At 44.9% G+C, this 287,065-nt stretch overlaps 2 protein-coding genes across 2 annotated transcripts; one reads left to right on the forward strand and one right to left on the reverse strand.

Annotated features, from left to right (window-relative positions):
* Window positions 1-3,454: 3,454 nt before the first annotated feature.
* Window positions 3,455-20,337, reverse strand: LANCL1 (LanC like glutathione S-transferase 1). Its single transcript, XM_086615703.1, has 9 exons — window positions 20,251-20,337; window positions 19,848-19,965; window positions 14,428-14,635; window positions 10,295-10,430; window positions 9,806-9,952; window positions 7,592-7,774; window positions 7,006-7,182; window positions 6,658-6,730; window positions 3,455-5,814 (listed from the first exon to the last, which is right to left on the reverse strand). Exons 1-9 carry the CDS (start codon window positions 20,332-20,334, stop codon window positions 5,738-5,740), a joined length of 1,203 nt encoding a protein of 400 aa, XP_086471829.1. The 5' UTR covers window positions 20,335-20,337; the 3' UTR covers window positions 3,455-5,737.
* Window positions 20,338-39,295: 18,958 nt separating this feature from the next.
* On the forward strand, window positions 39,296-132,309 carry CPS1 (carbamoyl-phosphate synthase 1). Its single transcript, XM_086615536.1, has 39 exons — window positions 39,296-39,325; window positions 42,587-42,731; window positions 50,699-50,808; window positions 54,894-55,038; window positions 56,111-56,200; window positions 56,926-56,982; window positions 59,398-59,490; window positions 62,411-62,500; window positions 63,589-63,717; window positions 64,264-64,370; window positions 64,773-64,914; window positions 67,363-67,440; window positions 68,937-69,035; window positions 69,734-69,829; window positions 73,953-74,142; window positions 74,695-74,852; window positions 75,667-75,795; window positions 78,391-78,535; window positions 78,939-79,149; window positions 80,140-80,338; window positions 82,522-82,698; window positions 87,282-87,400; window positions 96,373-96,514; window positions 98,321-98,386; window positions 98,959-99,022; window positions 102,506-102,687; window positions 108,547-108,741; window positions 109,316-109,383; window positions 111,627-111,702; window positions 114,697-114,774; window positions 115,779-115,886; window positions 116,590-116,679; window positions 118,040-118,210; window positions 120,868-120,942; window positions 123,891-123,989; window positions 129,231-129,290; window positions 130,144-130,256; window positions 130,805-130,934; window positions 132,211-132,309. The coding sequence occupies exons 2-39, from the start codon at window positions 42,609-42,611 to the stop codon at window positions 132,307-132,309; spliced, it is 4,503 nt and encodes a 1,500-aa protein (XP_086471662.1). The 5' UTR covers window positions 39,296-39,325; window positions 42,587-42,608.
* The last annotated feature ends 154,756 nt before the right edge of the window (window positions 132,310-287,065 follow it).

Consider the following 287,065-nt stretch of genomic DNA (forward strand, 5'->3'; position numbering starts at 1 on the left):
TTCTCTTGTTACAGAGAATGTCTTTTTATTTCCCCCTCGCCCACATCGCCTGCCCAAGTCAGGGGTATGGCAAGTAAGTGCTAATATCCTCGCTCCTCGGCTTTACAAGGTGGTAATTCAACACTTGGATGCATAGACTGTGCAGTGGAAGGCTAAGTGGTTATTGGAGTGAATGAATGAGATTATTGCTGATGAAAACCAGGGAATTTGAACTATTGGTATTGTGAGGATAACAAAAGAGAGAGGGAAAGATAATGGCAGATGATTGTCCTGTTTTAAAAAGGATCTGTGTGCTCCCAAAACCTGGACGCGTTTGTACTCGTTTGGGATCCCTGCATCAGGCTGTCTTCTCTGTGTGTGCTTGTAAAGCACGGGGTCAGCCCTGCTGGAATGGGGCATTTCCCAGCTTTGGGTGGTGTAAACACCTTGGAGCTTATCCTCTGTGGTGAGGAATCACCAGGGGTTCCCAAACAGTTCCACTGGCAACTTCCCGCTTCTGGTCCAGAGCCCAGTTTCTTGCAGATGAATGTGTCAGGCTTGTAAACACTAAGCACTGCAGTCTGGTGGGGTGGCGAGCCGTATTCTGGGCACTGCTGTGCTGTGTCTTGGTGTGGCTTTCACCTAACAGCGTTTCACCGTAGCTGCCACCCAGGTGGGGTTTGTCCTGCTTCCCACGGCAATAAATGAGCTACAAATTCCGAACAAGGGTATCCCTGGATGTAGGATATGCTGCCATCCAAAGTTTGTGGCTTATGGTGGCTCTTCTGCAGTCTCTTAGACTTTGTCTTCTGAGGTGTCTCTCTCTCCTGTTTTTCCAGCCACTTGTGAAAATCTGATTGATTCCTTCCGATCTACTACTGAGAGCATCAGTATAGAGGAGGAACACCTCCGAGACCGAGCAAAGCGCCACAAAACAGCTCCAAAAAGCTGCTGGGAATAGGGGAAACCCCTGCAACTGAGGATCCCCCCTGCAAGGAAGCTGTTTGGTGCTACTGTGGTCCCCCCTTGAGCAGTGAGGGGTGCTTTAAGGAGGGGTGGCTGTAACAAAACTCAGCCAAACGGTGGAAACATGATCGACTCCTCGATTAATGTGATTAGAGCCAACAGCCGTTATGTGGAACACTTGCTCCTGCCCTGCATGCAGCTGCGTATTCCAGTGTGACTATTTATGGGCCCGGCTCCAGTGGGATTTATGGATGGTGAAGCACTACCAGTGGATTCTGTTACTGCCCGAGATCACTGCAAACACTGCCATGAACTGCGATGGCTGCAAAACGAGCCTTTTGCAAGGGCTGCCTGTTCAGACACGTGTTGTGCCAGGGAGAAATTCCCCAGCCCTGAGGAGATGGAGTTCAATGGCTCCCCGCAGCTGCGCTCCTTCTGCCCTTCTTGAGGCTTGCAGGTTGCTTTTAGTGCCGCCTCTGTATTTTCTCCATTGCTGGCTGCCTTCCTTGCTGCAGAGGAAGCAGAGCAGAGTGCTGTCATCCCCAGGCTTCAAGGGCAGCCATTAGTTGCAGGATCTATTGCACCTTTGGCCAAATTTGTCTTTTACTTGCGCGGGGACGTGGAGGGGGTGCATGGTGTCTGAAGGGGAAGAGCTGCAAGGTGTCCCATCTAGCACAAAGGGTCACAAAACCAAATGGCTCTTGTGCCTCTGGAGTTGAGGGCTACATTAAAAAGTGACTTTCCCTGGGCTACCCAAGAGCTGAATCCCAGCTCTCTGGAGGTGCCATTGAGCCATGAGGGTGTGGGCATGTGGTGGGCAGCTGCAGGGTGGCTGCTGCTGTCAGGCAGTGTTGCCACCTGCTGGGGGCACAGCCCCTTCTCGGGCACCTCCACCCACCCTTCAGCAAGGGCTGTCCCCAGGCCAGCTCCCCTGCCAGGGGCAAGCCTTAGCTGGCTGTCAGCATGTTTCCTTAGGGCTTTATTTTGGGCAGATCTGCTGCCTCCTGCTCTGCTTGATTTTTGTCTTCAGACGAAAAGAGTTGTAACTCCTGGGGTTCAGATTTCCTGGTTGGGGTACTGGCCTTCTGTTCAGGTTTCTGTCGCAGGTGCAGCTAAAGGGATGAAGGGGACACTTTAGCCAAAAGGCTCAGCTGTTCTGGGCAGGAAGATGTGAGGAACCTGTGTTATTCTTCCCAATGTAAAAAAAAAAATAATTGGAAAAAATAAAATCTCTTGCAACAAATCAACTGTATATGCTGGGACCTTGCTGGCCTGGAGCAGGGCTTGTGGTCTCACTGGGACCAGCCACGTTCCCTTGAGTGTTACCATCCAAAAAAACCCACTCAAATTTGGCCAAGGTATTGCACTGTAGTGGAAAAACCTGAACAAAATAAGAGGGGAACAGGGAAAGGTGAGAATACTGGTGCAGAGGGATGGAAGTCAGATGAGATGCTGGAGAGAAGTGAGGTCTGGATGGATAATTTGGGTAAATGAAGCCCTTCACCAGCAGCTTTGTGCCCCACATAGCTGCTTCTCCCACAGCTGCTTTTGTTGTATCACAAGTGGGACATGCAACCTGAATTCTCCACCTTGCCCAGCTCTGTGCCTGTCAGGAGCAACGTCCGCACTGGGGGCAGGAGGCCAGGGTGGGGTTTGTGGAGGCAGAGGTGCTTGTCTGCTGTGCTTTTTCCCTATCAACAGAGGGTGTCTGCCATGCTGCAGCCAGCATGCAGTGGTTGCAAAGTGAAACCAGCATGCATTAAATGGCTGCAGTGGTAGCTCAAACTGATTTCTCAGCTGGTGCTGTAGGTGCTGATAACCACTCATGGTGGGGCTTGTTTGGCAATACAGTGTTAGCCACAGATTTAGCGTCAGTGCTGATCGCAGTCTGTGGGCACCTGAACAGTTAACATGGAGGAATGGGGAATGAAGGAAGTTGGGTAGAGGCAGCAATAACACATCTGTCCCCTTGCACTGTCCCTGTCACCTCCTTCACAGTTTGGCTGCTGTCAGCTTGTGAGAGCTGAAGCCACAGCAGGCCCCTGGGGGAGACACACACCTGCAAATGATGCTGTAGGCTGGACAGTCACAGCCTCCCGGCACCCAGCTCCTCCGTCCACTAGGCAGGAGGGTGTTTTGGGAGGATCCACATCCTTTCTGGTGGCCAGTGCTGTGCACACGTGTATTTTGGTGCACTTAAGACCAACCTACAGGACTGTGGTCTCCAAGGGAAGCCACAGCAGGCAGGACATGGCCTTGGATGAAGCCAGTGCTGCAAACGGATGTCCTGGGAGAACAGCACAGCCTCTGAGGGAAAGCACAGGACTGGCCTTGATGGATTGGAGATAGGGGAAAATGTGAAATACTCTTAATGCTCGGGGTGGGTGGGAGGCCAGTGAGCCTCCAGGAGCCACCAGAGCAGCTGTTGTGGCATATCTTGATCTCTTCAGACATGAATCCTGGTCACATAGTGAGGGGTAAAAATAGCCCAAAGCTTGTTTGTTTCAGCGTTTTTATTAAACAGTGTTCCACTTGGCAGTTGTACACCAGGCCCCGACGATCCCCTGATCAGTGTATGAACCCTGGGACGTGGTGCTGCCACGACACTAGGCTGCATCAACCATCTCCTTTACAGAGGCAGTGCTCAGGAGAGACCCGGGCTCAGAGCAGTGTCCCTACACTGCCATCACACCAGCCGAGCTGGGAGGCAACTTACAGCAGGCCTCTTGTGCAGGATTTTCCCCAAGTCAAGTCTGTTTTGCCTGTGGTGGTAATTGTTGACTGATGTCTCCTGTCCTTATCTTAATGCATGAGCCTTCTATTTCCTCTCCCCTGTCTGTCTGAGAAGAGAAGTGATAGAATGGCTTTGGTGGGCACCTGGCATCCACCCCGGGTCAGCTCACCACAGGGTGTCCCTGCCCATGGAAGGGGGGTTAGAACTAGATGGTCTTTGAGGTCCCTTCCAACCCAAACCGTTCTATGATTTCACTCCTAAGCTGTTTATTAGCTGAATCCTGCTCTAAGGGCTGTGCCTCCTTCTCTCCAGTCACCTCCCTGTGTTGGTTAGGTGTCCTGAATGATAGGGATGACCACTGCCAAGTCTGCAGGAGCTTGAGGCTTCTGACAGCGATGCCCAGCCTAAAGCAGATGAGCTTCTCTGTGCTCCAGGCTGTCTTTTGATGAACTTCCAGAAACACGTGGTGGCAGCAGGAGGCCCAGCTTTGAGGAAACAAGCAGCCTTCCAGGAATGGTTTCCACTCCTTGCTGGAGCAGCCCATCTAGGAGGTTCTTGCGGGTCTGCCCGTGCCGCTGTGGCTAGGCTGCCCTGTGTTCAGACACGTGTGAGCCAGCTGTGTTAGTGTGCCTGCTTCGCTATTGCTGGTGCAGCAGCGTGCACTGGCGTGGAGGCTGCTGCGCTGCCCTGCAGCTGCTCACCTGCTCTTAGGCGGCCTGAGGCACTCACCAACTGGGCCCTTGAAAGATCAAAACCCACATCCACTCTGTGCAGGCTGAGAAGCTGCTCCCAAACAGCAGGAAAAGGTACTGTGTCAGTAACTTTCACTGCACTCGGCGTTTAGCTCGTGCTCAGTGCTAAGAAAGTGGTTTACAGGGTCAGGTCCCTGATTGCTGCAAATCAGCGGCGCATCAGCTACGGATGGAAAAGCAGATTTACCCCTGGCAAGTATCTGGTCTGCTCGACAGGCCAAAGCGATTTAACCTAGGGCAGGTTTTCCAGCTGGTACGTGTGTGGTTGCACATCCAACTACACCAAGCAGTAACAAGGTCAAGCAGTGACTCAAACTATCCAGGCTCAGGGAGGCTTATAAAACAGAGCATGTAAGCAACATCTACACAGGTAACGGGTTAAACACTGACAGAACTCAGTGGGATACAATTCTTTTCCCATACTGCTGCTGGTGGGCCTGGCACCACCTAACACCTATAATATTTATACACAGTTTTAAAGAAAGACTGCCAAATAAACTTTCAAAGCTGGACAGAAGAGACCACACCAGCAAGCGTGCTTTGCTCGCTTTGAGACTGGAGTTCTCTGTTAGATGATCAATGGAGTTTTGCGAGGTTTAGCATAAGATGGCAAATAAGCACAAAAGCTAGTGGGGTATTTGTCTGTCACTGGAAAAAAATGCACAAAAGAGCTGTATGTAGCCTTTGCTTTTAAAGCAGGCAGGTGGAAATTCAGGACAAGGCTTTGGCATGTCAGTTCCAGCTGTGCCACTTGCAATCTGACATTAAAAAAACATCTATAAAGACTCCACAGTCCATCACATTCACTTTGTGTGGAGCAGCCCAGCTACTGTCCTGCCTGCTCCTGGGTGCTCAGAAAGAAAACACTTAAAAGCAACTTGCAGGGCAACAGTCTTTCACTTTTTCATCTTTTGTTTTCCAAGGGCAACTAAATTCCTGCAACTACTTGTCAGCATGAAAAAAAAAAAAAAATTAAATGGCCAGTTACATTCAATAGAAAACTTTCTCTGAGGAAATAGGATACAGAAAATAGCAAAACTCTATAGCCAACAAAATACTGTACATTTTCTCCCTGCTCCCACCTGCAGCCCTGCATTTTTAAGAGACACCAGCAAAATCTGCGTTTTTTTAAATTGAAACAGTGCAATGAGATGGCTAGAAATATTAGAGAACTTGGCATGCCCTCAGGAGGATGGATTTACGTTCAGTTAGGTGAACAACAATGAGTTTGGGAGAAGGAGAAGGCAGCTTCAAACTGCTTTTCCAAGTGCGGACGGGTTCAGGCAGGAAAATGCCAAACTCGGATTTAGAGTTCAAACGCGGGGAACTTGGCCTTGGTTGGCACCAGCAGGTCAGCAAGAAAGTATATCGTCCCGGCCATTCCTGAGGGTAAGAAAACACAATGTGCTTCAGAGAGATTACCTTTGGGCCACACACTTTAATTTTCTATCAATTATCCGGGAGGTGAATGAGTCATGAAGAGAGAAGAAAGGAAAACGTTTTCAGAAGGACCTGAATCATTTCCACGGTCTGAACCCAGGTTTGCCAAGCAACTTAGGTGCTTCAGTGGGGAAAGTGTTTTGAAGTTAATCAGATGTTGAAAAGCACCTGGGAAAACAGGATGGGTCTTTCCCCCTCCAGCTCCCTCCCTCTGTTCTACCTGTGCACAGGTTTAACGATGGGAATACCTTTGCTGCTGCTGCAACTGCCCTTGTTCCCAGGCCTGCAGCAAAGCTAGCAAGGTTTATTGCAAAGCAGCAGTACCTGCTGATGGCAGATTTTGGGGGAATTGTTAGCAGGAGTCACAATGTGCCCCAGGAGGCCTACAAAACCAGCCCTGTTTGCTCCTCGCTCACCTTTGGAATGGAACTGGAAAGCCCATGAAGGAACTTAACCCTTAAAAATGCACAGAAGAGAGACTGTCTGAGGAGCCGGGCTACAAATTACTGTAAGGGAGCCTTTGGCCTGTGCCTATGAAAGAATTCCCCTTGAGACCTGTGTGCAGAATCCGTGTGGGAGGCCCAAGAGTATGAGATGCTCCAGCTAAGATAGCCTGTGCTACAAGACAACTGCTTCTGGGAAAGGGTAAAAACAGTGAATATAGTTTCCTTCCCACACTCTACACTGAGTTTTGCAATGACTTCAGCAGAGTGTGTATTTGGTTTCCCTTGGTGCTGGAGTAGCTGAGGTCTAAGAGCAAAACACAAGCATAGAGACAGAGGTTACCTTCAAAGAGAGAGAACGGTGTGTCTGGAGTCCGGCACCCATGTTGACCATAGCTTAAACACCACTCTGCAAACTGAGAAAAGAGGAACAAAAAGTGTTCAAATTTTGTTAAAAACAGCTCTTAAAAAAAAAAAAAAACAACCATCCTCATGTTATCCCTTGCAGAGCAAGGCTTCTGCAGGACATTCCTTCTGCACAGGCTGTCAGGCAGTGACTGCGCTGCTGAAGGACTATACTCGTGGGGCTGGTCAGATGCAGCTGCGTCTCTGCCACACTAGAAATTAGGTTCCAAAGGCAAAGGTGGCGATATGAAACGCAGAAATGAACAATCCTTAGGCAGGCTCTCACCTTGCAGGCCCTGTACAGGTATTTCATGTTCTGCGTGAGGTTGTACAGTGCTAGGAAGGCGTAAGCATTGCCGGCTGTCCCATGGCACAGCCCGTAGCCCTTCTTCAGTAGCCCATGCTGCCAGATCACTTCTGCACACTGCAGGGCATCGTTTAGGTACTGCTGTTCCCCAAAGACCTGCAGAGACAAAAAATATTCCCTCTTGCTGAGGCAATTTCCTCCACGCAGAGAGCATCCCTGCATGGGCGGGGAGGTTAATGAGTTTCCTACTGGAGTTTTAATGCTGTGACTTTGCTGCCTGCTTTAAAGGAGGATGTTTTTGATGTGATGAATGGGGCTGTATGACCATTACTTTGCACACAACTAGTTGTCACCATCAGCCACCTGCAGCAGGACACCCCACGCAGCTGATGGGTATTTTCAGAAATAGTTTTTTAAAAGAGTCATTTCTGTTTCTGTTTGCTGTCCCTGTCGGGTGATTTCATTGCAAAAAGCTACCCTACTCTCAGGCAGGGAGGGTCTCAACAGAGTCTTTTTCACGATGAAATTCCACATTTAGGGGTCCCCAAAGGGTCTTTGCAAGTACCTTGTAGGCCTGGACAAGCATGTAGATAACACCTGGTGCCCCATGGCACCAGTGGACAAGCAGGTCTCTGGTGTCATCGATGCATGGGGGGTAATTGCCGGATGGGAACTTGAGCTGGCATACGTAGTCCACGCTGGCTTTGACTGTGCTGTGCAGTTTTACTTGGCTCACTCCAAGACCAGGCTAAGAGAGAAAGAAAGTGTTAAATCAGGGAGAATTAACCACCCTCCTCTCCCAAAAAGGCCCAAGACCTGTCTGAAAGGCAGAAACAAATCCAGCTATGGTGTTCCCTCCTGCTCCCTGTAAATTAAGTGATTTCTTTAGCCCAGGCTTTCGCAAATCACAAATACCCACTCGGCCCCAGGCTGCAGGCTGCTCTGCCCTTTGGCAGCGACTTATTTCCAGTCATACCCTTACGTCCCCAGAAACAGAGGCTGCCCCTAGCATGTCACCTGGCCCTCTAAGCAAGAGGGCTTGCTGCTTCTTTTCCTGAAGATGAGTAGGAATAGTTTCAGGTACCCAGAGCTGGAGTAAAGAGAGAAACTGTATAAAAACAGTATTAAGGATGAATACCAGGAATGATTCCTAGTCATTCCATACTAGGAATGATGACCTGGAGCATCTCTGCTCTGAGCTGCTGGTCCGGCCCAGCTGGCGGGCAGTGACGCTGCGTTTTCATAGATGTTTCTGAGTAATTGCAAGAGGGTGACTTCACTGCTGACCTCAGACAGCAGCAAGGGAGTGGCTTCAGTGTCTTCTTCCCATGACGCTGCCCCACACGAAATCTGTGCAGTTCTAACTTCCCACAGCAGACTGCAATGAGCACTCTCATCTAAGGACCAGGCTGATCCCACGCTGATAACTTGAAAATTAAAAATCAATACTTGTACTATAAACCCATTAGAGATAAAAGGCCAATGTTCTCTCTGAATTTCCCTTGTTTGCTTCCCCCAAGGCTTTTTGTGCATCATGCTTGGCTGATCCAGCCTTCTCGTACTTCACACGGCAGAGCAGCATGAAGCCCATGCAGTATTTTATGGGAGACTTACACTTAAAATTCTTTAAAACATCAGGCTGGGAACAAGCTCAGGGACTCGGTACAAATTTGGGCTCACAGCATGCTGCTGTCTCCCCTGCTCCCAACTAGCTGTTCTGCACTCCTGGGCAACAATCATCACGCATCCTCCTCTTGCCAAATCTCCTTCTGCTTAAAAACTCCAACCCCCCCTTCCTCTCCGAGCCACATAAGAGGGTTATGTTCACAGGAGCTCTGCTTATCCTGTACATGGGCTTGAACTTTTGAAGGTCCCAAGGGAAAGCTCAAATACCCAAAACCTGGTGGCTTTTTTCCCACCTGCTGTGAGAGTTGGGTCTAATAAAAGATACCACCCATTTCTACAAGCATTACTATGTTAAACTAATATGTGTTGCTCAGTGGGTGCCCTTAATGCTTTGAAAATGCAATGTTATTTATTGCTGTTATTTTTCTAAGAGCTTAAGCACTGTAAATATATGCACAAAGCAACCCACATAGGGGAATTATCACCGTCATTTCAGAGCCGGAGAAGGGAATGTTTCCAGAGCCCCAGTGAGTTGTGCAAAATTGTGAGAAAGACCACATTAAAGCAAAGGGGCACTGCAGCTCCCAACCTCTTGTCTTGCCCTGCCCACTTCAGGCACTACGGAGCTCAGCGGCTTTATTAAAGTAAAAAGTCCCAGCCACCTCTTTCACATTTAGATGTAGGCCCTGATTTGGAAATGAAGGCATCTCCCACTTTCCTACTATGAACACAATCTCTTTCACCATGCTTTTCTTAGAGATTCTTACTCTGTAATGATCTGGGATTGCTCCAAGTAACAACCTCAAAAACTGCAGGAAACCTGCAGACACCAAGAAATGGGAATGCTTTATCAGCAATTAGCACAAGAGGGGGAAGCTCAGCCCCAGCTGACCTCCAGGCCTCCATTACATGAGACTGCTGGTATAATGCAAGTCACATTTATCTACAGACCTCCACGGAGGTGGGAAATTCAATCTCACAGACTCGGAGAAAACCTTTAGAAGTGGAGATGCATGATCGAACACAGGAGTAAGTCTATCAGACAAAGGATCTCGCCCAGCTTGACATCACCAAGAGCCAATTCAAATGCTTCTCCTTGTTAAAAGAAATGTGAAACAACCACTAAAGGGCCCTCCTCTCCAGTGCCTCTCACCTGCATGAGATAGTAGTAAATCCCAGCCAAGCCATGGGCTGCTCCAACGTAGTACTCCTGGTACCACTCATACATCAGTGGGCTCTTTGCTGTGAAGTTCCTCCTTTTGGCCAAGCTCTCTCCTGAGGCTACAACTGCTTCACAGACCTGTGGATGGCAACAGAGGCAGGTGAGGGAAATGCTGCTGTCTTGGACACAGCACAGTGAGTATCCTGGCACAGAACAAAAGAGTTGTTTTTCTGCCCAAGCAGGGGAAGAGCATGGGAGAGGGAGCGAAATGTATGCCAATTCGGTACTGCCGCTGAATTTAAATGGATGGCAGGGGGACATGTGGTGCTTTGTCCCTTTGGAAGAAGAGCAGCAGGGATACCATAATATGGGTTCTCCCTTGTTGCCAGTGTTTTCTCTACATCTAGCATTGGTTTTTACGTGCTCAAAGATGAGCTGCGCAGGAAGAGACAGTTAACGAATCAGCAGAAGCCACAGTACCTGCTGAATGTGGCTTTGAGGGATCTTTTCCTCTCCAAAGTGCTTGTTCACAAATATCAGTGCATAGAGATAGCCCATGCGCCCGTACAGCAGTTCATCTGGCACTCGTGGGTCAAGCTTGTGTAGATGGAGCAAGCTACAAAGAAAAAATCACATGGGGGAAATCAGAGGATACTCAAAGCTGTTTAACCGAGCAGTGGGACTGGAGCTCAAAACCGTGGTTTGTTCCTTCGTGCTGCCCACGCCCTGGGAGGTGTCAGGCCAGTCTCTGGGTCTCAGCCTTCCAGCCACGCAAGGTGTGGGAATCTCTCCTTCCCCTCTGCTTTTTGTTTGGCTTATTGCTGTAGTCTGCTCAGCTCTTTACAACACAGTCATTCTACGCGCTTGCTTTTTACTGGGAAAGCTACTTGTGGGGAAACCTGGGCTACAGGAAGCAGCATAAAGTTGCTGCCTGTTCAGGAAAGGCTACTCCAATTCAGCAAGGAAAGCCTGCCCACCATTACCTTCCTGGGATGCTGTTGGCAAGGCAGACCTTCTGCCAAAAAAAAAAAAGACCATTTTCAAACTGAACTGGTATCTGTTTAATTTGGCTGCTCAAGGAATGCTGGAAAGTCAAACTAGTGCTGATGGTATGTGGAAAAATCTTACCCCTTACACTCAGAAGTCCTGAAAGAAAAGCCCCTTTCTCTCCATGCCTGCAAGTGGCCAGGGCTACGCTGCCAGTGGAGAAGGAGGTGCCCCCATGAGCTAAAAATCTAGGTAAGAGGTGGGGAGGAGCAGCTGGAAATGTTAACATCAAGCCTCTGTGGCATATGTAAGAAATCTTCTCCAGGGAGAACTGAACAGTCCGTGAGGACAGCTCAGCACAGCGCGAGTGCTGTGGGCTGTCTGTGGAGCAGCTCCACGCTAAGCACAGCTTGGCTGGCACCACGCTGCAGCCGACAAGCGCGGAGTGAGAGGTCTGCAAGAGTGAGATATCTTCTTTGCCGTTTTTCTATCATCATGTTGCAAAGCTGGTGATATTCCTGTAGTGCTAACAGAGACTGACAGCTCTTCACACTGGTGCTTTGTAGCCAAATTCACTCTTGATGCAATTTTTCCTTTGTTTCGCCTCTCATCACAATTCCAGCAAGGCTGGATGTCCTTCCCTGTCAGAGCAGCAGGCAGGGATGTGACTGGTTTTGGCTTTTTCTGTTCGCCCCTGAGACAGCAACCTGAAAAACACCATCCCTTTTAAAACACCAGCATAAAATGGCTTCGAGGCTGTTCCTTCAGCTGCTTCCTCCTGTGGCTGCAACAGGGAGAAGACTAAGAAACCAGCCAGGAGAGCTGCTTGTGTGCAGGGCTTCTCTGTCACAGCAGTGTGACGAGCAGAAAAGGTTCCTTGGCAGCCTTTGCTCCTGGGCAGAACAATGTGTTGCAAAGGAAAGAAGCAACCGAATGTCCAGAGTATCCTGGGAGCAGAGAGAGGGTGCTGGGCTGTGACTCTTCAGGGCAGGAAACCTTCCCTCGGCACTGGATTCAAAGTGAGCAGGGATATTGAAGGAGAAAGCAGTGTCTCAGGGCAGACTGGCCCCATCTCCTCATTTACCCCTTGAGATGTGTATTGCTCCACGGCGGAGATTTCTCAAAGATCAAACCCAAGAGACAGACTTTACGTCCAGGACGAGGAGTAAGCAGGGGTCCCTCTCTCAGCTGCGTGGCTGAAAGGAAAGCCCTGCTGCCTCCTCATGTCTCCTGTCCCCGCGTCCAAGGCAGATGAAGAGAAGGGTTTCCAAGGGGGAAACCAGTGTTCCCACAGATGGACTCTGCCCAGCAGCAGGCTGGTCAGAAGAGATACTGCCTGGTGATCTGTTCAGCTCTGAAGTGTAAGGGAAATGTCAGGCGCAATAGAAGGAATGGATGGCTGGATAAACAGTAATAGCCACAGTAGGGATTTTGCAAGGTCTGGATGCGAAATCTTCTTTCCGTGGGGAAATCTGCAGCAGCTGGAGCTGCTATTCTTGCTCTTTATGCATTGCTGCTTCTATCCCTAGCTGCTTTCCCAGCCAGGATCATCGGGGGGGGGGAAGCCTGCCAGTGGTTTCTTGTTGTTTTTGAAACGTGGGGCGCGCTGCATGGCATGCCTGCAGCAAGAGACGCCCGGGATGCTGCTGAACTGACTGCATGCAGAATGCATCTCTCGGGTTCGAGGTGGGCACATCCAGGTGCCTGAAATGAAGAGCTGCTCCTGCTCACATAGCAGCTATTGCCTCAACTGTCAAAAACCAGTAGTTTCTGGACAGAGGGAAAGCGAGGCAGCTGTAGTGCAAGATGAGATTTTTGATGCCACTGGCTCTAAAAGCAAACCTTTGGCCTTCTGAACTGGTGGGAGATGGCAGGGAAAAGAGGACTTCTGGAAAATGGCTCAGATTTTCACAGGCTGTTGGAAAACAGGTTGCCCTGAAACGTTAGTCTCTCCAGAGCATAAAAGCACATTTGTTGGTCATGAACTCATTTAGGCAAGAGCAAGGAGCTAAGAAAAAGCAACCTCTTGTCTCTTCCACTGCAGGTAAAACCTGGCTGACGGATTCCCTCCTTGGGCTCTGTAAAGATAAGGTGCTTTAAAAGACAGAGAAAAAACGGAGAGAGGCTCTCCTTCTCCACAGCTGTAACAGGAGTGCACTTTCTATGACCTTGCACTGCATAATGGCAACTGTTCGTCCTGTAACTAAGCAGCATACTCAAAACCCACTTAAGAGATTCGATTAAGGGAGCTATTTCTCACAGAAATACCTCCTTTTTAAAGGCAGCACGGTCAGGCTAACTGCTCTGGGAATTAGTGACAGAATAAGGACAGTATAACTGTTCCTCTGAGAAAGCCACATTTTTCTTTTTTCCTCCTCTCAGACGTATGAAGGAACCAATTTCCAAGGCTCTGCCTTTATTATGCCATTAGATGGCAGTGCAGAATTAATCACGAGTTTCCATTCTGCCACAAAACTGTAGGCAGAACAGGAGGGATACGGGGAGGGGAGAGCTACAGCAAAGGAAACATGAATTAGGGATTTTTCACAACTTGGGGCTTATGAGTTAACCATAACTGGCCAGTACTGTTCGACAGATTAGTTCTCTTTTTGTTAGCAAATATAGTAATAATAGTGAGATTCAGGACTTTGACACAGTACTGAGCAAAACCTAAACCACAGATTATTTCAAGAGTGAAGAAGAGAGTTCTGTCCTCAGACTGGCCGTTCCCACATAAACCAGAAGCTATTCTTAGTTAAGGGAGTGGGAACTTGGTATGCAAACCATAGGGACACCTCTGATTCCCACCCATGGCTTTTTTAATTGGTATTATGCATCACTTGCTCGTGGCTGCTCAAGGGCACTCGGTGTTGTTCTGGAGTGGCAGGGGGTTTGCCTCGGTTTTGTGCTGACCACATGTAAATGGAAACTCTTTACAGGGCTGTTTCTCACCTTCTCAAAACTGACCTCCCTAAGCAAGAAAAGCTTGCAACTGCATCTCTTTAACTTTCTTCCTTCCTCTGCCACATGCTGATCTGACTGTAGGACTGCTTGTTTGTCCTTGTCTTGTCTTAAGTACCCCAAAAAAACCCATTTGAAAACAGTTGAGGAAAGGCAGGAAACAGAAAGAAATGAATCACAGCCAGCTGCATTCAGCAATTGAAAGGGATGCTGTCAATCTTGGGTTTAAGTCAAAGTCAACTAACAAACAGCAAGTGGAAGTGAGTGACAAAATTAATCTAATAATCCTGCCACATTTCTCCTTTTCATCAAAATGGCTGTAAAGCTACATTTAAGGGTTATGAGAAAGTACTAAACCTCACTTTCTGAGTTTTTTTAATTTTGGCATATTTTTTCTTCCTGTGTTTATCAGAATTATTTTTAAGATGGTAATACCAGCTGAACAACACCCTTGCTCCCCAGCCTGCAGGCTGCCAGGCACACATGTTTACCTTTAAGCTAGCTCTTTCCCCAGGGCAGAACAAGTTTGCTAAATTACTGCATCCTCTCTCACGTAAGACTGCAACACAACGTATTCGGGCTTGGCGGAGAGTGCCTGGTACAAGGCCAGACCAGCTCTACCAGCAAGAGGATTGTTAGGAAAGAGCTGTAACCAAGCGTGTTACCGAGTGATGCAGTCATCTGCCTGCTTGTGGTTCTGCAGTTTGTGGTAGATGACAGCAGCCACTGCCAGGGGCCCGGCGTCTCCACACAAGAAAGTGATGGATCGTCTCGTCAGGCAGCTCAGGCTCTTCTTCATGTACTCGTGGGCCACCTGAAGGTAGGCTGGGTCTCCATACACATCATACAGGTGCAAATACAGCAAAGCAATGCCTGCAAAAGGAACGTAAAGGTTGCACTCACCATAAAAGTTTACCCTTTCCACTATGTGCCTTGGCTGTTTTAACGAGCCTAAAAGCCTGGTGCTCAGCCTCATCTAGGGCATAAGCCTTCTAGCCAGGCTTCACAGGCACATCTGGGGGCACAACCCACAGCTGCAGCATCCACAGCTTCTCTTCCTGCTTTGTGACCTCCTTGTATCTGGTGCTGCTCACGAGTGGACTGCAGGTCAAGATAAATGGCAGTGTCTGACCCAGGAGGTCCTGGAGGACAGCAGAGCTCCTGACACACGAGTTAAATACAATTTTAGTAGTGAGGAGCAAAAGATGAGACCTAGACAAATCCACCTACATCTATCATCTGTACCTGGGACTGTTGCTAAACAGTGGAGGAAAAAAAAAAAAATCATCTTTGGGCAAGATGGTACTTGTGGCAGAGCAGTGCTGCGTTGTTGCCCTATCTCAATTATGTTTTTCCATGCCAGGAGGTAAAGGGCTGGGTCACTTAGCTTGGATTGGATTTTTAAAAAAAAGTGACACAGCATCAGCACTGAGAAGCAGCACCTTAAGACATCCTACTCGGCCATTTTGTGTGGTTTTTTTTTTTAAACTTCCCTCCCACTTGGAAGCACCACCAAGGTTGTTGATGTCCAGCTCCCTGGACATCATCTCCTGCTGCTAAACAGGTCCCAAGCCCTACACCAAGGACTGGTCTATCCTAGAAAAGAAAGGGGCTGCCCAACTCTTCTCTGCAGGACATCACTCATGAGATCAGCCCTTGTCTGAAACATTAACAGCTACCTGGAATGCTGGAAAAGGCTTCATGGTCCTCCTTGGAAGTTTTCAATGGGATGGCCAGCTACAGAAAGAACTCTGCTACTAAGAAGTCACATCAATTGCTGTCCTTTGCCTTCATCTGCCCTGTCTTCACCCAGCTCTTGAAGCTTTTAGTAGGTAACTGAGGAGTCCTCCAACTATTTCGGAGAGGTCTGCCACATTTGAACCATCCTCTGATCTGGAAGGCATCCTCAAACATGCACTGAAGAAAGCTACTGGCCTACATCACTTTGAGAAAAGCTTAGTTCTCCCCTGACCAGTAACCGCTTCAGGTCCTGCATTTAAGCCTAAATTAATAGAGCCAACCTCTGCAGATTTTGATGTGGTAAGGTAAGGGGGGGCAAGCATACTGCAAAATTACTTCCCATGGCACTGAGGACAATTTTAAATTTAGATCATTTCCTCATTTTGCATGGGTAATCTCCAAAGCTTTGTGCTACAGACAATTCAATTCCACATGTATATTAGGGGCAAATTTCCCTTTCCTGCTGAAGCTAATAACCTTGTCCTCTCACTGAGCAGTTCAGTGTCAGTATTCCCAGAGAGACCTCAGATGTACGGTGCCATCACTTAAATCCATAAAGATGTGGATAGGAAGCCCTTCTTTAAAAGGGAACCCTCCTCTTCCAGCTAGCAAATGTCAAGTGACTCTCCTTGATTTATTCAGCACCTAGCACAGCTTCTAGACTTTAACAGGCCTGATAGCTGTCTGAGCACAACCTGCACTCTTGACTTCGCTGCTTTAATGTGAAACTTTCTAAGTAGCTGCTATTCCCACTGCCATCATACTGCCCTAATTAGGTACATAACTACCACGCTAAGACCACTGCTAAGAAAAAAACCCCAAACAAAAAGCCAGCCCAGCCTAAACCAAAACTACCCATTACCTCATCTCTGAATCCTACAACAGGTTAGGCGAGAAGGGATCTGTGGAGGTGAGCTGATCCAATCCTCTGAACATAAGGCCAACTTCAAATTCACATCCCATTGCTGTGAGCCTTGTCTAGTCAAACACTGACTATCTCCAAGAACGGAGATTTCACAAAAACTACCCACCAAGCACTTGGCAGGAATGTGATTATGCGGGTGACACAAAGCACTCTGTTTTGTCATCAAATGCAGCCTCACTGTCTCTTATTAATCTCTTGGGATTATCTGAGGATTTCTGTTTTTCTGAACAGAACTCTCTCAAGGAGATGCAAGTTCTCTGGGTTCTGAGGTTAAAACTAGAGTGAATGGAAGGTGTTTTTCCAGCAGCTTTCCTGGACTGGTATGGTCAGAATTCCTATCCATTCTTAAATGGCTTTTCTTTCATCTGGAGTGTCTTTTGAAGAGTCCCTTCAAAAGGCAACTCAGCCCTGCTCCTCGTCTCCACTTGCCAACAGGCCAGCCAAAAGCTGCGGGTGGGGCAGGCCAGCCAGACTCATTGGTCTGCCTTGGGGGCCCTCGAGCTCTGAAAGCCACCACTATGACATTGCTGGAGAAGGGAACGCTCGCATGGGAAGCAAATTCCAAAGGCACTGCCATAGTGTGTAAGAAGGGGAATCTCCCCCTTATGTACCGTTTCAGGTGACAGATCACCTCATCATCTTGGAAGGACACAACAGTCCAGCAGGCACTGGACTCGGGAGCTTTGTCATCAGCTAAGAGGTGACGGGAGTGAAGTCGGTCTCCTTCCATTCCCTTTCCATTGTCCATGCTCCCAGTTGAGGCAGCCTTTGGAGCAAGGCTATGAGAAGTACCGACACACATGTATCTATTCTTCCGTGCCCTCACACTAATGTATCTGAAAACAGAGGAGACAGTTGCACTTCTGCCAGGATTTGAACTGGTTCCCATTCAGAATTCGCTTACAGTTCACCTTCCCTCGGTCAGCACTCTGGGACCAGTGACACAGATTAAGACCACAAAAGCTCTTACAGGGGTCTAGCTAAACTGATTCACAGCCGAACCAGAACTCTCCAGCCAAGCCTGATCTGTACCAGGCACGTACCAGGTGTTGCCTACGGGGCCCTGATCTCCATGGGGAACTGAATGAAACCATCACAAGCTGATTCAAATGCGCTTTGAGGGCATTCAGCCCCACGCTGGATAATCTTGATCCAAAGTGTGTTTTCACTCACTGCCTCCGAGCTGAAAACCTAAGTCCTTCCGTCCCTCTGCTCCAACTTCACGTGCCAAGAAGCCGTGGCTTCCCTGGCACAGATGCAGGCTGGGGGAACAAGTCTCTGTCAAGTGTGCTGGGAAAGAAACAGGCAGCAAAGTGAAATGCCAGCATATGCTGTGTATTACTGGGTGTAATGTGGTACACTCAAGCCTGTTACATTTCACGCAGTTTGCGCTGAGAGAGCCACATTTCAAATCTCTCTCGTTAGCAGCCACAAGAGTGCGGGTTGATTTCAGGCTGCTGGGCAATGATTTACATGAGAAGATACTCAACAAGCCTTTTCTACATAAGCAATTACAGGAAAAAGCTGCTGTCTTGGCCCAATTAATTTTGTCTCTGGAAACCAGCACTGAATAAATTAATATAGCCAGGATTAGAAAAGAGGGAGGGTGACAAAGACACAGTGTAGTATCTGCAAACTTCACTTCGCTGGCTGTGACCTGCCAGATTAGAAATCTGTCCATGGGTTTCTTCTAATCCTGTCAGCCAAGACGAGAAGGTTGTGTGCCCAGTGAGGAATGATCCCTGGGAGGAAAATAGAGAAGAATCTCTCTTGAAAAACTCCCTTCCAAATCAAAATGAGCTGAAATCCTACCAGAGGATTCAACCACTGTTGAATGTGGTTGACCAACTCAACTCAACCACTGTTTCACAACTGCAGTCACTTTCCAAAATGAAGCTCCTTAAGGCCACCCTAAGGAAAGGAACATGGTCTCTGGGGAAAAGTGTTTACCTTCTGCCCACTGACTTTCAGAGTATTCCTAACATCAGCTCATTGTCCTCCTGCTTTATCTCCCGAATTATTCTGGTCAGAGGCAGACTCTACCATCATGTCCAGTGGTACCCTCATGACTGAAGACCATCTTTATGTACGGAGTGCTTTTCATCTGAGGGGACCTCAGAGCAGAGTCACACAGACTGGAAGACTGAACCCGTCTCCCAGGGTGAAATCAGCCAGCACTGAACAAAAATGCATAAATTCACAGGCAGCAGCAGCAGAGTGCTGCCAGGCAGCAACTGATGAAATCAATGTTCTCCCACGCTGGAATTTAATATTGGCATCCTAGCATTTCTTATGAACTGCTCTAGAGTGTCTCAGTGCCTGTCTACCTTAACAAAACGCTTAAGCAGGCACTTCTGGCATTGCTGTCATCAAGTTGCAACATTAGTTTAGCACGATGAACACCACTCTCCCAAGCAAACTGTTGGCATCAAGTTCCACCGCATCCCAGCACAAGCCAGCCACACCCAGATTATAATGTAGAAAACTGCCATTTAGCATTGCAATGTATTGCCAAAAAGACAAAAAAGCAGCGGCGAAAAGTCTTGCAGCAAGAACTTGATTAATTGCAACTACCCCAGGGTCCCCCCCTAGGGCCTGGCACAGTGGGAAAGGCAGGAGAGCTGACAAAGCAGTAGGCAAGGATGAGATGGCAGAGAAAGGTGTGTCCTCTCTGGCTCCAGCGGGTAGGGATAGGGAGGGGAAGGCAGGGCATGCTCCCAAGGAAGGAAAGCCATGTTGAAAACGCAGAACAGGAGAAAGACAAGCTCCTGGAAGCTTTGCACGCAAGGATTAGTGTGAGGAAGGCTTCCATCCTTCGTTATACTCACATTTGCATTTCTGCTCCTTCCAGCAGGTACTGGAGCAGAACTAGCCCTGGCTAAGCGGAGGGGCACTACCTGGGGAACAGGATTGGAGCAACCTGCCAATCAGACAACGTTGTAAGATAAAATTCAGCCCAAACAGAAGAGACGGACGTTCTCTTGGGCCGTAAGCTAACCACTGCCATATGCAAGGGCTCCTTGCAGGTAAATGACCTACCACACGCACCTGCCTACTTCATGGAGCACTGGTCTACTTGTCACCATCCCCACCGTGGCCAGAGTTAGAGCCAGGCCCTTCCAAGTTTGCCCTCAAGCAGGTGCTGGCTTTCTCCGTTGCCTAAATTTGGCACAATTAACCAAGAGAAGACCCAATCCTGCCCTGCAACACCACAGTCTCCCTTCTGCAGCTGGAAACCTTCTCCCAGAACGGGGAATCCAAGAAAGACAGCCCTTGTTTGAACGGATTAAAACATGCAGAAGCAGCACCGTTCTTGACATGGATCTACTGCGACCATTCAAACAGTCGACAAACCCCACGGTCCATCTGAAGACCGCTCCGGAGACCTCCTGCTCCATCCGATCCCACTGTCCACCCTACCTGCCCAGCCCGTGTACGTGGTGCAGTCCTGCGGGTCGGCGGACTTGAGGCCCCTCTCCATCTGCTGGAGCAGCTCCCTGATTTTGTTATTCAGCCGCTGAGTGAATTCGGGGCTCAGCTGGGGAGAGAAGGGAAAAAAAAAAAACCAAAAACCCTAAACAACCTGAAACATGAGGGAAACACCAGGAAGGCAGAGGGGGTCTTGGTAAGCTGGAGATACCCGGTGGGAGCACAAGGGAACCGGGTGGTTTTTTTTAATTTTAACCTGACATGTCTCTGCTGGAGACCCTCGGTTACCTCAGGAGCGGGCCCTTCCCGGGGACGGTCGCCGCGCTGAAGCGCGGCGACCGTCCCCGCGAAGGACCCGCTCCCACCCCGGCCGCCTCACTCCGACCCCACTCACCCTCCCGGCGCCATCGAAGTAGCCGGTGGCCAAGGACTTGTCATAGTCCGCGTAAGGGTTAGGAAGCGCTCGCTGCGCCATCATGGTGCCGCCCGCCCCGCTTCGCTCCGCCGCGATCCGCCTCCGCTCCGCCCCGGAAGGCGGCAGCCGGGATCGAGTCACTCCGCTGCTCCGCTTTCCTTCGCCTCATCCCGCCTCGCTGAGGTGCCCGTGAGGCTTTTAGGCTCTCTGGGGTTTAGGCGCTGTTTTCGGCTGGGCCTGGAGGGTTTAGGGAGCCCTTTAAGGTTTAGGAACCCTTTGCAGCTGCTCCTGAGGGGTTTAGGGCCCTTTTTTTTTGATGATCCTGTGGGGTTTAGGGGTACTTTTTCGCCGATCTGAGGGGTTTAGGGGCCCCTTTTTTTTTGGGCCTGTGGGCTTTAGGGAGCCCTGTGGTGTTTAGGGGCCCCTTTTGGCTAGTCCTGTGGGATTTAGGGAGCTCTGTGGGGTTTAGGGCCCCCTTTTGGCTAGTCCTGTGGGGTTTAGGGCCTGTTGCTGCTGGCTCTGTGGGGTTTAGAGGCCCTTTTTTCACTGATCTGAGGCGTTTAGGGCCCTTTTTCACTGATCCTGTGGGATTTAGGGAACACTGTATGATTTGAGGTCCCCAGGTAGCAGACTGTGGGGGGCTTAGAGAGCCTTGTGGGGTTTAGGGGCCCCTTTTGGCTGGTCCTGTGGGGTTTAGGGGCCCCTTTTGGCTGGTCCTGTGGGGTTTAGGGGCCCCTTGCAGCTGGCCCTGTGGGATTTAGGGAGCTCTGTGGGGTTTAGGGGCCCCTTTTGGCTAGTCCTGTGGGGTTTAGGGCCTGTTGCTGCTGGCTCTGTGGGGTTTAGAGGCCCTTTTTCACTGATCTGAGGCGTTTAGGGCCCTTTTTCACTGATCCTGTGGGGTTTAGGGAACGCTGTATGATTTGAGGTCCCCAGGTAGCAGACTGTGGGGGGCTTAGAGAGCCTTGTGGGGTTTAGGGGTCCTTGCAGCTGGCTCTGTGGGGTTTAGGGGCCCCTTTTGGCTAGTCCTGTGGGGTTTAGGGAGCCCTGTGGGATTTAGGGCCTATTGCAGCTGGCTCTGTGTGCTTTAGGGAGCTCTGTGGGGTTTAGGGGCCCATTGCAGCTGGTTCTGTGTGCTTTAGGGAGCTCTGTGGGGTTTAGGGGCCCCTTGCAGCTGGCTCTGTAGGATTTAGGGAGCCCTGTGGGGTTTAGGGGCCCCTTTTGGCTAGTCCTGTGGGGTTTAGGGAGCCCTGTGGGGTTTAGGGCCTATCGCAGCTGGCTCTGTGTGCTTTAGGGAGCTCTGTGGGGTTTAGGGGCCCCTTGCAGCTGGCTCTGTGGGATTTAGGGAGCCTTGTGGGGTTTAGGGGCCCCTTTTGCCTAGTCCTGTGGGGTTTAGGGAGCCCTGTGGGGTTTAGGGCCTATTGCAGCTGGCTCTGTGGGGTTTAAGAGCCCTTTTTTTCTGATCCTGTGGGGTTTAAGGAACCCTATATGTTTTGAGGTCCCCTGGTAGCAGACTGTGGGGGGCTTAGAGAGCCTTGTGGGGTTTAGGGGTCCTTGCAGCTGGCTCTGTGGGGTTTAGGGGCCCCTTTTGGCTAGTCCTCTGGGGTTTAGGGAGCCCTGTGGGGTTTAGGGGCCCCTTTTGCCTAGTCCTGTGAGGTTTAGGGAGCCCTGTGGGATTTAGGGCCTATTGCAGCTGGCTCTGTGTGCTTTAGGGAGCTCTGTGGAGTTTAGGGGCCCCTTGCAGCTGGCTCTGTGTGCTTTAGGGAGCCCTGTGGCGTTTAGGGGCCCCTTTTGGCTAGTCCCGTGGCGTTTAGGGCCTATCGCAGCTGGCTCTGTGTGCTTTAGGGAGCTCTGTGGGGTTTAGGGGCCTTTTGTGGCTGTCTCTGTGGTGTTTAGAGCCTCTTACAGCTGACCTTGTGAGGTTTAGGCAGCCCTGTGGGGTTTAGGAGCCCTGTGCAGTTTGGTTCAGCTGGCCCTATGGGACTTGCAGGCCCTGTGGGGTTTGGGAGCCCTTGCAGCTGGCCCTGGGGTTTTTGAGGCCTTGTGGGGATGGGCACCAAGTAGTCAGCCCTCTGTGGCTGGTGGTGTGCAGGTGGTGGCAGAAGGTCATTCCAAGGAGCACATTATGGCATCCTATTATTATTACCCAGCTGGCTTGAATTGAATTGAATATGTAATTAACTAATTAACTAAGGTTGAGACCCTGCCTACAAAAGGCGGGCCATTTCCTCCTGGCTGTGGAAGATGCAATAGCATCCTTGGAGCTGCAGCCCAGGCTGGTGAGCAACAACTGGTGACCCTGATGTGATATGAACACGAGAGACCCTGAGGACCGTGACTCCCTTGCCGGAGCCAGAGTAGCCCGAGCCGAGAGCCAGAGGAGCCGGAGCGAGAGTCCTTCGGTAAAGAAGGTAAAGCCGCAAGCCCCAAAGCGGTATTTGCGGGAGGGAAGCGTGCTGGAGTCAGAACGAATGGACTAGGTCTCTGCTCACTGTAAAGCCTTTACTTTCCTCTAAAAACAAAAAACTGTAAAACAAAAAGGGGGAATTATGGCATCCTATTATTATTACCCAGCTGGCTTGAATTGAATATGTAATTAACTAATTAACTAAGGTTGAGACCCTGCCTACAAAAGGTGGGCCATTTCCTCCTGGCTGTGGAAGATGCAACAGCATCCTTGGAGCTGCAGCCCAGGCTGGTGAGCAACAGTACGTGTTGAGTCCTGCTCCCCTCCAGCAGCAGTGGTTCCTCAGTCTGGTTGGGGCCAGGCCTGGATGAGGGACTGGAGCTCTTCCTCAGTGTCCCCTTCCGAGCTGCTGCATCTCACCTATGCTGTCTGAGCCACGTCTTCCTCGTGGATATGGGGTAGGTCCCTACAACTCCTAGGCCTGAGTAGTGATAACATTGGTATTTCAGCCCTCCCTGAAGAAAACCTCAAGATGCCTACAGACTACTGGGCATCCTGCCTGAGGGCTTACTGAAACACCTCTTACCTGAGAGGAGATGCTTCCTCCTGGTGTCACCGTCCTTCTCTGGCTATAGGCACCTGTCAGTTTTGTGATCTCCCCTACTGCTAATCTGTAGTCAACAGGTGCCCAAGTTGGGCAGTGTAGATGTGGACTTGCAAGTGGCCTTTCCAAAATGGTGGTTTGGCACCCACCTCTCTCCATAGCCTCCTCTCAGAGTCAGATTGTCCTCAGACAGTGGCCTCCATGCTGTGGACCAGATGGGCTTGGCATGGTGATCCCGTACTAATAAATGGGAGAGTTGCTTGTTCTGCCTTTGCAACTGGGTGCTGTATGGGAGGGAGTGGAGAGAGCAAGGATAAGCTGTCCTTCATGGCCTCGTCACAGAGAGAAGGGGATTTGGGAGGCTCTGTGTGCCTCCAAAGTGCTCCACAGAGCATGGTCATCATCACTGTGTGGACGAATATCCTGGAAAACTGTACGGGCGAAGCACTTGGGCAGTGGGAGAGGTTTCACCAACTGAAAAATCTCCCTAGGGATGTCTCAGCGTGTTCACAGAACTACTGCAATACAAAATTTTGTGGATGGTTAAGAGATGGAAACCAAGTTGTGGCATTTATCTCCCCGCTCCCCATCTCTACTTTGTTTTGTTTCTTTTTTTATGTTAGCTTCTTTGTGTTCAAGCTTCAGACAATACAGACAGAATGTGAGAAGCTTCCCAGCTGTATTTTTTAGCCTCTCTTGCAGATTATTTATTCAGCAGCAGCATGGCTAAAGATAGTACATATTTAGGATTGATGTCCTAAGACACACAAAATATGAAAAGTCAAAGATGTCCTTTTCCTCTTTTAAACTACCAGTTTTGGATATCAGATGTTGTTTCAGCTGTAATGCTGTGTATAAACCAGTGATAATTCTAGAAACTTTGATATTCTTTAATATTAGAGCCATGGCTCACTGCGTTTGACCTCAGAAGAAGCGCAAACCTGTATTAGGAGACAGAAGACCTTAGAGACGTTCTGAAGCTAGGTAGACCTGGTTTTGGAAGGTGAAGCAAGTGTTATATCTCGGCATTATGACGGTAAAATTTTTCATTTTAGAAGGATATCCAGAAGAGGAGACAAGCATCTGATTTTATTGGATTCTTTTGTTTTTCCAATCCACAGTAGGCATGATTGCAGATGGCATTGATTGTTTCTCTTTTATCAGCTTCTGTGAAGAGATCAAAGCCCGAGTATTGGTCACAGCAGCTGAACTAAGCTGGTTGGTTGTATTGATAGCATAGCTGGGGTACAGCTCACCTGTATCCTGCCCGTGTTTGCTGTGGCTAGATGTGGAGCTTAGTATTCAGTAAAAACCAATCCTGACTCTGTGTACACACACAGAGGTGGGCTTTGAGCTGGAAATTCCCTTTCAGATCTCAGAGATGTAGTAGGTTCTGTGAAAACACCAGCTCACTAGCAGGCAAAAGAAAGTAAATTGTTAGTAGGAAGGGAAAAGAGCACAAAACTAATGCTGTTATGTATGTATCTGTCTCATCTGTGTCTCACATACCGTGGTTAGTTCTGGTCTCATCTCAAACAAGGTAGCAGAACTAGAAAGGGTTCAAGTTATCGAAGTAATCAGGCCAAAAAAAAGGCTCATCAACCCTGTGGAATGGTTTAAGTGCAAGGACTAAGTAGCTAGGCTAGGACTGTTCAGGCTGGAAAAGAGACGTCGAAAGAGGGCTGTCATGGATGTCCGTAGAGCCTTGCACGGTGTCACAGATGTGAACAGGGGAGGTGGCACGCTGGCTCTCAAAGCTGACAGGCAGCAACTGAAGTGACTGCAGCAGCATTCAAAGGTGAAGGAGATCATTCGTGTAGTTAAGCTGTGACAGGTTGACAAGTGAAGAGACACCACTGTGCTTGTGCACAGGAGCTGCCCGAGCCACCAGCTTCTGGGAGTCATGAGGATGTTGGGGGATGTTGCTGCATGTGGTTGCTGGGGTGCTGTTCCCCGAGCATCAGACATGGAAGGTGGTATGGGAAGGTTTTGTCTGAGCTGTTGTGCCCGATACTGTGTGTTTATATTTTACTTTATGACATGTTAGCCTGGGTAGAGCAGTTAATAGCCTGGCAGTTTTGTAACGATGTCTCCACGCCGGCGGCAGCTGCAGCCCACTTAACTACCAACGTGTCCCGAACTGCAGTGTAGCTGCAACTGGTGTCGCTGCGGCTTTACCCTGCTCTTTTGGGGCGCAGCCACTAGGTGCCCCTGTCCCACAAGCAAGAAGCTGGAGGAGACCTGCTCTGCCCGTCGCACAGGGACAGCAGCTGGGGGGTGCTCAGAGCAGGGTGTGCGACTCTTTGCTGTCGGAGGTCTCAGATACCGTGGTTAGTTCTGGTCTCATCTCAAACAAGGTAGCAGAACTAGAAGGGGTACAAGTTATAGAAGTAATCAGGCCAAAAAAAAGGTGATGAGCAGAGATCAGTGGTTCTGGGCATCAGGCCCGAATGCTTTGGAGAAACACAGTAGCAATCCTCTCTGACATTTTGACGTTTTCTTCTCTTCATGGACTGCAAGATGTCGACCGCCAGTGCAATGGGAATCCACCCTTTCTTAGCAAATGAAAGAGAGCAGACCTGATTGAGGAGAGATCAGTAAGGGCTACGTGTGGGCAGGAGGAAAGAAGAGCAGACAAGAAACTGCCGAGAACTGGATGAAGTGCTCTGTTTTGGTGATGAGGCCATCTGGAAGACAGTAGGATTGGCTGAGATGTTGATGTGCTTTGATCCCTGGACAGAATGGACATCAAGTCAGATTTCTTCTGCTTTCCTGTAATGACTAAAGCAGTTCTGCGTAGGGCACTTGCATCCTTCGTGCTGTCTTTAAAGCTCAGTGTGAGGGTTGGCCGTGATCACCGATGAAAACGTGATGTGGGTATGGCTGAGTCCTCCCCGAAAACGTGATGTGGATATGGCTGAGTCCTCCCCGAAAACGTGATGTGGGTATGGCTGAGTCCTCCCCGAAAACATGATGTGGGTATGGCTGAGTCCTCCCCGAAAACGTGATGTGGGTATGGCTGAGTGCTCCCCCGACCCTGGATTTGACATCTGTCTCCCCCTGCGTCCATCTTTGCACATCTGCATGATGACCAGTGCACAAGCATGACTGTCGACTTGTTTGCTTAGCTAAGGGAACAGTTTGGGGTGGCAATGGCCAGGGCCTTTGTGACACTGAGCAATAAAATCAGTCTTTACAGGTGATGTAAGGACTCTGAGGGGCACTGAAAGGCCCTTGTTTCATTTGATGCTCTATGCAGGTACTTCTTACCGCGTCCTTATGATGGAATCTGCTGTTGCTCAGAGTGCGCAAATGGTTTTTTGGGAAACTGTTGGCTGTTGTGTTTTTAAAGGACCTTCAGTCTTGAGTGTCTGTACCATCGGTGACTGGGACACCCAGGCAGCATTGCTAGGGCTGTTCTGATCCAGCAATGCTTTGGCACCTGTGCCAGTATCTTGATATTCTCCTCCACATCCGCCTTTGCGGTAATAGATTTGTTTAGGTTTGTCCTGGTCAGTAAATACGTGCCGTCAGGTCCCACGTCTGCCGTTCTGGTGGGTTTCAGGTATCTGCTGTTTCTCAGAGCACCTGTCACTCTGCAGCTCTCTGCAGATCAGTCCTCCTGGATTCCCCATCAGATCATTCACCTTGACTCCTGTCCCCTGCCCCTGCTAGGCTTGTAGCTGATTGTTGTGTTTCTGTGGCTCTTCCCATCGCTGGAGAAGGGAGGTAGTGGCTGGCTCTGAGGAGGGACTTCAGAGTATCTCATCTCCTTCCAGGAAACCAGGCAGAGATCAGTCCATTTCAGGAATGCCATGGCCAGCATTTCCAGATTTTTGATCCAAAAGAGAAGGCAGCTGGTGAGGAAGGAGGGATTCCCATTCTGATGCAAAGCAAGTCAGAGCGGGTAGTGCACAGTCAGTCTCCTACTGCTGGAAGATTGGCTGTGATAAAATCTGTGGCTCGATTTCAGCCCAAAATGTTTCCTCGCAGCTGGTATCCTAGAAGTCTTCCTGTAGCTCGTAGATCCTCTTACAGCCACTCTTCCCTGCTGCAGGTAGAGTCAGAGTCACACACCTACAAGAGGCAGGTATTCCTTGGCATCGCCAATCACCAGTACACAGAAGCCCTGAGACAGCTTCTAAATAAACTGCTTTAACTCCTGCCCCCGTAAGTGTGTAATGCCACCTAATCAACTTGATTTCCTGTAGATTTCTATCTCTTGTTGGCTACTCCAGAGGCTAATAAGCTGTGAACTTCTGTTGAACTCTTTTCCTCCTAGTTCAGATGCTCGAACCGCACTTTGCAAAGACTTCTGGTGTCTGCTATGCCCTGAATGCAGCTGGGTGCTTCCTGGAGTGGAGCTGGGCTTGGAGTTACCTTGAATGTGGAGGATGGAGGCGGTCTGATCGTCCTTTCTGACACGTGTTTGATTGTGTTGGCAGTTTTACGACTGAAGAGGGACTGGAGCATTAATCAGTCATTAACATAAGCATGCTAGAAATGGTGGTAAAGAATCTTTGTAGCTGGTGGGTATCTCAGCAGGCTCCTATTGGAGGTGAAGCTCCTGTTCCTCAGCTGTGGTGCAGGGTTTGGTGCCACTGTGTGAACCCCTGAGGTTTATGCACAGCAGAAAAAGAAAATAGATCATAGATCAGCAGGGCTTTTCCCAGGTGACCCTCATACAGCTCTGCTGAGGCTGGGCCTCACTGTCCCTAGGGAAGGAGCTGTGCCCTGCAGAAATGCAGGCTTGGACGTGCACCTGATCTTAGAGAACACTATTTCATACCTCGAATGTCTCCATAACTCTGTGTGATTTTTTTTTTTTTCTTTAAAAAAAAAAAAAAAAAAGAAACTGCTGTGCTGAAGCTTGCAGAGGGAGGACTCATCCCAGCTGGCACAGGACCAGCACAGCTGCCTGTCACTCAGCCACCAGCCGTACTAGCAGTGCCAGGAAACAGCACCACGCTTTCTTCTCCGGGGAGTGACATCTCTTGATGGGTCACTGCCTGGAACGCAGAAACAGAGCTTGCTGTGTGCCAGAGTGTTTCGTGCTCTCCTTGTCTTTTATGTATTTTGCCGTGTTTTTGTTTTCAGAAGGACTTTTTAAAGCTTAGCTGTTAAGGATTGGAAATATTTTGATATCTCATAGTGTTGCTCAAAGCAGAGGGGCAGTCTCCTTGCCAGACTCTCAACGTGACTTCTCCCCTTGCAAGAGTGTTTCATCTCAGTTTGCTTTCTTGTGACTTCTCTTATGGTGCAGACGAAAGAAGTGAATTGCTCAGAGTGGAGGTGTACACGATGTACTGAAGATATTCCTCCTCTAGAATTGTGTTCTGCAATTAACTAATTTCTAGTTTCTCATTGTCTAATTTTTCCTTTCAAGGAGTTTTCAAAACAGTGTACAATGTAAACAAGAAGAAACCCGGTCGCAAGGAGGGAGCCTTCCCAAAGAAGGCTCTTGGATTTAGAGGGGTGCAGGTGTTTGGCACTCGATAATCTGCAGAGTGGCAGAGAGTGGGAAAAGAGTGTGCAAAACACCACAGCATTTCCAGAGTGGTGAGTTTGAAAGCTGATGACTGTCAAAACAAAAAGAATTTGTCACTCCTTATTTTGCTTGGATGATTTTTGGTTATTGTTTATTTGCCCTTTGGAGAAGCCTGAAAAGGGTTACATCGTGACTTTTCCAGGGGGATGCAAGCAATGAAAGGATGAAATTCATCTCAGTTCCCCTCATGATTGCTTCCAAATTTGGGGAGAGTATATGTTAGCTGACTGGCAGGACGGATGGAAGTGTTGGTAAGGATGTTTACTAGAGAGTGCTGTGGCTGATGTTAGCAGAATGAGTGCTGTCCCAACAGAAGGAACATAGTCGCTTGAAACAGATATTTATCATGTCTTTAGCTGCATCTCATGGAACTTGTTTCCCTGGAAAAAAGGCAGATTTTGCAGCAGAAGGCAGTCTTAATTGCCCTAGCTGCACGTATATTCATAGCTGATACTGGTCTGGTGCTTAAACACAGGCCTCCATATTTCTTCCAAAATCTTCTTGATTATTGTTTTTTTCCTCCAGATTCCTGCAACTGAGACAGCAGCACTTTCTGCCTCTCCCACTCAGTTATTGAATCTTCTTGTGCCTATGAAATTACAGTCCATCTGTTGTAGGAAGGTGGTAATGCGAGGATGGTGGTAAACACCAAACTGGAAGCATTCATAGTGTACCAGCACTGCTGTTCTACCTGCTGGGTTGCAGAGGTAAATGGATTAGGGTCAGAGCTCTGATGAAAAGGGTGTGTTTTGCCAGGATGAGGTGTTGTGGTAAGGGGTCAGGAGAGCAGGAGGACAAGATCAAAGCCAGAAATTTAGTTAGGTGAAGATTTTAAGCTTCATGTGAATCAACAGAATAAAAAGATTGAGTCTTTTCCAAAGTTGTGGCTTGCAACCAGTTTATTCTGCTGTTCTTGCTGGAAATCAGACCCATGCTGCCCAAAATGAGCTTCCAAATTCTTCAAAGCACACTGAGTGTGCCACGGCTGCAGGGGGATTGCTAGGGGCAGAAGGGGAGACAGAATTAGGTGTCTGGGAAGATTAACTGTGGTTGTAAGAGTGCGTGTCTGGCTGGCTCCCTGACTGGAACAGGAAAGAGGTAACGCTTGTGCAAAGCTCTCTTTTGCAAATGATGTCCCCAACAACGTTTCCGTCTACCCTCCCTACTGGCTGATGTACTCTTTCTGTTGTATTCCTGCACATGAGTTGGAACAATCCCAAGCACAAATAGAGGCTGACTGGAGAATGGATGGAGAGCAGCCCTGAGGAGAAGGACTTGGGGGTGTTGGTTGATGAGGAGCTCAACAGGAGCCAGCAGTGTGCTCTGGCAGCCCAGAAAGCCAACCGTGTCCTGGGCTGTGTCCAAAGAAGTGTGGCCAGCATGTCGAGGGAGGGGATTCTGCCCCTCTGCTCTGCTCTGGTGAGACTCCACCTGCGTTCAGCTCTGAGGCCCCCAACATAAGAAGAACATGGAGCTGTTGGAGCGGGTCCAGAGGAGGCCACGAGGATGATCTGAGGGCTGGAGCACCTCTCCAGGCTAAACAACCCCAGGTCTCTCAGCCTGTCTTCATAGGAGAAGCGAAGGCTCTGGGAGACTTTCTAGCAGCCTTCCAGTACCTAAAGAGGCTACAGGAAAGCTGGAGAGGGGCTTTGGACAAGGGCGTGTAGTGAAAGGACAGGGGTGATGGATTTAAACTGAAAGAGGGGAGATTTAGATTAGATATAAGGAAGAAATTCTTCCCTCTGAGGGTGGTGAGGCACTGGCACAGGTTGCCCAGAAAAGTTGTGGCTGCCCCATCCCTGGAAGTGTTCAAGGCCAGGTTGGATGAGGCTTTGGGCAACCTGGTGTAGTGGAGGGTGTCCCTGCCCATGGCAGGGGAGTTGGAACTGGATGATCTTTGAGGTCCCTTCCAACCCAAACCGTTCTGTGATTCTGTGGTTTCTAAATGCCGTGCTTAGTTCAGTCGGGGCTTTCTGTTTCTGTGCCTTCTTGCCGACGCAGGGACAGCAGCAAGTCGTGTCCCAGTTACCCATGGCCCTCCTGCAGTGCTTTGTAGAATTCAACAGTGCTTTGTTACGAAGTTGTTGCTTGATAAACTTTCTTCCCCTGGGAGTCTAGTTAGAAGACTTTTTCTTTTCTGCACCAGACATCTGTGACACGTCAGAGGCTAACGTTTCAAATAGCCACCTCCTCCCTTGATTCAGCTTTCATGTGCCAGCTTTGGTGGGCCTGTTCTGTAGTCTGAGAGACACCTGGGCAATAAGGGGTGCATCTGGTTTCTGGACAGCCGAGATGGAGATTATGCTTTTAAGAAGCTTGAGTTACAGAGAGTGGATGCAGGAATATGCAATTATTCGGACAAAGCAGCACGTCGGTGTATTTTTGTTTCGTGTTTGAATGACCCTGGGCTAGGCTTGAGCCAGGCTTTCACAGACAACGTGTCAGCTTACCGTGGATGGTAACAGCCAGTGATCTGGGATGCCTCACTCTATGGATTCCTGCTGTTTAAGTGCTCCCGGTTCTGAGGGGTCAGTATTTTTCAAGCCTTATTTCCTCCCTCAAGTCAGAAGTGACAAACTGGAGCTCTTCTTGACCATGTGGTCTAGATAAGCCAACTCCTCATCTTTGCCGTGATCTCCAAAGCATGTGCTGTTGTTGAGACCTCTTTGACCAGAGTGGAAACTTTCCAGTTGTAAAATCCCCTTGGGGTTTTTTATCAGGTTAGCTCAGTGTCATTGCACTGGATCTGGTAGTTTATGATTCCTTTGGTTATAATAGATAGTAGCATGATGGAATCCATAGGAAGTGGAAGTAGATTAATAGAATTAATTTTGGTTTATTTATGGCAGTGGATAGAGATGGGAAACTGAGTATTTAAATTACTTTAATCAGTACAGAAAAGTGAATAAGCTACCTTTGTACTACTCTTCTTTACAACTTGATTGCTCATTTTTCTAAAATTGGATAATGTAACCACATCTGTTCATGAAGTTAACTGTCTGAGCACTAAAGTCTGTGTTTAGAGCACTTAGCTGAAATAGGCATAAAAAAACCCTCTATATATTTGATATGTTGAGGCTCCAGCTTTGTCTCTTGTGGGGCTAGGCCAAGCAAATCCACGGATGTGGGTGTTTTGTTTCTTTCTGATGATACTGTATGTGCCATGTTGACACTGTCCCGACTGGCTGTGCAAGCAACTCGACACCAGCCAGTTCCTGACAGGCCTTTTTGGTGTCTCCAGCTCCGTGCTCTCATGGGGGGAAGGTCTGTATGCTTAGAGGAAGAATGACAAGCATCTTGTGTTACCTTGGCCTTCTCGATGTGAACTGGGGCTCCCGAGTTTTCCTCAATGATCATCTGCGTTGTCTTTCCTGAAGCCGAATGAGACAAAATGGTTCAGTGTTTGAGATCCTGCTTTCTTCAGATGAACGAAGAATTAGGACCCTGCTGCCTTTGGATATATAGTGATTTCTTCCCATGATTTAATTGAAACCCTGCTGAACATCGGTAGGTGTCAGAGTGAAACAGGTGACAGGGACATTACAATACAGAATATCTTCAGGGAGAGGGCAGCCTAACTGCACCCCAAGCCTGCAGCACTGGTCCCACTCACGCGTCTGCCAGGGTCGTGTGCCCTGTTTTAAGGTGTGCAATAAAAGCCCTCTTGCAAAGGCATAGACTCTTTTCGAGCCAACTGCTCTTTGTGGGGTAGAGGCTTTCTGGGGGTTTTGCTAAGAATAATGCTTGTGTAAAGGGCTGTATTTGTTGAAATATGGCAGTGTCTCTATATATTGTATATATATTGCTGGATATAAAACTATGCCAAGTGTCTCTCATCCCCATGGAGCATGATATAGTTTTATAATTAACTCACTCAAAGTTTTTCTTGCTGTTATAAACATACTAGCTGAACAGCCAGTGTTTGAGTTCTGAGGTTAAAGCCCTGAACACTTACCTGGCAGCATCAATTACTTCTTCAAACCTCTTTGCTCTCCTGCCCTAAAAATGTTTTTCGGTCAGTCAAAATCATGTCCCTTCTCAGCTAAATGATGTTACTGATCCATATAGCAAGAATTTGTTGTGCTATTTAAAGAGAGGTCTCCATCCTCAGGCATGTATCTGCCTAACGCATATCTATCCGTAAGTTAAAGCAAGTGCTTCAGTGCATACCCAGTGTACAACAGCCAAAGCTTTTTATCTTTTTTTTCCCCCCAGGGTAACCACAGGAAGGAGAAAAAAAAAAAGTAGGAGTGAGGAGAAGAAAAAAGACAAACAAATTTTGCAAATCCTTCCAATCTGGAGCACCAGGCATGAAGCAACAAGGAAAACGCTGATTGATCAGGGATGCTGCACATATGGTGAGAGGCCAAGGCCGTGTTAAGTAATTCCTATGAAATGTTAACTCCTCCTCCCACCAAAACCAGGAATATCTAGCACTGCATAGACTGGTGCTAAAGGGTAAGAAACTAGGCTGGAGAGAAATGTTGTGTATTTCTTTTTCAAAGAGTCAGTATATTTGTACTGAAGGGAGGATTCATTCACTTTTATTCTCTTGAAGTTACCGAAGAAGCTGTCTGTAGAAAACTTTCTGTGTCTTCTCATACAGAATACTTCAGTTAGAAGGGACCTGCAACGATCATCTAGTCCAACTTCCTTACCACTTCGGGGCTGACCAAAAGTTAAAGCATGGTATTAAGGGCGTTGCCCAAACACCCTTTAAACACAGACAGGCTTGGGGCATTGGCCACCTCTCTAGGAAGCCTGTTGCAGTGTTTGACCACCCTTTCAGTAAAGAAATCCTTCCTAATATCGAATCTGAACCTCTCCTGATGCAGCGTTGAGCCATTCCTACATGTTCTGTCACTGGATATGACATCTGTTGTTGTAAAAGAAATCTTAGAGCTTATTGTAGAGTATTTCCTGCTCAGCACAAGCTTGGTTGAATAAGGCTGTGAGATGATACTTTACCTAAATACTCAAGGTACCCGTAAGCTAATCATCAGGATTATGTCATGTGTTCCACCGTTTCAGTGGTGCTGCTTTTCTCCTCAAAATGAGCCTAGCTTCAGGCCTGACCCACTAACGTGCTGGGAACAATGAGCCTGTTTTTTTATTTGGTAGTACAAGGAACAGGTAGCTGTCCTACCAGTCATAGTTACTGTCAATCATATTTCAGAGGGCCTAGCTGGGAGGACCTGTTCTAGAATATATATTTTCTATAACATGCTCTTCTGATCTGGTGCTTATCTCTTCTGATGGATGCTTTCTCTCTCTTCTCAATTCCTTACTTCCCTTCAGGGTCTCCCCTAGTCACAGAGACCACAGGGTGGTGTGTGATGGCCAGGATCCTCTGTAGATGTCCACCAAGAAGGCTGGACCAAATGGTCTGTCCCAGGTCAAAACATCCATGAAAGCAATTTGATCACAGAAGTTTTGATTTTAGTGGAGTTATATTTAACTGGGAAAAAGGACTACGCAGTCAAAGAAAAATGACAAAACTGTCCAGTGAACAAAGTATGTGCTGTGCCAATGCATATTCACAGGTTTATATGCTTAAATTAGCAGCTCAGGGACAGTTTCTACTGTAGCCTTTGTTGGAGATAAAAGCCTATTTATTTATAGTCTAATCAAGGACAAGTCAATTTTGTTTTCCTTTGCTATAACAAACACACTGGAGTGTGATAACCTATCAAATATTCATCCATGATAGGACAGCCACAGAAGGAAGCAAGCATAACATGAATCTTGAGCAAATGTAGCTAATCTTGCATTGTAAGGTCATGTTTTTTCTAAACTGTGTGAAGAATGTGTAGCACAGGAGAGATAGTGTTTGTGTAGCCTTTTTGATTTGTTTTAATTTCGTAAAGCCAGTTTGGCCTTTTTAATGATCCTTGGGAACAAGCCAGTGGAATGTATGATGCCTCTGGCATCACAAGGGAAAAGGGATGACTCCTAATCCTGGCCCCCATTTGTAAAAATGTCTGTTTAGAAAATGTCAGGGAATGAGAAACCTTGCTGCCTCCAAATGTCTTCCAGTAAATAGAGTTGAGCTCTGGGCTGAAGTCAGACACTGCAGAGTCCTGTCGGGTAGCTCCAAGACTCCTGGGGCCAATCTCCCTGGTTGCATCAACATGAAAGTAGGAGTTTGTGTCTGAGGTGAGGTGCTAGTGGTGGCACTGGGAGCAAACTACACTTTGTGTAGTGATTATTGCCCCTCAGGCAATGCTTTTCTGGCAGTACGCAGTTTGAGCTAACTCAGGGGTTTCTCAAATTGGCCTTTTGGAATAATGTCAGTTCCTTTCAGATACTGCAAGGGTTTTCTCTATTTCTTCCAAGTCAGCTGATCCAAGAGGAGCTGCTAATCCCAGTGGCAATGGAATTTGACCCGTTCTCAAGACATTGATTCTTTTTCTTTTGCTGAAGATAAGAGCCTTATCTTTGTCAAGTTTGGGTGAAGCATGGGCTCCATATCCCAGACAGCAGATGAGTGTACCCTGGGCTGCTCGAGCCTTAAAGGAAACTTTAACCTCCTTGAAAATGGATTTCCTCTAACCTGGGAATAGATATCTAACAGTCTTGTTGTCCAGCATTATGTCAACTTTACTGGTCGAAAGGCTGTCTTGCTTACTGCTTATACACAAAATTTGGAAGAGAAGGGAGGTGCCAAGGTAGGCAATTCAGAATTAACAAGAAATTTGGCTTTAAAAAAAAAAAAAAAACAACAAACAAAGCTGTCTTTCATATAGCCTTGGTTTGAGATTTGCAATGATTTTGTTACAGTATTTTTTCCTTTCACAATATGAAAAGTCTCTATTAGCCTTTAAGTCTCTCATATAAGATGTTAACTGAATCTGTCAGAGGGCCCGTTGATTAATTGTTAACACGTTTGTATCCTGAATACCTTTGGTGTTTGCTACAGCCCCTGGATACTTTGGTTGTTTTGAGGCATGTTTCTTTCATTTTATAAAACTGTGCCTTGGGCATGAGGGTCTGTTTCCACAGCTAAGTATTTGCCTTGCAGAACTAAATTAGTATTAGCTGTCAGCTAGACTGAACTAATATTTTTGAAGAAAAGTGGAACTGCATCTCAGTTTGATTCTGATGCTTTTTGACATTTCAATTAAAGTACCAAAATGAAAGGCTTCATTTATTTTTTTTACCTGAAATTTGCTTTTTGGTTGGTGTTTTGAAAACAAAAACGCAGAAGGAAAATTTTAATTTAAAAGAGGAAAAATAATGTTTCTCTGCAAAAAAAAAAGTTCTGCAGTAGTTCAAATAACTACTTACAGTATATAATAAAATTAGATTTTGAGCAACTCTGTTTAAAACATTTCTTTACACTTTTTTTTTGTTTGGACTCCCAAACAAAAAGTGACATCCATTCAGGATTAGGAAGATGTTTCAAGTTATAGTTACTGTGCTTTCCATCTGAAAGTGTGCACATCTCCATGTTTCCTTCAGACTGGGCTTCTGTCAGCTGAAGACCCACGAGGAGAACAGGCTGAATTTTGCACGGTATCTCAAGCCCTCACCAACCTGAGTTTTGCACATCTTTTTCAACACCACTAGCATGTGGTGTTTTCCATTAATTTGGCTTAGGGCTCAGATCTGCGAGTTCTTCTTCACCCAGACATACACGTTTGCTGTAAGCCAGGACCGCAGGGTTGGGATTTAGGACTAGGATTTCGTTGTGCTGTTAAAACCAGATTTTGTACTGGTTTTCATATTGATTATTCCCTTCTGCAGGAAATAGTTAGGGTTTGGCAGGATTCTTGCCATTTCTAGTGCAAGCTGCTAGTTAGCAGAGATGGCATCCAGAATGTGTCCTTGCAGGAAAAAAGAATTGGGTAGAAAAGTATATGAAAACAAAGGGAAAAGGTGTAAAGACAGAAATTAATTCTGCTTTTCAGGGTGACTTCTACTGTCCAATTACAGCTATCAATAAAATCTTTTCAGACGTTGCTTTGGAAGCAGATAAAACTGCCCTTGTGTTCTCTCCATACTTAGCTTGGTTTTTACTCAACCATGTTATTCAATAGCTACTTTTCTTCACCAGGAAGGCCTTTCTCAGCGACACTGGGAACTGAAAAGAGCAGGTTTTCTGAAATTCTCCGCAAAGTAAAATGGTCGGCACAAGGAAGTGATGGAGCGGAGTGGTGAATGCGTGCGGAGCATGCCGCCCCGATACGATTCAATCTGGTGGGTAAAACTCTGCTTTTAAAAATCTTACAGTTGAATGCTGCCATGCTTACAAAATCATACATGACTTCAGAGAATAGTTCCCGGGGGATGCAGTAGGCCTGTTTGTAAAGTAAAACATCAGCTGCCCTGTCAGGCTGATGTGTTGCTGGTTGGCAAATCAAGGGCATCATAGAGATTCTGAGGGAATTACAGGAGAAGTGCCTGCGACTACCACACAGGCAAATTAAAAAAATAAAAATAATGATGCAACAGTGGGTTTGTTCATTCCTACTTTTTGTGGTGTTCATGCTAGTGAGTAGTACTGGCAGAAACTGAACTTCTGTAGACTTCTTTCCTCTGAAGCACGCTTAAGGGAAAACTGCTTTCGGGACCCATGGAGTGTGGTGAGCACGAGAATCACCTCAAGGAGCTGGGAAAATGTTCCTCATGCAGGGAAACTGTGGAAGGAAGCAGAGAGCAAGAAGCCAGGTCTTGGGGGTAGAAGGGACTAGGGACCAGAGAGGATTGGGTATTTTGCATCTCAGGAAGACGCTGAGTTGTATGGAAAACAAGCTGCACCAGTAAGGACACAGTGGGCAGCTCAGAGCAGTTGGTTTGTAGTTACTGTTCTTCTTGCCTTGTCACTTGGAATTGTTTCCATCTAAAAAAATAAGTTGTCTGAGTTTATATTCAATCGCTCCTGTCTTTTATTAGTTCAAAAGCAACTGGTATTCAAAAGAATTGGTATTCTTTGGGAAGCTCAGGGTAGAAAAAAGTTTAGGGTGAAGTCTGGTTTACTTGGGCTGGTGTCACGTCTGTTCTGTACTTTACTAAAATTGGAATAGGAGGATGAAAGCTCTGAGTTTTACCCAAAGTCTGTGATAGAATGGTAAGTAGAAGGAAAGTCAACAATCAGCAATGCTTGGCTTTTTGGGTAACAACCGGTCTCTCCATCTCTGAGGACTAAAGCAGATGGATTGTTAATGAGGTTTATCTGCCTTGTTGGTAAGTTAGGCAAGCACAGAAAGTGGTTATTAATGTTTGTGCCACATGAAGGCATTCTGAAACGATAAGAGTGCGTACAGGCTTGAATGTCTGCCGTTTACTCAAAATTTGACTGAGACTGAGAAGGAAGAGGAATTGCTATGGCCAGACTTTGATCTTTTTTCCATCTGTGTATATGTATCTGTAGTATACTTCTGTCAGGGTACCAGTTTGCAGGAGCTGTCAGATCCCCGGTGTTGCAGAATGGATTAGCCATTCTTCAAAATCATGCTTCATACTAACCTGCACGTATTGTTCTGCCAGGTTTCAGGAACTTTCCCAGTCTTGTCTCTGTGGATATGGGGTATGGTTCATGTGATATGAATTCCCAGCTGCAGGACAGTGCCAGACTTGACTTCCAAGCAGGTGCGCTGTTGAGCTGCACACACTCAGGAGATCTGATGCTTCCATGAAACTTTGATCTCCATGTGTAAGTTGTAGAGAGTCAATCTGTGCAGGCAGGGTGGACACAGCCAGTATTTCTAGCTGTCCAGAAATCCTGAATGAGTATATGAAACCATCGGTTTCTGCTAATGCAGAATTTCTGACTGGAAAAAATAGGATCTGGCAAGGCTTGAATTTTCTATAATTTGAAATGTAACTTTTTAAAATTTATTTTCTGTGCTGAGGTCAGAACCATGTCTTAAAATTTTTTATCACCTCTACAAACCCTTTTTGTCTCATATTTGAAGGCTCAAGTTCTCCAGTAATGAACAACTACTGCTTGGCTGGACTTCAGAAAGAAGGAAACATGTCAGGATGTACCATCGTATGAGTTGGTGAGGATGAATCAAAATGCAGCACCCGAATCTGAAGATTGTATTTTGATCTGCTGTGAACCTCTTCCATTAAAATTTAAAATGCCTTTTTCCCCAGACCTCCTCTAAAATAGAACAAACTATGGGGTAAAAAACACATTCTGGCTGTGGCTTAAATAACAGAATTCAGGAGAGCTGAGGGGTAAGTTTGCACTTGATTCTTATTCCTTTCAGTTATACTCAAGTGAAGATCTGCCTTAGTTTTTAAATTCTTGGCTCGTCGCACTTTCCATCACAATTACCATGGTTTCTAAATGTTGTGAGTTTTGCTCTAAATGCTTCATTTGATCTGAGATTGGCTTAAGGCAGCAGATCTGCAAGTGTAAGCGAGCTTGCTTTCTCTCCTGCAGCAATCCGAAAGGATCAGGTGGCAGGGGATGCCTGGATGCTGTTAGTTCGTTTGCATGGGAACACGATAACTTCAGTTTATTCCCCCGCTACACGCTGCAAAGAAAGTAAGTAGTTAATGGGGTTTGATAGAGTTGTTAGCAGTATGCTGTGAACAAAAATTGTTATCATCTGGCTCAAACTTGCCATCGGATCCACTGCAGCGATCTTAGAATCACAGAATCATAGAACGGTTTGGGTTGGAAGGGACCTCAAAGATCATCTAGTTCCAACCCCCCTGCCGTGGGCAGGGACACCCTCCGCTACACCAGGTTGCCCAAAGCCTCATCCAACTTGGCCTTGAACACTGCCAGGGATGAGGCAGCCACAACTTCTCTGGGCAACCTGTTCCAGTGCCTCACCACCCTCTGAGTGAAAAATTTCTTCCTTATGTCTAATCTAAATCTCCCCTCTTTCAGTTTAAAGCCATTGCCCCCCCTTATCTTGCCTGATTAATGCCTGCTTAGAAAACCTATGGCAAATCTTAATGTTTTTCAGACACTTTCAAAACTTTTCCTATGAGTTCCTTGGGAAGCAAGTGGAGCTTGCCTTGAAATGGAAGGCAGGGTTTCCAAATCACTTCGAGGGCTTTTCTGCAAGCTGTAGGGATGGAGGAGAGTGTTTGTCTTGTTCCCTGTGGCAGCAGAAAATTTCAGTTTTGCTGGCACCTTCAACTGTTCTGCTTTTCCACTCAGTTTTTTTTGAAGTGTGTTTTAGTCAGGGCAAGATAGGGTGGTCAGAAATCAGACACAACCTGACAGATGGCGGGAGAGATTTCCAAAATCATCTGAAAGACACTTGGGGAATAAACTCCTCTCTGATCTCAGCTGCAAGGAGAGTCCAAGCAATTCGTATGGACTGCTTGTTATGCTGATCCCAATCCAGGGGAGGCTTATGCCACCGGAGCTCCACTGGGCTGGAGACAGTTACTTGGGACTTGCAGTGATGTGAATCTGAGCCAACGTGCCCACAAATGTGCCCTCGTCTCTTGTCTTTCAAGAAAGAACAGAACTATCTTGTGCTTTTTACAGAGAACTTGAAAACGAAAAATCCTGCGTAGCTTCGCTGCTTCTAGCGGAGCTTCCCAGCTGTGACGAGCAGCTTTGGGAGCTTCCATTTTGGGGTGCCCCTCCTAGGGCACCTAAGCAGGGCCTCAGGTGCTCTGAGCACTTCTCTTCTGAAAATCAAGCAGTTTGCTTTAAGTCTCTGAAAACGTAGGCACTTGGATTTCTTTGAATATTTGACCTCGGCGATTTACAAAGCCACAGACCACTGATTTTGTTTGATTTTTATGGTACAGTGGGACTGTGTGATGAATTTAATTTCTGGTGATTTTTCCTTTGTAAACAGGAAGAAAAAGCTTCTCGTTTTAACGAGCACTTTGCTCTCCTTGTCCTGCTCCCTGTCTGTGTAGGGTGCAGTGTAAATGAATATGAAACAAGAGGCAGTCTTCCTCTGTCTAAACAGCTACGCCAAGTCTACAACCACCTTACAGAAGCCCAACTTGTGAGTACGTCCCCACCTCGCACAGTGTTTGAACTGTTCCTGTCTGAGGGACTCTTCTGCCTTCATGGCTTCACATTGCTGATTTCTCCGATATTTATCCTTCCTCCAGAGACCTTGCCCAAACTTTTTTTACCGGAGGGATGATACGATTGCAAGTCATGTACTGGCAGGCAGTGTGGTTGCATCTCCATAAAACCATTGGTTTCTTTTTCCGTGTTGATTCTCTGTTTCTTAGTAATTCTGCTTCTTTTGGTCTTTATGTTAAGCAAAGCACATACTTAAGATCTGTCCATACCAAATCTGTTTGTATGTTGCCAGGTTTTTCCGAACTGAGGCTTCTCTCAGGAATCCCTGATATATTTTCTGGCCTTAAAGAGTCAACAGTTCATCACCTCTTTTTAGCACATTGGTAGAGAGACAAATAGCTTGGATGTTTTTGCCCATTTTTTGGCAGAGGGAAGTTCCTCCCCGCTCTGCACACTTGCAAAGCTCATGTTAAAGCAATGAGCTCCACTACACCCAGTCTGTCTTCCTCCCTAACTGTCTCTTTTCAGTCATCTGGATTCAGGCCTTTCCCATGTGCTTCTCATCCGAGTCTCCAATAAGCTCTCCACGTCACAGAGGATACCCAAACCCATTGCCCTCTCTTCTGTCTTTTATTTTGTGCATAACAGTTCAACCTGGTGCTATAATGAACTGTGCAGGAAATGTTTTTATGTTATACTGGCATCAATTTAGACTAGTCTCAAACCACTGTATACAAAGAAGTCCTGATTATTACTGTCAGTGGTTAAAAAGTCTGTATGTTTCATTTTTTTCTTGCTCTGAGCTAATTGAAGCTTTTATCACCTGGGTTTCAAAAGATGCCTCGCCATCTTAGTTCTTGAAGAATAGTAACGTGCATGCTTCTCCCACAGCTTTTGTCGTCTTTAGGCATTTTCATGTCTGCCTAATGAGGAACATGATTCTTTTGGAAGTCTGTAGTGTAGGATTATAGGAAATATGTGATAGTCACAGAGGTCTGTAGTCAGTTAGAAGATAGCATATGGAACATTTCACCTCATTTCAGCTGTTGTCCATTAAAATTTTACCAGATGATGTTTTTCTCTTGGAGCCATTTATTTTTCCTGGTGATGCCCTCCTCATTTACTTGGGGAGGGGCAGCACTTTGGGGCCTGTGCTAGGGCTTCTGGTGACTCTGTACTCTCCAAACATAGAATAAAAAGACTACGGCTTTCCACAGAATTTAGTCTTCCCACTTTACTTCTTTTAATACAAGCATGCTTGTAGCAGTCACAGGCTAATGTCCAGACCCCAGAGCACACCTTGGAGAGCACTCAAAGACACATTGTGAACAGACTTTCTTAATTCACCTTGACCACGTTTCGTGAGGAGAACAAGTGGTGCTGTTCCTTGTCTCTTACTGAAATGTAAAGTTTGTTTCAGAGCGTGAGGACTGTCTTCATTGCTGCGGGTGGGATTTCTCTAGCAGGTTTTGCTGTCCTACAGCAAGCAGAGCTCGTGCCTGGCCTGTGATGCAACCCCTACAACGGTGCTCAGACACCAGCCTGAAGAAGAGTGTTGCAAGGGTGTCTGAGCCAGCACCCTCTGAGGAGGGGCGGGAGGAGGTGGGGCTGCCCCAGAGACTTTTAATGGCAGAGTAAATGGGAAGGTGTGGGGCAGCGCTGTACAGTCAGTCCAGCACACCTGCTGTGCCTCTGTTCTCTTCCCCTGTGATCTTCAGGAGTACATTGTCCGCACTAGATCTTGAAGACACACATACAAGCAGATTTTTGCTTTGTCTTGTTTTCCTTGAACTTTAGTTACCCATTGGCAACTCTCAAGATGACAAGAATTTTGACAGCTTGCAAAGTGGTGAAGACTTTGAAAGGCAGATTGGAGTTTTGCAACGTGTCTGCTGATCACTGGAGTTTCTCAAGGACTGGTACCAGGCTGTTGAGCATCAAGGTAACAGTAACTGAGCTACCGTGGCTTGATAGATGTGTCTGGCGTGCTGAGAGATAACTTGCTGCAGATAACAGGGCTTACTTAGACACATAAAGTTGAACCAAAGGAGATTTGTCTGACCCCTAAGCAAGGGCGTTGCTTGGCTAAATGGTTTTATTAACTAAGCAAACACACTTTTTGTGTAGTATGGAATGAAAATTATAGGGTAAATTGCACCAAAAGGTAGAAGTTCAGGGTTTCAGTTAATTATTATATAGTATTTTCTTTAGAAACACCCCACCCTCCTATAGGACTGGTAGCTAACAGAGCAGATCTTTCAGTCTGTATGAGCACAAATCAGCTAGATAATTGAAAACATACATCATGAAGCATGTGATTAGTCCTACTGGGTCCACAAAGGATCCATTTCCAATGTATTGGAAACCATGATGGCTCTGAGATTAATCAGAGAGGTAGACAACTCTTTGTGAATGCCTCAGTGTATCAGCGCTTGATTTACTGGGGCTGGAACACCTTCATTTGCTTCCCCAGCTTTCTCCTGCTCTCTGTTACAAGAGCTGCACTTGACCAGCTTTGCCAGTGAAACTCAGGCAGGTGTGGCAGAGTCCAGTGGGAAAGTGGGACTTTCTGTGTGAATTCTGTAGCACTGGCAGTGTTTTGTCATCATGCCCTTTGCATTGGAAAGGCACTCTTGCCTGTGTGTCCTGTTGAATCAAAGTGTAACAGAATTAGCAACTGGAGGAGTGATGTTTCAGCAGGTGGTGGGGAAGAGCTCTTAGAGACTTGGGCTGTGGTACCCAGTGGATGCCGCCTTACCTGGCAGGGTGGTGTAGAGGGCTGACCAGTATCATTTCTGTCCACTGAGGACTAGGGTTTCTCTTACCTGTCCCACAGCCACTGATTTTTGAGGTGTTCTCTGAGCTCCTGGCAACAGATTCATTATTTTTAAAACAAAAATTGACTGCAGAGAAAAGCTGGATGAGGAAAGAGGCATCCCTATTTTCATCCCTTCCTTCAGCATGTGATTTCTCAGGTTAGCTTTATCTTACTTGCACTTAAAAACAGAGCCTGTGTTGTGACTAGGGGTCCTGCTAAGGGCCCTGTCTTCCCCTTCCCGAGAGTGCACAGCAGGCGTGAACTGTTACCTTGTTCACTGTCTTAGAACACAGCACAGTCGTCTTCCTCCCAGCAGACTCATCCTGACTCTGCAGTCAGATCTGGCTTAGGAAGAAGTTATTCCTCCTTGTGATGACAACAGGAGTCTTACATCAGTATTCTGATGCTATGTATTGTAGAACAGAAGTCTATGCAGGTACATGCAAGTTCACTATGGTTTTAGAAAATGTCAAGGCAACTAAGCATGACTGAGGAGTTCTGCTGGAACATCATCCTTGCTTGTCCCTATTGCCTCTGGTACCTCTCTTGCTTTTTGGAGCTGGTTCAGTTATTTCTGCCGTGCTCTGCAGAGTACAGCAGTTGAAGTGATGCACAGAGAAGTGAGTTCAAATACACTTTAGTCTGTGGTCGTAAGCCTGCGGCAGTAAAAGGCATCTTCCACTGGTAAAGCTTTGTAGCTCATGGTTAGGGTTGCTCATTCAGCTGTTGACAAGACACATCCCAGGATAATTCTGGTAGGCACCTGCAGTAGGCTGGATCTGGTGCATTCTAATACTGGGTGGATTAGCATCTGAAGTTTGGATTTGACATCTTAAATGACAGATTGATGATATTAGGTACGTGTTTTGTCACACATTCAAGGACTGCACAGTGACAGACCTACAAGGTCATATCTCATAATGCTGAGGCATCCGATTAAGAAGTTCATTCTCATGGAAAACTGCTGCCCTGGTCTAATGGAGTTACAGTACCAGCTGTTAGAGCACGGACCTTATTCTGTGGTTGTAAAGCTAAGGAGTGATTGCTTAAAGCCAACGACACCAGCGCTGAAGGCAAGGAGAATGAATACCTGTTAAGAAGGCAATGCCAAGTGAAACCCTTGAGAGCTGTTTTAACCTCAGTCCCAGGAAGTGCAAATACACCCGAGGTGGGTCAGAATGAACTGGGCCCTTTTTTCTGTTTCAAGGTCTGTGACATGTCCTGTTGCAGAGTGGCCAAGACCTACCGCGCATCTAAAGTGCTGAGCCCAGGGGAGCATTTACACCTGCACTGTCACTAACTGGCTCACCACAGGAGGTACTACTGGTAGCCAGCCAGCCCCAGGAGTCTCTTTCTGACATATATTGTGTGACATCTTCTGCCTTAGCATGGACACTGGGGAAAGTCGTTTCCTTTGAATCAAGTCAAATCCAAGACTTGATTCTTTGGGTTAAACCAAGCAGGAGTTTGTGCTGTCAGAGTGGATACTTAAACTCATGGAGAGTAAGAAGGCTAATACCTAGTGTAGTTTACGAGTGTGTAGCTCTTGAGATCTCTGCTCAGATTTTTAATGCCACCTTTGCCCGGGGCCATGTGGTTCTGCTTGAATTCAGAATCTGGAATACAAAAACTTGAACCTTTCCTGGTCTGGGGCTTTTGCTTTAAGACAGTGAGAGGCTTATACGCCTTTTTCCGTGGGGCATACAGAAGCAGAAGTGGAAGAGACTCTCTAATATACATATGCAAGCAGTAAAGCAGCAAGCCTGAGGGAAAATTGAAGGAGAAGTGGTCCTAAAAAGCCAACCTATTCTATAGCTTCCCATCAGAGTGTGGAAGTTAACTGTAGTTGTGAAACAAGTGGCCAAGTAGTGACTTATGGCTGGGTTTGGTGTTCCAGCCATCATTAGAGGTAATGGATATTTGTAGGAAGTTTGGAGAAAGAGTGAAATGCAAGGTAATTAAGGTGTGTGGGCTAATGGTGCTATAGGTAATGATCCCATTCTCCCATTACTGCAGGCTGAAATGAGCATTTAGTTGCCTTTTATTGCTTTTTCTCAGTGGGCTTTTTTAGGGAATACAACAAAACACAATGAAAACATGTTTCTAACCTATGTATAAGCTAAGTAAAGTGTTAGCATGAGGGAGAGGAGAGGTGGTAGTTTTGGTAGAGTGTCTAATAATTCTTCTCCCAGGTCTGTTTTCTGTCCAGTTAAACTCAGCCTGTATGAGGAAGCACCATTGTAGGTGAGCAGTCTGAAGTGTGGGGATTCACAGGTCTGTATTTCCCTATTGCATCCCATCCTTCAGTTCTAAAGGAGAGATGGAGCATCTCGGGGTGAAAAAGGGACACAGAGGGCAGATTGGAGACCTCTGTGAGCTCTCTGTGGGGGTGTTTAGCATCACTGGTTTCAGGGTAATCAAGCTTCTTTGTAATTCAGGAATAGGCAGAGAGACTGCAGCTCAAAGCTCATAGCATTTAATGCTCATCTGAGGCCAATGTAGTTAAATGGGGATGTAAAGAGTAGTACAAGCAATAAATAGGTGGCTTGTAACAGTATAGCTGGCTCAGTAAAGAGAGGATTGGGAGAGCTATAAAAACCATCAGGAGCAAGCTAAAAATATAGTTAGAAATGAGAGAGAGAGAGAGGAGGAAAATTTTTGAGCGCTGGCTTTAGAAACTATTTCAGATTACTGTAAAAGGGCTCCTCAAATATGTTTTGAGGCAGATGGGAAGTAACTGAGAAAGTGGCTGAATGGGAAGCAGAGGGATGGGTGAGGAGGTGAAAGATCAGTCACGAGCTGCTCCACTTCTCTCCCTCTGGGGGTGAAAGCGAAGGGGAGGTGGGTAAAACTGGGCTTGTTCCCTTAGAAATGGGGCGGGCTTAGCTGCTACTCTGGGGGAGAAGAGGGGTTCTTATTTCCTCAGGTGCTCACTGACTTCTGGCTGCCTCACCTGTCTTGGTTCCTCCTGCTCCTTTGAGTTTTGTCATGAGCAGACGTCGGTGGCATTGTGGTGAACAGCCTTAAGAAGAGTTCAAGTTGTAGGAGCTGTGACTTTTCCACCATGGGACCTGCGTTGTGTTTCTGGCTTTGCTTTCTCTTTGCTTTGGATGGTCAAGGAACTAATCCAAAGCTTCTCCCTAAAGTTAGTGTAAGTGTGAGTCTTCTTTGCTGTATCCCAAGACACTGACCTGGTTTTTGATGATTTTTTTTTTTTTTATTCCTGCCCTTTCTTCTTCTCTTAATTTTAGCCAGAAGCAAATGTACTAAGAAAAAATTTTATGTATATAAAAAGAGGATTGGCAATGGACTGTCTGACTGTTAGCAGCGTCCAGATAGATTTCCAGGCTGCGATGGTGTAGTACTCACAAGAAAGACATTTTTCTATCAAAGAGAAAACTCCTTTGTTGCTGGTAATTTGATCTTGAGAGAGGGGTGCAGCACTGTAGAAGAAATCTGGTGGCTTTTGGCTGCTTCTGCGCTTCTGAATGTTGGCTGTCACGTAGCCAGGTTTGCATGCCGAAAAACGCAGCAGAGGCTGCTGTGCTGCATGGAATTACGGCCTGACTTAGAAATGAGATGGTTTATCGTCATCCTGCTGGAGGAAAATAAACTGGTCCGTGCTGGAATGGAGTCCCAGCTGTGTCTCTGCCATCCACCAGCACCCATCCTGGCTTCAGTACTGTGCGTCCTCACAGTCCTTCCGCAGCCCGGCGTTCAGGGTTCGGCTTGGCCGTGCCGAGACAGACTGAGGGATTTCTTTGGAAGGGAAAAACTCTGCTTCCTTGACTGGTTACCCTGTGAGGCAAGTAGAAAGAGGAAAAAAGTACCTGTTCATTTTCCAGTACAGGGGTTCCTAGCAGACATGGTTTAAAAACAAATTGTGCTGCAGATCTTTTGAGACTTTGCAGATCTTTATCATCCATCCTGGAGATGGGAAGGGCTGCTAGAGCAGGGAAGTAACTGGAACTAAATTAATCTGGTTTTTTTACTTTCTTATTGTTTTGGGGGTTTTGTTGTTTTTGGTTTTTAATTGCTACAGTGCTTTGTTTACTTCATGCGTGAAGTGGTTAGTGAAGTGGGACCTCAACTAGTTAATTCTTCAAGATGCTTTGACAAAATGCAGCAATACCACAGCAACAGCATGACCCTTTCTGTTCGCCATCTCCATCCTCGGAGCTGTTCAAGAGGCCTGCAGCCTCTCAGGAGCACAGGGAGCTCTGCTAGAGGTAAAGCTACTGGTGTGTGGGAAGGAGAAATAAGATTGCAAACGGTGTGTCTCACACTGTGTGTGTCTAAGAAAGATTTTAGTTGAGACTACAACAGAGATTTATCCAAGACTGCATGGGGATGCTTTTGAGAAGGATGGAAACAAAAGGACCTCATGGAAGCTCTGCGTTTTTTCTTTATTTCTTGCTTGTTGTTTTTTTGAAAGTGAAAATCTGTACCAACTAATCCCTGATTGAGCCAACTTGGCCTTCTTTATAGCCTGTAAATCACTTTTCACATTAAAAACAAAACCGAAAAGACAAGGTAGGCTGCAGCTTAGGGATATGGTAACACCTCCGCTGGAAACGTAAGCAAGAATAATTGCTTCTGGAATGCTCAACAAACAAACCAACCACTTAATTAAGAATAATAAATCAAGTAAGGGAGGGAAACATTTGGACATCTATTCCTTGCTAGAGCTGAACTTGCAGGCAGGTTATGGTTGCTCAGGGACATTCTGCATTACTTGAGCACTGTGTATGGGCTCTAATAGTACAACAAGGGCTTCTGTCCAACAGAAGTGATTTCTGTGCTGGTCTCGTGTAGAAGGGCAGGTGGTCTGCGATGGGAGGAAGGACAGGCAGATTCCTGTCAAGTACCATAGTGAGAGTGAGGCTCTAGAGGTCACAGTGATTGCTCTGGATTTTGGCCCTCAGCAGTTAGATGGATCTTAACTTTTCTGGTCATTCCACCGTTGTAGACTTTGCTTCCTGAAGGATTCTCCCAGGCTGTGTTTGCAGTTGGGACTGCGATTCAGATGATTAGCCCAACTTGTTCCAACAAGAGGTAGGACTTGCTTGAACTGGAGCTGATATTTGAGTGGACTTACTAGGTGGCCTGCTGAGGGAAGAGATCCATCTCTTGAAACCAAGATGAGAGGACCGGTTCCTGCAGTCAGTCCCCCGTGTCGGCAGTGTGGGCTGGGTTCTCAGCAGCCTCCAGAAAAGGCAGAGGTCCTGTCCAAAGCTTGACCTGAGGCACCCAGGTGACCTTTGGGCTTCGTCATGCTTTGAACATGTGGCAGCTTTCTGTAGTAAGAAGCTTAGTGAGACTAGGGAGCTGACCAAACTGTGATTTTTATTTGGGCTAAATCTAGGGGGATTTAGTCACAAAAACTACATTTATAACTGAGGCAGGGGAGGTGGTTTCGGCGTTGCTGACTATCCCATTCAGTGGTTTGGGAAGGCTCGGAAAATGATGGCTAAACCTTTTGAGAATAACTGGATGTTTGACATTAATAAGGAAAAAATGTAAGGCTAAAAGCATCCCAGATGCACAGAATTCAATTACTTGGCAGTGCAGTTTGATTTTTAGTGTATTTTACAGTACATTAGTAATTGATCTGTGCAGTATTTATAACTGCAGAGGACCTCTAGATGAATGTTTGCCATGATTGTTACAAAACGTTCAATGCTGGGAATGAAATTTCTCCTTGCTGTGATTGTTCATCTGATTTACAGTTAATGGAAAGTAGCTCTCCTGCTCCTTTCTGCAGCAAATTGATCTTGATTCTTCTTTAAAAAAGTCCCAGTAAGAGGAATCATTCTGTAAAAAAAACCAAACAAACAAAACCAAAAAAAACCCCAAACCAACAATATGAAGTTCAATCACAGTGAGAGCTACTGCGTGGTAACTTGGCATATCTCCTGTGGCACAGACCATTGGGGTTTTTGCACTGGTGGTCACTCTGGGCCCAGGAGGCAGCTGAGATTGCATTCCAGAAGTAGAAGTTTATCAGGGCCTGAAAGGTTCATCATTCAAATTCTTTTAAGCCCAGAAATTCATTGGCAAATCTGTTTCCAGCTTTGCTTCCTCTCTGCCTTCCCCTGCATGTCATCAGTGATCCTACTGTCTGAAGGAATCTCCCAACTCATTGTCATTTCTGTTGTGCATATGCTCATTTTTGGGGTAGAAGCTGGAGTTCCCAGGTGGTTTCCCATCCAGGCTAAGAAAGCTTTAGTTTCCAAATGAAGCAAAAGAGGGTGTGTTTAGTCTGGTGTGTGCAAAGACCCAGCTGTGCCACTGAATCCCTTACTGGCTTGTGTAAAAGTCACTCTCTGTGTCCCCATTTCTTCAGCTGTATTAAGCCTGTGAGGGATCCCCCGGTCAGCGTGGGACTCAGTGCTGCTAAACACTCTCTGAAAGAGCTGCTGCTTTCTGGGAAGTTTTCCTCTAGGCTGCTTGTTCCCCGTCTGCCTCTTCTGGAACAATTTATGCCTATCCCTGAAGTAACTGAGACCATGAGTGTCTTTCCGATCCACGGGTTCCTCTCTTCTTGTGTCCTGCGGTGGAACGGACTGATATTTGGAATTTTGCTGGCTGACACCAGTCCAACAAGCATACGCTTATTTTTGGCAGATTAGCTGTGCAGTTGCAACAAAAGTTAAGCACCTATCAAAGGCCAAAGCTGGATGAGAGCCAGTGTACTCAGCAGCAAGCCTGGAGCAAACACAGAGGAGAGAGGCGATCCTTTCCCTGTGGTGTTATGATACCAGTTAATTGCAAGGTATAATGGGTGGAAGAAACGAACGAAGTGGTATGGAAAGAGCCAGGGTGATCCCACAGGAAGAGCAGCACATGCTCTGCTTGCAGTGAGGTTTGCTGGCCGCCTTGCCGTCGTTAGGAGCACAATGTTTCCCAAGTGTTAGAAAGAAAAAGAGCATCAGAGACTAGTAAAGGAGACTGTGTCTTGGTGGCTGGGGATAGGAGGGGCAGGCATCCTTCCAGCGTGAGGCGTGAAAGGCAGGCGTCCTAGGTGTTACCTGTGTAAACATCAAGGCTTTTCCTCCTGTGTTTGAGTCTCTTCATGTGCCTTTCTCTAGGCGCAGACAGCGAACTTGGTGCTGGAAGATGGGACGAAGATGAAGGGCTATTCTTTTGGCTATCCATCCTCCACAGCAGGGGAAGTCGTATTCAACACTGGTCTTTCTGGGTAAGGCAAAAGCAAATGAGATCTAAGCTCCAGAACTTCTTTGGGAGCTTGTTAAAGTGTGAAAGCTGCTTTTTCCAAGCTCATAAGGTCCTGATCCAAGCACGTAGTGTTCTGTATGATAAAACACTGTAGTCCAGGGATACAGAGAGAGAGAGAGAGAGAGTTACTGAAGAGACTTCAGGCAATCCTCTTGTGTCATAGCATCTGTGATGGTGAGCAACTTTAGAGAATGGTATAACTAACGATGGTAATGAGGTGTGCAGGGATCTGATCACTTCCCACTGAGATGCAGCCATTGCTGAGTCAGTGCAGAGGAGCTGTCTTTGTTCTCCCTCCAGTGCCCTGGTCAAATGTAGAGGTTTGAAGCATCTGCGGCCTTCTGGGTAATGGAACTTGGCTTCCAAGTGCAAAATTTTTAAATCTTGAGGTTCCCAAGTTCGTCAGCTATATGACCCATCCCTTAGGACGTTTGTTAGCTCATACCACAGTTAAGAATACGTTTAAATTCTGTGTCCTTTCCAGCGAAAGGGTAGGATCAGATTCATGCCCAACCTAGCATGACTTTCTGTCCCTTTGAGTGGTAGAAGCCAGTGGCTGGCTTAGAATGGCAGCCAAATGCTGCCGGTGCTTTTGTTGAACTGCTTGAGCAGAGCACATCTGCCCAGAGGAGCGAGGCTTTTGGCTAAAAGAGGGACATGTCCCTGAGGAGGTGAGGCAGCTCTGAGATGGTTGGTGCTAGAGCTTTTTCTGCAGTCATTCATAGCTGTCTTTGCCCAGCTGCCTTGCATTCCCCAAGTGCTGCTCTCCTTTGGAGAAACCGGTACTCACAGGATGAGTTTTTAAATTATCTCATTGGTGAGAATGTTAAATTGCTGCAGAGAGGAATCTGTTTGCAAAGTTTTGCATTAGGAGGCAATTATTTAAGTATTTTGACAGCACTAATTACCGGCTGTGTTAATATACCTGCCAACAAGCAACTGTTTAATATAGATCAGAATGATGGAGGGCACCAGAGTTCTCTTCTCGGTGATAGATTATGGGCAATAAATCTTGTCACATCACAAAAGTTAAGGAGGACCTGATGGATTAATTTCCTCTCCACATGTTACTGTGGCAGCAGAAACTGTGTTTGCTCATTTTCTAGTGATTTGGAAAGGATGCCTGTGAAAGAGAGATCTCTTCAGTGCTGGGGAGCATATGGGTGTGGAGGGAGCATTCCGAATGTAAGGCTGTATCTTTAGACACTCTCTGGGAACATGACCTTGATTGATTGATTCGGAGAAGAGCAAGATAAGAGTGCAGCATTGTTGCAGATCATAAAAGTGACAGATTTGCTGCCAGTCCAGGGATGGCTGTCCAGTGAGAGAAACCCTGTAGCTCTGCTGAGTGCTCCCGAGCACAGAGATCAAGACCTTATGTGTCCAGAGGAACCCAGCTCCCTCTTTTCATTGACACAGGAAGAGGCCAAGTGCCTGCGTGAAGGAGGTGCCCAGGGCTGGGGCCTTTTTCAGAGCGTCTGGGCACACAGCAATTGGTCAGTGCAGGGGGCAGGAGGGCAGTATGGGGGCCATTTTGCTGTGGCTGCTGTTGAGCCTCAGATTAGGGCTTTCTGTGAAGTGGGTGTTTCTCGGTGCTGAGTGGGGTCAGCACGGGCTCTGTACTGGTATGATTAATATGCTGCTCTGCACCTTGTCTCTTCATCTGGACTCCCACGTTCGGATTCATGTCATAGGACCGGGAGGCAAAGCACTTTGTGTGTGAACAGCTCTCAGCCAAAACTAAGCTAAAACTGGCCAAAATGTTGTCATATCACTCTAGAGTAGAGGGCAGAGAGCACTGTTTTGGGGGTGGAATGTTGAATTTTCCTTAGAAAAGCATGAGGGTGAACTTTTGAGAAACACTTGCTGAAAAAAAAAAAAAAATCCTAGTGCTGCAGCCATCTGTTTGCTATAGGAACAAAAAGGAAGAGAGGAGATTTCCAATTAAGAAAGAAGAAAAATTACAACCTATAAAATGTTCCCATGTTTGAAACAGCTCAGTAAAAGCATTTGCCTCCAGTGAATCTGCGTGCGCTTCCCATGGTGTTGTAGCAAGAGTCGACTGGCAGGAATTCACTGGAATCAGGCAGGCCTTTGGGCAGGCACGGCACGGATCTGACCTTGCAGCATCTTCGGAGCTCGTGTTCCCATCTGCCTCTCCGTGTTCCACGAGGCATTGTCCCTGCTCGAAGGGCCTTGCTGTGCCTTCATGACCCAGCGGCTCTCTGTCCTTGTTTGCTGATTACAAATAACGTGCAAAGGTTAATTACATTAGCTTTGTCATTAACAAAGGATCTTTTGGAAGCATAACCAATTGACTGGGAAAGAGAGCAACGCCAAATGTACCCATGCCATGCACTTACTGCAGTTTTGGCCTCGCTGCACTTTATGTGGTGGTTTGCCTGCAGCAGGAAGTATGGATTTGAACAGCAGGAAAGGCTCACCTGAAAATATTTCATGGCCATTGTTCATCCGACGTGTCATTTCTCAGAGCTGGCTGGTGTGCTGCATTGTCTCTATCTACCTGCAACCATTCCAGGTTTTGTGAAGAGTTTCCCAATGTTTGACAATAAATCTTCTGGCAGTAAGTCCGATGTTCCATAAAAACGTCTCTTGTGACTTGCTGATATCTGGTAGATGACTGGAGTTGCCAATTCTGTATTGTTTAAACAATAATGACAATAATAAATTTTATTTTGTATAGGGCAGATTCATCCTGAAGTATCTTTGTGCATTTGGCTAAATATTTGTGTGGATGATTTCATCTGTTGCTAAATTACAGCTGCTTTTGTGGTGAAAGACAGCGATTGTTTGATGGATTGCTGCAACAGTATGCTTCAGCACAAGGGAGAAGGTGAAGGACTGCATGTTCGTTTGAAGGTGAAGAATAGGAGCATGGGCATGTAGCCCATGTTTACCCTGTCCCCCTCTTCAGGGTTGAAAATGAGACTGGATCTACTGGATCCAGAGCTGATACTTGGCAAAATCCTGGGTTTGATTCTCCACTGCAGAAGAATGTTCTGCCACGCATTTAGATCTGTCTTTGCCGAGAAGGGTCTTCAGGCAGGTGCTTGAACAAAGTTGCTGTTCCTGGGGCTTCTGCCTGGGCTAAGGGTACAAGGACATGCTTTGGGGCCTTGTGACTGGGGTAGACTGCTGGAATCCCAAAGCATTGCCTTCCATTGCCTTCTTTGGAGATACACAAACCAACTTGCAAGCACTTAGGAGTCTGGTGAGGTGCAATGTATGATGTCCTGTGGGTGGGAGCCTGGAGATCACCTAGAAGAGAGGCCAGGCTTCTGCTGAGAGAAGCTGCAGAAGTGGAACCATGGCAGCGTCTGTTGACAGAGCAGGTAGGAGAGAAGAACCCAGAGCAGAAGTGAGGAATCACGGGAATGATTCACAGCTCCTTCCCTGATGCCCAGACAGAAAGATAGGTATAGATTTGTCTACCTGCTCCCTCACAGAATGGCAGTTACAGCCCTGAACATCTCAAGACCTGCAATCTCCAGACTGGGGAAGGACCAAATCTGGGCAGACAACTCTGTGGTGTGTCAGCTTTTCAGTTGGAGCTTTCTGTTGCCACTGGTAGAGAGAAGTTCTTACACCGCGTGGAGAGAAGGACACAGCAGTGGCGAAGCACTGCCCACATGGTGTGCCCAGGGAATAACCAAGCCCAAGCTGTCACCTGTGGGTCAAGCGGTATGCCAGGCACTTCTTGTGGTTCTGTGACCGCTCTGCACTTTGTGCAGTTGTTCACCTTGTGTTAAATCTGGAGGAGTCTGAGTTTGGTAATAGCTCCTGTGCTTTTCTTAAATGAAACATGAGAAGCCACAGCCTTTCCTTGTTCTCAGTGTCAAATGTTTAATCACAGATGGCAAAGTCAGGGCAGATTCAGATGTGTTTGCCTTTAGACTGAGAATGTTTTCACATGAATACCATTTCTGTCTTTTTGTCATGTGGGAATTCAGACCTGTCTTGTTTTCACTGGCTCTTATCCTTTCAACTCCAAACCAATGTACTTTTCTTCTGTGCTTCTCCATCTAGATATACAGAAGCCTTGACAGATCCAAGCTACAAAGGACAGATTCTTACACTGGCTAACCCCATAGTTGGGAACGGCGGAGTACCTGACACGGCTGCTTTGGACGAGGTGGGCCTCAGGAGGTTCCTGGAGTCTGATGGGATCAAGGTAATGGTGGGAGGAGACACAGAGCTGATCAAAGGGTGGTGCCAGCAGCCTGAGCACATGTGTGTATGTGCAAGAGTTTACTGGCACCCTCATAGAAGTTAGAAGGAATCAATGATACTCAGCCTTTCTTCTTCTTCTTCTGGATATTGTCCTTTAGAAGAATGATAGCAAAAGATAATCTATTTTGCTTTCTGTACCAGACCATGTGCTGTCTGACAGCGATGTATTTCCCATCAGTGATAGACATGCTACAGTTTTTGTGATCTGCTGTCCTGGATGGCTTTTTTCCCCACATTCCCTTCTGCCTCATAGGTATCTATGTTTGCCCAGGACTGGATGCCACAGAGAGACCAAATGCTAGTGAGAATAAGAAGTTTCTGTGTGCTGAGATTTTTTCTCTGTATGCCTGTACTACTACAAACAGGGAGGTGACAGTTGTGTGAAAGCCACACGTGCTAGTGCAGGAACCAGTATTTACACTGTGGTGACAGGGGATGTTGGCTATGAGCAGAGATGTATCGATGCAGTGGTGGCAGTACTGAAAAATGAAACAAAACCATGTAATTGCAGAACCAGTGAAATGCTTTATCTGTCCTGAGGTGAAATGACTCCTTTATAAGCTATCTAACTCCACTGGAAAATGGAGTTGACTTTCGAAATGAAATGTTACTTAAAAGCGAAAAGCTTTCTTAAACAAAAAATGAATGAAAGTAAAACATTTTGCCTTGTCTTCAATTTCCATTTGCTTTCTAACGAGAAGTGTTTTCTCGGTTAAATGCAATTTGCAGCTTTGGTTGCTGGAAGCCACGTTATCCTATGAATTTCCTGAGTAAAAGGGCCCAGGTACAATCGTGACAGAGCATGAAGTCTCTACCCCTTTCCAGGTACCTGTTCCCCCTGCGAAGACTCAGATTTGCTAGCTTTTTGTCCTAGGAACAGCCCTACCATGTCTGACTAGCCTCGTGTCTTGTCTGTGATATGGTTTGCAGCGGATGGATAGTGAAAACTTAGAAGGCACAGGGAAAGTACAGGGTGATCCTTCAGTGCAAAATGACGTTTCTTCTTTCTGCAGGTTTCGGGTTTGCTGGTGCTGGATTACAGCAATGAGTACAGCCACTGGCAGGCTGCGAGGAGCCTAGGAGAGTGGTTGCAGGAAGAACAGGTGAGCAATCTAGGGGTAACTACATTATGAGAACAGGCCTATGCATATGGAAACAGGGGAAAGAACTGCTGGCTTTGAGCTGGTAACCACTCTTCTCCTCAGATGTCTTCACAGTCTGTATTGGCTCATTCTGTGTTCCTGAGTTCGCTGATTCTTCATCTATTTCTCTTTATCGGGGCGCAATGGTAATTCCAAGATCAGTCCAGAAGGAACATTAGTTAAATGGGAATATTTGATTGTCCATAAAAACAATACACATTAGGTTATATTTCATTCTCTCATCAAATGTTTCTGTGGTGCTGCTCCTAGTGGTTGCCACGGTTGTAACCCCAAGAGATATTATCTGCCAGAACCCCACTGACTTGAAGCCGTGGGAGTCAAGGACATGTCAGAAGACTGCCACTGACTTGTGACAGTTGGGTGGATTAGGTGCTCATAAGTAAGGCAAAATGGGGCTCAGAAAGGAGACAGGTGTTTTGCCACATGAGCTTTTTATTTTGTGCTTCTTAGTGCAGAAACTAGGTTTGAAGAACTGAGCTATTTTTGAGTGGGAATACGGAGAAGAAGTGAGGAACTGGAAGTGAGGCAGCCTTGGTAATAGTGCTGCTAAGAGCCAGAGCTCCTTAAACAGGGACATGGTCTTCTCAGCAAAGTAATCTGGCTGCTGTCTCCCTCTGTCTTAGCTGCTTGTTCTCCAGCTTAGTCTTCTCTTGTGTTTTCTTCAGGTGCCTGCACTGTATGGGATTGATACAAGAATGCTGTCCAAATTAATTCGTGACAAGGTATGATCTGCTTCCTCTGATCCTGTTGCATTAACCTCGCTATTGCCAGGCTCTACCTGGGGTAGCAATGGTACTGCTGGGCTGCCTTGACCTCAGATGCTGCTCAGATCCCTGTGCTCTTCCAAAGGCTCTGTGTCTTCTGTACAGCCGTGGCAATGCCCTCATGCCAGGAAGCCCCCTCTCCTTGGCTCTGCTCTGGGGTTCCTGTTCTACATAAGTGAACCAGCACACGCTGATGTAGATGAAAGGCCTCGGGTAGCTGGGTCAGGCACAACAGGTAGTAGTGTCAACTACATGTCTCACATAGTAACAGTCAGAGAGAGCAACAGCTCTGTGAGATGTTGCAGATGTTATTTCACAGCCAGCACCACCTTTGGTCAGCAGAAATTCTCCTGTTCCTCAAAGACAAAGGAATGTCCACAATAACCTAAGCTGGATTCTTAACTCAGGCTGATTTTCTTTGGCTGAAGCCTGTTATTATTTTTAATAGTCATTACTTTTCTCTGGTTTCCAAGAGCTGACGATTGAAGGACACGAGCAGGATTATGTTACTAAATGGAGGTTAATGTTAAGGTACATTTAACACTGGCTACAACAGTGATCAAAGCCAGTCTGAATACAAATGTGCCTTGGAGGCTCTTCTGTAATGGCTTATTTGAAGCTGCTCTTTCCTTTAGGTGATCAATTTGCAGTCTGCAGTCCAAGCCCACACCCTCTTTCATTCCACAGAGCAAAATATGAACAACCCAGCTTGAATAAAAGAATATTTGTAGAAATTAATTCTTACAGGGAGATAGGGCATTGCCCGGCTCTTACAGACAGCAGACAAGTGCAGGTTAATACAATAGAAAATGCCAATGTTTTCTACTTTTGAGACGTGCTGTTTAATGGATCAGCATTCCTTCCATTCAAAGTAAATACACTTTCAATGTTTCTCCTGTAACTTAGCAGGATATGACAGTAATGCCCATTATACTGGGACTCTGAGTGGTATTGGTTTATGGCTTTTAAAATAATGCATAATGTAGCCTTTTCTTCCAGCCTTCTCAGGTTGAAAAAAACAGCTTAGTATTTCACTCCATGTCTGGTTAGAAATTGGGGGTGAGAACAGGGCTTCGTTACGATAAATGCAGAAATGAGTGACTTGTTAAATTGGACTCTAAAGGTAAGTGCAGGGCACTGTTTGGCTGAATGATCTGGGAGCAAGGTAAGGTTACTGTTTGAGAGCAAGGGCTTTAGGGCTTTATGGGACCATCTGCATGATGGCACTCAGCAGTCTCTGGTTCCCAAGAACCTGACTTGTTTAAGATGATGTTAAGATGTTTTTCAGCTCTGCTCCATGCACAGCAGCCTGGAGTAGCTTTTGGTATAAGGTGCTACTCGAGATAGGATGTCAGCTGCTGCTAAGAGCAAAACTCTGTCTTTAAAACTTACCCTTAGTAGTGTGCATGGCAATGCAAGATGCCCTCTCGTCCTTGCCCTAGGAAAATGGCAAGGATACTTCAGATGTGGCCAACCATGGAAGTATCTCATGGAAGTGTCGCTAAACCCAGTGACCAATCCCGGCGTGCATGCTAGTGTGATACCAGAGGGCAAGCTGAGTTTAACATGTTTTATCGTGAAAGTGTTATGTGTTAAAAGTTACAACAAAATATTGACTTCCCCTGTTTAGCCTTCTCCTTCTATCCTTGAAAAGTTCTGTGTTGTTGCACACCCTGTCCCCATGCTGAGAAGAGGTTAACACTAGGTTAATCCCACTTATTCCATGAGTAGGGCAAAGCCAAAACAGGGATTTTTCCACTGAGAACTTTAATGAGCAGAATATAGAAAATGATATGCTGCTGGCAGAGCAAGAGCATCCTGGCTTCTGTGAGGTGGTAACAGCAATGAAGAGTAGAGCTTGCTGGAGGTGATAAATATGTTTTTTTTAAAAAAACAGCTTATTCAGAAAACAGCTGTGTGGACCTGCCTCCTACATAGCGTTGCCTTACACCAGCCCTTCTGCCCTGCAGCTATCCACGGGAGGTGGCTGAAGACCTCGCAGTGGGTTTCCAAAACCAAAAAGCTTCAAACTGCTTTGTGTGTTACTCCCAGACCTACACAACAGTTATTTGGGGATCTGAATTCTGATCCTTTTGGAAGGCAACTCGTTTCACTGTCACTAGACAGCTTGCCAAACTGCCTATTAACACATTTTACTGCTGACAATGCCTGTCCCCTGAATGAAGGATTTTAAACAGCTTTTTGATACTGAGGAAGGCTCATAAACTTCTGAAGATGCTAGGAATGGTTATAAGCCGCCAAGAAACCATCTCTAAACAGCTGTTCCAGTTGCTGTGCCTGTCAGCACCTTGTCCCAGCGTTCACAGCTTCTTCTTTGCTCATGTTTTGTTGTTTACTGGTGTATTTCCACAGGGCACAGTACTTGGGAAGATTGAATTTGAAGGTCAAACTGTGGAGTTTGCAGACCCAAATAAGAAAAACTTAATTGCAGAAGTTTCAACGAAGGTGAGAAGTTCATCTGTAGTTCCAGGGCTGTACACTCCAGGTAGTAACTGCTCCCCATTTACTCTGAGGATTGTCCAGTCTTTCTAAACAATTTGGGGACCTTTTCAAAACCATGCACCTTTCCAGATCTTTGAAGGGCTTTCATCTCATCATCATCCTTGTAGAATTCCCTTGGCTCCTTAGGTGCAGTGTTGAAGATGTAAAGTGAGCTGTGTTGAGCTGGATGTAGTCGGAACAATACCCTGATCAGCAGATTGTGTGTTACAAAGACAGGGCTGGGAAGCATTGGGGATATGGTGAGACCTAGGATATGGTGGGCATTTTCAAACGTAGATGAATTAATAAAAAGAATGGTTGCTTTCCTTAAATTTCAGTAAAGCTCTCAATAACATTTGATAATCTGTCTTCAGGCATAATTTTGTTGAGGTGATTCCAGAAGATATTTCTAGATTTCAAAGAGACACCAAGATAGGAATCCCCTGGATCTGATGTTACTGGTGTTAGCTGCTTTGCCTGTAGATATATACAGAACAGCAGTTAAGTTTGTTCTCTGTTAGCTGGGCTGATCACAAGCTGAGAAGAACATTACAGATGATGAGGATGTAGCAAACCAGGCCCATGCTAGAAATAGTAACTATTCTTGTACCAGTACAAGGGCTAATGTATTGAATTGTGGACCCTTTGGGGATTTATTTGTGAGATAGAGAGTGCCTTGGATGCTTTATCCCATTGGCTGAAGTGAGAACTGAGTGTGTGAGTCCCTTTCAGGAATTGCATGCTTACTGTGGTGTTTGCAGCTCCTTCAAGATCAGTGAGACTCTGGAAGAGCTCTGGAAATAGTTGCTTGTGTACTGGTCTGCATACAAGCTGTTGTGTTAGTGGCATGAGTGAGGAGCAATCCTGAACAGACTGGTCAGTGAGCAGGTGGGAATTTGAAGTGCAGTCTCCATCCAGGCTTGGATTTACAGTGGTCACTGATTACCTGGGATGCCATTGGAACCCATGGGCCACCTTGCACACCTCACCTTCAGGGACCTCATACCAGTGCCTCCACTGTATTCTGAGTCGGGGCCTTGTCACTACACAGAAGGATGGCAAGTGCTTGTTGAGGATGTGATCTATGACTGCAAGATGCAGGTAGAGCAGAAACTCAGAGATAGGTAAGGTGGCTGGTGCTAAACTCTGCAGTTACTGAGACAGAATTACTGTAAAGATGCTGAAAATAGCTTCTAAGAGGGAGATATAATAAGATTAACAGAGCTTTGGTGGTCTCTTTGTGTTTATAACTTTGTTTTATAGGCTTAAACAGCAACATCACAAATAAAGCTGAAAATGAAGTAAGCTGTTCAATGTCGGTAATTACTGGACCTGATAATCTATCTGTTGCCAAACAGCTATTTTCCTGTAATTCATGATACAGGGACATCAGGAATCTGCTTATCAATTGTACATTAGGAGTTGCTGGTTTTTTACTATTGTCTTTTTCTCCCCACCTGCTTTAGATGCTAGTGGTATAGCCTGGATTTGCTAACATTGCCTGCACAGGGCAGGGACTGTAGAAAAACTGCCAGTACTTTGCAGGAACTTTTGTTGGAGATTTATTTTGGTGCATGTGATGGTCAGGCTTCCAGAGGAGATGAGAGGTATTTAACCACTTGGAGCTAAAAGGTCACTGCTATCCACACATACTGCCCCACGTACTCTTTGTTCTCAGCACTGTTGCCAGCAGGAGCTGCTTCTCTCCCTGACTGCTGGCTCACAGCCTTACCACATCATCCTTTCAGACTGGGACAGTTTTTTATGGACTGGCAGTGAACAGATGAGGAAAATCTTCTGGCTTTAGAAGGTGTATATTTTAACAGTTCCCTGATCCAGTTCTCAGTCTGGTTTCTGTCTGGATATACTCTCGTACTTTTTTTTCAGTGATGTATTGCACAAAAGAAAGGCCACTTTGGATAAAGTACACTTACCAATATCAGCTTTAAGAAGCTGAACGAACTGAAAGTAAGCACAGAGTTTGCTTTTAGAAGGAAAAAGGTTTATCGATGAAAAACATCCCAGCCTGGTGCTAACTATAGTCCTGTGACAAGTGAAATAATTCAGCAAGCTTCAGAAAGAAGCTGTCCATGAATAACCTTCCTCAGTGCTGCAGCTGCCTGTCAGTGTGTCTGCATGGGGCAGTAGCAAGGCCCACATGATGGGTGGTGGTTTGACTTCTCTGCCATGCTGGCTGGGACCAATAGGTGAGTGGTGTACGAAGCATAATGGTCCAGATTTGGGACTGGTGACAGTTTACTTTGTGGAATGGGTTAAGGAACAGCAGCTGGAAGAGGAGAAGTGTTGTCTGATGCGTAAAGCTGTCAGATCTGCATGAACATAGGTCATGCTCAGTGACCTGCTCGGCCTGTCTGTACTGCTGTGACGCACTAGCGGTCACGCATAGGACATCTCCAGCTGTGCCATGCTTTGGTCTCACTGTGACTGGAGACTCAAGGTGGTGTTTAATGGGATGGATCTGTGGCTGGTGTGAAGTAGCCTTGCTCCACTGGCGTTAGCAGGATGACTTCACTCCAGTTGAAAATCTTGGGCTGCAATAATCTGTGAGAAGTGGCTTGCTGTTTCACTGCTAATGAGGTGAAACACAGGAAAAAAGCTTGTCATTAGCTATGGAAACAAGTGATTTCTTAGGAATTGCTGTTGCTGCTGTAATCAACAGTGTATAAAAGTGCATTATAACTTCTGCTTTCACAGGAAGATGAAGGGAGCACTAATGTCTGGTACTTCTGGAGATTTCCATGTAAATTGATTGTTAAGTACCAGTTGCTGCATGTTAGTGAAAAGTTACTCTGCTGCTCCTCATCCCTGTGTTTTGGGGGCAGGAAGTGATCTGTCATTTACAGCAGGGTCTGTCTTTTTATAGGAAGTCAAGGTTTATGGCAGAGGAAATCCAATTAAAGTTGTAGCTGTCGACTGTGGATTGAAGCACAACGTTATTCGTCTGCTAGTAAAGGTAGGTCAGTGCTTTGTGCCCTTCATCTCTCGTTTTGCTTTGGTAAGAGCCTCGCCTGTACTCACTAGCCTTTCTTCCACCTGGACACATCCATTCTAGCAGCAGTTGCCCTCCTAAAATGAGGTAAAACTTTTAGGATGATTTTTATGGACTGGGAGGTGTTTTCAGAACTTGTACACTGTATTGAGGGGACAAGCAAGAGGACCTCTGCAGCGGCCTCTCAGCCAAGAGGAGAAATCCTGGAAGGTGAGCTTTAAAAAGACAAGCCACAGCTTCTCTAAAGAACAACCAAGGAAGGTCAACGCAACATCGTGAAAAATAAGGAAATGGGGGAAAAAATTTTGCAATGAGGGTGGTGAATGGCTGGAACAAGACCAGAGAAGTTGTGGAGTGTCTGTCCTTAAGATATTAAAAACTCAACTGACCAATGCCCTCAGCAACCTGCCCTAAAGTTGAAATTACCCCTGCTTTGAGCAGGGATTGGGCCAGATGACCTCCTGAGGTTCCTCCATCCTGAGTTATTCTTTAATTCTATGATTCTGTGAAAATCTTTTCCTGTTGTTAGCACAGCGACATCCCAGTCCTCGCTTCTCTAGCCACACAGGAGGAATGAAGGCATTGTCCTCTCATTCTCTAGATGTACAAGGTTTCCCTGTTTCTTTTTTTTTTTTTAGGTTATGTGGATGTTTGTCCCATTTCTGATGTGCAGGACTGTTTCTGGCATGTCACAGAATGAGGCTGTGAAGCCCTGATTTAGCAGTTAGAGTAAATGTGCTGTGTAAAAGTGAACATATTTTACATGTGTGCATACATACTTATTTTGCATTCCATTAGTAGGTTTTGATCTCATTAGTGAGTTTCAGACCAACTTGACAAACAGTGAGGTGGTTCAAAGATACTAAGTCTGCCAGTTTCATGAAAATAATCTGGTCAGATAGTGGAGAGAAGCCTCGTTATTATCCCTGGCAAAGGGATGACTGAAATCCAAACTCACCCTCTGGGGCATGAGAGCACGGGAACAACCTCCTGACACAAATTCATTTGTTCCACTCCTCCCCTCATTTCTTGTTCCCTTGTTTTTTTCCTAGAGAGGTGCAGAAGTGCATTTGGTTCCATGGGACCATGATTTCACCAGCATGGAGTATGATGGGCTCATAATTTCCGGAGGTCCAGGGGATCCCATGAAAGCTCAGGAAGTGATTCAGAATGTCAGAAAGGTACAGTATAATAGCCATAAGCCAATTACTATCATTTATTTGCCTTTTTAAAGCGCCTGAAATCTAAACAGTTTGTTGTACTGACACCTTAGGGACTAAATGTCGTTGGTTCATTTCAGCTGCCTGGGATATTCCTTGTCTTGGTCCACGGGGAGTTGTCTCCAGACCAGTAGTTATAATAGAGCTATACAGACCTTGGAGAACAATACGTAGTAAACACGTAGTAAAATAGTAATGCATAGTAAATTACTGGTGCCTTACAGTATCCTGTGCTCTTTCCCATTTGAAATAATGTCACACACGAAATGGCTGTGATGCAGAGTGTCATGGCTTATTCCCCTTGAGTAGGCTGAGACACCAAGCTGTGCTCTGAGGCTTCCCTCTGAAACAGAAGAGAGGATGAAACTTTCCTTTACAAGCTGTTGCCACCCTTGCATTCAGCTTTTTTCCAAGTCTATGTGGCTGCTGTGAGGGAACTAGCATGGTTTATGCTGGAATTGCTGAACAGAGACACTCCAGTATCTCTTGAAAATCTTTTTGTTTTAGGTCCTGGAGAGCAATCGCCCAGAGCCCTTGTTTGGAATTAGCATGGGAAATCTAATCACTGGAATAGCAGCCGGAGCTACTTCCTACAAGATGCAGATGGCCAACAGGTGCGGCAGCTCTTCTGCTTCCCAGGGCCCAGGCAGACCAGCTCGGCGTTGCAAAAGGCCACAGGGCAGCAGAGCTTTGCTTCTGAACTGCCTTAAGGGGGAGCTGGCATGTCAGTAACATTGCTTCTTCGTTCCAGCTGTTCTCCTTGCCTTTAATTTAAACTGCCATGTCATGCATTACCTTTTTGGAGGATGTTTTGAAAGTATTTGATATCATTGATCTGCATCAAACCTAGGATAACAGTTTCTTCTAGGATTTATCATTCTGAGATTGGCTGCCAGTGTTGAACAGCTACTATTGAACTGCTGTATGTAGCCCCACGCTTACCAGCTCTTCCTAATTGTGGCATTTGGACACATCTGGCACTTCCATCCACTGTTCCCCGATCCTTTCTCTTTCAGAGGACAGAACCAGCCCGTTCTGAATGTAGTAAATGGACAGGCCGTCATCACAGCTCAGAACCATGGTTATGCCATCGACAGCTCTACCCTCCCACCTGGCTGGAAACCTCTTTTTGTGAATGCCAACGATCAAACGAATGAGGTGAGCTCATGCGTTCCAGATACTTCCACATAGCAGCCTCTGGTGAGCAAAGACTCTCTCTTGCTTTGTTTCACCTCCGGGAAGCTCGCTGTCAGATTCCAGTTAGTTGTCAAGACTAAACTTGATGATCTGACCATCTGGTTTACTTGGGGCCCGCCCTTACTGGCCAAAAGAGGGTGAGCCATTACCACTCTTCTCCATACTAGCCCAAAGTGTAGGATTGCAACAGTGACCTTACGATTTCCCTTGAACAGCTGCCTTACAAACTTCCAGGTTTTCCCTACCATTAGTGGTGCTCACTCAGTTGCCATTGTCTCAAGGCTTGTGCCGCAGTTGTGCTAGCCCCTCTCACTGTTTTGTGGTGTTGGTTCTGTGTTGCCCAGCACAGAAAAGGAATATTATTGCAGTCTTATTTGTCTGCTATTGCAAATAGAATTCCAAGGACTAAAGTCATGAGAGAGAGAGAGGCAGTTGCCTCTAGAGAGCAACTTACAGGGTCTAAGGTAGATGTGCAATGTCAAGTGATGTCTATGGAGGTAAAACAAAAATTAAAAAATGCCTGGCCTCTGGAGGTTCACAGCTGAACAGGGAAAAGCATAGGAAGGAAAACAATATCCCATAGCTCAGTTTTGACAAGGTCAGACAGACATTGAGACAGATCTCAGGCTTTGTAATTGCCTGGTTTAAATCTTGTCCATTAGGCCCAGTGTTGTGCAAGCCAGTGAAGTCTTGTTATTTATCAGAAAATTGTTGAAAAGAGGTATTTTCAAAAGCAGTTTCCCCCATGGGAATACGCTGCTCCGTTGTTTTGTATAAATGCCCCACATCAAGTCTGGCAGATTGAACAGTGCTATTCTGGTGTATCCTGGCTATACTTTGCAGGATCAAGGAGCAGTAATTTCCAGCTGATGGTTTTAGAGTAAGTTTGGTTTGTCAGTTGCTGTTTTCTTTATCCTCACAGACATATCTAAACAGAGACAAATGTTACCAAACAAGATGTTAATACAAAAAATTTATGGCTGTTTGGTTCAATTTTTGAAGTGAGTTCGTTCTAGCTGTGTTGACAAACTGAACCCTTTCATCCCCAGGCCTTTCATGTTTGCTTTAGCTGAAGATTGGAGACAAGTGTGATGGTGCTTTTGCACAAAGCAGGTGATAAGGTTGGACATGAGTCTTCTGGATCTAGAAGTGTGACGTTATTTTATGTGCGCTAAAGGACCATTTCTGTGAAAGCAGCATCAGTCTCCTAAACCTTCATAGATGGAAAGGGACAAGGAGCAATGTTGTTTTAGCATGGGATGCACAAACAGGAGTGGGGTTGGACGGGCTGTCATGTGCAATCTGTTGCGTTCCTCTGTTTGAAAGAGAAAAACCACTTCTTGTGGCTGACCTGACCCATCACAGCTGGACAGGGCCAACACAGGTTTCCAAATACTGACACGCTATGAAGTGAATATTTTCAAAAGATATTTGTATGTAACTAGAGGTAACATGAGCGTTTAGGGAAAATGTGACAAACTGATGACATTCTTTACTCTGAGGGCAGAAACTCATACTGTCATGGATCAGCTGTGGTCTACTGACCCTGTCCTCTCCCAGCATTCCACCCTGCAGCTCTGGATGGCACTGTTGCTCTATAGGGGCTGTCGGGACTTCTTTGTCCATTTCTAAGGGAAGCATATTGTATCAGAGCCATTTTTTCCTGGGCTTCCTCTTGAGGGACTTCTCTACCTCCGTCTGGAATCAGGGGCTGTGAGCAATGACAGCTACAGGGTTGTCTCCTAGCAGACTGCGCTGCTTGGAGCTATCAGGCCACACAAATGAGAAATCTGTTTTTCCTGGCTCCAACTGAAACTACAAGCACTGTCTCCAAACTCAGTTTAGGTCTTTCATAGCTATTGTTCATCCAGAGCAGTGGTCCCACTTCATCACAGCCCTGAAAACAACTCGGGGCAGAAATCATATGTAAGGCCCTGTGTCAGTGCATAAAATGAGTTATGGAAATCAAGAACGTGACCAAAATCCATTTCTCCTGTGACAGAACCAACAGATCAGGATGGTAAAACCATTCATTCCATAAAAACCTGGTCCAAGGTGACCTTTTCTTGCCATGTATGTTTTTCTTCTCCGCCTGGTCCAAGATCACGTCTGTTAAGTGCTTACCACTCCATAGTGCTTCCTGTGGAAGTGATGTCTCCACCATGCTTCTCGTCCATGCGCAGCTCTCAGCGGGTCGTACAGATGTTGGAGTGTTGGCAGAAGAGCAAGAGGCTCAGTGGCTCCTCAGATAAGGCATTGTTGGAAGACTAGGAATGAGGTGTCAGTTTGGCAGCTGCTAGAAACACGCCAATCCTTTGGCCTTCGGTGCTCTCAGGGATAAGGTGTCGCTTTCTGTTCTCCTGCTTGCTTGCAAGGAGGTGTCTAAGACAATCCTTTTTATTCCTGCAGGGAATTATGCATGAGACCAGACCGATTTTCACAGCACAGTTCTACCCAGACGCAAATCCTGGGCCAAGGGACGCAGAGGTATTGTATGGGGCTTGCTTTCAGATGGCCTAAGGAGTGCAGACGTGTATCAGCTGCAGTGACAAGTCTTTATGTTGGTGATAGTCCTAAATCTTGGGTTTGGAAATGTTGGGATGCTAACAGAGGGCCCAGTCATGCATAGGCTTGTGTCTGCTTCGCTTGAACCACAGCTAATTACAATCAGCAGCAAGGTGTCTATCGACTTCTGTGTGCTTTGGATCAGTGATTCCATTCATATGATGTGTATGCTTTGAGTCCTGCTGGGATTATTTGTGTGTTGGAAGTTACTGAAGTGCTTAAGCCTTTGCAGGATCAGGCTCAAATCTCTTGTACCTAGGGTGATTGCAAAACGAAAAGGATTTTATTTTAACAGAGAAAATACTAGCCAGATGCTTCGTAATAAAATCATTAACTTTCTAATACATTTTAGTTCCACTTTCAAATTTTATAATTACTGTAGAGTTATGTAAATGGATTCACACTTCCTCACTCTGGTTCTCCTAAGTGAAATGAAATTTTAATCCCCCATCTGTGACTTCGCACAAATTCTGTAACAACTGGTTGCGTAGTCACAGAGTATGACTAAGCAGCAACAAGGGATGCGGAAGGCAGAGGAGGCATGTCTGAACATAAATAAACTATTTAGCATTTCTTGAGAGAGGAAGATGGAAGAATACATAGAAGTGCTTATTTTAATCTTAATTTGATGATGTTGATTAAACCTGCGAGTAAATCTCTTGATATCAGGAAGTTTCATAGCAATCTGATTGACTAGTGGAATCTCAAAACAACCCTCTACTCTGTTTTTTCCAAGTCTGCACACTCCCAGTGCTGGGATGGATTTGATACATAGTACGTATCATGACAGGCTTGTAGGACCCATCCGTACTGCTTCCATAGGTAATTCCCAGCAGCCAGCTTCAGGGGCCGTGTGGACAGAAGCTCTGCAAGTGTGGGGTCAGGTGGGAAGCCTGTCCCACTGCGTGTAGCTGCCCGTGTGCCAACGGTGGTCGTGCTGCCTTCTCTGCCTGGAGGACACTTTTTCTCACAGCTGTCTGGGATCTCCTCTGGAAGGAGGAAAAATACAGATTTAGCACAACTGATGTTTAGATAGACCTGCTCAGAACCCAGCTCTGTAGCAGGCTCCGTTTCAGATGGTTCCCTTGAGCTATTTCAGTGTATACTGGCCCGCATTTTAGCTTTTAATGTGCATTTGTTCATTGCACTACGCAAGCAGGGCGTACAGACGTGGCTGATACGTGTTTCCTTCCTGATATGACCAGACTTTCTTGAATGCAGCTTTGTCAGATACGTCAAAGTTGTTAAATAAATTTCAAGTCATTATCCCTTCTTCTCTGATGGTGTAAATCTACCTTCTGAAGGCAGCAGAGCAGAGTTAATAGCTTGACTTCACAAATGACTTGTTTTTCCCTTCTTTACTTGGTGTTTATTTAGTTCCACTTCGGCAATTAAATATATATGTCTGTTTTTCCTAGTTCCTGTTTGATTCATTTATTTCACTGGTTAAGAGAGGGAAAGGCACTACCATTTCCTCGGTCCTGCCCAAGGCTGGAGTGAGAGTTTCCAGAGTGGAGGTCAGTATGCAGATACTTGGTATTCATGCCTGGCAGCGAAGCCAGGAGCTTGTTAATTCCTGCTGAACCCATGGTACAAAACGGCAAAAAAAGCTGCCCATGGAAGTCAAAGGAGGCTTCCCTTGCAAAAAGCCTGTCAGCTGTCTACCTCACAGCTGTCAGGCATCTCTTGTGTTATTTATTCCCTTTTCTTTGAGGAAGTTTTAAGATCTGATGTTTCACATCTTCTACTTTGTAGCTCTCCCAAGAAGGGTGCTCCCATAGCGGTTTGTGAGGTGCCCTGGGATAATCTGGCCATGGGATTTCGTGTCAACAGCATAATGTTGATGCTCTGGTGCTTAGCAAATAAGTCTGAGATTCCTCACGTGAGCTGAATTTCATAGAGTTTTGCTGTCTTAGAAGGCAGCTGGACTTTGTGGACAGCCAAAGGGAGGCATGGATGTCTCTAAGCACATCATACAATTAACATGTTTATTGTATTCCCTATGCATTAGTCATGTGTTTCTCTAATGAGATATGTGGGAGAAGTCGAGTAGAAGTATTCTTAGAAGTAAAACTGCAGTGGTTTTGGAGGTGACTCCTCTTTTTAGAATTTCTGTTTTATAACTTGAGACTGTTTAGTGCTGTGCAGTCTCTGTTCATTTCAACATCCACTGTGAGAGGACTGTTTTTTTTTCCAAACTGTTTGACACTTCTAGGTCTCCAAAGTTCTCATTCTAGGATCCGGGGGCCTGTCAATCGGTCAAGCAGGGGAATTTGATTACTCTGGATCTCAGGCTGTGAAAGCCATGAAGGTGAGTGGATACTCTGAAAGTAGTAACCTCATGTAATTTACTTTCCCTTCTTACAGCTAACCGATCATCCAACTGTAGTATCACTGAGGCAGGGAAACTGGTACAAATACATGACTGTAGGGAAATTCTGCCATTTTTGGTTTGTGATCTTGTTGGTTGAGTGATATGAGTTCACCACTCAGAATTATCTTCCAAAGAGAGATCTTCTTGAGGTTTCCATTGCAGTCTTCAACCAGTGTGTTATTTGTGATGCGTGACTGGTCACTCCAGGCTTGCCAAATTGAGTGGAAATGAAGAGGAGGAGTATGGTCAGCTACACCTGAGCTGGAATTGCTGGAACTTTTGTGGTATGCCAGCACACTGCAAAGTGGACAAATAACAACAACAGCTGACCAGTTGGCTGCTGTCAAGACTGTTGTGCAAAAGATTTTTAACTTCTTATCAAGGCAAGTTTTCTAAATAGTATTTATTTTAGAGAGGACAAACCTTTTAAAGGTCATATATGCCAAGTTTTGTTTCCAGAATAGACTCATAATCTTGTAAGGATTGAATGAAAAGTCATTCATTTAGGTGAATTTTGCCCAGTAAACTTATTACCTGGTTTCTGATGTTCCCTTTCTGAAGACTGGAGAGCTGTATTATTCCAGAGCAAACAAAAATGTATGTGTACTTCTATACGTACCTGAGAAACGCATGCCTTTAAAACGGGGCTTGTGCATATTTGCCTGAAGCATCCCGCATAGTCTACTCACGTGGTGGGATTTGGGCTCTAATTTGCTCTGGCTGTTTCATGCGGCAAAAGTGCAGAGCACCTAGAAAGGGTGCTAGGGGAAAAGCTCGCGCTAGAAGATGTAGAGGGATAGCAGTATTCCTGTGACGGGGTTATTACTGGTAATATAACAGTTACCTGGGCACCTAGTACGTGTCTAACCTCATGTGAAGAAGGAGGAGACCTTGTACAGGTCTGTCTGACAGATTCAGAGCAGATGTAGCAGCTGCCTTCAGATGAGGTGATGACTGTGAGCGGCTCTAAGGCTGTTCTGATGTCAGGGCTGTTCTATTCCTGTGCTGACCCTGGAGTCAAGGAAGGAGAAAATCAATTACAGTAATCTTAAATATAGTCTGGGCCTGCTCTGGCTTGGTCCTGGTGCAATACAGCTTTTATTGTACATGCTTTGTTTCTGTCCTGTATTGCTGTTGCTGGCCACTAGTTCAAACTGGCCACATCATCAAGAAAACAAGTTAGCAGTGGAGGATCCCAGAGTTGATGAGTACAGATTATGACCCGAGTTGGAAAGGAGGCATCTCTCGCCCTTATTTTCTCTTTCGTCCTTCAAACTCAGCTCTGGTTTGTGAAAGAAAGTGGAGTTTTTAATGATAAATCTCCCTAGCTTGACCTCCCACTGTGCCCTTTCCCTTCCTGTGGCCACCAGCCAGCTGCTCTGATCTGCAGGCTAATCAGCCATTCCAGCAGCAGTGCTTGCACTTCCTGACCTTGCCTCTGGCAGAATGATTTACAGTTGCGTGCAAGAGAAAAGGCAGTTGGTCAGGGGCTGCCAGAGGAAAGCTGCAGAGCATGGGTGAGAGAGAACAGGGACAATTAACAGGAGACAAGAGATTTCGTTCCCCTTAGACTACTTTTTTTATTTAATTTTTGTTATGAATCAACATTGATTCTCACTGCTGGGTGTTCTGATTCATTTTGCAATGTACTGCTGTTCTTCCTAGTCTATTGGATGCCGATTCATTATAAGAAGGTGCTGTTGTTAAATGGGTGCCTCTTTTAACCAGTAAAATCCTGTGGAGCTGAGACTTCCCCAGTCAGTGAATTGTATTTGCAAGAATGTTCATCAAAGACAGGAACAACCTCTGAAGAACAAGGCCTGGAAGCATCTGTGAGCAGCAGAGACTGGCTTGTGGTCACCTGAAAAACCTTCTGGGTTACTTGCGATGGGGATTCTCCCAGCTGGTCTGAATACAGATAAATATTACACAAAAAGAAGGATGGAGCCCTCCTGGAGTACTAATAATTCACTGTTTTAGTTAAGTTGTAACAAAGGTCTCCAGTCAGGATGTGTGGTCATTGCACAGACCGTTACGTACTTATGAAAAATTAAAAAGGCAGAAGTTGAAGGAAAGGGTTGCAAGGGCAAACAGCAAGTGGATTAAAATCCAGCATCCTAACCGATTGAGGCAGGGGATGTGACATCAAGAAAATGTGTCTCTCTTAGCCCAGTGAGCATTCATTCTCTCACTAATTCTCTTCTTCATCACTGCTAGCTGGTCCTTAAGACACCTTGCCCTGGATAAGTAGGAAAGAAAGGGCTGGGATGTACAGATAAACCAGCTTGTTGGAAAGTGATGTACCTCTCCCTCCTCCGTTCATTGCAACAGAATTATAGCTATGAATTTCTGAATACATTTATTAGAGAAGAATATTTTGGTCAGAGATCTACTCATTTCCCTCCAAAAATGGGTTTCCATTTCCGAAAACTATCCGGTTTGGCATCGTTTGTCTAAATCTGGAGTATTTTCCATAAGGATTTTCTCTCTCCTTTCCCCTCCCTATTCCACACGTTTCCAAGGAAGGCGTGCTTCAGTGAAAAAAATTCAACTTTTCATGGAGAAAAAAGGTCAGCAGAAATTTACAGCCAGTCTTTAAGGCAGTATTTTAAGTTACCAGAGGAAGGAGAAATGTTGTCCCATACCTGAACTGAGCAGTCAGAGCTCTGAGTGAGAATCCCACCGCTCCAGGTGAGCTAGGTGTTTGTTCCCCCAAACCAATAGGTCAAGCAATAACAAATTTTAAACAAACACGAAAAAACCCTATGGCATTTTCACGCTTATTATGAACTGGGGGAAAATAACAATTTCTCTACTGGTCCCAGCAACACTTCCCTCACATTTGCTCAAGGAATGGCTAACTTAGTCTACCAACCTTCCTGTTTCTTTTTACTCTTTTTTAAAATCTCATCACAGTTCCTGGTTTTAATGAGAGTTGTCATTGTTGTTTTTTAACCTTTGCAACTTCCATATAGCAAATATTTCTCTTAAACTGTATTTTGTATCTATAATTGCCGTTGTTTGCAAATGGCTGATCTGTTTACAGAAGTTTGTTGCCTTACAAGAAGTTGATGGAGATTAGAATGACTTCCCATAAAAATAAGGCCACAGCCTTCACACTTCCCAGTCCACCTTCAACAAAGCAGTAATACATTGTTCTTTTTCTGCTTGTGGTAGATGTGGTTTTTAGGCTTGGGCATATTCTGGTCTCATCATTATTAGCAAAACTTGGTTGACTTCCTCTTTACACACTAGTATTTCCAGAGTGAGAGTTGATCTGCCCAGCTCTGACTCAGACTTTGCCATTATTGAGCAAACTGCAGTGAATTTCTGTCTGTAGCCACAAGAGTGGCAAAACTCCCATTGGTATAGCAGGAAACAAACTTTTTTATCATTCTGTCTCAATTTCTCATGCGTGACAGAGAAAAAACAGTGTGAAGTTTTGGCTAACCTTCGTCTGTCATACAGAGGCAGAGTTTGTCTTTTTGTATGTGTGGTATCAAATAAAAAGGGATGAGATTTTTAAAGTGATAACACCAGGCAAATTAAAATATCTTTATGCAAAGTCAAAGCGAAAAATGTATTCTTGTACTGTTACTAGTTGGTATAAAAATCTGAGAACTGCTTGGATACCCGTCCGTGATCGAAGACCTACTGCTTGGCAAGAAAAGTTTGGGTTTTGATTAATTTTTTTTTTTGCTTTGTCAAATTTAGTCTGATTTCCAACAGAAGACAGGTATGAATATGCTGGGGTTTGTTCCTGTCTCCCCTGTGTAACTCCTAAATGCATTCAGAAATTTGGCTGGAATGTTTTAGTCACGTGAGAATCTCCATTCCCTCGAGATTCACAGCCAGGCAGAGGCACAAAAGTAAAGAACTGACATTAGCTCAGGCTGGTACAAGATACCAGAAGTCCCTTATGGCAGAGTACATAAGGAACCAGGCTTTCTAAATTCTGCTGTTGGTAAATTGCTTGTTGAACCCCTTCTCTCCTTGCTGCTGCTGCTGTGAGCTCTTTTTCCACATATGCCTAGTTTTACTGCAGACTTTCATCTTTCAGGAGGAAAATGTGAAAATTGTCCTCATGAATCCCAATATCGCTTCAGTGCAGACCAATGAGACTGGCTTAAAGCAGGCTGATGCTGTCTACTTCCTCCCCATCACTCCACACTTTGTCACAGAGGTCATCAAGGCGGAGCGTCCCGATGGATTAATTCTGGGCATGGGTGGCCAGACTGCTCTCAACTGTGGTGAGTACGCTACGGGCGCCTTGGCAGGCAGCTCGTGGTGCTCACCACGCCTTCAGCAGGCTCCGTGTGCGCAGGCATGCAAGACCATGTGCCTCATGCATTGCCCAGGATACTGAGTGATACAGGCAGAGATACTGACCATGGGGGAGTGAGTGACTGCTAAGCTGTGATCATAACATCTAATTGCTGGTTTTGATGCTCAAAAGTGATTCACATACCCTGCTTTGCAGCACAAGTTGTACTTGTTATAGTTGGTTTGAGATATTTGGACCACTTTGAGGCAGAGATCAAAAGGAAAACTTAGTTTCATTTAGCTTCTTGAGACAGTATCCAGCAGTGGCAGATGATTCCCAAGCAGTAACTTTACTGTCAGTCTCAGATTTAATAGGTTTTAGGACAGAAACTTTCATGTTACGGTTCTGAGTTGATGAAGAATGATAAAATCAGCTATTGATGAGACCAGATGAGTTGTCAGCTAGTCACATATCTTGTGGATGCTTTCTTCTTCATCTGTCATCAGTCCTCAAAACTGTGGCTTTGTTTACTCTGCAGGAGTGGAACTCTTCAAGCAAGGAGTCCTGCAGGAGTATGGTGTGAAGGTCCTAGGTACATCAGTTGAATCCATCATGGCTACAGAGGATAGAAAGCTTTTTTCCGATAAACTGACTGAGCTAAATGAAAAGATTGCTCCTAGCTTTGCAGTGGAATCGGTAAATCAGACCATTTTGAAGATGTACTGTTGCCTATTTCATAGAACCATGGAATGGTTAGGGTTGGAAGGGACCTCAAAGATCATCTATTTGAGTTATTAAAAAAAATTCTAGTTTTGTTGAGTGAAAGCTGAATACAGCTGTGGTTACTGTAGTTTATACATTTTCATCAGCACTCCACAGTGATTGATGCTGGTTCACCATGATTTAAAATGAGTGAAAACGCAATTGAGCACTTGGAAAGCCTAAGCTAATTTACCCATTGACAAGAAAAGTAAATTAGGTTGGGGTGACTTCTGTGCTGCAGCATAAAAATATAGACATTTCAGTGGCTACTTTTCTTTTTATTTAAATCTTGCATAAGCCATTTAGACTTAGGATTTCTGGTCTTTAAAATCAGCAGTGCTGAAATCCTTCTTGAGGATGGGAGTGTGAAAACAAAAAACTGGTTCAGTGGGAAGGCCTGTTTGAGTCTGGAGGAAACCGAACAGGTCATATACCAGGATGTCTGCTGGAGGGATTATTTCATGCTAAAGTCTGTGGAGACAGACCAGGTGAGAACGTTGGAAAGTCAGCAAGGAAGTCCATACATAACAAAGGACGGAAGTCACCTCTTTGAGTCCATGTTCCAGTTTTCTGCTGTTTGGCAGAACAAAGCAACATTACAAAGCCAACTTTTATTCTTTTCATTTCATCTTTAGACAGCTTAGTCTCTTATTGATGGGGTTTCCAGTTAACTGTGTAACCGGAGCTGAAGACTTTATCCATCTTAATGGTTATTGTGTCTCTGAAACGTATTCCCCTCTCCTTTAAGATTGAAGATGCCCTGAAGGCAGCCGAAAAGATTGGCTACCCAGTCATGATACGTTCTGCTTACGCCCTTGGTGGTCTGGGGTCAGGCATATGTCCTGATAAGGAAACTTTGCTGGACCTTGGTATGAAGGTATGTCTGCAATTGCAGGCTCTGGGAATAGAGCTGAACGTCTGATTTTCTTGGATATTCTTTTAATGGTCACAGACTCTGGAGTTGTACATACCCTACCTTTCATCTCATCTGTCAGTTGTTATTCTTCATTCCTTCTAATGCCCTCTTTTCGTAATTCCTGCTCACTCAGGGAATGAAAATGGTTAAATGGCAGATCTGCTAAATTCATGAGAAACAAGTCATAGGCTGCCCAGGGAGGTGGTTGAGTCCCCATCCCTGGATGTGTTTAAGAATAGGGTGGATGATCTACTTAGCGATATGGTTTAATGGGGATTAGGGACGGTTGGACTTGATGATCTCTAAGGTCTTTTCCAACCTAGAAATCTATGAATCTATGAATAATTTGAGCAAGTGCTTCAGCAATTTTGGTCTGAAAAGAAACGTAGTGGACTGCATTCACCTACTTTCAGGAGTAAATGGCACGTGAAAGATGTCAAGGAATTTGAAACGTTTGGAATGCTGAGTGATAATGTGGTATCAGGGACAGAAGAGCTGGGAGACTTGAACCTCTGCTGTGTTTCTGTCTAAAGACGGTACTTTTGCTGGGTCAAAAGCTCGTGTAGAGATTTAACACGATGACACTTCATAATTTGGCATCCACCAGCTGCCTCTGGCTGTGAAGAGACAGCTCTTTTTCTGTAGGAAATCTGGGATTGCTTGTTATAAATTTGCTGTGAAAAGCAAATAGATAATTGGGGAAAACAAAACAAAAGCTTTTTTCCTGGGCAAAAATGCAGAATTTTAGGAAAAAAATCTCTATCAGTTGGTCTCTAAAATTCGTGGTTTTGTCTTTCCCTGATTTGCTGAACCTCTGAGTCTTTCATGTGTCTCTAGAAGGAAATACTGCTGATGCCAGTGACGGTTTTGTATGCCTCCACGCTGCGGTCATGCAAACCAACTGGGTCCAGTGTACCCAGTACTGAACACACATCTGCCCGGGCAGTGTCTGAGCAGGGAGGCCCAGTGGGCAGGACTGGCAGGTGTACGGGGAGGCAGTGGGTGCCGTACCCCCATCTTAGAGTGACAGCTGAGGTTGGAAACACTTGGCTTGCCCAAGCTCACACATGGTCCGTGTGTAGAGAAAGCAGAAATTCACTCGGAAACCCGGGAGTTTAGAGCAAACCATTTTTCAGTAGGAAAACCTGATTTTGATCAGCATTTCTTGGTGGTTTTTTAAAATCGGGTTTGAAAATCTCTGTTTTTCTCTGAAATCTGTAAAACAGCTGCTCTTTACAAACATCTGTAAAATTTTGGGAGTGGGACAGTTAGTATTTTTAGTAAATTTTTCATGTTTCTGAAACTTTCCTTTTTTTCTACCAAGAGTCTGATTCCGTTTTACTTTCTAAGTAAATGTTTCAATTTTCTCCAAAATCACTAAAAGAGCTTCAGTGTTTTGAATGAAGAACAATATTTCAAAATTTATGGTGAAAAATAACTTGAGTCTTGTTGAATTAGCTCAGCGTTGGGCGCTCATTTCCACAGCCCAGCAGAAACCCCGTTCTTTCCAGTTACGAAGATGATCTGCAGTAATTCTGTGAACTGGATTTTCGCACGCTGCACTCTGAATTACAGATAATTTTATATATATATATATATAATATATATATTATATATATATTATATATTTTATATATATATATTATATATATATATAGTGTGGTTAGGTGTTTCTGCCACATCACTGCCATCGCAGTGCCTGCTTAGGCTGGCTGTGAAGTGCCACTCTTCAAATGATTCTTTTTTTTTTGGATGTGAGTGTGTGCTTGGCAGATGAGCTAAGGGCAACATTTGACTCACAGCTGGAGCTAACTAGAGAGGGGACCAGGCTGAAGCCTGATTCATGGGCAGCATTAAAACAAGAAGCTTTGCTAAAGGATGGATTGATAATGTGCCTGTTACTTTCTAGGACTTTAAGTGAGAATTGATTAATGTTTTTTATCTGCTAATATTAAGGCCATTTATTCACTTAGATTATGCTCGTTTACCAAAACCTGTATTTTTCATTTTTGTCTCTTGTGCTGAGGAGTGCTTTCAAGATTAGTTTAAGAATAAATCACGACTCTTGCTTCTGGTTAGTATGTGGATGATAAGCAGCATTATTAGTGCTATTAATTACGTAGTGCTCGCTGGCACCCGCACTCCCCACCACTTACTCATTCAGCTTTCTACAGAGTTCTCCTGTCGAAGTCCGTGGGGCTGCCCACACACATAAACAAAAGCCTGTGTCTGCTGCATGATTGAAGCCTTAGATATTTTCATATTCCTCTTTGTTATTTATATGCCGTTGGAAGCTCGCATGACCTGCCTTTTTTTCCCATCAGATCACATAAATATTTTCTGTGCCTTTCAAATGAAGCTAATGCAATTTTTTTTTTTAAAAAAAAGAGAAGTATAATGTGCTTGTCATCAGTGCTGTGAGCTTCACTTATCTTCATCTTTCAATTTTCGTGTTGGTCTGGGATATCTGGAGATAAGCCACGGAAGTCTTAAAAATGGAACATGTTCTAATAAGGTTTTCTTCTTTACTGTTCATTTTCCCTAACATATTCCCAGGCGTTTGCAATGACTAACCAAATTCTGGTGGAAAAGTCCGTCGTTGGCTGGAAGGAGATAGAGTATGAAGTTGTGAGAGATGCTGCTGATAACTGTATTGCTGTCTGCAATATGGAAAACGTTGATGCTATGGGAGTCCATACAGGTAGGCCTGGGCACAGGGAGGCTCACTGGGAATGGCTCACTGGTAATTTTTTTGTGCAGTGCCCTTCTGCCTGCTGTTATTGACACAGATTTGTGATTGATTAAGTAGTCTCTAGAAATGCTCTTCAGGTCTTGGATACAGCCAGTTAGGTTGTGAAACAGGTATTGTTACGCTAAACCTACCCCTGTGATCCCGTTTTCCATAAGATTGCCCAGCCTGTCCAACTCTGGGCCTGTAACTATCTGTGCTTTTCATCAGCTGTGCATCCACAGGTTTCAATATCTGTGGTAACTTCATTACTAGCAATGGGTTAGCAAAGGAAGTGGCAGTGACCTGTGTGGCTAGAATTTACTGCTGCTGAGCTGCTTCTCATTTTCCTTCTCTGCTACCTTGTGACAAACAGGGGATTCTGTTGTAGTGGCTCCAAGCCAGACACTCACTAATGAGGAATTTCAGATGCTGAGGGATCGTGCCATCAAAGTTGTCCGGCATTTGGGCATCGTGGGAGAGTGTAATATCCAGTTTGCTTTGCATCCAACTTCCCTGGAGTACTACATCATTGAAGTTAATGCCAGACTCTCGAGAAGTTCAGCTTTGGCCTCCAAGGCGACAGGGTAAGATCATTTAAAATACCCAAGATATTACAGAACAAACAAATGAATAAACAAAAACTGAGGGGAGAAGAACAGAAAGAGAAAATTACGATAAGGGACTTGGATCAGTGTATTATTTAAATACATAAGTGACAGCTGCAAGGAAGAAGAGCTCCTGCATCTGCTCTCCATGCAGTTAAGACAAGGAGGCACAGGCTTAATTTACAGCAAGGAAGACTGAAGTTGGCTGTTGGAGAGAACTCTGGAGTGGTCAGGCCAGTAAGGTGCAGATTTCTGCATGGGAAGCTTCTAAGAACAGGTCTTGTCAGCATCTGCTAGGATTGACCCCTGGAGAGGTGTCCTGCTGGGGAGATGGAAGAAGAGATTAGTGAGCCCTCCAGGTTCGTTTCAGCCTGCCAATGCTGTTACTACAAATGGCAAAACTACTAGGAGGTGTGTCGGGGGGGGAGCTGCATAGTTCTCCTTACAAAGCATGTCCACTGTATCCATATGTTGGCTGCAAATCACCTCTGGGACCCAGAGGACACAGTTATTAATGAGCTGTCTGCCAGATTGATGCAAATGGTATTGCTAGCAGCCTTTGTTTTGTTGGCTAATCATAAACTAATCAAAATAAGGATGGTCAGAGCAGACTGTTTAACAATTGGCTTCTTAATTGCACTTTGCAGATGCTGTTGAGAGGCACAAATTAATCTCTAATTTGCAGTTCTCAACAGCTCTTGTGGACTGGAGATAAGCCATGGTGTTGGACAGTGGGCGTTTGATTGTTTTCTTTTGGATGGCAGACTTGCAGCAAAACATGTTTATGTGGTCCCACTGTGGGTGTGACACGTGCTCAAAATGGTGGCTTTGCAGATCATAAAGCAAGTCCCAGGTCTAGGTAGGGAGCTCTACAGTGTCTTAGGGTAGGGAGCTGCATGGGCCACTCCTGGGATTTGCAAAAGCCAAGTACTTCCCACCCTGCCATTCCCTACCTCTCCTCTATGGCAGGTATCCATTAGCATTTATTGCTGCCAAAATTGCCTTGGGGATCCCCTTGCCAGAAATCAAGAACGTGGTGACAGGAAAAACCTCTGCCTGCTTTGAGCCCAGCCTGGATTATGTTGTCACCAAGATACCCCGCTGGGATTTAGACCGTTTTCAGCATATGTCCAACCGGATTGGAAGCTCCATGAAGAGTGTGGGAGAGGTGAGTGCAAGACTCTCCTTCCCTTCTGTTCCACCAGTCAGGAAAGTAATTTCTCTTTCTTGGAAACCCTCAGAATATCTATCTTCAGGGACCTAATGGCTTTTGAAGATATTTATTAAGCTCAAATGGTTTTTATCCAGTACTATAATTAATTGAAATGAGTTAGGACTGTGTAATCCTGGATACCACAGGGTGAATTCATAAATAGTTTGACTCCTAAGGGGAGAGACCACTTTGGATCACCTGAGATTGACTTTATTCTTAACACTCACTACAGACTCCGAGTTATTTTTGGTTTGGGTTTCTGTAGTGGTGGTTAATTAGAGTATAACTTCAAGAGTTGTAGTCTCTTAAGATTTTCAGTGCTGCCAATGAGCCACAGCTCTTGGTTGGTCCCATAGTTGTTTGTCCTCTCCGTTAAAAACCATACGCCAGATTTCAGCCTGCTTCTGCTCTTGAAATCCAAACACAACCTGTAATCTTGCTCTGGAGTTTTGAATTCCATTGGTGATTAAGTCTCTTATATCTGGAACATGACAGTGTGCCTTTTAAACCCTGATTTTAAGGTGTCTGGGACAATAACAGCATTTTCAGACCATGTTTTAAGGGGAGAGAAATGAGGCAAAATGCATAAATTACCCAGTTAATTAGTTAATTACATATCAGCTACCAAAGCAAAATAATTAATTGTGTATTTTTTCCAGCTGATTTTTTTTTCCTAATGCTTTTCAAGTAGCTGTTTTGTTCAATTATTTTGACAAGTGAGACCTTACTAATATCAATTCTACCTTGCTCAGACAACAAGCCTTCATCACAACTGGGAAGATTAATTAGATTTTGATTTTTCCAGTGGCAGTTTTGGCTTTTAATGGCAATGAGTTGTTTGGGGTTTTTTTCAGTGAGTTGATGCTTACTGATACTAACTCTCTCTGCTGGTGGGTTTTTGGACTGTTCTGTAGAGACGGGGTTCCTAAATACAGCTGCCTTGTGCACCACCAGCTGTAAACACTTCCTGGCCATACACATTTGCAGGAGGAGGTACAGAGTCCTTCCAGTGGTCATGTTTCACAAAAGAACAACTGCAGGAACCTTCTGTCCTTCTCAAAAGGCGGGATGCTGGGTAAAGGGAGGCAGGAGACGTAGGAAGAGTCAGTGCTCCAACTGTACAGGTCTGCGACTGCTGGGAGGGGAACTGAAACAGGGATGGAGAAGCTTAAGAGCAGCAGTTTGCAGCTGGTGGAGACACGCAGCAGAACGTTGGTCTCCAGGACCTGTGAGTAGGAGAGGGTGTCTTTGAAGCAAGAGCTTCTTGTCGCTGTGTCTCTATTAGTGTGGCACAGTCGTCGCCTGGGCCAGACCTGGAAGGCAGGATCGCAGCAGCTACTGCGTTTTTGTTAATGGAACAGTCTGGCCTGGCCTGGATTTTCCTGAGCTCTGTTGTGCTGGGCACCAGGCCCGGAGCTGTGAGAAAAGGGAAAACAATGTTATTTTTTTTCTTTGACATTTTTCAACATTGCGTTTGAGAAGATTTTTATGCTGTTAGGGTTTTGCTGCACTGGGAAATAAAAATGTAGAAATTTGAGAAGGAGCTCTGTTACCTCACAGATTTCTACAGAGAAAGGCTTGCTTTCTTATTAGATATGATGTCAAGATTGAAGGAGGGAAACCCCAGTGCTGCTATGCCAAGGAGGAGTAATCCTTTAAGAGAGCCCTCGCAGGGGAGAGTCGCTGTTAAATGTAATTTAAAGGAAAAGGAGCAGGTTTCTTCTGAACCTTAGAATTCCCACTGTGAGTTTCTATCTCTAACAGGTCGTTGAACAGAAATATCCTTCTGTATTACTACACCCATGCTGCTCCATAGTGCTTCCCTCCACTACAGTGCTCCAAAGCAGTTTACAGAGGAGAGCAGCACCTTCCTTTTTTTAATGGACAGGGAGAGGAAAGCAGTCACTTGTCCGAAACTCTCTGTTGATAATATTGGCAGCGTCAGGCCTAGAAGTGGGAGTCTCAAGGCTCAGCCAGCTGTGCCTGTCTTAAAGCCAGCAGGACTGTCTCAGGGACAGGTCTGAAGGCTGTAATCCGTCTGTCTGTCTGTCTGTGTGGTTTGAATTTGCACCCTGTTGTTCAGGGGATGGCTGGGCAGCAGCTCACCAGAGCTAACGTGGAAGCGCTCTCCGTTACAGGTCATGGCTATCGGACGCACTTTTGAAGAGAGCTTCCAAAAGGCCCTGAGAATGTGCCACCCATCTGTAGATGGCTTCACTTCACATCTACCCATGAACAAAGCCTGGCCAGCCACCGCAGATCTGCAGAAGGAGCTCTCTGAGCCATCCAGCACTCGGATATATGCAATAGCCAAGGTAACCAAAGACAGAAAGCCCTTGACCTGTATCCCTTGCGTTATAGCTACCAGATGGGGTCAACTGAGGTAGCAGATTCTTCACCCTCTTGCTTCCCTGTGTCAAGCACACTGGGACCACCTTGTGTGGAATCCTTGCTGTTGAAGGACAGATGTTCTCTGTCACATGTAATTTCCTATGCAGAACATAGTAGCTAGTGGGTGTATGACTTTAATTTTTCCTGCTGACAGCTGTATTTTCCTGCATCTTCTATCTTCAGGTAATGTGTTTGCCTTTTGGTACAATCTTTGCCAATGCTCATTGCATTCAGCAGCAGGTGCATGCCTGTGTCCTGGCACTTCAGGTTGTAGCTGAGTGTTGGTGGAGACTTGGATCACTTTCCTTTGCTTGTTCCTATAATATAATTGTTTGCTAAACATTGACTGACTAATGTTCAGCCCTGATTTACACTAGTGTGTCAGTCAAAGTTGTCTAGTTTTGCAGGTTGCCATTAATTTATAGGAAGGGAGGAAGGGAAAAATGAAGATCCTTTTGAGAACTGAAACAAAGGATGATAAAGAATGGCAAGCTGCAGTCTGTGAGAGCACTGTCTTTTTGCAATTGTTGCACTGGTATGGGCTTGAAACAAACAAACAAAAAAATTAAAAATCCATGTTAAATTTAGCGTACGGAAAATCCCTTGTTCTCTGAAATAGGCTCAGCTTCCCTTAGCACTCTTTTAACCCTCTGCTTTCACACCAGGCAAACCACTTCATCTTTCAAGGTGTCTGGGTAACGGGAGGTGTTACTGTAAGGGGACCTAGAGTGTGAAATTATTTCTTCCTTCAGCTCCATGGGGATTGCCTGTGTATGTCGCATGGTAATTGTGTGCCAACGTGTGTGCAATTTCACACTTTGGTTTTGCTGCAGCCAGCTTGTCCATCTGTCCATACCCTCTATGAAGAGGAGGAGCAGCTGTCTTTCGTACATCACACTTACCTGTTGGTTGTGTCTGGGATTTTTTGAGATTGCAAACCTTCCTGACAGGAAATCACAATTTTCTGTGCCCCTGACTTTGTGTGGTGGAGTCTTTAAGCTCTCTGTGCTCCTGTGGAGGTAGATCTCGTTACATCCTTCACATGAGTGTGGGGAGCTGAGGTTGTGCTGTTCCTCTTATAAATGGCCTTAATGAAAAGCACAAGATGTTCTATAAATGTGTGGCTTGTCCAGCTGTTGACTGTGGCTTTTCAAGCTGGGGAAATGTGTGTCTTCGTAAGTGTAGAACATCCTTCAGCAGCTGTGCTTGGTCTTTATTATAGCTTTTTCTTGTGACTGAGAGAAAAATCTTGCTTCTTGTCTCCCGGAGTGGCTCAGAGAGCTTTTATGAAAGGTTAATCTTAGCCTCGTGTTAACACAGGGGATCTGGGGAGATGAAGGTGAGTTTGGGTCCCACCGAACACTCTGGGTGTTCCCAGCTGGTGGCATTTTCACTGGGAGCTGTTGAAAAAAGCAAGATCAAAATCTTAATCCCTCCTTATAAAGAGCTGCCTCCGCCCGATGCAGTGCACTAATTCATCCCTGTTAATAACTGAGGCAAGCAGTATCAGTAAGAGGTACTTCTGGCAGCTGGGGCTGCCTGCCTGCAAATCCCTTTCCAGCTTGCTGACATTTAAAAGCCAACAGTTAGTCCCTGTTAGCCATCAGCTTTGTTTGGAACAGGATGGAGCTGCTTTATATGCTTTCTCCTCCCCCCTCCCCAGCCCCACTAATCAGCTCTCCAAGGCTTTTTACTTTTTCCTTCTCCTTGGTCTGTTGGGTGATGAAAACAGTAGCTGTTCAGGTGAAAGGGAAGGGAGTTCAAGCTGCCATTCGGAGCTATGGTGGTTGTGCTGGAACTCCCTGTTGTAATGTAAAAGAAGGCACTAGGGGAGAGGCTGAAATAGCTGAGACTTGTTTCTTGGCCAGGGTGGTGGAGTGCTGCAAGGATGTAACTGTCTGATGAGCAGGGCTGCTTAGGTTGTATCAGGTCTTTTCTGGGCCCTCTTAAGGTTGTATACAAGTGGCCTCAGAAGACTTATGCTGTGGATTTGGTCCATGCTCTGTTTCACACCGGGGCCCTGACCTCCTGGTTGTCCACATTACAGACATCTTAGTTTGCGCTTGTGGTACTGTCCACAGGCAGCTGAATACTTCCCTTGGTGAGGAGCAGGGATGGGACTGAAGGAACAAGGGGGCCAGCCGTAGAAGCAGCCTGGCAGCAGAGCTGCCCTCCATTGCTTGGCCTGGAGACCAGGCTTGCTCCCAGACTCGCGGTGTGAAGGCAGTCCTAGAAACCCCTTGGCTTCCCAGTGTGGAGCCAGTGTCTGCTGGATGGGACACACTTGAAGATGAGCAGGGCTCTAAAGTCACACTGTCCTGCTGTGGCTCCCTCCCTGTGTGCTTGGGCTGTACTCCTTCATGTAGGTTTGGATAGAGTAAAGCCCCGGGAGTGCTGTCCAGGGCCCCATATCAAATCCTACAGGGATTTCCTGCCTGGAAATCTGATTTGCAGCTGTAGCGTGGTGATTTGGGAAGAAGAACTCTCTGCAAACTTTTTCTTCTCTCCCAGTCTCCAGATTTATGCCACAGGGGTGAAGACGGTTTATTTTCTCTGCCCCTCCTCCAATTAAGGAGGAAAAGGTGTTTGTTTTTTCCAGTTTCCCTTGACAATCCCCAGGACTTTCAAATAAAGTGTCCTAAGCAGATGAAGTGTACATGGTCATGCTACCTGTGTGTATATGTGTGGCAAGGTTAGAGATCCTCAAAATGTGCAAGCCTGCATGTATTTTGTGAAAATAGATGGGCAGAAGAAAGACCTGCCCACATCCCAGTAATGTGGCAGTGTGACCTCAGCCTCCAAGCACTAAGGAATCGGGATGGGAGGGACCCCTTACCAGTTGCCTCGTGCAGCGTTGTACCCAGGAATGTGTGAGAAGCCCAGCCCTGCTGCTGCCAGTGTGCAGGGGCTGCTGTGATGGCCCCAGGCTTCTCTCTGCAGGCTTTTGGAGGAGCAGTGGCTGTTGGGTGCCAAGTGCTGGCCGAAGGTTCGGTGTGCAAGAGACTGGTTACTCTGAAGGAGCAAAATGTGCGTTACAGATTCTCACTGCTGCTTGTGAGCAAGCAGGACATTCAAGTCAGCAGCTTATTATCTCTCAGGACAAGAGAATAGTTGTGAGAGGGAGATCCAGGCAAGCTGCCTGGAAATCCTTGAGAAAAGGTGCAAGGTGGTGTCAGTGTTTCGCAGTGCCCGATGAGAGAGCTGCCACCCATCCCTTGCCTGTACAGGTGGTGCCTTCTTGGAGCACAGCATTGCATTCCACAGGTCCACACATTCCGTTCTTGGACCTGGGCATTTCCCTCAGCTGGCACAAAGTCTCCACACCCCAGGGCTGCAGCGTGTGGTGATGGTACAACGTTGTGTCCACAGCTTGATAACTCGGAGGAATAATGCTGAGGTGCAGTGGCCAAGCTCATTCTTGAATTAATGCTGGATTTTTCTTCGGTGGCATTGCTCTGGCTTTGTTCCAAGGATGCTGCCCTGCAAGAAAACAATTAAACATGGTAACAAATTAATGAGTCTGATTCAGCTCAGCAAAAATACCATGCTGGTAAGATCGTTATGGTTGATTATAGCTGTTTTATCTGGAGAGTTGTAACTGTACGCTACTGGTGAGACCCAAGAAACATAATTGAGAGAAGAGACAACTGTATCATTTTCGGGGGCTCTCTAGCATATTCCTCTGAGATTTTTTTTTTGTTTTGAATACTACAATGTCTTATAATCCATTGTTTTATGAATAATACTTCTGTGGGATTCCTTTTTACCTCATGGTTGCAAATAGTTGGATTAAAATAAATAACTAGAAATAGCCCCAGCAAGATAAGGCTGGGGAATTTGAATGATCTTGACGTTAACTTGAGACACAGTGAGAGAAGCTGGAGTTACGCTGTAGCTGCAAAGTGTCACCCAGGACTGGACTTTCCCTTGCTCCAGAGGTATTTCAAGGCCCCCTGCCTTGAGTCAGCCTTGTATTTCAAGGGTAAATCGAAAGTTGTGCTCCCAAGCAAAGAGCCCCTTCACAGATGAGAATCTGGGCCTTCCTGTTTAACACTTGCAACTAGGAGGTTGGCAGCGGGTCTGAGATTTAGGCAACTGGAGTGGTAAGAGGTGCAGACGGAGGAGCCGGCACTGCAGGCTGGATCTGCCGGCCTTTGGCTAGCGAACACACATGCTCCGCCGCTGCCAAGCCTTGCTGTATGGGTGTAAGTTTGGCTGCTGGCTCTGTAAAAAGCAAATTTCCTCTCTCTGGCTTAAACAGAAGCCAGCTTTTGGTACCAAAGCATGTGCAGAAGTGGCTGGTACCTCCCTACACTGCTTGAGGCACGTTTTCTGTTGCTGCAAGAGACAAGATCCTGGGCAGATAGACCTTTGGTTTGTCCAGCTTTGTCTGCACTACTTTGGATGTCTTTATGCCATGTAGTTGCTGCTACCTGTTTGCAGACTAAATCTGTGTTTGCGGAGCCTTTGTTAAAGGGGTTGTTTGCTGCTGTCCTCTTTTTGGCAGGCCTTGGATAATGAAGTCCCTGTGGATGTAATTCACAAACTCACAGCCATTGACAAGTGGTTCCTGTATAAGATGCGCAGCATTGTGAACATGGAGAAGATCCTGAAGGAAGTGAACAGGTAAGGAGAAACAACAGTCTTGTCCTCGACTGTAATGATCCTCCTGGGGATCCTTCTGCTGGGAAACCTGTGGTAAGTCCTGAGCACGGATGCAGTCAATGCCGAGAGGTTTAGTTCAGAGCTTGGAGTAAATAGTGTTGTCTTGAACCTCAGTTCACTGCCTCACCCAGACAGAGGAAATTCCTGAGAACGCTCTTTTTGGTAAAATAACTTCTTTGAGTGCTTAGGCATCTTGGCTGTTGTCAGGGATTATGGAAGTTGTGGTTTATTTTGGAAGATCCTCACTGTATCTCTGAGGCTAAGGCTGGGAATGTGGATGGCCTGCGAGGAGTAACACCAGGCTGCACTCCTGCACCTAGGACAGGGTTGGCCTTCAAACACAGGACTTGTCCTGACTTACTGCACCTGAGGATCAAATACGCTGCGGGTTTTTTCTGGCCTGGCCAATTGATTTTGAAGCTCTTCTGCCTTGCTGTGATCATGGGCTCTGTGTTGCTTTTGTGCTGCGCTTTCAAACATCTATAATTTCAGACATATTTAAATATAAATCTTCTTCTTTCTTCAAGAAAAAATGACTGTATAAAACTAAGCAGGAAAGATAGCAGTAAATTGAAGTGCTGGGATGTATTTCAGTTCCAGCCTCTTGGTGACTTGAGCTTTCCCATCATGTTTACGAGTTGGGAGAAAGAACCTTGCTGAGTTACTGGCGGTACTTGGGGCGGCTTTTCTGCTGGGTTCCCGTTGTTTTAACCGCCTTCCACCGCACGATGGCACTGGGAGCGCACCGGAGCCAGGATATCACTCAGATGCTCGTTAGTTCGTCTGCTGTGATTGCTGCTGCTCTGACCAGCTGCGCGGTTTTAATTGAGCAGCTCTTGCTCTCCCCTGCCCCCCGGAAAGAACTGGATCTGGAGCTAAACAAAAATAAATGTGGAGAGAGATGTCGAAGAGAAGGAGTAGCTTGATTATTTACAGAAATCTATTGTTTGGCAGCACAAGTTTTTGCCCTGTAACATCATGTCATGTTGCATTTGTCTCGAGTGCCTTAAATATATATATATGTGCAGCTCTTGAGGAAGGAAAGCAATGTATCCAGAATCAGTTTGATTTCCTCACTGTTGGATTGACACGCTCTGGAATGATGCACTTGGGACCCCAGAGGCTGGCCCCATCCTCAGCTGGTATAAATCCAGTGTCACTCCACAGAAACTGATCATGCCAAACTGTCCTACATTAGTGAGGTTGCCTTCTCTTTCTCTGCTGTGGGTGGCAGGTGATAACACTACGGGTAATGTGATCAGTAGCTGGTACCATCCCACGTAGTTTTTCATCCTTCTGGTGACTAGGCAGCAGACTACATAGTGGGCCTGCTACAGCAAGCCCTTTTGCAGCATCCAGCCTTGCCTTTGGATCAAATGCAAACAATGTTGTGTCGCTTGTAAGTGGATCCGTGCAACTCAACTCAGATTGCAGGTGGTATAAATTAACTTGGTCTCATTCACTTATCCGTGCAGATTTTCACTCCGACATCCTTACTCAAGCCTTCCCTAGGAAACTGTCTTACCTCACAACCTGCATTGGAAGGAGAGGATGGTGTGTCCAGCTGCATTGTGTTGAAGGCATGCTGGCACAAAGGCAAAGAGCCAGGGAAAAACACTTCTGACCTGAACTAAGAGACTAGTCCAGTGAGGCACATCAGGAAACACATCTCTGCAATAGCCGAGGGAAAGCTAATTGAGTGATGCAAATGAGACTTGGCACACGTGTGCGCTTCCTGCAGCCAGCTGTTTCCAGTCCCTGGCATGCCTGGCATGAGTTTTACCTGTGCTGCAGGATTATTTCCACTTGAAAAGAATGGGCTGTGACACCATCATTGTTTTAAATCTTTCTGTTGTTGAACTACAGTTACCAGCACCAGTAGTAGTTGCTGTTTTCCCAGGCACTGTCGCTGGTTACAGGCTTGCTCTCCGTTCAGTCAAATCTGTCCCTTCCTTTTGTTTCTTGATTGGTTCTAGGGTTCTTTGCAGCCAGGTTTTGGGTACAGCTGGAGTAACATCTCTGCCAAGAGTCTTGATTTGGGCCCTGCAAAGCTGTTGTAGAGACTGGTAACAAGGAGATGGTCTCTGTCAAGAGGAAATCTAGGGCTAGAATAAGTGGGTGTGACAGACAGATGGGGAAGGGGGATCAGAGGCAGGTGGAGGCCTTTGTGAGCAGTTCAGCAAGCAGCATTCACACTCTGGGTGCTGCCTTGCGTCAGAGGCGAGCTGAAGGCCTCACCAGTTGATGTAGGGAATCTGTTTCCATGCATGAATGGTTGTATGGGATAATGGTACGGGGAGGAAAAACCTTTCTGACCTATGAATGTTTGTCTGTTCTCAGTGGTGTGCAGGTAAGGCCAGCTGTCTGCAGAGACAGTAGAACTGGGAAGGGCACCTTCTGCCCCATTTCCGTTTGTCCCAGCCAGCTTCTTTCCAAAGAAGATTGGACCTGGTGCTGGTGAGACTGGATGGCTTTTGTCATGCTGCAGCAATGATCCCATTTGACTCTGCCTCTCGGCCCTCTAAGATGGAGGAAGAGTTGTTTCAGGTTGTGTGATTTGGCTGCAGGAAAGCGAATGGCCTGAGCTGAACTGGGAAAAGAAAGCCATTTTGGGAGTACTTGCAAGAATATGCAGTAATATCACACACATGTCAAACATGTGCCTCTGCTGTTTCTCCTGTGACCTACATATTTTTCATTTTAAGTGGAAACTTACATTGTGGTTTTTTGACTGACTGCCTTTATGCCTTCAGTAATGTAATCTTAACTATAAGGAGGAGAATGTGTCCTTGCTCTACGGGCAGTGAGTGAAAACACCTCCTGGCCTGTGGTTTGCTTGAAAGGGGTAGGTGCAGTTCTGAGCATTACTTTTCTCATTCCTAAAGAGACACAGGTTAATAGAAGGGAAAGCAGAAAAAAGTGGGAGGGTGCAGACCCACTTCAGCCCAGCATTTGTAGCCAGGTGCTCTGCTCAGTGGCCCATGGAAGAAGTTGTTTATTGTGAATTCCTGCCGAAGCTCATGTCCTTGGGTCTGTGAAAGGTGTGCTTTGAAAGCTGCTTGCTGGAAGCATGACTTGATTTCAAAACATGGCTGTGGTGGAGCAGCCACAGAAATGCAGGTGCTGGAATGAAAACCCAGCTCGAGCAGGTGACCTGGGAAGCTGTGCAGGGAGGGAAGATCAGAGAGGCCATCGATAACCTGTGCTCTTCCCCAGCAGTTGTTGCACACCCGCTCTTCCCAAAAGCAGTGTTTCTGCTGACTGGCGTGCTTTGGGGCAGGTCAGAGAGCGTAAGTCACAGCTTGGGTGGGCGTAAAGCAAAGCAAGTCCAGTGACACTAAATGAGGCTGCACTGATTTACTGTTTGAGGAGCTGTTGCTGACCTGTTGGTAGTACTTGCCTTTAACTAACTGGGAAGATTACTTTTGCCTTCTTTGTGAACTGTGGGGCAGGGAAGACTCAGGAACACATCAGGAATTCAGTACATGAGCAGAATATAATATAAACAGCGCTGTTGTTTGTGCTTCGTGTGGATCTGACATAAGATGCTTGTCTTTTAGAGCCATTGGTGATAATTTCACTGCTGTATTTTCTTTTGGAGCATCTGTACATTTGTAAAAATGCAATGTACATTTTTTCCTTCATGCAGAGGTTATACAGGCATCGCCCTTTAGAAGCCATTGGGGAATCTCTGTAAATAATATGTACAATACCAGCAGCAGAGGAGTCGTACCATGGCATCCCAGCAAAGACCTCGAAGCTCTCTTTTACCAGAGGTAGAAAATAGGCTTTGAGGAAGCAGCTATGGCTCGTTTCTTGGCTGTGTTTTTGTGTGAGCTGCTGCTTCAGCGCATCACTTAATCCGAGGTGTGAGTCATGTCGGTATTAGGGCACAGTGTGAGGTTCATGTTACTTAAATCAAGATGTCCACAATGAGATTTATTAGCCCAGGGACCTGAATGTTAAAGATGCAGAGTGACAGAGTGATAGTTGTTCAGTGACCGAGATTTGTTGGTTTAAGCTCCTGCTTCCCTAAACGCTCCTTTGACAGCTTTTTGTCAGTCATCTCATGAGCTTCTCAGGAGAGGAAAAACGGTGGCAATCTGTCTCCTTGAGAAGAGAAGCAGGCGAGAATTTATACACCGATCTCGTTATTTTAATTGTAGCATGTTCAAAATCTTGTAAAACATCAGGAGCAATCAAGGAAGCCACTAGGAGCCTTGAAGCAGAGCGGGACAATGAGGAAAACAGGAAGAATATGTCTTTGTGCATAATCCAGCCTGAAATCAAGTAGGCTTTTGGAACCCGCCAGGTCTACGACTACTGAGAAAGGAAGAGCTCTCTTAGGGCTGGGCATTAAGCATTTTGGTTGCAGTGCACCTTACTGTCGGTCCACTTTGCTTGCTGTAGAGAAGCCGTAGTCTGGGCTTAAATCCTGCCTCCCCAGATTTAGGAGGACCTGAGTTCAAGACTGGTGGGCTGAGCCAGAGTGTGCTCATCTTTGCAGCCCCTCAGTGTGTGTCCAAGCCACATGAACAGCTGCTGAGATAAAGCAGAGGTGACCTGCAGGGGTGAGCCTGTGGGCTTACAGGGAAGATGTTAACGGATGCAGTAGCGGTGTCCCAAATGCTTCCAGCTCAGGCTTTGGCCCTTGGTTCACAAAATATTCCTGATCCTTTTGATCAAGAACCACTCACATGCACCTAAGCCATATGTGGATGGACATAAACTTGACAACATACCTAAAATGAAGCAGAGCCTGATTTGGGAGGCAGGAAAAAGAGTGCTTCTTACCATGTCAAGCGGGGGCTTTCTGCCGCCGCGTGAATTTAGCGTTGCTCCTAAACTGGTGGATCAGATGAAAGCCAGTCAAGTGGAAGAGAGGGCCGTGCTGGAGCGAGCAGGCTCTCCTGGTAATTGCAATGCTGCCAGCGTTCCTCCTGTCACTTAATAGATTTCCCCAGGTCCTCTGTGCCAGGTGAAAATTTCCTCATTAAGGGGAATTTACTCCACGTCCTTTTATCGTTTATTATTGAAGGAGTGAGTGGTTGGTGTTCCAAAGATGACGGGGTAGAATTTTAAACAAAAAGCAACAACAAATCAACACTGGAAGCTGAAACGGAGGCACAAGCAAGGTTTGGGAAAGGCTTTTATTGTTTCTATACTGCAAAATGTGCAGGGGACATTAGCTTTCCAAGGAAGTGAACAGCCACTGAATGATTGTGGCAGTGTGCAAAAGTCTAATCGTCTGGTTTTGAAGCTCTAAAACTTATGTCTGTCATTTTGCAAAGGCGAATGTTAGGAAAAAGGAGCGTTTTTGGAGTCTAGAATCATGGCTACTAAATCTTCCCTTGTTTCGGAATTGATTATAAACCAACAAGGGAGTTTAATCTTTGGAAGACTTTTTGCTTTGTGTTTGTAAAGTAAGTGATGCTCCAGGGGAAAGTGGGAGGCAGTGATGTAGGACTCGGTCATGTGTTTGGGAATAGCCAGAACAGAGAATGTTTTTCTTCTTTTTTTAGTGCTGGATTTCTGGTGAGCTCTTGGAAGGGTTATTTGCACTCAAGCGTTCCAAGAGATCAGCCTGATTGTGCTTTTGCTGGCTTTAGTGTCTCCAGCAAGTCTAAAGGGCTGTCTTTAAGCAAAGGCAGTGGGAATGCTGGATCTTAAAAATCATCACCCCCTAACCTCCGCGTGTCTCAGTTTTGCTATCTGTAAGATAAGTATCACCCTACCATACTGTTTGCATGTTTCTTTATATTCTTTCCATGGAAGCTGAGAGATAAATGCTAAACATTACCCTTATTAGTAAAAGGAAATTATCCAGGTATGAAGACGTGTGTCCAGTGCATGAAGAGAGGCAGCCTGATTTCCATGCCAGTGCTGAGTGTTTGCAGCTCTCTGATCCCATTCCCTGTGAACGTGGTGGAGCAATTCTGCTGGCTTACTCTGCCTGCTCCTTCTTCTGGTTGTGCCTTCGGAGTCCTGGGAGCTGCGTTTTGGCAGTTTCTCATCTCCTGGCAGATTCTGGTTCCAAGAGCTTGGAAAGCAGCACTGCTGAGTGTTTGACTCTTTCCAGTTTTCTGTGACAATATCTTTCTTACTAGCCACACTGAGAGCTACATCTCTTTTCTTTACCATACATTGGAAGGAGCAGAGGAAAAAACATGCAGTTTCATTTCCCCTTTAGGTACTCAGCTTTTCTCTTGCATACTGGTTGTCCTATACAAAATTGGTTACTTTTTTGAATGGATTAGTAAGTGTCCTAACCTAATTTAAGCTGCTAGTCCAAGGCAAATGGATCACATTGCCAAATAATCACTGCTTCTCTTCTACCCACCCTGCTGGGGGGGGCTTTGGCGATGAATGATATTGTTATAATGAGATACAAAAACTGAATTGAAACAAGCTGCAAATGAAGGCAATTTTCTTTCTCTGTCAGTAATCAAATGACAGCCAGCTATGTGTGTTTCTGAGGCAGAAGGGAAGGAGAGCAAGGGAGTAAACTGCACTGAAACAAGCTCATTTTCTTGGGGTCATCAGGTCTGCTTGCTCATACTCAGGGAATGCTGAATCTGGGAGAGAAATCTAACGTGGCTGCGTTCTTAATAGCTGGCGACAGCTAGCATCTGTTTCGCAAGAGAATTGGCAGATTTTGCTTACTGTGCTTCCCCCTCTTGAGCACCCATCCATGCCTTCAGTGCTGGAATTCACAGTGTGTGCAAGAAGTCCTGCCTTGGAGCTGAGATCAGAAAGTAGAAAGGACTGAGCAGAAGCAGAGGAGTTTTGTGGTGGAGGCGTTAGTGCATGGGAACCGCAAGCTTTAACGTACTGCGGTGCTGCGAAGTGAGTCTTATTTTGGGAAGTCTTTCTGCACCCAGAAGTAAACCCAAAACCTGGGAAGCTCAGCCTGCTGGATCAGGCAGAACTGTTTCTGACACAGGAGGAGGATCAGGATCGCTGAAATAAGAAGGGTGATGTGGTGGAGGGTTGTGGAGAAGATCAAGGCTGTAGGTGAGACTCCTGCCTGGAGTCCCGTGAGGGCAGAGCAGGCTGGTTGTTAGTGCCAGGCTGGGACACAGCGAGCGCGGAGGAGTGTGGTAGTTAAGGTGAGCCTTCCCTTTCTGCAAATCCTCGCTAGCTGTCTGCTGTGCTATTGCAGGCAGGTGGAGCACTCTGTTCTTGCATTGCAGGGGAAGGAGAAGTGGCATTGGGGAATTCAAAGAGGAAAACCTTTCTACCCAGGGATCTGAATCCAAAAGTTTCTGGTCCCCAGTTCTGCTCTCAGAACAGCTGGTTTGACATTTCTGTGACTCTCACCTGTTTTACGCTAGCCTGGCTTCAGCGAGGGCAGCAGAGCTGCTCTGTGCCTAAGCCACAGTGGAAAATCCAATCCAATGACTCTCATGCTTCAGCTTCCTGACACATTCCAATAAAGCGGCCTTACCCTTCTCCTCCCACTCAAATAGCATAATACTGTTTATTTAAAAATACCATCAAGCAAAGGACATAACTCAAAAGCTCTGATTTAGGAAAATTGCTTGTTTGTTAATCATTTCCTTTTTCCTGGTTCAGAGCTTGCTTGCTCATAAAATATTGATTTATTGGGCAGGCAAGGATGCTCTTGGCAATGAAGATGAAAAGCCGACGTGCTGATAAAAATACATAGGCTTTTTTATGTTTTTGCAAAAGCTAAGGTTAGAAAAGGTAGCTTAGAAACAGAGACAGGCAGAGACTATAAAGGCTATAGGTGGAGTCAAAATAAAGTGGAACAAAGATAATGTGGGAGAGAAGAAAGTGGAGTGCATGAAGGGGGAATGGAGAAGATGAAAAAATCAAAAGCAAAATGGGCAAGAAACTGTTGAGCTGCAGAGATGGCCGAGGAAAGCAATGCATTTGAAACAAGCAGCAAAAGCTAGGGCTCCTGAAAAGCAAAACCAGGAGAACAAGAACGTATGGAAGTGTGGAGAGACCCTGATTGCAAATATGATATAAAAAAAGGTGCCCCTGCTTTATCTGTCTATCACTCTCTCCTCGTTTTCGTAGTGCAAGAAGCAGCACAAATGATACGGAAAAAAAGTGTAGTTGAGACTGTCAGAAGGAAAAATCTACCTTGCGTGTGAGCTTCTGAAGGTCGTTCCTACTATGTATCTCTGAAGGCAGATGCTTTTTCAAAAGGCTGGCCGTTTCTGGAGGTAGACAGAGCATCCTCAAAGACAGAAAGAAGGGCTCGTTTGGGACGAATTGTAGTGTACTGAGGCAAGTCGTCCCCCAGCTCAGCAGGGTCATGGGACAGTTGTGCCTCTGAACGGCTTGTCCCAGAGCTTCAGGAATTTCGTGCCTTTGTGTGGAGTTGGCAGCTGTGACAAGAGGCAGGAGATGCGAGTACATACATAATTATTGATCCAGCCCAGTCTGGTGAGGCCAATATTTTAAAATTTAGACTGGGAGGAGGAACGTAAGGGAGAGATTGAGTTAAGGTTTGGACATGGAGATGTGGGGATACTGAATCCAAGAGAGGAATCACTGCAAGTCCTCCGTGGAGGCTGTAATGGTAAATGACCGTACAGTTGTTGTGGATACAGTGACCTTGTACTGGCTGCATGGAGAATGCTGCCTGGGAGATGAAGGACCTCGTCATCAGTCACTCATTCTTACCTCAAAAATGCAAGGAAAGAAAGTGTTTCACTTCCTAGCACCAGCAGTCTGCCTGTAGACTTTCCCTTACAGGTGTTTGTGGGGAGCATCCAGTGCAAAAAAGGTCTTTTTTTGTATGAGGATTGTGTAGCTTGGCTGGGTCATCTTCCTGTTCTTGCCTTTATGTGCATGATCCTGTAGCAACTCCATGCAGTATGGAAGACACAAGCACTCATGTATCTTCTAAGAATTCCTGTAAAGCCTCATGCAGAGGTGTTTTTCTTATTTAATCCCAGTGAAAGCGTTCCAGAAGAGACACTGAGGAGAGCCAAACAGATCGGGTTCTCAGACAAGCAGATTGGGAAATGCCTGAGGCTGACCGAAGTCCGGTGCCGCCAGCTGAGACTGAGGAAGAACATAGTGCCCTGGGTGAAACAGGTATGTGAGAAACGTGGCTGTTCGTGGTGAGGGCTTCCATGACTGCAAGGAGCAGGAGACCTCCATGTCCTTAGAAACAGCTGAGGTAAGCAAAGTGGAACCCCTGACTCTGTTAACATCCATGGGAGTTTTGACACTGATAATAGAGGAGAATAAATTTCACCCACATAGCTGTTACTTCTGCACTGCAGGCACCAATGTAATGACATGAACATCCCTGAGGAGAGACTCAGAATACTCTTGTTCATATTCCGTGTGACTCAGGGGGAAAAGCAGCTATCTGGCTTCAGGAAAAGGCTGAGAATGCTGGCCCACCATGGAGTGACCATGAAAAGCCTACTATGTCTTTTCTCTTGTAGTAACTTTTTACAGGGTAATACTTTCTTCGAAGTGTGCTGCTGTTATGGGTTCATTTGCTATTCATTGTGATAGCACCAGCGTAATGAGTTCATCTAGTATTCATGGCAGTGTCAGGAGTGCTTGCTAGGTGTTCTGCTGTGGTCTTTAAGGTGTCTTGGTATTAAACTGCCACCAGCTGTATTTTTGTCCTTAAAGTGGGGGGGAACCAAACCAAACTACTGAATGTTTCTGAAAGAGCCCGTCTGTATCCTCAGGCCCAATTCCAGGTCCCAAACCTCCTTCTGTTCCCCAGCTGCTGTTTTCCTTCGGTGTCCTCACCTGGCCCCCAGAAACGTGCTTGGCCTTGCACTGTGTTCTTTCAGCTGCATATGGCACTGCAGCACTGGATTGATTTGAGTGCCAAGGTACTCTTAATAAGGTCATTCTACTTACACCTGCATTTGTGGCTCGAAAGCATTTGTTTCTCCTTGAGCCATGAAGTACAAGTTGCAGTGTGAGCAGCAGTAACGAGCAGCAGACACTTACATCGTGCTGATGACGTAAGGTCACGTTCTTCATTATTCGCAAGCGTTTGGACAGCCAGTGGGGATTCCTGAAAATACCTGGACAGATTTTTAAATGGTACAGCGTGTAAAAATTTGTGTCAAGACTGCTTTAATATTGTTCCCTGTTCAGTATTCTGTGTAGAAATGTTTCAGCTGTTCATTCAGGGAACTTCAGCAATTGCTGGTGACCTGGATGAACTAGTTACCACGTGTAACATGCAATAAGTAGTTGATGTAAATCGTTTGTGAGCAGCCCAGTAGGCAAATTATTCTTCTGGACTCTCTGCTGACTAATTACTCAAGAAACTGTTGAAAACTACATATAAGGAGTGGTCGAAAATCACTCTTGCTTTGTGTACCATTTAATTATCAAAGCACGAGTTATATTGTAACATAAATAAGTAGTGCTTGCACTGCTGGCTGCTGCTTGGCATAATCTCAAAGTGATATTGTGTGCACGCTTGTGTTCAGCATGGGAGTAAGATGGGGTCAAGAGTATAGAGTGAAGATCCCAGGTGGAACAGCTAAAGAAGACAGGAGACCTGGAGGAATGGAGATCTGTGTAATTAATGCTGCCAAACTAACTAGAGAATGAAAGTTCCCAGGTTGTGGAGCTGTTTTACCAAAGAGATGTGGAGCTAAAACTACAGCTTAGAAAGAGATGGTAGACTCTCCTGCTGGCTGAACTTGTAAGGTCTAAGGGGAAGGCCAGGCATGTGCTGTGTTGCCAGAATATAACGGTTCAGATCCCCTCCTTTTGAGGAAAGACATGATAGGAAAATAATAGGACAGAAATAGTAGTAGAAAAGGAAAGAGGGAAAAGAAAAACCCTGAAACAGCTGCATGTAAGAAAGATCTTGCACTGGGCAAGTCGCAATCCCTCCTCTTCTTCCCTGTACAGATCGACACACTGGCAGCAGAATACCCAGCGGTAACTAATTACCTCTACGTCACCTACAACGGGCAGGTAGGCACGTGCAGAAACAGCAGCCTCATTGCTGCCTGGTTTGATCTCTTTCCCCTATTCTGCATTCTTTCTGGAGATCTTGCAGATGTCTCAGTTATTACTATGTCCAATTATTTTGGATGCTGTTATCTATAATCTCCTTACAGCAGGCCTGGAACATTCTCTTGCTCAAATACTGATCCAGTGCATTTAGTGTTAATGCCCCTGTGTTGTTATGATCCTGTCCTGCATCACCTGTACTTGCATCCTCTGTCACAGGTCAGGTGCTGGGAATGCAGAACTCATGTTTCACTCGTCTCATCCTGGCATTCCCAGCTGAAACCAGGACAACAGCTCCTCAGGCAGCTGGAAGAGCCAAATCAGAGGTGCTGTGTCTCCGTTGGTTTGGGTGCAGCACCTCTGATTCCAGTAGAGTGGCACTTGATTTGCACTGCAGTAAACGAGATCAGACTTGAGTCCTGAGGGTCGGACTGTTGGATATGGGCTGAGAACCAGAAGCTGTTTATTCTGAAAGCACGGAGTTAGGTGCTGTGGAGTACAGATCCTAATGACTTTTGTCCCTCCTTTTTCAGGAACACGATGTAAAATTTGATGACTGTGGAGTGATGGTGTTGGGCTGTGGACCGTATCATATAGGTAAATCTTTCTTACAACTCCTCTGTTCTCCTCACACCCTCGAGCCTTCTTTGGATATTCTTGTGGTTCATTTGTTCCTCTTCTCATATGGTGACAAAACCCTCCAGAGCACGGTGCACAGGACATCAATTCCTAACACAAGGTTTGCCTTTTACACTTGCTTGGAGACTTCATTTCACACCCTGGAAAAAAAAGGAGGATTTTATTACTTTTCATTTGTCACTTAGTTGTGATTTCCACAAAGTTTTAGGGAATTTTTTAAATCTTACTTTTTGCACACGTTAAGGTGGTACCTTGTGTAGAAGTTTGTTGCTGCCACACCTGCCTCCTATGTTTGCTGCCAGCTCATGGCTATATTGTTATATACTGTGCGTTTTACTGGTGTAAGTATAGGTGACTATGAAAATATTTTGATATCTTCAACTGCTTTTGCATAAGCAATTCTCTGCATGCTGTTTTTCCAGCCCACTCAGATGATTATGCAGCATAAGAGCTTCCTCATAGCTATGAGTATTGGGTAGACAGACTGCTGAATTCTTTATATGATGACTTCCAGTTTTTATTTTCAGGGATCTTTCCAAATAGCTTGCAATTATTGACAAGAAAAAAAAGAATTGCTTGTTATTCAGAAATATTTTTACTCCGTATCTCACAAGTAGCGGTGACGGTTTCCGAAAGCTGAAGTTTAGAACCGCATCTCTTTGTTTTGCTTGGATGGACAGGTCACGTGCCACGCTCCTGTTGCTGTTTGTAGGATGTGTCTTTTTGAGCTCAGTTTCCAGGGTGGACATTGAGATGAGTGAAATCAGGAGGAACACTGCACGATTGTGCTTTTTTTTGTGTGTGAATGCCCCTGCCAGTCAACATACTGCGTAGCATGGTTGCAAAAAATGAACGTGGAAAGGGTGGCAGTGCTGTTTAATAGTTGGGTCGAATGTGTGTGAATGCACGTTGCACCCTTCACCTAAAGCTCCTCATTGCTTAGATTAGCCATGCAGGTCTGGTCTTGGTCTAACCAACGCTGCAGAACAGGGAAGACCAAGACAATCTTTGGAAGAGGTTGCAACTAAATAAAGTCTGCTAAAGGAAACCATTACTTGCACCTCTAAAAGATTCTTTTTTTCCTAGGTGCAATAGCCAAGTTGATTTTTTTTTTTCTTTTGTTATCCTTTGAAGGCAAGTAAGTAGTGTGCTTCTCCTCTATGCTTTCAGAACTGTAATCCTAATTCAGTGGGATCAACTTAGTGTTCCCTGTGGATTTACGTATACAGAACAGGAACAGGGCAGAAAAGGGCTAAATTATTTGAATGGAAGTTAAACACATGATGTCACTTTTTCTTTCTTTTGTAAAACAAGATTATTATTTCTTTTGTGAAAACTGAGTTTTAGGTTAAAAAATACAACCTGACGAATTTTAATTGAAAATATTTTGAAATATATTACAGGAAAATCTTGCATATATTGACACTTTTGCAAAGAAAATTATTTAGAGGAAGTGTGAGGTTGTTTCAAAAGTCATGCTATATTCTGTATTTAAAAAAATATTATCCAGATTGAAGTGTCTTTTTTTTTTTTGAAGTTTTCTTGTTAGCTAGTACACCAAACAGAAACATGATGTGAATTGGTACAGCTGCACACCCTTGAGCTCCAGAGCTTGCTTTGACACCCCTCTCACGCACATGCAAAGGCCTCTGGCTCCCTGAGAGCCCGAGCTGCGGCGTGACCTGTGCTCCGTGGGAGTATTGCTCAGATGTTCAAGGCGACTTGCTCTTCACTTGCTGCCAGGAAAGTTATCTCCTGTCCTGGGAGGGAGTGGTTTTTGTGTGAAAGTCAGCCCTGAAAGCAGTATAAATGAGCTATACCACCAACTGCACGGACCAACAGAGTGCTCCGTAAATTTTAAGGTGTGCACGTAGATTTACCATGATTGAAACCTGAAAGTGAGTTCACAACCATGCCTGTATATGCAGTAATTATCTGCAGAGGAGCAGTGTCTGGTCATGTTGCAACAGTCTTTGCTAGCATTAGTCATTATTTGCTGTCTTCCCTTTTCCCGCTGTTCGGACATGACCATTACTGGATGTGTCAGGAATACACTTGGAAGTGTTCAGATGTTTTCCCAGGTTGTGTCTGAAGCAGTCACATGGGGACTCCAGCTGACCATTGTGTCCCAAAGTTGAGGTTTCTTATTTGTGTAAGAATACCTAATAATGGAAGGGAAATACAAAAAGTGAATAAACATCTGGTGACCTTTCTGGGAAACATCAATTTCAGATTTGATTTCCTTCTCTTTTTTGTGGAATTTTAGGTGAGACCTAGACATGTTCTGAGGTTCCTGTTTGACAGAAGTAGGGAAATAAATTGTGTGCCCATCAGTGAGTGACCTGTGGCAGCCATCTGTTTGTGACTAGGTGATGAAGGCAGCAATTAAGCACAGCCTGAATTTCCAATGTATCTTGTCACACAGTTATATATAAAAATAATGATATCAGTGGTTAACGATCATGTAATGGTCGTGAACACATCATGATGAGGCCAAGGTTTTCCTGTAGTCTGTAAGCATAACCATTTAATGATAGTTTTTTAATAGGCATCATTCTCTGTTTATGGTACCCCCCTTAGATATTTGAGCATAGGAATTTATGGCACAGTAGCTGTTAGTCTAAGTCTGGACTCCAGTGTTGCCTGAAGCCTGCAGTGTTGCCAAAGTCCCAAGTCTTGCAGCTTGCTCGAGACGAAGCACCAAGTTGTGGTGCTCACCCGAGCACCAGGTGACTCCCTCTGTGCCTCTTTCCTTTAGGGGTGGCCCCAGTGCTTACTCAGGGCTCAAGGCAGTAGGATGTTCTTACCCCACAGTGTTGCCATAGTCACTGTGGCCTTTAAACCAAGATGAAAGGATCAAAGAGTGGCTCTAAAAGCGATGTTCTCCTGATTTGCCTGATCTAGAGTCAGCACATAGGAAGGTCAAACCCACTGAGTTGGAATTTTTCTGTTGTTGGGTTAGCCATGCTCTGTTCTTCTGGAAGTCAAAAACCACTTCAGTCTTCTGGTTTTTAAAGCACGTCTGTTCAAATGCTTCGTGTTTCCTGGAGTAAACTGCTCTGCCTTATAACAACGAGTATTCAGTTTCGTCACCTCTAAGCTTCTGCCTCTGGAGTTTATCTCAAAGCATGTTGGTTGGGAGGGAGCAGTAGCTGGATGGGCAGCAAGAGCAGACATGTTTATGAGAGCAGGATGACAGACGTGTTCCAGAGGCCTGTCGCTCCCGAGCAGCTGAGCCAACTTACCTGTTGTGCCTGGAGGCTCGTGTTTGTGGATCATTAGTTTCCACGGACGGACAATTAGATTTCTTGCTCTGAGCTGACAGGAGGCAATGCTGGTTTTTTTTCTTCTTCTTTTTTAAGCTCAAGTGCTGAGAACGCCTGTTTATGTTTTCTTCTCTGCATCTTTCCTTTCCTTGCCCACTTTTCTGTCTCCTGGCAGGCAGCAGCGTGGAGTTTGATTGGTGTGCTGTCTCCAGTATCCGCACGCTGCGTCAGCTTGGCAACAAGACCGTCGTCGTGAATTGCAACCCGGAGACAGTGAGCACAGATTTTGATGAGTGTGACAGACTGTACTTTGAGGAGCTGTCATTGGAAAGGATCCTGGACATCTACCAATATGAGGTAAAGAAAAGCAGAAGCACAATAAAAAGCCACGAAGCGAACCAAACTTCTCAAAATTCATGTCACTAGCTTGCTTTGGCGGAGCAGCTGGGGGCCAGGGGGGAGAGCTTGCTAGCAAAAGCTGTTTGCTTTGGCTCCCAATGTTGCATTTTACACATCGTTGATGTTCCTAGCAGACTGCTCAATAACGAATGCCAAATAAATATGAAATTATTTTGCAAGATGCCATATTGTGCAATATTTACAAGCAGATTTAATTTGCTGCACAGTCATTTATTGCACAAATTGCTGTGCCCTTGCGGAGCTGAGCTTTAGCACTTAAGCATATCCTTGGCTTTAAGCACAAGTACTCCCCATGAAGCAGTAGAAGATGAACGTGTGCTCAGGAGCTTGCAGTCTTGGCCTTGCAATGCAGTGGCAGTGTGGTGGGCGTGCTCCAGCGTGCAGGCAGGTCAGGAAGAGGCACTGGAATTGCCATCCAACTAAAACATGTTCCAGCTCCTGACCCAGACATTGCACTTGCCTGTTATTTTCAAATGTTCAGCAGTGCTGATACTAAGAAATGGAGACAGGTTTGGTAATGGGAGGATATATAATTTAACTGTTGTTCCCAATATGGAAAATGTTGATTTCTAACTGGCAACACACTCATCTTGGATTTGTGGCTGAGGCTTTCAAAGGTGCTTACAGGAACTTGAAATTCAGTGTGAGTTGCTGAAATTCCGTTCACGTAACTTGCTGAAGCAACTTTGCAGAACCCAGGTCACGTTAAACTTTATGATTTTTCTTGGCTCTTTTTTCCAGTATATGATGATTTCAGCTCATCTGCCTTGTGAATGAATTTGGTGCAAGTTTATAAAATGGTTTTATAACCTGGCTACGTTTTGACCATTCCCAAATTTGGAACCAAGCAAAAGCACATCAGAACTCAAGTCCCAGTCTCTAGGCTCTGTTCGTAAACCATTTGCAAAATACTGTCTAGGGCCATTTTTAGATTGCATGTTCATACTTCCCTATTCATACATGTTGTTTTACCTCCTCTTCAAATTTTCATAAAAACAGAGGCTGTTACTGGAAAGCAGAGATTTAGGATAGGCCAAAAGACTCTGGTGGCTCTCTGGAGTCTTAAAGGCTGATTTTTTTTTTTTTTTGAATGCTTTGGGATTTTCCATGAGGCTTAGCTCTGTAAGCATTGAACTCTTGTTTACTTAAGCAAAACTACACTTCTGAACTTGGGGCGTGGAGGAGACTGGTGTAACAGTTTGTCAGACAAATAACACTGATGAAACACAGCATCTAATTACTGCAGGATCAAAGAGAAGGTAGAGGTAGGTGATGAGGGAGCAAGTACTCATTTAAACATATAGTGCTGGTAATTAGCAATCGGGTGAGAAAAATATGTGAAAAGAATAATGCATGCATATTGAAACTTGCATTATCCTGCTTGTCACAGCAGAGCTTGGTGAGGTCGATGGGAGGTGTTGCAGATCTCAAGGTCTCATAGCAGCATCCTGTGGGTACCCAGAGCTGAAGGGGAAGAACCCTCTGTTGGCAATTTCCCCAGCTCAGCCAGCCGTGCTCATCAGCTGGGCTGTGCTCATGCTTCTGGGTGTGTTTTCGGCCTGTCCTGCTGGTGAAGTAAACCAAAAAGTGATGGTGAGAGGAGAGAGGGCAGGGAGGAGGCAGAAGGAGCTGAGGTGGTAAGAATAAAGAGGGGGAGAAGAGAGATGCTGGGAGTTTGCAGAGGATTCTGCTACTCTGACTTGGGTGTGAAAACCACCAATTTGATGTTTGCTCTGGAGGTATTAAAGCCACCAGGGTCTGAGCCTAAACATCCAGAGTTAGAGTTGTGTTGTCCATAAATCCTGAGATGAATAATAAATACTCAGCTGTTTTAGAACGCTTTTCTTAAGCAGTGGCAAAAGGTAACGGTAACATTAAGCCTAATTTGCAATTAAGGAAAGTGAGTCTGAGGAGTAGAGAGCCTGCACAGTCGTGCACAAGGACGTAGGCAGACCTGGGGACAGACTCCAGACCTCCGGCAGTCTAAAATATATTATTTGCTGTATGCCATTTTTTAAAACACGAGTGAGCCAAATGCTAATATCCTGTTAACAGTAGACTTCCTCAGGCAAACGCAGTTGGAAGTCAGTCCTTAAGGAAACGATCGAGTTAAAAATTCAGGATGTGATTCTGAGATCCCTCACCTACCCCTTCAGATAACCATCTCTCCCAGCTTCATATGCAAAGCGTGAATAACGCCATGGTTTCAGACCGATCTTTGAAACTCTCCTGCTCATTAGCCTCCTCTAGTGTTCCAACGTGCAACGAACAGTGGCCAACACTGGAAAGTCCCGGATCATTGGCAAACCGGAGGAAAAACCATCAGCAAACAGTGGACACAACCCTTTACCCCCAGTAGAGATGACACATCAAGTCCCTAAACGATGTTAAGCTCAGCAGCAGACCTTGGCCAAGGATTAAGCTCAAATAAATAGGTGCACTGACCTGTCGCAGTTTTTCTGATTGGACACATCAGGCCACGTTGAGGAACGGGGCTACCAGTGAGACTGAGGGGGCTGCAACTTGCCTACCAAGAGCTCTGAGCTTCACACAGTCCTGTCCCAGGGACGTCCTCAGCTGTCCCTCCTCTTCCTCTCCCTCTCCCTCTCCAGTTGGCATTCACAGCTGCTCTGACTCACCAGAGACAGCTCTGCACAACAGAGCCGTGCTTTGGAGGGAAGCTTCATTTACTGCCAAGGTGCAAAGTTAGGTGGTACTCTATGAGGACAATAATTTAAAAGAAAAAAAAAAAATCCTTTCCTTCAGATTTATTCTCTTTTTGTTTCCAGAGATGATGTTCCCTTTTTATTTTAATCTCTCTCTGCTTGAGGGCCTCTTCTGATTCTTTTTCAGTTTCTAGGATCATTCTGAAACAATTCATAAAACTAAAGGAGGCTCTTAGGTACAATTTTAACGGTCTAATTTGTTTTCAAACTCAGGGAAAAAGATAACCCAACTCTATTACTAATGACATAAAAGCAAGGTAGGAATAAAAAGTGTGATTTTTGTTATAAAGGGGAAAATAATTCTCTCTAGGCATCTTTCACCTGATTATGTGTAGTGTGTATTTTAAAGATATCTGGTGGCCAGGATGTTGTTCATTTTCCTTATAATTAAAATATGGCTGATGACAGAGTGATATGCAGTGGAGTCCGTTTCTGTCTGCCCACATTCCTCAGTGGAGCAGTCCTGTTCCCTAGCAGGGCAGCAGGCTTTGGGTGAGAAGCAGGCTTTGGGAAATAACAGCAGAATTTTAAAGGAAGAAGTCAGCAGCAGCTGGTTCTGGATTTGTGGTTCTTTTTGAGTAAAAATGAGTATGTGATTCTTTGCTATCTGCTTGAATAAGCCTCCTTGGGGCTGGAGTCCCCAGCGCCATCCCAACTTTGATGGAGGCAGTGTTTAGATTTTACAGGCTCAGTGGCTCGAGTGGTTTTAAAGGAAGGAATAAGTGGCAGCCAAAGAGAAGCCGTTAGCTGGGACAGTCGCATTTCACATCTGTTGAGGATAGATTAAGGTGCTTGACCTTGGCAGCAAAGGTAGGTTGGCTTGTTATCAAACAGGAAACATTGAAGCTGCAAGAAGGGGTTTGCTTTATTTATTCACTGTCTGGTTCTTGTCCGTGTGGGATAATAAGGGATCCAGGGACTAGAGGTAAGTACTGTATTTTGGATAGGTCTGGAAGCAGTAAGGAATGGAATTTTCTTCTGAGTTGGAGATGGCAAGCTCCGATGTCATGAGACAAACCCCTGTGGGCACAAAACATCCTCTGTCCTTGCTCCACCCTCTACTAATGAGGCATTTTCCCCTCCCTGCCCTAAGCTCTTTCAGATAGTTGCTGTTGGCCAGCAGCAGCGTGTCATCCCATGAGTGACTGCATGGTGAAAAGGAAAAAAAAAACACAACAAAACCCAACAAAACTCCAGCACTGTATATTTAGCAGCAAATAATAATCTTGCAGACCTTGGGATAATAAGTGCTGCTTAAATGCCAGACTTTTTTAGTGGCTTTTTATTATGGTATGAAATTAACCACATTAAAGTTGAGCAGGGCTTGTGCTGGCATTTATCATCTGCTTTTTCTCAGTTGCTTCTAGTCCATCCTGCTCTCAGCTTACAGATCTGCTGCTCTAAATCCCTTTAAATCCCTCATTAAGAAGTTCCTCTTCCAGGAAGGCCAGTGAGGCTAACCTTCTTCAGGAAAAACACACTTGTTAATTAAAAGAGCATTGATACTCTTAAAAGATGGAGCCAAACCATGGATCGCTTGATTTCTGTCGCTCGTTTGTTAGAGGTGGGCTACACTGTGTAAAACACGTCTGGTTCAAGAGAGCCCTTCACCACAGCTGTACTGTGGGCCTGATTCTCCTTTGGGCAAAGTTTCACCAGCTTTAATTTGGAAGTAAAGTGCTCATTATTTAATTACCCTCAATTATTACACAATCTAAACATAATTCACGTCCTCATAATTAGTGCAGGTACTCTAAGGCTTTTTTTACTACTGAAAATTTGCACGCCAGACTGGATTGTAGCTGAAAGCATTAGGGGTTCTATGTAAAAAAAAAAAAAAAGCCCATATTTGCACCTGAAGAAGGATGTATGTTTGCAAGTGAGCTCACTTGTCTCTTGTTACTTGCTGATTATTATTTCCTCTCTTAACATGTTGTGGTTGCCCAGTGATGAACATGAAATGTGCCATTGTGGCTGGAGGATGCTGTGCCACTGGTCCTGCCTCAGCTGCTTCTGGAATTGAGTCACTTGCAAATAGCTTGCGTCGAAACGAGCACGTGTGACAGTTTGGCTGAAATTCTTGTCACTATTGAGTGCAGTACCAGAAGTGAGGAGCTAGTCAGGAATAATGAGGATTAATTAAAGTAAAGGGCTAAGTGTGTCTGGAGCGATTCGCCACCACAGGCTGTCTGATGGATTGGGCTCTGTTGAACAAGACTCTGCTCGGCTTTACACAGGCCAGCACTCCTTAAAGGCTGGCATCTGGGGCCAGGAAAGGATGTTTGCTTAGCAAATAACACAACAAAGAAAAAGAATTCCAGTTGTTCCTGTTGTCTCTCTGTTGAGGGTTACTGCCTTGCAGCTCTGTAGTAAAAAAGGTTTGTGTGAACGTCTGCTACTCGGGAAGTCTCTGACGGTGAGGTTGGGAGAGGCTGTTTTCTTGAAAGAGCTGGACTGAGAAAGGAAAAAGAGACTTAAAACATCATCTTTGTTCATGCTGCTGGGTCCAAAGGTAGGGAGGTGGGAGTGGGCTCGCTTGAAGTCGTGGTCCCCATGTTCACACGTGTGGGAGAACATGGGAGGGAGACCTGACCCCACCGGGCAGAGTTTCAAGTTTCGTTGTGGGGCGTCACTTTTCCATAGCGCAGCGCCCTTCCTCTGCAAAGCAAGGGAGCATGTGTCTCTGCTTCCTCACTGGGACAGCAGGAGCAGCTAGACATGGCCTGGAAACGAGGTAACAGTCTGTGGTTCTTGCAGAAGTTATGAAATCTTGGCCTGATGTCGAAAGGCACGTGAACACTGCAGGTTTCTTTGGTTTACTGGGGATTTTGACCTCCAGTTCCTGCTGGTTTTTGAGTGATATCAAGGAGGATATCGCTGGTTTAGGGAGGCTACACACTCTGAATCACACTTTGCAGCCTGGGTGCCTCTGGGTCAGCACAATTCTGATCTGCCTTTGCTCACAGCAACCTGGGAAGTGATGTAATCTGAATATTGGATTCCTGGTTGTAACAGCTTTCACCGTTAAGTGAACTTGGACATGACTGTGCTCCTTTCTGTCTGCCAACAGGGATGCAGCGGTTGCATTATTTCTGTGGGCGGGCAGATTCCCAACAACTTGGCAGTGCCGCTGCACCAGAGCGGAGTGAAGATCCTTGGCACGAATCCTTTGCAGATTGACCGGGCAGAAGATCGCTCCGTATTCTCAGCGGTTCTGGATGAGCTGCGCGTGGCCCAGGCTCCCTGGAAGGCGGTCAGCACACTGGTGAGTTATGGTGTGCGCTTGGGAAATGGTGACGCAGCTGGGGGTTGCTGTGAGCATCTGCTCAGCGGGGACCGACTTACTGACACGTTTCAAGATTCCAAAGACATTTAACAGCTTTTTACTGCCGATACTGAAGAACTTTTTGATCCCTGTAAAGTGATGCTGTAGCTTCACTGGGAGTTGGATGGAAACTGGAAGGGAAGTGTCTTTAAATCACCTTTATGCAACATGGGGTATATACCCAGCAGAAGTTAGCACCACTGTCAGGCTACTCTGGTTTATCCTGCTGGCCTTGAAAACTGTCCTAGCAGGTGGAGATTGCAAAGGAATAGAGATGTTGTCTCTGCTCTTTTTTTCCTGGTGAAGCTCTATAAACAGGGAATGTCTGAAGACAACTCTGGAACCAAGAAGTCATGTATTGCTTTCAGCTCAGGCTGTAGTCCCTGACAGACTTCTGCCCCCATTCCCTCCAGTCTTAATGGCTAGTAAAGTGCAAATGCAGTTAGAGCTGAAATTTTGGTACGACTTTAAAATATTTTCTTGTTCACAGCATGTTTTTCCTCCCTTTCTTTAGAGAGATGCAGTTGAATTTGCAAGCTTTGTGGGTTACCCATGTTTGCTGAGGCCTTCCTATGTTCTGAGGTAAGGGTCAGTCATCAGAGCTCATCAAGTTGGGGCAGGAACTACAAAAGCCTCTCTGAGACGAGGGAGAGTAATTTCAGGGGACGTGGAAAACACTATGCAAGGTGTGTGTGGCATAAAGCTTCCCATCTTAACAGGTGGGACAGCTGCTCAAACTAATAAAGGAAGCCGATGGATCCCTTATGTCCATCACGCACGGATCAAAGGTAGAACGTAATGATTAGAATGTCTGTTTAGCTGCATTACTTTTTTAATATCTCAAGGCCAAAGCCACAAACCATCTGGGATATTCTTTAAGGTTCCTGAGACTACTACCTGTACAATTAAGCCAGAAGATTGGTTGCCACCAGGAAAAACAGAAGGGAACGTGCTGAGGCCATTTATTGCGGTTGGCATCTGTTGTCAGAAAATGACAGCGCTGCTTTTGAATTCAACTTCTTATTTGCCAAGCTTCTCTGCTTACAGGCATGTTTTATGTCCCTACGCTGTAGCAGCTGCTTCTCCTTAAACAGACACACGTTTCCAACAGCTAGACTTTTTGAAGAAGTTACACCAGCGCATACCCGCAGCAAACTCACGCGTTCTGAATGATGACTCTTCTTCGCGAGGAGTTTCTTCATGGCTGGATGACTAGGCATAGAGAGGCAGTTTGCTGGGCACAGATTGCAACTGAAAATAATTTAGAGACAGGATCCTTTTCATATGAAAGAGAGACACATATCAAAATAAAAAGGCACAATGTTCATTTTCAGGGGAGACCCCCCCCCCCCTCCAACTTTTTACTTAAAAAGAAGAAAAGGAGAAGGGTTTCTTGCAGGTTCAACTCTCAAGGAAACATCCTTTAGAAGAGACTGCTGAATGTGACTTTGCCATCCAGTTTCTGAAGCTTTCAGTGGGGATGTGAAGCAAAGTTAAAAACTGGCACTCAGATCAGGAGGAGAAGTTAGAAACTCTTGCTGATGTAATTCTCCAGATTTTTAGGCAACACTTCTTGTAGCCCGTTGTTTCCATTCATATTAAATTCAGTATAGGCTCTTTCCATGTATTTGCTAAAGGGTGTTTGTGCAGGTTAGGAGGGACTTCTGGGAGAAAGATGAAACTGGAGGATGTAAAACTTGAGGAAATAGAACGTGAAAAGCCCTAGCACAGCACACTGTCTGGCCTCTATTTGCAAAACAGTGGCAGGTCCACAGCTGGACGACTTCATCCTTTGAACAGATGTGGCCTTGAATATTTGCCAGTTACCTTGGAAAACTAAATGCATTTCTCCTCCACTTACGTACTGTGTGCACCAGCTCACATCCCCAGTGGTACAAGTGACATAGGTCCACAGATTTAATTGAACTCTATTGATTTACATGAGCTGAAGAGATAGTCCAGTAAGTATAATCACCTCGATACTCGTGTCTGTTTGTCTTAAGCTAAAGTGACTGATTTTGTGGGATAGATTTTTCTTCCATTTTCTCCCTCAGCCTCTCTGGCTTTGCCCACCAAAGCAAAGGGGAAGCCGAACATCAGTGGTAGAATTGACCAATGTAACATCTTTTCTAAAAGATTCTTGTCTTTAAAACAACCTGAATCAGACTTTGAACCCTTGTTCTCCCAGATCCTCCTCTCTTACCTTACTGGCAGCCAGGTTTCAAAGCAGCTTTCAGATACAGAGTCTGTATCCGCTGTGCCTCTCTTTGAAGGCCTAAGGTGTTAGGAGAGGGGCAAAGAACAGCCCGTTTGCATCTGCATTTACGCTGTCTAAACCATCACCAGTGGCCTGTGCTTTCCTCGCCTCATCTGTCCCTGAGGAGCAATTGGGCTAAAGTGAGCAAAGCATCCGTTTTGTCCTGAGCTCACAGCTGGCCTGCACGTATGGTGGGAGTCTGGCTCCTTAGCAGGGCTACCTGGCTGACTAGCCGTCCCTTCCAGCTTAGGGGGAGCTTTAAAGGGTGGGTTAGAAAGATTTGGCAGCAGTGCTAAGGCTACACAGCCACAGTTCTTCATCTGATACTTTGTTATGGTTCTGGAGGTCACCTGTCTTCTCCGGAAAGTGTAATGGAGGTTTACCAGGTACCAGCTCTGCCTTTCTTTCAGTAAAGAGTGGAGCAAGTGGCTTGAGTGAAGAGCTTGCTTGGCTAGTCTGTCATACAAAGGTGGGTGGCAGCCCGGTGCTGTGGTGTCTAGCACTCTGGTATCTCCCTTGAAGTCACGAGGGCAGCTGACCTGTCTTCTTTTCTTTGCCGTTCTCACAGTGGGTCTGCGATGAATGTAGTATTCACTGAAGAGGAAATGAAGACTTTCTTAGCAGAAGCCACCAGAGTTTCTCAGGTACCAGTCTTTGTGCTGCTACTGCTTTTTCTGTTTGTGTTTGCTGTATTTCTTTCCTCTACTGTGTTTTCCATCTCTTTGTTTCTGCATTGTGTCTTCCTCACTCTTTCCCTTCCTTGTTTGGGGAAGAGCCAGTGAAATTAGAGTTTGACTCCTCAGTTTATTCCCAAAGAGGCAGATCATCAGAGCCTGTGCAAGCATCCTTACTGATACTTTAGGGATGGCAGTTAGCTGTTGTATCCAGGCATCCACTTGTGACCAGTTAATTGTATAAGTAGATGTAGGCTGCTGGGCTGGGACCTTTCTTACCTCATCCAAGCTTGCAACTGGCAGGTTATGTCAACCAACATAGAACTGGTAGCATCTTTCACTCAATTTCTGTTTTGCCTAGCTTCTTTGAACAACTTAAAACTTCATCCAGGCATCTTCTCTCTCACCAATGACTTTTTTTTTTTTTAATTTCCCTTTTAAATGCAGGAACATTAGCAAGCTTTTGCTATGACATTTAACTCTCCAAATCATGTCCTGAGTTCCATTTTCCTCTGATATAAAGCCAGGACTGCTGCTTGCTTACTATTAATCCAGTGAGATTATTGATCTGCAGAGTATGTAATGCAGAAGATGAAAGCTGTGGTTTCTGTTTTAAATGTTTTTCAAAATCTAATGTGAGGATTTTTTAAAGTGTCTTTTTTCTAGCAAAGGGAAGGGTTTGGTCTAGAACCTTGAAACTTAGAAAAGAAAAATTTGAGCAGTTTCCCAAAGATGGGAACACAGTAAACAACTCAAAGTCTGAATTTTTTCTATACCTTCTATCAGTGCTATTGTACGAGAGATGTTTAGAGAGAAGAGAATATGGGAGGAAGAGGAAGTTAAGTGGTTGAGGTTGAATGAAGATCGTACAGAATTCAGTGTCTGACCTTTCAGCAGTCTCTGAGTTTGGCCTCAACTTTCGGTCTGTTTTCTTCTAAGGGTCTTTTCCTCTATTTCTTAGCAGTGCTCAGCCTCCCAAAACTCTTAGATTCTCTCTGTACTTCATCTTAAGTACCCTGCTTTATGTTTCCCCGCGCACTCACAGAAGCAGGCTGGGCAGCAGCCCTAAGCCACGTTCACTTTCTCGTGCCACTGGATGGCTTTATGATGGCAATGGATACCCTGTAGGAGGCTGAAGCCCAGGGAAGTGACCCTTGGTCAACTTAACTTGTCACAGCTTGATTGACTTGAATCGGGTGATGTTGTCCTTCATTCCCGAGAGGTCTCGTCCCTGGTACAGCTGGCCCTGCTGGGAGTTGAAGAGTCTTTGCAGTATGAGATGTATTCCTAGGGAAAGGAGTGGATGTTCCCATGGGATCCTTATGATGTCCAGTTCTGCTGCACAAATAAGGCCCTGACGCTTGCTGCAGACATGACTAGTTGCACACTGTGAGTCTCTGGGTGCTCTGGCCCTGATCCTGCAGAGACCTACACTCTTATTCGCATGCTATAGTGGTGCTAGTGTAATCAGACTGCTAAGGGAAGACTTCTTTCTTCATCTGGTGTTTCATATTGACAAAAGCCACAGTATAGTTGAAGCTAAGCTAGCAAAAAGCAAACCAGAACAAAAGTACTGTATTTTGCTTCTAAATAAGCGAGCTTTTTTAGTCTCATCAAGGCTTTGTGGCCTGTGAGGGGTTCCACAGATGCTAGCACAGATGCTAACTAATATTGCTAATATTAGTTGTGAGCATACAGCTGAGTACGAGCATCTTTGTGGGACACTGGCTTCGTTTTTCTGGTTGCAAAGCCTTACCTGGTTCTGCTCCATCCAACAGAGCATCTCCAGATGAAGTGGTGTTCTGATGTTTTAGCAACTTTTCTGTTATTGTGTTGTGTCGTTATGGCATTTACGCTGTCAGTAGTATTCAAAACTTCTTGTGCGAGTTGAGACAGATTGGAGTAAACAACGTTGTATTCACATATAAAATCTTCTGGTGAAAAACTGCAGCAAGACAGAAAGTTACAGGACACGAGCCACTAAATTTATGGAACGGTGCAGTCTGCGACATTGTCCTTGCCTGTGAATTTACCCTTGCACTGATAAATGTACGGAATTGTGTCTGTAACTTTTGGAGTTGCTTTATGTTTTTTCAAGAGGAGCCCTTTGAGTGTGCACAGACTGTCATTTGTTCCATTTTATTCTGTAATAAATAACAGGCAGTTAATAGTGGATGGGACAAGTAAAATGTTGAGACATAAAGCTGGCCTGGAAGAATGTGGATTAGGTTTTTAACCGTCTGTTGGAGCAGGTGGCTGGAAGGAGGAAGCGTTAGAGAAGAATGGGAAGTGTGTGCTAGCATCCCAGAGATAGGCAGGAAGAGGTGGAAGGAAAACCAGGTATACCAGGGATTGTACTGAGAGTCAAGGACAAGTTGTTCCTGGCCAGCTATGACTGGTGGCAACTTCTCCCTGGGAGACTTAGGAAGCCAGGCAGAGAAATGAGGAAGGAATGTGTCGGCTGCCTACAGGATATGACTTTTTAAAATAGCAAACAGCCTCTGTGCAAAGTCATTGAGTATGCCAAGAATCAATCACTCTGTGAAGCAGTATGCCCAGTGAGGTGGCTGGGAGGTTCAGAGGAAGGAAGAATTGAAGATCTTGGAGGAAAGAGACATCTTTGGGAGACAGAATAGAGGTCACTTGATCCATGCACTTGTCCTGCTCTCTTCTTTCTACTGTGGTCTGGCCTAAAAACTCTTTGTGGTTTTGCCCCACGTTTCCCTGTCGTGGTGACGTTACAGAGGACTCAAACTAATGCGTCAGTGGCTTTGGGGAAATCACACCAAGTTTCCCCCCATTATTTCTTTGCAAAGTTCACTCATCTGTGGAAATAAGGATATTAATAGATTGGTCTTACGGGATTCTACTTCCAAAGCTTTCCCAATGATGAATAGTGGAGCGTTTGGATGGTTCCCAGGTGCTCTCAAATAAAAACTTTCTTTTGTCTTAACTTAATGACAGGATCACCCTGTGGTACTCACTAAATTTATTGAAGATGCCCGTGAGGTGGAAATGGATGCTGTAGCCAAGGCAGGAAGAGTAAGATCTTTGCTTTTCTTTAATATTAAATTTTTTTCCAGGATTGGAGATTGGCAAAAATGTGTGGTTTGAATGATTTACTATACAGCCATGGATTCATGCTGAGAAGAGTAAAGAAACAAGGAAAGATGAATTCATCTTAGGTTCAAAAACATTGTGCTTGAAAAGCTCAACCTACCTTATTGTATACATCTAAATAGTTGGGTCTTTTTAAGCATTGCTTAACCATGTGAATGAATCGTTTAGAATATAATTTTGCTGGATTCACAAATCACTGGCTTCACAAATTACTTTCATCAGAATTGGATCAGCATGTATTACGATATTACCACAGTTGTTTTACTTTTACAACTTCACTTTGCATTTCATTACTAATCAAATACGATTCTCTCTCAAAAAAAAAAAACAACCCACAAACTACTCATTTAACAGAAGTATTCTGTTTTCAATTTTTGTTTTTAACCAGCAGACAAGATGGCTTTTTCAATAGCGAGGTGTTGTGCCTTGATGCAATTCGTTCAGTTTAAATCCTTCGGCCTGAATTTCCTCTGCTTGCTTTTCTGCGTGATTAAAGCACCACAAAAGAGTGGGGGGAAAAAATATACAAATGGGGAATGACGACTTTTTTGTGTGTTCGTGGCAAGCAGGACTTAGAGAGCTGGTTTAAAGCCTAATTAGCTTTTACCTCCCGAGGCAATGTGTGTTGGAGAGAAGGAGGAAGCTTTGGGATCTCCAGACTGTGGGTGGGTTTTGCCACGTTCGCAGTTTGCTTAACCACAGTATGAAAGACACTAACAGGATCCCCGTTTTTCCATGTCTTGTGTCTGCTTCAGGCCTATTCTTCCAAAGTCTTGAGTGATTCCCTTTTTTTCCCCCCGTCTGTAACCTCTTTTGGATTATCTGTTCAGGAGACTGTGCTGGGCTGTACTTAGAGGGGCTGGAGGTGGGGTACGGTTCAAGAGAGAGAGTGAGGTGGCCAACTGCTCTCTCCTTGCTGTGTGCAGGTTATCTCACATGCCATTTCAGAGCATGTGGAGGACGCAGGCGTTCACTCTGGAGATGCCACCCTCATGTTACCCACCCAGACTATTAGCCAGGGAGCCTTGGAGAAGGTAGGTGTTGCACTAGCACTGAAAAGAGAAAAGAAAATAGCGTTGGTATTACAGAGATGCTTTAGTCATTGCTGAGCAGAGCTTACACAGAGTCAAGGCCTTTCTGCTTCTCACACTGCCCCACCAGCGAGCATACTGGGGTGCACGAGAAGCTGGGAGGGGACACGGCTGACCCCAAGTGACCCAAGGGACATTCCACAGCATGACGTGTGACAGAGCCCTGCTTTCCTGGAGATGGCTGAACACCTGCCTGCCCATGGGACGTAGTAAATGAATTCCCTGTTTTGCTTCAATTGTGCAAAGCTCGTGTAAAGCTTTTGCTTTACCTGTTAACCTGTCTTTATCTCAACCCACGAGATTTCTCACTTTTACTCTTCTGAGTCTCTCCCCCATCCCACTGTGGGGAGTGAGGGAGTGTCTGTGTGGTGCTCAGTTGCCAGCTGGAGTTAAACCATGCTGGTTTGGCTTCTGCCCTCAAATGGTGCTTCGGGCTCTAGATTACCAGGCAAATTAAACATGTTTGCTGCTGAAAGATAATGCTGTTGCCAAAATGACAGCAGAGAGAAAAAGTATGCGAGGGCAGAGAGATGTGACATTTACAGGAATCCACGTGAGGTGATTTATTGCCATGATGCTGCCTATTCTGTGGGACTTATTTATTTATTTATAAAACATACACATGCTCATTTATTTATTTATTTAGGTAAAAGCTGCTACAAAAAAGATTGCAAATGCCTTTGCCATCTCTGGTCCATTCAACATTCAGTTTTTGGTGCGAGGCAACGATGTACTGGTAAGAGCTCTTGTGACTGTTGGGGAAAGTCAGGCTGTGCTCTGGATAGCTGGGTGCATGGTTCCTGTGGTTCCTGTCATGGAAACTCTGTGGCAGCAGCAGCCTTGTCTGATGATGTGGGGCTCGTCCGTGCCACCCTAGTCACACAGCTCTCCCTGCCTGCGTGGGAGAGAGCATCTTCCTCTACCTACACAGTGCTGGCGGTGAGGGTGACGTGAGTCTGGTTGCATTGTCTGTCAGCACAAGCTTTGTTTTGTTGTGGACTGTTGTCGTTCCCAAAAATTAACAGTTTTGAATATGATGGGCAGCACTGGGACCTGCACCTCATCCTATGAACTGAATATCATTGCTTTTAGATCTCCGATACCCTCTCTCGTCTTTAGCTATTTTGATCATTCAAATAAGCCTTCCAAGCCATTGGAAAGAAAGCAAAACAGTTTAAGTGTTTAAGTCTTTAATATAAGCCATTAAGATGGTTATCTAAATAGCGTGGTCCTGGTAGCTATCAGTAACAGAAGTACAGCAGATGTCTGACCCTTTGTGGGTAACAGTTGGCTTTCTGTTGCTAATGGAAGAAGGTCAGAGAAATGTGAGCAGAGTATAATTGAGGAAATGGAAAGAAAACCTGACATGGTGTAGAAGAAATACCTTATTGGTGAAAGATCCTGTTTGGACTCTTAATTGTGAAAAATATACCTACCATTCTTCACCTTTCTTCTGTTAAACACAGTTATTCAGAAACTCCACAGAGGGACAGAACAGTTTTTCCTTCCTTACTTTGCCTCAGCTGTGCTTGCCTTTTCTCTGGATAAGTCCTCTTTTCTGTTCTGTCTTAACTTACCTATTCTTGTCCTCCTTCACTGCCCTTCCTTCTCACTGACAGCAGTTCTTTTACTATTGATCTGCATGATGCTCTTCTCAGCAGGATGCAGAACTTCCTTGTTTCTTGCTTGGGTCGCTGAATGACTTCCACACGTAGATGAGGAAAGTCGGTAAGGATAGCCCAGTCATTCACAAAGTGCCATTGCCATGGAAAAAGAACAAGGTGGTCTTCTAAAGGTTGTACCTAATGCCTGTGCACAAGTTTCCACACCTCTTGCCTGTTAACTTTGGAAAGGTCTTGTACTAAACCCTAAGTTCTAATTTTCAGGTAACAGAGATGAGAATACCAGACTCCTGGTATGTCAAGCTGGCTGCTACCCATCCCTCATCGCTGTTTGTAATATTGAACACAATTTCTCTGCCTCTTATTTGGCAGTCTGAAGAGCATCTTTGCCAAGAGGAGTAAGGATTGATTTCCAGAAACATAAATCAATCTGTTTCTTCTGACCCTGGTATTTCTCCTTTTTAATCCCATCAGGTGATAGAGTGCAACTTGCGGGCTTCACGCTCCTTCCCTTTTGTATCGAAGACTCTGGGTGTGGACTTCATCGATGTGGCCACGAAAGTGATGGTTGGAAAAGAGGTTAATGAGTCATCTCTCCCCACACTTGAGCATCCCATTATTCCGTCCAAATACGTTGGGATTAAGGTATGGTTTCCAAAAGAACACCAAAAAACCCCACAACAGAGCCAGTACCTAGCGCGTTAATAGGCAATTAGAACTTTAATGCCCAGAGAGAACGATTTACTCATTGGCCAAAGACCAAATTGACCTTTTGCAGTTTCTGTTCAGATAATGTATGTTGGGAATTTTAGAGAAAAATCAAAGGAAAACGATCCAGTGACTATTAACAAAATCGATCTCCCTTTATTTCTTCCTTCTAACCTACTGTGAATCATGTTTATGAACTGCATAATAAATATGCACTCGTAGAACTGAACACTGAAGTTCAGGCTGTTTCACAATACTGTCTAATGTATGTGTGGACCTGGACAAATCTGTGTTTTGAGTACCCCCCCAATTTTATCTTCAGGATTTGGGACATGGCTGTTGAATGCATGGAATCCCTTTATATACACCACCAGTTAAAATGGGGGTGAGTCTTGGATCCTTTGATTTCAGTGGGGCCAAGATTTTCCTTTTCATAATTGCTAAGCTCATAGAGCACCCAAGATACCAAAGCACACTGTAGGTATTTTTCAGTGCTTAGTGGAAGAGAAAAAAAATAATTGATGTTTCTAATCATCAAAATCTAGTACAGCAGTGCAGAAAATACAACGGATAATGAGAATTGTTTATACACAAACTTTCAAGCTTTAATAGCTTCCATATCAAGTGGAAATTGAGGAAATGGAAAACTCCTGACATCTTTCTGCTCTAACACGTTCAGGCCTGTTAAAGCACAAGCCAGATCTGTGGCTCAAGCCATCTCAGGTTATTGGCAAGCCAGTCAGTCTAGAAGTAGCTTTACGTTTTATTTTGATGCCACAGATAGGCATTATCTGAAATTCTAATCTGAGACTTTCTTTATTTTTGTGAGTCTTATTTACTTCTATAAATTGCTGTTATTTAGACCTGGGACTTCTGCCCTGTTGTTAGCTCAACTGTCAAGAGTTTTGTCTCTCCTGGGAATGTTGGCTGCAGAGCAAAAAACCCAACTGTATTTTTAAAAACTTTGCTACAAAGCCTTTTATACTGCTTGTGCTCTGTGTGGATTTGTCAGATCTAAAAACCTGGTAATACCTTTGGAAATGCTAAACTGGGAAAAATATTCCAGTTAAACCTCGTTCTCGTTATTCATGCGTCATATTTTCTGTCCTCTTACGTTTTTATTGCTAGGAATATTTGCATGGAAATGGGATTTTGTTTCTCTAACAGTTCTTAAATGCTCTGAAAAGACAGTATGAAACTCTTCTTGTTTTTCAACATAGCTGCTCCTTTGTGGATTCGGAGTCCCAGCATTTCAGTTTTAATGACTGAAATATTGTCTTGCCATGTTTGCTTGCAGAGTGATGCAAGTATCGTGGCCTGACTGAGGTTAAATCTGAGGTGGAGTGTGACTGACTCAGTTTTAAATAGGATTTTCCTGCAGTACCAGGGTCTGCTCCTGCTGATTTATTTTCATGTTCGTGGCAGACAAAAGTTAGGGAGCTGGCGGACGGCTTTTGTTGCTTGCTACCTTTCAAGACAATAAGTGCATTAAAAATAATCCACCATGACTGCCGTATCTCAGCTTGAGACAGTAGAGTTGGCTGCTGTAAAAATTTCCTCTTTACTTATAGAAGAAGCAAAACTGACCTAAAAGTCACCAAGGCACACAACATTTATTGAGAAACTTACTGAGAAAATTCTTTCGCAGCGCATTTCCGCTGTCAGGTTTTAGTTGGTCATTGTTAGGTGTGATGAAACTGCAGCCGTCCTGTCTGCAGCGTTACCCTCAGAGACTTCCAAGAACAGAATTATTCTTTGGATTTAAAAATAGATTCTTTTCTAAGCAGCAAGGATGCTGTCCTTATGCAAATGCCACTAGTAGTTTAGGATGGAGAGAAGCCCTGTAGAAAATTATTCTTAGCAGAAAATTCTTGATTTGTTCCATGTTTGCCACGGGTGGTCATTAACTCTCTACCAGAGAGTTTCTTTCTCTCTCCCACACTTTTTTTTTTTTCATTAAAGGTCAAATTAGACAAGAGAACTCAGAGACCACAATGTCCTAAGTTCTCAGGTAATGATGATAATGAGGGGTTTTCATACAAAAGATAAAAAAAAAAATAGGGATGTGTATTTTGGAGGCGAGAGGGAAAATCGTTTGCAAAGTTTCATCTGGTTTGCACCAAGAGAGTGAGTTTTTGTGGAATGTGTTTTTTTTTTTTTTCCTGTGAATGAAAAATTTCTGTTGGAGAACAGTTTTATCAGAAAAACTGACTGGCTTCAGATAGTCTCTCTTTGTTTCATAAATTAGATGCTTCACAGCCTTTCGGTTTTAAAATATGTCCTGAAAATGATAGTGATAGTGAGTTATCACAGATTAGAAAACTGCCATCGGAATGTGGGCAGGACTGCAAGAGTTAGAAGAATGATTTATTGGGGAAATATGTGTTTACTTGTCGCAGTCCATCATCAAGATGCTGGGTGGACTCCTTTGCCAAGTACTCCTGTGCTTATCAGCCTCAACCACTGCTTTCTTTGGATTAATTCATGGCTGGCTCTTTCTGTCGCTTCTAAGTGTAGCTGCTTTATTTTTCTGTTGTTGTTTAAATGATCCATTAGATTTTCATTCTCTTTCTCCCACCTCTTTCCATCACCAGGCCCCAATGTTTTCCTGGTCCCGGCTGAGAGATGCTGACCCTGTTCTCCGATGTGAAATGGCCTCTACTGGGGAGGTATCTTTTACATTTTATATTTTTTTATAAACCAAGTCACCTTTAAACATTAGGAATGTTTGAAAGTGATCATTACTGCCTGGATTGTGATGGCATCCGTAGCTTCTTCAGAAAACTGAAAACATCTTTCTTATCTGTAAAAACACAATGTCCTGGAAAACCTGGTTTATTCAGCCACTGGATGTCCCTCTTTACCTGCATGTCAGCTCCCTGAGTTGGACCTGGTTGGTGTGCCAGCCCGAAATGAGCTTATCGGAGAGCAGTCGGGTTCTGGGGGGTTCCCAGGGCGTCAGTCTGTTTTATGAATCACCTGCTTCTGGAGAGACAAGTGCTTACAGCTTTCAAACCCCCCTCAACACGTGCCAGAATAGCGATATCGAGACTCCGGGTCATGAGCGTTTGGTCTTGGAACGTGCTAGTTACTCAAAGGCAACAGATATGTGTGGTGATATTTTTGTTGTTGCCTGGTAACCATCAAGGCATGTCCCAAGGTGCAGAAGGCAAGAGAGTGCACAACGTGTGGTGCCTGCAGTACTGACTGTTGGTAGGGTGAGGGGGAGACTGGGCTACTTTACCCACTCGTTCTACAGCAGGGCTGCGAGGTGCTTCCAAAACGTGTCTCTGGTGTACACGTGGCGCACTGTAAAGGCACAAAGCTGTTTCTCTTCCTGCATAGGCTCAGCACTGATGGGAGCCCTCGCCCCCAAGGCGTACAGGTTTCCATCTGCATCATTTGAATAGATATTAACTCATCTGGAGTGAAGAGGTTTGTTTATCAGTTATTGCTGAGCTGTCAATAGCTTCTGTAGATAGACCCAAGCTATCTTTAAACTTGCTTGCTCTGTTACTTCTGGAAAAGAGTTGCGGTGGCAAGAGACTTATTCTGGGCTAGAAAGCCCACTTGAGAAGTGATTAAATACTGAGGCAATTAGTTCAGGCTTAACTCTGCTCTACCATAGGTAGGCAGGGGGCAGAGCCTGGGCTGCTTCATTTGATATGCACTTAGGTATATCTACGTGAGTTGTTTTCATTAGGAAAGTCTTATCATTTTAGTATGAAAAAGCACTATACCGAGATACGTGGTAAAAACAGTCTTACATCTCCTACATCTCTCCAGAATTACTTTATTTTGCTCTTTATAATGTGAGGAAAACAGTATTGCAGAAGATTTCCTTTCAATGTAGTTAACAGGCAGAAAAAAGCCAAGTGACTTCCATGACTTTCTTATTTTCAGAACAAAATTGACTACACAGACACCTGCCCCTCCCTGCAAAAAAAAAAAGGAATAAAAATATAACTAAGGGCAAGAATTATTTTTCTGAGCTTTATATGGAGTTAGAGATTGCCTTGGTCATAAGGGAGGGATTATTAACTTTTATGAGTTGGAAAGATCCATATTCACAAATGCCATAAAATGTGACAGTTATGAAGGTCTTTCTTATGAGTGAATTAAGGAGAATAACTTGCTTCGGGTAAAATGCTCAATTATTCCTCAAAGACATTTTTCACACACAGCTTGATTTGGGCTTGGATTTGTCACATCTCTCTGGCAGAGGTGTATTTTGCTGAGAGTCGGGGTTCCCACAACAGTGGAAGACACAGTGCTGGGGGTTCCTCTGAGTATTGTGGCTGTTTGGACCATGCCGTAATGATCAACCTCTCCCAGCAGGCTGGAACCCACTGGTCCCAGCCTACAAGGCAGGGAACTGTCCACCACCCTAGAAGGTCCAGGACATCCGTAAACCCCAGCCAGATACACTGCAGAGCAGACAGAATGCTCAAGGGCTTTCTTTGAGAGAAAAGCTGATATACAAGTTGTCATGATTTTTTTTATCCCTTCCCTTGTGGGATTGTTGGTTGGTTGGTTGCTCTTTTTTTACTTCAGAAGATCTGGGAAATCATCACTTGTTCTTCTTACATGAAACACTGGTTTCTGCTCGCCATGGTAACAGTGAGACCGTGAATGTGAGGGCTCATTCTGTGATGCAAAGGACCAGAAGAGGAAAATGGGAGAGCAATTCTCAATCAGCCCCTTTATCCCAGCTGTATGTGTGTGTAGATTTGTTATTTCAAAGAGAAAAATCTGTGACGGTTTCTGCTTCTGAGTGTTTTTCAACAAGTGTGGAGTTGTCCAGAAAATGTGAGGTCTGGTTGGTGTTTTTTTTTCAACTTTCCCAAAAGCTCATGCATTCTTCTTTTTGTCATCAGAATTCCAAATTTTGGTAAGGATCATGGTTTAGTTCTACGGGAGATCATTACTGTATGACAGCCTGTAAGCACCTGAGCTCCACAGGCAGTTCTGAGTGATGGGGGCTGCCAAATGACTTTTATTGATTTCTTTATCAAGGTTTTGTTTACATAAAATAAATTATTATGAATTAGCACGATTGCTTTGTTGTTTTCCTAAGTACATACTAACATTTTACTTGAATGTTGTACCTCTGTGGACTTCTAATGGAAAACCATCTTTATATACCATGGTTTATCTTCACAAGAACTGCCAGAAGAACATGACAGCACACACGGTGCCTTACCCCAGTTTGCAGTGCACACGGGAAACACGCTTGCGTGCAGATCGCTTGCTGGTATTTAAGCATTATATACCGTGGAACAATTTGCAGTGCACTCACAAACACTGGAGCAGAGGCTGTGTGCAGCATTCCCATAACTCAGCAGAATCAATTGTTGTTACTCCTTGGTGTGCCGTTTGAAACTAGAGCGTTGCTTATTCCTTGGTTATTGCTTCATTAAAATTATGAGATTTGTCTGCAATGATTTTCTGATCTATTTTCCACCCCTGTGCCTGCAGACTCTATGCAAAAGCAGTCTGATTCTTTCTGCGTGAAGAAGTCAAAAGAGCTTATTTAAAAATTTCATTCCTGTTTCTTTTGAAATGTTTTGGGCTTGTTTTTGTTTCTTCATGTTGCCTTCTTTGTGCCTTTTCCCAGGTCGCGTGCTTCGGGGAGGATGTGTACACTGCCTTCCAGAAGGCTATGCTTGCCACAGGGTTTACGTTTCCAAAGGAAGGAATTTTGATTGGAATCCAGGTGAGTCCTAAAAATCAAAGCTGAGACAGGACTGACACAGAGGAACTCAGTAACTGTTGCCTTGATTTCATTCATGTGTCTTTACGGCTTAACTGTGTTTCTCTGCAAACCATCTTGAAGTGCAATAAGACAGTGAGGAACAAACACAATAGAGAGATCTTTGCTGGATTCTCTGGGGCTGGCCTGTTTTTTTTTTTTTTTTCCCCCTCTGGCTCCTGATAGTTTCTACTGGGAGCCCACTCCTTGCTCCCAACCAAGTGAGAGCCCTGGGGATGCTACTTTCCAATCCTGACATATAAACTCTCTTCATTTGTGCATTCGCTCTTGCCCTTTTGAAACCAGTTCCTCTCCACCCCACTGAAACAGGGAGACAGTTTCCATACTGCAAAGCTGGTCCTGCTAAGCATTCCTCATAGATGCATATATTTCTTTCCAGGCAGAGCTGTAGCATCATCCAACAGTGTAGAAAACAAGATGATGTTAGGGTGTTGTGGGGCTGATTGGCATAACACTGTCAGGCAATGAGACCTTCACCAGGTATGGCACTGTCGTCTTCCTCTCCTCAGTTGGAGTCACAATGGGAATATACTGGAGTGCAGTGGGGTGAGGGATTAAAGGACAACAGTCTTCACACTGCAGCCTGATTTCCTCGCTGCTTAGAGGCATGGCTGCTGTTATTCCTTTCCCTGTTTAATGATGGTGTGTGGTCAGTATTGTTCCCTACCACGCAGCTGCCATCAGCTAGGAGTAAGTAGCTCGGAAAGGAAGAACCAATGCTGCATTTGTGTAGTAATGTTTCTCATTTCTGTGCCGTGCCAGAGCTCTCTTCTCTTAGGAGCTGCCTTTCAGACACATACTCTGCAGGTCCAGTGGTTCCATACCAGACTAGAGCTTGCACTTTAGGCTTTTATCTCTTCCTGTCAACATCCCTCAAATTTGCTGTATGTGACAGAAAGTTTAACTGGTGTCATTATGGGAATGTCCTCCAGTGCAATGGCTTCTGCAAACAGCCTTTACATGAGAGAGTTCCTGATGACTTTGCCTTAGGAGCAGCCCTGCACCATTCACAGTTCTGTATCAGTAAGGAGGATGTGTGTTTCAGGATGAAAAGGTAGCTGGGCAGAAAAGCAAAAAATGTTGGTTCTTTATCAAAGAATAGTTACCAGCTGCAGGAGGTGCTGAAGTCAGATGCACTTGTAAACTTTGAGATGTGTGTATGTTCCTCAAAAAAATTCAGACCTTTCCACCACAACTAGAATGTTCTTGGGCCCTTTAAAGGCAACTGATTGCCTCCTGCCATCTCCCCGTTGTGCTTGCGATAAACTTATGCTCTACATGATTGCATAAAGCAAATAAAAAAAAAAACAATAGAATGGATGAATTTTCTTGTCAGACAACTGGGATGTGAAAAATGTGTTGGGCTGTCTGTGCCAGCAGAGGATGTGAAGGAAGTGTGTGAAAAGTGGCCAGAAAGGAACATGGCTTCTGCTAACACAGGTTACCACCTAGTCCTTAAATATACACATATATATGCACACGTCTGTGAATCGAAGCTGTTGCTCCAAGTTACCTCAAATTAGCAGAAAAGTCTTTGTTTGCTACCTAGATAAAGTTTTCAAGTTCAGTGTGAAACTCTGGGCAGTTGGTACTGTATGCCTACTGTATGTCTAATCACTGCAGGTTTTAAAACAGCCTTTAAAAAAGGGGAGAAGAGAAGCCAGGAGAATTAAATAGGAGCGAGCCCAGTGTTTAAAATTTACACCAATTTTCCTGATAGCAGCTAAAGGGAACAGGCAGCAAAGAGTAGTGCTAGGCACAGAAAGCGTTTATGTAGGTTCTGTGTCAGTCCTTGTTAAACTGAGCCAAATGGTCTTTGTACAAAGGTCCTAAGGAAAAAAAAAAGGGAAAAAAAAAAAAGGAAAAAAAAAGAAGGAAAAAAAAAAAGAAGATAAAACAACCCCAAAAGCTCAACCTCCCCAAACATTTTAAAAGTAACAAGATTCTATCCTTTTTAATGAGTGGTTTACAGTTCATTTTCTTGCAAAAGAAACTTGAAAACGACAGATCAATCGCTTGAAAGTCTCTCTTCATCTCAGGGTGTTTCTTACATAACGAATCCCCCCACGCCAAGTGCACAGCTGGTGCTGGGAGCCACGTGTTTCTCCCTCGCCACGCTGGGGGTCGTCACCTGCCTGCGTTTCAACGCTCTGTTTGGAAGCAGAGGAGAAATAAAGCCCTGTAGGAAGGGAAGGCTGAAATGCTGACCTAGACCTGGCACGTAGACTGTGAGTGGTCTTCCCTGAGTATTATAGGCTGGCGGAAAGGGGGGCCTCTCCCTGCGGAAACAGGAGGCACAAGGAATGAGACATAAGGTGGGCTGACAACACGAGCAGCGTTCTTCTCGTTTTAACCACAAACATGAGGTCATCTTCCTCAAACTGGCAAAGTTGTCAGTGTGTCCCCAGAGGGGAAATACAGGAGGACAGATACCAGGTTGCTCCTCTCGTGTTCAAATGTCATTGCTGTGAGGGGGTGAAGGGGTGGAGGCCCCTCCCCAGGCAGAGGGGACAGCTCCTGCCAGCTGTTCTGCTGCGCTCGGGGCTGACTCTTGCCAGAAGCACGTACACCAGCCGCGTGGTCGTCTCTAAGGAAGGTGCTGTGCTTCATCTGCAGTGGGTGGTGAGTTCAAAACATACCCTGCTTTCGGAGGCTTCCTCGCTTCATGACTAGCGGCTCGCTCTCGTTTTTAGACTGGACTTTTAGCTCTTGCAGAGAGAGCATCACAGAATCATAGAATGGAGAAATAAGAAGCCAAATGGTTGTGAATTCTGCTTCCCTCAGGAGTATCTAGGCTCAACATATTTCGCTTATTCAGCGTACTGCACCTTTACACCATTGCTGGGAATTACGTTGAGGTGAGAGGAGGCTGCCTTGAAAGGTGACAGTCAAACAGCTGTAGCTAACAAGAGCAGAGAGGGAGATCTTCGTTTCCTTGCAGATGTTTCACTCTGGGGTATTTTGCAAATCGAGTCAAATGTCTGTGCTGCAATCTGCAGTCCAAACAGGTCCCAGTACACCCAGGTAATGAACCCAGCCCTGCTCGGGGGCTTCCATGTTGGTGTGCTCCCAGGTTGCAGTTCCAGTGGTGATCCTACTGGGGCCAACAAAGTCATTGTCTTCAAGGTCAGGCAGGCGAGTGCCCCTTGGCATCTGTGGGCCAGCACAAGGCAGGCTGGGCAGCCAGGTGGGACCCCAAGCCCACTGGATTCTCCTTCAGTTGTGAGCACTCTCTGGCATGGCACAGGTCGAGGTTCCCCAGGGTTTGAAAGGCCTGATGTGCCCCCACGGGGAATGGAGTACGGCTTTCTGGTTAGACAAATGAATCTCTGCCAGTTTATGCCAGCTGATAATCTGACCTCTTTCCTTTTCACAATTTGGAGAAGTCCATGATGCTGAAACACTGAGTCTGCTATTAAATAATTTATATTTTATGCAAGAGAAGTTGAAAAGCTCATTTTATTTTCTTTCCTGATTGGGCTATTCAGTGATATCTCTGGGATGGAGTGCATCTGTCTTACATCTGTGCTGGTGACCACGAGATGCGGAAGGCATTGATGGAGTATTTTATTTTTAAATCCCAGCACTCCAAGTCTGTTGTTTCAAGGTAACCTTCTGCCTTGGTTCCTTACGTACCAGAATTTTTCCGTGCTCCACAGTGGGTTTGGAGACAGAATTCAAGATTATCACAGGAGATGAAGTGGCTTCATTTTGAGCGGGGTCTCAATGAGGGCTGGTGTAGCTATATTGAATTAACTGAGGCTGTAGTCCTGTACAAATAGCAAGGCATGCTGGCAAACCTGAGAGAGAGGTTATAAGAAATAGAACTCTTCTGATAAAGGCAAAAGAATACAATTCTCCTACAATAAATATCTTCCACTAAATAAATCTGCTTGTACTTTTCACCTTTAGTAACTAATGATTTCTTACACAGGTTCTTTCAGCCAGCTTGTAAATCCGAGGCCGCTCCGATGCAAGCTGACAGCTGTAATTTCTTTTCATGGAGAGGCTGTTTTATGTGTCACAAGCGTTCAGTACATGTTTGATAGAAGTTTATAATACTGTTGTGAAAGCCAACCCTCCTGACCAGAAGGCAGAACCGTTCTCTGTGACTGGGAAGCTGCCAACCCTGTCACATTGTATATTTATATTTTCCAGTTAGTGTACAGAACGAGATGGCTTTCAGAATGAGGTGCTTTCCAGAGTGCTCGGAAAAAAAACCTGTTGACTCCTTTTCTTCCTAGGAAATGGCTCACCCTTCAGAATATTGCGCTCTCACCCATAAAGGTTGCGTCATCAGTAGCTCCAGCAGGGAGAAGGGAACTTGCAATAATTTTACTTGCAAATGGCCGGACCAGGCTGAGGTTAAAAGCGAGCTTTGGCCTGCCTCGGCAGTGAGAAGGGCATGTGTTGCAGCTGAGCTTTGCCTGGCTGTACCAGCCAGGAGAAAGTTACACTGGGATCAAATTTTCCCTCACGTGTTGCTCTAAAATGGCTTGTTCAAGTGCAGATGTCTACAGGAGGTTGTCCTTAGCTTGCTTTCTTCTAAATGATCTTGGATCTATGTGTGCTTAGGAGAGAGTCTTTCAAAGGTGCCCTAAGTATCTGGGCGTTCAGGTCTGCAAGGGAATAGAGTGTCCCAGTCTCCTGAGGAGTTGCGTGTTTTCCATTTCCATGTGCCCATGGGAGTTAGAAATGAACTCACGCATACACAGGTGCTGCTTCTTGTGAATTTGCAAGTAGAGCATCCAAAGGCAGCCCAAAGCCTGTCTGTATCTGTTATTTGCCACAGGAGAAGGCCAAATGTTTGAGCAATGATTGAAAAGATGTTTAATTAAGAGCAGAGGAGGCTCTAGTTGGTGTATTTGAGAAGGCAACTGCCGAGATATTTAATATGCAGTAGTAAATCTTCTGTAGGTGCAGTCAAACTTAGTACGGGAACACTTGCCCTGGTGTTGTGACAAAAATATGTCTTAGCTAGGAGTGGCTTAGGCTTCAGGATCCAGACGGTTTTCTTGGAATGGCACATGCAGACACGTCTGCCCACACACACACACACACACTCTCAGCACAGAAAGGTGTATTTGCCTCTTAGCACGGTCTGGAGGAGCTCCGTGTTGCTCAACAAAACACTGTTTCTAAATCCTGGCATTGATGTTGTATCTAATAAATTTCCTTTTTCAGAAGTCTTTCCGCCCCAGATTCCTCAGCGTAGCGGAACTACTGCATAAGGAGGGTTTCAAGGTAGGTGGTTTCAGTTATTTAAAGATAGTTTGCAAAGCCTGAAGGGTACTCGGCCTGCTATAGGAATAAAGAACTTTGGAGTTTATTTGGAGACAGAGAAAAAAGGAAGTTTTCAAAATACAAGAGGGGTTTTTAGCTGAGTGACCGGTAAAGTCATCAGGTATCACTCAGCTAAAAGTTTTCATGATTGTTTAATTGAACAAACAGAACTGAGTCATGAAGGCAGGAACAGCCCTGGCTCTGCTATCAGCCTGCAGCCAGGGTGTCACGTTACAAACTCCTCTGAGTTCTCCAAGCAACAACAATGCCAGCAGGATGCCCTGTATGACAGGAGGGGAAGAAGGGGAAACCTTTTATATGGAGAAGGTCTTTACAGTGCTTCATCTTCAGTGATATTCACAAGCTGCAGACATAAAAAATTAGTGGTGTTTGCATCCCTCTTGTAACTCTTCTGCATCGTTTTGCATCCGTATCCTTACTGTAAGGTAGCTAACAACACGGCCACAGGAGATTGGTGAGAGCTTTTTGTTGTTACGTATTTGAGTACTATTTTCCTCAGTGGCATTAGGGTAACTATGGGATTTACAGTGCTGCCTTTCAAAACTTAGTGCTAAGCAAAAAAATTGAAAGTTGGAGGGATTTAGGTTTTCCTGAGCCTGCTAACACGAAAGTCATGCTGTTCTCTGTGTGTGTCTCTGTATGGGGAGACACCCTTGTGATGAAAAATGCCCTCTAAAATCAGCTCTGACAACCAGGCTGTGTGTTGGGTCAGACCAACATGAATTAAATGAAAAGTTTCAGTATTCTGAAGCACACAGTAACAGTAAGTAACCTTTTTTTTTTCCTTTAACAGCTTTATGCCACAGAAGCAACCTCAGACTGGCTCAATGCTAATGGTATCCCAGCAAATCCTGTGGCATGGCCATCGCAGGAAAACCAGAGTCCAAACCTCCCTCTGGTCAGGAGGTAAGAGAAATAACCTTGTCAAATTTGTGTTAACATCCAGGACAGCAAACACAAGGGGCAAATTGCTGGCCCTGTGGAGATCAATGATAGTGATTTAATGGGACTTCAGATTCAATCCAGAAGTTTTGTTTTAGCTGATTCTGTCTGTAGTTGCCACAGCAGGGAGGTTTCAGCTTAATTAATGAGCATCTTATTGAGCAGTCCTATTTAACATGGCTTGGAAGTATTGCTCCATGTTACATTTTCACACAAGGGTAGGTGGGATCTGAATATTTAGCCTTTAATGACAGTCACTCGTGCCTTTAACAGTTATGCTGAGCTGTATGAAGGCTGAATATTGCTTTGCATCACTGAATGGAACAGAAACAAAGCCCAAATTCCTGAGTCTCAGCTTAGTGCCTTAACCCCTCAACCCTCCTTTCTTGGGATGTAAGACTGAAGTCAAATGAAAATGTTTGGTGGTGTTTACCTCCATGCCTGTGCTGTTCGTCACAGATGTTCATTAAGCACGACACACTGTGATATTGTCTTGTGCATTGTCTCTTCAGGCTGGTAAGGGATGGGAAGATAGATCTGGTGATTAACCTGCCTAACAGCAACACCAAGTTTGTCCATGATAATTACGTGATCCGGAGGATGGCTATTGACAGCGGGATTGCTCTGCTCACTAATTTCCAGGTACTTCCCCTGCTGTTCTCTCTTCTCTTAGTCATGAGAGCCTTCAGAGCTTTCAAGCACCTGTGGCCTTAGATTCCAGTGTGTTTGGACCCTCATTATCTCTGACAAACAATAACAGGCCTGAAAATCACAGCAACACAATTGTTTGAATGTATTTTCTTTTTGCTACTATGCAATATAACATTGCTCAAAGTAAAGCAAAAAAAAAAAGAAAAAATCTTGAATTCTGTATTGACTGCAGCTGAAGTTGTTGAGTTGTTGCTGTATCGTGTTCGCTTCAGAGCAAACTTCTTGCACAGGATTGCCTGTAACGTGTTGAAATTATGCATGGGAACAGTTTTTTAGTGGGATGTTTTTCCAGTACAGTCCTTAAACCAGGATGTAGCTGGGCTTTCTTGAATGATCCTTGAGGCAATCCAGTTCCAAAGTGCCATCCGAGTGGGATTGCTGCCTGTCCTGTTGTAGTCCCCGATTGCCAGTCATTATGTGTTTGTAGCTCCTGACAAACCCCTTTCACGTACTGGTAGGGGAAGAGATATTTGGTAATGCAAAGTGGGACTCCTGCTGCCAGCAGTACCTTGACTTCCTTTGCAAGTGGCTTCAACTGTCACAAAAGAGCCTCATCTGGTTCTCATTGAGCACAGCAGCCAAATTCCTGTTGATTTCAGCGGGCACTGACATGGAACCCAGTGACTTGGAACTGGTGTCCAGCTGTGCAAAATCTTCTGCTGTGATTGGAGTAAGAGGGGAGCAGAGAGAACGCTGAGCTCTAAGCTCATAGACAGGATAATGCCAAACGTGATTAGCAGGAATGGGAAATTGAAGACCCATCCTTTGCCTTCTACTGAAACACACACTGACGACCAAAATGAGGGTCTCCATCCAAAATTTATTTCCACATCTGCTTGCTGCATTCTATTGAACCCTTTGGATTGCAGAGTTTTAATCTCTGAGTTTGAGAGAGGAAAACAACCCTGTGTTCTCTTAAAGGCTTGGCCTGTAGGGGGAAAGAACAGCTCTCATGGGACAGGCCTGTCTTGCCAAAGCAGCCTGGCACCTCCATGTCTCTCCAGCTGGACAGGCAGGCTGCAGAAGGCTAGGGCCAGCACCCATGCACAGTCACCTCGAAACTGGTATCAATTTGGATGAACTCAAGGACTGGACCTGCGTAGGGTAGTTTCAGGGTGACAGTGAAGAAGTGTGGAGCCTGCTCTGTTACTCAGCCTTCTGCAGAAGGCTTTGCAATGCTCAGTCCTCCTCTGCTTTATATTGACAGGTGACAAAGCTTTTTGCTGAAGCTGTCAAATACTCCGGGAAATTGGACTCCAGGAGTCTCTTCCACTACAGACAGTTTGACAATGGAAACACTGCATAGAAGAGCTATCTCCAACCTGCAATCTTACTGCTTCTGGCACAACAAAGGAGAGGGGATCTCAGATCACCCACCCTAACCATCTTTCCATGTATTTTATAGCATCTGCACTGATTGTCTTTCCAACTTCTGCAAACTAATTCCCAGCTGATACTTTTGATTGTTCATTGGAAAGCTGTCCTCTCCCCAGCCTCTCCACCATCTTCTCCCCATTTCCACACAGGATCAAATATTAGTTACACACTAAATGGGTAGATCCAACGCCACCGTAGCAGAGGAGATGGAAGGAGATACAAGTGACCCTACATGGGGGTTGTTCTTTCTCGTAACCAAACCTGCCTGCTCCTCCTCAGGAGTGCCTTTCTTGGGTCCATATTGCAGCTGTTCTCATGCTGGACCGCTAGAGCCTGACCCCAAACTCCTGTAGAAAGACATGTAGCTTTCTCTTTCCTTTGCTGATCAGTGAGGCTTTGTGTAACAATTAGATGTCCTCCTGCTTGATCCACCCACCCAATGATGCCATGGACACCTGCCACGGTGATGCATGTCATAGGAGCTCTTTAAAGACAGAAGAACTTGAGTTCCCCACTATTCCTTGCAATAGCTGACAGGCATGATACAGCTACTTTTTGCCTGGTTTTTAACCCTGGCCAAGAATCATCATCTTCAGCCTGTAGATTTGATGAGAAAGGAAGGCTGTATGCATGTGTCCTGGAATTGCTTCCAAGTTCTGCTCAGCCCTTCAGGCTATTATTATTATTATTATTTTTTAAATTCTGGTTTATCATTCTGAATTCAGGCGGCTGTCCCTGTGTCATAAAGGCGCTCTCTCAGCTTTGTGTCTGGATTCAAAAGTGGAGAACTCCCTGAAGACTTCTCTCTGTTGCTGTCCAACGTGTTGTGCCGTGATTGTGGGCATTAAAATTGAATCCTTTCAAAACAAAGTGAAAGTGTTGCAGTGCTTTACCCCTCCCAATTAAGTGACCCCTTCACTTTTGCTCCAGCCTTCTCTGCTGCTTTTTCAGCTCTGGCAACGCCTGCAGATGCTGTCCATGCAGCAGACCCCCACTGTGCCACGTGTTGCGCATTATCACTTGCTGTCTGCGTGGCAGAAGAGTTCAGCAGCTCTATGGCACGTCATGCTGCATCCTGCAGCATATACAGTGCCTGCCTCTGAATGTTTACCAGCTGAGGAACGTGTGTGTCTGTCTTTTTCCCCCCATGTTGCAGTATGTACACAGCACACCCTGGAGTCACGAAGATTTAAAGTTGGATGACTTCTTGATACTTGCTAGAGTAAGGTAAAGGGGAGCATTTTCCTCCAGCCACGCTTGGTCTGCCTGATGTGCTGGACACAGGGCACTGCTAGCTTGTAGTTACCCACCTCTTCTCTATTCCCCCCTGTATACCTGCAGGCCTGGCACGAAATACCACTGCCAAGCTCGTACTAAATATACAGTGGTGGAACTGGGTACAGCCCAGCAGTGCTTTTTCTGAAGCTATCAAGACTGAAAGCAATGCACTTTGGGCTGTGTTGAGGAGATGACAAAGCTAGGCTGTTTCTTGCATGTGTTCTCAAGTTCCCTTGGGTCCCAAGAAGCTTCGAGTGTAGAGAGAGAATAAGGGCAGGTAGATAGTTTGGGGTTTTTAAAATTAACACTAAAGCATTTCAGGAAGGATATAAAATCTGATGGGAGCTGTTACTGAAAAGTTCAAAGGAGTGGAGAGGGGTTGTGATGCCTTTGGGTACCATGGGACTCTCTGAACAATTGGTGCTAAGTGCCAAGACCAAATTTTGAACCAAGTGTGGACTTTATTTCTGATCTGGTTGACATCAAAAGTGCTCGTCGTGGGCATTTCTGCAGTACTAACTTTTGTGATGAACACAATCCTGCCTGCTGTACACAGGGAGAGCTTTGCACTTTTAAAGTCGAGATGTTATTAAAAAAAAAAAAATCAAAAAAACCCCAAAACCCAAAACTCCAGAAGAGCCCAGAGTCATCAACTATTCACCCATTTAGTTGTGAAATGGATCACTAATGGTGGTTAATGAAGCAGCACTATCTAAATGAATCCTGCATATTTTTTTTTTCAGTGGCAAAAATCCCATTAACAACTGGTGTCACCTCCCATCCTCCCACCCTGCTTTTACCTCTAGTAGTGAACAAAGCGACATCTTAAAACATCTGTATTCTCTTGTTCTTCCTCTTCTATTTTGTCAGTTCTCTCGTGAGCTGAAAATTAAATAAATGCCCTGGTTTGTCATAGCTACTCATTCTTAAGTTCTGCATGGCCCAGATTCTGCCCTTCTTTTTTTTTTAAGTCTTTTTTCTTTTTTAAAGCACTGATGAACACTAGTCTGTTAGGGAACCATCGTTCTTATGTTTGACAGTGAACGCATCATTTAATGCAGAGCTGCTGTATGCCTCAGAGGTGAGGAGGTGATGGGAAAAGAGCAGCAAGACAGAGCAAACACTCTTTCTCTTCAGCTGCACGTACACAAGAGAGAGGAGAAGGTCTGATCCCCAGAAGGGACATGTGAAATGTGAGTGAGGAGCCAGATGATAGAGCAGCAGGCTAAAAAACATTGAAGAGATGGGAACATTAAAGAAGAGGCTGATGGTTTTGGATGATGGAAAAACCTTTACTGCTTTTAATTCAGCTTTCTTAAACAGTGCTCCTGCAACGAGATAACAGTGTGGGTGGATGTGTGTCTCTGTATACATGTATCTACACATTCCTTTTGTTACTTATTACAGCAGCTGCAGGTGCTTAAACTACAGCTTCTTTGATGTCCACAGCCTCTCATATAATTAGAGTGGAATTTAGTAGAAAAACACACCAGCTCTGAATGCATGCTGAGTACTCTGTAATTAGGCAGTAGTGTTAATGTTTTGCTGCTGGTGCTAAACACTGGTCCCTTCCCCACTCCTCCGAAGCAGGAGACACTTATGTCCTTCCACACTTGATCAGACCCATCTATATATACACTGTCCCCTGAGCTGTCTTTTCCTCCATCTCCTTTTGGGGTCTCTTCCCCTTCCCCTGTTGAAGAAAAGAAGTTCTTTTTGCTCTGACTGATGTGAGATGAAACTCTAGCTCCTGTCATGGTCAGAAGGAGCCAGGAAATCATCCCCCCCGCTTACCTTGTGCAAACACCGAGTGCTGGCTGAATTCGTTTCTCAATATGCTTTTCTTCACTGTGCAATGAAGGTGCAGACACTATAGAAGAAGATTTTTAAGTATCTACAGCTGTTGGGATCAATGCAGATCTAAAAAAAAGAAAGAGTTACAATTAGTATCCTTTGTACCAAGCTCATCTCTGTTTTCAACAGATTCTGCCTTATAACTGTCTTTCTCTTACTAACCTTGGGGAGGGTGACAATGACTGATGAAAGAGGATGCTGTTCAGAGCAAGAAATTTGCTAATCTATGAGCAGTCAGATCATTTTATTCTTTTTACTGTCTTAAAAGAGGGTTGATAAGGAGACACATGAAGGTATAAGAGACAGTATGAAGCACAACTTCTGAGATAAGCACAAGAATAGGTGGCAAAAGCCATGATGAAATATGAAGGGACCTAATTTTTGTAGCAGAGATTTTTTTTATTTTTTTTCTCAGTACTCAGTCTGCTGAGCCACTCTCTGGAGTTACAGCTCTCCAAGTGTGCCTAGTGCTGGGAAGCCCTGGAGGTTGGTTTCCCAGGAGGCACTGCTGAATATTGAGGTCAGGCTCTTTATCCAGTTGATCACCTTCCTGGATTTACTCTTTTGCAGTTAGCACCATTTAAATCACTTGGAGGTTGCTTGGGCAGCCCCTGCAGAGGTTAGTAGCGGAGCAAGTAATAGTTTGGCATGTTGAAAGGAATAAGAAAAGAATGTAAGAGAGTGAAGACAGCTTACTGCTACCACTTTTTGCTTTCTTGGTAGAGGTCTTAAAACAGAGCGAGGTAAAAGAATATGCTTTATATAAGTAAAAAAAACCCCAACAAACCACAGTTAAAAGCTTTAAGAAACCTCTTTGCTCTAAGACTGTTTGAAACAGTCAAAATCGGGTTTTTGAAATTCCTGGGAAGTAGGAAAGACCGTGTGGTCTGAAAGAGCTCTTGGCAGTGAGCAGAGGAATGTGTCTTGCTTGGCTGGCAAGACGCTGCGTTTTCCTGGACTGGATGTTGCCACCAGCCTGTAAGGCCTCTTTTTTGCCTTCCCCCACGTACCAAGTGCATTTTGCACTTTCAAGGTTTAAAAGTCTGTTTGTGTCTTGGTTCTCTGCACTTGCATCAGAGGCGTCTAGGAGTCTGGCTGGGAGCTTAACACCTCTTTGTGATAGAGTAATCCATAAAAGTAGGGAAGAGGCAGGAAGTCAGCACTATACTAAACCCCACAACTGCCATGCTATATGAACCATATGAATGCTACAGCTATAGCCATCTGCAGGACGTGGAAATCTGCCTTGCTACAACAGTCAGCTGCCAAATAGTACCCAAAGCCTCTGGTTGTCTTCCTTCTGCATCCCAATGTCTAACACTGCGTGATGTAATTTATAGGGAATAGTCTAGTTACACTGAAACATTTGTTTCAACCTTACACTGAAGAGAATTTAAATATGAACCTTTTAATGTGTCCTAATTAAATGGAGAACGTGATATTTTGTCATTAGGTAGGCTAAACTCTCACTCACCCTCATAATTAAAATATATTGAATTCTGCAGACTGATAATACCGGTTGAGATAAACTCTTTTAATTCAGGGAAGTTTGTAAAGATGAAACTGAGAGACAAAAGCATTTGTTTCAAATTATGTTCAAGCTTTATGATAATGTACTTTGGGGAAAGGATGAATAATTGCTCGGGTGTAATGCTGGTGCTTTGGGATTACCATAATCTTGGATGAATGCTCTGGTTCATCTAAGACAGCACCCAAGAGCAGCAAGTGCAGCTGTTTTTCAGGAAGCTGCAAGGAATGCCAAGAGTTCGTAGTTCTGGTACAATTCATTCTCCCAGGGAAAGCTTCTTGTTATTAAAGGTTAATTTTTTACTCCTATAGGATGAAATTTCTTAAACTCTATGGTTTTTGTCAGCCTCTACAGAATTGCTTACACTAGTGCAAAGCCAGCATAATGTGGCTGTGCTGGTTTTACACTGCTTTTAGCCTCTGGTGTAAATGATTGCCCAAGATATTCATCATAGTGAATCAGGCCCCTTTTCAGGAAAAACATTTGCTCTTCCAGCTCTAGACAATCTTGTTCTTTTTTTTCTGACTTCCTGAGCATTACTAAATGCTGCCAGGCTCTTGTCCTTTAAGATCTCTTGTAGTAATGAGACCTCATTATAGCTTAAAATGGCCCTCTGCTCTTCACCGTGGTTGAGAGGCGTTACAATCCATCCCCTTCTGACAGAAGCACTTGGAACAGCTCTCAGAAAGTGGGCTGTGTTCTGACTAAGCATCACGGGGCAAGGGATGAAGTGTTTGCTGCCTTTCATGATTTGCGTGAGACAGAACGGTGGAGGTGAAGTGGTCAAAATGTGACCGCTGCTGAGGGTCAAACCTGAGCCTTTAGTCGAATTTTGAATGCATTGATGTGGCCAGCTGAAAGCAAATAAATAGGGTGTAGTTCCTAGTATAGTCTAAAATAAGCGTTGAAATGTTTTGTAGTGCTCTTCCAACAGCTATGAAAGCACCAGTATTTATCTGTTTTGCAGCTAGCTTAGCCTGAGCTGTTGATCCCGAAATGAAGGTCTCAGCAGTGCTGTGTCGTTTATGTCTCGTTGGGAGATGCCCTGTGGATACCCAAGCACACGGTGCCTCAGCAGTAGTATCTCGTGGAGGGTCTCTCGTCTGCAGTTTTCATGTGGACAGCAAAGCATGGCTGTTAGAGCTTGGTACAGGTAAGCAAAGAAGCCCTATAATGGTGGTGAGGAGAGGTATATGCCCACGTTATCATGGACATCAGTAAGGTATAGTGTAGTATTGCCATTCACCATCTAAGCACTGTGCAAAGCAGAGAAAATAGACTCCGAAGGGCACCGAGGCACAGGGCCTGAAGGGCACAGATAGAGAGTCCAGGGGGAAAAAAATGACATTTAAGTCACTGAGCAAATTCCAGATTTGTTAGCTTGCAGTTGTTAGTAAATGCTTTGAAGTTGATTATGGTAGATGTGATAGCCTCAGAGGCCGTTACACTTGGAAAGGGCTGGAAGCTATTTCAAGTGCAAGGGAAGTCATGCTCTGTAGCTAGCTGGGAGAGAAACAGGTGAGTGAAGCATCAAAATGAGAAATACCAGAATTTAACTGATGGTGCTTCTCCATCCTCGTGCTGTTCAGGCTGGGCGAGACACGCTGCTAGACTGGAGGGGAAGTAGTTCATTTTGTGTTTGAAATTGCAGCAGTATCTGGTGCAGGGAGAGAGTGAATATGGGCGACAGCCACATCAGCACAGAGCAGGAGTCACCTGGTTGTGCTACGGCCTGGGTTACCACCACTGTTACTCCCCAACTAGAGCTCTTGTACAGCACCTAAATGAGTGCATGACACAACAACCACTTGTAATTTCTGTTCTTACTAGCATGAATTTACCTGAAATGAAGCTGGAGACATCCAGCTCTTCTGAGATGAAAGTACCTCTGAACAGATAAAAAAGATCTGAGACCTCAGCTGAGAGAATGCCAATTATATAAAAGCATATCCAAGAGTATCCTCAAAGATTGCATTTCTGTCCTGTGGGATCTAAACTTAGCGCAATAGAACTCTTTCCTATATTAGTGTAAGCCTAAGCATCCTTAACTAAAAGCTGATGTTTTTTTTTTTTTAAAATTAACTGCAGGGAAAACAGCCTCAACAAATTCTGTTCACTATCTGCCATCAAGAAAAGCCTATTAACAATAATTGTTGGGTTTTTAGTTTTCAAAGAACCCATAATTAAATTTCATTGTCTCATAAGTGATTAGAATTAATTGCTTCCACACTAGCTCTGGTGCTCATTATCTGCTTTAAATTGGGAGTGGCTTTTCTGCAGAATTCCTTCATTTACCACAATCCCTTTCCATTACATTCCTTGCTAGAGAAAATCCATCTCAAAAGCTGTTCACTCTAAGTAATTACTAAAAAGTGACAGGTGTTGATTTAATATATCTTCAACGGATCAGGATTAACTAAACAGAATGACTTGTCCCAGTGTTTAAACAGAAATATGTTTGTCAGAGAAGAGAATGGAGAAAGCCACTTCCATATTGGCCAGATTTTCAAACTCGTGTGTTAAGACTGAGTGCTGTATATGGATTCTTTTTTAAAGGATTTTCTGGTGCTAATCTGAGAATTAATCCTGTGTAGCGGGGAGGATGTATTACAGATTTACTCATGTGTTACAATAAATAATGGTAGTTGTCTTTAGTTGCTCTTATGCTGAGTAGGACCCTTTTCTCACCAGTTTGCTGGGCTTGAGTCTGACCTTCTAATCATTAGAGCTGTGACTTCTGTTGAGCTTGATTTGGACACTGAGTGGGACTTGCAAGTCCCAGAGACCTCCTAAAGAGCCAGAGTGTGCCTTGTTGGAGACCAGCCACATCTCATTCTCTGTCTATAGACATCTCTTGCCCGTTGGGATCTACCCAAGCGAAACCCCCTGGCCACAGGATCTGCAGTATCATACCCACTTTCACAATTGTCTTCTCCAGGGGCCTTTCTAGCCAGCAGGAGGGGATCAAGGTGTAACCCCTGGTCTTGACCTGTTACATAACCTTCCTTTCACTGCTCAGGGTTTGAGTTTGTTTTCCCTTCCCACATAGTAACTATTTGCATCAGGAGGTGTTTGGAAAAGGAATTTGCTTTTATCCTACGTTAGTTCTCTCAGGTACTATGTGACCGGGCCAAGGTCTCAAGCCTCATGTCCAAATGTCTCTAAGCCATCATAACAGCTTTCCAAAGCTGCAGTGCTCTTGAGGCTCAGCTGAAGAGCAGGGCTCATCTCCTCGTGATTTTTTGTGGGACGCTTTCTGAAACGCAAATCCTGCAGCCTTTCCCTGCCGTGCATAGTGAAGGTGTTTGGCCTTCCATCTCTGATGTTAACCTGTAGCAATGGGCAGCTGTATAAAATCCACTTAGGCAGAGAACCTAATCCAAATCCACCTCTAATTCCACTTGTGTGTGGCTCTCCACTGGAGAGAGGATGACTTAAAGGATGCCCGAATCCTTAGAGGGCACTGTGGAAGGCATCTGGTGAATGGGGTTGCGTAAGAACTGTATAAAATAGACTGCTTACAGTGCTTGATACAGCGTGGCTTCACACTTAGGATGTATTTTTAGAGGGCTAGAGTGCTTCAGAGGATGCATTTATAATAAGGAGATGTTTTCTCTCAACGCAGAATGCTGCTCTTGTGGAAAAATCCTATACAATTTTCATACGCTTGTCATTATACAAATTATATAGAGTATTAGGCCCTTTGTTACAAACCTTGAGAGTTTAGCAGGCAAAGACTTGCTCCCTCTGAATGTGATAACTTCAGGAATTGAATGGATTTAATTTAATTATCTGTCCTGTGGAAAGTTATCACTGTCTATTCAGCTCCAGGACATAGCAGAAGGTAGGAGTGATTTGCTCTGTAGAAATGGGAGAATTAGAGTGTAAGTAGTGCAGTCAGAGAGAATTTATGTGGACAGTTTCCAATCCAGCTGAATTACTTTACACGTGTGAAAATATTAATAAAATGAGTTTCATTAAAACGTGTTAATGGCAGCAAGGAACTCCCTCAGTTGCTCGGTTCAGCAACTAATCCGTCTACAGGTGCTCGGATAAGGAGGAGCCTCAGGAAGACCAGGAGGTTATCCGCTACAGGCAGCCTTGAAAGGTTGTATGGTAGAACACGTATTTACAGCATTTTATAATTAACAGCACCACATATCACTTGTCCCCAGCTGGAGGGGACTACAACCTTGAGCTCCTCCTCTAGGATGCCGTGGTTTGTGTTACCCCTCCTCTGAAGGAAGACACTTGGAAAAGCTGGATGACCAGCTCAGCTGGTCTGTCTGGCCGCAGCTGTGGCTCTGTGGTTTTCTCCCATACCCTCTCAGTGCAGGGGATGCCTTATAACACAAGGAAGGATTATTTTTTTTCCCCAGGTATGTCAATTGGGCCACTAATAGTGATTCACCTTCCCTGCAAGCCTCGCTCCGGGCAAACGGCCGAGCGTTGTCTGAAGGAGGGATCTGCTGCTCCTGGGGATGTACACCGGGTAGTAGGGGTGACCTAGCAGCTTGGGTGCTGATGAGGGGTAATACCTTTGATGACTTTGTCAGGTTAAGCACATCAATAGTCTAAACTTGTCAGTCCCCTGGGGTCACAGGGATTTTTGTTACTCTGGATCAGGATCCCAGACTGAAGCTGCGGAGGCTTTGCGCTGGCTGGTTCCCAGGTGCCCTGGACACACATCTCTGTCGGTGGTGCCTCCTCTAGGCTGCAGTGCTGGCATGCATGTCGGGACCTGACAGACACAAGTATTCACACAAAGAAATCTTATTCCGTTCCATAGGTTCATTTCGGTGTTTCTTTTTTTTTAAAGAAAACAAGAAAAAAGGGAAGATATTTAAGTCATCTTTTCAGGATCTTTTGTGTTAAAAACGTAAAGAAAGAAGCTCCTAAAACCAGACTCTCGTCACAGTAAAATGGGTAGCGAATAGTGCCACTTCGGTAAATGTTACCATTCATTTTTCAATAAATTACCAATTTATGCTTCTGAATGTGGTAATAAAAAGAGATAAAAGGACAGAAGAAGGAGGAAAACTTGGGAGGTTTATGTTTACTGCCAAGCATTTGGTTTTATGTTTATCTCATGGAAAGTAACTCCATATATCATGATAATTGACTCCACCAAGTACCTTTGGAAAAAAAGGCTTTGCTACCAAACAGTATCTTGTGCTAGAGAAGCCTGTGCATGGTTTTTCCACAGTGAAACGTTCTTTTGAATCAATGGTTTAAGTTTTTCACAGTGTTCCTATTTGGTGGTTCGTTTGTGCAGCTGGCAGCTGAGAACAAGCAAGGTCATGGCATAAATAAAAGTAAAAATGTTTATAGTTCCGTTAAACCCCCAACAAATAATCACTTATCTACTATCACTTCAGACTAATTGATTCCTGAAAACTTTATGGAGTGAAGGCTTCCCTTCACCCCACTTACTTCCAGCTATTTGCTTGTTACGATTTTAGCTGCAATGATTCCCAGGCAGCTCTTCCGGACTCCTTGACCAGGGATTTTGATCTACCAGATTTGTGAGGGGCCACCAGATTTTTCCTTGGCATCCTGGAGCAGGAAACAAGGACTGCCAAGCAGCTGAGATTCTGAATTTTTCTATCGTTTAACACAACAGAAGCAAGTTTCGTTGCTGATCTATTTTGGAAACATTTATGGCAGTTCCTCTCCGAGTCAGTCAGAGGATGGGATTGTGGCAGGCAATAAAAAACCCTGCTGCTCCTATAAGGACTTTAATTACTCACCTCGTTACAGGTGAGACCAAGGGAGGCTGGCAGCAATGCCAGCTCCAGCACAGATGCGAAGGATTTATTTTTCTCAATGATGAGTGGAAAAGGCTGTAAAAATACTGTACAAGGTTGGCTAATAAACTGTATTTTATTAGCCATACTTATTACGAGTGTTTACAAGCTAGTGTGCTGATAGGCATGTTGACGAGATAGTATTCCTTAATTGCAATCATTCTGGGATTACAAAACAAAGGATAGAAAGCCAGAAAGCTGGAAAACATACCATATGCATATGTCAGGTCAAGATTTATAGCCAGAGAGTGAGTAGCTAGCCTGGCAGCAGGTACTCTAAATTGTTACAGCCCTGGCCTCCTCAGGTCATTTGTGGCTTGTTCAAAGCAGACAGGTAGTGCTGATTTGTGGATGTTCGTGACTGGGAGGAAAATGCATGTGCTTATCCATGGGTCTCCTTGGAGCGCCTTAGGCCCCTGAGGTCCAACAGCAGACCAGTGAGCCGCTGGCGTCCCCGTCCTCTACCTCTGGTTTCCCCTAGTGTCTGTGGTGAGCATCAAGAAAGAGCAAAAAGGCCTGGACAGCCTCCCCATCCCGTGTCACGCAACAAGCTCCTTGCGAAGTTGAGGCTTAAACTAGAGTTTTTTGGGTGCCAGTCTAACGCCACCAAGCTCTGCCATGGTTTTCCTTGTGTGGAGTTACGGTACAATTTCCCTTTTCCTAATGCCTGCTAGAAAACTGGCATCTTGCAGGTTGGAGCTGTTTTCCAAGTGGTTCCAGCCAGTAATAGTGGTGCATTTCCTAGAAACGCCGCTTGGTTCGGGGGTGCGATGTACTGGCGTGCTGGCAGCATTGCCTCTCAGGCTATGAGACACCACCAGCAACAGTCCTATAATCAAAGTAATGACAAGCTAGTGGGAAATTAAGTTTAATCTGAGAAGAGCCTCTCTGAAAACCCCTTTGTGTTTATTGTCTTTGGCTCTCTTACGAGCAAAAAGGGTTCACTGATTTGTTTCTTTTTCATTGTGCTTCCTTGTTGCCCTCCCCCTTTGCTGGCAATCCTGCAAATCCAACCTGAGATGCCAGGGTCATGCTTGTTCCTTTACTTTTTATGCCTAATCTCCAGTAGTCCGTGTTCTGCAGGCACGCCACATCCTCTGTGGTAACTCTGCCAGGCTGTTGTGGGCTGCTGGTTTGCCTTGGTGCATCTGCTTAGGGACAGGCCGTGAGCAACGCATCGAAAGGAGCAGCTCCGTGCTGCCGTCAGCCGTGGTGGTCCTGCAGTTCTGGCAGCTCAAAGGGAGCAGGGCTGCAGAAAGCAGATACCGTTCAGAGCAGTAGTCACCTAGGACCAAATTTTTCGGGAAATAAGATATGTAAAGGTGCAGATGAGGGGAAGTTTCATAGCTGTGTGCTTTTATAAATCGTACTTTGCACCAATGGCCCTTTTAGGAGGCTTAATCCCATTCAAACCTTGCCTTTTATCTCAGTCCCTCCCTGATAAAGAGGAAAAAGCAGGTATGCCCTGTTCTGTTAGAGTGCTGTGAGAATACATCTGTGAATATCCATGGTGGGGATGGAGTTTCTGAATTGAGGCCTGGTGAATCCTCTGGAGAGACTTTCCATTAATTTCTTTGGGGTTATGGAGATCCCAGAGGATAATTCCCTCAGATATGAAAGGATCAAATAGATTTATAGCTTCCTTCTCTCCCTGAGCTGACTCTTTTTTCATTGTTTGCATCTAGGAAAAGAAGCACGAATACGTATATCCTAATGTTTTATAATGTAAGCACCAGCTGCCAGCCATCATGGGAATGTAATGCACTCGTGAATGGCATAGTAGGTGTTCTGTGTGTTTTGCTATGAAACAAGTAGCACCAATGAGGTGGTCATCCAGTTAAAGATGTGTTCCACGCTACCAGACATCTCTTTGCCACGACAGGATAAACAGCATCCAATTTCTGGTGGAGCTGGTGGGGAAGTTTGCACAGAGTGTAATTATGCTAAGCAGACTTTTACCAGAATGCTTCTGCAGCATTCCAATGACCCATCGATGTGTTCTATGTTGTGGGGACTTTTTTTTGTCTGGTTTTAGCAACATCTGAGAAATTGCATGTGACTACTCTTTTATTTTGAAAACTCATGAAACTTCAAAAAGTGGTCTTGAAAATTATTTTGGTTTGAAAAATGCAGCAGGAGAGCCCTGAAATCTCTTAGTATGAGTGCTGCAAAAGTGTTTGTAAAAAGGACTATTTTGAAAGCTGATAAATTAAAGACAATTTCAAACGACTTTATAAAAAATATTTCTTTTGTGCCCAGTGGTTTAGCATCGGATCTTCAAACAATACAAATAGGCGGAACAGCTGGACCATCTCATTGCCACGTTACCAAAACCAACCTTCAGCCAACTGCAGAACTGGATATTGCTCACCATTAACTCTGAGAGGAAAGGAAACACTTAATTGAATCATTGATACCCCATCTTTTCCTCAAAGGAAGTATTGAGTAAGTACCACCTTACATAATTGTAGGGCTGCTGGAAGTTGGAGGGTTTTTTTTGAGAGAACAATGCATTAAAAAAAAAAAGAAATCCCCAGAAACTGTCTGCATTTCTCACAGTTCAGATGAGTACTTGTTTCCTAAGTGTTCAAGGCCAGGCTGGATGAGGCTTTGAGCAATCTCATGTAGTGGAGGGTGTCCCTGCCCATGGCAGGGGGGTTGCAACTAGATGATCTTTAAGGTCCCTTCCAACCCAAGCCATTCTATGATTCTGTGATTCTATGCTTCTACGATCTTTGTGCTTCTCTCTTCAGTTCAGGGAGTGTGCAGTGTTCATCTGTCTGGCTAAACAGAGAAGGCAAATAACAAGCAGGGAAATTAGGGTTAGGTCTGTCAGTCTGTACGTATTCTAAAGCTTGAAGTTAGGAACAAGTTGGTCTTGCTTGTTTGATGACCACTATGAGCATAGTGGCCGTATGTGTTAACATCTGCACTGGAAGATCCAGGACTAACCGTGCCAAATGAATGAGACTCACACAAATACAACTCTATCTCCTCCATATGCTGTGTGTGAAACTGCAGGTGGCCATTATGGTATGGGAAGGGGACATATGGGAAGCCATCTACAGAGAACAGGTTTGTCAGACCCCAATTTAAGACCAGGAAAAGATTAAGACTAAACCCGCAGAAGTTATGTACACTTGATGCAAAAGTGGAAGTTCATAGTGTTGGGTAAATAGCTGTGTCTGCAGAGTATGTGGTACTGTGTCTTATGGTTCAAAAAAAGGAGAAGGCAAGTCTGTAGAGATAAAGGACTGAAATTTGGGCCTTTTGAATCCTACTCCAATACTAACTCTAATACTAATCCTGTTCTCCCAGGAATTGCAGACCCACTTTTCTGTTTGGTCGTATAGAGGGTCTCGAAATCACCTTATGCCTGGCTTCAAGAACTCGGGGGTTAGAGTTCCACAGTGGCGTTCATCTTGCCGAATTTTTGCTGTCTAAAAATTACACATCTTGTGAAGAGAAGTAAACTCCGCCACATCTTGCTTATCTGAAATATCTGTCTTGGGAAGGTACATATCCCTCCTTGGAGGGGCCTGTCTCTATTCCGACAGTACAGAGTTATTCGGTGTAGGGAAGGATGCCTGTGAACATCTTCATGAGTGAGCAGTAAAGTGTGAGCTAAAACACAATGTAACATAATGTCATTAAGAAAAAATAAACCTCACGTCTTATGTAAAATGGTGGGCTTTGAGTTGGCCGTTACCGATGAAGAGAGAGACTAGGGCTCAATGGAAAGTCTCACGAAAACTTCAGACCAACGCTTAGCAGAAACCAGAAAATACTGGTGGGATTAGGAGAGCAGTAGGGGACATCTCAGTGCTTCTGTACAAATCCATGGCTGGACCATACCTTGAGTCCTGTAGGCACTTCTGGTGTCTGCGTCTTGTAAAGAATGTAGTAGAATGGAAGGAGGCTCAGGAAAAGGCAACGAGGCTGATCAAGAGTTTAGTTTTCATAGGAGGAATGAGTTGGAAAGCTCTGATTCTCTGTGGTGGAGAGAGAATGAGCAGGAATCAGACAGTCGCCACAAGTTTATATGTATTCAAGGGAACTTGGAACATGTTGGTGAGAAGGAAATCCACTACTTTATAAACACCCAGCAATCACGTGCGGTGCTGGAAGGTGACAAACTGAAAACAGCTGGAGGTGCAGCCCTTTTATGTTCTTACATGAATTACAAATTATGGCAAAAACTCTGTAGAGAGATGATTCTTTGGCTAGATAAGGTTGTGCTCTTGTATGAGGAACATGTGTCTGTGATGGTTTGCTGGTTTATAGTTCATGAAGGACTAGTAGCAGAAACCCAAGTATATGCCTGACTCCACTGAGCTCCTCAAGATCCCTACAGATTCTCCCTGTCAGGTCTCAAACCTGTCAAGCTAAATTAAGCTCCTCTGGTAGACCAAGTTTTTTATGTTCCAGTCTATGCTTCCAAATTCACAAAGATAACACTAAAAAATGATGATGCCTTTTTCTCGAAAGTGTTGTCTTAAGAAAAAATGCTGCCCTTGAATCCATGCTGGGATACGTGTGATGAAGGCAGGTATCAAAGATTAAAACCTCCTCCGTATTTCCTGTAGTCATTCACACAATCTTTTTCAGCAAAATGTGAAAGAGGGATTTGACTGGGGCTGATCCAGCTTTGTGGCTGCAAGCGTAGAAGAGAGATTGAGAGACTGAGTCTCGGGGCTGCTCCAAGTTGTTACAGAGATGCCACAATTGACACTGGCTTAATGGGACAAACTGTGATGTAATGGGACAGATTCCTTCTTTCAGATGTGTACGACCTCCTCAGTAGTGATCGTGTGAGGACAAGACTTGGCCTCCGTGGGAAGGTCACGTGCCAAGGGGCAGGGGATGTGCTGTTGTGAGCACTGTGGATTTGCAGGAAGTATAAATCAGGTCTGAACCTGGCCCGTGAGCTGCAGCAGCCTCCCCCTGTCTGTTACTCCAAATTTCAGACGAGGTTTGGGACTTGTGAGCAATTTTGAAACTGATGGTCTGATTAGATTTGAAATCCCTCCCCCAGCACTATCCCTGCTTAAAATTCCTAGCTATCAGACAGCTACTTCCTCACAGATTATTGGCTTTTCACGATGCTCAAGTGCAGCCTTTTCATCAGACCGCATATGTTCTGATCACTTTCTGGCAATTTTTCTTATTGTAAATAGAGCCCATTCAGCCACAGTTTGCATAACCACTATCCAGATAATACCCTCCTAATGACCACTTTCCCCAGAGAAACACAATTACATCTCTTCCCCTGTTTCTGCCAATTGCTCTTGAGTGTGCCACAGAGCCAAGCGTGGCCCCGCTATTGTGCTAGTGCAGATGGGTGGGAGCCTCAAAAGCCTGAATTGGAAAATTCCCAATCTCTGGGCAAGAGCTTTGGTTTACTTCTGTCTGCTGTAGGGGTTCCTGCTAAATGAGTTGGATAGAAGAACTTTCCTGTACTTTCAGACTTTCTCACAAGCTTAGAGGGACATGACTTCAAAGGATTTGTGGAAAATTAGGAGGTTTGTGCTTAGATAGGATTGCAAACAGGAAATGTGCCAAAAATCTTGCCTGATGGAGTGTTGTCTGTAAATAATTGCATGGGCCACGGGCTCACTTTTCCATAGGTGTGCATTGTTCACTTGTAAGAGGATTGGGGTCCATGCAAGCAGCTACAGATGTGTGCAACCTGGGGATCCAGGGCAGATGAGCACTGGAGGACAAGCAAGAGGTTATCACAAGGAATAGCTAACAGCTTTGCCACCAGCTGGCAGGCAGTAGCAAGCTGCGTAGGTGGATATATTGGCAGCGAGTTGGTTGGTTGCATTACCAAAATTCTGCTAAATTCTGTGGTATTCAAAAGTGCTGGGTTCCTAAAACATCACTCTGATACCAGGGCAGCTGGAGTGAGGAGTGGTACTGAGCGCAGTGCAGCTAGTGGCTACGTTCTACAGGTGTTGACCACCAAAGCTAGTGTGTGTGCTGGGTGAAGCCTACCTCCATCAAGGTCTCTGTGTGAGTAATTTGGCCGACTGTGCGCGTCTGACCTCTTGTCCTGAGGCTGGCAGGGAAAGAAAGGGACAAGAATGTCCTTGTTTCTGCTTTCCTGCAGGCTTCCCTAAGCTCTGCAACACGGGGAGATCTCAGAGAAAGGGGAACAAGACCACAGATGCCAAATAAGCTGCACATCTCTGAGCCAGGAGGTCAATATTCTCTCTCCATCTCGCCATCCAGTGCCAGGTGGGGCCAGTGAAGAGTAGGTCTTTGACAAGATGACCTCTTGTGGGTAGATGACAAACTGAACAGATTGGGAAACCAGAGAGATTTTAAAAGGCTTTCACCAAGCTTTTCAGGTGCCTCCACGTTTAGGCATCTGCTAATATGGGCTCCATACAGGAGCTATGTTTTCGCGGGAGACGAGTGAGGACACCTGACATGATCAATGTGATCAAACAAGTGAACCTTTATTTGCACACCCTCAGCGTGCTTTATAGCTTTCTAAACGAGACTTGGCAATCTGTGACTGGTTACAATACAAACAATAGCCCACCCCTCAGTATGACTGGTTGCATCCCGGAAGCAACGTCAGCATGGTGTCAAATTCCCTTTCTGCATCCAGGCACGTGCTCCCAGGAAAGGCTGGATTGTTCACATGTCTGTTGATTCTCAGGTATCCTTCCACACATCCGCCTTCTTGTTTTTGAACAATCCAGACTTGTTCTACAGCCCGTTCAATCATTTTCGTGAGCAAGTGTAACAGACAAGAAATTATTAAGAGAATCATTGCGACAGCTACTAAAACTAATAGAAGGCTTTTCATCCTGGTGCAAATATTGAAGCCCAGCGCGTGCTTCGTCTATTACTATGCCCAAGATTCCGCTGAGCAGGAGGGTGTCCATCAGCAGTGTCATCGCAGAGAAGGGAGGCAGGCACGGCACCTTCAGGGCGTCCCCTGTTTATCTGCAGCCCCCTTCCGCCCCGCTCGGAGCCGTCTCTTTTACACCCTCAGCAGAGTCTATAAAGACACTGACTGGGCGTTGCTGCATGCGTGGCCAGTGCGTGCAACAAGGCTGCCAGGTACGTGCTCTGCTGGCCAGCAGCGGATTTCTCGAATTGCATACAAGCAACCCCACACCTGCAATACACCAAACAAAAAAACATAAAAACAGTTTACATATTAACATGAAATCTTCTATTATGAGTCTTTTGAACCATTTCTTGTCAGTAACCAGTATGTATCTGTGGGAAGAAGCCACCTTCTAGTTTGCTTCAGGTATATATGGTTTTACCCACTTCGCCGGAACCCACAGTGGTCCGTTTCCTGTAAGTAAACACATATATCCTCTGCCTGTTACTTTTAATTCTACTGGTCCTTTCCACTTCCCTGTTTTTAAATCTTTATAGAGTGCTAGGCCTTGCATTTTTTCTTTCCAGAACAAGCCCATTCCTTTACTGTGTACTATCATAGGCAGCTCATCACTGTTTCCTGCACTCATTGGTATTATGATTATCCCTTTTGCAATTTTTGCGCCATTTCTTGCTACTATACTGCTGCTGTTGTGGCTTTTTACACTGATTTCTGTAATGGCCTGATTTCCCACAATTAAAGCATTTCTTTTGCTTAGCTCCTCCCCCTTTTTGTTCTAATAGAGGACGAACAGCACTATATACCGCAGCAGCAACTAAAGATGGAGGACCGGTGGTGCGTTCCATAACTTCTAACATATCTGCCACTTGGGCATCTCTAGGTAATGTGCTCAAGACCCTTTTTGCTTTATCATTGGCATTCTCAAAGGCAAACATTTTAAAGACTTGTTCCTTCATTGTCTCATCCAAATCAGGATGACTTCCAACAGCCTATCAATAATAAAGGAAACAATCAATAAAGGAAAACTTTCCTGGGGGCCTTGTGTAATATTTGCAAAGGAATATACTTTTCCCGGGTCTCTAATTGAAATCATTGCTTGATAAGCTAATTGTTGTGACAACTGCAATACTTCTCCCAGAAACCCTTGCTGCAATGCCGTATTTGAAAAAGGACCTTGACCCATCAGCATTTGTGCTTGAGCACCATATAGAGGGTCTCCCTGCTGCCGAGGTCGTGCAGCTTCATGGTCACATGGTTGTTGCCAGGCCCTGGAAAACAAAAGCTGCTGAGAAGGGGACAAAAGGATATTGGCAACTTGTTGTGAGTCATGTGGTATCAGCACATCTGCTGTGATACCGCAGAACGCGCCTTTTCTAAAATTTTCCAGTCAAAAGGTTCCCATTTTCTGTTTCCCCCATGGTCTGTGATAATGGGAAACGCAGACGGTAGAAAATTTCCTTCGATTAAGGCTTCACGAATAACTCCCTTCCATCTTCTGCTTCTGTCTTGCTCGTCTGGTGGCGCAAAGGGCGGCGGGGCAGTCGGCACTGGCGGCGATAACGGCGTAGCAGAAGGATCAGGTGTATTGTGGAGATTTTCCTTCTCGTCGGCACCTGTCGTTTTTAATTCCGATAATTTGTCCATAACTCGCTGCAAGACTTGTTCAGATGGTTCCTTCTTCTGTGGTTCTCCCACAGAAATCGGCGCGGACAAAGGTTCCTCCACCGGGTGGAGCTCTCGGGGGGCGGCGGGCGGTCAGGGTGCAGGCGGGACTTAGGCCGGCGGGACCGTCCGCCTGTTCCTCGCCCCTTTGTAGTTCTTCCGCCTTCTCGCCCGCGTCCCCTTTCTCTGCCCACGTGCTGCCGCCATTTTGGCTGCCGCCATTTTGGCTGCCGCCATTTTGGCTGCCGCCATTTTGGCTGCCGCCATTTTGGCTGCCGCCATTTTGGCTGCCGCCATTTTGGCTGCCGCCATTTTGGCTGCCGCCATTTTGGCTGCCGCCATTTTGGCTGCCGCCATTTTGGCTGCCGCCATTTTGGCTGCCGCCATTTTGGCTGCCGCCATTTTGGCTGCCGCCATTTTGGCTGCCGCCATTTTGGCTGCCGCCATTTTGGCTGCCGCCATTTTGGCGCAGTTCTAAGCAGGTGGTCCCTGAATTCGCAGTTCCTACTTTGATAGGCACAGAAATTCGCGTAGAAAAGATAGAGGAAGTGTTCATAGTTGTTGGTAGAGAATCAATAGGAGAGGGGTAAAGGCAGCAAAAGCAGCAGCAGCGACAGTTCGTTCGGCTTCCATGGTACGCAACATTTCTTTAATTGACTTCCACAGGGTGGCATATTTATTTGCCTCCTTCGCGCTCGCTCCCCCCCGAACTGGTATCATCCCACAGCTCTGTGCCTGTGGCTTCCCACATAGCGAGTTCAAAAGCGACTCCTACTGAGGGGATTAATTCTTTGTTCCCTGCCCACATTAGCAGCCCTCTAAGAGCCGAGGATTCATATTTAAGTTCTCTCACAGAGAGCATGTGTTGGAGCAGATTCAGGACAGCCTCTCGTTGCTTATCCAACCCCATCTGTCTCCCCGACCGCTCACCTCTTCTAGGTGAGATTCCAGCATTGATCCAGCGACTAAAGAGGTGCACCTTTTCCCACTCAGTGACTGGACAGGTCACTGCTCATTCCGCCGGGGCAGCAGATCATCCGGCCAGCCTTCCTCGCCAAGTCTCGCAACTTTGCTGTGAGGATTCTGAGGGTCCCTACCTTGGGCGCCATTTGTGGGAGGTGAGTGAGGACACCTGACACGATCAATGTGATCAAACAAGTGAGCCTTTATTTCCACACACTCAGCGTGCTTTATAGCTTTCTAAACGAGACTTGGCAATCTGTGACTGGTTACAATACAAACAATAGCCACCCCTCAGTATGACTGGTTGCATCCCGGAAGCAACGTCAGCATGGTGTCAAATTCCCTTTCTGCATCCAGGCACGTGCTCCCAGGAAAGGCTGGATTGTTCACATGTCTGTTGATTCTCAGGTATCCTTCCACATGTTTTCACAGTGTTTTCTAAAAAATGTCACTCCTTTCAATGCATTTGAAGTGGAGAGTCCAAAATTATTAGTTAGGCAGAATTACCAGGCTGCAGATTTGGCTGCTTCAAAAGGGAGGTGAAATACTGCCAGGACTGCTGCTGCTGCGACCCAGGTGATCTCAGGTCACTCAGAAGACAGTGAAAATTAGCCAAATATCAAAGCAGGTGCAGCTGTTTAATTCTGTAACTTTTAGACTCAGCTAGAAATAGTGACAGAGCAGGGCCAGAAAAGTCCGAGCAAGGACGGTGCCTTCCCATGGGCAGTGATGGGTGTGATGTCCAGGTTTAATGTTATTCTTGCACAGGTAGGTGGCATTTGGCTGGTTTTAGGATAGGCATGGTAGCCTTTTATCTGCTTTCAAAAGGTAATGTGATGTATTCTAGGAATAGCTGTAGGAGTAGGCACATGTACACGTGTAGATGCTTGCAGTTACGGACATTCAGAAAGCAAAGTATCTCAGAGGAATACTGTTGTGTTTAGAATTTATTTTCGTTTTAGGGAAGCAAGCCAAATTGTGCATTTTTTTTTCCCTTCACAAATAACTGAGCATCACAGCTTAGAAAAAGGAAACCTGCTGGAAAATGCAAAGGCATGCTCTCAGATCAAGCAGAACAGAAAGAAAGGAGGGGAAAATCCAAAATGTCTTTCAAATGACTTCATGTGAATCAGACAGACGGAAAGTTAATTATCCTTCTGTCCTTTTCTGGTGGATTCCCACCCAAACATCATGTGTTGCCCTTTGTGGGGAAGACTCCAGACCCCTTGCAGTCAGTGTGTGTTGTCTGTGCTAGGAGAGCACAGCTTGCTCGTTTTCACTGGAAGCACATGGACAACGTGGAGCTCCTCAGCTCCTACTGGATGCATGGCCCAAGGCTCCCTGTTTTGCCAGGGGATCATGTGTACAGCATGGACTGCCAGCATGGCTAGAAGTAATACCTGGCAGAGGTTTCCCATTAGGCAATGACAGAAAGAATGGGAATCGATTCTTGATGTCTTCAGTGGTCTTTGCTGGTCATGAGAGCTTGCCCTTCCATTGCTCTTCCTCCTGTTTTCTTCCCAGCAGTTCATTATCTGTTCTCAAGGACTGACCCTAATGGGTAGGTTATGGGTCAGGAACATGTTGTGCTACGTGCCTTGCGTGGACCCCAAAGACGACCATTACTGCCCACAACACCTGGACAATTTGAAAATTACACAACTAGATAAATGTACCCCCAAACTGGGGAAAATGAATCACCCATTGGCTGCATTAGGCTGCAGCAGGAAGTTTGCAAACTGTTAGCAGTGAATTTTAATGTGAAATATTTATAAATGATTTTATATTTTTAATATTCTGTGGAGATTTAGCTGATACCGCAATTCTTAAAATTGCACAGAAACATGATATATGGCATACTCAATGGACCAGAATATATTGGCATGTCTCTCCACATCACTGTCAGCATACTGGGGATGTTTTCAAGGTAAGTCTGTATGGGAAAATCGCTGCTGGCTCAGTGGTGTGTCAATGCCAAGTCCTGTGACATTGGATCATAGCTTTCATAGCTTCTAAACAGCCTGATTCTGCTTTGTTACATTGCCAGCGATGCCCTTGCAAAGAGAAATCAAGCCCATGGCTCCTTCTTGGGCCAGATGGCCTCTCAAACCTGGAGGTCAGGCTCGGATCTCCCTGGTATGAGGCTGGGTCCACCACGGTGTCATGTCACCCTTCATCTTGCTCGAGTCACTCCAGGCTGGTGTGGGTAGGTGACAGAGAGCCCTGGGTTTGGCTAAACGATCAAGGAGGCCTTTGTGGCTTGCTGCAAAGCTTTAAATCCCTCTGTGGGTCTTGCAGTGAATAAAACCCTGGCAGGAATTAGCCCCAAATGACTAATAGCGGCTGGCTCAGACAAAGGAGTCAGCAGCACTCAGGCTCTCAGAGAAAACAGTAGCAGGTTTTCCATCCAGAAAAAAAAGGGGAAAGTGAACCACAGGGCTCAAAGTAACAATCTGGCAGAGAAAATATATCCTGAACAGCAAATAATTTAAACAGGCACGCTGATTTTGCTGCTTTCTTGTGTCAGTGCCATCTATCTATTGCTTTATTTATTTATTTGTAAGGAAGGAATTCGCAGGATAACAGCCAAGCTGTAGAAGCTCCCAAAGTCCAGGAGATTGATTTTTCTCCTGCAAAGGTAGCTCATGGCAGTGGGTCCCACCAGTTATTTCACTGTGCAGTTCACGTTGCACTGGGCAGAAGCTCCCTCCTGTTTAGCAGATCGCTTAATGCGTGCCTTGTGAAAGCTCCACATGGTGGTGTTCACAGGATCTGTTCCAAGTTTTGTTCGCAAAAAGATGTAATGAGAACTTCTGGGTCCTAATGTTGGTGGACAAACTCCCACTGGTCAGGGCTGTCCCTATGTAGGTGGTTTGAGTGGAGCCACAGGTCAGCGCAGTGACCCTCCAAGGTCAGGCAGAAGATGCTGTGGAGCTTTTCCTGATCATCTCAAGGGGTGTCAGAACCTCTGCTGTACACACACATCCCTGTGGCAGAAGAGGTGTGTCTGGACCTCCTCCAGGCATCTTCAAGCCAGCTGTAAATTACTGACTTGAAGTGTTACCGCCAGTTACCCCAGCAGCCCTGGAACTGCCTGAATGAGGTTTAACCTTGATTTACCCTTTATTTGATCAAGTTTACCCCTTATTCAGAGTACAATACCCGGAGTACAATACCTCCAATCAATCCTGTTTAAGATAGACACCTCTTCCCAGCCTAGCTTTGGCTGTGAGAGAAACGGGTGATGATGAAGCCTTGTGTTTGTTCAACCTCCTTTGGAATTTACAGCGCTTTGTAAATGATTTATTGCAGTCGTAAATAATTGATGCCTCTGGAAATGGATTCCTGTCAACAGTACTTCAGACCTAGGCCTTCATTTCAGCCTCATGGTGGCAATATGCATTTAATGGTGGAATTGGTCTGGTTGCTTTCGGTTCTTATTTATGTCTTGACATGCAGTGCTTATAGACCTGGTGGTGGCTTCTGTAAAAGGAAAACTCTGTGGAGGGTGCAGGCATCTCAGGTGCAGGAGCTGTGGTATATGTCCTACCTGTGAAGGGGCAATGCCTTGCTTGGTGGAGGAGCGATGCGAGGAATGGCAGCGTGGGCTTTCTGTTATGCTATTTGTCTGAAAAGTGAAGTCTTCCCAGGAAAACAGCATCCCCAGAAGGTCTTGACTGATGGGAGTAGACATAAACAGATGAAAACTTCAAGGCAGATCTTTGCTTCTCACTCTTCACTTCCCCTCAGCTTGAGATGGAGACTCCTTTGCTCATATTTTCTTGTCAAGACTTCTAGAGACCATGTAGTTTCTTACTTGTATTCCATTCTGGTCATATCTCATGGTAAGGAGATAGCAGAAAATCTTCCACCATGCAGACCAGTTTTAGGCTTTTCATTAGATTTTCTCTTTCTTTCTCACTGACATGCTGTGAAAGCTTCTGGATGAGAGTCCTTGTCTTGCAGGACTGGGGCTATTGCCCCGTTGTTAGATTTGGTTCCCATCTGCTTCCAGCAGCGCCAACAGCTCTTCTACTGACAGGCACCAAGTGCTTTCTGCCTACGTGAAACAGGACACTTGGGATTTTGTAGCAACTCGCCCCCTATAGCTGCTGTCACAGTTGCTCCTGACATGGAAAACATCAGTGTGGAAAATAGTGCAGAAAATATGGGGAAGTTGCGCTCCTTCAGTAATGGGCATTTGTCTGAGAACTGCCCGCCACCATGCGCATTGACTGCAAAGGAGGAACTCAAGGGAGGAAGGGTCCCTTACCAGGAGGTGAGGGACAAAGTTGTCCATATCTGCATTCACAAGTCCATCCACCCTCATCTTGCCCTTTTTGATATCTGCAGCTTCAGCCACACGGGCCCGTTGTCTCAGCTGTGACTGTAAGCGCCGTTCTGTAAAGTGAAGAACATTGCTTGTGAGTTTTGAAGTAAGGCTAAAAAGCTTGTATGGATTTGTGAATAAATGCAACAGAAAAAGAATTCAACTTGTCCTTTAGAGTCAGTAATCCCAACTGGTCAGAGGTTAGGCGTTTCACCTAGTGCCTGATTACTGTTTTCAATCATCTCATTAAGTGCCTGGTTTCACAGTGACTGCAACACGTTATCTCCGAGGGGATTAGCACACCGAATACAGAGTGATTGAGACCTTGCGATCGTTCTGTCACAAGTATCAGCAGAAGGGAGGAAAAACTCATTTTTTTAAACAAGATACTTCAAGGCAAGGAATTGCCTTCCAAAAACAGAAGCCAGCGCTTGCAGAAGTCACTTGTGATTTTAAGGTGTCACTGTTGTTTGATGCATGACTTGGTACATCTTAAGGGCTGCAGGTTTTAGAGAAGTGATGTCTGTCTTCCCTGAGTCGTGTATAGGGACTGGTGAACAGTGCAGAGGGAATATATTTCATCTTCAATTATAAAGGCTGAGTTGGGAAGGGATGAAGTATTTTCTAGGTATGACCTTCTAATATGCCCGTGGGTGAGCGGGTCTGACCCTGTAAGATAGCCCTATATCATGTCTGGAGTTGGCTGAAACAAGGTGGGACAGACTTGATGCTCCAGATGGCTTTTATGTTTTCCTCTTAAATACTCCTCAAGTGGGGGATTTTTTGAGTTCTTTTTGCTTGTGGCTCAGAGCAAGGCCACCTTTGAGCCCACAGGAACAATGGATCAGCTGAGATTTGTCTACTGGGTACTCTTCTCCAAACCTTTACGTCTCCCTTTCCTTTGGGTAATTTCCTGACTGATCAAGATCCAGTTTCCATTGTTTTCTCTGACGTGTGCTGTGCTGGTGGGTTTTGTCTTTATTGCAAGGCTGTCTTTGCTCCCAGTAGGAAGCCTGAGGCATGGTGGTGTGCTGCTACAGTCTTGGGATGCGTTCCTGTGACTGACAGATGCAAACAGCCAGTGGTTCAGGGGCTAGTCAAGATGACATGGGTGCAGGCCCACTGGAAGCCCTTCAAAAGGCCAGAGGAGTCAAAGGGAATGCAACATGCTTCCCAAAACCTAGCTGCCAAACAGGTGGGGTAAAACTGCTTCGCTGGTGCAAGCAGAAGGAAAGCAGGACGTTTGACGGCGCTGCCACACGTGTCTGCTGCTCACAGCTGGTTCACTGCTGGCTGTGGTGGGTTTTTGCTACCAGGGACAGGTACAGAATCGCGAGCCCACGGATGCCCCCGGGCACTAAGTGCTTGTGCATGTGTGCTTTGCTCCTCTCTGCAGCGAGAAAACAACCATGCCCGTCCCCGCGGGCGGCTCGGGGCAAGGCAGGAGTGAGCATTGGGCAAACCTGTGATGGATGGAGGCTTCCCCGGGCTGTGCTGGTGGCTCAGCGGTGGCAGCTCCGAGCCACCGTGCCGATGACACCCTGGTGACAGTTTCACAGGCTGGCAGTGACCGCTGTGCCTGAGTGAGCCAGCTGGAGGGTAATGGGATTTAATTGCTCTTTGGAGCAGAGGAGAGACAGGGGGTTTTGGGGGCTGTTTTTTATTTTTTTGGCATCGTAGGATGCATTTAAAAAATACTTTGTGAAGTGAGGTTGAAGGGGGAGAGGGAGTGGAAATGGATATGTTCCTTTATGGTGTGGGATGAAGCAGCTGTAGAAAGCAAAGAGGATTCTTTGATACATTTGTAAGTGATTCTGTGGATCAGCCAACACAAACGGCCTTGGAAAGAGTGGAACAAGGCCCTGCTGAGAGTCTGCCTCTCTTCTCTTTGCGTTCCCGAACCTTCCCGCTTCCCCATGGCTCCCAAGGCTGTGGCTCTCGCCACGGGCACCGCATCACGGCTGCTGGGTCTGTACTGCCGTGGGGCTCCCAACCAGTTTGAAGTCTGGGGGACTCCATGAGATTGTTTCACTCCCGTCCCCCAGACCAGCTGTGCAAGCCACAGAAATCACCCAGTAATTTCATCTGACTCCATCTTGCGTGGTTTGGCTCTGCCTCTGCAGGAAGGAAACGTGGGCGACATTGGCACGGCAGCACAGAAGTGAGTCCCACCCAGCAGTAGCAGGGAGTCCCTGTCCACATGGTGCCTGGCACCAGCACTGGCTCTCAGTCTCCCCCTTAACTCCCTCATTCCTGAGGAAATAAAAAGAGACATCTTGGCTCCTTTCTACCCCAGCAAGCGTCCTAGTGATGGAGGAAGGTCAGTAATGGTTTTTCCCTTCCCTTCTTCTTTCCTTCTCCTTATGTCTGGCACAAGGAACCCTGGCAAATCCAATTTATTTTTTCGTTTTTCATTCTTGGTGGTGCATTTGAAGTGCTAACTGGTGCCACGGGAAATGAGCTGTGGTAGAAGACCGTGGGGACCCGGGGCTGCGCAGGCACTGATGGATTGTGCAAGTCAGGAGAGCAAAGGAGCCGCTCTCTTCATCTTTAAAGGTACCACAAAACACACTGCCTGGGATGAACACCCCCACAGAGGTTCCTTGTTGGAGGCATCTTTATTTACTATGAATATTCATGGCTCCTTGTTTGTCAAAACTCTTGCCATTCCCCTTACTTAAGAGTGAAGTAAAGGAAACTCACTGTCTGTGTTTAAACCTGTGTTCCGAACCCATGTTTCCCAGTACAGGACTGCATTTGGCTTTACCCGCTTGCTTCTAGGTCGTGGTTGTATTGTGTTTTGTTTTCTGCTTTGTTTATTGATTTCCACCCAATTGACCTCTTCTTTTTTCATCTGGCCAGGAAATAATGAGCTTGTATGTTAGTCTTTTATGGTGTCTGTTAAACACTACTCTTGAAACAAGCTAAGCTGACGACACGAGTAATTACACCTCGCACTTCAGGATATAAGATGACTGGTGACAGACTGGGGATGGCTTTATTCCCCCCGCACCTCCACTCTGCCTGGCCAGTGTGGCTATGCACAGATGCCCAGGGCCAGTGTGTGGGGAAACGTCACCTTTCTCTGGAGCACTGAGCTTTATGGGAAAGACTAGGATTAATAGAGGCTACCTAATACATACCCGTGGTCTGTCCCAGTGTGCTGGACTTCATGAGTGAAGGTCTGGGTGTCTCAACAGACCTTGGTTCCCTGAAATCTCAGTCTGAGTCCTGGCAAGGGGATGCTCTTATCTGGAGTCCCACATGCTTTACTGCCAAGAAGCATCTTGGACAGGTCCTGGAAATTAAAGGGCGACTCTTTCCGTGTGAGCATTAAAAGTCATTATGGAATCTCTGTTAGCTGAAACAGTCGTCTTGGCCAAAATTAATGTTCCCTCCAGATAGCTCTTCAGCTTGCTATGCAGTTGGACATGCTCCTTCCTTTCTTCTTCCTGCACTTGCTGAGCTGCACAAACATGTAGGCTCTGACATGCCCCAGAAGCAGCCATGCATAGATCGGGGGTTGGTTGGCACTTTGCTACCAAGAGCAGAGAGATGACAGTGATGAGAACTTGTGAAAAATCTGACCCTGAAGCGTTTATTTTCTACCTGCTTTGGCTCTGAAATGAGAAAGAGGAGCTCACATTTTTAAAATATTGCTTAGTAAATTGGTAGAGATTAATTCCTATCCCACAAAAGATGGAAATTCAGCATAAGAAAACAGCGAGCAGGTCGTTAGCTGTCGGAGATGTGAAAAGTTGCTTGCTGGGGAAAGTGATAAATTTGTTTTCTCGCACGTTTACACACTTTCCTCTTACCTCCTGCCCTCCTTCCCCAGGTAGTTGTGGCTGTTTAAGGGCAATTCCTGTGACCCAGGTATGTCACTGAGCCGTGCGGGCAGGAGCCGACGAGCACTGCGCAGTGTGCAATGCCATGGCTTGTTTTTGCAGAGTTCAGATAACACCACTCTGGTTGTGGGGTACCGGTGTCAAGCGGGCACTATCTGTAGCATCATTTAATTGTTCGAAGCAAAGAGAAAAGCAATGAAAAAAAAAAAAAAACCAACCAAACAACAAAGGGAGAGATAAACTGTAGATAAGTTCATATTCTCTATTCCGAACAATAGATCAGAGACCTGCAGTAACAACTACATCAGCATTTATTGCATCTCTGATCCAAAAGCTGCCTGATAAATTCTAGCTAATTTCCAAACTTGGTTTAGAACGAAGCAGCAATCTCTTCTGAACCTCTTTTTTTATGCCCATTTTTATTGTAAAGCTATAAAGTAATTTTTTTTTTATGATTTGCCTTCTAATGTCCTCCACCACTTGCAGCAAGTGGTTTTAGACCATACTCTGCTTTATTTTCAAGTGTTTGTTATTAATTTTGGGTTATTAACTCTTGTAATGTATTTTCTTAAATTATTTTGCTTTTCACAGTTATATGCCCTACACTTTTGGGTAATTATTGTGATTTCAGTCAACAGTTCTTACCAAACCCTGAGTTTTTATTGTGCCTCAGTCCCCAGATTCAGGAGCCGAGGGACTTTTCAGTGTTGCAGCATAAGTGATAAAACCCCGAAGCCTCAGAATCTTTCCGTGTGGAAGCCCAGCTCCCTTTTTTCTAAATTCTTGGGGGAAACCCCACCAGGAGCCTTGTCTGGGCACAGACCAAAGGGGGTACTTCCTTGAGAGCAGGAGTGCCAGGAGCTGACTTGCTCCTGGGCAAGGACAGTGATTTGGCTGCCTAAGAGTGACCTCAGGAGTGGGAAATCCAGGGACAAACATCAGCCTCCATCGAAATGAATCAGCGGGTTATGGGCTTTCTAAGCCCCCAGCCTGCAAGTTGGCAGTTCACAACATTGTCTTAACCATCTCCAAAGGACTCGTGTCTGAAAGCAAGCAAAACAAGACATTCTCCTTCCCCTGACTCCCACACAGTCACTAAATACTTTCACAGGGAATTCTTCCACACTGGGAAAAAAATAGGATAAAAAGAATGAGCCCTTTCAAGGACTCTGTTAATGGCCCAGGGGCTGAGCTATATCCCAGGAGATGGAGCTGGCTGTCTTACACAAGAGCTGGAAAGCCTTCTGGAAAAGCACGTGTACCCAAGAACACGTTCATTATGGCTCCATTAGGCTCCGTGTTGATATGCTGAAAGATAAGGACAGAATCAGGCTAGTCATCATTTCTCTCCCTTTCTCTCCTTACTCCCACATTTCCACACTGAAACCCGGAGTTCCTGCTCTCCACCAGCCCGGTGAACTTTTTTAAGGCAGAAAATGTGGTAGATCAAGCGATCCTGTGTCCAAGAAAAAAATCACCTTCTGCCCCTCAGTGGGAACTGCTGCAGATCTGATGTAAATGAGCGTGCTTTCGCTGATGTCAGATTACTTCAGTGAAGATTTTGATAATATTGAGATTTTGATAATATTTTGGGCGGAGGTGGAGAACCACCATTGACAACATGTCTCTAAGGTCATACAACCTAATTAACCCTACATCTCTCATGCCATCTGCTGGGCTGCAGATGCAATGAAGCATTTATATTGCTTTGCTGAGTTTGTGTAGCCTCTGGATCGGGTGCTCTGTGGTGCTCGGGGTTGGGAGTATGTTAGGACAAGCCTCCATCTTTTGGTTACAAGCCCTGGGAGAGGTGTGTGATGGTTTTTTTCAGCTGTATATGAAACAGACAAGTTATATATTATAAAATCAGAGTGCTGCGTGTCATGAAGATGGTGTCACTTTGCATGTGATGAAGGAGATTGTGGGAGCCCTGGGCAACCAGGTCTCAGAAAGCAAGGGCAGGTTTTTTGAAGTGCTGAGCAAGAACATACCTGACATTTGGTACTGATAGCTATTCGAAAAGCCACGTTTGTGTTCCCAGCACCCTCTGCATGCAGGCCCCCATAGAAACTCCTGGAGAAAATCGGATGTCTGTGTATTGGGAGTTGGAGAATAAAATCAACGCAGGATGCAGAGGCTGGAAAACAATAACTTTGCATAACCTGAGGTTAATTTTGTGTGTGGTATTCTTCACATGGAGCTTAGTGTCAAGTTGATGATCTAGAAGTGGTGCCATCTCAAGTTTAGCTTAGACAGAAGACCTGAACTCAGTAAAATCAAGTATAAGCATCCTTGACCTGCACCAATAAAGAGAAGACACTTGCTTTTCTGTCTAGTTATCAAACATCTCTGATCGGATCGGTGGTTTCTCGTGAAAGACTTAATGCAGCCTTGTGGCCAGGTATCCCAGAGAGAGAGTGTATACCTGGAAAACTCTCTTCTTCCTCTCATTCTGCTGCTGCTTCTTAATCTTAGCAAATGGAGAAGCAGTTTGAAATTATTTAGGCTGTTATACTATCTAGTAGAAAAAAAACCTCTTGATTATGAGAACAGTAAAATGGCACGTGGTAGAGGACAGGAGAGCCTCACTTTTGTAGCATGGTAGTTTGGTCCCAGTGCTGTGTCCCTAAGCTTGGGAGGATAAGGCCAACTGTTGAGAGTCACTACTTATCTCTGTGTGTCTCGTGGACATTTATAAGTGGAATTACTGGTGTGGCATTTCTGATGGAAGCCTTTGGCTCTGTGTCACTAAGGGTGGGTCAGGATGGGAGCTCCAGTTTTGGGGATGCAATTTTCCTTCCAACTGAAGTTTAGAAAGCAGAGTGTGTTCTCTGAAGCAGTCACTTCTATAGATAACGACCAGGTCTCACCCAACTGAAACCTCCCTGTGACTTAGCAACCGTCTTCCCTCCCGGGAAATGATGGATTAAGTAATCTGTGTCGCGGTGCTGCTGGCTGTAAGGTTGTAAATCGCTTGCATGTGCTTCCAGAAATATGAGATCCCACATTGGCTTTTAAAGAACTGCTGCAACAGTAACGCTGATAAAATCTGTCTCTCGCAGGGGGTACACGCTGAACCAAAGTCTGCTCTCAGACAGGCCCATGCATCAACGGGCGATGAGCACACGCCGCTGACAGCAGACGCTTCCCTTTAAGGCTGCTGAGCTGAGTGAAATATCTCTTCCCGAGATGTTTTGTGGTAGGTTGGCATGTTCCTGTACGTGAACTATTGCTGAGGCGACTGCAGGCAGACGAGAGCCATTTAGAAATAAAATGAGAATGAAACAAATCATAGAAACAAAGCCTTTCCCTTTCAAGGGGGTGCCTCTGTCCCGCAGCCCTGGGCGTTGCTGTGGATCGGGTCAGTAGCTGGTGTGGCTGTCCATCTTTTTGGTTGGCTTCAAGCGGGTGATGCCAGTTTGTACCAGTCAAGACCCAAGGTCAGGTGTTCACATCAGCAGAGCAACAGAAGTAGAAACGCGAGAGCAGCAAGCTCATTTTTATTGTCCTCAGCAGTGACTTAGTGGGACCTCAGCAATATCTTTCCACCACGGAATGTGGCTCTGAATGCGTGCCTCGTGCTGACTGCTAGCTTTCTCTGGAAGTAAAGTGATGTTTGCTACGTCCTGCTTGTTGTCATCCAGGTAATTGTGAGGCCACGCTCTCCAGTCACAACTGCGCAGTGATAAGGGTTTCAGTTGGTTTTGATTTTTCGTTTTGTCTCAGTATTCTGGTTAGAGCAAAGCTTTGCAAGATGTTGTACTGGTGTAACTGGGGGGGACAGGGAGGAATGTGCCATGTCATCTGCCAGCCTGATGCTAGGAAGAGAACAAAATACTGGCTCGAGCCCAAAGGGAAAGCATGAAGCTTGTCTCGCCCTGTAAGCCTGGCTCCTTGGGTGGGCAGCTGGCTGCAGGCTGCCTTGCAGCAGCCCATTCATCTCATGGAATTCTCTGTCTTTGAAAGAAGCTTCTCTTCCAGAGTCTCCCATTTGGGTTTCCTGTTCATGGCTACGTCCTGGTTTGTCCCTGTGCTTGGTCTCCTGTGTGCTGAACACTGTATTTCCTACCCGCTCAAAGATCACAGTCTAGCTGGGGCCAAACTCATGTTTTAGAGGGAAGTGAAAGGCAGCAGAAATTCAAAAGTCCATTTACAAGGTGGGATGTGATTTCGCTCCTCTTCGGTTGATGGGAACGGATCTGAGAGCTGCTCATCTCGAGCAGAGCCAGTCTCCATTTTGGAGCCTGGCAGGAGCCCCAGCACTGGCTCTGATTTTGCTAGAGGTGGTGATTTGGGCCGGCAGCTGTAACTCTGCCCAGCTGGCTGACAGCAAGGGGAAAAGCCCCTCCTGGAATTTGTTTTTGAAGAAAACGCTACAGGGCTCTTCAGGAAGGAAAAATAAAGCAGTAGCAAAGAGAATTGGCTCCAGTCTAGCTCACAGTTGTTTGTAGCTGAGCTGCAGCCTAGGGAAGGCAGTGAAACCTGCGCTGGTGGGAAAAGGGAGGTGGTACCATGTTCCGGGGACTGTGCAGCACTGCTGCTTTTCCTCAGGGCTTGAGGTTTGACCTCATCTCACCCCTCTGGGACCGGTTCTACCGGGAAGCAGTGGTTCCCGGTGCGAGCTGGAGCGAGGTCTCCCATAGACTGGCTGCCAGCCAGGGAGGCTCACCCTCCCCTACCACCCACGCGTGGCCAGAGTCCTCCTGCCGCGGTCGGTCCCCAAGGAAAAGCCAAGCAGCCTGTTCAATGATGGCTTTGCAGTACAGCCCAGAGCGGGATTCCAGGAGTCCCACAAACTCCCCGTTTGCATTAGCGATGCAAGGTGGACCATGGCAGCAGCGGGCAGCAACCGCACTGTCCAGCTGCTTCCCGCGAGCCGGAGCAGGCAGCAGCCTGGGCTGGCTGGGCTCTGAAATCACTGCCTGCTCCTCCGACTGGGAGAGAAGCTGCCTTGGCACTGCTGGAGGGAGAAGTGACAAAACTGCAATCTAAATATGGCTCTTTCGAGCTCTCTGAGTGACAGAACACACCTGAAGTGCCGTGCTGGGGAAGGCTGGCGCTTTCTTTCCGCGCTGACAGGGGCATTAAAATGTATTTATAACAGCTGGGGATGGCTTGCCCTGAGGAGTGAACTTCATTCTTAGTCTGCCAGGCACTCCTTTGTGAGTGACGGTGATCCGTCCCCTGCGTGCTCGCTCTCCTCCTTGCCCTCTTGCATTCCCCTTGCATTTTGTAGAGCTGAATTTGACAGTCTAATTTCATATAACTAATAACATTATGTAGTGGAATGAACTCAAATGTCCCTTTATCTCTCCGATGCCGAACTAGTTGGTAAACACTGCTTTTCCCACCTCTCCTGCAGAGCCTTTGCTGTAGTTCAGTTTTCTGATCTTCCTTAAAAACAAATATTTTGATGAAAGAAGTGCTCCAACTTCCATCTTCCGTGTGACTAAGCCAGGGAAGTGCTTTATACAGCTGAAAGAGGCCCTTTGGTGCTAAGTTGCAACCAGTAACTAAACAAAAAGCTAACCCGAAACTGGTTATTTTAATTTTTCAGGTAGAAATCTTGACAGCACATCTCAATCCTCCCCCTCATCTCAACATGGAAACAAAAGGAATGCAGAAATCTCAGCTCTGCCGACGTCAGGGAGAGTGCCGTGCTGACTTTGACAGGCGCCAGGCTTTGCCTCTGCAGCTCCTGGTCTTTCCTGTTCGCCCTTTATCTGGAGCCACAGAGACCCAGATGGTTTTGCCCAGCCGAGAAGCACCTTGCAGGTAGAGGACTTGGATGCACGTGTTACAGCCCCCTCCCTGTGGGGGTGATGGTGGAGGGAACTGTGGAAACGCAGAGCTTCAGGTCGGTGCAGGAGGCCTGAAACAGCTGTCAACTCTGCTTGCCTAATTAGAGGGATTTTCTTAATAAGACTCACCAGAAGGTTTGTAACTGAAGACACATATTACATGTAGGCTATGACTGCATACAGGTTCCAGTCACCCAGAGAAATGACTAATGGGTTTTATAACAGCTTCTTCAAAAGTTTGTTGCTCTTGGCCACCAAAATACCTTGGGGCAATCAGTTCCACTGCGTAAGCTTACGGGGAGAAATTTTCTTTCGGTAGCTCATCTTGATCTAGCAGACAGACACATCTCCTTGGTATTGTCTGGAAAAGTTACATACAAGAGTATTTGTACCGTCACCTTCTTTGTCCTGCTCTTAATGTTCTAAACTTCTGTCGTCCCCTTATTGGCCTCTTTGGAAATCCTGTCTGCAGCCTCTGTTCCTGCAAGGAAGAGTCAGATACAAGTCACTTTTAAGGAGTCAAACTTTCCAGGCCTATTTTGAAGCTAATGCTTTAAAAATATTTTTTATTTCTATTTTTTTCTGATTCTTTGCTTTTTCTATCACATTGTACCTATGAATAATTTGTTTTGGCCAAATCTTCCATCAAATTCTTTTTAGCCAGGTGCAACAAAGCCCTTTGATTGAAAACTGCATATTTTACAATGCAGCCCTGGCCCTTGGCCTCATCTTTCCCCAGCCGTGGCTCAGCCTTGGTTTCTGACATTAGCATGGATTTTCCTGACAAAATAAATTCTCAATAAGAGGAAGGGGAGGGGGGAGGCACAGCTCAAAGCTGGCAGCTTTACAGACCTCATCCATTCAACAGAGAAGTGCAAATGACTGCTTATTACCTGTTTTGCAGGATATCATAGCACATCCTCCAGAAATTGGAGAAACAGATGTTTTTCTACTCATTACCAGTACTCCCACTCCCAAGTGGGAACAGAACGTGAAGTGAAGGGGCTGGTAACAGTGCAGCATACCTTGCCCACCTCTCCTATCTCAGCATATATAAATATATTTGTGAATCCATAGCTAAGGTGTATATATGAGGTGGGTTAGCCCTATGGTTGTATATGGCATGTGATAAAGCAAGTCCAAAGCATGGGGGCAGGTCCCCCAGGTAGTGGGGACCACCTCAGCAGCAAAACCGTTTGCTCTCGGCCTTGGCCTTTGCTCCTTGGCCCCGTGGGCTGAGAGTGGTGGTCCTCCCAGAGGGAAGCAGTGGTCCTGCCTGCTGTTCCCAGCCACCACTGCTCTGTGGCTTGTTTAGAGCCGCAAACAGCGTGAGGTGAATTTGGCATATAGCTGCAGTTGACAGCATTGCTTTCTCCTGCTATGGGAAGCTGACCCATAAGATGCTGGATGTTTCCTGCCCGTCTAAGGATCGACAGGGATAGGAATATTAGCTCCTTGGTGAAGTTTGGGCGAGATCTGTGTGTGTGTTGTCCATCCTCTGTAGTGCAGTAAAATGGCTTTAGGTGAGAATGAAGATCCCACGTGCTAGTCGTGCTCTGAACGTGTACTGAAGGACTGGTCCTGCACCTGGTGATTTGCAACTAGCCCAGATACAGAAAGGAGTAGAAATTACCCCAGTTTTATGGTGAGGAAGCAGAATGCTAGAGAGAATAAATAAGTACAGACATAATAGTGGGTCAGTGAGATATTTTGACTCAGACTTTGGAACACTGGATCCAGCCCTAAGATCCTTCTGCTTGTGTTTTGCCTTTTCTGTTCCTCACCATGCTGTGAAAACAAAAACCAACCAAGGAGCAGCGATTTCCATTTGGGATGGAGGAGGAGGGAGAACGTCACATGGATAGCAAGTGTGCACTCCTTGTTCTCTCAGCCCATATGGAGTGCAAACTCAGTTCTGAAGAAGCAGCCAGAAAAATATTTAGTATTTTATTTTTAATAATAAATGTGGCCATGTGGAGCAATTAGAAGGATGGCAAGTGCTAGACCGTGAAGCAGTTACTTTCTGATGCTTCCACTGCCATCAGTTCTTTTGGCTGGCCTCAAAATCACAGTTGATATGGCCTAAATTAGCAGAATTGAGCTGCAAAACTGAGAAAAGCTGCGGATCTAATTTTTTCCATCCTAGCATTCTCTATAAAGTTGGATCAATGGGTTTTTTTCCTCTCATAGTCATTAATATACATTTTAAATGCTTAATTCAGAAACAACTGCAGTCCTTGATCACCTTCCTGTTTACATTCTGACGTTGCACTCGGAGCGAAGGGACCCCTCTTGTGCTTCGTCTCCCTCCTTCACTCTCCGAGCTTTGTCACCCTCCTTCGGGATCTCTTTTCAAAAGATCAAGAGTAGAGAAAAGGCTTCAGATGCCATAAATATTGCAGGAACCAGTGCTCGTCAGAGAACAGCCTGCTTTAAGATCAATATGTCTTCCTGAGGGGGCATTCAGTCCTTCAAAGTAAACAAGCTGGGAACATTAATTCAAATGCTTTTATACTAAATACATATACATGAATTAGCCTGTGAGGCCGTGATAAATAAGTGTTATATAAGTGAGGTTTAAAGCAAAACACACATGCAAAAAAAGCCGACTCTGCAAATTTGCAAGGCACAAGCCAGTTCCTGCTGCCGATCTTCCGATGACCAAGATAATTTTGTTAAAGGGCTAAAAGGAAATTCTCTTCACCTTTGTGATTAGATTGATCTGGGCTATCAGAATATTTTCCTGAGAGGAGGAATATCATTATGCTGATGTGTAAATCGAGATATTTTGCAAAATGTGCTGAATCTACCTTTTGCAGTCTGTCATTGCCTGGGTTTGGAAATGTGGTCGGTTCCTGGAGCGGGGAGAGAGCTGGAGATGGGGTTACCTCCATCTCAAGAGGGAGGGTGGAAGCAGTTTATCTCGTTTTGTATCAGGTATTGAAAACTGGCTCGGACTGATGACAGGTATTTTGAGTGGGTTTGTGACCTACCAGTCCTCCCCAGGGTGGGTGAATTGCGGAGCTGTAACTGCCCTGCAGTGAGGCAGGGGGATTGGACTAGATGATCCTTTGAGGTCCCTTCCAATCCCTGACATTCTGTGATTCTGTGTGACTCTGTGACAGCAGGAGCCTGGCAAAGATTTGGCTTGAACTGGAGGTGGGTAATACTGTTTGATTCTTTCATAATTCTGACACCAGCTTCCTTCATTCTAGTGCCACAGAGTACCAGGACAAATGTAACTTATTGGAGAAGGCATCCATGGAAATCCAGGAAAATCAGGATGGTCCTGAATGTACTGTTTAGGTCTGTTCATGTTCAGGATAGCCCCTCTCCCTCAGTGAAATCTGAGTCTCCTGCAACCCTGGAGGAGGTAAGTTTTTTTTAAGAACATTTGAGTCTCTAGGTTATTAGCTCTGGATAATGGTTTCAAGAAAATCCTTCCCTTATAAAGTGTAACAGGGGAGAGAAGACAGCCAAATAAATTTGGTAGGAACACAGGAGAGGTTGATCATAGAGAAAATGTTATTAATGATGATGCATTTGAAATACATGTTAGAATCATCAGGTAGAAGAAAGGGGAAAGAGAAGGAGTCTAAATGGGTGTGGAAATTAGCAGAAAAATAGCCTTGTGGCCATTAATTCATATCTGACACAGCTGGCAATTCAAGAGAGTCACTTCCTATGTTAGAAAACAGGCTGCTGGTGGCTAAAGCGTGGGACAAAGTGAGTGTTTGTTGTTTGGGTTTTTTACGCTGCTGTGGTCTGTGCCTTTTTTGTGTTTGAAGACTGGAGAATTTCCTCTTAACCCATGAATCCTATAATTCAGTGGGATGGAGAGGATCAAAGCCTTCAGCATGACTCGGCCAAATCTCTGATTGTGCCAGGCATCAGTGCAGCAAAATGTATCTCTGGGCCCTTGCAGATGCAGACTTGGACTGTAGCAGACGTGATACAGTACCAGCATCGTGATGTCAATGAAAGTATGTATGTTTTTATCCCTTAAAAGAGTTTGAACATTCGAAATAGTTGATCAATTAGCTTCTATGCACTACTGAATTCTTTTTCTGCCAGGTGCTCCAGGTCTCCAGAGTCTCTGATCTCTGGTGGTGGTGAGCAAGCAGATTTACATCACAGCACGGTGTGTGGAGCTACTCAGACACGAGGATGTGCCTTCTGTGCCTCGGGCAGGGGTAAGTCCACCTGTTTTTTCTGAGCACAGTTTCCATCTGAATCACATAACCTCCATCCAGCAGCCGTGAGCGCCGTGACTAAGACTTGTGAGGAGACCAGCAGCCGTGCACAGGGGGAGGCTTTGCTGGGTCCTTAATGGAAGAGAACTTTGTAAGGTGAGAAGCAAGGCAGGCAGCTAAAAGGCTGTAGCTGAGAGACAGTCACGCTATTCCCTGCGCTCTTGGTGTTGAAGGGTGAAGCCCACCTTTTTATTGAAGAAGGATGGAGTCGCAAATAATTTTGGCAAATGAAGTCCTGCTCACAGGTCCTAAGGCAGCCCAAGGTTTCCCAGCTAGCCACTGAAATGGAGTTTCCATTCATCTTACTCTTTACCTTTAAACTAGTGGGTGAAATCTCCAAGTAGCTTTCTGCTGGTCTTTCCGTTTTGGAGCTGTAATTGTCTGAAAGGAAGACTAAGTGAATGCAAAACTGCCAGCCAGGAGGGTCAGTTTTCATGTGGGCATTCTGGTCCTGACATGGAACAGATACAATTTAAAGGAATTTCATACAGAAGGGATAGAGAAACAAATGGTAAATCCAGCAGGCCTGGTAACGCTGCTGTGAGTCATTCCTTGTCCTTGGGCAGCTGCACGGTATTCGTGGGCATTTTGTTCATGGCTTTCCATCTCACAGATCCATCTGTGTTGCCTACTGTAATGGGGATAATAAAGACTCCTGAGACGTTTCCCAGGGTCTCTGATACAAAAGCCACAAACTCCTCTCCATCAAGCTCATTCAACACTGTTGGAGTTGGTCTTTTTGTTCAGGACTGTGCTCACTCTGTTCCTCTGGAAGTGTTTGACAATGGTGTTCCTCTGGAGAGTGTAAAAACAGCTGTGTGTGCAGAGTATGGGGGCACTCCAGTGTGAGCACTGTAAATAACTGGGAGGTGATACTTGACTAGCTTTTGGACTTACTGGATGAACATATTTTCCACATATATAGCTGGGAGGTCACTTTCTGAATTTATATTATTCCTCAGCAAATTAACTTTGACAGGAATCAGAATAAAGCAAAAGCATCCAAACAACTTGGAAGTGCCTCCTGCACAACACATTCTGCAGGAGAACCGTACATGCCTTCCTGAGCAGTGCATCATAATTTGTCCTTTCATTAACTCTAGCTCTTGTGCTCGAGCCATTGTTTCACTTTAATGAAAGCTCTTGATAGCTGCAGTTTTCCTCCTTCTTCCCAAATCAAATTCTGATCCAAAGCCTCCCACAGGCAATGCAGACTCTTGTTGACTTCAAGGATTTTGAATCAGACCTTAGTAGGTTTTTAGACAGGGACAAATGCAGTTACAGCCTCTCCATCTCACTCTTCCCCCATTCTTTCTCTTGGCCTTCATGGTTATGAGTCTGCAGGTTCTCTTCTGTTGTGAATTTTTCTTTTTAAAGGAGGGATTCCCTGTGCTCCATACCATCTGGACTGCATGTCCATAGGGTCAGTACTGACATGGAAAGCCAACTCTACCTGAGCAATGGGCTAATATTAATATAAGCCACCTGTCTGGAAGCTGTGAAACAGATTAAGGTGGGCTCGTGCCCAAGTGATTTAATTTGCTGCTAAAAAACTGTTCCTCGGGCTTAGCAGAACAGTGGGGTACTGGTACCAGTCCAGCAAAGAGCACATCAGGCTGCTGAAGCCGTGCAAAGTGAGGCTTTGGTGTACTTGAGAGCTTGATGAGAACAGGGCGAGTACGTGCCTGGATTAGCTCTGTGCGTAGCTTCGTCTTTTACAGGGTTGGATTTTCCATCTACAGGGGGCTGGGCTCACCCAGCCCTTCACGGCCACGCAAGGCAGGCTGTTGCCCAGCGAATGGGACACAGGAAATAAAAATGCAGCAAAGGATTTCCTGCAACTTCTCATTCTGTTGCAGTTCTGGTTTATTTCATTTGGCTGCTGCTATGTCTAAAGGTAGGAAAGACACGACACAAGCAGGCAGGCAGCAATTTCAAAGGTCAGCTTCAGAAAGAGATGTAGGTGCCTGGGCAAGCAGGAGCTGGCTCTAAAAAAGGTCAGCTATTTAAGTGGCCTGATTTAAGGAAGGCACGCGTCAGGCTGGACTGCCCCAGAGGAGATTCCTCGTGTGGGTTTATGAACTCTGGGAAAGGGGCCAAGTTAGCCCTAATTATATTTTGTTTAATCAGCTATTTAAATAGCGAACTGTTTTCTTGGCTCTCTTCCCTGTCGAAATCACATCTTTATGCTCTTGACCTTTTTATTTTATGCAAGAGGCTCTCTCAGTGGTTTGGACCACACTTCTGAGTGCAGGTAAGTCAGCTGCACTTTGCTTGCTCTTACATCACCGCTCCTCTCGGAGGAGAGAAAGCCCAAGGTTATTTATTTCCCATGTTCTCAATATTGAAGAAATACAGAATTTCATTTTTTTTCTGTTTTCACTATGCAAACTTAAGAAGGCCCTCTGGAATAAAGGGAAGTATGTTTAAGGGTGTCACATAAGTAGATTTCCAGACATTACCAGGAACATCTTGTAGTTTTGCTTTGAATAATGTTTGGAGAAAAACACAGCTGAGCCATCTTCAACATATACATTACTCCTCTCTTCTAAAGCTTCATTTGGCTGTAAAGGAATGACAGGAGGGCAGAGGAATTAACTCTCTGAGAGGTCCATGCCATGTGTTTCAGAGGACGGTTCTCCACCAGTAATACTGAGTTCCTTTGAAATTCAGCAGGGTCTGGAGGTATATTGGTTGAAGAACAGAAGACTGAATGACGCTCGTGCCTTTCCCACCTCTCGGTTTGGGAAGGGGTGAGATCTGGGCCATACAGAGCCTCCTACAGAGCTGATAGCAGAGGTGTTAGCCAGGAGCCCACCTGCTGGTGGACAGAGATCTGCATGTTATCTTTGGAAGACAGAGACAGCCATATCACATATATTGTTGTCATTTCCTTCAGAGAATTTCCAAGCATTTCCGTTGAGGTCAGAAAACAATTTAATTACAGTTGTGCATTTAACAAGAACAAGACGCTATTGAACAGCAGCCAGGTGGATTTTAATGAGCAACTTGCTGGCCCTCCAGTTTAGCTTGTAGCTAGACTGTTCCTTCCCAAGCAGACATGGAAGTTTTAGCAGCAGCCTTTTAGCTCTTCTGCCCTTTGGCTGGGAGCAGCTCCTCTGGCTCTTCTGCTTCAAAAGGGGCATCCTCACCCTTTAGTCCCTGAACTAGCCTTGTCCACAAGAGATCTCTGCCCTCTCACCTCCGTTGTGGTGTGTTTGTGGTTACAGAAATTTTGAAAGTAGGGTTGTCAGAAAAAGTACCATTGATGCTGTGGAATCCGGTCCGACCAGACCCTGTTCCCTCTCTCCCTGCTGCCCTCTCTGCACAGCACTGGGGAGAGGGAGGTCAGGTTTGTCTCTCTGAAGGCCACGGTTCAGATTGCTCCGCACCGGTTGTGAGCTCCTCTCCAGACTCAGCAAGTCGTGTGTGTTTAATCATCCCCTCTGCAGCTCTGCCAGGATGCTGAGGGGGTGGCTTTGTCTTTGCTCTGGCAGCAGGGTGGGATTCTGCTTGCTCAGGAGCAGGAGGCCATGGGTCATTTGTGCACCAAGGTGATGTATGCCCTGAGAAATACCCAGGCTGTCAAAGAGGTATGAGCATCATTGTTTTACTCTTGAGACACCGATGTGCTTCTGGTGCAAATTCTGCTTTCCTGGAGTAAGGACCTAGGGTTTGGCATGCAGAACAGCCAGTGAGATGTTTTGGAGCAGAAGGTCTGTATATACCTAATGCTTGGCCATAAGGGCCTAATTACCTTCAGGTTCCCCCACTGTGGTTCCAAGGGGGAAGCAAAATTAAGTTCCCAGCTGAGATGTGCAAAAGTGGCCTCCGTTTCTAGGCAGCTGCTGCTGCCTTTCTTCCCACTGTCATCTCCTTTCTCCCTACTCCTCCTCTCATGCTGACATGCACCCTGGGGTGGCATCTCTGGGAAAGTCAATGTTGTTTCTGCAGTGTTGGTAAATGCAGTTTTTCTAAGGGGGAGGTCTGCAATTCTTTGGCACCAAGTGCATCTGTCCCCTCGCCCATACACAGCTTTTTGCACTCTGGTCCTGAGGGGACAGACAGACTGAATTTTAAATGGTTAATCGGCACCGATCTTTCCTTGGCACATCTTGGCTTTAGGAGGAAGAACAAAGGTGACTTGCATTGAAAGGGTCCCTGGGCAGGAGAGGGAAGTATCGGTAAAAATAATCTGCTTTTGAAAACAACGGAGTTCCCCCTCTGCCACACATTCCCCTTCAACGCCTCTGTCTCCCAGAGGGAAACTGCTCCACGCATCCAGGATTGTGAGAGCCTAAATGAATCAGACCTCCCTTCCCCTCTTCGGTGAGGTAGGGCAAGCTCCAAGATTAGTTATGCATCTGATTGTGCCTCTAATAAACTAAATGTAATTAAAAAATAGAGCAGGGCCATTGCATTTTAACAGCTTGGAGCGCTCCCAGTGGAAGGATCAGCAAACAGTGAAAGAATATGAAGATTCAGCTCCCCAGCACCTGCTGGGCAGCCTCTGTCAAGATTAACAGCATCTCACCAGGTTATTAGAGTGAACATGAATACTTTGGAGGCTCTGTGGGTAGTTATGGTATCACGTTTTATTATCTTCCACTGAAATGAAATTACTTATTGTAATTGCTTGTCAGTCACAGGCCAACAAATCTGACAAAGGAAAGCTGCTGTGCTGCGAACGGGGAGCAGGAGACAGAAGGGAGACGGACTGAGCAAAATTCTGCTCTCATTTCTTTGGGGAGAAGGGAAGAGGGTGAGAAAATATAACCAGAGAGGGACGGAGAGGAAGGCCTTCTGCCTTGCATCATGATCTGAGACAAACAATTCTGGTCGAGTGACCTGAATAGTGTCTTTAGAGCTGTGAAGGGAGCGAGCGAGCGAATACGGAGTGGTGCGTTAGGCCGGGTAGAAGTGACTGCTTTGTGGGTGGTGTAGCAGCCGTAGCAGCTCAGCAGTTCCTTGATAACATCAAATATTATATCTCTTGGAGACACTGCTGAAGTTTGATGCCTGGGGACCACCAGCCAGCAGGAGGTATAAGCTGTGCACATTGCAGAGATCTGAGTCAGACAAGAAAATGATCTGTTTGATTTGTTTGCTTTTGGACGGCTCAGTCATCTCTGTTAGACTTGGACTTAAAGGAGGGAGAAGGGAACAAAGGTGCTGGGAGCAAAGGGGAGAGCAAGGGAGCACTGCAGATATTTGGAGGATTTGGAATATCTGTACCAGCAGACAGACGTGCTCTTTTAAGAAGAGCTCAGGGAGCCAAGATTGCCGGAGCCCAGTGATCATGCATCATCTGTTATGGTGCAAGGGAGAGATGGGAGCATTTTAGCTGCAGGCAGTCAGCAGTTCCAGCCCTACCCGGAGAGCGGAGCTTGCTGCAGGGATTGCCTTTTCCATCTGAACAGCGTCTCTCGGCTTTGCACCAGTGGAAAGCAAAGGGCTCAAGGTGTAATTAAGATGGAGTGTGCCACTGATGAGGCAAATGGCCCCAGTGTTTGCCCTTTGCCATGGAATTACAGAAATCTGCCAAGTACCCATGTTAGTCAGCTGTTTGAAAGCATTACAGTGAACCCTAATGGGGTGTGACCAAAAAAAAAATAGGGGAAAAATGAAAAAAGACGGGACCAATCTCAAATTCTCCAAGTAAAAGGATGGCCTTGAAAGGACTCTTGTGTCTTGTGTGCAGCCATAGCCAGCATCAGGCAACAGGAATGGGTGAGACCTCGAGAACAAGGCAATCATTCCCACCTTCCTCAGTCTTCATGCTGTTTTCTGGCATTTGCAGCTCCAGCTTCCAGCTCCGAAGTATTATATTTCCTTTTGAATCCATGATGTTGATATTTCATCAGTTTTGGAATCTCTGTATATTGTAGTATCTGTCGCCTTCTGAGATATTTGAAGTACGCATCTCTCTTCATGTATTCCAAACTTGTTACTTCCTGGCTTCATTTGAAGCCTCCTCATTTCTGCTTCAGAAGAGACTGCGAGCAGCTGCTCCTTACGCAGTGTCTCGTGCTGCTCACAAAATGCTGTGACCAGTTAAGTCAAACCAGTTATAAGAAAAGCACGGGAAATAGCAGCTTTCAGCTTCATCATGGACATAGAAGCAAGCCATGGCAATGAACATCACACATGGTGTTGGAAGTCCCACATCACGGAGATCACCAGCCCAGATGGTTCGGCTGTGCCACAGCTGAAGGACACCATCCTGCGTTTACACAGTGTAAATGTACTAGATGCTGTTCCAGAAGCAAATATGTTCAGCTCTTTAATTATTGTTTTGTCTACTGTATCTAATTTCCTAGTGCATGAATCCCTGTCTTGAGATAGTTTTTGTTATGTAATTGCTGTTAACGATTAGAGCTCAGCGTTAATTAAACAGATCGGTTTTCATTCTCAGACATTTTAGTTAAGATGCCTTCAGGCTATTAGACTGGGAGGGGTTTCTTTTTTTTAAGCATGTCTTCATTAGAGCTTATATCTCTTTTATCTGCAGATGAGGATTCTTTGCTTCCTTTGTACTGCAACATCAACCAAAGTAGTATCAGCTTTTCCTCCTCTCAGCAGAATCGAAACTCCAATACTTTATTCGAGACGTAAAGGATGCCTAATTACAGCTCAGACCTTTTGTTATTTTGGTTCCTGTCCTCCTGGCTGCTTTTGGAATCGTGAATGGCACTATGATATTTACATACCAATTTTACAACTTAATCTTAAAACTAACTGCATGCCATGCACGGATGTTTTCAGCCGAGCTCTGGAGTTTAACAATATCGCTTCCTCCTCTGTGATGGAGCGTCTAAATGTGGGCTGACTGATAACAATTGCAAATTTTGTGAACAGATAAGGCAGGAGGAGTCATTGCAATTGTTTGGACACTATGTATAACATAAAGTGAAACCCGTCATTTAATTAATAACTCCTATTTTGCTCCTGTCTTGAGTGTGAGCTAACAGACCCTTGGGAAAGTCATCCAATCTTCATTTACAGCAGAGGTGAATCCATCACATTCCTATGTTCCTGTAGTTAATTGTCTTCATCACTGGAAATGGGAATCATATTTTGAATCACAGCCTGTGCATTTTCAGGTTTTGGTCCCTGAATTGTAATTTCTCTGCCTAATATATGTAAAACGCCTTAACCTACTGGAATTCTTCACTTCCGTAAAGATAATTATAGGTGCTCAAGAGTTACGTCCAATTTGAATTTCAAAATGGAATTGATTAAAACTCCTGTAATCATTAGTGAGAGGGTTTGAACTAGTCTAGATTTTCATGATTTTAGAAGGTAGGATGCTTCTGTAACGAGTTAATAAATAGCCTTCTCTGAGAGGTAGGAGTTGGTTCTGTAGGTCTCCGATCGGAAGATCCGACCGAATGAGCAGGATCATGTAGATTTTGTGCACCATATGCTGGTTAGTGTAAAATAAGTGCCATGCTTTTCCAGGAAGATAGGCTTTTATTATTGCTGCTTGTTATCTTCGTTTCCTACTGGTCTTTGGGCTATAGATGAAAAGGTTTGATGAATTATTTTGCACTGGATAAAGTGTATAGCAATGTGGACGTCTTGTGAACTACAGATACCATCCTTTATAAGACTATCTGAAAGCCTCCATGGTATTAACCTGTCAACTGTGCTGTGCATAGCTTTTAGAGTCTTGGCCTAAGTTCACTTCGAAGAAATTAGTAAGAGCTTGAGTGGGACTGCGAGTGTAGAACAGGGTCCAGGTTTTCTGCACTCCACAGCAACAATTATCTTAAGAGTTCCCAAGATGACACCAGATACCCCAGAGAGCCTTAGGTCTTGTGGCTCAGAAGCTAATGGGAAAGAAAAGATACGAAAGCAGCAACAAAGCATAATCTTGCCTTGGTTTTCTCAATGTCAGGTGGCAGAGGCCACCAAGAAGAAAAAAATAATAGAGCTGGCAGAATACTCTTGAATGTCACCATCTGGCCATTTGTGAAAATGAAGGAGTCTCCTTGGGATGGCACACCTGTAAGTGCTTCATCTTCTCTTGGATGCCTGTAAATCCTTTAGCAAATTATTCCAGTTCCTTACTGATCGCTTAAGTATGTTACCTAACACAAATTACAATTTACCTCTTTTTAGTTTCAGTCCCGCTACAACACGTACAGCTTGGCCACGTAGTGGGATTCTTCTCCTGAGCACTCATGGTTACTTACAGCTTCAGCTCAGTTTTAACCGTCTCTTCAACATCTCTTCGTGCTTCCGGTCTTGCCCTTCTTGAGGAGATTGTATCAGAGTCATTAGTTAAATGTTAGGTTCTTTCTAGAAGAACCTTCTTCTGTTGGCAAACAAACATGTCCTTTTTTGTAAGGACATTACTCCATGTAATGCAGTAAAACGGGGAAAGAGCAAGGCTGGGATTCTGATCCTTGCTTTGCCCAAACACCGTAACCAGGGCAGCTTTCACCATCGCAGTCTATCCCGGGGGGCCTTTCTCAAGGCTCAGTTAAACCAACTGGGACCATTGATTTCAAATGATGAACTGGCTTTTCATTGCTCCTGTGGGTAAAGTTACTCATCTGCTTTGCAAAATAAAGTCCTCTGGATGGAAGTCATGGCCAGGAGAGACAATCCCATCCTGATTCCCCAGTATATCTTTCCTTATCTGAAAAGATTTATGTGAATTTTTTTTTAATATAATTTTCCTCAGAAATGAAATTGTAGCCAAATACATTGTGATACAGATTTCAAGGCTCATTTCCTTGGTGGATAATCTGAAATCTCTAGTGCTCTAATTCTTTAACACTTTCAGAGTCAGTAAATTACAATTTGGTGACAGCAGGTTTTGCTCATAAATTTTTCCTCTGTAAGGTGTCTTCATAACAAGGAGGCTGCAATAATATAATAATCGTGTGGTATTTGAAAATGACTATTTAAATGTGCTTTACCTCATATTAAAGTGGGTTGATATAAACAGCGTTCTGTTTAAACACTGTTTAAAAGGACATATTTAAAGCCTCTAAAGCACAGCTGCCTTTTTTTTTTTTCCCCACCTAATCAGATTAAGTGTAATATACAATGCCTTTCTGTAAAGGAAAGTAGGAAGCACTTCTCATCGATTTAAGAGGAGCCTGTGGCAGTATTTAAAAAAAAATTAATTAGAAGTTGTTCTGTTTAGAGGAGCCAGCCTGAAGCATAGATCCTCCTACATGCGTATACGTTTCTAAAGCCTGCCTGCGAGAGAAGCATGTCCTTCTCCAAAATGCTCCAACCTAGCCAGTTCACATCAGCGTTTATGGGGTTGGCAGAGCGGCCCAGAAGAGCACTGGGGGTCTGGCCTTAATTGGGAACGCTCCAGAGTTATTGGTTTGGTGTTTATTATAAGGCTCCACCCTATTTTCCATCTCGGATCGGGAAATTTCACCTGGGAAAACGTAAGCATTTGTAAATAAGCCTCTGTAATGCCCTCTGTCACATGGGGTTTCAGGTGTTTGCCGTGTCACTGAAGCACAACATGCTGCAGACCAGGCAGAAGTAGAGAGGAAAAGGCCAGACAGCAGAACAAGGCGAGCTGCACGTAGCTGAAAGTCAAGTGGGACTTGGAAGACCTGCGTTTCTCATCTCGGTGCTTTTGGCCATCAGCAAAGCATTTGCTCCTACTGCTTTGAGTAGTGCCTGTCTCCCTGAAGGTAAGGAGAAACCATCGCTGTCCTGTCAGCTGAGCGTTTGGTGGCCAGAAAAGAGGGAAATAAAACGAGTCATTCGTAAGAGTACAAAGGGAACCACTGCTCTTGCAGGTAGCAGTCAGTGATTAAGAAACACATCCTGTTTTTTTTTATAGGATTTGATGCTTTTCACTTGCCTGAAGACTTTTTTTCTCTTTTTTTCTTTTTTTTTTTTTACTTTTTGCAAGGTGAGATTGTGCAGTCGAAAGCGTGTGACGCCTCATTGCTAAGCACAAGGGGACGAAAGCTGTGACTGGGCTATGTTTTCAGGCAGATAATGCAAAGAATGCATGAAATGAGAGAAATCAAATAGGTGCTCTATATAAATTCTGTAGGTCTAGTGGGGGATCCTCCTTGACGAGCAGTATGAAAGGTAACAAAGTAAGAGCCTAAGAAGTCGAGCAGCCTTGAAATTGCTCCACACTCCTCTTCCTATTCCTGGGGCTGGGGACACTACATTTACACCGGGTGGTGTTCTCTCTAAAAGGAAACTAAATGGGGCATGAACAGCAATTCAAGTCCCTGGGGAAATATAAGGAAACTAAATCAGATCGAGCATGTAGGAAAGAATTGTCAAAACCATCCCAGGTGATAGAGTTATGGGAGAACAAGGAAGGACGTAGACAAATGTGGGAAGGAGAAATAGCTGCTGAGTGCTGTGAAGCCTCCTGTGTCACTCCAGTTCGGACCAAGGGCATCCTGACCTTCCCAGGAAGGAAGGAAGCTGCTCGAGAGACTGATGGTTACTTTTCCTCAGTGTCTTCACAAAACCAAACCTGAAAAAGACCTAGGTAGTAAAAAAGGAGGGCTGAGTAATTCTGACCATTTCCTAAATGAATTTGATGATCTTCAAGGTCTCTTCCAAACGAAACAATTCTGTGATTTTCTTGCACCAGGTAGAGAAGCGAATCAGCATATTTTCTGGTTACTGAGGGAATGAGATGTTACATGATCATGAACACTGTTAGAGTGAGCACTATCAGGTCAAGCAAACCCAGCCAATAAACTACTCACCTCTCTGCAATAATTTCTGGTTTATAAAAAAAGACTACTTTGTGATGCAGCCAGGAACCTCACTTAAGGACTTCCTACTCATTCGCTGTCCACAGATCCAGAACCAAGATCAGTGCATCATTTGTAGTCATGACTGGGAGCAAATGGAATTGAACAACTGTAAGAAATGAATTCATTGTCTGTGAAACGTGTCCCTTTTTACTGGAGTATCTCAAGATCTATATATCTTGTAAACACCACCTCTTTTGTGGCCTTTGCCACTGGTGCAAATTTTCCAAAAAATGCAGCTTTATGTAAATGTTGTAATTCAGAAAAAATATTTTCTGGAGAATGCCACACAAACCCAATACAGGGAATAAGAAATCCAGAAAATAGATGACTGTAGATTGTCTATATTGGGGGAAGAGCATCCTAAGGTAAACTTAAGGTATCCCAAGGGATATCATTTAATGATATGTTTGGAAGAGAGGAATGTAAGGAAGAAAAAACAGCCAGCCTCTCCTTGGGAAGCTACTTAGAGATGACATTTTGAAGAAAACTGCCAATAATTGAAAGAGACATGAGAGAATGAGCATGAAGAAGGAGGATCCTGTAGATGTAGGCAAGCAGGTGCAAAAATGAGAGTGGCAAATCCCTCCACCTCTCCTCAGCTTCCTCCATCTGCAAATAAGTTACAAGATAAATTGTTTAGAAGGGAATAATGGACATGATGAATTAAAACTGAAGTAACAAAGACGAGAAAAGCAATGCATGGGAAGGAAAATAAATGAAAAATCCACCTGACTCCTACTCCTGTTGTGTGAAGATCAAAGTCCATCATCCAATTACACACTCCGTGATACGTATAAGGGATGGTACCAGAGATGGCTTTCCAAGTTTTTATCCTTGTGTCTATGTTCAGAGCTGGCTGCAAGCTGGCAATCATCTCTGGCAACCAAATCCATCTATGAGTGTATGTGAGATAGATAATCTCTTCTGTTCCATCTAGACTTGAATAAATTATGTGAACTATTATTGGAATGGGAAGGGATTCCTGGGGGGAGGGGGAGGGAGAAGCATCTGGAATGAACTGCAGTGACATTCTACATATTTATGGCTCTTTTTCTCTTGCATGGCTTTAGACAGTACATGAGCAAGCCTTCTCCAGATGGAGAGCCACCAGAAGGACTGATTTTTGTTCCCTACAGGAAAGTGAAAAAAAATTAATTAAACATTTAGGAAAAAAAAAAAAAAGGAAGGGGAAAAAAAAAGAAGGCAGGGGGAGCTCTTCAGTTCCTGAGCAGCGTAGGCTATGGTGTCGAAGCAGGTATCTATTAAAACTCGGGGCAAGAGAAGCTCAAAATCCAGGAAGGAAACGATTGTTTTTCTCTGCTCGGGACAAAGCATGGAAAAGGTACAAGACAGGCAAAGAATATATATATGATCCCTGCAGGATAAAGGTCTTGTTTCAGTCAACATTTACTCTCTGGATGAAGGAGATGAAATCATCCCAAATGTAAACAGTGCTCTGTCTCTTCTTTATACCCTTTCCCAGAGGTGCAGTCTGAGGTGTTTCAGCCTGCCATGGTGGTGGCATTAAATTACGGAGCACAAGGATTCTCCTCAGCTTCCTTCCCCAGCACAGAGCAGTGGGCCATCGAATAGGTTGTTGCAGCATGGATAAGCTCCATAGTATCCACACGTAGCACTGCTGGGAAGGGGCTTAGAAGAGTGTGAATCCCCTTGATTATCTTCCTTGTCTCGGATGGTTGATTGATTTAAGAACGTGGAAAATCACAAGTCCACCAATGCCAGCCCGACAAGCAGTTTGTTTGGTTAAGTGTAGAAGAGGCTCAAACATACCACTCTTCATGTTAACAGGGATGTTTTTTGTTAAATATTTATATCAAATATGCTGTCCCCCCCCCCCCGAAGAAAATTCAGCTGTCAGTGTGATTGAAAATAGCAAGGGACTCTTGCCTTTAACTGTCAATTTGGATAAGCAAATTTAGCAGTAAAGATTTTTCTAATATTTCAGCTTTTCCTTGAAAAGTGGTGAGTAAAGGGTGGTGAAATCCTGCAGAACTTCTCCCTGACTTTGCTGCTGCATTTCTTAGTTCTGAGAATTGCAGCAAAATAGTCATGTGGAGCCCTCCAGCCACAGGGCTTGTGTAGCTCATGTTCACCTGTGGCTTTTGTCTAGGAGAACTGCTGGACTGAAAGTTGCGAGAGCATGGTTAGAAGAAAACAAGTTTTATCTGTTTGCCATAAATCTGTGAACCAAATATTCTTTCAACTATGTATTTTCTAGGTATTTTACTGCTTTTTCGTCATATTTGGACATACAGAGCAGTACCTTGCTGCTTCTCTGTTGCTATGGCTGCCCTGAAGATAGAGTTGAGTCCAGCACAATTTCTTGATGGTGCGTTGCTTGCGTCCAAGAGGAGAGAGCAAAGGTTATTTACAGAGAGGTTTCCAAGGTGCGTGTTGATTACGTGTATTTCAAGCAGATATTTGTAGCCAATTTTCCACCTGTTTATCCTAAATACCCAAATAACAAGATGTCTGTAAAGCACCATGGCTTTTGTCCATCTTCTAGACTGTGGCTCTGTGTGAAGTCTGCTGCCCTGGTGCTTAAGTAAAGAGTAGGTTGTATCATTGTACTGCAGAGATAAAAAGGATTTCAGAAATGGCCATGGTTTTCTTAAGAGCCTTGGAGATATGTGTTTAGTCCCTGTTAATCTCAGTGAGATTTTTTGGATACTCACAGATGCCTTCAAAAAAAACCCAAACCCCCTCTGTTAGAATATTTCCCATGTTTGCTGCTGCCCCCAGTGCAGCTACTCACAACTGCACCTGCCTGCACATCACTCTTTACTCCAAGAGATCTCCAGGCTTTACCCAGAGGGAATGTGCCCAGAACAGGCTGAAATATTTTGGAATATGCGCTGAGATATTTGAATTAGGATGAACCAGACCAGGCAATAGGAATGACTTATAAAAGATGTCTGACTACTGTCTATGCTGAGATCACTCAAACAGTGAATTTGGAAGTGATGAGGTAATAGGGAAATATATTCAGAATTAATGTATTCATATAAATATTGTACAGTAAATTATTTGCCAAATAGCATTCATTACTTTGCAGCAGAGGTCAAATAATGGAGAAAATGTATTTGTGAATAAATTATTCACCAATTAATGCAAAATGTAGCGGCTAAATTATTCACAGAGACTAATTCAACCAGTTCTAATTCATTTCCACTTTGAAAGTGTTTCTGGGTACATCTACATGAGCGTTTCAGCTGGGGTCAGGAGTGCACTTCGGAAGTGGATCTCCCGGTTGCCCACACTCGTACAGCTTCAGCTCCTGGCGCTGTGGGATCTGGGGGAAGCCAAACTGGGAGGTGTGCTCTGGGAGAGCAGTTAACGTGCTCCCTCCATGGCGTGGGAGGGTCAGTGCTCCTCCACGTCGAAGCACCCACCTTGCAAAGCGTGTGCAACGGGGCTGCCAGGTCCTTCTCCCTGCAGATCCGTTTCTGCGGTGCCTAACTGGGGTGTAGCCTGTGGGGAGCCCACACCCCACAGCCCAGTCCCGTAGGAAAGCTGAGGTCCCGGTGCTCCTGGGTGGTGTGGGACAGGGGGAGGAGGAGCGAAATGTGAAATGACAGCAACGTGGGATTTGTGCAAGGACTCTGCCCTGTTTCACCCACCCCAGCACGGAGACCTCAGCGGATGGGAAAGGTGTTTAAACCCATCGGAAGCTGCTTTCCGGAGGGGTACGGAGAGCAAACTTGCTGTGCCATGAGTGCATGGCTCTCACGGCCAGCAGAGACCATTATTCTTACCCTCTGCACGCTGCCGTTACTGAATTTCACCCACTCAGGCCTGTGTGGAGCCTGATAACTTGTGCTTAACTACAGAAATCCACACAAGTGTTTATTTTTGACATGAAGACACTAATAACCTATTGCTTTCCTGGGCCATTTCTCCCAGTGTTGACTACCCTGGTATTAAAAAAAAAAACAAACACAAAAACCTGCAAATTATTCTTAAATTCAATTTGGTTTCAAGAGCAGCTTCACTGGAAGCGTTTATGCCCCTTCCCACCAGCCCAAAGATTTTTTGAGTAACCAAAACTCCTTCTGTTTACAGATCTGAATTTTTTTTTTTTTTCTCAGTTAGACAAGTGGTCCAGCCTCTGTCAGCTTCAACCTGTGAGATCGTTTCTTCATCCCTCAAATCATGGATGTGCAGAAGAGACTCAAACTCCTGTTTGCTGGGTGTATTCAAAGAAAAGGTAAGCATAGCTCCACGAGGTATTTAATTACTGGTTTGACTAATAACACAGGCTTGGAATAATGGCACCGTTTCTGCTCATTAGCGTTTACTTTTCTTTTTTTCTGAGGCAGGGAATGAGCAGCACCATTTTGCGATGGCATCGTAGGCAGTCCCCCCGCATCAGGGGGGTTTCGAGGGGCCGCTGGACCCCCTTTGCAGGGCGGCAGCTCTGATTGTGTCACAGCCCCAGATGCTGCTTGCAGGACTGGGGAAAGGCTGAGGATTCCCCGTGCTGTTGCAATGCCAGTCAAGTTAATGGAAGTGCAGGAAGGAGATAAGAATTACACATGTGTTAAGAAGGTTAAGACGTGTCAGCAAAGATGACTAAAAAAATGTCATTTTTCATAGTTAATTGCAGTTTAGAGTAACAAAAAGTGCCATGTGCTTCTCGAGGTAAAATCTGAATGCGGATAAACACAAAAGAGAAACATCATAAATTCACATATTTTGAGACCTCGTGTTTCCTTTGCACGAGCAAGCTGCTTTGCCAGCGGTGCTCCCCAGCTGCTGCCAGAAAGTCCCCAAGTGGAATTGTTTAGGAGACAGCCAGCTGGCCGGTGGCTTTCTCCCTGGGCGGAGGCACCTCACGGGCCCACAGCACATACGGGTCACTGGTGGACTCTAGCTGTCTAGCTTGAGGGTGGCTTTTATTGGAATTTCATTGTATGGAGACAGCATCTCTGGGTGTACATGCAGGAGTGTGAGCGGGAGCAGCAGCAGAAGATGGTGCAGAGCAGCAGGGGCAGGAGGTAGTGCAGGTGCAGGAGCAGAATATGGTGCAAGTGCACGAGATGAGGCATGAGCACCAGCAGGTAGTAGCGTGGGTGCAGGAGCAGAAGGTGCAGGAGGTGTAGAGGAGCAGAAGGTGGCGTGGGTGCAGGAGCAGCAGATGCAGGAGGTGGCGTAGGTGCAGGAGCAGCAGGTGCAGGAGGTGGCGTGGGTGCAGGAGCAGGAGGTGGCGTGGGTGCAGGAGCAGGAGGTGGCGTGGGTGCAGGAGCAGGAGGTGGCGTGGGTGCAGGAGCAGCAGGTGCAGAGGTGGCGTGGGTGCAGGAGCAGCAGGTGCAGGAGGTGGCGTGGGTGCAGGAGCAGAAGGTGGCGTGGGTGCAGGAGCAGAAGGTGGCGTGGGTGCAGGAGCAGAAGGTGCAGGAGGTGGCGTGGGTGCAGGAGCAGAAGGTGCAGGAGGTGGCGTGGGTGCAGGAGCAGAAGGTGCAGGAGGTGGCGTGGGTGCAGGAGCAGAAGGTGCAGGAGGTGGCGTGGGTGCAGGAGCAGAAGGTGTAGGAGGTGGTGTGGGTGCAGGAGCAGAAGGCGGTGTGGGTGCAGGAGCAGAAGGCGGTGTGGGTGCAGGAGCAGAAGGTGCAGGAGGTGGTGTGGGTGCAGGAGCAGAAGGCGGTGTGGGTGCAGGAGCAGAAGGTGCAGGAGGTGGTGTAGGTGCAGGAGGTGGTGTGGGTGCAGGTGCAGGAGGTGGTGTGGGTGCAGGAGCAGGAGGTGCAGGAGGTGGTGTGGGTGCAGGAGCAGGGTGGTGTTTGGATGAGGAGCAGGCGCAGGGCTGGTGCAGGCGCAGTGAAGCAGCAGGTGCGGGTGTGGGGCTGTCCCAGCTTGCCTAATTGCCTAATTGCCTACTTAATTGCCCGGTTGGCCGAGCGGGCTCAGGTGCGCCGCTGTCCCCACCCCGGCACGCGGGAGGTGCGGGTGCCGCGCGACGGTGCCCGCGAGCGGCGGGGGCTGCCCGGGCAGCGCCGTCCCCTCAGCGGGTGCCTGAGGAGAGCCCTGCGGACGTCTGCCTTCTTCCCGAGCTGGCTCATCGCGTCCACGCAGGATTTGGGCTTGGAAAGGCGCAAGTGTGCAGGTCAGTGAGCCCTGAGAGCGGCGGCCACCCCCGTACGCTTTGGCCGGGGAGAGGGGGTCCGCCTTTCCTGGTGGGAAAGGGCGCAAAGCGGCATCTGCTCCCGAGGGTGTGAGGGGCCGAGGCAGCGCTTGGGGCTTTCCTGAGGAGAGAAGGGTGGGGAAAAACGGCCCTTTGGAAGTTAAACGGGCACCCTGGCAGCCGGCGCCGTGAGCGGGCTGCTCCGTCGTTACCTCAGGGCTGCGGGGAAGCAGTGAGAAATGGCGGGCTTTTGTGCTGCCGCGCGCCGGAGGCGGTGAGGAGGTGACAGTTCCTCTGTTTTCCTCAAGTAGCGAAGCGCCATGTTGGGTGGTCGCCATCAGCAAACTTTGTTGTCCTTCCGAGCCCTGTTTGCATCAGCCTGCTCATGCTGCTTGCAAGTGCAGGCGCAGTGTGCTCCCCCCAGAAAACCAACATTTCAACCTAGCTGTTTTGCCAAGGAGCCAGGTTTGCAAGTTCAGAAATCCTTGGAAAACAGAACCCCGGTGAATTTATGGCCTGTGACAAGGTGTTATGGGCATTTGTTGGTAGCTGCTTCCAGCACGGACCAGGTGTGATGAGGTACATCAGAAATACCCAGGCTTTCAGGAGTTGAATCTGTGGCGTTTTGATTTGGATTTACTTTTGGGAGATGGGGTTTAACATAGTCTGTGTGTGATAGAGCAGAAGTCTCACCAGAAATGAACGAACCTTTTCCTCTTATTCTCTGTTTCAAGGACGTACTGGTTTAAGATAGCTGTTGTCTTTTAATATTCCTTACTTTTTTTTTTTTTTTCCTTCACATTTTCTACCATAGATCATAACCAGGCGTTTGGAACAGGTCACTTGTTCCATTGACACAGTTCCTTATTCCCACTGAACTAGAATCCCCAAATTTGTGGTATTGATTTATGCCTTCGTTACGTGCCGCTGAAGTGCAATGAATACGTGGATGCCTCAGTGGCAGACCCAGATGCCTTGCAAAATAATCATAAAAATTAACCAGCCCAGGCATAAAATGTACTCTTGCCTTTACCATGATCGTATTGGTATTAATCAGGGGGAAAAGAAGCTATTAACTGACTCACAAAGAGTATGAAAGAAATTATTCATTTCCAGTGAGTGAGATGCTGGAGTTTTCACTGGAAATCTGTGTTTTATGGTCTCTCTGCCTCTGGCCGCAGGGGCCTGGGGGTGAAGCTTTTAGACAGGCAGGCCTGGGCATGGGGTCTCGATGCTCATACCGGCTCAGGATGTGCTGCTTTGCTCCATGTTTTTATGGGAAGTTCAGCATCAATTTCTTTCTACATAAAGAAAACATGTTAGGCTTTGTAGTCTTTGATGCCGCATCTTTCTGTGGTCTCCCGGGACTAAATCTGCTTTTGTGTTGCCAGTAGTGGGAGTAACTGGTGACACGTTTGGTGTTTCAGCAAAGAAGTACCAAAATTGTGTGCCTAAAAGAAAAAAGAGGGGGTTCAGCAGGGCTCAGTCTCAAAAGCAGGTTACTGTGGCTTAATGAATTATCCTGTGTTAGCTGAACAATGTGTGCCTTTACCCAAAATGTGAGATAAAGCCACGTGAGAGAACATCTCTGTCGTTAAGGTTTAAAACAGGTAGCCTGGTTTTGCCACGTTTTGAGCGTGTGCATGGCAGCTGTCTGCTTGGTGATCAACAAGAGGTGGCAGTGTTTCTATTGCTGGCGCTCCATTCACCGCCGTGTCTGACAGAAGGGCGTTGTGACTACGCAGAAATATACTTTTTATAATCACCTCCAAGAATATTATGACAGACGATTAATAATCTGACAGCAAAGTAACTATTTTTAATGGCTTTAAAAGAACACTTTAATTCATCTTTGAGCCGATCCTCACTCTAATCCCATTACTGCAATAAAAGTTTGGGTAGCTGAATATGTGCTTGCCTTGCTCTACCTTGGTAAGACCCGCGCTGGCAGGAGTGACGTGTCCAGCACCAACACGAAAGGCTCAGGGCAGAATTGACCTGCTGGAGCATGTAAATGTGGTAGCAACTTCACTGTAAAACATCTTAATTAGCCTCGAAGCAGTATCTGTTTGGTTTTGGGTGGTGATTTGTGTTTGGAGAGAGAATCTCATGGGTCTGAGGATATACACCTGGGTTTTAAAGGGGGACGCCGAGGTGTGCACGGCATACACCTGGGTGCTAGTTTTCCTGTTACACAACATAAAATTTCATCCAGATTCTGCTGAACTGAGTTTAAATAGTTTGGAAGGTGAACTTGGAGCATTCCCAGCAACTTTTGTGAGCTTTAGATGAGATTTTGCATAGCTGACAACTGCTCGTTGGTCTGTAAGCATCTTTGATAAGGCTTATTCTGCTAGTCTGATCGCAGGTACCGGCTTCCTTACTCCTAGTTTCCACTTCTTGCTGTTTTCATTTGAGGATCTAAAACCTGCTGTTACTAAAGTCTGGGGGAAAATTGTGTCTTATCCTTAGATACAGCTTTTGAAAAATAAGAAACAAAGTCACTCCTGGCCTGTAGAGAAGGCTGTTTAGCTTTCAGCTAAAACTATGGCACTTTAGCAAGATGCTGAACTGTACAATAAATTGTTTTTTCCTGTACTGTGTGCCAACACGCAAAGTGTGTGTTTGAAGGGGGGTTAATAGAATGTTTTGAATGATCATTGGTAAATGTTACATCGTGCACGGCTTAAATCCAGAAAGTGACAGATACTGCAGCTGGCTGTGATTCAGGTAAGGAACATGAATGATTCACGAGGTTGGTAGAAGTGGAGTAAGTAATTCTTTCATCTTGATCATTTTCTCCCTGAAGCCAAATATCTCGCATATGGTGACAGCTTTGTAAAATAGTGTGGTAGCCAGTAAAGATAGGGGGAGCTTAGAAAAGACCTGCTAAAACAGATTTGATTTGGATATAAGAGATGGAGCCTGTCTCTGTATTTTTTTTTTTTCCTCCTTTCCCTTTCTCTGGTTTTCTTTCTGGGTACGCAGGGAATTGATAGGAATGAAAGGTAGCTGGCCCAGAATGCTAATATCTTTGCTTTGATAAGTCTGAGAGATGTTTTAATTAGGAAGAGGATGCAAAGAACTAGAAGAATGTAGTTACTCATGTAATTTGAAAACCCTGGAAACAATCCTGAGGGGCAATAGCCTGAGGAACAAATGCAGTTTATTTCTCTGGGAAAATACAGCCAGATGTAGTTTATGTGTGGGTTTCTGATGTGGCTTTATTGGAAAATAGCCATGTGATTGAGTTTCAGTTGGCTGTTCTCCAGACAGAGAGCCCTAAAATGCACTTAGGGTGTTTTCAACTGCTGCTACCCTGGACTTTCTCACTTGCTTTAACAATGTAGATAAAGAGCATCTTTACCTGAGCCAAACCCATAATCTAGTAGACATGGGATGTAATCCATGGAGGAATCCCAGCAGTGAGCTGGAAGAGAGGGGATCGCTTGTTACGCTGCTGAACATCAGTGCGATTCGTTGCCAGAAGCTGAACCTTGCCAAAGAGGCTTTGCAGTGCTAGACCTGGCCATGCGAACCCAGCTGGGGACTGGAAAGTCACCTAAAAAAGCCTCTGTGCCAGCCCTAGTATATAAATTGTCAGAAGCTCCTTGTTCCCATGATCATGATCGCGTCGAAATTGCTGCCAGACTCAGTACTCTTGAAAGGATGATTTAACATAACTTAGAATTGACTTCAGTATCTGTTTCTACTTTCTTTTTTCTCTGCTTCTCTTTGTCATTTTCATCTAAAGATACCCGTCCTTTTTTTTTCTTTTTTTTTCTGCCCCCCCCCCCCTCCTTTTTTTTCTTCTTTCTTTCTTCTTCTGTCCCCTACTCTCTTGAGGCCTAGTTGCAGGTCATCAGCACAAGGCTTCCTCCAGCTGACCTTCTCTGCATCATAGAGAGGAGTTTCCTGAGTCAGTGTGAGACATTGTTGCCTCTCTCTTGCCTGTAGTGAACTCCTCAATACAATGACAAACTACCTGTATTAAATGACAGGAGAAGAATTTTGAGGCAATAAATAAATCGTCTCCATGCAGAGCAAATGGTAAATGTGAACAGGGTAAGCTTCAAGCACTTCCAACCTCAGGAGCCACAGCATGCATCAGGATTTGGTCCAACCCTGCTGAAGTCAGTGAAAAGAATCCTGCAGGCTTCTAGGAGCTTTGGGTCGGGATTTGTGATTCCTGGGGAAACGTGAGCTGTTGGTATTCTCATTCCCTCAGCTGCCTCCATCAAAAAACTAAACAAATCTCACAGATTCTAGTTTCACTCTGATCCCAAAATGGCACCCTGATCCAGCAGTGGCACTAGGGCAAGTAGGAAGCTGGATGTTTGCGAACACCAGTAACAACACTTCTCTCTCTTCCAAAATGTTCAGTGGTAATATTTCTTCTTTTGTTGTTTAGAAAAGTAGATTTAAAATGAGTTATTCACAATAACTTGCTTTCTGCTGCTTGTTAAGTTTTACGTTTTAACAATTTACATTTTGACAATGACTTTCAGTGATAACGCTTCAATCAATTTTAATGTGTACTGTAATTATGAGCTTTGTGAGCCTGTAATCCACAGTTTTGCATTTATTCTGAAAAATGTTGGTCATGTGATTTATAAAGATGATCAGAAACTTGGGTTTTATTTTGTACAGGGAAAGAAATAGCAGAGGCACTGGCCTTTAAGGTTACCTTACTCTATCTCCCTTATTGTCTCCGGTCACAGAACTTTGTCTATTGGGATGAAAGTTGACCTTACTGGAGAGAAAGTAATGTTTCTCAGCAAATCCACTTGCAAGTAAGTTCAAAAGCAATTACACTAGGTAAACAAGAAAGGGTGTTGTATATCTTGTCCCTTTTCCTAGCTAGGTACTAAATGCAAAGCTGATGGGATTATTTGATTTCACCCTTCCAAATCCTGCTGTGTGTTATCTTTGCTGAATGACTTTTATGTAATCTGTAGTGTGCATAAATACATGTTAACAAAAAATGAAGCAATGAAAGCAAAATGGCAAGCATTGAAAGCAAAGCATTATCGTGCAAACATCATGATACTAGGCTTGTGATTTGGTGTTTTTTTTTCCCTGTGAAGGTAAGCCCATTGACTTAGATACGGCAGGAATTCATTATGTTCTTTCTCCAGAGTGCAGATTCATAAAAAATCTGATGTGGTATGGAAGCTAAACACATATCCTTAGTTTAAAGGGATGAAGAAAGCTTTGTGTGGTTGTGATCGTGGTTTTCACCTGATCTGATGGCGTTTATTCTCATTTCTACTGGTTACTAATCAAACTGGAGCAAACTGGAGGGATTCTTGCTGTCGGAGCTCTACCTCTGTTATCTTGTATGTGTTTGTCTTTGAGTCTTGTAGTCAACGTACACTGTAAAGCTCCCACCCCATGAAATGCATGCCCTGTTTTAGAGGGCATGATGAAGACTTTGATGATCACAGCTTGTCACCTTGTCTTCAGGGGGTTCTTGGCAATCAGCAGTAGAGGAGGAAATGTAAAGAGCTGCGTAGCAACCATGATGATTCTCCATTTCATTGCAGCTGCCATCCGGAGGGGCTGCCGTCCCTCATTTCACATACCAGATGGTGTTGTGGCATCTGTCCTGAAGTTCTGAGCCTCTTTAACACTCCTCATAGCTGTTTCGGAAGGAAGTAAATTACATCCTTTGGAATCAAATGTACAAGAGGAAATCAACTAGATCATTTCTCATTTCTGCATTTCAGGGAAAGCAAAGTGCTCCAAGAATTTAAGAACCAGTTTAGAAACACTTAATCCATACTGGCTGAGTCAGGTGCGTTAACCATTGAAGCAGCATGCTGCTTTCTGCTGTGTCCAGCTTCTGCCTGTGACCTGCACTGTAATATAGTGGGTGTGCAACCACTTCTTCAGTATCTGTTGTTCAGGTGCCAGCCTAGCATCACCTTCCTCACCTGAGGCCCCGAAAGTGTACCTAGGGAACGAGAGCATCTACTTTCATGTAAAAGTTGAGGGAATGGTGCCTTAGATTGTCTTGCATTTCTGATTGTGAGTTTGCTCTGTGTTTGTGGAATATACTGAGGTTTAAAGGCTTGCAAGATGCCCTCTCTTCCAGATTTGATTGCACATTCATTGCTCATTACCTAGTGGCACACGGTTTGCCGTACAGAGCAGCAGTAGTGTTGTCAGTAATATCTAGTGTAATTAGCATTTGAAGATACGAACTCTGGAATCAGGCCAACCAAGTCCAAATTTGCAGCATAGAAATGATAACAGGAAAACTGTGCATGCATGAAATAATGTCGCCGTAGGCTTGGGCAATTTTCAGATTACGGCATGATGGACGTTCTGCTGGAGGAATACCTGGGAGGTGCAGGTCCATCTTGTACCTTCACGGTCAGGAGGGCACATCATGAGTATCTCAGTGCAGCAATGGCATCTCCATGCTTGTGTGGCATTCTTACCGTTCATAACCTTGCTGTCCAATTGCACTTCAATTCAGCCCCGTCTGATTTAGACATCTTGCAATAGGAGATTCCATAAGATGCCTATGTGCTGTGTGAAGTGGCATCCTTCATTTGTTTGACACTGGCATGCTGGTAATTTCATTGCTTTAACTCCTGTTCTCGTATTATGGATCAGTAGAAAAAGGAGAGATGGATCATTTTCATATTATGCCCTTCATAATCATAAATACTTTAATAAAATTGCTTCTAACTGTACTATAAAGTGAGAATGCAGATTCAATAGTGTTTTACAAAAGAATTGAACAAAGACGACTGTGTCTTTTTTGAAAAAAGTCTTTTATGACGGTTACAGAACAGGAAAAAAGATTGGAGATGTAATGTTTTTTAACTTAATTGTAGCTGGAACAGAGTTAGTGAGAACACTGTGGGTAAAATAACAATTCAGTCAAAATGTTATTTTATCAAAGCTGGAGGGTTTTGCAGAGGCATATTTGTTTCTAGGAACCTCTTGCAGTAGACTCTTGGGTCTGCGGCAGAAAGCAGTGTTTTAGGCACTGACCTCAGTTGCAAAGAACTCGTGTTCAAATCCCTTTTTTTTAGGATGAAGGGGAAAAAAGAAAAAAGTGCTTTATAATTTGCAGTCATGGGACTTTGCACATGAGATTTTTGCATTGCAGATCTTCATACATGTTGTTTTAGAAAAATGTGCAAATGTATCTCTCCTTCGTTTGGCAGGAAGGCAAATTTTGGCATCTTAACTTTTACCTTGAAATAACAATTGTTGCCTTTCTGCTCTGAGTACTTCATCTTCTCTGGGTTTGCAGGGCAAGTCTGGGGAGCTCTGAGGGGTGACACACGTTCCTGGTACCCAGGGGGGCCAGCCAACTGTTTATGAAAGATTTCTATTGATATTTGTTTTAAAGTATCCCCTGGGGGACCAGTCACCGTTCGGATTCGGTGGTGCTACAAATGCCGCAGAAAGGGGTGCCCTTTTTCTGAGGAGCCAGAATCGTGAAGTAGGTGAGGCAGAAAGTGCGTGGGAAGAGGGAAATGCTCTTGTGGTTTTACAGAGGGGAAACAGAGGTGTGGAGATACATACCAATCCTCTCAAGCTTGACAGAAGCCTGCAGTAGAGTCAGAACTGCAGGTCTAGGATTGCCCAAGGCTCAGAGGAGTCCTTCAGCCCCTCCTCAAGCCTGGGGAGCTCCTCTGCCTCCCCCTTTCCTAGAGAGAGCCCGGAGGTGCCGTGCAGTGAGCCAAGGCAGGTGCTGAGAGCAATCGATGTTCCTTTTATGTTCAGTGCTTTATTTCCTTGTGCCAAACGAGGTAAGTAATGCTGAGTCTTGTAAAGCTCCTAATGAAATACACCCACTAGATAGTGACTGCGGTGCTTTGTGCTCCACAAACCCTCCCAAGCATCAGGCCCTTGTTTCCTGGAGCACTGTGCAAAGGAAGAGCTGAGTCTTACTGCTGCCTCAGCTGAGGATGTGGTTTCAGAGCACAAGTGGAGGACAACAGAGAGTCCACCACTCTTCTTGCTCAGGAGAGGATGAGGAAACATAAGGTAGTGATCCAGAGCTCCGAAATGAAGAAGTCCGAGCTTACAGCTTCTCACACCAGTTCTTGGGAGTCCTTTGTTGGCAATTGCCAGACAATGGTGCTGAATGCAATAGGATAGGATTAGTATGATAGTTATCTATGGATATAAGGCAAATAATATTTCATATAAAAATGATTGAGTAATGCAATAGAAGATAAAGATTCAATCATGAATCCCCAGCCTTTTTCACCCCCATGTAGCAGTATACTTAGGTTCTTCCACCAAGACAAATCTGTCTATTAGCCCCCTTTTTATGGACTACCAATGCTTGGCAGTCTGCACCAGAAAGCCGACTTATTTCCTGGCTCAGCTCTGCGAGAGTTTGTCTTTGACTTCACAAAGACCGAGACTGCACCCTTACTCATTGGCACTGGTGTGGTGAGTGTCACTTAACGGCTTCCCGAAATCCTTGAGCTGGGTCCAGCAGCCCTATGTTACAGATGTTTTATCCCAAGATCTGAGTGCTGATGGAGGGAGGATGGACTTCACGGCCCCTTCATTAGATTCGAACTCTGCTCACGTTGCTTGGTGTGAAATTCCGCTCCGCCGCAGTTAGCACTGATGTGAGATTTCATCCCTGGTAGTTGAGGGTGACCAAGATTTGTGTTTGGTTTGCTGGCAGAGAGTTGAAGGAACAGAGAGCTGGAAGGAAGGCCTGCAACCTGCTTCTCTTGTGCCTTTCTGTGAGACTTTCTGTGAGAAACGTCTCCTTCTCAAAATACCAACTCTCCAGATTCATTGGCTCTTTGCTTAAGGTGAAATAGCCGTGATTTAAGGGATATTGAAGTAGCTGGAGTCAGGTTGATTTTAGACCTTTCTGAATTATTTCCTAAATGTAATGTAAGTTGCAGCGAGAAATTTACAGCAGTACGAGAACAGGCATTTCAAAATGTCAGATTGTGTCTGTAAATTGCCACGTCTGGTAATAAACCCACCCATCAGGTAACTGGCAATCGCAGCCTACTGGTGAATCTGATTTTGCTGTGTGCTGTTCCTTGAGTGAATCACAGACAGAGCAAAACCAGTGATTTTTATTTTTTTTCTCATACTCTCAACAAATTTTTGGAAATTCAGGTGAAAGCAAGCCTGGAGCTGTTAAGTCAAATGCCCCAGCCAGTTAAAAGCAACTCTGGGGAGATAAAATTTGAAAGCTATACAGTGAAGCACTTAAATCAGGAATGCTTAAACTAAGATTTGTTCTTCGAACCTGCTCCTTAGCATGGTTATGTGCATAAGAAACAGTAGCCTACAAAATCTTCTTTTAAATATTTGGTTTGCCATATATTGTGTATTATCCTTGCTGAGTGTTTTAAGCACACGCATGTGGCGTGATGTCTGATGGGCTTTAATTCTTTCAGCTCAGCCATCTGAGCTGAAGAGGGAAGCAAAATTATAGCCGTAAAACTGTACCCTCTGATTCACCTTCCTGTTCTATTTATGATTTTTGCAACTGGGATGAATAAACTCCGTAGTCAGCGTTCAGATGGGCGGGTGGATAGTTAGCTCATTTCTCTGCACGTGTCTTCAGAACAGAGTAGTAAATCTGGCTATTTTTGAAAACGCTTTACTGCAATATTGTAATTATAATGCTTTTGGCATGTTTGTGTTTAAACGTGGTTATGGGAGGTGAATAAGACCGAAAAGGTGTTTTTGGAGTGCTACTCGGGAAGGTCATGCGTAAGTTCATTAGATGTCAGTTGTATTAAAGCACTGAAAAGATACCACAGGGGCAGGTCCTCCGCATTGGTAATTATCCCTGACACCTTGCCCATTGTCTGGTACTGCCTTGTCTTTCTCGCCCAAAAAATGATGACAGGTAGAGTTTACAATGGAGTGTGTTTTTAATAAGCGGTGGTATCCCCCACAATGGCTGACTTTCAGAAAGTGCATGCCCTTCTCTCTGCTTTAATGGTTGCCGAAGCACATGCCACCTAAATTGCAAAAAGGTACACCTTGACTCTGAAATTCTGCCAGTGTCCTAAAAATGTGTTTGATAACTTGCTCAGTCAGGTGGGAATTAGTTTAGTAGTTTTATTCTGATTTTTCTCTTTTTTTATATTCATTTCTTTTTTTCAAGGTTTTTTAATATTCATTTCTTTTTTGCTTCATTTGTTTTTGCAAGCTTTCAAGCTCAGGCATTGGCATCCCTTCCTTGCAAGGAAGCCCAGAGCAAAACCCCTGTCCCAAGCTGGCTGGTAATAGCTGTACTTTAGGTACCAGCAGCTAGAGGGAGTCAGCAACATGGTTTGAAGCTTTGTCCTCTGACTTTCACCTGACTAGTGAATCTTACAGTGTGTATTACCTGGTGGGGAAGGTTATAGTGTGTATCAGTGAATGGTGGAGTAGCTGATACACAAGGCTCTATATTCTGCCAAGTAAATTGTTTTAGTGCCTCTGGATCCTGGAGATTTTTTTGAACAATTGTGTGACTTTTAGAGCATAATTTATTTTAGCCTCCCACTATCCCTTGCTATGGATGGTGATACTTTCTAGAGCACCTCAGATTTCCATTAGTATTTCCATGGTAAAATCTTTCTCCATGTTAAAATCTTTGCAGGAGCAGAAAGAAAAGGTTTGTTTTCTTTTTTCCTTGGCATCAAATTTGGCAAAGAAACTTGATGTTTAACTGTATTTCACTCGTCTTCCCCACCAAAGTTGAAGCTGGTGCTGCAGTGCTGTTAACTCCTCTTGTGCGGTGGAGGCACCTGAGCGAGGGGACTCTGAGCACATGCAGAGACTTGATCCCGGATCTGTGAGCCATAAGCTGGTTGTCAGCCCTATTCAGATACCCCCAAAAGGATGTTCACTTGGGCAGAAGAAACATCAAGATGTAGCAAATCACACAAAACAGGGGCTGAGGGATTTAACCAGATAGTATCTTGTATAATCGCTAATTACAATATATCCACAGTCTAATAAAGAACCAGATTGAACACAACTGGGAGATGTGCCAGCTCAGTGCTGTGCCAGAAACCAGCCTGGCATTTCAAACCCCATTTTGGTCATTCTTTTCCACTTGACAAAGCACTTCTACATGTGTTTACGAAACGCTTTGTTGTTCTGGGACATTATGTGTCCTTGCCTGTGGTACGTTCCTGTCTGCTCTCCTGTGGATGGTGCTTCACCTGGTGTGGTGTATAGTGGGATAGCTTTAGCACAGCTGTGCTGCTGCAGAAAATGATAAATCTTGGTTCTTTAGGAGTGTTATAAAAGCATTGACACAGATAACGTTCCTCAAGCTCATTAACAGCACAAACGTATTGAGGATGTTGCTGAAGTATTTAATATTTGCATATGTCCCCTTCCCCCATCTCCTCTCACCCCCCTGCTTGTAACTTCTACCAACAAGGATGGCTGTGGCAAAAGAAAACAGATTTTTCCCTATTCATGATAGAGCGTGAAAATCCAAGTCACCTGAGGGAAGCCTATGAAATCACATAAGCTCCAGACATCTGAAGGTGCTGGAGGTTTTACTGGGAATGCAGATGCTCCGGTGAAGCTGTTTAAGATGTTTGTAACAGGAGACTAATTCAATTAGCAGAGCTGGGAAATCCTGCCACAGCTGAAATGTGCTGGTAACAGGCCATGCTGCTTTTCCTGTGGAAAAACCTCATGGGCCAGGGATGGAGGAGAGCAATTCTTTCAGGAAGTTCCTCTAGGAAAGCTGCTGGTCTGACAACTAATTATGACCCTTGTTTGCTAGCCCGACCTGATAGAAAATAATAAGTGTCTGTGGAAGACTACTAGTTAGGAAGTCACCGGGCTAATAGGGAAATGACTACTGTACTAGAAACAAGCATGAAGAATATCCTAAATCTAGTGGGGTGTGTTAGCCAGTGCCTCTCTTCAGAGCCACAAAGAACTGGAGTGTGCACAGTAGTGCCGAATGCACGTCGACAGGTGTATTTGCTAGAGATTCAAGCTGGTGTGGATGTACAACGAAATAGATAATTTCCTTAAGCTGTTTTTAGCAGTAAGGTCATGAAGAATGAAATAGCTGCTCCTCTTTTAAGTGACTCCACTTTAATCCAGCTGAGAAACAATACCAGGCTTTATTGGTATAAAGGGACTTTCCTTGCTCTTTGCCTGTATAGTTCCTATTCTACAAATCAATAAGAGCCTGCAATATTTATGTGACATCTTGAAGTCCTCTATACAAAAGCTCACTCACTATACACTCACTCACATGACAACAAATATATGAAAATTCCCTCCGCTTTCTGTCCATTAGAGCCTTCAGCTGGAATGTCAGCAAAGGGCTGCTCAGCTGAAACATGACCTGCAGTTTTTCTGGAATGAAAGAGACATTGATGTTGCAAAGTATTGATGCCTTCAGAAAGATGCAGTTAACGAGCGTTTTTATTTACTTTACAACATCAACCTCTGTGCTAACTCAGTGCTCACAAATGAAGTCATCATTTACAAATGACTCTAACACAGAAATAACCAGCTCCTGCAGCAATTTTCTCCTCTAAGAGTTGGGGAAGATCTGTGTTATCTCCATTGAACTAGCACTGGGAAGGAAAATGGGAGGTTTGTTTATTTGGGTTTTATTGGTTAAGACCTAGATTTACTAAGCTTTGCCACACACTCTTGTTCTTGTTTTGGTCATCTTCTGTGCTTGTTACCTGATTCCCTCTTTAATTTTATAAATTAATATTAAGTGATGCTGATTCTGTTTTTTATGGAGATGTTCCCAGAAAGGAGACGGAGGGCGGAAACCCCTTCATGTCCTCACATTCTGCACTTAGCTTAGCCCAGTAGTTCTAATGTTGCAAAGTGGTCTTAGACTTAGATCGGATTCAGCAATTAGCAAGTGAAATACAGCTATTGCAGAAGAGAGATGTAACATTCCTGTTTGTTCTTTTGCACGTACTGTGGCATCTCAATTAAACATGATGGTGTTTTTTCAAAAGCTGCTGAACAGACTATTTTTAGATAAAGAATCTGGCACAGCCCATTAATGAGAAGTTTGTTTCTTACTGCTGCTAGCCATGGCCTCTTTTTTTTTTAAAAAAAAAAACAACAAAACCAACCCAACTTTGTTGAAAAGCCAAATAAGTAAATATTGCTGGGCTCTTGCCTTTTTAATCTGAAGATCAAATCGTTCCCATGAGGAGCTTCTGTCTCTTGTTGTACAGCTGTAGTCCTCCATAATCAAGGGCCAGCATTTTGAAGTGGCTGATACATTAAGTGCTTTAAATTCTGGGTGCTCAGTGTGACGTGTTCAAAGGGCTGATTTTCAGACAGCCCCGAGCCACCTGCTATTAAAATACCAGGTTCTGTGTGCTGGCTGCGCAGAATTCCCAGCCAAGCACTGCTACTTTATAGTGGTATTTTAAAGCAGCGTTCTTTACTAAGAAAGATTGTATCTTCTGGAAATGATGCCATGGGTTTGAATTGACCTTTGGGGCTTTACAACAAGGTGGGAGCTCAAATGCATGTCCTCTGGTTCTGCCTCCCTGTTGCCAGGTGCGGGTGAGGAGAGGGTGACCCGGGGCCGGGCTGTTGGTGGCACTGCCTGATGGGACGGGCACGCTGAGGGCAGCCTGCAGAAACTGCGGGCTGCTCCCTCCAGCAAGGTCACTGGGGTAAATGGAGTTTTTGTCTGCTTGTTTCAGTAAGTTTGCTCTCTTCTCAAGCATACCAATCGGATAAACTTGAATACGTGTTTATTTCCTGTTCTGTCATTGTTCTTCTACCATGCCCAGAAACTTGGTGGAATTAAATTACAAGCTGCCACTCAGCAAGAGCTGGTCACAAGTTTTGCTTGTGCTAGCAGAGCACACTAGCATCAGAGTACGTACATGCCAGTCACTGTCAGTTTTGCCTTCAACTTCTGAGGCATCTGGCAGTGACTCCAGTGGAGAAAATTTGCTTTTAGCCAGCTGATGATCTGCTTCCTGGGCACCTTTCTTTGCAATGCATAAAAACATCTCTTCCAGCAAGACTTTCACCTGGGGTAAATCCTGGCACTTCCATGAAGGTCAGCAGAGCTATGCTGATTTACACCAGCTTGAGCATCTGACCTTTGCAGTCCAACCTGCTGAATTCCTTGGCAGCACCTTGATTCTGAGAGGATGCTCTGCAGATGCAGAAGATGTGGGACGTTGCTTATGGTCTGTCATAAAGAGCCCAAAGCTTTGCAGGGAAGAGTCCTTAATTTCAGTCACTCTCGGGTCTAATACCTCATAATGGAGACAGTCTGTCACTGGTGAGGCTTGTTCCTAGTTTCCTGCTATTTCAGTGCTAAAGAAAATGTGGTTCTTAGAAAGAGTCTTCTGCAGTTACGCCTAAGACAGTTGCTGATTTTTCAGCCTGGATGTGTTAAGACTAACAGCTTTTAATTTGTCATGGAAATTAGTAATTTAAAATAGATGTTTTCATAGTTAAGTGGACTCATTCAGTGTGAATCACTGTGTGAAAAGCCACACAGAGCCAGCCTCACTTGGTGCTCCATGTGAATCTGGAGCAACTCTTCATCAAAGTGAGTAACTTTAATTTAAATAAAGTAAATCCAGTGTGAATGAGTCTGGAATCAAGTCTCATGTTTTCAGACATCTGCGGTAGTTTCAGACCTGACTGGAAGCTGTTGAGAGACTGCCACTGGGTGATTTTAATGGCCCACAGGAAAGTGCCTCTATAAAAATGATGGAGTGGCACTACTCATTAGCTGCAAGCTCTGAAGGTGAAATAGATAAACCTCACAGCAAAAAAAGAAAGTGGGTCTGTGAGCTGTTTGTAGGACATGTATATGCCATGCAGCTGAGGGTGAGAAAGCACCTGCTGAATTGTCTGTCTGCACCTACAGCGTGGCGCTGCTGGAGCTGCTGCGTTGCTGCTGTGTCTGCCACATGCTGCTTGCCTGCCCTTGGCACAAACTGCCTGTAGGCACAGGAGAGGTAACATGGTCAGATTCTAGATGGTTTGGCTTTTAAAGGCAGCTTAATGGTGTTCAATCATAAGTGGGATTTCAAGTAGATTAAATTATTTAGGAGCCACGCATAATTTTTTTACATTTCCTCTAGACTGTGTTGTCAGTCCCCACCGCCTCAAGGACCACCACTGTTAGAAGTCAGGGTGAAGTTTCCTGTGCCAGGGCGTAAGGGCTGGAGAGTATTCCTGTTATGTGGCCAGGACTAGCAACCTCTAACATCAGTGTGGACATTTCATGCTTCTTAAATCATGGCCCTGCCCTGGACTCATGCCTTGGAGGATTTATAACGATATCCCTGGGGGTTCTACCAAAGTGCAAGGGCCCAATTTACTAACAGGAGCGGGAAGAAAGTGAGAAATGATGGCAAATGCTGGGACTCTGAATAACCACCTGCTGTAGGAGAAGATCAGGTTCAAGACCATCTAAGGAACCTGAAGGTGCACAAGTCCATGGGACCTGATGAGTTGCATCCATGGGTCCTGAGGGAACTGGCAGATTAAGTTGCTAAGCCAATATTCATCGTATTTGAGAAGTTGTGGCAGTCCAGTGGAGTTTCCACCGACTGGAAAAGAGGAAACACAGCCCCCATCTTTAAAAAGGAAAAAAAGGAAGACTTGGGGAACTACAGGCCAGTCGGTCTCACCTCTGTGCCCAGCAAGATCATGGAGCAGATCCTCCTGGTGGCTATGCTAAGGCACATGGAAAATAAGGAGGTGATTGGTGACAGCCATCATGGCTTCACTAAGGGCAAATCGTGCCTGACTAATTTGTTGGCCTTCTACAACAGGCTTACAGCACTGGTGGATAAGAGAAGAGCAACTGACGTCATCTACCTGGACTTGTGCAAGGCATTTGATACTGTCCCACACGACATCCCTGTCTGTAAACTGGAGAGACATGGGTTTGATGGATGGACCACTCGGTGGATAAGGAATTGGCTGGATGGTCGCACTCTAAGTGTTGCAGTCAATGGTTCAATATCCAAGTAGAGACTGGTGATGAGTGGTGTTCCTCAGGGGTCAGTATTGGGGCCAGTGCTATTTAACATCTTTGTTGGCGACATGGACAGTGGGATCGAGTGCACCCTCAGCAAGTTTGCTGACAACACCAACTGTGTGGTGTTGTGGGCACACTGGAGGGAAGGGATGCCATCCAGAGGGACCTTGACAGGCTGGAGAGGTGGGCCTGTGAGAACCTCATGAAGTTCAACAAGGCCAGGTGCAAGGTCCTGCACGTGGGTTGGGGCAATCCCAAGCACAGGTAGAGGCTGGGTGGAGAACGGATTGAGAGCAGCCCTGAGGAGAAGGACTTGGAGGTGTTGGTTGATGAGAAACTCAATGTGAGCTGGCAATGTGTACTTGCAGCCCAGAAAGCCAACTGTGTCCTGGGCTGCATCCAAAGCAGCATGGCCAGCAGGTTGAGGGAAGTGATTCTCCCGCTTCTACTTTGCTCTGGTGAGACCCCACCTGGAATACTGCGTTTAGCTGTGGGGCCCCCAGCACAAGAAGGACATGTAGCTGCTGGAGCGGGTCCAGAGGAGGCTGCGAAGATGATCCGAGGACTGGAGCACCTCTGCTATGGAGACAGGCTGAGAGAGTTGGGACTGTTCAGCCTGAAGAAGAGAAGGCTCCGGAGTGATCTTATAGGAGCCTTCCAGTACCTAAAGGGGCCTATAGGAAAGCTGGAGAGGGACTTCTTACAAAGGCATGGAGTGACAGGACAAGGGGCAATGGATTTAAACTGAAAGAGGGGAGGTTTAGGTTGGATATAAGGAAGAAATTTTTTACAGTGAGGGTGATGAAACACTGGAACAAGTTGCCCAGAGGAGTTGTGCCTGCCCCATCCCTAGAAGTGTTCAAGGCCAGGCTGTATGAGGCTTTGGACAACCTGGTGTAGTGGAGGGTGTCCCTGTCCGTGGCAGGGGGGTTGGAACTGGATGATCTTTGAGGTCCCTTCCAACCCAAACCATTCTAGGATTCTATGAAAAGTAGCTGGTTATCCAAACGTCGAAATTTTGGATATGCATTTGAAAATGTCCACTACCACCTTACCTCTGCGTAGTTTCATAGCTCCTGCTGCTTGGCCAGATGGCAAGTTGATTAGTAGCCCAGGCAGCCTTGATGACTTTTGCCAGGAGCTTGCTAGTGAAGCGGTGCTGTGGATTTGTGTTCCTTTTTTCCTGCCATCTCTGGATGCAGCAGCAGAGAGCTGATAGCAAGGCAAAGCAAAGCGCATTCACACATCCTGTTTTCTGTGAGCAAAACCACATTGCCAGTTTGTTGGAGGGTTTCTGATTAGCAGATGCTGACTAGAATGACTTGGATTATATTTTGGTTCCTTGTTTGCAAGGATAGAAGATTTGCAAGAAGAGATATGGAAAACCCTGATAGTGTTCAGTTCTGTTTATTTTAAATTTAACCTTTATTAATTTTTGCAAATGATAGCCATATACTTGTGGAGGAGCACAGTCTGAATTGCCTTAGCATACTGGGATAGACATTCCTGATGTAAATGAGACAACCTCCCCTGACAGCTAATGTCCAGTTGATGATCTGGCATGCGCTGTTTTATTGTTGATTCTCTTGTGATATTCAGATCCTACAAAAATAAAAAGCTTTCTGATTGGGTCAGTTAAAGCAGTTCTTTCTGGAAGTGTTGCTTCATGGGCCTGATAGGTAGTAAAGTTCTTCCCCACCACTTGTCTTGCAGAACTCGGAAATGCTCCAGTTGGAGTAGATTGGATGGACTGGGCTGACACTGGTTCATTGTTATTATGGTGTGGTCAGCAGGGCCCTCAAAAACTTGCATGTTTCTGAAAAATTAGGTGTTGCTGTATATTCTCCTGCTCTGGATGAAGTATGTGCTGGTGGTGAGACTGTTAACCCTCAGCACTGTTGAGTTAATGACAGAGGTCTACAGAATAAGAGTCAGGTTTGCATGTTGTGTCTCTGTTGCCAGTGTTGACCTGTGCTTTGGAGACGCTCCTCTGGGACCTGGTTGGTCATCCGGACAAAAGGTGGAAAGATACAAGTTGTCTTCTCATACATGATTGCTTCTCGGCAGGAATGTTCAACCCTTGCATGCTTGGGTGCCTGGTGATTTCAGCAAGTGGTAGACAAGCAGGGAGAGCCAGCTTTTGACCTTGCATCTTGTACTGGTTTTTCTGTTTCAGAGTTAAATTCCATGCCCGGTGCTGAGGTAAACAGCTCCAGGGAAACCACTGTTCTTGATTTTCCTCCCCCTCTGCTATAAAATAAAAAGGCTCTTGAAGCTTCTGATGCTGCAAATGAGAGCACTGTTGGGAATTTGAGTGCATCATGGCTTTATTAGAGCTAGTCCTGAAAGTAAATTTACTTTGGTGTGGTAGTGTTTGCAAAGGAAGGTTCTGATCCTGTAAACTGTCATGCAGGGGGAGAGGGCTTCTCAGGCGTTTCGAGAGACAGGAATGAGCCCATAACAAGTGCACCTCGAAGTCATGGAGAAGCTTGTAATCTTGCTTTCGTGTTAGCCTGCCCTCAGAAGAGTGAGCTTCCTGTGCACCGTGTCTGACAACACTTAACTCGGGATCCAGTTAAATGCAGCTGGGAGGATCTGGCTGGAAATGTCGGCACGGAAGCTGCATATGCTTTGTTCAGTCTGGATATTGCTGACATAAATATGGATAATGAGAGTCTCTACAGCTGTCAGTGGGTTTACCCCAGCGCAAAACCAGCATGACAGGGCTGCGTCTGATATCTGTCATGAGTCACGTTATTAATTTTTTCATGCCAGTAATTTTTTTTTCGAGTTTTACTTTAGTTTGGTATGCCAAACATTTCAACATGTGTAATTTGTTTTTAAAAAAAAAAAACACAAACCAAAACCCTTGAATGATGAAGATGTGGTCTTCAGGGATTCAGAAGTGTGAGGTATAGCAAAACCAGGGGAGTTGATGACTAAGATACTTCTGATTCTTCTGGGTCACTGTGTGACTTGGGAGTGCTATGTGGAATGAAATAAAGCAGGTGCTTAGTCCATTTTGATAAGGAAACGTCAGCTTTAGTCCATGACATACGGTGAAATCAATAAGCTGAACAAAGCCTGGAATGGGAGAGTTGGCCGAATGAGCAGAGGGTTGAATCCCACAGCTCTGTTTGCAAAATAATTGCTGCTTTCTACACCTGCCAGGGCGAGATCGGATCCTGGGTGTTGCCAGGGACTCGCAGGAGGGTGCAGGAAGGCTGGTAACTGCTGGAGCACACAGCAGCAAACCGGCTAGCATCACCAGCCCTGCAGCTTGGACAGAGAAGACCTCTGAAATGCAGATGTCACTTCAAAGCTAATGCAAACTTTGGGGCATTAAGGGTAGTTCTGTATGGGAGAAGGCCGAAAATGTTTCGAAGATGTCTTCTGCAATGCTTTGTGTCCTCCTAAAGTCAGGAAGGGCACAGGCTTCTAAAGTAAAAAAATTTTAAAGATTTTTGACTGCATTCATTTAAAGCTTCCTAGAAAATACACAGGTAATTTTGGAGCAATGGGTGGTGGTATTGTTAGTTTCTCGAGCTGTTCCGTCCCTGGAGAGGGGACATGACTGAGGACTCCTCTCCAGATTTTTCTCGAGGGTGGTATGTTTCAGGGAAGGAAAGGCTAGCTACAAGTTCTGCCAACCAGCTGGGGGACCTAAAGAGCACAAGCAAAGGGTTGCTTTGAGGATCAGTGAAGGTCACTTTAAAGTTTGAGGAAAAGTCTTTTATGTTGGGTGTTGAGCAGCTTGGCAGTCTCAGGTCCACTGTGTTTAGGCAACAGGGAGAGGAGTTGGAAAGCTCAGGTTGGATTTGTTTTAAGGAAGAAGCAACTGTTCGTGTTGGGTTCATGAGTGTTTTTTGAGGAATAAGCAGAGTTTGTGGCATTTCATGCAGCCCAACCAGTTCAGCCATAGATGTAATAATAATAATGTGGCTTCATGTGAGAGAAATCACTCTGAGCTGGTCATGGGCAGCCTGACCTGCTCTTCGTAAACTCGGTACTGGTAAAACTCAGTTGCTTAAGATGATTACTGAGCTGCTGGGGGAGACAACAGCTGAGGTCTGACTTGATCTTGCAGTGACGATGTGCATTATAAACTCAACAGGGCTCTCTGGTAAGGATGGGTGCTGTGGGCAGCAAGAGCACCTCCGACAGGTATCTCCAGGCCTCTCTGTGATAGGAGAAAACATCACTTTTTAGGTCAGCTGTTACTTAGCCTTTCTTTATCTGTGTTTTGTTTCCCTGCATGGCTGGTGTCCTCCTTTGTCTTGTGTTTTTGCTTGCCTTACTATGCGATATGGATCAGGTCCCAGTCCAGCCACCGGCTTGGAGAGGTAGTGAGGAAAGGAGGGACCTGCTCACTAGAGAGGATGCAGCTCTTCAGCATGGTGTAGTGCTTGAAGGAGGAATGTTTCAGATCCTAGCACCTGGTCCATCCGTGGTACAGATGTGAGCACTGCGGTGATTTTCTTCCTGGTGCAGTAAGCTAAAGGAATTTCAGGCAAACTGCTTTCCTGAAGTGCATGAGAGGCATTTTGATGCAGGGGGTGTTGTAATGGCAGTCAGCCCTCTATATACGGTGTGACTTTGTCTCTTGAATTTTCTTGGACTTTCACGTAACATCTTCAAAGTGTGGATGCAACTTCTATGTTGTGTTTTATTTTTTCTCCCTCCTTCTCCCTTTGATAAAACTACTGTGGATTCTAGGTTGCATCCTGCATTCACGTTCATGAGCTTCGTGCTCTTGTTACTCCCTGGATGCCCATAGCATTACTCTGGTTCACCCTTGTGCAACCAGAAACAGAATCAAGCCTTTTATCTATAGGTGGGTTATAGGACTCCTGTCAAAATAATCTTTTTGATTTTTAAAACATTGCTGTTCAGGGCCAAATTCTCTGGGGTTTTCTTTCTTTCTCAACAACACTGGGACAGAAGGTACCGACTGTGCAGAGCTTCTTGAAACAGTAGTGTTGGCAATGCGCTTGGCGATGCCCCTCCTGACACAAGGTGATTTTCTGCCTTTGGGAAACCACGGGCCACAACAGCAACTTGCTGAATTTACTGACCGGTTGGAAATGCTGCAGCGTGTCTTACCGGCGTGTGGTATCCTTTGTATTGACTGGCCCATGCCTTCACGGACACACGTGTGTGCGGTGCTGGGACCGGCCAGCCCGCGAGTGCGAAAAACACGTATGCCCAGAGCTTCATGTGTCAGAAGGGGAAGAACAGGTTTCCTGTGGGATCTTCTTGAGCAACTGACATCGTCTACCTGGACTTATCCAAAGCATTTGATACTGTCCCACATGACATCCTTGTCTCTAAACTGGAAAGACATGGTTTTGATGGATGGACCACTCGGTGGATTAAGGAATTGGCTGGATGGTCGCACTCAGAGTTGTGGTCAACTGTTCAGCCTGGAGAAGAGAAGGCTCCGGGGTGATCTTATTGCAGCCTTCCAGTACTTAAAGGGGGCCTACAGGAAAGCTGGGAGGGACTTTTTACAAGGGCGTGTAGTGACAGGAGAAGGGGCAATGGATTTAAACCGAAAGAGGGGAGATTTGGATTAGATATAAGGAAGAAATTTTTCACTCTGAGGATGGTGAGGCAACAGAACAGGTTGCCCAGAGAAGTTGTGGCTGCCCCATCCCTGGAAGTGTTCAAGGCCAGGTCGGATGGGGCTTTGAGCAACCTGATCTAGTGGAAGGTGTCCCTGCCCATGGCAAGGGTGTTGGAACTAGATGATCTTTGAGGTCCCTTCCAACCCAAACCATTCTGTGATTCTTAATTTCTGTTTCTTACACACTCCCACAGAATGGAGAATGTATCGTTTTATGAAATGGACTGTTTCATCCGTCAGTTCTCATATGATGCGGTCACATGCCTATAGAGGTGTCATGCTTATGGAGCACTGTCACAGCAGGGTTATGAAACACGTGATGCCATCTCTGCTTTCCTTCCAGCTCCCTCGTCACTATGCATGATTCCAAAGACAGTTCCTGTTGTTTTCCCTACACTTGCATCTAGTTTTGGGTGAGGTTTCTTTGCCTTTTTTTCATTTACTAGCCAGTTTCCCTCTTAGCAGGACTGCCTGAGGCTGGATGAAATAGTAATCCTGAGGGCTCTTAATAAGAGGAGGTATTATAGCTCCAAAATTATTTTCTGACATTAATTAATATATTATAACCTCATTCTAATTTAGTTCCACCTTCTTCTTCCTCTTTGCCTTCTCACCCCCCTGCCCTCTTCCTATAATCTCCAATATTCTCCTTACACAGCAAAATGTGAGTGATCTCGTCAAAAAACTAATTTCTTCTTTCTGGGCAGTACAGTATTAAGATTTCCCTCTGCAGCTGCAGTAATAACATAATTAAATAAAGTAATAATAATAATAATTCTGATGTTTTGCCATGATAATGTGATGGCCACTGCTAGTGTGATCAGCATGGAGATGTCTCTTGCTGCTAGTAAATATTTGCTATTAACACAGAGCTCTGGGGTTTTTTTTCCATTCCACATTAATTATTTTTTCTTTTTTTAAAAAAAATGTATTTTTAAGAAATACAGAAAGAGCCACTAGAAAACTTCCAGCACCTTTAACTTCCTCTTGCCTACTTTTCTCAACCTGTGGAAAGTGAATTCCAGCCAGGTTCGTTCTGTCTGTCATGCTTGCTGGCTGCCATGGACCTCTGTGGCATGAGGTCCTAGGCATCGACAGGCTGAAATTTGTAATGAACAGCCATTACTTATGGATGGTCTAGATGTTTTTCTCTCACCAGAAGGCTGGAGTCATTCATGTTTCATGTCCTCAGAGGACGATGGGCTGGAGTGACCTCTGGCAGCATATACTCTCTGCTGCTAGAAAGGTAATTAAAAATGGGAGCTGGTAAACAGGGCTATGACTGGTTCTCAGTCGTGCAGGAGAACAACCTCCACTTCCATGTTAGACTTCTTCCTGAATAGGGAGAATGAGCACCAGCTTGGGCTTCAGCTCAGTGCCTGTTGCTGCATCCCCAGAGATGGCCAGCAAAGGTCACCTCCTTCCTCTGCTTGGAGAGAAGCACAGCTGAGACTGCTGCTGCCCCAAAATATTGCAGCTCCTCTCAGCTCCCATGGAAACAGCCGGAGTTTTGTACCACTGCGTGTGGAGGCACCGCATTTGTGTGTCCGCCTGGGTCTGATTCCCAAAGATGCTGAATGGAAACGTTCCCAGCAGCCTCCTTGGGCACTTTTTTTGGCTTTTTTTTTTTCAGAAGTCAACAGAGGGATGAATAGCCTGCATGTTGTTTTCTTTCCCATTGTGCAGGTGAGTGAAACTGCAACGTGGGAGGGGAAGCGTACATTTCAGTGGGGTGGTGGGAACGGGCAGCAGAAGCCCAGGCAGCTGCCTGGCACCCGCCTTCCTCCTGCCTCTAATCCTCCACCTGAGTGCCAGTGCTGTGAAAGTGGCAGTCTGGCCCTGTAATTAAATCTCAGGAACTGCAGTGTTCAAGTGCCTGTCCTCCCAGCCCATCCAAACCCCATCACTCAAGACAGATCCTGTTAATTGCCCGTGGAGATAAGCAAGAGGCATATGCAGCACGGCATGTGGAGCTCGCTGCTCCCAGCCCACCCACGTTTGCTTCCAGAAGGCTGCGTTTGGTCAAGCCCACGTGTGGGGCCAGCGAGGACTCGGAGCTGTAATTTGCACCTCCGAGCATGATCCCACGGTAACGGGATGAAACGTTATGGCAGGGTATTGACCTCTCGCTGCCACAGTTGCTCTGGCATTGGGAGTGAACAAATGCTAATGTGGAGGCGGTGATCCTCTCATAAACAGGCAGCAGGGATGCTCGGATGCTGTTTTGTGACAATGAATAGATCACACTGAAAACAACAGATGCTGATTTCAATAAAATAATACCATTTTCAGGCAATGGTTTTCTGCAACTTCAAAGAGCTTTGCAGGCCAGAATTAATAAGCTGGTGTTACTGTGGGTTGTTGTTGCACAGCACAGCAATAGACCTGTTTCATTGCTGGCTTTCAGCTTAGCCCCTATTCTTCACTTCAGTTAACAGTAAACTGCTTTGCACAAAGGTAGTTAAAAAAAAAAAAAGTGGTGTACTGGCTTTTATGGACGGGCAGAACTCGGAATGACAAGAGGTCCGAGGTGCATTATCTTGTCAGTTATTTAGTAATCTGGCTGCTGGACAGCCTGGTGCAGTACCAAGCATAATGTACTTATCTGCAATTAATAGAGAGGTCTTTTTCAAGTCCTTGCTGTTGGAGAACATTGGTTATTCCAGCCTTCCGGCTCAATCTGCAGTCTGAGCACTGCGCTCAGCTGGGTGAATTTGTGTACTGAAATTGTTCCCTGCCCTGATTCACTATTCCAAGATCTCTGAATCTCGGACGTTCCCTGAAGAGCAACGAAAAGCTGAAATGCAAAATTGAACAGGACAGTGGACTACAGAATACAGAATGAGAATATCTTTTTTTTTTCCTGGTAGCAACATGGCAGTGGATATCTTCTTTTCCATTTCTATTTTTCTATTAAGTTGGGAAAGGAGCAGAAAACCCGTTCTTTTGGGGTTAGGCTCTGAACACACTGCAGGCTGAACAACTGTTTGGTAATTAAGTTGGTACAAAAGCCTGGTGGAAGACAAATAGTTTAAAGCTGTGTATTGCTGCAGGGAAAGAAAAGCATCAGTAAATGTTTCCTTCTCCATGCACCATTTTACTCATCCTGGTGGTATGGAAGCCCTCTATCCTCAGTGCCAGTTGTTTTCCAATACTAATACCGCAGGGTCAGTGAGTCTCCACCTTCCAGGAAATACCTTCTCTTCCCAAATCTGTTCTGCAATGTAAACATTGCATGTATACAAATAGAAGACTCGGTAAGACGTTTTGGGGCAACAAGTAAAGCTTTTGGTTAATACAAGCTCTGTGTTTTGCAGTCCTTTTTCCTGGAGATGAGGTAGATTTTCTGACCCTTCCTGGGAGACTGTTCCAGATCCTCACTGCTGCAACAGCCAGAGATGTTTTCCCCTTTTTTCCTACTCAGATGTTATGTCCTCCCTTCCCTAAATGGTGATGTTGTGAGTTACGAGATGATCCGAGATCTGAATGAACTCATTACCCTCACTTTGGTGCTTTGAAAGGTCTCGTGCAGCGGCATGTATCTCTCCTTGTTTTTATTGCTAAAAGATCCTTTATTATTTGTCCTGATTTCCTTCAGAAGATGTGACCTGGTTGGTTTGTTGGGCAGCCCTCGTTCTGTATGGTGGGAGTGCTCCTCCACCCCATCAACTGCAGCTTTCCTGGCTTTCAGAAAATAAGAGGCTCGAGTGTTTCCAGAGGCCTGAAGATGGCACTGCCTCACTGGGCCAGCTGGGCGCCCCTGGCACGGCCCTGCCGTGGGCTCTGCAATCCTCAGTAGGAACGGCTCTTCTTGCAGCTGGAGTGGAGAGTTCAAAAGTTCTGGCTGTGGGATGTTTTTCGTTAACAATGAAAAATAACATGGAAATTGCTAGGAACCTTTCCCCTTGCTCCTCTTCAGGTGGTTTTGTTTGCTGGACTTCTGTTCTTTTTGAGGTTTGTCTTCAAAGGGTTTTCAACAACTACTCTGTACAGTGATTTTTTTCTCCCCCTGACGTTTCCCTGTGCCAATTAAGTACAGAATTGGCTGCAGAGTTAATTGCCTCTTCCTAAGAGGACTCTGCTAGCAGGGACCAGGGGAGGGAGCTTTTTTGTCATCAGTGTTTCCTGGAAGATTCCCTCCTCTGGGGGTAGAAATGCCCTCCTTGTAAACAAATGGCAGCATCAAGGACCTAGTGGTCGTGATACCTCTCGCGTTGTTGTTGTCTCCTCTTTCCTACTGCTGCAGTCGCTTTGTTTGCACATACTGTTCAGTTCCCACAGCTTTTCCTGAAGGCTCGTGAGGAGTTGGGGACATACCTTCACCCTTGTGCAAAGATGGAGCACTGCTGGCCTGCTGCTTGCAGCTCCCTGGTCAGTCACCCTGCGGCTGCACCCTACCCAGTGCATTGCGACTGATGCGAGATATTTGTTTTCTGGGGTGCCTGCACAGTCTATAGGAACCTGCTACCTGTAGCCAGCAGTGATGGATTCTCCAGGGGTGGTCACGCACTCTCCAGGTTTCTTATCCCAGGTCTTCCAACCCAATTTTTACATCGTCTTCTGTCCTCCACTGGCTGCAACACAGAGAGGCTATGACTTGTTCAAAACTGCTGACATTGCAAATTGCTGACAAGCAAATGGAGGTCTATTTTTCTATGATTGTTCTCTCTGGGATTTCATGGCAGGCGAAACGATTTGTTTGCTGTTGCAGTGTTTAACGGGGGCAGCAGCTCTCATAGGTGAGGGATCTGCCATATTTCCCAAGAGTTGAAATAAAACTCAGCCATGGCAAGGTGTTCTCGCTTGCTCTCTGTACATCAGTCCCCAGCTACCTTGCTTCAAGGTCAGTCGGGTATTTCATGCCTCATAAGTGGTTCGCTTTGTCGAGCGGCTGGGAAGTAATGCTGCCCAGACATAGCAAATCTCCGATTTCACTGCTTCTATTTCTTCTGTATGGAAACACTGGAATTCCTTTTTGCTTCATTGCCGAGATGACTAATCACGTATGCACGTGAGCAGTTCTGGACAAACAACTTTCAGGATGCCGTTTGTAGGGAACTCCATTTCGTGATTGCAGGTGAAGAACTGCTGCCTGCACATGCTGAGGTTTTTGTGTCAACCTGCCCAGCGTGGAATAGATGCTTGGAACGCTTCATCTCCTTCGGCTTTGTTAGCGCTCTGCGTGTGGGGTATTTGAAAGGGAAGTTTTGTGTCTCTGCTGCCAACAAACTTGACTGAGATGGCTTTTACCTTGAAAAGTTTAATCTGCAGCATGGATGGCAAAATTTCTGGTTTGGATGCTTCAATACTTCTCTTGATGTCTGAAATATATGTTTAGAGTGGTTTTGTACATTCAACATGCAAAGTTAGGTCTGAGATTTTTTTTGTGCACCCCAGTTCCCAGAGACAAGCGATCGATGTTCAAACCTGAGGTCGGGAACAAAAGGGAACTAAATCTCTGGGCTGTGAAGAAAAGCCTGCAAGCCAATGAACAGTTCCAAATCCAGAAAGCAGTCAGGTGTCAACTCAGAAATACTATTTCGGTCTGAATGTAGTTCTGACTGTACAGCAAGACAGGTTTCAAATGCTTGTGACTCTGTGCTGCCGCATGTGAGGACTGGTTCAGGGAACATGTACAGTCTGGGTTCCTGGCGTTGGTGCCCTGGGGTACGCAAGCTTTAGCAAATTAAGCTGTACATCACATCGTCGTGATGACATTAATTAGCAAAACTATCATTCATACTACATTATTGGTAGCATCAAATTATTTTAAAAATTTCTGAGTCTCTTATGTAGCCAGTATTTTTGGTGTGTTTTTTTTAATGAGAGTCAGTCAGGAATTAGAAGTTAGGTTGCTCTTAAATAACTGTACTTTATTTCAAAGACTACATATATCTTTGCCAAATTTAGGTGGGCAGTAAGCTGTGTGTCCCTGCCACAGTGTCTGTTTGCAAGATACCGAATCCATGTTCTTTGGTATGGTGATGACAGAATTTTCTGCAGGGAAAAGAATCATCTCCAGAATAATTACTGTTATTTTTTTATTCCTTATAACAGCTTCTCTCCCTACCTCCACCCCACTTATTTTTTGAAAACAGCTAAACCATTAAAACTGAAATCCCCTTTCTTCCTCCAAACAAAAAGACTGCTTTGTACAACACCTCTCACAGAAGACTTCAGTCCTGAGAGGGTCTTCTGACAGAGCTAATAACCAAACCAGGACATCATCATACAGCAGGACAACTTTGAGTAACAGTAGTAATCAGTGAACATTGCCTGCAGTTGTGTGGGGTCAAGAATTGGAATGCTTTTTAGTTACTCAAGCCTTTCAAAAAAAGCCCTTCAAATACTTTTGTTGTCTTATTTTTGAGAATTTCTGAGCATTAGAACCCAGAAATACAGAGGGAGGGTAACAAGTAAAAGACATGTGGAAATATGTATTTAAGGGTCCCAGTGCCTTTAGTTCTGCCGCTCTGAGACAGTAATCTCACTCGTTCCATCTTTATTTGCATGTGACCCAGGACCAGGCCTTTTCTTTTTCTACGCTCAGTGTGTACTTGTAAATTTGTAGAAATTTAGTGTGGGAACAGCAACCACAAAATTCTCAGCTTTCCACTGCCACCTCATTGTCCTTTCTTTTTTTCTGGGGCATGCAAAAATACTTCTCAGTATTGAGGAGTCTGGTGCTGCAACAGCTCGTAGCCCTCCTGCCATGCTTGCCTCCTATCACAGCTACTGCACAGAGCCAGCAGCCAGATTTCGTGGCAGTAAACTGAACCAGCAAAAGAGTCGGCGTTCACAGAGGAGTTTCTCAGCAAGTTCAGCTGAAAAAAGGGTCAGGCAAGCACACGGGCACCAGCAGCAAAGGCCTCCTTGCAACCTCAGGGAGACTTCCACCAAGGACTGGTAGATGCAGATGTTGGTGTGCAAGGGCCGTTTCGTGCTGTGCTCATGTGACATTTCTAAGGCAAGACCTCTACACCGTGACATGAGAACTGTGGTAGCTTCAAGGCTTGGGGTGATGCACAGGGACTCTGCCAATGTGTAGCTGCAGTCAGGGCAACAGGACTCTGCCCATTGCCCGACAAACCAGACCATGGCGGTCTTTGGGCTGCTTATTTGAGGACAGGGTTGCCCCACAGTGGTCTGTGTCGTATCTGCGGAAACAGGGCCTGCCTTGGAGAATTTTCACAATGCTTTGGGGTGTTCCCGGTTTGAGAGAAATTTTGGATGTCAGCAAATGGTAAGAAGATGCCGACAATGCTGGCATAGACACGGGTTTTCTCTCCTGGCTCTGAGCTAAACGCAAGCAAAAATATCCTGCAAAGGGTAAGTAGGGTCGTGCTCTGTTTTTATATCTGCTTAGGATCTTGACTTACAAATGGGTTCCTATTATGTCCTTCTCTAAAAATTAGTTGGTTTTTTTTTTTTTTTTAAAAAAAGCCTTTTGAAGTTATCGACTTACCAGCCCTGTCACTAAAGCAGAATCGAATCTAGCACCTCCTGATTATTATCAACTGTTCCTGGTTGGCTACAGTGCATGATTGGTATCGATCTTGTGGGAATAAAACTAACAATGCTTTTGGTTTTGGATCTGGAGAGAGATTTCTTTTCACCTGTAACTGTCATTTTCTATAAAAGAACATATCCAGGTCTAAATTCATACTACGGCTATACGTTTTATTATTTTCTACCAGTGATTTTCATTGGAAATATTGAGCAAGACGCTGTTTTTTTTGTTGTACAACTTTCCAGTCTGCTCTTGTCTGGTAATGTTCCCGAGTGCTAATGGTTATCGATACGTAGGATTCAAGGAGATGGAGAGAGGTGGAATCGTTTTACAGCCTAGGTCTTCATCATCTATCAGAACGATATCATGATTTAGATTTTATAGCATCTGTATCTATTTGTATATTGTAGTTGGGTCAGATGTGCAGCTATTTAATGAGTGTATCGATTATCAGGTTTATGAACCTATCAAAAAAGGGAGAAGAGACATGAATGTAATAAATAAGCATTAATATTAATTCATCCTATGCCATGATGTTGATTCAGATGGGTTTTCTGCATCAAACTGGATCTGAAAGGGGGAAAGTGGTCAGAACCCTTCTTTTTGCTCATTTTGCCCCTCTGCTGCCAGGGCAGGAAGTTCCTGGGAAACGGAGGGAAGGGAACAGCTGCAGGGGAGTGTGACCAGATCCCTCCATTCGTCAGAGTCGTTCCTATTATGTTGAGTTGTTTGGCAATCTCAAACAACAGGACGCTTCAAGAATATCTTACAGCTTTGGTGGGATGAGATGCAAGGAAGCATCCAAGCTGCTTTCTTTAGCTACTTCTTTGCTTTCAGCCTGGGAGAGTTTGCTGGCCTGGATGGGGTTGCTGCTCACTCTTGTAGAAGCAGCATCCACCTCCCTCAAGTGCAGGGGCACATCTCGGTGATCATGGCTCCCATGGGGTTTGTCTGCTGGACTTGAGCAGGTACAAGCTCAGACACACACACAAGCCTGCATCGAATCAGATACAGGTGTTCATCCTGACACATTTCAGCAAAGCTCCCGTGCATGAGTTCATGGTAGCATTGGTTTGAGGTTAATGGGACTTGGGAGGTGCCGAAAGATGGATCCTGGCTTGTGTGGTGTGGTGGTTGGAAGGAGTTTGGTCATTCCGCTAAAGCACGTTGCTGGAATGGGGCTTCTGAAGTCCTCCTTAGAGCCAGAAAAGAAATCGGAAGGTAGCAGGCTGAGAACACAGACTGCCTTGATCTTAGGATGCTGAGAATGCTGTAGAGTGAAAAGCAGTTTGTTCCCTTTTAGTTTGGATGTGGAAGTCACCAGAGATGTGCCCGATTTAACACAGGGAGAGAAGTCTGGTGTTTGTTATCCTTCACTCTTGAGTTTTTGTAGCACTGGTTTGAGTTTCATTCAAAATGCTTCACGAGGAGCCCATCTTATGGAGCAAACTGAACTTTCAGTGAAACGAGTATTGATTTAATGGGGTTGGTTTGTTTCACTTTATTTCATTAAGATGTGCACTGCTTGATATGGCTTAATGGTTATTTATTTGTTAGTAAATAATATGCTCTTTCTGAATTAATTCATGTAATTTCTAACTTCATGTATATGTAGTAATAACTTTTCATTTGCCTTATGCCATTTGCAGTGAATAGGAATTTTAACACTGCCTCTCAAGATGCCAGAGCCATTTTGCTTTTTGACCTAAATGCTGTATATAGAGAGGAATTGTAGCCCATGTTTTTCTGATACTTTTTTTTTTTAATCAAAAATTGACTTTTCTAAATCACTTTTCTGGAAAAATACTAGACTACAAAATTATCACTGACAAGTCAGCGTCCTGAAAGGTAGATTTTTGACAGCACATTATGAAAAATACCACAAAGTGAAACTCATATTGCACAAAATGAAAGCAACTTCAAAACGCTGTGCTGTTTTGTGGTTCAGGTGAATAATTGTAAAATTGTCAGCATGTCAGGTATTCTCACTGCTGAAGGGACAGTAACAATGGAAAATAAAGGCCGTGCTCACAGTTTTCCAGTGCACCTTTATACACTGCATAATGCTATAAGGCACTCTTAAGGGCAGGCAAATCTGAGGTGGGAGGGGGGAATGGAAACTGGGCCTGGAGGAGGCTGAGATAAGAGTTTCCAAACACCTCTCTGAATTCTGCATTGCTAATTTCTTCAGTTTGTTTGTATGCACACAGAGAGGTGGTAAAACAAGACAGAATAATCTGAATAATTGCTGTGAACAGCAAAACAGGCAGCGAGGAGATATAATGAGAGATAGATGGTGCATTAGTGTGAGCTGCGAATGTTATCAAAAGGTTATCTTCAGCTGCTGGTGCAAGCAGGCACTGGAAATAGCAGCAAGGCTTCTAAAATGAGTGCTTGTGCAGGAGAAGAAATGGAAAAAATATTGCCAAGTTCCTGATTTTCTGAGCTTTCCATGTGGACTTTGAGAATTCAGACAACTTTCCCTATGTGAGAGGTCTGAATGATCAGAAGGAGACAAGGACTCTGCCTTCGTGGCTGCTCAGAGGAGTTCCACAGCGGTGGTGATGTGCTCTCTGCTGCAAGTACGTCGAGCTCATTAGCTGGTGAGAGCTGTGAACGATTAAAGACACAACTTGATGTTAGTTTCATTGCCTTTTGGTGGAGGAATGGGTTCTTGGGATACAAGATAATTGACATTTCTACCTTTTCCTTCATCATCATGGGTGTTAGAAACTGCTTTTCAATGAAAACATGATTTTCTGATCCTGTGAGTCCAGGAGCTGAGGTTCAAAACTTTCTTGAGAGCCAGCATTAAGTCTGTGGCAATCAGCACCGCTATTAGCTGTGACCGCTCTGTGTGTTCAGCTCCTACAAAGAGCAACCTCCCTGTAGGAGAACAGCACGTAAGTGATACACCATGGCCTGTCCCTCCATGGAAACGTGCGTGTTGCGGGCAGAGGAAACGTGGCTAGCAAGGAGGCAGTAGAGGAGGCCAGAAAAAAAAAACAGGCATTAACTGGTGTTTGACATAATGGCAATTCTTTTATTTTTTTTTTAATTTTTCTTCCACCAAGGAAAACTGTATTGTCTGAGCCTAGGTGGCTGCAACTGAGGACTGAGGTCATTATAACACCCAAGGCAGAGCTGTGACTGAGAAACTTCCTGAGAAAGATGAGCTTTGCAGGAACTGTTGGCAGCTTGCTTGGGTGTTCCGGTCCCCCAAGACCACTACCATTTAGGAGGTCATGGCTACAGGTGCCTGTGTTTCCGTGTTCCCAAGACATTGCCTCTCCCGTATTTTTTTTACGATTGATTTTCAGCAGGATTAAGTTTCCCCAAGAAGCAGCACTTTCAGCTGATGGTTTGTGACTGAGTGTTTAAGACAGGTCAGCGGCCGTAGTTCGGGGCAAATGTTCAGTGCAGTTTCAGCCCCCCTGAAGTGGAGTTTGATTTTTCTTTGAACCCGACACACAAACTTCTGGAGTAACTATCCTTCTGATAGTTGAGGTGTTAGCATATTGACTCAGCCTTAGCAGGGCTCAGGTGGTTTCTAGCTTGGCTTAAGTTGTCCTTTTGCTATCACTACCAGAGGAATTTATTTTTCTGGGGCAAGGTGTCCTCAGCCTGTCTCTCTGGTGTTGTTTCTTCAGTTAAATCAGTGGACTTTCATTGCACTTCATGCACAAGCTTAGCAAAGTGTCCTGTTCATCATGGTAGGGAGTCTTTCTCATGGCCTCTCCATGATTTTTGCCATTGCACCGGGCAGGATGGTGGCTGTAGGTGGTGAAGACCCTCTCCAGTGCCATCTTGCAGAAAAGTGGTTAAAACACCAGAAAAAAACTTTAAAACACCCAAAGTACTGTCATCCACCTAGAGATTAAAAGACTTGGATGAAAGGCAGACCCCTAGCCTTCACCCAGGCAGAAGCTTTCCCTGATCTGCTTTATTAAAGTTAGTGTTTCCTTTCCTTTTCACACAAGCACATGGAACGAAACATTTCATTTCAGAGCAAATGGAATGTCAAGTGAAATGATTTGGTGGGGGTATTTTGTTCTGCAGAGAAAAAAAATACATAAAGTTTGGTCCAGGACTGTTTGGGTGTTTTTTTTTTGTTTTCATTCTGTATCTTTTGGTTCGGCAGCCGAACCAGAAAACCAATTGTTCCTACAGCCTCTGCATAGAGGAGGAATACAGATGCAACTAGAACCGTATCATTTTAATCCGAGCTTGTGATTTAGAGGTGGCACTGAAAACTGTTTCGAGGTGCTCAAATATCTAACTACTGTTTTAAAGAGAGTGATAGAAACATGAGTGGATAATTGTCATTCATTCACAGATTAATTGCCTATAAAAAACAGCCAGAAATTGTATGTTTTGAAATAGGAATTATGGCATTTGATCCTGATAATTTAAATTAGTTTCACAGCCTCCAATATCTGACTTGATTGTGATCACACGCATGGCTTAGCCCACCCAATAAATGGTTCTTAGGCACTGAAATGAGGTGTTTCTGCAAAATGTTGTTTTATTTAGGTCTCTGCAACAAATGGAGCCCAGAGACCAAGCTGGGATCAGTACCCTGCCTGCTATGTTTGGGGCCAGCATTGGGACCTGGCCAGGTAAAGGATGAGGACGTTGAGGCAGCCGCTTAGGTGGGGTTATGAGAAGAAGGGACATGCTAAAGACGTGTGTGTTGTGGGTGAGGGTAAACCAGTGCTGGGAGCAATGTGAGGTCGTGGATTAGCGCTAGAGTTGGAAATATCTGGAGTTCACCAGGTACTATTAAGACGGTGCTGGTAGGAGTTAGTTTTGACAGGATGAGGGTTGGCCTTGTATAGATTTTGTTGTTAGTTTGATAATGGCTCTGTAATTATTACAAAGAATTCACAAATTCATTTGTAAAACCCTGGTAACCTGGAGAGCTAAATGATGCAGCCTTGCAGCAACCCTGGAGCAGAGGGGGTCAAGAGTTATTGATCCAGGTATCCCAGAGGTACAGGTCCCCTCTAATCAATGAGAAATTGATTTCAGAGAGTCTGTGGCTTCATTGCAATCGCACAGATGTTTTTTTGGCCCTCTTTTATAGCTGCTTTGTATCTAGAAGCTCTTCTCTTCAGGCTGTTATTGTCATCTGTAGAGAGAAGATCCTCCAGAAGGGAATTTGGGGCTGTGATTCATTTTTAGGAAGAAGCTAATTGTTCTTAGCTGATAATGGAATTAGCCTAACGAAAAGCATCATCAGGCTGAGTGAATGTTCCTCACAACAACCTTCTTCTGCTCTTTATTGTATTGGTTTCCCATGAACTTTCATGAACAGTTTTACTGCTGAAGAATGGAGCTGTCTCACTGGGTTTCAGGTCAGTGAACTCAGGTTTTTATAGTTTTGTTGAACATTTTGCTGCCAGGGAGCAAAAACTGTGCCCAAACTGTGTCCCTCACAGAGCTGTTTGGAGTTCAGTGAAGCTTCCACCTCTTCTTTTTTGGGAAATGAAAACGAGCAAATAATTGAACCTATAAAAGCTCAATTCTTGTTTTTCTTAGCATTTTCCAGCTCAGGTTGAGCTATGTCTGAAGAAAGCATGTCACTCTGCTGGTGTCAGAGGCGGGTGGGGTTTAGTCAATGGCTCGTAGTGGAAGCCATGCTGACTTAATTTTTTCATTTGAGTCTAGAAATTCTTTAATTAAATATTCCAAGGCAACTATTGCAGTCTTTAAAGACAATTCCTGTTTGTAAGACATCCTTAATGTAGTGTAATATTTCCAAGTATAGCAAAACCCACTGTAGGCAGGTCTTCCTTAAGTTAGAGGGTCTTGTTCTTTTTAAAAACCTTCCATTACTTCTGACTGCACTGGAAAAAAATAAAATAGCTCTCTTAAAAATTTGCAGTGTGTTTTATAAGAGTATTATGCCATTTATATTGCTGCGAAAGCCCTATTATTGACTCAAGGGTAGTCTCCATTAAAATATTAAATTATACAGCCTGTCTAGGAGAGCTGCATTAACTCAGAGTATTTAGATGGGTCAGTGTAACTCTAGTTCCAGTGGTGGGTCACTGTAATCCTGAGACCATCACATGGTTCTTAGTGACATCAATCCAGCTCCCACACGAATGAAAAGTAAAACTTCAGCATTTCCAAAACTCTGAGCCCCTGGGAATTTTACCAGGCTCAGTGAGTTCAAAAGTTGGCATCTGTTGTTCCTAATTATTCCATAATAATTAGTGATGCAATTCCCACTTGGGGAGGATCTTCCCTGCGCTTTTAGAAACTAACACCAGAAGACAGAGCCCTTGGTGCCGAGGTTCAGTGCTCAGTGAGGTGATAATGCAGTCATGTTAGAAAGGATTAGAAAGAGCGAGCCAGCTGCCTCTGCCGCTCCTGATAACACGAAAATGATGTTTTTGACTTGGTGGGATTTTTCAAGACAAAATGCAAAGTATTATCTGATGCATCAGTGATTTACAACTGAGCAAGTCTATATAGACTAAATAAATGATCATTTTTGTTTTTAAATACCCAGCTCCTCCCCCAGTTAAAACAGCTAACTAACTGGAATGATTTCGGATGGAATCAATTTCCTGTTGGTTGACAAAATTCCTCCAGTAATTCTGTTCTCAATGATATTATCTCACATGATGTCTGTCAAACCCAGCTACAAGAGAGGATTTGGACCCTCCGATTTCTGTCTTTTCTGTAAATGTTTATCTCACCTTGCAGGTGGTTCTTGTAAGATAGAAAATGATATCTTTTTGTACAGTTACAGTAATTACACTATATACAGTCATTCAGAAAAGGATGTATACTGTCTAGTAACAGTTATCCTTAGTACAGAGTCACAATAGCATGGGTAACACTGGAAGACCATGTGTTTTGGATCAAATAAAAACAAATAAATTATGCTTCTGTTGTTCCTGTTCCCAAGAAGAGGTGGCTTGGGTTCTGTGCTACAACTTCCAGATGGGTATTGGCACTGTCACATCTCTGGTGTCATGGCCAAATACTTCTCTTCTTCAGAAATGGCTGTTGGGCTTTCCAGTAGAGAGTCATTGCTACTGCTCTTTGGTCGTGCCAGGCCACCCCTCAAGACCCTTTCTTTCTCTGTCTTTTTAAAATTGTCTCTCAGTAATCCGTAAAGTCTGATTAGCCCCAGAAGTGATCAGCTGTCTAGATTGCATCAGGGATTTTCATATTCATGAAATGACTTAAACATGTTTCTTACTCTCTCAGATGATTTAGCTTCAGTGTACAATTTATCTTTGCAGTGTTTGACTCTTAATGTCTCATGAAAAAAACAAGAGATCACAGAATGACAGGAGCGTTGGCTGGGAGAGTGCTCTGCAGGTCTCTAGTCCAGCCTCCTGCTTGGAGCAGGACAGTCACCAACACTAGACCAAGGCAGCCCTGGCTTTCTCCAGCCAACTCTTGGAAATCTCCAAGGATACACTTTCCACCTCCTCTCCAGGTACCTATTTCAGAGCTGCACTGCTGTCTTGGTGAAACTTTCTAGTGTCCAATCTTTACCTCCTAAGTACATCTTGTGGCCACCATCCCATCTTTCACCATCTGCCACTACCAGGAAGAGTTTGGCTCTGTTATCATCATAAATCCTTTCAAGTAGCTCTAGGCTCCTCTTTCAGCCTACACAAGCTCAGTTCCCTCCAGCTCTCTTTCCAGGTGTTGTACCCTGAACCCTTATCCCTGGTTACCCTCCCCTGGATTCTCTAGTTTCTGGGGATCCGAACCTGGGCACAGCATCACAGTTGCAGCCTTGCCAGCAGAAGGCGTCACGTACAGAATGACTATTGTTTCCTCAGTCTCATAGCCAGGATCTTCTTGGGCATCCCAGTAGACAGTTTGCCTTGTTTATGATGGGAGCCCACCACTGGCTCTCGTGCAACTTTGTGTCTGCCATAACGCCAGCTGCTTTTCAGCAGGACAACTACTCGGCCAGTAATGATCATGATGAAGTAACATGTTATGTATCCTGGTTGAGGAAGGGGAGCCGTGGTCACCCACACGTGTGCAGAAACACACACTATTTATCGTCACGTAGGATGCAAGGGTCAGAAAAATAGCAGGGCAGACATTTTCAACGCTTGTTTTAAATTTGTGGTTTGTCACCCACACTCCAAAAGGTGTCACCTTTGTGCTGCAAATGTTCTGGCCATCGCCCTTGGCTTGTTTGACGCACGCCTTAGCACTGCCTTGTGTTTTATGAGCCACGGCACATGAGGTATCTACAGTCAAAAAATCTAATGGTACTGGATGCACGCCTGAAACAGGAACCACGGCTGTTAATTTAAAAACAAAAAAAGAAATGGAGACCCCCAGTAAGTCTGCCATTGCCTTTGGTGGCTTTTGGGCCATTCCTGTGCAAGACCACCACACGAGAGGCTGTTTTTCTAGTCTTTATGTCTTACTAAGATTTTGGAAAACCTCTAATTCTGTATGCAGAGAGCAAGTGGGACGTTGTGCTTTTTGACTTCGACCCAAGACACCACAGCAGTCAGATAATTCAACTTTCCTGCCTGCCTGAGTCAGCCCAGGTCTCTTAAGTAGCAGGCAAGGGCTTTAGCTGTTCCTTCTGCTCTGAAGCTCTCTGGTTTTGACCAGACATTTCATTTAGGACCTGAGGAATCCAGACAACAGTAAACACTGTTCAAACTTTTAGTAGTAAATAACAGATGTAATTTCAGTGAGTCAACGTTTTCTGACAAAAGCAAAATGTGATCAGGAAATCCCTGACCTGATCTAAACCTTACCAAAGTTTCGGTCAGGGTGTGTAGATTTTCTTCACTGCAGAGTTGTAAATCATCGTCTTACTACGGACATTGAAAAATTCTGCTCTCCTCATGCAGAAACAGTACTGCCATCTCTCCAGATTAATTTTCATCAGTCTTCTCATAGTAATTGTTGTTTTAAATCTCCTTCACCTAAATTCCTGTGAATACCAGCTGGGTTCTGTCTGGGGGGCTTTGTTTGTTTGTTTGCTTGGGGGTTTGTGGTTTTTAGCTTTGTTTTGTTTTAAGCAATTTTTCTACCCTTACTACTAAAGAGAAAAAACCTTTAAAACCCAGTTAAACTGTGAGGAGTGAAAAACAAAGTACAAACAAAAAGAACAAATCACAACCTCCCTCTGGATTTTTCAGCCAATTTCAGCCAGCTTTAAAACATTCTAATGTAGATACTGGTATTATGTAAGGTGGGCTGCATCCTCACACCTCCTGTTGGAGTCAGAGTTGGATGACGGTGTACTTTGTACGTCATTTGCATCATCTACATCTTACAAGACTGATGTTTTTTTTCCACATGTGAATACTGTGTTTTTTTCCCTCTCTTTACTGTTCTTGCTTGCATAATTAATCGCAGAGGTGTTTGTTAAAAGGGGCTTTTTCGTTCCAGATACTGGGTCCAGCCCTCGCTCTCCCCTGCTGTTATCGCAGTGAAGTGCACTTCCACAATTAGCCGTTAAGCAGGGATGTAAATTAAGCTGCTGGACTAGCAGATAAATGAAACTGTCACATGTCTAATTGCTAGGCAAAGTGGCTACAATTTTAGCTATTTTCATTAGCCTATTATTACAGCTTTCTATTGCTAAAATAATAAATCATTGTGTAGAAAGAGGTATGTACCGTACGAGGGAGAGGGAGGACTATTGCATATGCAATAAGGTGGGATGTCGGGAGATTTGTAAGCGGTGGTTTTGTATAGGAGAGCTTTGGCAAGGCCCCAGGTGCATTGTAAGTTAGCAAATAATGGTTTAAACGGATGCAGCGCTCTGCTGGATGCTTTCCCAGTGTGAGTGGACAGTGTGCTTGAAGGAGATGCTGAGAGCTGAGCGCGGGGTGCAGACAGGCCAGGAAGCAGTGGACTGGTGCTCTACCAGTGCCCTGGTGGTACTGGAGAGGGTCAGTAGCTGCACATGAGTTGTCCTCTGTCTCGTCTGTTTGGCTGTGAGCTGGTTTCTGGGCCCGTGTCTCACCATGTGCGTGTGCTGTGGTTCACTCAGCAATTTGCACTGGGACGTAAGGCAGCGCCATCACATAAAACACAGCAAATGACTTTAAAACATTGGCAAGTTTTATTTTTTTTGTCTCCCCAAAGTAATTTTTCTTTAATGTTTGTTTCCGCTTAAGAGAGCATGTGGGTGTATTTGATCATTTCCTTACTTGTATGACATCCAAGAGACTTACTGATGTGCCAGGTGACTAGAACATATCTTTCACTTAGAGGTGAAATGAGAACAGTTTGGTGCCTGCTTTTGCTGCCTTTTGCAGATTGCTCTGTGTAACTTCAGCCTGTCTGTCACTGCGCAGGTATTTGGAGCACTCAGTAGTACTTGCTTTGGTATACCAACTGGATGTTTTGATGGGTTAAAACTTCCATTTGGGGAAAACCCAGGATTAGAAATTCAAGTTTTATTAACTGTGCCTACAGCAGAAAGTCATTGGAGTTTCAGATAGGTCTCAAGAGCCCAAGAAGCTATAAATCATTCAAGCTCGTTAGCAAGTTGCTTAAGCTCTTTTGTTTACTATCCTAAAATTCTCTTATGCAGTATTTTATCCTGTATATAAAGTCCCTACAACTTCTTATTGTTACGAAAAGCAAATGCGGATCTTTGTGGTTATTTGTTCTGTTTTCATGGAGAAATCTTTTGAGATATTACATGAAGGCTATGTATTGCACATTTAAAAAAAAACCCCAAAAACCAAACAACAAACCATCAACTTTGGGCATTTTTTGACAAAGTTTTTGAGGATATTCAGTCCCTCAAAGAGATGACAGGCAAGTGATGAAAGCCCCATCTTTAGTGCTACTGTAAGGAGTCTCTGATGGGTCACTCAAACATACTGGCTGCTTCTAAAATACTGGCCTTAGTGTCTCTCTTTACCCTAAAACTTACCAGTAGCGTTGACAAAGGAACCCTATTCTGGACTGAAATTCCTACTTTTAATTGGAGAATGTCACCTGCTGTAGACTCTGAATAGGTCCAGCTCAGTTGCGGATCCAATTCAATGTAAGAGAGAGGTTTGGTCTTTCTGCAATTTCCTAATATTGCAATTTTCCCAGAAATATTAGCAGATAAAGATAAAGCAATTTTAGCTATTCCTCAGTGGCATCCTCTGTACTGATTTCAGGCTCTTCTTGAAATGCTAATATATCATCCTCAGGGCTGTGCTTTCGCAGCCCGTTCCCCGAAGGGATTCGGATTGCCTTCTTAGCAGCAGATTATTTCCTGATCACATTTCTCATATTAGGGAATCCGTGTATTCGGCAAGAGACCAAAGTGCAATGATCATTTTACAATCTAGCTTTATCTAGTCATCTATTAGCAAGCCATATGATATTTCAAGTCATTTTGGCTTTGACGAGGAAAAGAGTTCACCAAGACATTAATCACTCCATAGTTTGTATACAAAGCAAATCGGTGCCTCAAAGCATCTAAATAAAATACTGTCTCTTTGCCTAAACCCCAGATATTCCTGCTATCAAGGGCACCAGAGGATGTTTACAGATGCCTTCATGTGTCTACTTTGTTGGGCCATTTAATGCTAATCCAGTGTTAGATTACCTTTCTGAAACTTGTAATAAAATCTGTTGCATTACTGTGTTTAGCTGAGGCCCCAGGGCTTCAGAAATGAGATTTCTATCCACTGTCAAATTGTGACTGGGTGAAAGCTCCAAACAGATACTTTTCTGCATCAGGTGTGAAACATTCGCATCTTAATCCTGCCAAATGATACGGTAATGGAGAGATGTGTAAAAGGTTTGTTTATTCCACAGAAGAGATTTCATCTGGGGATGAGGGCAGGGGAAATACATCCTTGAGCTATATGCAATTGCAGGAAGGCCAAAGTGGATGTAAAGTGCTGTTTAGCACCCAGGGAACGCAGATTTTAAGATCTGTGCACAGTACAGAGTGGTAGAGGCTAAGACCCCATTTGTTGTCCCAGCCCTGCTCATCTCACTGGTGCAGACTCCAGGGAATTCAAGAACACCAAATGCCCCTCAGCAAAGAGGGGCTTGTTAAGAGATTTTCAGCTGGCATAAACCTGCATCATTCTCTCACGTCCCAATGTAATTATGGTTGTTAAACTTCTAGGGCAAGTACTGCAAGAGTTGGTGAGTAAAATGGGTCCTGGAGACCATCTCTCCATATGGCAGCACGACTGGAAGACAGAGATTTTTCCAAGACTAATGTGACCCATCAGAGCTTTGTGCTCATGTTATTGATGGAGTCACTCTATTGCATTTATTGCCCAAATGTCTTCCCTTTTAACAAATGACCAACTATTTTATAACTATTGGTATTCTTGGACGATTCCCCTGGAAAACATCTCAAATTCCTTTGTGTAGGGTGCCGTTGAGGGTCTTTAATGTTTTGGATGGATAGCACTGGCTAGCGCCCAATAGGAATGCAATTGGGAAAGAAGCTTGAGTTTGATTTTTCACAGCATTATATCTTGTTCAGCCCTTGAAATCTGGGCACTGAGAGTAGGAGATAAAACACCTCTCATACAGAAATTCAGCACACTACACCAGCTTTGTTCTCTCTGTAGTGCCACCTGAAACTGGAAACCAGTAGGAAATAAAAGCCTTTTCTTTCTGCTTTCCAAGTAATGCATGCAATTCCTTCTACTTCAGATGGCAGCAGATGAGCTACTCATCCAGACTTTCTTTTTAATCACTGCTGAGAAACAGGCATTTCTAGAGCATGATTCATCTGATCTATTTCAGATATCTGCATTAGGAGGAGGTGAGATGCACCTGGGAAGGGAGGCCCTCCATGTCTAGTGCAGAGGTAGGTGTTGAATTTTAGCTGACAGATCCTAGCCCATATGTTCAGCCCCTTTGCCTGATCATCTTAGTTGGCCCTTTAAGAGAAAAAGGCCTCTTCTGAGTCAGGCTGTGTATGTATGTGTGTTTTTTGGCAGCTGAGCAGTGTGAAAACACAAAGCCCAGAGTGCAGGGATGTAATTTGTCTTCCAATTTAGAACAGCCAATTCCCAGATTAAAACTTACATATTTCCAGGGCTTGCTCCTATTGGAAGAAATGCTCGGTGATGGTCTTCCACCAGAAGCACTGAGCTCTGCAAGGAATGGATTATTCCTTGCCTGGACCTAGCGAGATGTTGGTTCCCTTTGGCTGCTTCTAAAAGGAGATGGCAATTTCCTTTCAGAAGCAAGCATGAAAAGACCATCCGGGCCTTGACCACCAGTTGTCTGCCCTTATTGCAGCAAGGATCAGCTCTGCACATGGCAGCCTTCTGCCATACCTTTTGCTGCAGCTGCCCACACCCTCTCTTGCGACATTTTGCCTGGGTGACTAGATTTTCCGACTTTCCTCTTGCTATGCGTCTAATGGGAGAAAAATTAAGAATGACTCAAAGGCACCAACTGAAAAGAAGAGCCAAATAGCTTCGTTTATAGAGGGGGAAAGAAATTAAGAGTTGATCTCAAAAAAAGGCTGGAAGATGAAGATAAGCTAGAAAACAGCAAGCAGTCGGTAGACTGAATGGTCATTTTTTGTTCTTGAAAACTCTTTGGTCTTCTGAATATCAGTGACCCTGGAAGGATCTCTTTGATTGATGGGACAACTGCAGCTAAGTGAAGAACACAGCAGTGTATTTTTCATGGATCCTAGAGACAGGCCTGCTAGCACACGCTCAGTGGCAGCTTGGATGGCTCTTTTCTAACCCTGCTGCACTGCTGTGAGGCATTCCGCAGGCAGCCAAAGGAGGGATAATGGAAATCAAGCCAAGGGAGGTCTAGAAGCCTCACTCCATCAAGGAGAGTGTCTGCTGTGTGAATTGTCATGAAAGGTTTAGATATTGGCACAGTCTTCTCTCCTGGAGGCAGGACAGTCAGGCAACTGAATTCCCCATAAATTTTCCTGTCATTCATCTGCCAGAAGTATTTTTCAGAAAGGCTGCTGTTCCATCCAGGTACTCCCCTTTTGTAATCGAATGATGATTTATTATCCAAGCAATGAAGAAAAATATATTACCTTGGAATTTATGAATGCGTAATGATTTGTAAGCCATAATAATGAATCACTCCTTTCCCTCCTCTCCCTTCCTCATGTCTATTTGGATGTTTATTTCCATATAAATTTCCATTTATTTATGTCCTCTGAAGTTCTCCTTCACAAAGGGGAATTCCCAAGTTGAGGTGTTGGAGAGTTGGAGATACCCGAGTTAAGCAGCAAACAAACAAAACTGGTATGCCTTCCAGCTTTCCCTTTCCCTGTTTCCTTGCCTTCCCAATGCTTGCTTGCTCTCCTCGTCTGAGCCGTTGCTGTCATGTGTCTCCCTGGCAGACACATTTTTGACTCGGGTAGCTATTTACTTAAGGCCTGGCTGTGGGGCACTGCCCAAGTCGGAGCACAGGCTAAGGCAAGCAGAGGTCCTTGACCACGTTGCTGCCATTGTGTGGTTCAGCAAGGACTGGTGCAGAGTCAGAAGTGCTGGATCCCCCTGCAGGCTGTCCTGGTGAGAGGTGCCCAAGGGTTGACCCCCAGGACAGCAGCGTTGCATGCCTTGGAGTCTTTATTTAGTCCATAGTCTTAGGTTTTGCTTCTGTTTGAGTAAACCAAAGGAGCCAAAGTTGTAATGTCATCCAGACTGGAGTTGGAGAAAAAAAGCTGTTGCTAAACTCTTGAGGGAGCAGTGTTGGAGAGAGAGCAAAGCCTATCATGAAGGGAAATGAACCTGGGGATGCAACCTGCTCAAAGTAACTCCAGGTGTACATGCTGCATGCAGATGTTGCGATGCTTAGCCTGCCCGGCATGGCTGCTCTTTCCATTCTAATGCATTACTCTTTCTGGACCCGTTTAGAAGACAAGGTACTGACATGCACAATGGCAGAGCCATCACAAAAGAAGAAATCTATCTGAACTAGATTGAAAAGTGTTTAAGCTGACTCAGTGGCATGGTCTTGGTAAATGCTGTGCTCTACAAGATGGGGCGGATCAAGAGTAATTCCTGCCACATGCACCCCAAACCTCTGCTGCTGTTTGCCAGGGAATCTTCTAGCTAGCCTAACGCTTATGTTTGTTTTCTAGAGTTATTTGCAAATATTTGTGTGCCATTTACAAGCTGCCCCAGTTGGTTACTCTTATGCTGTGCTTGAAATGTAGTTGGCAAAATGCATTCTTTCAGGCTGGAAATGTCAAAAGACCTTTGTGGCGGTTAGAGACCCAGATCTACTGAAATTAGGAAGGAGCTGGCTTTCTAGCATGTAAAAATTTCACTGAAAATCCCAGGCTATGCCATTTGTTATACTTGGTATATTCAGAGCATGTCACAGAAAAAAATGGTTCCCCTCAAGAGCTGTAGGGAACAATCCCAGGGTTTTGGCTGCTCCGTTACAGTCTCATAAGGCAGGAGAGACACTGCAGCAGGCTTCGTCCCTTTGGGGCTACAACGTGTGGCTCTGAAGGGATTAATAAACCCACTGCATTTCCCTGAGTGCTTTAACAAGACGTTGTTGCAAAAGTGTCTCAAATTCTGAGTAGGACTTTGGCCAGAGGCAGACTGCTCAGTGTCTGCAACTGCACACACACAGGCGCTCTGAGCTTGCTCATGACTCAGTCGGTCTTTAGCAGAATGAAGATGTTCCTGGAAAAATAGAAAACTTTATCCATCCTTGCAGGCTGCATTTGCATTTGAATGGGTTTTATTCTTTTCATGCTCATAAAAAGTGTTATATTAAATATTAATATGGTATTTTTCTTGTGTTACTGTACACTTTCCGCACACCTGGAAATTAACTCCATTGTAACCACTATAACCCCCTAAAAGAGGACAAAAAACCTGTTTATACTAGTGGAAGACTATTGCGAAAGCAGATTGAAGAGTTTTATTTTGCCACTGGCCTGCCAAATTCCTTGACTGACATCACTAAAGATAGAGGCATGACTATCTCTATTTTCCTTTATTATTAAAATGCAGTAGAACAACAGGGCAGGCAGTGCTTGGTAAAACACGGAGAACAAACTCATAAAAATCTGCTGAACAGCCATATCTTGTCTTAAGGACTTCCACTCTCCGGAGGCAAGTCCAAACAAGCATGAAAATTTTGACTTGAACTGCAGGATGTGTTGTCCCTGATTTTTCTGCAGGCTGGAGTGGGACCTGTATGTGTGCTGGGGGCAGATGAGATGGCAGAGGATGGGAGATGCAGTGTCTGGCGCCACGAAGGCGCACCAGAAGTGTCTTCGTTAATGTTGCCATGAACTCGGGGGCAGTTACTGTTGATTCTGGTGCAGTTCCTTTTGCAGTTACACTGGCGTGAGCAGAATTTGGTGCACTTTGCTACCTCTAGCAAGGCCTGTGCTCTGATTGCTTTCAGTTCTTTCAGTGTTAGGTTCTGCCATTTCTGAGCAAGATGTGAACAGGTGAATTTACACTTGAATTTGGAGCAATGCAGAAAAGGCAGAAGGAAATATTCCATACGTATAATGGACTTTAGATACATAATATCCGGAAGTGCAGTAATTGCATTTTCGTGCTCTCAGTATGAAATCTAAGGTATCTCAGCTGTAGTCTCTCATTAAATTGTTATTTTATCTGAAGGTTTGTCATGGAAACTCCATGTCAAACTTCAGATCTTCTAAGGATGAAGCCTCTCATCCTCTGAGGAACAGACTGATTTGTTTAGGCTTGCTACGCTTATGTCAAATTCTTCCAAATTCTTCTTCATGCCATTTGTGTGATTAAATAAAAATAGGGAAAAGATTCTCTTGCATGGTTCTGGTTGACTTTCTTGCATGTTGCATACCAGCTGCCTGGTCGTCTTATCGGGCTGACCTTACAGAGAAGGGAAAAGCTGAAAGAATCTAGGCCAACCCTGCCTGATAAGACAAGAACTGCTGACTCAGCTAAGCCATATGTTCGAACTGCACATGCAAAGCCAACAGACTATGGTATTTACAAGACTTTACTACACACTTAAATCTATTTTGTGGACAAAAGGATTTTAAGTTAATTTATTTTGTTGAGAGAATAATTTAAGCAAGTTAGCATTTTGTTGACAGAATTATGATGGAATTCATTTTGTCTGTATAACTGATTGGACAGTTAGCTGAATGCGTTTTCTCCACAGAATCAAGTATGTGCCAGGACTGTCAAACAGCGTTTCCTCCATGCTTTCAAGTCAGTTTGTCAACAAAATGAATGCGAAATCCTTTTGTCTACAAAATGAACTTAGATGTTAATTGTTTGTCAATAAGGAGTGCAAAGCCAAATGATCCTCTGTTGAACAGTGATAAAAATGTGGGGGGGTGTGAGGTGGGGTGTGTGTACACAAACACAGAGAGCTGTGTGTCTTGCTTTGTCGTCAGATTCCGAATGTCACAAACCAAGTGCCTGGCAGGGGATGATGTCCCATCGAAGCTGGGAAAAGACATGGTCTGGATATCATGTTCATGTTGAGAGCATTCACAAGGAATTAACTGGTGTGGAAATGCAGAACACGGACTGGAAAGCCGTCAATATTGTTTCTACAGGGATTCACAGCCTCCCATTGCGAGTGTTAATCCCAGTTCCACTTGGTACGGTACAAGCACACGTGGGATGCAGTGGTTTTCCTACCTTGAAGAATTGTGTCACCAGCAGATGTGGCAGACGAGGGGCAGGGAGAGGATGTGTTGTATTCAGATCATGCTGGCTGGGAGCTGAGACGTAATGAAACAAGCTCATTAGTTTGAAGTCCTATGGGAAAACACCTCTCGGAGACCAGGAATAGATTTGAATCTTCTTGACCACGTAAACTACCATCTCCTTCTAAACAGACACTAATTAAGGTGGTACGCCATAAGCCATGTGCCCATATAAGATGGAAATTTCACTTAAACTGTGATTTTAAGCACAATTTGACTCATCGGGAGCCCACTGATGGCTTTGTTTTCTTTTGCCATTTTCATTTCTTCATATTTTTGCAGGTACAGTGTGATTGCAAGTATTCCCAGGGCTCAGTTTTGAAGATAGCATCTGGGGTGTCAGCTCTGAGCACCTCTTGGTGCTCAGAGGGAACATAATGGAAAAAACATTATGCGTTTTATTCTGAAAATACCATTATACTTTTGGAGCAGTCTGCTTAGCGTTAAATATCTGGAAAGGAACAAGGAAAAAAAAGAAATATTCAGTCATTAAATATGTCATAAAAATTGCACAAACCCATTTTTTTTCCCTTTTCCCTCTCCTCCTTTATGCTTTTAAGAGGGTTAAAGTCAATGGAGGGTAGGAAAAATATGAAATAAAGCTATGAAGAAATATGACAGTGTCATAGTGCAACGTAAAAGTTCAGCTCTCTAATATGTTTTCATGTTCATTCAGGAGGAAACAACCAACTAATCCCCAAGTTCATTTATGCTGTTTAAAGTATCCTGGCTTTCAGCCCTGCTAATTGTCAGACAAGCCAAAAGGAAAGAAGAACAGTCCCTTTTCGGCTGTGTTTTCTCTAAATATTCCAGTCACTGCCGGAGTGTTGAGGTTAAGGAGAGGCACATTGCGTATGAGGAGGCGAGGGTAAAGGCACAGAAGTTGTTTCTCCTAATGAGGTTTGTCATTTACAAGGGCATAATCATCTCTGTTTTCTGTGAGGGAACATCCATGTCAGGAGCACTCTGCGAGATGCCGTTTTCGTGTTCCTTTGCAGAAGGTGACCTTTCTGAGAGATGCAGCCCTGGACCTGAGGGTTGAAGGCTGCTCCAACGTGGCACGCATTGCTGCAGCACTGGCAGGAGCTCGGCTGGCAGCGGGGCCTTCCGGCTGGTGTTGGACACAAAGAGCAACAGGCCTCACTTACATCAGGAGGTGACAAGCCTATTGGCCTCGAGTGCCCATTGCTCTTTATTACGTGCATTTTTTTGCAGTGCTTCCAAAAGGTTTCCCTACTGGCTTTTGCCTTTTGCTTCCTGGAGTGCGCAACTGGTCTGTGGGGCTGAGCAGGAGCAGCAACGGGGTTTTGCAGTTTGATTATACCGTTTATTCACACTTTTTCGTCTGAGCACGTTGTGCTGTGTCCTGTGAAGAGCCACAACGGCTCTTGCTGCGGAAGGTAAAGCAAATCAGACGTGTCAGGCTCCCTTGTTGCTCAACAGTCACTGATGACTGCAGCATATGTTGCTGCTTCTCAGGCCCCTGGGAGCTCAGTGCATCTGTTACTCCTCCAGGAGCCAAGTCCTGATTGTCAATACTCCTTAGCCAGGAGAACCACGGTGGTGGTAGCTGGTCCTAAGTCGATGGCGATGACACTCGAGAGGGACCATGCAAGAGAGGGGGTGCTGGGAAACCTAGGAAGAATCAGGCAGCAACTGGGGACCATGACACACTAATCCATAATACACAAATGAGGTGTCTTGCAGAAATCCCAACCTGGATATAAAAAGGTTGCAAATTGCAGATGTTACATCAACAGGGCTTCATAAGGCACTCACATGGGGGCTGCGTGCATAAATTGTCCAGGCAATAAAAAACTGCAGTACTAGTGCTGAGGGACCTCTTGAAAGCCTGGATTTTCAGAAGGATGTGGTACCTATAGCATGGGGCGTCTGTAAATCTGGCCAGTGTGCTATGAGTTGTCAAGCCAGGAGACCACGTTTTTAAAATGGCCTGGTAAAAACAAAATGACAAAAAAGGCTTTAGTCACCCCGGTATTTCAGATCCCTCCTCACTGCTCACCACCTCACATATTTGCATATTTCCCAGCAGATCACACTGCATTTTCATTTTGCCCTGAGGTCAAGTCTGCGGTGTAGGCATTCAAAGTCACACCTATTCACAAAACTGATTTTGCAGCCTAATAACTCTTTAGGGCCAGCGAGAGGAGAGTGGGATTTTAATAGAGGCAAAGACAGGACACTTGGAAAAAATAAAACGTCTGTGCTGTGTGCTATAAGGAGGAGAGAAGGGAGTACTTGCTATTAAACTTATAATGTCATACCATATAATAAAACCAAAATTGAGCCACTAGAAAGGCCAAACCCTGCTCTCTTTTGCCTGCATGCATTTTCTTTGCTAATGTAGTTATTCCTGCTGCTGGCTCCAGCACAATCATCTCCTAAATGACTTGGCCTACATTATACCTCACTTTCTAGGGGAAACCATAAGTGTCATTTTAGTAGGTTGAGGTGATGTAACAGACCTTCTCAGTATGTAAATTATTATCAGCTTCGTTTAAAGCTCTAATAACTAAGTGCATGAATGACTAGAGATTCTTAGTAAGGTCTGTCTGCAAAGGTCATCTAGGATTATTTTGAGTGTAAACTGCAGAAATGGTTTCTGGAAAGGCTGTGTGATATTTTGCTATCAGGAGCATAAATAGCAATAGTTATTGCCCCTGTATCCAAAAGAATCGAAATGTGTGTGGTTTACAGCTTTGTGTGGAGTAGGGTGCTATGAAGGATGGTAGATCACCCTTGCTGTGTGCAGGCCACTGGAGGTTTCCACTGTTCAAGGCATTTGCTCGTGTTTTGTCCGACAGAATCCCAAACTAATGGAGCTGTCATTGTAATCTGACAGGTAGCTAACATTTAAAGGGGGAAAGATCCATGACTCAGAGAAGCACTTGTTTGGAGCTATCTCATTAGTCATATGCAGGAAATCAATCAGAGTGCGGTGGGGCTCCCATAATTCAAATGAAAATCAAATCAAATCAAATATATGTATACTTCATAGTCTATGCAGGTAACCATTTTAGATCCATGCTGGAGAGCTTTCCTGGCTCTGAGACAGTTTTTTGTGGTAGTCCCCCAGGGACTTCTGAGTGTAGAGAGGTTCACAGTACCTCTCTGAACACATTTTCTTGACAATATGGCCCAGCTACCCTGCCTGTTGCCTTGCAGAAGTGACAACAGGCTGAAGAGATAGTCTGAGTGCTCTGCTGGGGAAGTGCAGAGGGAAAAGGGGGCAAGATTTCCTTCTTGGAAGAAATCCAAGCTCGTCAACATGCTGGAGCCCTTGTCCATGTCCAGGAGATTTCTGTGTTGCACTTTCTCATTTTGCTGCTTCAAAGTCATCTCCTGGTCACCTTGTACTCTCCAGCAGCCTTGCTTTTGGTCTCCCGCTTCTCTAGAGCTATGTGGCTGGCAGGGCCACCTCCCCATTAAACACTCACGAAACAGATGGTTCCCTCTCTGGACTGCTCGGGGCAAGACAAAGGACCCACCACCAGATCTCTGCATCTGAAAGGAGCAGGCAGAGGGTACCTACCTGGCAACTGAGGTGCTAGAGATGCATCACATTAAACTCTTATTACAGCAGATGCCTTTTTCAAACTCACCTTTAGCCTGATCGAGGCCCCACTATACGCATTTTGGGAACAGATTTCATTCTTAATGACCAACGACAAATCCTACCTTTTTTTTTTTTTTTTGGCAAAGAGGGCTCAGTTATGTCAGCTAGAGGGACAGTAGCAGCAGCGTTATCTTTCTTCTCTTTTTATAGCCTAATGGAAACGCATAAGAATGATGCTTAGAAACAATAGGGTTGACTCATAAGAGATGACTGTCTGTGACTCATAAGATGTGAGATTATTCCAGAGACCTGAAGTACATATACATGTGCTGAGACTTGGGCTTGGGGGGATTATTTTTCATAACTGGAAGAAGAATGCTTGCTGTGTATTTTGAGATGTGCCTGGCATACAAAACAACATGCTCCTTGCCGTTGTAGATGTGACTTACAAGATTCGGTGGCCTTTCTAGAATACTCCCGGTCTCTGAGGAAATCCAGCATTAATCACGCTTTTTACACCCTTTGCTTGAACTCAGAAGGCTATGGCTGGTACAGTGGGAACTGTAACTTTCCAAAGAAATTGAAATCATCAGCTTTTGTTAGAGACAGCCTGGGAAGGACGGGTCCCAAACCAAGGGTTGTCCTATGAAGGTCCTCAGTGTCATCCTGGAATTTTGCACTGACTGAAGCTTGCTCTGCCATTTTGCTTTGAAAACTAGGAAAGCCCGATTTGGAAGTGTCTGTGCAAGGGACAGACACTCCGAGGATTAATGGCCTGTCCCTTTAAGCAGCACAATTAAGCACCAGGTATCCCTGAGTGACAAAGACCTGCCTTTTCCCTCTTACAGCCTCTCTGACAAACCCTCGTGATCAATTAACTGTCCTGTTCAATTAGAAAAGAAAGATGTCACTTGCCTGCCCTCTGCCAAAGGTGTCCTTGCAGTCAGCTGGGTGGAGGCACTAACCTGAGCGCCCAGGGCAAGACTCAAGGTCACTGCTGGAGGAGCACTTGTGCCTTCTCTGGGAGCTTCCTTGGTTTCCAGAGAAGCCAGAGAAGGCTTTTCTAGCTCTTTGTTACCATGTGCTGGCAAGGAAAGGCAGTGTGATGGATTAATGAAACCAGCCTGCTTGAATAGGGCTAGGAAGCTATCGAGGAGTCTCCCTTATATACCTGCATTGTTCTCCTGGATTATAACCAAAGCTACTTTTTCCTTAAAATGAAGAAAGCTCTTGGGATTACACCTGCCAACGTTATTTTCTGATACTGTGACATTTAGTGGCATCTTGTCCCACTAATTTGCAACTTGAAGAATATAAAGATTTTAAAAGAACAGATCATGATAAAATGGGATCATTTATACATCTGAATTGCAGGGACCCATTAGTCCACAGGGAAAGATCTCACCTTCCAGCCTGATGGTTTCCTTTATTTGTCTGCATATAGCACAGACAGTGACTTTTCCTCATTTTTATCCAGGTCCTTACTGCCCTTGAACTCTCTGCCGTGTTGCAGTTATTGAAGTGCCTGAACAGCCAAAACCAAAGGAGCACATCTTTGGTGAGCTTTTTATTTGAAATGGATTAGTTTGATGTGCATCTTGTGCCTCGTATGATTGGGGATATCTTCTGAGAAATCCCAGCAGCCTCACTGTTGCTGCAAGCAGATGAGTTGCTCCTCTGCCTTCTCACCTTTTCAAAGAGCCATGAAGTGGAGTGGGAGGGAGCAATTGGTCTTTGGGGCCACATTCCAAGTGACGGTAGTTTCCAAGAGAATGTTTGCCTGTGGGCTATGCACATGCTTGGGTGGGAGAGGGGTGTTCAGCATTTTCCTGCACTGTGGTTGGAAGATTTTTTTGGGGAAATTTGCCCCTGTACCAGCCCGAAGAGCCTCAGCCTGCTAGACATGATTCACAGCATTCTACAGATGTGTTTTCAAGCACTGATCATCTTCTCTCCATAGTCTACTTGCAATTGTTTTATCAAAAAGAATGTGAAGGGGCTGTTGCGAAAGTGCACCGTGCTGTAAAGAATGGCTTCGCTGTGCCCGATGTGAGCCGTTCGGTGACCGGAGCAGAGACAGCTGTTGACAGAAGGCCGAATTGTTCAGCAGCAGTGGGCACCAGGATTACGTGTGAGATCTGGAAACTGCCTCATAACTTGCACAGGAATGTTAACATGTGACATCAGAGATTATTGGTGTTGTCAGGCACGCATTCTCACAGTGAGCTTTCTTTGGGTAGGGTTTTCCTCCTGGGGAAAAAAAAAAAAAAGAATACAGATTTGTGTATCTCCTTCCAAATTCTTAGCCTGTTTTGAAGCTGTGGTCTGTCACTCCCCTCTACGGCATGCAGCCCTATCCCAGCCCTATTTGGGATCTGCACAGCAGTGCTTACAGTGAGGTCCGTGCGTACCAACTGCAGATAGTATTTTTAAAAATAAGGTGTCTTCTGAAATATCCTCCTGTGATAAATTAATCCTTTCAGTCTTGTGTGTGTCCGGCACCAGACTTGTCTTATGCAGAAACCTGTGCTCAGGCTGGGATTTAGCCAGTGCCAGAGAGCTCAGCACACCGAGCCAAATGTGCCATCTTTAGCAGAGATTGAGTACTTCTACACATGTGCACGTGTCGGCATCACACGTCCCTGTCTCTAAGGAGTCAGGGTGCAGTGCAGCCAGTGGACTGGAGCATGCTCCACGCTTTCCATGCGGACTGCCTGTGCACAGGTAAGCAGGGAGGGAGCTCGGCAGCTCTGCTCCCAGCTGGGAAACTACCCCAGGCTGCTTGTCCAAGCAGTTTGCATGGGAGCTGCTCCTGGGCTTACAGCCAGCAAGGCTTACACCAAGTCCTGGTGGCTGGCTTTGTTAAGTCTGGTTCACGATGTAGAAGTACTCAGGGCAGCTGGACAGCTGGGAGTGTGACATCCTCATTTATTAAGGAAATCCACGTTATATCTCTTGACACTGGTTGCAATAAACCACCATGAGGATCTGCTTAGATGGGAGAGGGTAGGATATGACAGGAAAACGCCTGTTTCCTTGGGGCTGTTTTTTGGTTTGTTTTCCTTTTTGCAAATAGCAAATATAACATGTTGGAGACTTTACAAGACACAGAAGACAGCTTTTCGTAGTAACTGGTTTGGAAAATGTGACAAATATTAGGTCCCCATATTACAAAGTGCAGCAGTCCAGCAGCTTGATATTTGGAACTTAGAATCCACAGGTTCATTCATTCTTGCTCCTACCAAAAATCAATAAGCAAAGTCTGTATTAACAGTGCAACAGAGGCTTGGCAAGAAATCCAGAATCTTGGCAGGAGTTAAAAAAAAAATCAGAGTGAATCCACAACTCTTTTTTTCAAGAAAAGACTAATTTTAACTGTGCGTGAACATGCAGTAGGACATGTATGGTGGGGAAAAAGCAAACTATTCTGTTCTGGTGAAATCAGGACAAGGTCAGGGTATAACTCAGCACGGTTCCTGGCTTCAAAGTGGAAATCAGCACTAGGAATTTGTCCACCAGCAGCCCATGGAGAGGAGCACAGTGGAACAGGTACAACCTGCAGGCCCTGGAAGACCACGGTGGGACAAGGAGAAGGTGTGAGGAGAAAGGAGCAGCAGTGCTGACCTCAACTCGCTGTTCCCCATCCCAGGGAGGAGGTAGAGGAGCTCGGAGTGAAGGAGAGAGGTTGAGCCTGGGAAAGGAGAGGGCAGGGGAAGGTATTGTTTTACTTTTGCTTTTGTTTCTCATGCTCCAAATCTGTTTTAATTGGCAATAAATTAATTTTCTCCACGTCCCATCTGTTTTGCCCATGACAGTAACTGGTAAGGGATCTCCCTGCCTTTATCTTGACCTGTGAGCTTTTTCATCTTATTTTCTCTCCCTGTCCTGTGTGAGGAAGGTGAGTGAGAGAGTGGCTGGGTGGGTGTCTGGCAGATGGCCATGGCCAACCCACCACAGAAGAAACACGAGGGTCTGTGATGTTGCCAGGAGGTGACCCTGACTGCCATACACCACCCAGAGACTGTTGCAACAATACAACGGGGGGACCGTTTTCTCCTCCTTTGGTACGGAGTTGGCAGCAAGGACCTGCTGATGAGGATCACCCAGCATAGTAGCCATTTGTGTTTGCCTCTGCCTTGCCAGAGGACTGTGCCTGGGAAAGATTCAGCAGCAGTTCAAGGTCTTCCAAATCTCCTTGTGCTTGTGCTGCATGGAAATAGGCCTGGTGGACTGTAAACACCCTTACTGGGGCAGATGCTTGACTTTGGGATTTTTGTTTCGGTCTGTGAGGGTGCTTGAAGGGCTTGGAAGTCGGGAGCAATCAGCATCATGTTCACTGAAGTACAAACCATCTATTGTCGCTTTATGAGCTATAGATACAGAAGGATTGATGAGGGATAAGCTACACAGCTTGAGGATAGGCTGGTTTTTTATTGCATTTCTGCAGCACTTCAAGAGGACTGAGAGAGAAAAAGAAAAGAATAATGCCCAGGAGTTTCAGAGATGGGTATTGTTTTGGGAATAAAATATCATTTCTTTTCAGTGTCCCAAATAAATATGTGATCATTGCAGGATGAGAGATTAGCAGTCACCCCAAACATCCTCCTAACTCATCAGTCACTTTTTGCAGTTGACCAGTTTTCTAACTAAACAGGTGATCCAACTTTCCTGGTTTTGTGGTATGTTTGAAGTCAGCTGCCTCTTCCTTACTGAATGCTTTCCTTCTCTGAGTTCAGCATATGTGATTAAGCAGAAGATGGTATTGCAATGTGTGATTATTCATCATGTGGGAAGCAAGAACTTCCAACAGAGATGGTTGCAAATGGATACTAGAAATCATAAAATGCCGCTCTTCTGAATGGCTTGCCTCTACCTTAGCAACTGTGCGCTTCCCCGATTTTACTGGACCATGTTTGTCATGTCTTAGCCACTATTCGTGTCTCCAGATCTCCACTGAAAGCACATCCTCCTTTGCTGCATCTTTTGTTTATTGCTTTTCCGTTATTCTTCACAGTCCTTTGACTGTCTCCTCTCTCTGTAGGACAAACTCTTTCAGATGCTGCCATGCTGGAAAGCAGAGCCACACGTGTCTTTGTGGGTCATACAGATGCAGAAATCGTTCGTGTCCCGTGTCCTGCTGTGGACACAGTCCCGTAAGCAGTGACTTCCAAGTCTGCCTGACCTGCTCATTGCTTGAAGCAGTTCACGGTGGTTTCACGGTATAGCAAACATACGTACTCTATGTATAAACTCATGTGTGTGTGTATTTATATCAGTAACAAAATATTTTCAAATCATAACTTTTGTTTCTTCTCCTGGCAGGTGGCTATGCCTCCGTATCATTTACTGATATATTTACCATCTTAACATAAATGAGTAGAAAGCCCCAATAATACAGGACGGCAAGGGAGGTGCAATTTAAATAGACAAACGTTAGTGGGAAAGCTGCAATGGTGTAAGCACAGGTGGCTCTGAAGGTCCTGTCAGGTGCGCAGGTTTCCAGTTACGAGGGTCTGCTCCCAGCACATAGGCAGGCAATACATGAGAGCAGGGAAGAAGCAAATTATTCACATGAGATCTGATTGTGCCGTGAGTGAGAGGAGGGTGCAGAGCCATCCTCTGGAGAAAACCTCCACATCAGCAGGGACCTCTTAGTCCCACAGCTGATTCCCAGGGCTCCTGGCTCCCACTTGCAGAGACAAGCTAAACATCTTTGATCCTGTGCAGGGCTTGACCTGTAAGAGAGGATCAGGACTGCAGGAGATTCGTTAGGGACTTGACTCCTGCTTTCACAAAGGGTGCAGAGAAAGACAGCAAGAAAAAAACTTGCAATCAGGGAGAGGAGTGATGAAGCTGTTGCTGAAGCCTGGGGTGCTGGAGGTGCCAAGACCCATGCTGGGAAGTCACCATGGAGCAAGGAGGAGGGTTGCTGCCTGCTGCCCTGTGGGGAGAGGTTCTTGCACCCTTTATAGCTCCTCTCCTTTCTTTGGCACTCTAAGATTTAAGGATAGTTTGTCCTGTTGTAGAGGTACACAACTGCTACTTGTGTCAGGGAAAACTGAATTTACGTGTTACATGTATTGAGCTTCATAGTAGCTTATGTGTAAAGGAACTGTTGTCTTGTTTTTGTTGCAAAATGAGACAGTCACAGATAGGTGAGGGGGTAACAAAAACTATGCAAGCAAAAATAGCTTTGGTATTTACCCAGTGTGTAAAGAATACTGCAAACAACCATGTGTGAATTACAATAGATGTGTCAGTGCTTCCTTTACCATAGTTTCCTGGAAATTGCAAGGCTGTTTTTAGTTGTTGATAATTTTGTCAGACTTACAATTGCTTGGGTTTATCTTCTCTACAAACACAGCTGTAGGCTAGTATTCTAAAATTGCTGTTATTTTAGCCAAGTCTGTTCACCTGTTTTTTGGAAACAAGACATTGAGAATGCTGCTTTGATCCGTATGTACTAAAAAATTCTGGAAGTCTTTTCCTGAGCAGTTTGGGCAGTGATGGTTGTTGCATCCAGCACGTGGCTTTCTGCTCTGCTGTGCAAAACTAAGCTAAGCTTGATGAGGTGCTTGGGGAATAAAGTTTGTATGTGGTGGAGCGACCTGTTGATTTTAGCAGGGAAAAACCTCCAAAGAGTTGGAACTCTTGGAGCACGTGCCATCCTTTTCTGTCCGCTAGCAATGCCTGACAGGTGCAGCTTTCACTCCCCTCGAGTGGCTGCCTATGCTTTCCTGGCCCAGGACTGCAGTGCTAGGTCAGTGGTTGAGACTGCTGCAGTTGTCTGCCCTGGGAGACACTTTCATTGCCGTGTGAGTTTGCATTTGTGCATCCTTCTTGTGTTTGCACAGCCAGGCAGGTGAGTGGTCCTGCTCAAATGCAGGGTGGATGGGGGTGAGGAGAATCAGGCTTTAGTGCTGTTGCTCTGTGACCTTTGCGTGCAGGATGTTGCATAAAAATAATGATATTTATGATCTGGAGCTCGTGCACAGAGTTATGCTGGAGTCAGCTTTCAGTAAAGCATCTGTGGTGCTGAAGTTCCTTTTGAAAACAGCTGGGACTGGGAAAGGGGCAGTTGCTCACAGCTTCACAACAACATTTTACTCGCAGAAGGGTTCACTCGTGCTGTATCAAACAGGAAAACAATTTGAAATATACAGTGGGTTTTGAATTATAGATGTCCAAAGCCTGCAGAAACCAACGAACCCATCTCACTTATCATTCTGTCTCATCAGATCAGAGTGGTTTCTGATTCCCCAGAGAAGATCCTGAACATGTATTGGTTAAACTTTAAAGACATCAGGAAGGTGTCCAGATTCTGTCTTCTTGCTTCTGTTGGTTATCGATTTGCTTGTTAACATCGCAGATGGGTTGGACTGAACTTTCTAACACATTTGCCCCGTGGATTGTGCGTGCCGTGTGCACGCCATGGGATGAGTATGCTCATTCCTGCCACGTGTCTTCTGGTGGGCTGGTTGTTCCGGAGCAGCTCATTAAATTGAGCAGTGGCCATGCCACTTCTGCATCTGGAAACTCTCCTGAAAGCAGGAATATGCAAACAGTAATCCACACAGGGAAAGGATCTTCTGAAGAGCGGGAGGAGGACTTGCTTTGAGGATCTGTGGGTGCATGAGATGAGGTTTTTGACCTCAGACTGTGGCTAGCTGGGCAGCCACCAAGGGTCCGCGTTTCTCTAAAGAGAGCAGATGAGAGAAAGCTCCTCATCCCAGCTTTGTTCCCTCTTGTGAGGAAAGAGAGAGTGAACTGCTTTCTGAAAGCATGCAGAATGGAGATGCTGACCTGGCACTACACATGCTAAAGCTCTGAGCAACCTCATCATACATCGTTGCTGACCCTGCTTTGAGCAGGAGTTGGACTAGAGACCTCCTGAGGTGCTTTCCAGCCTGAATTATCCTATGATTACTGCATGCAACAGCTGCCTCGGAAATTTCTGTTCCAGTTCACTCACCTTTTCTGCCACAGACTTTGCAGACTGAGCTGGAATTGCAGGCAAGATATGAGGGACTTTTACCAGATCCCGGTGGTCCTGGCACCTGGAGCATCCTGCAGAACGTGGTGGCTCTTCAGCCTGTGCTTCCCTTCAGGGCTGGCTTTATGGCAGAGACAGGGAAGCACAGGAAGAGAGGTTCCAGTGCTGCATCACGTCCTAGGTGGGAATGGGTTTGCTCTTCGCTGTGATCCCTTCTTCCCTTCCCTGGTAAGCGCCTGGTCTGATGGTTGCCGTGCAGCTGGATTAAGGCCCACACGCTGTGCTTGAACCCCGAACAACAGCACAGCTGGGAAATACAGGGTGCTGGTATCTTCTGGTGTGAACAAAAGCTAAAAGTCAACTTGTTCAGGAGCGAACGAGTCGGGATATTTGCCACTCGTGTTGAATATTAAATTCTGTCTCTGTGCTTGCAGTTTATTCATCCCTTTAGTCTCTATTCATCTTCCTTCCCCTTTTTAAAAATTATTTTTCAGATGCCTAAATGAGCGGCTTTGCAAAATGCACAGTGTGTTTTCCTTCTGTTTCTGCCCAGTCTAAGAATAAATTATAGCTTAAACTTGGGAATGCTACATCTGTCACTAGTTATAAAGCAGCCTTGAAGAATTTTGCCTTGGCAAGCCGTAATTGCTGATAACTGCTCCTTTTATGCAAATCTGGGCACGCGTGGGACTGCCGATGTGGTGGTGGGCTCCGCGGAGGCGCAGCTGCAGCGGGCAGGCACTGCTCTGCATTGCAATGGGCTGCCCTGGGAAGCTGTTTTGTGAATGATCGTTAGTTCAGATACCTGCAAACAGGCCATGTGGTACTGAATCAAACCTAGAGGAAAAAAACTACTTCCTGCTCAGCACGGAATTAGTCTTCAGTACTCATTTTTAAATACAAGGACGTTGCCTGTTGAGCTGTGGTTGGATTTAATGCCTGGCTCCCTTGCCTTCGGTGGTAAATGCAGCTGCACTGGGATCCTGCTGCCTGCCAGCTTGGCCCCTGGGATCTCACTGAATTACTACCCCATCTTACCTGCTACTCCCTTATCATGGAAGCAGTTACTGCTTGGCAAAAGCTGGAAGTTTCAAGTCATAAGACTGCCAGCCCTGTCCTTGGCCTCCAGATGTGGTTATGGTGCTGAGTGGGTGGCCTCGCAGCCACTGAGCTGCGGTAACCCATGTGAACCTTGCGGGAAATAAGGTGACTCACTCTTCTTCTGCTCCTTCAGCAAGAAAGCAACTTGCTAAAGGGGTGGCAGCCGGGAAGAATCTTAAAGCTCTTTAAGATAAAGCTACATGCTCTGCTGAGCATCCTATAAAGCAGTCTCTTCTTGCTTTGCTGAAGCATATTCACATCACTGGGAATCTGACCACCCAGTTAACAGTCCCGGAGACAGGTATTGTCACAGCAACAACTCTGAGCATGATGTGCAAACCGTTAGCTAGCACACGTCTAGCTGCTGAGGTTTGCACTACCGAAAATGGAGTGATTACAGAGCCCGGCGGGCTCGGTGCAGCGTGTGGAGCAGATGTTCAATGCTACATGACTAATAGTACACACTGTAATACCTGACTTACCTGGGAAGGTCAGCGAGCAATGCAGCTGGGCGGCTGTCTTGCGGTTGGCGTGGCTGTCTCTGCAGCATCTTGTCAAAGTCTGATTCCAGCACACGGATGCTCTAGTGGGGCTGGCAGTCAGTAGACTTTTCCTTTTTTTCTTCAAGGGTACAACAGAGGTCCTGAGTACCAGTGTGATGCAGAGATGCAGGGCCCAGCAGGAGAGGACAGCCCAGGTTCGGTAAGTCTTTGCTCTTGGCTTGTTAACAGAAAACATTTGAGTGGTTATTCATTGTTTGTGGCACTTCCCTGGGTGTTGGTGTGGGAGAGCCCTGAGCTGGGAGGTGTGATAAGGAGAATGGATGTCCTGTTCATGAGAGCGCTGGACATGTGCTTTTGGAGAGGAGAGGGTTTTGTGCTGTCAGTTTGGGAGTGTGTCCTTCACCATGGCCTTGCTGGGAGGGCTGCTGAGCAGTCTTCCTGCCCTGTGACCCTTTTCAACCAGGTGTAAGCTGGAGTGCAACAGAAAGCTCAACACTGTGCTGCAAATCCACGTGGAGCAGCTGCCAAAAGGGAAGAGGTGAAGAACTCACAGAGGGAGCCTGAAATTAAGTATCAGCTAGCCATTTTGAATGAAATCTGAGCCACGTTGTAGTAAACTCTTTAAAAATACATGAGGAGAGAGACGCTTTCCTTCCTTTTTACAAGTGATGGGATTGGTTTCCTTGAAAGGTGTGCTGGCACTCTAAGGGACACATGGTAACATTGACCAGGAGGTGACTGATCAGCTCGAATCTGAGGCTTCTTATCAGGTGGCACCATTTGCGTTACCAGCAGCCTGCAAGAGCAGAGGCAATATTTTGTTGCTGTAGGGCGAGTTTGACAGGTACAGTTATCAATGCCATCGACTGTGAGTCCCCTCATTTATCTGTTTGTGGTCAGGCTCTTCCTACCATGTCATAGATTTGACTTGCTGAAGAAGAAATGGGGCTTCAATTGCATAATTGAGAGTGTACAGGGACCATATTGGCCTGGAGAATTCCTACTGGCTCCCACTCTGTTTCCATCACCTCTACCACAGTGAACTCCTTGCTCAGGTTGGCTGTCACAAGCATGTGTGACACCACTCTGCAGATCCATCATACCCTTGCAATACAGAAAGCAAAGGTGATGTTGGGGGTCATCCTTGTGAACCCTGCTAATGAACTAATTATTGCCTTTCCAATAGATAGAATAACAATGGAGGAGTACCACTGTGCTTAAAATCTTGGGGAAAAAAATCCCCTGAAAGCAGGGTTTTAATAAGAGGGTGGAATATGAGGTGAAATAAATTTTGCAGTAATTCTCTCTCAAAATGTTCCAGACATGTAAATATTGCATCACTAACCCATTTTAGTCACCTAGGGGTCTTTATTATAGACTGAGAAGACTTAGGAGTAGACAAGGAATAGTTGGTAGGATTATACCCATTCGGGAATAATTATACCTATTCTACAGATGAGCAATATAGATACATAGAGATGTTATCTTACTTGTTTTGCTTAATAAAAGCTCTGAGGCTTGTGGAATTCGGAATCCTTGCTCTTCCCAGCAATATCTCCTTTATCTCCTTCATCTCCATGGTACACGAGCACACCAAGCATTTTGCCTGGTGAATACAGGAGTAAGGAAAAGTGGAGTGTTCAAACTTGTGGACTAGGGATGCTGTCTCAGTGTTACCTGGCAGAACTTAGAGCCATCAGGTATCTTGGCTAGCAAGCCCACAGCAAGATAAGAAGAAGAATTAGGGTTTTGTATGAGTAACAAAACATTTAGTAGTGAAAATGGGAGGATCCAGGGAGATTTTGGAGGGACAGCCTTCATGGTTCAGGCTATAGAACAATTTTGCAAAGGAAGAAGGTTCCTTTATAAGGAAGAAAATTTCCTTGCAGAAGCTTTTTCTGCAGAACTTCTTTTACTTTTCTCTGGAGAAGTTGGTGTGTACTGGCTCCATCAGCGTTTGTTCTAAGTCACGGTGTGGCTCCTTCGGTCTGGCGGCTCCAAGCCTGGCACTGTTGCCTTTACAGCCCGTGATAGGTTTGCCTGGAGGAGAACATTGCGTGGGCATGCGCTGAAGGGTGACGCCACGGTGCTGTGTTTGATATTGGCAAAGACCTCTGCAAAATAAAACCAGAAAGGAGAGTGCATCCCGTCTGTTCCCCCGATAACCTCGTATTCTTTGACTAGCAGTAGCTTTGGGGCAGGTTACTGCAGGATGATGGAATTAAATAGGTAGTTTAAAAGTCTTAATGTAACTATTAATTTTTCCTGTTCAGACAGTTGTGGTTTACACAAGGAATTAAGGCAAGCGGGTGCCTTTGCAAGCTTTTGTGACAATGAGCAGAGCAGCTGGGGCATCCACGTGAAAGTGTTCAAGGCCAGGTTGGATGAGGTTTTGGGCAACCTGGTGTAGTGGAGGATGTCCCTGCCCATGGCAGGGGGGCTGGAACTGGTTGATCTTTGAGGTCCCTTCCAACCCAAACCATTCTATGATTCTGTCTCCCATAGTCACAGGCAATATTGAACAAGTCATCTACTTAACGGGGCCTGTACACCTGAAACTGCTTCAGCCATGTGGATGACTGCGTCCTTTCCATGTATATAAATCTGCAAGTGTGTAGGAGGTTGTAAAATTTATGAGCATTTTAGCCCTTATAAATTTTTTTCAAGTGTAGCCTTTAAAACCAAAGGTTGTTATTAGTGTTACATGCAGATTTTCATTATTGTTAACCCTCTGCTCACCCTTTGCCTTACAGGAGGGAAAAAAAGAGATAAAATAAACCCGAAAGAAAAGCTTTAGTTCATTGGAGGAAAGCGGTGAAATCACTTTCAGGTCCACAGATTGGTGGACTAAGGCCTCGTAGTAAAGATTGTATAATCCACATGGGAGGAATTTGAAGGAGGATATTCCCATTAAATTCCAACTGCCTAAATGCAGTGTTGCTAAAATGAAATATGTATCAAATAAATCCCTGTTCTCTATAGGTAGTTGGAATTTGAATGGTTTTCTTGCCAGAATTCAGCTCAATTAACAATGTCAGACGTAGTGCTGTTGAAATATGCTGGACTGACATTATGAGGAATTGGTAACTACAACCTTGATTGTGCATCTCTGTGCTCCTTTTTCCCTGTTTCCATGGTTTAGGTGTTATCCGTGGGAGTCTTGTCAAAGCACGTGCAGGGCTGGAGCATGCCTGGGGCCAGGGGAGAAGGAGACATTGCAGAACCAGGTTGCAGAGCGGAGCCACTTTGCGGATCTGCAGGGATGCTGGAAGAGTCACAGGGGGACACGAGACGTCGGGTTCTCCCAGACTTGTTGGTGGGCTAGAAGATCTTCACCCAGTGCAGTGTAAGGATATCCACGCTCCGCTGCAGGCTTTGAACCAGTCCTCGTTACTATCAGTGCATGGTAAGTTCTCACTCGTGTTTTTCCACTCCTTCCATGCTTGCTTTTTTTTTTGTCACAGAGTGGAGTCCTTTTTTCTCCTTCTTTTTTAAAAAAGGAAAAACTACTGTTAGGATTATGTCCTATTACTTAAAGTGCTTGTTCTGCTACATGTACACGTAAATTTAATTATATTGGCTGTATGAAAGATGCATGAAAGTTCAATTTCGGGAAGTATGCCAAAGCTATCTTCTGAATGTGTAACTGTTTGATGTAGGCTTGTGCATGGTAATTGAATTACTGATCAAGTACTGTATCAATGAAATAATCTTGGTAAATTCTGTGTACTTAAGTAACTATAGCCTTGAGGCTGTCGTAACTGGAGTAACCCTGTTATTGATTTTTTTTTTGTTGAATATGCATATTTTATACCTATTAATATGGCTGTCCTTTTCTAGCTGTTTCTGTGTCCTTCAGAACTGAGATTTTTCTTCCAGTCACTTGTGAAGGTTTTTCCTGTCACTGCTTATACGAAGGGACTTCTCCAACGTGCCTCTCACAGCCCCATTGCCACGGTCCTCCCCAGCTCTGGGGAATCGTGCTACAATGCCACTCCAGTGAATCGCCGAATGCTTCCCCCTCCCTCTCTTGTGGCCCTTGCCAGACAGGAAAAGTAGGGCATTCTCTTTCTCTTCTCACTGCTTTCTGTACAAAAACTCCTTGGTCTTATTCTGCTGGAGTTTTGTGGGAAAGTCTGTTTCCATCTTCTCCATTGCTGCCTCTTGGTCTATCTGTCTTTACCTACGCTTCATATTGTCAGGGAGACTTAAGGTCACAGGACTGAGGCATGAGAGTAGCAAATATAAATCCATCCCTGGTGTCTCAGGGACCAGGATAAGTGAGTCCATCAAGATCCTATTAATATTATGAATTCAAAGTCAGTTGTTTTGTCTTTCCCCTCCTTTCTTGTAGGGTTTTTTTTCTGCTCTTCAGTAGGCTGTTCCTTAGTTAAGCTCTGGTCCAAGGGGTAGCTGAATTGGTGTTCTTCACCATGTTGCTACCAAATTGCACAAAAAACAGCTGAAGAAATAGTGAGTGTCATCCTAGGATTATCTGCTGCAAACAGCTGTTGAAGATGCTTCAAGACAGCGTAGGATGGCAAATATAGTAACCCATAACACAATAACTCCGTGAATATATGACCCCACCCACTTAATATATAGAAATGGGTGGTATGCTGTGGATGCACTTGAGTAGAAGTTATTTTGCAGACTTTCATTTGGGGACAGTCTGAATCCCAGTGTGAGATCTGAGCATGGGCTTTTCCTGAACTGTTTACTTCAACCTTGTCAGTACCAGACATGGCTTATAGTATAGATGGCAATAATACAAATGGCTGATAAAGGTAATTCAAACACATTTTGGGATATAGACCTTAAGTATAACCTCCTGTAATTTGGCATCAGCAAGAAGCACAGTCTTAAAAATTGACCCAAACCTTCTGTCCTGAAATACAGGATTTATGAAATACACTTACTGAATTCCTTTTGGTATTTTGGAGACTGAAGATTTTAAAGAAAATTTCTGACTTGCTTGAAATCATTCATCGTTCACTACATTATGCAAGATATTGTTGCAAGTTGGATCTGTCATGCTCTTTTAGCAGCTATGGTCTCTAGTGGCCTGTTCCAGCAGTTCATGCATTCCGGAGGTTTTCCAGTAAAACTGAACCCCAGCATTGCACTAAAGAAATACGGCATGCAGAGCCTGGCTTTGCTCGGCTGGAGAAACAGCGCTTGGGGACGTATTAAGAAGCTGGATCGGACACAGACGATGTGTTGGGGAATTGAGCAACTGCTGTTCAGGTTTCATGGACAAAAGCTTGCGTCTGGATCAGAGCCACGGGATCACTGAAAGAAATCCCTCGGTGAGGAGTCTCCTGGCAAGAGCTGAGCAGGTCTTGGGCTGCGTGGCCTGGCTTAGGAGGGAGGAAGGGTATCAGGCAGATGTGATGAGACATCTGCCAAGCGTGCGCTGCTCTATCTGAGGGACAACCTCACCCTTCGCTTTGAATGTTGCCAGTGTGTCTTTTCTAGCAGCTGCATCTGCCAAAACTGGAGGGCCAGTTTTCCCTCATCTTGTCTGGGATCTTGTAATTTTGTGTCCTTTTCTTTGGTGGTTGTTTTGTGATTTTTGGTTTTTTTTTTTTTTCATTTAAAGAAAAGAGATCAGAAAAATCAAAATCAGAAATTATCAGGCATTAATATGTTTCCACTTGCTGCTTATGTCTACATGGAGAACTTAAATGCAAATCCTCTGCTAGCGGGAATTCATTGTTTTCCACTGTTTGCTCTTATTAGGCCCAATGTGTGAAACAATGGAAAAAGAAATGTTTGATTTTCTTAAACTTGGATGACCCTATAAAGAGACACTAGAAACAATGTGTCTTCGCTAGTAAACTGAACAAAAATGATATAAATACCTCTGAGCATGAGGTTTTAGATTGTGATCTAACAAACTGAATGCTGTGACTGTTACTTCTTTGATGTTTGAGGTGAGGAAAAGCCAATGCTTGACATGACATTCATAAAAACAGCATCCAATTCTTGTCATCCACCTGCAGCAGCTGTTGCAGGAGCTTACACATCAAACCATTTTTTCCACCTTCTCTTCTTTCCCACAAACCACTCTTTGTGGCATTCTGTCTCGATGTGATCAAACTATAGTTTCATTCACCTCCTTTTTGTTTTGTTTCCTACTAAATAGAGCAGCCAAAGGAGGCAGGAAAAAAATAGCTGTCTGAGACTGTAATGTAGAATTTATCATACTTGTTCTACTCCTTTAGATTTATTTCTTTTTTCTTTTTTTAAAATTTGCAGTGTATTTAGTTGTGTTTTCAGATCAGGGCATAGTCAGTCCAGAACCCGTAATGGCAGTTCGAGTGTGGATCACACCTTGCTGCACAGCATGGCAACGTGGGAGTCTCTGCTGCACACGACGGGACGTCTCACCTTCCTTCAGAAGGGTGCAGGTCTGAGCCTCTGGAGCATCCCTTGGCGCTTGCCCTCTCCCTTCTTCCACAGACCTCTAGCAAGGCCCCGTTTTCTCCCGGTGCTGTGGTCTTGCAAGCGTGCCACGCACAGATTTCCTGCGAGGGAGCAAGGCTGTGTGTTCACAGCCCCCAGCGCCACGCTGGCCTGCTCCACCACCAGCGTTTCTAATGGCTGTGGCAGTAGCAGTAAATATGAATAAAACTCAAGGATTACAGGCCAGGTTTTGGTTCTGTAGGGCTTGGTAAGGATTCTTGACCTCAGTGGAGCACGTCAACTCACAGCTGAGGGCACAACCTATCTCTCTGCTGTATGAACTCGATTCAGAGTGGCAAGGATTATGGTTCGGGGGCTGTTACCTAAACATGAGGCAGAGGACAACAGCAAGGGTGCATTTATGGTTATTTTTGTACAATGCCATGGCTAATGGAAATTTCTGAAGTCTGTTTAATGCTTTGCACCCAGGGTAATTGATGTACAGTCTCTCTTAGACCTTTAAAATCAGGAATGCCTCTGGCTTTGTGGTACTGTCTCTTCCCTTTACCCCTGCCTTTTTCTCAGTCTCAGGCAGTTCAGTACTTGCATTTCCCTCACCTCTGCTGTACAATTGGCTCCAATTGCACTAAGCCCCAAAGGCCAATTCTTTATAAAAATCAGCCAATAGTGCCACTGGGCAGAATTAGCTAAAGAGCAGCTTCTTCCAGCTTTCTGCCACAAGAAAATATCCCTGTGTAACCCAGGCCTGGGAAGGAGCTTGGTGTGAAGCTTCACACAAACCTCTGGTAGTGGTCTGGGAAAGGAGAGCGAGACTGCCCCTGACTTGTGCCCTCTTTATTGCATCTGTCCTGTTGTTTAGAAGAGAGGTGCTTCCCTTTGCAGGTAGGCAATCTTGCTCCTGCAACATGGAAATTAATTTTCTCAGTCTTAAACAGATTTCGAGTCCCTTTTAAGTCATGGGATATAATTTTAATAGAAGCCAATTATCTGTTTTTAAAGAGACCTCTTAAAACCTTGTCTTTTAGAAGGTCTTTAAAGTCTCCATGCTGTTTTTTTTTTTATTTATTTTTAATAACATGAAAGTTTTCTTGATCTCCTGATATATATATATATATATATATCTCTTGATCTCCTGCTATATATATATATACTATAATACTCCATAGTATTTTCTATTTCTTGCTGCCTAGAGAAGATGGAGAAGAGATGCTCAAGAAGATGAGCGTTGTTTCCCCTTGCAGGAGCACAGTGAAGGACTGGGCAGAGCTGGTGCTGCTGGAGCACCCCCTGTGCTGGCCTGCAAGGAACTGGTCTGTGCTCAGCAGAAATGGGCTGGAGTTAGGCTGCCCTCAAGGCATGATATGCTTGATGATTATTTGCAGATTTTCCTGAACAGTCAGGGTATCTCCCGTTCCCTCTCAGTAAACAAACCTGGCACTTGAATATGTGTTAACTTCATTAATTGTTTTCTGAGATTCATGGCAGGTGTTCTAAAAAGGGAAACAGATTGCAAAAATGATCAATAACGAACAGAGAAGACTTCCCCACACACACTCCCCGAAGAAGTTCGATTGTTCATGAAGAGCTGTGAACAGATTTCAGGGAATCACCACTGTATGGGAATTTGAGGGATTGGTATTATTCTGTGATTACAAAGGACAATAAGAAAGTGTATTGAATTTCTTAAAGATTCTATTGGTGTTCTATATTTTAATTTCAATTTCTAATTTATTTAGTTAAAAAATGTCGTAAAAGCAATCCTTGAAATGTTTTCCAAGGCATATTTAAACATCTAAGAAAACAAAAAAACCCCAGACCTTACAATGTAATATATAAGATGTTTTGCCTCGGAAAGAGTATTTGCCATGAGTGTATGAGTAGAGCCCTTTGAAATTCTGGGGTAGAAAGGTGGTCCACGGAGATTACAGCTACAGAAAATATTGTGCTGCTAACACATACTTCTGTTTTCCTCAGCAAAACGTAGCTAATGAGACCACTTCAGCTTCCAGTGCTCTTATGAATGCTAACTATTGTTTAAAAAAAACAGAATAAGCAGGAGTGGGAGTGTTATTTAATAAGAATGGTAAACAGTTGGGCCGTCTCTCGGGGAGTGGTTGCTGATGCAGAGGCAACGGGCGGGTTTAGTGAAGGGAAGCTATCATTAGTGGTTTCATTTCACATGGAGATTAATAACCTCGTTTTCTGTTCCTTTCTCATGACATTAGAACTGTTACAAAAGCAAATAATCTGTTTTTATGGGATGAAAAAACAGTGGAGAATAGAAGTTCAGTGCAGATATAAAGATAAAAGAGAAGAAGGCGAGTATCTCAGAGTAACATCTGCAGAAGGACACAGTCAAGTACAGATAAAGGAAAGCATTTATTAGTTTCTTGAACCTTGATTTGACTCAACAGAAAAATCTTGGCTAAATATGTGCTTGCTTGTGTGTATGTTTTTAATCAAATCTTTTCTGATTTTATTCCACCTTGCAGTTGTGAATCAGAGACCAATATCAGTGATAAAACAGAGGTCAGCAATTTAGCAGCATCTTGCAGGAACGATTTGGAGGTGAGTGAAACTAAATGGTTATCTGAAGCAGACGTTTTTCCTATGTGAAGCTGAAAGCTCAAGAAGATGCTGTAGGCATCTTTGGGATTTTCCAAAGCAGCAGGGTCCATAATATTGGGAACAGACAGAGAAATTGAAGGTGCTGTGACAACTCATTGTAGATCCTAACTGTCGTTGGAGCCCCATTGTACAACATCATGCTCTGGGCCTGAAAACTTTTGACTCGAGTCTCTGATTTACCATTGTGATCAACTGATTAAAGTGCTGAACAATATTATAGAATCATGGAGTGGTTTGGGTTGGAAGGGACCTCAAAGATCACCTAGTTACAACCCCCCTGCCATGGGCAGGGACACCCTCCACTACACCAGGCTGCTCAAAGCCCCATCCTACCTGGCCTTGAACACTTCCAGGGATGGGGCAGCCACAACTTCTCTGGGCAACCTGTTCTGTTGCCTCACCATCCTCAGAGTGAAAAATTTCTTCCTTATATCTAATCCAAATCTCCCCTCTTTCGGTTTAAATCCATCACCCCTTGTCCTATCACTACACGCCCTTGTAAAAAGTCCCTCTCCAGCTTTCCTGTAGGCCCTTTAGGTACTGGAAGGCTGCAATAAGATCTCCCTGGAGCCTTGAGCCTTCTCTCCTCCAGGCTGAACAGCCCCAACTCTCTCAGTCTGTCTCCATAGGAGAAGCCTGCCTTCACACTGTTTCAGTTCAGTGGATTTGATATACTTACAGGTAAACTGAGCTTCAGGTCCTGCTGGCTCAGAGGTTAGAGGGTCAAACAATGAGAGAGTACTATGTCCGCTGGACTGGGACAGACCAAAAGTACCTTTCTGGGCTGCCACTCTCTGGGGTTGGAGCCAGGGACTGTGCTGGAAATGTGGCTTTGTGGAAAGTCACGAGTGGGTGATGGTGGTCCAGAGTTTTTGCTGGCTGCAGGATCTGAGTGATGCTGCATCACTCAGATGAGTGATGTAAATTGTTACTGGGAAAAAAATACAGTTCCTCATAGAAGATGCTAAAAGCAAGTGTGTAAAGGTCTGGCAGTCAGTAATGTAGCGTGAGAGGGTTTTGAGAGGGGAGTTTTAGGGGACAGATGTGAAGAGCGAGGGGTGCCTGGGGTCTGGTCCCTAACCTCAGCCAACACTTCCCTTCAGGAGAGCCCTGCCCTGCAGCAACACGTCCCCACTCTCACTCAGACTGCCCCCTTGTACTCTAGGCTACTTATTGGCAAGAAAAGAAATTAATTCTTCAAGCAGAATGCCAAAATGTCCATCAGCTTCCAACATTTGTACTGTGTTGTACTGGAGGATTAATGCTGTCTGGGTGTACGTCACCAACTGATGTTTTCACTTTGTTTTTAAATTTGATTTTCTGAGTGTGTGAGCAAGCTGTGGCTCTTGGGAAGATGGGCTGCGTGCTGGCTTTGGGTTACAGCTTCGGGAGAGAGGGGCCTCTGCGAGCAGCAGGTGCACTCGCTGTTCTGGCTGTAGTTTGGTTTTGAGATGAAAGTATTCCAGGAGGGCCAAGAACTGGTGTGGGGTGAATTTTCTTCAGAGAAAGATTTGTTTGCATGTGGTTGAAAATGTGGGTTGATGTAGTCGTGTAACACCCTAGTGTCTGCATGGGGTCTGCTGTGTCTCTGTTCTGGGAACCACCACCGCTACTAGCTGGAAGACAGTACTGGTACTAAAAGAAGGTATGAAACTGGCTTAAATTGAGATGAGGCTTAGCCTGTAAACTCAGATATGAATTAAAAGAAAAATTTTGGAGTATTTTAGGGTGTTCAGGCCTACGCTTTTGCTGAGAAATTTCTGTTGGTGCCCTACTTTCTGGCTGCTGTAATAGTGTAAACATCAAGGGGCTAAATTTTCAAAAAGTGCTCTCCATCTGTCTTCTCAGTTTTACTACTTAAAAACTTTTCTCTGCTTAAAAGCTTCTTAACTGAGGGTCTCAAAATACCTGAAAAAATGCAACGTAGTAAAATTCTCAGTTATGTTTTGGTCATTTTAAGCAACTCCAAATTTCAGTGGTATCACAGTCACTGCTCTGGTTTACATCCAACCACTGATTATCCAGATCCAGTAACTGCTGATGGATACGGTTTGTGGCTCTTGCGCAGAAGAACACCAGTTCAGAAGGTGTGTGTCTCAGTTCTCTGTTTTGTGGCTTAAAAAATGAATACAGCTTTCCACTCACTAAATGCCGTCATCACCGTCTAGTTGTCAGAGTGGTTTGAGGCTGTTACTGGAGTAGGATACATGCAGAAATATTATTAAAAATCTGGCATCTCCAAAGAGGTAGACAGAGAAAATGTCATGACAGTCATAAGCATTTTATTTTTGAATACAGCCTTCCCAAATACACCTCTCAAACACCATTTTGCTGCAAAGCTGTAAACCAAACTTCACGTCTCTCTCTAAGTGATAAAAGGAAAAGTGGAGAAAAGCCGATCAGATCTAGCACCTGGTAGGTGAGTGATAGGTGATGTTTAAGCCCTTTGATATAAGAAGTCCTGTTCATCAAAGCCTTCAGGGATGTAGAGTGGCCCAGTATGGGCTAACTGGGATCTTGCAGTGCGTCGCAAGTTGGTTTGTTTCTGCCTGTGTGACACTTTGTGAGAGGGCAGGTGCTTTTGGTAAATGTCTGTCAGAGGGCTAGCAGCAGTGACAGTGGGAAGGGCCACAACATTTTAATCAGTAGTTGCTGGCTTCCCTAAACTCGTCCCTGACGTTGCCTGCCAGTGTGCTTGTTGCTGTCTCTCGTAACACTTGCTTGTCTGCAAAGTCCCTGTATCATTCATGAACTCTTTCGAGAGGCATCCTCCACTGAAAGTGTGTCTCAAAATCACCTGCTTTTGCCTTTTTCTTTGTTTTTTTTTAAGATCTTTGGGTGTAATTACAGATTAGTAATGATTATTGGTCATGCCATCTTATTAATCGCGTTAGTAGTGTTCACAAGGAGGGCCTTTTGCTACAAGCACTGGTTGCCATGGTCTTTCTCTGCTGTTGCAACTTCCTTTAAGACTCTTATGCTTTTAATTTAGCAATTGTGGAAGTCCTTCAGCCCAACTTGTAAAAAAGATACAGTAAATGTAGTCTTTAGGCACTATAAGAAACACAGTTGTTAAACAAATGAAGTACAGGGAAGCAATGAGCTGCTCTCTCAGCACCCATCCCTTGTCTGCGCAGGCTTCTTCCCAGTGCAGAGCTGGGAGCCCCATTCCGCGCCAGGGGCTGAGTGCTCTCTGCTCCGCCCTGTGTAGCGAAGCTGCACCTGGGGAAAACTGAGTCTCAATTTATTCTGAGCCTGTTGGGTTAGAACAGACTTCTCAGTCTGGAGGAAAAAAAAAAAAAATCCCTGTCTGCAGAAAGCATGCAGGTGAGAAAATGGCCTTTACAAACTCATGTAGCCTTTCTTCATGGTGTCACACTTGAGTAGAAGTGTACAGTTATGCCAGTCTGAGCAAGAGAGACCATTTCCAACGCAGTTTGCATTTCCTTTGGCTGCATATACAATACTACGCAAAGTCTGTAAGCCCAGTGGGAAGGGTTTACTACTGAAAGGTTGTAAAAATAAAAGGATTTGTAAAGATTCTGTCCTCTCTTGTGAACTCACTGGCTTTGTGATCAATATGCTTTACTTCTACTGCATGCTGTAGTAATTTGTAAACGTTGGGATTGCTTGTTTGACCAAAGCCGATCAATTTTTGCCAGATGAAACAAGAGAACTGAGCAGGTTTAGGCCAATCCTTATAAAAAGGAGAAGCTGAATCTCTATGCAGAGTCTCTGGGTTACCCCAGCGGGGTAGAGGGCTGAAGCTGCAGGTCTTGGTCCTGCCTCGTTGAAGTACTGTCCCTGAAAATGAAGCTGCCAAAGGGCATTGCTGCTATTGGTCTTGTGGGCCTCTTCAAGAAGTGCTGCTAACCCACTTTCCTCTCCCTGTTTATTACCAGGAGAAAGAAAAATGACATAGCTGCCTGATCTTTGACTGTAACCTAACTGGCTAGAAAGCTCACCATCAGTCTGTCCTGTTTTATCTGTGTATTTTCTTGATTGCTTTATCTAGTGATGTTTAGTATTCTTCATTCTTCTGTCGTCCGATCTGTTGGATGATAATAGCAGATACCAAAAGTTAGGATTTTGTCTTAGATACCCTGTTGAGGACAGCATGGGCTTGATGTGGCAGAAGCAATAAGCTCTGCATCTGCTGGTGTGCAGGGAGAACTCTCTATCAATTAGCCCGTCACTCGCAGGTTTGTGCTAGCATCCCAGCCACCCAGCGTGTGCTGGTAACAGCAAAGTGACAATGGAGATAACTCCACTTTCTGTATTGGGTAAGGGTTTTTTCTGTAACTTTCTCCCCCTCTGTATTCTCTCCAGCTGTTTTCTCTCCAGCTGTACAGCTTTTCGGGCAAGGGCCATCTTTGAATTGCCCAGAGTACAGCGATCATATGCTAAGAGCTGTGTGCAGAATGCTTTGATGGAGCTTAAACATCAATGTGTGCATTGCTTTGGGTCTGATAAGTAGTCCTGGCCCCTCCTTGTTTAGCAAACCACTCTGTACAAGCCATCAAGCTTAATCCCACACTTAATATTCATCACAGGTACAGGAGTTTCGCTGCACAGGACTTGATTCTCTTTCTGGTGGAAATTGCAGGTCCAAATACTTAACAGACAAATTTAACAGAGGGTGGGCTCTACCAGGCGCTGGGCAGGTGCCCAGAGGAAGGCAGGGCAGAGTTGGTGTGTGCTGTGCCCATGTGTATAGGAGCTGGGAGAGATGCCAGCGCATCCCAGGCAGCAGCATCCAGCCCCACTGGTGACAGATGAGTGGTCCTTCCGTGGGTCCTGGGGCAGATGGCCCTGCAGGATGGTTGGGCCCTGCAGGTGCATTGTTTGTAGGCAGTGGTTAATGCAGACTATGGGTCAGAAGTGCCTTAACTATAAATGGTATCTCCCAGTCTGTTGGGAGTGGTGGTATTGTGTGGTCCAAAAGCCCTTCTCCAGGCCAAACGTATAGCACCAGCTGGAATCTGGGGGCTGTGGGTCAGGGAGACGATCACCCGTCTCCTCCCTGGGAGTACCAGGCTTTGGGAGGGGGAGGGTGGGCATGGCAGAGAATGGCAGTCAGTAATCCCATCTGCAGCGAAAGCGTCAGGGTTTGAGACCTATCTTCTATCTTTAGAAAACTGAAATATTGAAAATTGTTTCTTTCCTGCTTTTAGAAAATTGGCCAGATTTCTGACGTGTTCCCTCAGGGTTACAACGCAGGAGTTGTTTTTTGTGGCGACCTTAGAAGTAGCCTGTTGCTACTCCTGATTTCACTCCCAGGAAGTTGAAAGCCATCACTTTCAGTGTTACTGCATGTGAGCAAAGGATTTTCTTCTCAACCGAAAACAAGAGGCTCAGGCTTGGGACTACAGCCTGGCCTGCTTGCAACGTGTACTGAGCTCCTTTGAAATGCAGTGTTTTGTAGAGTTAGTCAATAATAAAAAAAAGCCACAGCATAACAGTATTAACTGCAGCTTAGAACTGAGCATTATGGGCTGTAGTTGAGACAAGCTCGCAGACTTCCCCAGATCAATCTCATTCAATTCCATGCTGTTTTACAAGGATTCATGTAGTTCCTACTGATCTATGTGTTCAAATCCTTTTTGAAACACATTAAAAGCTGAACTCAGCCTGGGTGAAGGTAGAGAGAGTTCCTACCAGAAGCATGTTGCTTTGGCTTACAGGCCTGTCTGCAGGAAGGCGCTGCAAAGTGCTTAGCCAGATGCTTGTAATACTCAAAGTGCCATGGGCAGAATTCTAGCAATATAAACCCACTTGTTTTAGGATGGTTATTCCCCTCTTGGTCCAGGTAGAGGGCAAATCAGACCAGTATACTGCTTGTTTTCTTTTTTACAATGTACTCTTTGTAGACTTGCAGGAGATGGTCCCTACCATATGATGAGGAAGCTCAGGCTTCCTGCACAAAAATTGTGGGCTGGAGGCAGCAAAAACTGAGCCTAAACGCTTCCAACATGGTTTCTCTGCATAGGGTTGCACATGTTGCTTCCATGTTGTGGCTTGGTTTAGCTTGACTTTTGTGTCTTCAACGGGGAGCTTTGGGCAAAATGACGTTTTCCATGTTTGAGAAGTTCTCTTCTGCCCTGTTCTCTGAAGAGCTGAGTGGCCACTATCTGTGACTCATAACACGCTTCTCAGCTGCTACTTCTCTCTCTGCCACAACTTGCTGCTCAGGGCAGCAGAATTCTGAGTCCAAATCAGAGGTTGAATGGTCAGGGCTAATGGTGAACTGGTCACGTTTGATGGTGCAGTAAAGAAATTCTGGCCTATGTTCTCATATAGCATGAGTCACTGACAAAGTGCAAATGACAGACTGTCAAGGGAAAGATCACCGTTTCATCCCCTGTATGGATTTGTTTTAAGGACGTTACGCTAGCTGAAGGTGTTCAGTGAAATGCTGGGTGTTGCAGTGACAATTACCAGGATTTACATAATCCTTTCTAGAATGTCTGAATTTAATTTCGTATAAATCATATAATTTACAACAATATGATATGTCTGTGCCTTTGGTTTGGTTTGTTTATTTGCCTGTTCCATGGTGGTAACACTATTTCAATTCTAAAAGCAACACAGTGGCCAGATCACTTCATTAGAAAGACAGTATTTGAGGAAGACTCCTTTGCTCTCTGCCTGTCCTTTGTCCATGGCAATCCAGCCCGCAGTCCTGGCCACCCTATGGCAAAACATAATCTGGCTCCTCCACGAGCTCCTGCAAACGTGCTGACTGGGGAACTGGGATGCAGGCAGTCCTCTCTGAGAGCTCATTTCCTGGGGCTGCATCAATGTCCCAGCTTGTCCCATCTGCTACCAGTGCTGTCGTCTTGCCTTGCGCGTCAGAGCGGATGTCTACCGCGCTAATTGCTGGAGACCAGAGCTGCTGCAAAGGTCCTCATTTACTTTAGGATTGGGAAATCATCTTTTTGGGACACTGCAAAGTGCTACCTCAAAGACAAGTGTGTTTTTTCAAGGTGTAGAGGCTCAAAGCCCACTGCGGACTCAGGTGGTCCCATTCTGTTTGTTTTAAAGGGAACTGGGGGAGCAGGAGACTCTTGTTGGCAGCTTGGAATGTCTGTGCTGGAAACTGAAGAGTCTTGCTAATGAAAAGTGTTGCATCTGTTGGCGTGGAAAATGAGAATCTTATTTTTGAACTAACATGCTTTGACTAACATAACATGTGCTTCCAAACTGCTTTGTTTCTAAATACCTAAATAATGTGAAATTTCCCAGGAATGAGTGTGACTTTCTCTAAAGTTTTAATGTCCTTCATGTATTTCAGTCTCTTTCCCCTTTCAGGCCTATGTTACTTGCCAAACTCATCTCTAAGCCTTTCTCTGTCTCAGATTCTCTGTGCCCTAGTAGTAACCAGCATGATATTTGTTTGTGGGAGAAGCTCAAATGCTTTCCTGGCATAGGAGAAATCTCTGCCCCGAGGAGTTCAAAGACTAAGACTGGAAAGCCTGGACTAAGAAGATAACAGCCCAGTAGTGGTTTGGGTGTTACAGCCTGACTGAGGTGACCAGATTATGTTCTTCCCACAAGCGCAAACCTGCTATTTGACCTGGTGCTGGTCGTGCAGATCCAAAAAGCCAAAGATACGCCGGCAGCAGTGATTTGGGCAATATGTACCCACACTCCTCCCTGTAAGATAGCTCTGCTCCCTCCTCTGTGGAGCACTCAAAAAATAAATGCATTACAGGCAGTAAGACCTCCAGATACTTGCAACAAGGAGCAGATTAAGTGCATTAGCTGGTATCAGGGAAAGGGAAGCTTCTGCACAAAGGACCATCATTTGTTGCAAACTGGAATTAAATTTTAAAACACAAGAGAGGTGGTTACGCTGAGAGCTCCTTCACAAAGCAAATTGGCATGTACTGAACCTCTGCTGGCACAGCTAAACAGCTTCCTCAGCCCAGCCTTCCTTCTCTTCTCTGCTGAAGGGATTTGTACCACATTGGCAGGCTGGGCAGAAGGAGGAGATTGCAAAAAAGTGGCAGGGGTACAAAGCAGAAAAGTTCAGACATGGTGTGGATATTTACAAGAAGTGCTAAGGAGGGAGAAAAGGTGACCAGTAATTTTAATCTGTGAAGGGGATTTGTGAGGTGTTCAAGTATTTAGCCCATGCTGTATACTCAGCAGAGGGCAAATCTTTCTCTGCAATCCTTTATCTTTCTATGGTTGCTTCACTGAATTTTGAGGGGTGAATAGCTTTATACTCTGCCAGGAAGCCTAGAACTGCCCATGTATCCAGTGGAAAATGACCCCTGCAAACAATGGCATTATGTTTCCCACTATGGATACTACCTTGGGTTTGAATTTGCGTGGCACACAAGATATTAATTTCTTTATCAGGCAATTTCAGTTCAGAATGAATAGGGTTAAATGAAGGCCAAGTATTAGGGAGTGAATATATTCATTTTCTGTAATACAATCTGTCCTGCAAATCTCTCATGGTGAATGATGGACAAAACTGGTGACTTAATAGAGGAGTAAGGGACTACTTAGCCCAAGTAAAATGGCAGTGCAGATTGGTCCAAGGCTAATGCTCTGCTTTTTATATATATAACAAGAATCGCACCCTCAGGACTACTAGGAGTAGCATGTAGGAGGTGTATCAGGATTTCGGTGTTCCTTTGAGCTCCCAAAGACAACATATATTGACCGTATGGCAGGGGAGACACCAACTGTGGTGAGCAAGCTGGTGGGGGGTGTGAAATTGCCACTGAAAATCAGTATTTCTCATATGCTGTTTCCTCCTGTCCTCTATTCAACAGTTTTGAGAATTAAACCCTTTTAAGCAATCTCCTGGTCTATAACAATTGATTAAGCATTTATTAAAACATCTGTTAAGCATATATTACCCCTTCCTAAACCATTTGTTAAGGGACTGCTTGAGCACTGTGTGACTGTGTTACAGTTGCCATCCATGTACTCCAGCAGAGTTCTTTGGGATATAAAGGTGCACAGACAATAAAAAGTCTTAATGTGTCATAGCCACATACATCTTATTTGTTTCTTCTTCTCTAGACGACTCCAGTTAGCAGAAGAGGGTGATTCAAGTAAACCATGCCTACACCAAACTGCCTCTCATATAAGGCTCCATGAAAGGGGCCTTCGGGTCTTGTTTTAGTGCAGCATGTGCGTGCAGTGAGTGAAATACTTTGAGCTATGGTGTACTCTAAAGGCTTGAAAGGGACTAGAAAATCAAACTAATTTTTTAGGTGACATATGTTGCATTTATACCTTTTGTTACTTAATGAAATACAGTATTCTTGTTGTGGTATCCTATCTACTTTAACTAAAATTTACTTGACGTCATACAGGAACCTTCGAAATAACTGTTGGCAAAACCTGGTGAGAAAGACAGCCATGTGCTCGAAGTGGAAATTCGAAGAACAAAAACTGTGGCCATTTCGGAGAGATGATAAGAAGATGACAGAACCTACAGCTCTCTGCGGGGAGGAACAAGTAGGTAATGGGCTCTCCATGAAGGCTGATCGTCCCCACTTTAATGTTGCAGACCTAATGCCAGCACTGCAGAAGTCATGACCTCTGTAGCCTGATGAAAGCAGGGGCACCCTGCCCACGTCTTTTGCCTCTGGGAGTCCTCTGCTTCTGCTGGCACCAAAAAGTGGGTTGTTTTGAAGTGCTTGTCTTTCCCAGAGCTCAGCTGTGACTAACAGCATAACATTAACTGACAGCTTCTCTGGGGATGCTGTGGTTTGAGTTGTGATGAACATTTACACGGAAATGGCCAAAGTGCCCCTCAACACAAGTTTTTCTGCCTGTCTGATGGGCAAAGTATGATTTAGGGGTAAGAATACCTAGTCTCTCCTCTTCAGTAAGACCCTGCCACCTGCTCAGCCTGCTGGGGAGGCTCTTAACCTGAGGTAGTCCCACACTTCTTCCCTTTTCCACCCTTTCTTCCTTCTCCTCACTGGTGACTGCCTGCAGGAGGCTCTGACACAGTCTGTACCATTCCCCATGATGGGAGAGTGCCTCCTGGATTCCCAGGCTCAATCCTCAGCTGTCATGTAATGTCACAGATTCCAGAGAGGCAGCTGTACACCACCATGGGCTCTCTCTGTCCATATGTAAGAGCTCCTTTTGCATGGGAGCACACTGGTACAAGGTGGGCTGAGGTCTGAGGTACTCTTCTCTGTCATACCACCAGAGCTGCTGCAGAGGGAGCTAAACTAAGGAAGCAAGGGAAAATGTGTCACTTGCTCGCCCAGAATTTTATCTTAATGCCAAGCAGAGACTAGACTAAACCTGGACCTTTTGTTTGAAATAATTGCTATAATGTGGAGTAGTCTCGTTACCAACCCAGTTCTATGTTGGTTTTATGATCGAGTCAGTCAATCAAAGTTAAAAAAAAAAGAAAAGTAACAGAAAATTAGAAAAAGGAGCCAGTCCCTTCTGGTTTATTGTGAACATTTTTCTCCGTCAACATTTTCACCTTAAGGATAGGGGCGAGTTAGATCTGAAGTGCTCAGAAAACAGGCGTGCATTCACTGAAGGGTTCTCTTCCTCGCTCTGCTTGGAATGACTGTTAGTAGGTAGGAAGAACCCTCAGCAGTGCTGCCCGGGCCTTGCACAGCGCTGTAGGCACGGGTCAGCTTAGCCCACTGGGCCACGCAAGAGTGTGGGTACGCCTGGCAGGGCTGAGGTGGGAAGCACGGCATGGTTTGTCCATCCTCACCCCGCATGGACTGGGGCTGTCAGGAGTCGCCCCTTCTCCTTCTGGGCAAGAGCAGAAACTCAGTCTGTCATAATTAGATCTTCATTAGCCTTTGACACAACAGAACTTGATTTATTGTGCATGAAAGTGTGAAATTACACGGCGGTTCATTTTGGAACTTACGCTTTGACTTTATTCCTATCTTTCTCTTTGAATGTCTTCTACAAAAGTACAGCTGAAATCCAAAGGATTCTGTTTTTAGGTAAATGGCAGTATAAGATCTTAGAGTGCTGAATGCACTCTGTGATGAGGCCAGCGGTGAAATGTTTGCAGGTTTGAAGTATTATTGTTTGAGTCTTCATTCTGGTAGCTCGCTGAGGGAAGCATTCATAATCTGCCTGAGTTTCCAGTGCAGCCAATACAAAACCAACCAAAACAGGTTGGAAGCAGAAGTAATTAAACTGATAGTTAAACCCACACTGAAGGAACTGTGGGGTGCAAAAAGTCATGTAGCTCTTTTTTTTTTTTTCAGGAGTTTTCCTTTTGTTGCTTTCTTTCAAGTGATTTCAAAGGCTTTTCAAAGGGAGGATTAGTGCTGTTCCCGAGTTACGCTCCAAGTCAGAGCAGTTGCGTGGGATTTGTTTCACCTGGAGTTCCTTGCCCAGCCTCCCCGGGCTCAGGTCCCCTGCCTCAAATTTGCTGCACACTGGGGTATCCATTTGTGTCACGAGTCTCATTATCTCCCTATTCTTCTCTGGGTCAAAATCAGAGGTTGTGAATATCTATCTGTTCTGGTCATGCCTCTTTCAAAGGAAGCTGAAAACAAGTTTATCGCCTTTTATGTTTTGGAATCATAGATCCAAAATCCTCCTCTGACCTCCTCCTCTTGTGTGCTCTGCAACAGGCTTTGCTGGCGCCCTGAGCAAAACTGCAAAACAATATACCCCTTGCCTTCCGTGCTGGGTCTGCTCCTGTGGTAGTGCTGGGGCTTAAGACGTGGCAGTCACAGGGGAGAGGAAAGAAACTGCAAATCTTCTTGGGCTGTAGGACTCACTGTGCTCTCCAGGAAAAAAAAAAGCATCAGCAAAGCAGGAAGAACAGTTAATAGAATTTGTAGGGGAGATTTACAGAGTACAAATTAGTCATTGCACCAAATATCTCATTTGATTGTTTTGTCATGCACCAGTTTGCAGTATTGCTGTTGCTGGTACCAAGCAGGCAATAAATGAAAACAAAGATGCAAAAGGAACATTTAAGTTTGAATTAATTCAGTTGCCTCCAAAGCTAAAGCTGTTCTTATATTTCAAAGCTGCAAAAAGTGCCTGGATTTTTCTTTTTTCCCCTTATTTCTACAAGGTCATTCAGGCTCCCTTCTTTTTTTTTTTTTTTTTCTCTTCTCTCCCCTCTCCCATCTGTGTAAGTGAGCAGGTAACTGCTTGATCAATACAGGGTAGTGCAGCTCTTGCTGGAGGCAAATGGAAAGAAACTGGTGGGATTTTTCTTTTTTCCTTCACAGCCAAACATTTTGCATTGAACTAACATCTTTTTATCACTTCTTGGTGCCAAATAAGTGGAGAAGTGGTTAAGGGAAATGCCACAAAACCTTTCACAGTCTCTCAAGCCATTGAGCTCAAAAAAGTGTGGACGTAAGTGAACAGAAACCCATGATTTCTTCGCCAATGAAGTGTCGGTGCTTCCTCATGTTCCTGCAGGATCCATGCACAGACACTTGCAGTGAAGGTTAATATGAGGGCTGGGCTGGGAGGTGATGGATACCAAAATGAGTGTGGTTTTGTTTTTGTTTTTTTTTTTTTCTTCTGCTTCAAGGAGGATAGGTAGATGGTCCCCCTCATTTCTGGTCTTGATAGGATATTCTAGAGTCAAAGACATCAGTCTAGAAATGCAACTAAGCAAGTAATATTGCATAGCTCATGATGACAGTGCAGGAGTATTTGTGTACTGTGAGCTGAGCGTGGGCTGGGTTCACTGGGCGTATTCAGCCTGTTTGAAATTGAGCTTTTAAACAGAGCTGTTGCTGAGGGAAGTTTGGGAGCAGAACTCGAAAGCTGGGAAATTTGTCTTGAGTTTATTTCTTGCATGTTTGTTAGATAGTTTCACATTATTTTGTGTCATAACATGATAGAATTGATGTCTTTTTATTTTCAGCTCTCGTCAGAGAATTGAAATGTAGTGATGATTGAAATATCTTAGTTGTAGCTGCTCAAAATTGTTTTAAAGAGGATTATTTAAATAGTGTATCGTTTCATTCCAGTCAAACATGCCAGTAATGGCCATGTATATTTTGTAGAATGCAAACATAAATATAAAAGTGAAAGAGAAACATGGTATTCTGAAACTCATAATCTTTGGATGTGTTTGTTGTCAGTCTGTATTGGAAAGAAAACAAATGTTGACATATCCAAATATTCTGCAGACTAGAAATCCTACCATCTAGCAAAGTATACTGGTTAAAAAGAAAAGGACAGTGAAAGAAAAAAATTAGAAAGGAAACTTGAATGAGAAAAAAAACAAAGGCTGAGGAAAGATGAGAGAGAGGTAACAGAATTTTTTTTTAAAATTAATATTCAGAGTTAGGCAAAACAGTCAGTGAAAGAATAGCATGGTATTACCAGAAGGAATCAGAACTTCAGTTCTATGTATTGTAGCTTTTCATGTAATAGTCAAAGTAGATATTTACTATATATATATATTTCTTTTCTATTAATAAATGATGGCTGAATCCTGCCACTTTGCTTGCACCAAGTGAACAGCTTTACTGCAGTTGCTTCTCACTGACTCTAAGGTCTGTTTACGTCAAGCCAGGAGGGTAAAATACCCTTTGAAGTTACTTACATCCACTTTAATACCCCCCGAAGTGCCGGTAATAATAATGGGAGACCCACAAAATATGGATGAGGGAAGCAGCCTTAGATATGGTTTAAGCCAGAGGCTGAGTGCTTCTGCCTGGCAAGGAGTGTAAAATAGCATTAAGGACAGGAATTCAGTGTCAAGACAGGTGTTTGTGGAACTGTGTGTCCCAAGGTCTCTAACTCTCAAAAGGTCTCTAAGAGAGGTTGTTGTCAGAGGCCTCATGTGGGGCAGTGTCTGAAGAGCGGAGCCTGTTTCAGCAAGTCATCCTTTCCAGTTCAGGTCAATATTAGGACTCTCAGGAAAATGTATTAAAAGAAAAATTACTGATCCTTTTTACTTTCTGACTTCTGAGTGAAAATTGAGGTCATTTACAAATTAACCCGGTTTCTTGCATCCAGCTGTCCTCCTCAAAGAGAAGCAAATGGCTCTCACTGCGAGGAGCTTTCCCTCTGCTCAGTGAAATGTGTCCATGTTGAGGTACAGAAGCAACACCGTCCTAATTTGTGCCTGTTCTTCCCCCTTGGAGGAAAGAACACAGATGCCTCTTCCACCATGGAAGGTTCAAAGACCACATATACCCATATGAATACACTGGGATCAGATTTAAGGCTCTGGGAGTCTTTGCTGTGTTAATGAATAGTCACACCCTGGTGATAATGGCACCATTTATTAATGCACAGTGTAAACGAGAAGGGGTGTTGCTGGCAGAGATGGCAGTGGCACTGCTGGAGGGTGTTTGCAGGCTGCCTAGAAGTCTTAGGGTGATGTGTGGCTTGTTTTGCTGCTTTCCAGGACATGAGTTTGAGTGGTGTGCTATCAGAGGAAGGGGTTAAAAGATGTGTGCTCCCTTCCCATTCAGTGCTCCCTTGCTTTTCTTTATTTGCCCAGTTCTCTCCCTCTACCTCTGGAGCAAGTCTGATGTTGTAGAAGTGGTTTGGTAGAGCAGCTGTGCAGTTTGTGAAGAACAGTAGGTTTCTGGAGTGTCTTTCTTCTTGGAATATTACAAATTAATCACCACAAGATTCAATTGTTTCAGCTGAACTTCACATCTTTCCATCTTATACAGCTTTCTACTGGATGGATAGCAAATAGTGGTCAAAACAGGAATAAAAGGATTAATTTGAATGGCACTGGAGCTTCTCCTGTGTTCCTTGACCTAGAATTTATTCAGGGATCTGACTGAAAATTGAGTGAGCTAAAATGCAACAGACTTCACTGGACCTTGTCTCAAGCCCTGTCCTAGGAAAAGAAATTTGAAGCCTGAGTGTGAGGGCAACGTGGAGGAGTGCTGTAGAAGTTGTGGAGGTGGGCCACTTAATATCTGTGCCATGATTATTTCTTATGACAAAGTTCATAGTTTTCCTTCATTCCTGCAATTTTGGTTAACTGACTCACCTTTTATTCAGTGTGCTATTACTCTCTTCTGCCCCTAGATCTTAAAAAAAAAATTATTTTTTTTTTTTTAGTTGTCCCTTTCCATCTGAAGGTAGGTGGATAGGCAGACATCATTCATCAGGGAAGGGATGGGCACTGAAGGCTACAGAAAGCTCCAAGCATCTTTCAGTCTGCAGAAGTGTAAATATGTTGCATCTCTACATCCCGTGTCCCAGAGCTCTCAAAAGCCATGCTTCCAGCCTTTACAGCCCCTCTTTTTTGCTGTCCCTTTCTCTTGACCTTCAATCTTGCCCAGGGCTTCCTGCCTGCTCCTGGGAGTGCATGGAGAAATGATGCCTGCTTAGTGGTTGCTGTGGCTGGGAAGCCAAATGGGGGTCCATGGGGAGATCAGTCACCCTAGGACACCTTGTATGGTCTATCTTGGCTCTAGGAGGGCTGTGGTGCTTGTGTGTCAGGGGAAACCCCCATCTCCCCAGTCCTCTCCTTCTCCACAAACCCAAAGTCAGCATAGCTGCAGCAAATGCAAGCAAGTTTTATCAGCTGTGGCCAGCTGGAAAACTGGCCTCGTAGCAGATAACCGTAGTATAACTCAGACTGGTTTCCATTCTCCCCTGCCTCTCCCTCCATGAATTAGTAGCTGTAAAGCACAGCTATGGGCAGCAGCAAATCTTTCCATAATTTTTGCCTTCCACAGCTGGGTAACAGTCCAGATTTCTCATCATCTTTCTCTCTCTCTTTCTTGCTCTCTTTTAGGGACAGGTAACAATAATACTACCCAGTACATGTCCTCCTTACAGCTAGATAACTAATGGTTGCCATTATATCTCTGCCAGAACGAGGTAACTGCAGTACTCTTCATTATAGATCTGTCTTAAAGCCCGTAGCAGCAGTACTCTAAATTACCTACCTTTCTTCCCTTCTCTCTGTCAGGCAGGTAATTGTTATGCTCATCTTTATGTGTCTTTCCTGAAGCTGTAATAGTTTTCATTGTATCTCCTCAGAGCTTATTATGGTAATGTTCCTTACTGTATATTTCAGAGTCGTAAGCTGATATTTTTTTAGTCACCTCTGTAGTATTTTGCCTTCTGTATTTCTTACAATTTGAGTAATTAAAATAGTGTCCTTAGGTTAACAGCTTTCAGAAGGGTCATGCTTTTCCTCTCAGGAGCTCTCTATGGACTGTCTTGGGGTCGGAAGTGTCCTGTAAAGTGGCCTTTGCCCACTCTTGTTGCCAGGACTAGCTGGTGCCGTTCCCCTTTTGGATGTCGGCAGTGCCTTGCTGCCAAGCCACCACGGCTGTGGGTTCAGCCGTGGAACGTGCTAAAAGGGGCTTGGCCACCCCTTGTTTCTTAGGAGCCACCTTCAGAAATAAAGTTTTCCTGTGTGTCTGCATTTTCATGTCCAGCGTTTTGCAAATTGAGGTGCTGAGTTACTCAGAGGAACAGGCTGCTCCTGTACAGCGCCGAGCGCCGCTATTCCTGATTTTGATTTCAGTCTTCTTTCTTGTCTTGTAATGTCAAATCTGCTGTGCGTGTGAAACTGAGGCAAGTTTCACAAACTCGGCTATGACTCCTTGATTATTATTAAGAATTATCTTTCTGGGGTTTCAGTGTTTGTTCTTCATTTTTCTTCTGACAGTATGATGTCTTCTGTGAGGCCCTGATGGAGCAGAAACTATGCGTTCTAGGTGGTCTCCCTCCTTGCAGCATGGATGCTAAACAAATTAATAAACCAGTAGCTGGTGATCAATTTATGTAAAATAACTCCGAGCAGCAAGTCCAATCTGAAAATCACTTGATAAACTATTCCGTAAATGTATCTGCATAAATAACTCACAGGAATGAATTGGAACTGGTTTGAGAGCAGAAAAGGAGGGCTACATTTGCAGCATGGTTCAGAGACTGTAAATCAAATCAAACCAATTTTATCTCCTGTTCCAGCCTTTATTAGAGAATCAAAATTCAGATCAGTCTCATGAAAAGATTTCCTTGTACTGCCTGAATCTCATAAGTAAGACTGACTCTAGTTACAAGTGAATACCGCCTCTGAAAAAAACATGGAAACGCTGCCTGCCCGCATCCCCAACATGAAATAGCTGAAAAGTTTCAAGAAACATTTTGTTTGCATTTTGAGATGAACTGGAGTAGAAGCTGCTTAGAAAGCAATGTGTCATGGCTCCAGGTTAGGGACAGAACATAAGGAGAACTCTTAAACTTCATGGGAAATTAATAGGTAGAGCTCAAGTGGGTAATTTCAAGAGTGCAGCCATAGAAATTGATGCAGCCCTGTGAATAAGATTGCATCCAAGAACTGTGTTATTAACATTGCCACCTTATTGACTGGCATGGGAAAAAAACACAGAGGAAATCAGGCAGCAGTATTAGGGTCTAATCACGACAAGCCAGTGAAAATAGAGGGCATTCTGCAACTTAGAAGCTGCAAAGTTCATGGCGAAGAGCACTACGTTTAGGAGAAGGGCTTCCAGCAAAGCCAATCTAAGTGAAGTTACCTTCAGCTTAGATGAGAAAGATATGCTGGCAATATTTTTTCATATAAAAGAAAATTGAATTCTTAGCCAGAATAAGGAGAAAAAAAAAAAAGGAATCTAGTGTGATTGTGAAATTCCCTCTGTGATAATCTGATCCAGAGGCCATCAGCCAGGGCAGGCTTTATCCGTCATTACCTGACAAGAATTTCCAAAGCAAAATCTCGAAAGGAGTCAGCAGAGGTGGTTGCTGTCAGCAGCAAAAGTTCCGTCCGACTGTCATCAGAGCAGAGCTGGGGCAGCGCTGAGCACCTGCCATGGCAATTCTTCCTGCATCAACTGGTGCGTGAGGTGTGTGGTGTGAGTTGGTGTGAATTGCTGTTGATTTCAGCGGGTGTAAAACCAGGCGTCATAAAGACCTTGAAAGTAACAGATAAGTACGTGCTGCTCAAAACGCTTCACTTCTCTGTGCCTTTGTTTCTTGGATGAAACGTTTTGATGTCTCATTTCCCCATCTGTAAAACAGGTATGTGGCCACTCCTGCCTTTGCCTTACATACAGAAGGTGATGAGCAGTGAAAGGCTACCAGATTGCATCATGACTTCAAATGTTAAATGTTCAGTTTATCAAATTGAACCAGAGTGTGAGTATTAATGTGGTAGCTGCAATACAGTCTTGCGCAGTACTCTGCACAGCCCATCCCAGGCTGGTTTTATGCTCTTTAGAAACTCAACAGACCATGAGTTCACCAGTACTGGTGGCATCTGAGATCCGTGGTACAAAAGCAGGCTCCTTGTTTCAGATGAAGTCTTTTTATGTTACACACCCTCCCTAAAAAAAAACCCTGCTAAGTACTTGTCATGTTGCATTGGCTAAGCTAAAGGAATGATTTCTATTCACCTGCTAATATCAGGAAAAGTGGAATGAGCTGTACTGTGTGTCTAACAAGGTCTGCCAGTCTCAGATAATGACGTGCCAGCATAGGCAGCTGTAATGAAAGCCAAGCAACTTATTGACGAGGAGCTGAAGGAGTCAAATTCTGCTAAAAAGGAATAAATTACATTGAGGCATTTCTTTAATTAGTTTCAAATGAGGTCAAGTCACTTGATTCTTTAAACAACTGGGAAGTTTTTACAGATTTCATAATATGTTCAAGGTAGCTTATGCTTTTGCGAGAGAGCTGCTTTCAGAGAGCTGCTAATACTTATGTTCTGATGGAGGTGGTACTAAACAAAGAAGAGTTACATAAATGCCTTGTAGCATAGGCTTCATGTGTTAGGAATATTAAAAATAACTCCTCAGTGCTCACGGGGTCTTATTTCAGTAGTGTGCTCTGTTTTCCATCCTTTTATGCATGACTTCAACTACAAAACCATTGTGGAATTGAAATGTATCTGAAAATCCAATATAAAATGCCTCTTGGCAAAACCCATGTGAAAAAAAGAGGGAAAACACATTTACTAGTCATATACGAATTGGCTATATAGTCAATACGCTGGCTTGCCTTTTTGCTTAGTCTTCAGTTAAGTGTAACCGTTTTGTGTCCAGTTTCCATCAAGCTTCAATTGCAGCAGCGTATAAAAACCCAAACAACCTATTCCTAAACAGAGAAGAGATCCCAAACGTTTATTTGCCTTCCCCACGTTTGTAATTGGTAAGATCCACAGTTTTGGGGCTTTCTGCTGTGAGACTGGGCCCACCTTTGAACATCTAGATCCAGATTTCCTAAAGATTCAAGGACTCTTATTCAAGGATTCTTCAGACTCTCTTAACTCTGCTTTCAAGTTTTATATGAATCCATACCAAATCTCTTCCTGTCCTTTTAGCCTGGCCTCTCAGATAAAATGTCCCTCTGGATGGGACAGTCTGTCATTCTTTCCCCAGTAATTTTTGAAGTTGCTCAGTAGATCACAAGCCTCAGAACGTGGTGTTTGTACAAGCATAATGAATATAAACAGCTGGATAAAGGAGAGAGTGTAGAACTGCTCCCCACTACAAGAAAGAGGTTGCAGTGGACCCCTCCTCATAGCCATCCAGGGGTTATGAATGATGAGAAAAGCTCAGGATAGGGCCCTTTTCTCCTTCAACTTCAAAAATCAAAGCACAAGATATGGACTATTAGTAAAATAGGCTCTTATTCAGCTATATGGGAACACTCATCTGTTTTCTTTGCTAGTCTGGGAAAATATTTTAAACTTTCAGCATAAGATTTGCTCATATCTGAGACTGACAAACAGGATTTGCCGGGGCGGGATAGGAACCTGTTACCTTTGTAAATGAATGTGCATGTGCAAAACAGTTCCTCAAACACACACTTGACACCTGATTCCCAGCGCATGCAAGAGCAGTTGCAACCAGATAGTAGACCTGAAGAAAATGAAATAATTTTGTGAAGAGTTAGGTTTTGATTTTTGGTTTGGTTTTTTTTTTTTTCCTTTTTTTTAAAAAACTAATTAATTGGGAGGAAGAGAACGGAGAATGAGATCTCTCAGGGCCTTTTGGCCCTCTCTAGAGAAGAGAAAAAAAAACCCAAGCAAATAAAAATCTTGATTATTAAAGCCATTTAGGAGTTGCCAGGAAATTTGAATACCATAAATTACTTATGTGCAACACAAATTCCCATGTTTTTATATTCACAAAGGCCTTAAAACTAATGCAGGAAACTAATTTTTCTTAATCTCACATACAGTATATAAACGAAAGAAAAACCTCTTTTAACAGAAACAATATTTCTAGCACTTACAAAACCTCTAATAATTTTTGACTGCTTAAAATTTCTCGAGTGCCTGTCCATATGCTTTCCTAGGAGGGCCTGTTATCTGTCTGTTCCTAATGGCAAACACTGGGTGTGGGTTTCCAGTTTTCATCAGGTATCTCTGAGCCAAATTTCACTGGGCAGGTGTCAGATTAGATGGTTGGTTCATGTTTAACTTACCAGCAGAAACTGTAATTATATTCATTTTGCAGTTTTAGAAATATAAGGCAGTGTTAATAGGTGTTTCATCTTAATCACTGCTAGGACATGAGACAGGATGTAGAATATTGGGAGAAGGATTAAAAGAGTAGCTTTGGGACAACAGTTTTGGTGGAGGTAGCACTTGGCTGGCATACTTTACTCTCCATTCAAGCTGGGTTTCGGAAGAAAGTTCCCACTGTATCATATAGGTCCAGCAACTTAAAATAAGACTGAGTCTGTGTACGGGGAAATCTCTCAAGATTAGTGTTGCAATGGAAAATAGATCATCAAGATTCTTCAGATTAGGTTTGGTAAATTTAGGATTTCAGAAGGGAAGGAACGAAGAGAGTTGTTTTCTTCTGAATATGTCATGGTGCACAGAGCAGTGAGGAGAGGCAGACTTTTTCTAGGGTTACAGCAGACACCAGTTTCACATGTGTCTGTCATGGTAAGGCTGGAGTTTTTGAAAGAAAGTAATTGGACAAAAAATTTTCAATATTTTTTTTTGTAACCCTAACAGCTAAGCTAGGAGATGGCGTTTGTGAGAGAAAATGGCTTTACATGAAGTAAATTCTTATACAGCACTGTTCACTTAACTGGTGTTAGGGGTTAGGGACAGGATTTCAAATAGAAAGAAGGACTTTTTTTCTGTATATGTATATATCATAGAATCATAGAATGGTTTGGGTTGGAAGGGACCTTAAAGATCATCTAGTTGCAACCCCTCTGCTATGGGCAGGGACACCCTCCCCTACACCAGGTTGCCCAAAGCCTCATCCAACCTGGCCTTGAACACTTCCAGGGATGGGGCATCTACAAGTTCTCTGGGCAACCTGTTCCAGTGCCTCACCACCCTCTAAGTGAAAAATTTCTTCCTTATACCCAATCTAAATCTCCCCTCTTTCAGTTTAAATCCATCACCCCTGTCCTTTCACTACACGCCCTTGTCCAAAGCCCCTCTCCAGCTTTCTTGTAGCCCCTTTAGGTACTGGAAGGTCTCCCTGGAGCCTTCTCTTCTCCAGGCTCAACAGCCCCAACTCTCTTAGCCTGTGTGCATAGGAGAGGTGCTCCAGCCCTCAGATCATCTTCATGGCCCTCCTCTGGACCCGTTCCAACAGGTCCATGTCTTTCTTACGTTGGAGGCCCCAGAGCTGAACGCAGAACTGCAGATGGGGCGTGACGAGAGCCCAGTAGAGGGGCAGAATCACCTCCCTATCTGTAAGTATCTCCATATGGAGTAATACATATATATATAAAAACCCCATATATTTCAAACATATATAAATACATATTTATAGGTATGCATTTAGTCTTCAGAATTGCAATGAGAAGGACTGTTTTTCTGGAAATTTTTTCTCGCTATTGATTCAGAGACTGGTTGCCATGGTGTAGTTGAAGGTAGGGGTGAAGGGCAGAGTTACTCCCCCAGAACAGCAAACACAGGGAGAGAGTGTTTCTGGTGATGAGCTTACCAGCTATGAAGCATGAGAAACAACAGCTTACAGGATTGAATGACTTCTTGTATGTTTTTGTAGAGGCACTGCCAGCCCAGGTGTAGTTTTTCCTGGGGTTGTGGTTAGAATGAACGCAGATGAGATTGTTTTCTACGTGTTCTTTTATGGCCAAAAAAAATCAAATCATTTTCCATTGGTTTAGATACAGATATTACTATTGTGGATATGGTTTTCTAGGTAATCAGAAACAAAGTTTGTAAAAGAAAGTGGTGTGCAGAGCAGTTTTCATCCATGCATGGTACTGTCCAGACAAAGAACAGTCCTTGTAGAAGCAAACGTGTTTGTATATATGTTTTTTTGTGTGTAGATGCTCCTTATCTGGATGCATTTTTTGCAAGGGATTTAGAAAGAAGGCAATGAGGTGTGCAGTTTCCTACTGATTATTTTATGGCCCTTGGGATTAGTAAGAAGAATGGTGTTCCGTAGGAGCAAGCAGCCTCAGGTTAGTTTCAATGCACGGACTACTTTACTGGTGATGGTTTTCTGCCCCACAAGAGATCGCAGGGACAACTGGAGTATGGCTTTCTGGAAGAAAGCACTCAGGAGGGCGATCTTCCACAATTTCTGTTGTGCCAAGGGACCTGCAGTGGGACAAGTTTTGTTGATGTAGGGCAGGGGTTTCCAAAGGAGGCAGTCAGGAGAGCAGTTTTCTTCTCATTCTGCTGGATTTGGAGCAAGAGGGTTTCCAGGAGCAAATTCTGAATTGCCCTGTCAGTTAGAGAGAGGAGAGGAGAACCTGCTGTCAGCTTAGGGATGGGTATAGGAAGGGTTTCATGGTTCTGGTGGGGCAAAGCTGGTTTGGGGTTAGTTTGTTTTGCTGGTGTTACATTTATGGTCTTAGAAAGGGAGCTCTAAGTGTAGCAGGTGCTCTCGAATTCTTTCATGGTGTGTAGTTTAGAAAGGGGGAAGATGTCTGCAGGAGTGCATGTATGAGTGTTGGTGTAACTCTGGATTGCTTTTATTAAGTGTCACACACGTCAGGTTAGGGTTTCAGAAAGGTGATGTCGTGAAAAGTACATTTTTCTTCTGTTTTCTTTACCCTGATGTTAGAATGTGGAACAATGCTTTATAGAATTGGATATATACTCTTAAATTTTATATAGATACTATTCATGCTGGCACATTTTGGTCAAAGTTCACGATAGAGATCAGGTTTCGGAAAAGAAGCAATTAGGAGACTGATTTTCCACTGGAACTTTGTTTGGCCCACAGCAGGGACCAATTTTGAATGAGACCATGATCTTTATTTTTTGCACACAATGGTTACACAAGTGATATTTTTCTCAGTATTTAGGTTACATGTATTAACCTGTAACATTGTGAAAAGCAAATATTAAGGAAAGACATAGGTCTGGGATGAAGAATCATATTGGAAGGAACAATAGTTTTGATTCAGGTCTGTGAGCAATACATTTTACACGGGCTTTATGATTAACATTAGAGTTTCAGAAAGGGAGCAGGGAGGACTGCGTTTTCCTATTGATTGTTGAATGTTTCACCAGATTATGGTAAGTACCACGATGTTCACAGGGTGAATGGCAGGTGTTTTGTTTGGAGTAAATATCGGCTGCTCAGGTTTAGAATTAGTGTAAGATTGAGGTTCTGGAAAGACAAAAGCAAAACTCTGGTTTCCTACTACTTTATTGGGTAGGGAATTTGGAAGAAAGCTCCTCCCAAAAAAATCCTGTGAATCTTTGCTTGAGGATTTGGGGTTATTTCTTAGCAGCACAGGATTAAGGGAATGTAGAGCTTTTGTACAAGTCTCACAATTGCACTGCAATTTGCTGGACCATCCATCCAACTGAGGCAGATTACTTTTCAGAGAAAAATCAGAAGTTAGAACAGGTTGATATGTTTCCAGGGAAAGGCACTGTACTTAAGACTTTCTGGCATCTCTGTAGGCTGGGCAGCCAAGGCACATGGAGAATGAGAAACACTGGTCCAGAGAACGATCTCTTCTCCTCAAAATGTCAAGTCCTACCCTCTAAATGAGACACAGGAATCAGATTAAACGCGTTTGTCCTGTGTCTGTCTTAAAATGGAACGGAGGAGATTGTGTTGCTATTGAGGAGTCCTGAAGTGATGTAGAAGCGGGTGAGCTCTGTGTGCCCAGTCAACCTTGGCAGCGTGCTGAAAGCAAGCAGGAGCACAAAGCATCCAAAAACTTTGTGTATGGAGAAGATGTTACCAAGAGTCACTAAGAAGATGCTCTGGCTTGTACCAGAGGTGAAGGCTGAAGAATGAAAAGATGCAAACGTGTTAGGGTCATGGCATGGCTGGAGTTGTTTGTTATTATTAATTGGCTTTTGGGTTATTGATGTGGGCCCACTCTCACTGAGACTTTGCAAGCTGTGTTGCCATTGCAGCTATGCTTAAAAGCTTAGGGATAGTAAAACTTCCTCATTGGCAGTAGGTTTCAAAAAGTACATCAATAAACAAATCCAGCAAAAACCTGAGTTTACTCCTGTCCTAACCCCTGTGATTACAGCAGAGTAGCGTCAAGATGTGCTGGAGTGAGATGAGACCATAAAAAAAATAGCACTAAGTAGCAGCAGATTTGTCAGCCTGGGGAGGTTGCAAGAACTACAGTAAAGATGGGCAGGGTGATCTGGGGACAAAGCCTGGGATATCTGGAGCTCCCACAAATGGTAGTCATTTTTAATGGGAGCTGCTGGAGCTTCGTAGCACTACAGCTTCTCATTTAAAAAAAAATGTTGTAAAGGTGATGTTACGCCGTTTCTGAAGGAAATAACAACAGTTTCCCCCTTGGAAAAGACTGCCCAGAGCCAAGTTGATGATTGAGTTTTGCATAAATTAAAGCATATACAGGTTCATTCAGAGGGGCCGCTGTAGCAGTGAAGGGACGAATAAATCCCTGAGACAGAAAATAGCAGAGACAGATGTGGTGTGTATGAGACTGGCAGCCCTATACAGTGCAGTACCAGCATGTGACCTGCCCAGAAACGTCCAGTCCGAGTCAGAAAGCTGTCAGCACGGTCCTGGTCATCCCTGGGAGTCAGAGAAGCTCTTAAGGGTGGAGCTAGGCAGTGTTGCCTGCCAGCAACATCCTGCCAACAACGCTCTACTACACCAGCTGGTGAGGGTCAGATAGCAGTGTAGAAACATCTCCAAGGGGGGAATATCTGAGTAAGGAGTTGAGAGATAAAATATGTCCAACATATAGACAGTGTCTGAAAGAGCCCTCAGCGGCAGCCTGCAGCTGCCAAAGCGTGGGGCTGGGATCTGCCCGGCTCAGGGCTCTCTGCTGCCAGGGCAAAGGACAGTGACACTGTGTGCTGTGGAGGCTCTTGATCCTCCACGGTGGGCAACTGCGTGCCAAAGCACCTGCATTTCTGCTTCCTGCTGCAGGAGACTTCCTAGGTTGTGCAGAAGGTAACGTGCTCCTTCTGGAGACCGGCAGTGACTGCGCCAGGCAGAGTCAGACCCTCGGTGCTGGAGGGAAACACACAGTCTCTGCTGAAGTGTGCTTCTCACTCCAGTGCAAACTGGGAATTCTGCCTCCTTTCAGATTATACTGGGAAATTCCTGTTAGAGATAGCCCTACTGTGTAAATCACTTAGGTATTACAAAAAGTGCTGAATACATCTGCAGTCTTTAGCACAACGTTCCCTTCCTCTGTTTTTATGCATTTTAATGGGAATTTGTAAGGACTGTTCCAACAACACATGAGCAAGGCAGATAAATGTGTCTGTGATTTCGTGTAGCTTATGCAGTTGGTTTTCCATACAGGTTGGATGTTACTTTGGATCATATTGATTGGTGTTATTTTGCTTTTGAGACTGGCCAGGGTTTTGTAAAATCATACCTATGTGGACTCAAGTCCCTCCTTTAAGACTACGAAGGGCTGGAACGATGATGAAAGAGAAGACATTTATGCCTTTACTTTCTCTACGCATCTGGAAAGCACCTCGTGCTTTTTGGGGAGAAGAGCTTTTTGGGGCAAAAGAGAAGCCTGGAGGGCAATGACCCAGCAGCCCTGCTGGCTGCTCCGCAGGCTGGTAAACTCCCAAGGGGAGCTTTCCCTGAGCAAAGCTGTCCACTGTCCCCAGTGCAGGGCACTCAGGGAAACTTGGCACCTGTGTGTTCCCCACCCTGCATCCAGTTTGTCTTTTAGCTCTGTGCCTTCTTCAGGACAGGCGTTGATGAAGCTCTGGTTTGTTAGACACTCTACGTCCTGTTTCAGTGTCTACCATCTTAGCCTGTCTTGCAGAGGGGTAAAGATTTTTTATGTCTGGATGGAGAACTCTTTTAGATGTTTTTTGAGTTACTAGAAGCTGGTACGTACACATAGCACTAAATAGACAGACAGTCTATTTCAGAGATGTCTTATTTGGCTATGATCATTTGGGTAACTGCTCTGTGATGTGTACCTAAAGAGTTCTAGAAAATATTTATTGGCAAATAAGACACAGCTCTAACCTTCAGCAATTAGGAAAAATGGAGAAAACAACTTAATAAATACGTATCTTTGTGTCTTTTCAGTGGTTCTCTTTTTATTAACTTCGTAAAGCAATTTTCAAAATTAGATTTCAGGGCTTTCAAATGACCACAGCCTCTGGACATATCTTTAGGGTATTCAATACATTTGTACTGTATTTTCTGCACAGTATTCATTTTTAGCTCTTTTTTTCTCTTGTTGAGAGAAATATTGATTTATCCAATGAAAGCTAATTAATTTAGGGGGGAAAAGTGTCATCCACAAGGGAAAGATAGAGAGCAGGAGTATTTGGACTACTACATATATACATATATAAGTAGAAAACATTCTCTGCATATTTGACTGCACTGAGGTTAAAAGGAATATAGTTCCTTCCTGCTCTGGAGATTAATTTCATCACTGACTGAAGGTAGATTTCCTGAATCTTTTTATACACAGGTAATGACATGGCCATTGAAATGCTGCTGGTCTTCTCCTGATGTCAATCCATACGTCAGGGCATGCTCACAAATGCACGGGTGCCCAGTCCAGTCAGTTGTGTCCTTTGATGTGTTTCAGGCAGGATTTTAGCAAACATCTGGAGAAGGAAGGACTGGAAGAAAGCTTTCCCATGCACCTCCCTTGCAGGCTTATGGCGTGAAAAGTCATGACATGCTAAGGCCGGGGTGAGGGATCAGGCACTCTTCTGCACATTGCACCCACTGAAGCCCCCTTGGGTGGTCTTGCACCCTGCGGGTTGAGACTGCTGATTTGAGGTTATTCTTTGGAGCATCATGCCTTCTAGTGGTTTGGGGTGGAAATGATGCAGGCAAGAAGGTTGAAATGGCCTGAAAACTTATTCTTGCCTGCATAAGCTGGATGTTGAAGCCTAAAACATGGTGGGTGCAGGCAAATGGCTGAATTTAAGGAGGCACTGGGGTGTTATTAATCTGAATTATTGATAATACAAAATACACCCAGAAATTTACAGGGTTTTATATATATGTATGTATGTATTTTAATATACATTTATATTTTATATGTGTATCCTCAAATTTGTATCCAGCTTGGAGCTTGCAAAATAGCCAAAAAGATCTCCTGGACTTTAAGACCTTGTAAACATTCATCTCCTACATGGCTCTCGACATGCCTCTCCACTTGGGAGGTCAGCTCTTCATTCGCATGCAGGAAAGCTGCAGTTCCAGCAGGACTTCAGTGCAGTTCCTGGTTGTTTGTATCAGTCTAACTGAGACTGGCACTAGAGTCAATATTACCTGTCTGCTCTGGAGGTGTGCATGCTTCCCACGGAAGGAATTTGAGACAAGAATATGAAAAAGGGTCATGAGGTCATGAAAAATCCTGTCTTGAGACAGCTGAGTGTTAGATCCTGAGGCTCACTCTGGCTCAAACGCAACAACTGGGTCTCCGAGTGCTCGGGGTACGGACTGCCCCTGCACATGGTGTGCCTGCCCCAGCGCCTGCAGCCCGCCTTCCTGGGGTGGCAGAAGAGGGTGATGTTCAGTCGGATAAATCCCCTGGCCTGCTCCCTCGTGAAGGCAGTCTGCACAGCAGGCTGGCTGGCAGCTGGGGGCCAGGGGGGAAACATTCCCCGTGCCCTACTGTGCCAAAGCCCCTGTCTTCACAAGCCATTTCCCCAAATCCCTGCACCTGGGCGACACAGGTACCTTGGCTGTAACAGAAAGTGCTGGGAAAGGATATTTGTCTTTCATTTTGTGTGTGTGGTTTTGGTTGGTTGTTTTTTTTTTGTTTTGTTTTTTAATATTAGTGTTTGTTCTGTTTTTCCTTTTTGAGGCGGGGAATTCTGTCTCATGGAGAGATGCAACTTGACATGCTGTGATAAATAGCCAGTGGGCTAGCTAAATATTTAGACAATTTTGAAAACTTGTCATACTGCTTATCCTTTGGAGTTGTGCTATCTATCGCATCGGGTTAGCAGAGAGCTGAAAGAAGTGCTAACCACACACCGGGTGATCACGTTAAAATTACCACAGTGACAATGGACACCAAAACGTTTTCAGATGCAGCGTTTTGTGTCTTATTTTAAGGTGACCTCCAAAACAAGCCTATCTAGAGGAACATATGGGTTTAATGTAACGTGTGACTGGAATGAGTGGATGTTTGCGTGGCTCCTTAGCCATAACCAGAGGCCTCTTAGTGCCCAGCAGTTATATGGGCAAGCTCATCTTCTTCATCTTAGTTACAGTTCTTGAATCTATTTAGTTTTGGTGCACAGTGAAAAAGCAGCTTAAGGGGACTATCTCTGGGATGTATTTAATTTTATTCTCTGAATCCAGATGGGCTTTTCTTTAGCGTGACCTCTGGAGCATAGTACAAAGATGGGGATAAATTTTCTCTCCTAAAAGACCAGTATATGGTCTTCATTTGTGACCAGAACAGTTCTTCCTACATGTATCGTCACAGTGCTGTGGAAATATTGGCACAGCTGACTCGGATATCCAGTACTTTGATGGTGTGCATAGAGTTGTGTTTCACCTGCGTTCTCCTGACTCCAAAACAGCACCATGAGTGCTCCACATTCCTCTGCCAAAGTATGACTTGGAAGTGCTAGAAGAAAGAAATAATCTTTTTCATTCCTGTACTGAGATTCCTTTAAAGTGCCCTTCTCCAAATGGCTCCAAGTAACTTCTCTACAAACAATTAAAATAAAAAGAAAACTAGCAAAAGTTTTGAAACACAAAGGCTGAGGAAAATGAAACAAAACCCATCTGCTTATGCAAAGGAGCCTTGACTAAAGCACATACTTTCTTATGAAGTGTAATTTACCAAATACTTAGATAAACTGCAATAGTTGGTCTATTTTGCAACATCAAAGGCTTTCCTACATTTCTTGATCTTATTTCAGCTAGTACCAGCTCCTCTCATGAATTTAAACCTGAAGGGAGTACTTGTCTTCAGTGTCTAGGAATAAGCTTAAAATATTTTAAAATAAAGGCAATAGATCCACTTTTCTTTTCAGCTTTGTGTATGTCAGATCCAGTAGCATGTGGCATCCTCCAGATGTGTCCGACCTGATGAATCCATGTGCCGGGTTGAACATAGCAGCCAAAGAATGGGCTGGGTGTGGTGGACTGGAAATGTTATTAGGCAGAGCAGCAGTAGTAATGATGCCTGGGGTTTCTTCAGCCTTTCCAGCGAGAAGCTTCAGTGTGCCTCATGGTACCAGGAGCATCCCCATTTCGCAAGGGAAGAATCCAGTCTGTGGAGAGGGAAAGTGGCATGTCCTGGAGAGCCAGCAACTGAGCCCAGGTCTCCTCTGCTGATTTCAGTGAAGTTTAAATACTCAACTGCTTTCCGGGGGAGAGAGGAGAATGCACTGGGGAAATAAATAAACGTGGTGCATATTGAGAATAATATTATTTTTCTTCTCTCTGGGTCTAGGCAGCTTCAGTAATAGGGAGGAATTTGGATGTTAGTGGCATAGAGCCTAGCTGATGTAAATAATGCAGCTCTCTTGACTTCAGTCATGGTGGTTCATGTCAGCTGAGAATTAGGACTGTGTTTGCAGAGCTCTCTGAACAATAAACCAGCCATCTTCTTGCAGTACCGTTTCCCTCTGACGAGAAGCTGTCTCCTGGAGGGCGGCTGGGAAAATCCAAGAAGTCGCTGTTTAGGAGGGGAGGCAGTTTTGCCATCAGTGCAGAGAAGCTTCTCTGTCCTCAGGGGTGGCCGTACAGGGAGCAAGGTTTCTCCAAGGCGAAACATGGTCAACCTGGTTTTGCCATGCAGGAAGAGGAGGCACAGTCGAGTCTTTCTCCATGTGGTTCTTGTGAAATAAATGAGTTTAACTTGAAAAGAATACTAAGGATAAGTTACTTGGGGCAGCCAGCAGCACAGGGGAAGCAGAGGGACATCAGGCACATGGATTTGAGTGTGTTGTCACTGAATACTATGCCTTGAATTACATATGTAGTGGAGAAGAGAAAGCAAGTCTGCTATTTTTTTCTCCATAGCATCATAAGAGCCTTGGAGTCCAGTAATGCTGTTAGCCATGCCTTGACATGGTGATGTCAGCACCAATCCATGCGTTAAGATTTCAGGTTTTATTAGGACATCAAACAAAGACAAACCCAAACTTTTTTTTTTTTTTAATTTAAAAATTAGATGCAAATACCTTTATGGCAGTATCAAATGCGTTGCAACTATGGTATTTCTGAAGTAGAAGGTGCAAGTTATTTGCAAA

This window comes from Tauraco erythrolophus, chromosome 8 (assembly GCF_009769465.1).
Source record: "Tauraco erythrolophus isolate bTauEry1 chromosome 8, bTauEry1.pri, whole genome shotgun sequence".
NCBI classification, from domain to species: domain Eukaryota; kingdom Metazoa; phylum Chordata; class Aves; order Musophagiformes; family Musophagidae; genus Tauraco; species Tauraco erythrolophus.

Bases quoted from the DNA above. Each gene is read 5' to 3' on its own strand.
- CPS1 (XM_086615536.1), top strand. From the start codon at position 42,609: ATGACAAGAATTTTGACAGCTTGCAAAGTGGTGAAGACTTTGAAAGGC. The intron at 74,143-74,694 runs GTGAGTACGCTA...TTTACTCTGCAG, and splicing joins CCAGACTGCTCTCAACTGTG to GAGTGGAACTCTTCAAGCAA. The intron at 129,291-130,143 runs GTAGGTGGTTTC...TTCCTTTAACAG, and splicing joins TGCATAAGGAGGGTTTCAAG to CTTTATGCCACAGAAGCAAC.
- LANCL1 (XM_086615703.1), bottom strand. From the start codon at position 20,334: ATGATGGCGCAGCGAGCGCTTCCTAACCCTTACGCGGACTATGACAAG. The intron at 19,966-20,250 runs GTGAGTGGGGTC...TTCTCTCCCCAG, and splicing joins ACTTCGATGGCGCCGGGAGG to CTGAGCCCCGAATTCACTCA. The intron at 7,183-7,591 runs GTACTTGCAAAG...TTGTCTCTGCAG, and splicing joins TGCTTGTCCAGGCCTACAAG to GTCTTTGGGGAACAGCAGTA.